Here is a 288,358-nt window from a genome sequence, read left to right as displayed (position 1 = left end):
TCCTTTTTTTTTTTTTTTTTTTTTTTTGTAGTTGGGATGAGAAGTATCTTGGGATTGAAAAACAAACATATGGCCTACTTTAGAAGGTGGCCAGTTTACATTAAAGATGTGAGCCCCCTTCCTGACCATAATGGGAGGGTATGTGTGTGTTTGGACTTTTTATAAAGTGTATAATAAAATAATAAATCACGTTTAAAAATCCACATGAACTGAGCCACTTCTATTTGTCAATGTCAACGATCTAAGAGCCTGAGACTTTTTCCACAACCACCAGAACCCGGTCAGGATATTTCACTGGGATCTTTGCAGGTTCCACACATCTGTCCTCCCTAAAGGTCCTGAGCTTGGGGCACCAACCACTGTATTTTTCTATATAGTTCAAATAACTCATAATTTAAAAGTGTGTGTCAATGCAATATAGATGGGAAGGAGAGGCCCATCCAACCTATGAGAAAATACTCTTGCATGTCTCCCACCCAGCTGCCTTTGGCTCCAGATAGACATACAAACTTGATAGTGGAGAATAAAGTCAGTCCTCTACTCCATTTCTCTTTTGCCTAATTCCAGCTGTTTGACCAAAAAGTTTTCATTGTCCTTGATTTTGGTGTTCTCCATAGAATGACTAAAAAATTCTTGCATCAAGCCCAACACCAACACTTTCAAGAATGATTACACAAAGTCTTTTAGTATTTCTTTATTATTCATGTAAAGTGATGAAATGCTAGTGTGTTTTATGGCAATTAATGGATAAAGAGTTAGTGATATCAGGGCTATTAGCACCCTTTACTCTTGAGGAAGGGACTTCCTGGGAAAAAGAAGAGACCCCCACCCATCCATTTTTCCTTAGAATTAAAGTCCAGTAGCCCATCAGTGTCAACCAAGAGGTTCTCTCCTCTGGTAGAATAGGACATCACAGTTTCACAAAAGGCTGGCACTGAGAGAGAAGAGTGAATTTAAGTTGTTGACTTGAACAAAACACAAAATTCCAATGGTTGGTTTCCCTGTGAGACCCAGCTCTCCAGCATTGTGTTGAATATGTGAATGCAAGTCAACAAAACTCTGACCTTGGAGGCCAAGAATGAGACTCTGGGCTAATGAAGACAGGCAAGCATCCATCAGCCTGCACAAGACCAACCCTGAAGTGTGATGCTGTGATCAGGGACAAGACTATTACTAGAAGTGACCTAATCAGATTTCAAGTTCTGTGTTCTTGAGATTTGACAGGGTGGATCCTTTTGTACCAAGAAAGCCCCTGAAAGACTTGGAAAGTCTTGGAAAGAACATATGAGAATTTGAGTAAATTATTGGAAAAGTGAAAGATTTAAGACCATATTGTTCCCTAAGCTAAAAAAGTGTGTCTTAGAAGTAACATGTATGCCATTCAGCTCAAGAATCTACCACTGAGTGGAACTTCCTTCTGTCTCTCATATTTAAATTCTCAAGTGAGTGGATACAATTCCCTTGCCCAGGTCAGGTGTCTATTTCTGGTCCATACAGCTAGGACCTCAGAAGGAGGAGGGCCAATCAGAAGGGATAAGTAGGGAGATATTGACAAAAAGGGCAATATGGATATAAAAAAAGAGACATGCCATGTTGCTTAGAAGAATACAGATTCTGGGGCAGAAAGACATGAAGTAAATGTAGGAGAGATCACTAACAACCTGTATTACCTGAGGAAAATGAACTTCTCTGACCTCAATTCCCCTGTTAAATGGGCATAATAATACCAATTTAATAGAGTAGTTGTGACTATTAAATAAGGTAAAGCTATAAAATGCCTTGTACAGTTTTTTGTCACATAGATTATTCTCAGGAGAAGGTCAGTGTTATTCTTAACTTTACTAACTATCCTTCCAAGATGCCTTGTGCAACTCCAGGGACTTATTCTCTATGGTTTGTAAACGCTTTGAGATTCTTTGGGAAAATGTACTTTATTGGTAAGAAATTTTATTTGAAGTTTGATTTATTTGTTTTGTGTTTCTGGTTCAGTGGGTCATAGACCAAGGAAGACTTGGTCATAGACCATAAGACCAAGGAAGACTATATTATTTTTTCTGGCTGTTTGTCCTATGATAGTGAGTCCCTTAGTCAGAACTCTCATGGTAGCAAAAGGAAAAAAAACAAAAAACAAAAACCCAACTGGCTTAAAGCAAAAGAGGAAATTTACTGACTCATATAAATGAAGAAGTGTAGAGTATGATAGCTTCAAGATTATTTGGACCCATATATACAAAAATGAAGCCAGAAATCTCTTGATTTTGCTTTCCTCTATATGTCTGCATTGTCTGACAGACTCTCTTGAAGTGGTAGCAAAGATTCCAAAAACAATTTAGGCTTGTATTCATTCTGTCCATTGGAAAGAGAATATCTCTTTCTTTTCTTTTCTTTGATTTTTTTTTTCTTTTTAAAGATTTATTTGAGAGAAAGAGAGTAGGGGGAGGAGAGGAAAAAGGAGAGAGAGAAAATCTCAAGCAGACTCCCCACTGAGTGCAGAGCCCCATGGGGCTCAATCTCAGGACCCATGAGGTCATGACATGAGCTGGAACCACGAGTCCGTCGCTTGACTGGGCCACCGAGGAAATGCGGGAATATCTTTTCCTGAACAGTTCCAGCACAGAGTTGGACTAAGGCTCTCATTGGCTCACTCTGGGTCACATGGCCATCTCTGAATAAATCAAGAGGTCAGGAGATACTGTATTTTGACTGGTTTGAGTTATATATTCATCACTTAGCCCAGGGGGATGTGAGTGAGGGTCAGCTCTACCTGAAGCACAGGGAGGGTTCAGGAGCCTCAAAGTTTCATTGCGGCATTTTTACTAAAAGAAGGAGGATGGGGATGGTATGTTGGAGAAGAAAACAAACAGCCCTTACAGAAGGAATTGCAGCTTTGTAGGGAAATTAGAACAAAATGGCTACCCTCTTTTTTTTTTGCTGCTACAAAATAATTATATATCTACCTCACAATGTCCACTGAAATATATTTTAATCCTATTTGAAAGAAATTATGTAAGTTTGACCAATAATACATTCTTGGATGACAAAAATGAGGCCAGTTTTATGACGATTGACTTATCACAGGTTGCTGTAATTACTTTACATAAGAGTAGCTTCACTCTTCTCTAGATGACTTTCGTGTGACCACTACCCTAACCAGCTCCTCCTATAACAAAGGAAATTGCCATCTGTCACTTTGCTTGTATGAAATATTTCTGGAGGTGGCTTGCCAACTTCAGCCAGAATTATAGAACTAATGAGTTTTTAGCTACCATATGCACAGAGTGTAATAATAGCAGGTTCTAGGCAAATGTTGTCTACTTGCTTCTGGGAGTGCTTTCCCTCCATGATAGGAGCAGATGCCTAAGGCTCTATTAAGAATTCTGTTTTCTTCATAAATCTGTACAGTGACATGGAGTCCTCATATTCTAGCAAAGTGATTTTTATATGGAAAACATACCCTTGCTACTCCATTTCTCTTGGGGTTTTAACCTCTGTTACAGAGAGACTGGCCCTTATTATATCAGAATTGAGTACCAGATGCCTTTAGGGAAATTTGGCCAGTTTTTAATTTCTCGTAGGTCTTCTGCTTTGTTGATTGATGTCTTACCGATTTATGTGAAAGCAAACAAGATTTTAATTTCCTAATACTTCTTGCTACTTCTATTAAAATCACTATTTGGGGTTCAGTTGGTTAAATGTCTGACTTTTTATTTTGGTTCAGGTCATGATTTCAGGGTTGTGAGATTGAGCCCCGGGTCAGGCTCTGTACTAGTTGTGGAGCCTACTTAAAATGCTCTCTCTTGGGGCTCCTAGGTGGCTCAGTCAATTAAGTGTCTGCCTTTGGCTCAGGCCATGATCTCAGGGTTCTGGAATTGAGCGGCATGTAGGACTCTTTGCTCAGCAGGGAGTCTGCTTCTCTCTCTCCCTCCGTGCTCTTACTCTCTCTCAAGTAAGTAAGTAAAATCTTTTTAAAAAATTCTCTCTCTTCTCTTCCTCTGCCCCTTCCCCCTACTCATGTGTGCACAATAAATAAATAAATAAATAAATAAATAAATAAATAAATAAATAAAAAATAGGGGTGCCTACGTGGCTCAGTTGGTTAAGTATCTGCCTTCAGCTCAGGTCATGATCCCAGGGTCCTGGGATCAAGTCCTGCATCAGCCTCCCTACTCAGCAGGGAACCTGCTGCTCCCTCTCCCCACTGCTAGTGCTCTCTCTTGCTATCTCTCTCTCTCTCAAATAAACAAATAAAATCTTTAAAAATTTTTAAAAATTAAAAAATCAAAAATAAAATAAAATGACTATTTGTACCTAGCCCAGTTCCTTGTGCATAATTACTGTAATAGTCAGGTTAGATTAGATTCCATGGTTGCAACAAAGGACCTCAAATTTCAATGGCCTATAATAATGAAAGTTTATTTCTTATTTTCACTCCATGTTCCAACATTTTCCATAGATTAGTATGCAACTTATTTCCTTGGGGCTCTAGTATGTGGTGCTCAACCAATGGAAATCTGTTAGTACTCACAGAAGTACTACTGGGGAAGGGGAGTATGAGTGAGTGGGTGAATATCTTATACATTTATAAATTAGAATGCTTTATTTTTTAAAACTAATGCCCAAAACCCCAGCTTTATTCATTGACAGTGCCTAGAAACAACTATACCCCAGTATATACATAAACAGTTTTATACACACAAATACTTTTGTCATTGTTTTATAAAAATGAGACTATATTATATATATTTTTCTTCTGCTCTTTTCATTCAGTATCTTTAATTTACTTTCAGAAAAAAATCATTTCATGCTTTGTCTTTGGGCAAACCATTTTAAAAGTATCTTTATAAGCCTTCATTATATACTAATGTGTCTAAAATGTGTTCAGAGGGCTTTTTCTACCGTTTGACAATGGTGTCCTCTCAATTATCCAAGCCCTCATGATCAGATTTGGGGTTGTACTTCTCCCTCCTGCCGTCTGCTTTTCATACTTTTCTCCATTCATTAGCACCTCCACCAGAGGAGGGCAAGAAAATGGAAAAGAGGTGAACTACTACGCAAAAATACACAGATCAATGGAACCAGAGGGCACAGAAATTAAATCTTAACAGTCATTTTTACTTATGTTAGGGATAGTTGGAAGACATTCTGGTAGATAATTCTTATCAAGTCATCTGTAGATTTGAAAGGAGGATTGTGACTAACTGCCTCTTCTTGGTTTTCAGGACTTGTGCCATTTCTAGATAATCATGACAAAAAATGGTCCTTTAGTAAATGTTGGAAGAATCCATCCAATGAACAAACATTTATTAAGCAACTACAGCATTCTGGGAATCATGCCAGACAGGGCTGTCTGAATGAATGAACAAGTCAGATTTTTGCCTTTTGTCCTACCAAGTGGATCTGCTATTCCAAGGCATTCCTGTTGAAAGTTGGGGCGGGGTGTGGGGGAATGTGTGTGAAGCAAATGGAGAAAAAATGTTATCTGTTCTGCATTAGTTTCCCAGGGCTGTCAGAACGAGGTAACCATGAACCGGGTGGCTTAAAATAATAAAAGTTTATCGTCCCCATAGTTCTGGAAGTTAGATGTCTAAAATTAAGATGTTGGGGCAAAGCCAAATTCCCTCTGAATTCTGTAGGAGAATCCTTTCTTGCCTCTTCGTAGCTTCTAATGGTTTGCTGGCAGTCTTTGGCATTCCTTGTCTTGCAGCTGCCTAACCCTAATATCTACCTTTGTAGTCATTTGGTATTCTCTCTGTGGTCTCTGTCTTCACATGGCCTTCTTGTAAGGACACTTGTTATCTTGGATTAAGGACCTCCTTTATTTCAGTATAACTAATTACATCCGCAATGACCCTATTTCTAAAGAAGTTCACATTCTGTAAAACTGGGGGTTAAGATTTCAACATATCTTTTGTGGGGGGAATACAATTCAACCCATAACACATTCTGATTGTCAAGTGGTTCGATAAAACATTTGAATTATGAATTCAATTAATCTAAATGTTGTTCTCAGTTTAAAAAAAAAAAAAAGGCAATATAGAATACAACTCTGAGACCAGAGTTGATTATAATTCTATCTTTACCTGTTACTAACCTTGGGCAAATTATTTAATTCTTTGTACCGTAGTTTCTTTGTCTGGGAAATGGAGATAATAGTACTGATGGGACTATTATAAGGGTTAAATAAATTAATGTGAGGAAAGTTCTTATAATAGTGTCCACCATGTGGAGGACCTCGATACATGTTGGCTTTTTAATTTTTTTTTAAAGATTTTATTTATTTATTTGAGAGAGAGAGTGAGCGAGAGAGATCGGGAGCAGGGAGGAAGGGCAGAGGGAGAGGCAGACTCCCTGCTGAGTAGGGATCATGACCTGAGCAGAAGGCAGATGCTTAACTGACACCCAGATGCCTAATGTTAGCTTTTTTAATTAAAAATGAGTAACCATGAATTGACTATTCTTATTTTTTCAAAAGATTTTACTTAATTTTTTAAAGGCTAATTTATTTCATTTTAGAGAGAGAGAGAGAACATGAGAGCAGGGAGAGACAGAGGGAGGAGAGAGAATCTCAAGCAGACTCCTCACTGAGCATGGAGCTCTATATGGGGTTCAATTCCACGACCCTGAGATCATGACCTGAGCCAAAACCAAGAGTCAGACGCTTACCTGATTGAGCCACTCAGGTGCCCATTTAAACATTTTATTTTTAGGTGATCTCTACACCTAATGTGGAGCTTGAACTTACAACCCCAAGATCAAGAGTCACATGCTCTACCAACTGAGCCAGCCAGGCACCAGAATTGACTATTCTTATAATCAGTTCCCATTAGAAAGGTGTAGTGGTGGGGTATGTTGTAAAAAAAAAAAAAAAAAAAAAAAAAAAAAAAACAAAAAACAAACAAAAAAACAAAACAAAACAAAAAAAAAACCTGAGGAAATAAAGCGTTCCACTGTGTGAATTCACCCATCAGAGCCTCCTTTTTTTTTTTTTTTTTTTTTAAAGTAAGCTCCACATCCAGCATGGAACCCAACATAGGGCTTGAACTTGTGACCCTGAGATCAAGATCTGAGTGGAGATCAAGAGTTAGGCATTTAACTGACTGAGCCACCCAGGCACCCCTATCAGAGCCTCCTTCTAAGAGAAACAGCACCTGGTTGGAGGGGCAGCTGCCCAGTGTACTTCTCACTCCCTATGCTGCTAAATTGCCTTTCCTGGCTTCTTGCAGACCCATAAGCCAATGGACTTCCAAAACCCACAGGGGAACATTCCTTTTTTTCTTTTGGACAATCAGCCTCTGAAGAACAATTGACTGAAATGTTTCCAAAGAAAATACACCAGTATTAGGAAAGCCTATATATAAAATTTATATTTTCTTTGTTTCCTTTTGAATTTCAACTTAAACTGATCTGAGGGCAATGCATCACTATGGTACCTGTCTTGGACGTTCTTGAAAGCAAATTGCAGCATTTGCTAGGGCTGGATGACCTCCCTCCAGCCCCAGAAAAGTCAGAATGTAGATTTGATCTCCTTAGAGAGATACCTGAGGTGAATAAAGGATTCTCATCACAACTGACAGGACGTGTAGGAGAATACTCTGTTCTGTATTCATACAGGAAACTAAGCCACAGTTTGCCATTCCTGGTCCTTATCACTGAGTGTTAGAGTTTTCAGGTAGGAGGAGATACCAGAAAGAATTGAAAGAGGATATGATTGCAGTGGGAGCCAGGCTTCAATTGTTGAATTCATTGTCTTGCTTCACTTAAACATCATAGAATTTTGGGGCACCTGGATGGCTCAGTCAGTTAAGTGTCTGCCTTCAGCACAGGTCATGATCCCAGGGCTCTTGGATGGAGCCCAACATTGGGCTCCTAGCTTGGCAGGGAGTTGTCTGCTTCTCCCTCTGCCTCTCCCCAACCCCCTCATTCATGCTCTCTCTGTCTCTCTCTCAAATAAATAAATAAAATCTTTTTTTAAAAAATCATAGAATTTTATAGTTGGAAGACCCTTGAGAGGTTGGTTGCAAACTCAGCGGTTGAACCAAAATGTAGTAATTTATTACAAATGAGTACAGTTTGTGAATGATTGATTGGTTGATTACAATATTCTAGTGGATTCAAAGTTCTTCTCCTACCATAGTTCTTAATGTGTGGTTCCAGGACCACCAGTAGCAGCATATCCCAGACCTACTGAATCAGAGGCTCTAGATGGGACCTGGCAACCTGTCATCCACGAGTGCTGGAGGGTATTCTGAGGTCACTTCAGTTTGAGAACCATTGTAAAAGCAGCATTAATTTAACTCACCTGGCATTCAGATGTGCCTTACCAAGGGAGAGTGAAAGGGCTGAAGACGTATACTGCAACTACCATCCAGGCTCCTTTGTGTATGCATGTTAAAAAAAGAATTATTGGGGCACCTGGATGGTGTAGTGAAGTGGCCAACTCTTGGTTTCAGCTCAAGTAGTGATCTCAGAGTCCTGAGATAGAGCCCCAAGCCGGGCTCCACACTCAGCATGGAATCTGCTTAAGACTCCCTCTCCCTCTGCTCCTTCTGGCTGTACACACACACACACACACACACTCTCTCTCTCTCTCTCTCTCTCAAACAAATAAATAAGTCTTTTAAAAAGTTATTCATGACACTTGTTAAAAGGAAGATTTTACTCAAGAAGACTACTACAATGGGGTTTATAGCAGGGAAGGAAAAATCTGGCTCTGAATACAAGGCCAAGTGGAGACCTATAGCCAAAAAGCAGAGTAGAGATCAGGGTATGGAAAATTACTAAGATAAAACATCAAGGCTTATGGGATTCTTGCTTGACTGACTGAACAGGATTCTTGCTGAAGGCAGGCCAAAGTGATAAGATATTCAGGGAAGAGAATGAAGAATTTGATCAGATATCAGGGATGGGGGATTTTCTGCTAAACTGACCCAACAAGGTTCTTGCTAAACCCAGACTAATGGCTCAAGGACAGTGCCCAAGGTCAGGACCTTGCGAGTTTAGAGGAGCCAGAGTAGAGTTAGGTCAAGAAGAAAGTCTTTGTCACTCATTAGGATAAAAACACTATAAGGAAGCAAAATTTACCACCCAAATATGTCTTTTTGGCATGTGGTTCATTTTAGGATGATATATATATTCCAGTAAACTTTTGTTTAGCAAACATTTACTCTTTTCCATCTTCCTGTGATTTGTCTTCCTTCCTTTTGAAGTCCCAGACCCATACCCACTTCTCCTTCATTCAAGATAACTTATATACCTTATTTGGCCTGTCTGAAATCTCTCATATTGATGTGGAGTCTTGGTAAGTATGTAATTAATTTTGTTTTACTCCTGTTAACCTGTTTTATGTCATCTTAATTATTCAACCAGCCAAAAAAACTAAGAGGGGAGGAAGAAAATTTTCCCATTCCCAACACCTCTCTTGACTCTATTTTACAGATGAGGAGCCTGAGATGTAAAAGGATTAAAGGACTTATCCACACCACTGGACACTGCAAGTGCAGTGCAGACACTAGGCCTCCAACTGCCCAGAGACCACCAGCTTAGAATGTTCTAAAACCACACCACAGAGTCTAGAAGAAGATATTGGCTTCTAGAGACAGGATGCAAACCCTTTCTCAAGGAGATATGGCCTAGTCCAGAGGTTGGACTTGGAATTCAACTATTAGCAAAGTTTTTGGAGAAAAACATTTTTTATAAGCAAAAATCTCTTATTTTGGTGAGTATAATTTTAGAAAGTAGCATCTACTTGGGCACCTCCGTAGCTCAGTGGGTTAAGCATCCCACTCTTCTTGGTGTCAAGGTTATGAGCTCAAGCCCCACATTGGGCTCCACACTGGGCATGAAGCCTACTTAAAAGAAAATAGCATCTACTCTGACCACAACTTCATAAAAGCAGTGATTTTTTTTAAAATATCAAAATAAAATATTACGTATAGAGGCACCTGGGTGGCTCAGTGGTTGAGTATCTGCCTTTGGCTTAGGTCGTGATCCCCGGGTTCTGGGATTGAGTTCTACATCAGGCTTCCCCCGGAGAGCCTGCTTCTCTCTCTGCCTGTGTCTCTGCCTCTCTCTCTGTGTCTCTCATGAATAAATAAATAAAATCTTAAAAATTATATTAGGTATAATCTTAAGATAAAGGATGGATTTTTAAAAAATATTAAATAAATCTGGCTATTTTTTAAAAAAGATTTTTACTGTTTGTTTTTCTTATTCCTCCAAAAGCAGTAAAACTTTGTGAACAAATGCTGATAAGAGGCTCATCTGAACAAAGCCTCATATGAAGCTCGAATGCTCTGCCTCAGACCCCTGACTAACAGGGACCTTGACTACCTGCCTCACCCTGCAAGGTGCCATCATCAAGTAGGAATTTGATAAATGTTCTCTGATGATAAAAGTGATGAGGACAGAATGGATTTATAATATTTATTACAGTTGGGAAACTACATGCTAGAAGAACAGAGGACTTAAATTGCTTTTCCAAGGTCATATAACCAGTTATAAAAAGAGCTGGTGCTGGAATTGAAATCTTCTATCTCCTGGTTCCGAGTCCTTCTCCCTTAGACCACACTGATGTTGATAAAGGAAGCCTAATAGGATGTCTCTTATTCGCTTGAGGGAACATATTAACTTACTCAGGCAAGAAAGACACGATAAAATCAAACGTCAGGACTTATTACAAGATTTGAAGATAATATCAACCCAAGAGATCTCAGGAAATTTGGCGATGTTAGGTCCAAGTGGCAAGAAGGTAGCATTGGAAGGAGTGGAGTTTGCAGGGAGGGGACCAGAAATGTGTTTGTGTGATAAACCACAACCTCTGGCCAGGCTGAACTTGTGCAGATGCTGATCAATTCCTGGAGTTCCAAACTGGCAGGGCTTGTTAGACAGGCTTTAAACTGAGAGGGAGAGGGGAACGGAGCATCATTTAACTCCTGTATCACCACATATATTCATGATGTAGAATACTGGACTAAGAGTGGTCAGTGGAAACTGATGTAGAAATGTTGGGGTTTGGAGCCGACAGCCAAGAAAAAATTCTTGAGACATCTGCAGTGCAAGAAGGTGGTTTTATTAAAGCACAGGGGCAAGACCCATGGGTGGAAAGAGCTGCACTGGGGGTGTGAGGGGTAGCTGATTATATACTTTCAAGTTGGGAAGGGGTTAGGGACAGCACAAGCCTCCAAGGTATTTTGGGAACAAGGTTTCCAGAGAGGGCTAGTTTTTGTTGGGTAAAGGTTATTGATTACTGTTTAGGAAAAACTCAAGTCATGAGACCCTTCAGATGTATATTGGTGGGCTCTAAGTTTGGAGGGTGATTGCTAACATTATCTTGGCGGGATGAGATAAAGGAAAGTTTCCAGAGGAATTTCTATATGTTTGAAGCAGGACTCACAGGATCCAAGGGGGTCGGACTAAGATTGCTCTTTGCCCTTAGCAAAGTGTCAACACTGAGGCAGCTGAGCTCCCAGAGGAAGGTTACTCTGCCTGTTTCAAGGACTTGCCAATGGGCTGTAAGTAGTAAGGAAATTTAATTTTTCTCTTGCCTTTGTCTCCCACATAAGAAAACAGTACTGAAAAATTAAACTTCGGTGTGCACATCAACAGAGTATATTTATATGTTATGTTTCTGATGTGTTAAAATATGGGGTAACCACACTGTGGCATCTTAAGTGAGTTGAACTATGCAAAAAAAGGAAGAGGAAGTGAATTTACCATGACAAACGGTTTGAAATCATTTGTGGTGAAAACCCAAAAGGCTTCCTACAACCAAATCTGTTACAGAAAGTGAGCCAGGTAAGTAACAAAACAATACGTTAAATTTTTGTTGCATAAAAGGTTCTGTGGCAGTACGTTACTGTGTTGTAGGCACTGGCAATTGTGTAAGATTGGAATTCTCTGAAATGTTGAACAACTGTCTTCAGAGCACTTTTTGGTTTCTAAGAATCTAACATGGGGCAGGAAGTAGAGAAATCAACCAGAAGTATGGTTTTCATGTGCCCTAAGGAGGTTGCCACAAAGATCTTATGAGATAGACTTGTCTTTAGAAGGGCCTTTGGTGCGGGTTGGTCACAACTGTTCTCCGGGGTGGACCCAGCTGTATACATCTGCTGGGTGAAGTTACTCAACAGCTTCTGGGATGCATTCAGGTTCAAACGCAGCTTCCTTTCTCCTGCTGGTAAGTCAGAAAAACTATTTCCTGTTAGCACTTCCTAGCTTCCCTCTTTACATTTCATGGCACTGCCAATAAATTAACCTTGCCCCAACTTAATTAGCCAGCAAGGTCTTCCATGTAAAGCAGTCTTATTTAGTCACTAGATGGTTCCAAAATAAGGATGTTGCAATATAATGGGAAAAAAACTTCAACTCCAAACCATCTCTGAGCTTTCACACTGAGTTTTTGTTCGTTTGTCTTTGCTTTGCTTTGTTTTTGTACAGGTGTGGCACTTAGCCCACTAGATGGGCTTATTATGGAGATTTTTCTGATTATTTCTGGGGTTGAAATATCTGCCTGTCCCACATACTCGCCTAGGTGGGGTCTCTGGGAGATCTGGTGTTAAAGCCGGAGAACAGATTAATGAGGCCTGGCAGGTGACGGGAGGAGGGTTGGAGTGGAGCAGCCCAGCCAGGACTGTTACATGTAAAGCAAACAATATTGACCATGAAGGTGTAGGTGGCACCATAACCTTATTCCTCTTTCTGGGAGGGGCAATATACACACGCACCTTGGTCACCATGCTCCAGCACAGCTTCATTCATCTAAGAATAATCAGTTGGTTCACAGGTCATGGCAGTGGCATGACATTCAAATTCAGAAGAAGGGATCCCTGGGTGGCGCAGTGGTTTGGCGCCTGCCTTTGGCCCAGGGCGCGATCCTGGAGACCCAGGATCGAATCCCACGTTGGGCTCCTGGTGCATGGAGCCTGCTTCTCCCTCTGCCTATGTCTCTGCCTCTCTCTCTCTCTCTCTCTCTCTCTGTGTGACTATCATAAATAAATTTAAAAAAATTAAAAAAAAAAAAACAAATTCAGAAGAAAAGTGTTATGACTTTTTTAATGCAAAGAAAATAAGAAATGCAAATTAGGGCATGATATCATATTTTGACCTACCTAATTAGCTAGTAGAAGGCATGAAACATCATTGTCATACATCACCACTGAGTATAAGCTCCTGAAAATTTTGAGAATATGGATCATAGTGTATTAGTTTGCTAGGGCTGCTGTACCTATGTACAAAGTACCACAGACTAGGTACCTTAAACAACAGAAATTTACTTTCTCATCATTCTGGAAATTAGGTGTCCAAGGTCAAGGTGTATGTAGGCAGGATTTTTTTCTTCTGAGGCCCCTCTCCTTGGCTTATGGGTAGTCATCTTCTCTGTTTCTTCACATAGGCTTCCTTTTGTACCTATCTGTGTCCAGATGTTGTTTTTTTATGAGGACATCAGTCATCTTGGATTAGGACCCACTCTAATAACTGCATTTTAACTTAGTTTTCCCTTTGAAGACTCTGTCTCCACATACAGTCACATTCTGAGGTACTAGGGGTTAGGGTTTCAACAAATAGACTTAAGAAGGGACACTTTACTGAGTTATTCTTTTAGGAAGTGATCCTAAAGAAGGAAATATAATTCCTCAGATTGTAGGATCATATATTACTTTCTTACAACCTGCTTTTCTTACCTATTGTGTGAATAGGTAAGAATTGAATATTTCTCTATGTATTTTTTTTTTATTTTTATTTATTTATTTATGATAGTCACACAGAGAGAGAGAGGCAGAGACACAGGCAGAGGGAGAAGCAGGCTCCATGCACCAGGAGCCAGACGTGGGATTCGATCCCGGGTCTCCAGGATTGCACCCTGGGCCAAAGGCAGGCGCCAAACCACTGCGCCACCCAGGGATCCCTCTCTATGTATTTAAACACAACATCATTTTTAATCATTATCTAGTATGCTGTCATACAAACATCATAATTTAGTTAGCAATTCTTCTATTTTTAATTTAGTTTTTTGAATAGGAAATACATTCATGCAATTGAAAATCAAAACAGTATAGAAAAGGTAAGCACTAAGTCTCATTCCTATCCTACCTCCCTTTCTTTATAAGTAACTCCTTTTATTAGTTTCTTGTGTCTTCTAGTGTTTTCTTATGCAAATAAAAGCAAATGCAAATATACATTCTTATTTCCCCTGCTTTCTTACACAAAAGGGAACATACTGTTTACACTGCTCTGCAATTTTTTTCTTACTTAATATATTTCTAGAACCTCTCCATTATCAGAACTGCAAGAGCATCGTCATTGTCTCCTACAGCCACAAAGCATAAAATTGTATGAATGAACTATAGTTTCTTTAACCAGTATCCTCTATGGCAGGTTATTTCTCACCTTTTTTCTATTACAGGCGGAGGGACAAAGAATAAACTTATACATATGTCATTTCCTACAATTACAGGTGTGTTGCAAAGATAAATTCCTAGAAGTGGGACTGCTGAGTCAAAATGCCTTTGTAGTTTGGGAAGACACTGCCAAGTCACCCTGCATAGGGGCTGCACCATTTTGTGAGCAGCAACTAATTTTTCACAGCCTCCCTAGTAGGATGAGCTGCAAACTTCTGGATGTTTATCCACATCAAATGCCTCATTTTTGAACATTTGTTTCCACTTTTGTTACACTTAATAACCCTATGATTAATATCCTATAGCTTTACCTTCACTCATATTTTAATTATTCCTTTAAAATACATTTCTTAAACTTGATTATGTTGTTCCAGGAGTATCTGCATTTTTAGGCTTTTTATATGTACTTATTTAGGGGATTCTTGAAGTCTCATGGGCTTTTAAACATAGAGAGGAACACTCTCCACTCTGTAATGTAATTAATGCTCTAAGCATACACAACTAATAATCAAAACTAGAAAAGTATTTTTCCTTAAGCATTTAAACATTGATTCTCTTCAATGATTTAAAATTTCATTATAGGGGCACCTGGGTGACTCAGTGAGTTAAGGGTCTGCCTTCAGGTTGGGTCAGGATCCCAGTGTCCTGGGATTGAGCCCCACATTGGGCTCTCTGCTCAGCAGAGAGTCTACTTCTCTCTCTCCTTCTGCCTGCCACTTCCCTTGCTTGTGTTCTCTCTCTCTGTCAAATAAATGAAATTTTTTTTAAAAATTAAAAATAAAATTTAATTATAAATTTAATATAAAGTAAAGAATTATCTATTTTTATTTTTTTAAAGATTTTATTTATTTATTCATAAGAGACAAAGAGAGAGAGAGAGAGAGAGGCAGAGACATAGGTAGAGGGAGAAGCAGGCTCCATGCAGGGAGCCCGACGTGGGACTCAATCCCGGACTCCAGGATCACGCCCTGGACTGAAGGCAGACACACTTAACCACTGAACCACCCAGACAACCCTGTAAAGAATTTTTTAGAATATTTCAAATGCTTTAAACAGCAGTGATAATCAAATTTATATATATATATATATTTTTTCTAAACAGCAACACCATGAGTTCATTTCTTTTATTACTTTTTAAAAGATTTTAAATTTTTTATTACTTTTTAAAATTATTTAAGTAATCTCTATACCCCATGCAGAGCTCGAACTCATGATCCTGAGATTAAGAGTCACATGCTTTACTGACTAAGTCAGCCAGCCCAATTCATTTTTAAAAATTACCTGTAAGGGGTGCCTGAGTGGCTCGGTGAGCTAAGGTTAAGTGTCTACCTCCAGCTCAGGTCATGATCTGGGGGTCCTGTGATTGAGCCCTGCATTGGGCTCCCCGCTCGGCAGGGACCACACTTCTCCCTCTCTGCCCTTCCCCCATCTCATGTGTGTGAGCTCTCTCTCAAATCAATAAAATCTTTTAAAAAAAGATAAAAATAAAAATTATCTCTATATTTCTTTTTATACTTTCCTAAGGTTGCAACATACTAATTTCTATGCTTTCCTGGAATTACACTTTTCTGGTAATTTTATGAGAGACAAATTAAAAAAAGAAAGAAGGAAAGAAAATAGACTGCTTCAGACCAGGTCAGAGAGCCTGAATTATCAATTTTGTTGACTTGTAGTTTTATTTTCCAAGGTGATTCAAACCTAAATCATGTGTCATCAGAATACTTCTCCTCCCTCTGCCCACCCCCACCCCCTTTATAGAGCTTTCTTTTTTTAGAGCAGTTTCATGTTCACAGCAAAATTGAGCACTAGGTTCAGGGAATTCCTGTATTCTCCTGTCCCTGCACATGCACAACCTCGCCCACTATCAATATCCCCCACCAATGTGGTACTTTTGTTACCACTGATGAATCTACACTGACAGATCATTATGACCTAAAGTCCATAGTTTACCTTGGTGTAAACTTATTGTTGTGCGTTCTATGGGTTTAGACAAATCAATGGCATGCATCCATCATTATAGTATCATACAGCATAATTTTACTGCCCTGAAAATCCTCTGTGTTCTGTTTATTCATCCTCCCATTCCACCTAAGCCCTGGCAACCATTGGTCTTTTCTTACTGTCTCCAGTTTTGCCTTTCCCAGAATGTCATATAGTTGGAATCATACAGTATGTAGGTTTTTCAGACTGACTTCCTTTAATAATATGCATCTAAAGTTCCTCAATGTCTTTTATGAGTCTATTTTGGTGTCTGTTTGTTTAGAGAGAGATAGCATGTGAGCAGGGAGGGGAGGGCAGAAGGAGAGGGAGAGAGAATCTTAAGAAGGCTCCTTAATTCAGCACAGAGCCCTATGCAACCCTGCTCCTGACCTGAGCTGAAATAAAAAATCAGATGCTCAACTGACTGAACCATCCAGGCGCCCCTGTCTTTTATGGCTTGATAGCTTATTTCTTTTTAGTGCTGAATAATATTCCATAGTCTAGATGTATCACAGTTTGTTTATCCATTCACTTACTAAAGGACATCTTGGTTGCTTCCAAGTTTTGGTAACTATAACTAAAGCTGCTATAACATCAGTGTGCAGATTTTTGTGTATACATACATTTTAAATTCATTTGGATAAATACCAAGGCACACAATTGCTGGATTATATTGTGACAATGTGTTAAATTTTTGTAAAAAAAACCCCAAACAAACCACACCTATAACTATCTTTCAAAGCAGCTGTACCATTTTGCATTTCCACCAGCAACGAATGAGAGTTCTGGTTCCTCCACATCCACACCAATACGTGATGTTTCCAGTGTTTTGGATTTAGGCCATTCTAACAGGTGTGTAGTAATATTTCATGAATATTTTAATTTGTAATTCCCTAATGAAATATGATGCTGAGCATCTTTTCTTATGATTATTTGCCATCTGTGTGTCTTCCTTGGTAAAAAAAAAAAAAAAGCCCCCTTTTTAATAGTTAGGTTTTACTCACACGAAGGAGGCTTTTCATGTCCACGTTTTCACATAGATTTTAGTTTGCTGCTAGATGATCTCTTTTCCTAAAATAATGTACTTTTTTGTTTGCTTGGTCAGCATTATATAAACCAATATCACATCCCAATTAAGTATTGAGTATATTCCCCTAAAGGGAAACTAGATAAGTCTTACTAGGCCTTAGAAATAATAGACCCTTTAAAGGTTCATCTCCACAGAGGCATGCCTGGCTGGCTTAGTCAGTGGAGCATGCAACTCTTGATCTCAAGGTCATGAATTCAAGCCCCACATTAGGCATGGAGCCTACTTAAAATAAATAAATAAATAAAATGTTATAAAAATAAACCCACACAAACAAAAAATCTGGAAGTTGATCTCCATGGAGACAAGGGATAGAAATTGAACTGCCTCCCTCCTCTTTAAAGAATGTGGCTAATCATCTTTCCACCATCTCTTGGACCCTCATCTCTTAGTTCATCCTATCTTTGGTAGAGTTTCTACTTTTTTCATTTATTCGGCTATTTCACAGTTCCAAGACTTTCCCTTTCCCTCCTTAATCAAATAGAGAAAAATATATACCATATTTTATCAAATATAAGATACTATCGATTATCAGCTGTGTCATTAGTCTATATACTTTAAAGAAGGAAAAAAAACCTTTTTAAAAAAAGATTTGATGGGACGCTGGGTGTCTCAACAGTTGAGTGTATCTGCCTTTGGCTCAGGGCGTCATCCTGGAGTTCAGAGATCGAGTCCCACATTGGGCTCACGGCAGGGAGCCTGCTTCTCCCTCTGCCTGTATCTATCTCGCCTTTCTCTCATTCTGTGTGTGTGTGTGTGTGTGTGTCTCATGAATAAATAAACAGAATCTTAAAAAAAAAAAAAAAAGATTTGATTTAGGGCACCTGGCTAGGTCAGTGGTTGAGTGTCTGCCTTTGAGTTAGGTCATGGTCCCAGAGTCCTGGGATGGAATCCTGCATCGGGCTCCCTGCATGGAGCCTGCTTCTCCCTCTGCCTGTGTCTCTGCCTCTGTGTGTGTGTGTGTTTCATGAACAAATAAAATCTTTTATAAAATTTATTTATTTATTTATTTATTTATTTATTTATTTATTTATTTATAGAGTGTGAGCAGGGGGAGGGACAGAGGGAGAAGAAGAGAAAGAATCTCAAACAGAGGGGCAGCCCGGGTGGCTCAGTGGTTTAGCGCCGCCTTCAGCCCAGGGCGTTATCCTGGAGACCCAGGATCGAGTCCCACGTTGGGCTCCCTGCATGGAGCCTGCTTCTCCCTCTGCCTGTGTCTCTGCTCCTCTCTCTCTTTCTCTCTGTGTCTCTCATGAATAAATAAATAATATCTTAAAAAAAAAAATCTCAAGGGGATCCCTGGGTGGCTCAGTGGTTTAGCGCCTGCCTTTGGCACAGGGCGCGATCCTGGAGTCCCGGGATCGAGTCCCGCGTCGGGCTCCCGGTGCATGGAGCCTGCTTCTCCCTCCTCCTGTGTCTCTGCCTCTCTCTCTCTCTCTATGTCTATCATAAATAAATAAGTCTTTAAAAAAAAAAAATCTCAAACAGACTCTGTGCCAAGCTCAGAGTCTGACGGGGGGAGTACTGGATCCCACGACCCTGAGATCATGACCTGAGCTGAAATCGAGTCCGGATGCTTGACTGACGGAGCCACCCTGGTGCCCCTAAGAAAGAAAAATCTTACTAAACTATACACAATGCCTTAACAATAGTCTGGGATGAGTTAGGAATTAGTTAAACTAGCCTCTCACCACTGAGATTCTCTCATTTCTTAAGAGGGATTTGGCCATTTTTCCGGCCTTCAGTTGTATTTCTTGGTGTATAGTAAGAGTTTTTTGTATGTATCTTAGTAACAAAATATAACATAGCTCCATCTATTTGTGGGTATTTTTCTTCTTTGGTTTCCATAAAGCACTTGGTTGTTTCACTGAACAAAAATATGGAAAATATGTTGACATTCCTCTGAATATGAAGGCCTCACTAATATCAAATGCACACTCCATTGCTCTGTTCATTGCCTTTACTATGTACATAATACCTCATTTCAACAAATGCCAAAATTACAGAAGAAACTTTTTTTTAGACATTATAAGTGGCAGTTAAATTCAACCTGAGCTACCAACAATGTACATTTACTCAATGAAAGTGAAGCGTTATCAACTGCTGTGACCACGGATGTACGGGCAGCTCTTCACTAACAGCATCCACAGTAGAAGCACAATTTTACATGTGAAAAATGTAGAAAAAAAAAAGCACCAAAATTGTCTTAGAATCAATCAATAAAAAAAAAAAAAGAAAAAAAGAATCAATAAATATGTATCTATAGGAACGCCCAGGTGCCTCAGCAGTTAAGCGTCTGCCTTTGGCTCAGGTCATGATCCTGTGGTCCTGGGATGGAGTTCTGCATCAGGCTCCTTGCAGAGAGCCTGCTTCTCCCTCTGCCTGTGTCTCTGCTTCTCTTTCTCTCACTCTTGTGTCTCTCATAAATAAATAAATAAATAAAATATTTTTTAAAAAATAAAATAAAAATAAATATGTATCTATAATTTATTAATTGTCATCTTCCATTAGGAAAAAGAATACAACATCCAAACATGTCAACATCCCCCTATTTATTAAGAATTAAGCATATTCTGGGATCCCTGGGTGGCGCAGCGGTATGGCGCCCGCCTTTGGCCCAGGGCGCGATCCTGGAGACCCGGGATCGAATCCCACGTCGGGCTCCCGGTGCATGGAGCCTGCTTCTCCCTCTGCCTGTGTCTCTGCCTCCCTCTCTCTCTCTCTCTCTCTCTCTCTCTCTGTGTGTGACTATCATAAATAAATAAAAATTAAAAAAAAAAAAAGAATTAAGCATATTCTGTTGCATTCACCTTTTTAGGTTACAATTTCCATTTTATACAACATATGTAGACTTTTCCCTTTCTGCATATCATTAAAGATTCATGGCTTTTCACAGATGAAATTCTTTAAGTAGCCATAAGTATCTTTTTTCTTTAGGTTGGCTCCATTGTCCTTTTGACATCACCCTGACATTTTACAAACATGCTTGCTTTCAGAAAACATTACGATATATTAAGCCTATCTTGATTCTTCTCTTTATTATAGGATATAGGATTCGATACTTTTAATGGCTGCTAGGATTAAAGATCAAAATCTGGGCACACCTAGAGTCACAAATTAGATTCCATGACCAACAGAGCAGGGACATTAACTCTGCTGGGTCACTTTGATGGTAGAGCTGGAAAAAATATTCCTCTTGATAATCTTGACTTGACATTGATTTCTCCATCTTAACAGTGATATTCCAATCTAACTTTAATCCCTCTAAATTCTGACCCAGTAGAGAAATTTTGAATTTGTTTGCTGTACACCAGACCTCCTTAAATGTTTAATCCCTCACTTAACCATAATTTTATCATGCCTTCTCTTACTTTTAAAAAAAAAATAAATATATTTTTTGAAGTTATCTCTACACCCAACACGGGGCTGGAACCCATGACCCCCAGATCAAGAGTTGCGTGTTCCACCAACTGAGCCAGCCAGGTATCCCTCATCCCTTTTCTTATGATACTTATATATCTTATCATTCACCAATCTGTAGTAACTTTATTGACACCACTAAATTTCCTTCAAGAAATTTTCTATAAATTTCTACTGTCACCACTCATGTCCACGGCGGCATTACTCACAATAGCCAAAAGACAGAAGCAATCCAAGTCTCTGTTGACAGATGAGTGAGTGGATAAACAAAATGTGGTATATACATAAAATAGAATATTATCCTAACTTCAAAAGGAAAGAAATTCTGACATCTATGCTACAACATAGATGAAATAAGCTATTTCCAAAAAAGACAAATATTGTATAAATCAACTTATATGAGTTACCTCGAATAGTGAAATTCACAGAGATAGAAAGTAGAATGGTAGTTGCCAGGGCTAGGAATGCAGGAAAGGGGAGTTGTTGTTTAATGGGTATAGAGTTTGAGCTTTGTAAGATGAAAAGCATTCTGGAGATTGGTTACACAGCAATGTGAATGCACTTAACACTACTTAACTATGATTAAGATAGTAAATTTTATGTAAAGTGTATTTTACCACAAGTAAGAAGAAAAATATAATTCATCAATAAGGTATAGGAGTACTTATTTCTCTTAAAATTACTTTTACAATGAAAAAAGCAGCCAGCTTTGTTTTTCAAAGTTAATGAAGTTCATTGAAAGAATTAACAATACTTAATATATTAATAACACTTTTAATAAATTTTTCAGTGGAGAGTGAAAAATCCTCTACAAATGCAGTCTTAGCCCTGGATTTTTAGATCTATCAATAGGTTGCAGAACCCCTGATATTGTGTGCCAAAACGCGTGGGTGTTCATTTGTGTTTCCTGCTCCCTGTGAGAGAATCTATAACGTATGTCAAATTCCCAAAAATTTATGTGACTCTAAAAGAAACTTAAGTCTACTATTCTGCAGAAATAGAAATCTTCCAAACTGCCAGAATTAAGATTTGAAAATAATTTAAAATGCTATCAAAATAGACCAAACCTAATAATCTAACAGGTAAATATAAAGTTTTACTTTTATGTTCAAAAAATTAATTTCTCAAGCAGAACACCAGCTTAATAGCACTTCATATGAAAACATCTGGGAGCAGTAAGAGCAATCTTCTCTACCTCAGCTGCACGCCAGAATTTTGGCAGCTCAATCCAAACAGAAATGCCTGGGCTATTCCACTGAAGATTTTAATTCAGTAGGTCTGTGTAGGCCCTAGCATCTGTACTTTCTGAAGTTCAGCAGTTGTTTCTAACTAACCCTTGTCCTGAGTTAAGCATCGTGGTTTTAGACAGCTTAAAATTGAATCCCTACTCCCATGTCACTAGCTGTAGGGGCTCTGCTAGCATTAGATTATTTATCTATAAAATGGGAGTAAAATTGTACCCAATTTCACCGTATTATCATGAAGGTAAAATGAGTTAATGCCTTAAAAGTGTTGCCAGATTTAGTAAGTAAAACTAGAAGACACAGTTAAATTTAAATTTTAGATAAACAATGAATAATTTTTTAGCAAAGTATAATCACACACTATTTGGGACATACTTATACTAAAAGATAATTCATTGTTTATCTGACTCAAATTTAACTAAATGTCCTATATTTCATCTGACAACCCTATGCCTTAGGGCATAGTAGGAACTCAATAAATGTTACCAAAACCCAGTAACAGTCCCAAACTCTGGGAGGATTTGGGACTAGCTTCTGCATGAGGTCCCAGTGTGAGGCAAATTGTTTAAATATATGAATGGATAGATAGAGAGAGAGAGTCTACTAGAAGTAGTTTTAGGCTAAATTAATGGTAAAGTCCAGACCAAGGGAGCTGAGAGTCTCATCTCCCTTTGCTGTGGTCTGATTAAGCTGTAGTAAACATTGGGAAGACTTGACAGAAAAGATATGACTTCAGGGTGATAGAAAAGCTCCCTTTAAAGAACCACTTAGATTTCTTGAGAGTTGTCCCAGAGCAAAGATTAGAACCAAAGTGAAAGAGTGACTTTGAAGCAGCTGTGAGGCCACCGTGAGGAAAATTCTCATGGGTTAGATCAGTCTATACATCCAGGAAGCTAAAATCTAAAGAGCAGTTGAATTTCTCACCAACCATGGCTGGATGACCCCTGTCAAAAGTGTCACAAGGGTGATTTCCTAATGGAATGGTTGTATACATGGCCCAATTGTGGGCAGCCCTGGTGGCCCAGCGGTTTAGCGCCGCCTGCAGCCAGGGGCGTGATCTGGAGACCCTGGATCGAGTCCCGCGTCGGGCTCCCTGCATGGGGCCTGCTTCTCCCTCTGCCTGTGTCTCTGCCTCTCTCTCTCTCTCTCTGCATCTCTATGAATAAATAAATAAAATCTTTAAAATATATATATATATATGGCCCAATTGTCCTCTCAAATCCTCGGAACTAAGGCCAGGCAGGGTTAGTGTTGATAATGTGGCTCTTACCAAATAGTGGCTCTCCAGCCAGTGATTTTAAGAAGGTTCAATGACTGATAATGAAACATTGCATATATATCTGTAAACAATGTAGTGGCAATTAAATCATAATTAATTGACAAACACTGGTAAAGTGAATTTAAAACTAATCACATGGGATGCCTGGGTGGCTCAGTGGTTGAGCATCTGCCTTTGGCTCAGGGCGTGATCCTGGAGACCCAGGATCCAGTCCCGCATCGGGCTCCCTGCATGGAGCCTGCTTCTCCCTCTGCCTGTGTCTCTGCCTCTCTCTCTCTCTCCCTCTCTGGGTCTCTCATAAATAAATAAATAAAACCTTTATAAATAAATAAATAAATAAATAAATAAATAAATAAATAAATGAAACTAATCACAAACTTGCTCTATAAATATGCAGGCTTTTGTGATGAAATTAGAATAAGGAAAGCTGATAATATAAAACGAAGTTTCAGTTGAGTGCCTAATGTGACTTAGAAGCAATTTTTAAGTAATTTAAATAAATAAAAAATAATACAAAGTGATTGATCCTAATATATTTCTGATGCTGATTAGTACCTGATATGAATCTCCCAAATAGTTTTAATTTTGTCTAATTTAGTTCGCCTGAATTTTAAAATTTCTAAACTCAAGTTTACCTTTATGGATCCCTATACATCACACCAGGATTGTGGAATGTGGGCTATGTAAGTCATCTGAATGGTATGCAGAGTAAAGAATCATAGCTTCCGGATAATCATATGATACAAATATGTTCAAATCGTTATTGTTGTACACCCCAAAATTTAAAACTCCTGTATGTGAGGGTATTACTCTGCTGAAATTTAACTACCCAGTATACGGGATGCCTAAAGAAACACCTGAAGGATGCACTGAAGCATTTTTTTAAATTTTTATTTATTTATGATAGTCACAGAGAGAGAGAGAGAGAGAGACATAGGCAGAGGGAGAAGCAGGCTCCATGCACCAGGAGCCCGACGTGGGATTCGATCCCGGGTCTCCAGGATCGCGCCCTGGGTCAAAGGCAGGCGCTGAACCGCTGCGCCACCCAGGGATCCCCGACTTTCTCTATTTAAAATAACAACAAAATTTCAAGTTTTTCACTGGCATTCTATATGATGAAGACACAAAAATACCAAACCTCAAATTCCATAATTTCAACTGTGTAGAACCTTTTTGGGAGATTAGGCTCTGAAATGTACAGGTTCAATTCTGAATCTGCAAGATAACCCTTCCTCATGAAAAAACACTTCCCCGACAAAGGGGATCTGCCTCTTCAGCTATGCCTCACTCCCAAAACAAACATACAGGAAAACCTATTGGCTGGGTGATCCTTCGAACTTCAGAGTGACACAGGGCTTTAGATATCAAGGCTCAGAAAGACTCATTATTCTTGGGGCTTTTTGAGTTCAGAGTGACTCTAGCATGATTTTATGGGCTAGCCTACAAAACCAATCTAAAAGATACACATATACGCTGCTAATAAAGTAGTACTTCTAAGAGAAATACTTCCAAGTAGTAAACAATTTAGTTACAGATGCTTTTAGAAAACAATCTTTTCATTATTTTGAAAAATGAATTTGGGTACATGGCCCTTTCATTAGAAACTTACTGGATGAACAGGACTTAAGGCTTATTTTTTAATAATTTATGTTACACATTACCAAGAATGTTGATTCTGGTGATATCAGAGCCATGCTCTATTCATTGTAATCAATTAAATAAGGTACCAAAATGTGGAAATGTGCTATAATTTACATTAAAATTGATCAATAGGTAAATAGATATGAAAGACTTTAAGTTATAATCAGTAAAGAATTGAAATAAGCAAAGATTTGCTTATCCAGATTGAAGGATAAACTTATTAGGGTCCAATTTCTCTGATCATACAGGGTTTTGAAGGCCATTTGTTATCATTTATCATTTCTGTCCCTTAGTCAATCAGGCCTTATTTCTGAATCATCTTTGGATACTGGTCTAACCGCCCATTCTCATCACCGCCAACCCAACCACCAACTCTATCCAGCCCAGCTGCTCTCACAACCTGCTCATTCAATAGTTATAATGGCCCTTTTATACATCCTATCCAAAACCACTTCAATCCTTTACTTTGGCACATTCATTCTAGGATTTTTCCATTGCAGTTTTAAATGTGCAAATTTTTATATCGAAAATAGTTCTACTTATCCATAAGATGCAAGTATTTTACATATTTTTTGCAGTTGAGATATTGGGACTCTGTTGATCCATCGTTATTTCTTAAATGGTGCCTCTGAGCAAAAAAAATTCATGCTTTAATTAATTGAGCTGACAAATTTATAGCACATTAAGTGAGGCTATGCATTTATATCACACATTAAATATGCATGTCAAATACATTCACAATGTATTTCCAGTTGGCCATCCTATGTCCTTTGCCTCACTTTTTTTTCTGCTTGTTTTTCCCTAGTAACTATAGAATATAGATAAATACCTTTTTTTAAAAAAAAGATTTTATTTTTAAGTGATCTCTATATCCAACACGGTACTTGAACTCACAACCCTGAGATCAAAAGTCATATATGTTTTATGGACTGAGCCAGCCAGGCGCCTCTAGATTCATTCATTCTTTCTTTCTTTCTTTCTTTCTTTCTTTCTTTCTTTCTTTCTTTCTTTCTTTCTTTCTCTTTCTTTCTTTCTTCTTTCTTTCTTTCTTTCTTTTTCTTTCTTTCTTTCTTTCTTTCTTTCTTTCTTTCTTCTTTCTTCTTTCTTTCTTCTTTCTTTCTTTTCTTTTCTTCTTTCTTTCTTTCTTTCTTTCTTTCTTTTTTAAAGATTTTATTTATTTCTTCATGAGAGACACAGAAAGAGAGAGGCAGGGACACAGGCAAAGGAAGAAGCAGGCTCCACACAGGGAGCCGATGTGGTACTCAATCCTGGAACCCCGGGATCACTCCCTGAGCTGAAGGCAGATGCTCAACCACTGAGCCACTCCGGTGTCCCTAGATGAATACTTTCTTTAGGTAAACTCTTGATTGGACTTACTTGTGATTTAAGAGGAGAAAGACCATCTCCTCTATACGAGTTGCGTATGTAACATTTATTGACCATCTTCTCTGATTCAGGTGGCATGTTAGGTATTAAGGATACAAGAGGAACAAATAATGTCTATTCCATTAACAAGAAACTTTAGTGCAGTGGTTCTCAAATCTTAGCCTTCTAAGGAGTTATGTGAGGGTATTAGCTGAAATGCAGATTCTGGAGTTCTCATCTACCCCAATTTTAAAAGTCTGGGGTGGAGCCAGGAACCTCTATTTTAGCAAGTGATTCTGATGCAGGCAATCCATTGATAAACTTTCATTTTTATTTATTATTTTTAAAAAGATTTTTATTTATTTATTTGACACAGAGAGAGAATATAAGCAGGGGGAGCAGCAGGCAGAGGGAAAGGGAGAAGCAGGCTTTCTGCTGAGCAGAGAGCCTGAGGTGGGGCTCCATCCCAGGACCCCAAGATCATGTCCTGAGCTGAAAGCAGATGCTTAACTGACTGAGCCATGCAGGTGCCCCTATTGATAACACTTTTAAAACACAATATTAAATTCTTTTAAATGTTTTATATTTGTTCCTATAGTTCTGTACTGTTATGAAGTTTTAAAAAATGCTATTTCGAGGAAAATGTTATCTAACCAGTTTCCTTTTCCATAATCTTTTTTTCTAACATATTTAAGGCAAGAAATCTCATATTCTGAGATTACCAGTTAAGTATAAGAAGATTTAAAGTAGGGACGCCTGTTACTGACTCCAACTTGCCAGCCATAGACATTCTGTATTTTGAACTCATTGAGGAAAGTGGTGTGTTAGAAAAAGAGCAGGAAATGAGCAGAATAATGATTCATGCAGTGGTTGCCAGAAACCTTGCACTTCAATTAAAATATCTTAAAAAGGATGTTTTTCTCTTAATAGAAAATAATTACAATGACTTTCCCTTCTAATTTGTATTTTGTTTTTTTAGTTCTAATTTTTTTTTAAGATTTTATTTATTTAACATAGAGACAGAGAGAGAGAGAGGCAGAGGGAGAAGCAGGCTCCATGCAGGGAGCCTGATGCAGGACTCGATCCTGGGTCTCTAGGATCACACCCCAGGCTGCAGGCGGCGCCAAACCGCTGCGCCACTGGGGCTGCCCTAGTTCTAATTTTTTTAAATAGTTTATTCCTTTTTTTTTTTTTTTTTTTTTTTTTTAGTAATCTCTCTATCCAACGGCGGGCTCAAAGTCACAACCCCGAGGCCAAGAGTTGCATGCTCTTCCAATTGAGCCAGCCAGGTAGCCCCACTTCTAATTTTTATTCAAATTTTATTTCACTAAGATTTTCTCCCAACTATAAAAATGTACTCCATAATAAAGAGTGTGGAACTCAAAGTTAGAGAATAAATTATCAACTTGGCTTCATGTGTGAAAAAAAATCACAGGATTTCATAAGATTCCCCTTCTTCAGTCGACTTCTGCAAGTATGGAAGATTACAGCACAGATCCCCATGAAGGATTGCAGCAGGAGGCTGCTGTATATAGCTGTGCCAGTTGTATAGTTCACAACCTGCACAATTGTATGTGGCAGCTCTGATTGCAGAGGCTGATTTCCCTACTTTCCTGGGCTTTGTGTTTACAGACTAATGTGAATAGAAACCAAAAAAATATATTTCATCAATGGAGAGCCCCAGTTATGCCCTCTATGTACTGGCATGTAAACCGTTTGCTTTTAGAGCAAAAAGTAAAAACAAAAATTTTTTTAATCCAAATATGTCCAAGGCCAGTCAATTGTATTATTAAATAAATAAATAAATAAATAAATAAATAAATAAATAAATAATAAATGCAAACAAAAAACTCTAAGTCAACATGGAGAAGTATCTTGTGTTATTTAAGACACAGAGTTTTGGTAAGGTTTCTGAAGCCATGGTGGTAGTGATTCTCCTTCTAAAGTAGGCCTTTCATTCGTTCACTGTTAGGATTGATATTTCTAAGCATGGCTCCTAACTTCATGCATTTGCTTTATCTTAGCATATGGGTGAACTCATAGATTCCCTTCTTTGACCAAATGCTTGGTTATGATACTATACAAGTTTATACCCAAGCAGAATGTTTTATTTTTATTTTTTAAAGATTTTATTTATTTATTCATGAGAGACACAGAGAGAGGCAGAGACATACACAAAGAAGCAGGCTCCTTGTAGGGAGCCTAATGTGGGACTCGGTTCCAGACTAGAATCACGTCCTGAGCTAAAAGGCAGACCCTCAACCACTGAGCCACCCAGGAGTCCCTAAGCTGAATGTTTTAAAGAGCAAATTTAAACAAGATTTCTTATAGCAATCCAAACTGGCTTTATTATTAACCAAGGAAAACTAGCAGCTTTTATACCTTAATCATTCCATGGATTCTGTAACTAAAAACTGAAAAGTGCCTGTGTTAAAGTATTATTGATATAATAGGTTATTTCCTATTCCAGTGGTTATTTCCACGGTGGGAAATGTGTGTCAACGTTGAACTTGGTTAGGGAAGCTGAGTGCCCTGGTACTGTTTCCATTCTAGTTGTCCTCTCCCCAGTTAACCTCACATAAGTTTTTTTGTAGAAAAACCCTATTTTTCCTTGAGAAGCTACTGTGCCTACAGCCAGTGAACAACGAAGCCTTTGTGGCATTACTCCAGCCAGGAGGTCAGGTTAGGCAGTAGCGTCCTATCTCTGGATACCTGTGTTGCTCTTCGCTGGCAAATAAAAGAATTTGTTATCTTGCAAAAAAAAAAAAAAAAGGAACTAATTCCAAATCTGAGAATACAGCGTGGAAACATAATCAAGTAACAACATCCTCCATTGTAATCTTCTCTTTTGTAACCAGGTTCAATAACTGCTGTATGAATGGCTAGAAAAACAGTCATCAACACCTCGGAATCTGAAGTGTGTACAGATGGTGCACTAACATTGTCTTAAACTATATCTACCCTTTGGGCCATGACGCCCTAAAGTCCATTGTAACAGATTGGTTTCTCTTGTTACCAAGAGCTGCTTAAAATCCAAATGCCCTTGGAGCCTTGACATTTGTGTAGTGAAAGCAACAATAATATGAATATAACATTTGTATACCAATTTTGAGCAAAAATTCTTAAGATGTATTCTAAGGTTCATGGGATCTTACGATTAAATTACATTGGGAATTGATAGAATCAAAGTCAACCCACCTGCACTTTTCAAAACTCTGAAGATCTAGTGTGCTTTGGGAATCTTCAGAGAAAATTCTAGTAGGCAGCACTCCCCCCAGTGTATCCTACCAAAGAAGGAGAAATTTGTGGGATTGATGTTTTACTGGACATGTCCTTCTTACATCTAGGCAGAAAGAGTGTTAATATGGGTATGTGACAAATGGAGTCTGTGAGGATACCATGGGAAGAGTAAAAGAATTAACAACTCAACTCCATTTTGCTTCTTCCTGTGGCCCACTCCTGGCTGCTGTGGGATGAAGGTCCCGACAATGACCTTCACCTAAAAAGACCAAGTGAATTCAGGATACAGAGCAGGGGAAAGGACACCTCAAGTGGGTATCGTAGCCAGTCTGATTCTACTTGAGGAGACTGTTACTCTCCTTACACTCCTTTTTTCCCCAATGGATGTAAAAGTAAATCTGGAAGGCCTGAGAGATTACTTCTTATTGGGGGACTCACAGGTTTCCTGAAGCTCAATGGCAGATCTAGGTTCCATGAGACTTGAAAGTTACCCAATTTGTAGGTAGGAAGGACTTGTTAGTAGAAAGAATACAAAATTAGGAACAAAAGCAACTATTTAAAATGAAGAAAGGAATCACAACAAATTAGATGTTTTAAACTGACACATACCATGAATATCACAAAGTCTAGGGAAAACAACACAAATTTGATTAACTGCTTGACACATTTCTATTTTTAAAGTATATTTTTTGCTGCATGCTTGTGGTTTGCCTCTTCATGGGAAGGTTTCCATTTCCTCTTCATAGGAAGTCCATTTTACATGGACTAGAAAGGTAATCCTGCCTTTCCTCTACACAAGCTTGAAATCTGTTATTTAAAACTTAGAAAAGTTTCTTTCAGCATCAAAATTTATCAGAAATGTCAAGTAAAGTATCAGGGTTATTGTCAAATTTGGGGAAACTTTTACCTAGTTTCTTCATATATGAGATTTTAGAGCATTTCAAACATTCTCGTCAGTGACTGACTACTCATTGAGTTGAAGACCCTCACTGAACAATTTGTCACTGATGTCCTATTATAGTGGTTGATCGACAAGCTTTATGTTGAACCCTGTACCTTCACATCATGGTGCCAGGTGAATTAGCATAGTGGGCAGTAGGAGTATCCCTGGAAACAATTCCTACACTGGCAAGAACTCAACCATACACAAAACCTCCTTAATGTGTGAACCTCCTTGATATATCCCACTTAATTCAAACTGAATGTGTCCTCAATTTAGCTCTGACTTAGCCTGATTCCCCAACTATCCATGCCATTCCAACACACTCACCTGTCATGACGGTGGAAAGTTCAGAGGGGCAAGAACAATGATATTTATTAATTGCCATTAAAATATCTCAATTGTGCAAATTTTACAAAAATATATGACTTTGTGAACGAACACATGTCCAGGATTTCTCCCAAGGCCTTGGAGGGATCCATATAAGTGAGGAGGTTAAAGTGTAGGTTTCATCAGCATCAGGGTAAATTTGCCTCTGAGGTTCACACCCTTTCAAAACCAGGTGTCTCTGAGTTGGATCTTCAATCTGCATCAACTTGAACAGTTGTATCTATCTTGATAGTTGCATCTATCCCTACAGAGACCAAGAGTATGGCAATGTGTCAGCAAAACAGTACATTTCACAGCTTTCCTTACAGCTTGGGGTGGCCACGTGAGACAAGTTCTAGTCAAGGAGACATTAGCGAAAAGTCACTGAATAGAGATTTCTGAAAAATCTCTTCCAGGTTTTAGCTAGCACATACCTTTTGCCCTTTGTCACTTTCTTCCTGCTTGGAATTCAGGTGCAATGCCAGAGGTGGAGCAGCGGTCTTGTGACCACAAAATAACATGAGTGCCAAACACCATGTGCTAAGATAGAGATGCAGAAAGATAGAAAGGCAGGCTTCTGGACTGATGTCACTGTTTACCCTCACACTCCTCATTACATGAAAAAAAATTATTATGTTTTTCTGTTATTTGCTGCTGCATACAATTGCAAATTGAAACACTTCCTATAATAGTGATTTTAATTAAGGATCCAGGGAGATAAAATTTCTTTTGCAATCCTCTGTAGAACTTTGAACATTTAAAAAATTTGTTAGCCTATGCAATAAATAATGCACATTATTTTCACAAGTCTTTCCCATATTTCTCATTGACATTTTAAAATCAAGAAATAGGAGCCCCGGTGGCTCAGTGGTTTAGCGCCGCCTTCAGCCCAGGGTGTGATCCTGGAGACCAAGGATCGAGTCCCATGTCAGGCTCCCTGCATGGAGCCTGCTTCTCCCTCTGCCTGTGTCTTTGCCTCTGTGTGTGTGTGTGTGTGTGTGTGTGTGTGTGTGTCTCATGAATAAATAAATAAAATCTTAAAAAATAAAATAAAATCAGGAAATATTTGAAGTCTTAAAACTATGGTACTGTCAATGTTTGAATTGATTTTTCAATTTTATTTAAATTCTTTTGCTTTAGTCTGGTTGCATAGAAATTTCACTTAGGATGTGAAATTTCACTTAGGTTGGTCCATAGTTGACTTATATATTTCATATATCTTTATTTTGTCCTTTTATAAAATGGAAATAATTACTGGTTCTTATAAACACAAATGATGTAAATGAGTTGTCATTTCTCTGTATACCACTGATAGGTATTAAATATTACTCTTATGAGATATTTTGCTCAGTTCCTAATGTGCATATGAGGATCCTGTAAAATAAGAGTTTAAGAGTGTCCAGATTATTGGTTAAGCTAAAAGACTAAATTTTTCAGGGTAACACTTGAGAATTGATCTTATTTTTGCCGAGAGCTTATCAGATATTCTTCACCCAAATCAGACTTGAGGGATCAATGAATTTTATTTGACCTTCATAGCAGGCTTAAGGGCTCTTTATAATTCACCCATATCTGTTTTTATATTTCATGTCATGCATATAGGTTCCTCACCCCTCCCATGACTTTGCAATTCAGTCCAAAGTTTACAATCTGTCACACAGTTGCCCCTCAACATGAAGTTTCCTTTTGCTGTAGAATATGCTACTCTATTCTTTTATTTGTAAACGATTAAGTCTCTACTTACAATAAATTACTTATTAGTCCATTCATTTATTCAACAATTATTTAATGAGGGCCATGATATAATGGATACAGTTCTAGGTCTTGGGAATGCAGTGCAAATTGAGCTGACAAGGATCTTGTTCTTATGAAGTTGACATTCCAGCCAAAGTGGACAATAAACAATACTGTTTTACAACTAGGCAATGGGCCTAGGGAATGGTGGAAACTGGTTTCCTAAAAATCATGATCAGAGTAACCTAAAACCCAGCAGCCCAGAAAATATCTCCCTCTTGACTGAAATGGTCTTGTGCTCCCTTCTTAAAATTTTCTCTTGACCTTCAACTTATGATACTGGCACAAAATGTAAGTGCTTATTAATAGGTTAGAGTCATGAACAAACTTAGGAAGGACTTGTGAACTATTATAGACTTTTAATGAGTATTGAATCATAGAATGTTAAAACTGGAAGGGAATTTAGAGATAATTTGGAAACCATATTATCTAGAATCCACTTGGATTATCAGTTTAAACAATTAGATTTTGGACCCTGATGGGCTGGGTATATTCCAGGTGTATATATTCCAGGCCAAGATATCTTTCCCAGGTGGTGCCAAATTGGGGAGGTTTCTGGAGGTAGATGCCAAAATATGAAGGAGACTCTGAGTGGGTGGATTGATGGAAGAAAATACTAAAGATGGTTTGTTTTTCCTATTTCTATCAGAATTAACTTTACCTGGACCAAAAAAAGAAAAAGAGATATCTGATTTAATGACTTTACTCTCTTACCATTTGCCTTTCATCAATTATATAATACAGAAAAGTAGAAATCAACTATGAATGGTGATTACAAAGTAATCGGATTATTTAAACCCATATAACCTACACATTATGACAAGGTGTTCCTGCCCCCATTACTTTGCAGTTCCAATTCATAGTGCCTTTCAGGGCTGGATTTCTTCTAGCCAATAGGAAATCAAAGATAAATAAAATCAGCTTCTTTATGAGGTCACTGTGGGCATATTAGGCAGGATAATTCTTTGTTGTACTAGGTTATCCTGCTCAGTGTAGGATATTCAGCATCTCTGGCTTCTAGACACTAAATGACAGTAGCGCCTCCCTCTTGTCATTATGACAATCAAAAATTTCCCCAAACACCCCTACAAGGGCTGAAGGGCTGCACTGTCCTCCTGATTGAAAACCACTGGTAATGGGAAAAAAATAAACACATCACTTCCATATCACACAATACGAGGTTGGCTAAATATTTGTGTTCATTGCTATGGGAACACAGAAGAGGGGCACCTAACCAAATCTGGTGGTTCTCACAGGCATTTAAATAAGGGTTATTCCTATCAAAATAATCCAATAATACCATTCTATTCAAAATATTTAAGAAATTCTTTTCTGGATTACTTTTAGAGCCTGAGTCATGTTCTTTTGAATTTGTTCAACGTAGGAAACTTTCTTCCTTTGGAAACATCCCAAAGTTGCTTGTAGCCAAGTCTTGTGAATAAGATGAGTGAACAAGCTGGACAATATTATTTTTAGGTAAAAATAGTTTCACAGAACACAAAATTATGAGCTGACACTTAGTGGCTATTAAATTATGGAAACCACCTAGCCCAGGTTTTAATAAGAGGCACCACTTATTTCATTATTTTTCATACTCTTATTATTATTACAAGATTGTTAGTATTCTGTTAAGCACATGGATACATAAATGAAAGACAATTCCTGCCTTTGAAGAGATCACTATCTAGTGAAGGAGGTAGACAAGTAAACCAACAATTGCAGTTGTAAGTAAATGCTAGAAGAGATGTATTTGTGCTGCTATGGGAGTGCAAGGGAGGAGCACTAGTTCAGTCTAACAGTGAGGAGTGCAGAAAGTCTGCTGAGGGAATTTGATGCTCTGTCTGAGTTTTGAATGTACAGTGCTAATTGGCTTGGAGAAGAAATGGAAGGTATTCTAGGCAGAGGCAGCAACATATCCAAAGATACAAAGGGTTGAAAGTGTGGTGCACTCTGTGAGCTTCAAGTTCTTTGATGTCTGGAGCAAAGGGGCAGGAGATGACACTGTGAGATAGGCAGCATCCTTCATCATACCATTTTTATGCACCTTACCAAGGAATGTGGACTTTGTATTGAAGATGAAGGATGACCATGAAGGACTTAAAGGGTAGAAATCTGATGATACCTTTATTTTAAATCATGCTAGTAATATATGGAAAATAAACTAGAGGGTGAAGCTGGAGAAAGTGGTTAAGATGCGAGGAAAGAGAAAAATGATGAGGTCTTTAAAAAAGAGGTAGGGTTGGAGATTAAAAGGCACCTGTGTGGCTCAGTCAGTTAAGACTCTGACTCTTGATCTCAGTCAGGTCTTGATCTCAGGGTTGTAAGTTCAAGCCTGGCATTGGGCTCCAGCTACGCATGGAGCTTATTTAAAAAAAAAAAAAAAAAAAAAAAAGGAAAGGAAGGATTCAAGACATTAAAAAAATTATAAAGTAATGGTAATTAAAACAATATGGTTTTGGGTCAGGAAAAGAGATCCATGCTGACCAGTGTTATCAAAATAAAGAGTTCAGAAACCAACATGTGCATGGGAATTATTTATGCAATAAAGATGGCATTTTAATTTAGTAGGAACAGGAATGGATTCTAATTAATAAGTTCTAATTAATAAGTTACCAAAACCTGGTGCCTTAAACAGTACAAATTCATTATCTTACAGTTCTATAGGTCAAAGGTCTGACACAGATATCAGTGGACGAAAAGTGAAGTGTCAGCAGGACTGCATTTTTTCTGGAAGACTATAGGTAAGCCTCTATTTCCTTGCTTTTCCCAGTTCTAGATGCCACCCTTATTCCTTGGTTCTTGGCCTCCTTTTCCATCTCCAAAGCTAACAGCATTGCATTTCTCTAACCATTCCACAGTCATGTTTCCCTCTGACCACAGCCATGAATAATTCTCTGTTTTTAAGGATTCATGTTATTAGATTGGGCCCACCCAGATAATCCAGGATAATTTTCTCATTTCAAATTCCATAACCTTAATCACCTCTGTAAAATATCATTTGCCAGGTAAGGTAATGTTTATAAGTTTTGGGGGTTAGGGTGTTGACATCTCTTCTGGGCTATTATTCTATCACAAGTGAAAAAAAAAAGACAATTTAGATTCTTACCTCACACCATAAACAAATAATAAATTATTTATGGATTAAAGATCTACCATAAAAACAAACAAAACTACCAAAGTATTAGAAGAAAATATAGGAGGATATCTTTAAACAAGAAGATCTTCCTGGATAGGATGAGAAACCAAGTGGTCATAAATAAATTTATGAGGCAGACTTGACCCCATAAATATTTAAAACATCTGTACAGTGGGGGATTCCTGGGTGGCTCAGCGGTTTAGTGCCTGCCTTCAGCCCAGGGCATGATCCTGGAGCCCCAGGATCGAGTCCCGCATCGGGCTCCCTGCATGGAGCCTGCTTCTCCCTCTGCCTGTGTCTCTGCCTCTCTCTCTCTGTGTCTCTCATGAATAAATAAATAAAATATTTTTAAAAATCTGTGCAATAAAAGTCACTACACAAAGCTACAAAATTAAGAGACAAGCATCAGACTAGGAAAAAAAATACTTGCAACATATACAACAGATAAAGATAATATCCATAGTATGTTAAGATTATTTCCAAAACAAATAAGGAAAATCCCAAGCTGATAGAAAAATGGGTAAAAGATAAAACAGATGATTTAAAGAAGAAATAAAAGTAAACAATAAAGAAGAGGGGGAAGCTAAATTTATTTATTGAAAATAGTATTTAGGAATTTCTATATATGTGCTAAATATTTTTAATTGATTTTATTTATTCATTCATGACAGACATAGAGAAGAGAGTCAGAGACACAGGCAGAGGGAGAAGCAAGCTCCGTGCAGGGAGCCCGATGTGGGACTAGATCCCAGGATCCAAGATCACGCCCTGAGCCAGCTGAAGGCAGACGCTCAACCACTGAGCCACCCAGGGGTCCCTATGTGCTAAATCTTAAAAAAACAAAACAAAACACATTCAGAATAATGTTTCCTGGGCAGAGAGGTGAGATAGAAAGGAGCATGCTGGGAACTTTAACATTATTGATATTCTATTTCTCAAAATGAGTGGAAATTCATAGACACTCATCTTTATTTTTATTTATATTTTTTAAGATTTTATTTATTTATTCATGAGAGACACAGAGAAAGAGAGAGAGAGGCAGAGGGAGAAACAGACTCCATGCAGGGAGCCCGACGTGGGATTCGATCCTGGGTCTCCAGGATCGCGCCCTGGGCCAAAGGCAGGCGCCAAACCGCTGCGCCACCCAGGGATCCCCTCTTGGAATTTCCTAAGTCATAAGAGCAGGAAAGGTGTCTTGATATTCATTACAAACCCCTTTTAACCACAGGTGATTTGGAAAGCCCTGTAGGATGGGGGCTGGTTGCTGGTGGAGCCAAACCTGTAGTTAGGAGGTTGGAAATTTAGTTTCACCCCTCAGATATCTTTATTTTATTTATTTATTCATGACAGACACATACACAGAGAGAGAGAGAGAGGCAGAGACACAGGCAGAGGGAGAAGCAGGCTCCATGCAGGGAGCCTGACGTGGGACTTGATCCCGGGTCTCCAGGATCATACCCTGGTCAAAGGCAGCGCTAAACCACTGGGCCACCAGGGCTGCCCTGGGTATGATTTTATTAATCATGCCTGTGTAATGAAGTCTCCATAAAACTCAAAAGATGGAGTTCAGTTTGTGAACACATAGAGATGAGGGGAGAGTGGCACACCTAGAGATCATGGAAGCTTCTTGACCCTTACCTCATGTCTTGCATATGCATCTCTTCCATCTGGTAGTTATCCTTTTATAATAATCTAATAAACATAAGCAGATGTTCCTCTGAGTTCTATTTGCTGCTCTTGCAAAGTAATCAAACCTGAGGAAGGGGTGGGAACCCTGGTTTATAGCTAGTTGGTCAGAAGTACAGGTAACAACCTGGACTTGCAAGTGGCATCTGAACTGGGGAGAGGCAGTCTTGTCAGAGTGAGCCCTTAACTTGTGGGATCTGATGCTTTCTCCAGGTAGTGTCAGAATTGAGTTAACTGTGTCATGGTGCTAAAAAACACATATTGTCATGTTGTACCCAGTTGTCACGTCTCTCTCATCTCTTTTACTCTGAAAGAGTTCTTCAATCATTCCTTAATTCCATGACCTTGACATTTTTTTAAGACTACAAACCAATAAATTCGTATATCTCTCAATGTAGGTTTATTTGAAGTTTCCTTATAATAAGACAGATCATCCTGGAACATCAGAGTGTTGAAGTTGGATTCTTCTTATTGAATCCCAATGGGTAGCCCACAATTTCAGTTTGTCCCATTTCTGGTGACATTAATTGGATCAGTTGCTTAAGATGGTATCTGAGAGGTCTCTTGACTGAAAAATTACTTCTCCACCCTTTTATTTTATTTTTAAACTTTTTTTTTTTTTGAAGATTTCATTTATTTATTCATGAGAGGCAGAGACACAGGCAGAGGGAGAAGCAGGCTCCATGCAGGGAGCCCAATGTGGGACTCGATCTCGGGTCTCCAGGATCACGCCCTGGACTGAAGGTGGCACTAAACTGCTGAGCCAGCAGGGCTGCCCTCTCCACCCTTTTATAATTAGTATTTGAAAGAGGTACTTTGAGACTGTGTAAGATTTTGTTTCTCGTTCCACTTTCACCCTTTGGTAATAGCATCCATTGATGCCTCTTATCTGAATTATCACTATGCTGATAGCCAAAAAGTGACTTTTTTTTTTCTAATTCCATCATCTCTTCTACATTTATTAGTACAAAGAGTGCAATGTCCCCATAACCCTGTCCCTAGAGATATCCATTACTAACATTAATTTTTGATAGCTTCATGATTTTTTTTCTCCAGATGTTCAGGTATATCAGGGAGAAGCCAATGGTTGGATTGATCCAGAATGAGTTCAGTGAATAACTGTTCAGAAAAATAATGAAGTTAATTGCCTTTCCAAGAGTGGGGCTGAAGTGATGGATTGTGAGGTCTGGCTGGACAAGTTAGGAAGTGAAGCCATCAGACCTAGAACATTGAAGTTAACCATGTTGTTACCATGGTGGAGAGCAGCTCTGGAGACATATGACAACTTTAGAGCACTTTGGTTCATGTGTTGGCTCGGTTTTTGACTTTGGATTTCTCAAATGCTCATTAATGCTTCAGGGTTTTTGTATTTACACCTCCTTGCTTAAGCACAAGAAATGATTCATACTAATTGAAGTCAAGAAATAAATCAACATTGCTTTCACTTGCGAGTCTGACAATTTGGGGGTCTTGGTGATATTATAGTTTTACACCACCAACTTTGATGTTTTATTTCCAGCTCATAAAAGAAACACCATATTTTGTTTCAGCTACTCTTTCCCTTAATGAGACAGTAATTCTTCTGGCTTCTGTTGAAAGATCAGAACAAATGGCAGACCTTTACTGTTTTTGTTCACAACACAAACAGAAACTTTCTTGTGCTCAAGGTTTCTTACAGAATGAATTTGTTCCTTGATCTAAATATAACTCCTCAATCATCATTATAAGAGTTAATCATCTCTGAACTTTTCAACGTTTTCATTAGGCCTATAGTTTTATATCTCATGAGGGGCATCTTCTCTAATTTTGGACTTGATGTTAAAGTCAAAAATACCTCCTAGCATTGTTTCTATGTCCACATACTCTTTCTAACATGTCAAGTGACTCATTTGCAGAATTTACATGATTGAAAATTTGGTTTCAAACCTTTGTCTAAATAACAGTCACTCATTTTTAAGCCAATGTAGAACAGCCTTGTGTGCTACTGGAGCAACAAGTTAAAACATGTTGCAATCTTCTCAGCTCCTACAGTTCCTCCTCTGTTTCCAGGAATCATAGGTCTCTCTAGTTTGCAGCACTACTATGTTACTAATCTGTGATTTCAATTATCTATGCTGAAGAAGAAATATATTAATATGGATACAACAGCTAATAATATGTTGGGGATTTTTCTCTTATCAGCTCAATATTTTAATTTCTATGACAAACACCACTTACTAACACACTGGGACCTGGAAGGTGGATGCATTCTCCTGCCTTCTCAGATGACTATTCTTTAATGGCTCCTTAAAAAGTTCCTTATTTATGAATTATGAAATTAATGGATAGAGCAAACACTGTCTGCTTGACTGTCAAACCAAAAACGACTTCATCTTCTTCTCTTCTTCCTTTTGTCATATAAGGAATGGAAGGGGCTAGCTGCTTAAATGTCAGACTCACAGCAACAGAGCCTGGCCATGTTTCAAAGCCTCTGAAAGATGTCTAGAGGACAAGTCGGGGACAGTGGAGGAATCCACACCTTCTTTAAACTTTTCTTACTCTTAGCTAGGATTCCAACTCACGTCTGTCTGATTCTCTTAACTGCTAGATTATGAAAAATTAGGTCTTTGAAATGAGAGCGAGAAAGAAAAAAAATGTCATCCTGTATATTCATTTGGTTTGGGAATAAAAGGGTGCCCTATAATTTAAAACAAGAGACAGGGATGACTCATTACAACTATGAAGGTTATTAAGGAAATGAATAAATCGGTCACACCACTACAACTGTTCTTGTCATCACAGTAGCATTGCCAATTTCCCTATACAGTCAGTAAATGCTATTCCATATCTTCTTATATGGAATGTAAGACCCATTCTGGTATAACAATAAATATTAGAATAGTCTTCAAATCCATCTTTAGATGAGGCTATAAAAAGCTGTAACTAGTGCAGGTGCAAGCTACCTCAGAAACTTGGAAGGAGCCATTCAAATATTACAGCACTGAAAATCCACTGAATTATCCAATGCAATAAAAAGTATATATAAAATTTAATAGTCATCAGTGTAAAAGTCCATAATATTTGAAAATTAAGAGTGTTCTGATAATGTTCAGTTAAATTGATACCCCAAACCAGGAAAGGGGTACAAAGCTTAAACCCACCTTATATTTCTTTAGTTTAATAAGTCTATAAATGTTTAACAAAAAGAATAAAAGCAAGGTACATTACAGCAGCTTGGTTTGAGTCCATTTAGACAAGTAAGATCTTAGGTTTCTTGATAATTTTCCTTATAAAGCTGACTGATTCTTAATCCCTTTCAGCTAATGAATTGCTTAAATATGTCTTGGTTATTTTGTCAGCCTTGGAGTTATCTTTTCACTGTTGTTTTGCCTGTTCTAGAGCTTTTGTTACCACTGTTGTCACAAAGTTTGTCTGCACCCAAGCCTTCTGTTTCTTTTTCAGGGAAAAAGAAAGACAGTCAGGCAGTAGGAAATGGTGAGGGCACACTCCCCTTCAGCTCTTGTCTGTAATCAAAAGCTCCATGACATTCCATACTGAAATTAAGGGGCATAGTCTTTGGAAATGGAAAAAAATAAAAGTCAGTGTGCAGACAATAAAAGTCAGAGCAGTTGAGACCATGGATCCTGGCCTCAAGCAGACCTGGGGTCCTATTCTTGTTTCTTCTTTAATCCCTGTGTGACTTTAGACAAGTTTCCTAAGCCCTCCAAACATCAGCTTTCTCATTTGTAAAATGAGGATTACTGGGGATCCCTGGGTGGCTCAGTGGTTTAGCACCTGTCTTTGACCCAGGGTGTGATCCGCTATATTTGCATCGTTGAGAAGATACAGGTTTTGGACAAAACTTTCTCCAATATCTTTGATACTTCTTTTTCTTTGGTGAACAGTTCTGTTTCTTTTTGGGTTTTTTTTTAAGGTTTTATTTATTTATTCATGAGACAGAGAGAGAGAGAGAGAGAGAGAGAGGCAGAGACACAAGCAGAGGGAGAAGCAGGCTTCCTGCAAAGAGCCCAATGTGGGACTTGATCCCAGATCCCGGGATCACTCCCTGAGCCAAAGGCAGACACTCAACCACTGAGCCACCCAGGTGTCCCGACAGTTCAGTTTCAAATTTTATTTTTCTTTCCAGTGACTCCCTCTCCACCCTCAAGACTACAGGGTTCTTCATTCCAAGGGAACTCACAATAGTGTTTGAGGTGCAACCAGGGCTTTGTCCCCTTCGTACCAATGAAACTCTATTTCTTCTATTCCTCCTCCTCCTCTTCATTCTTCTTCTTCTTCTTCTTCTTCTTCTTCTTCTTCTTCTTCTTCTTCTTCTTCTTCTTCTTCTTTTTAAGATTTTTTATTTGTTTATTCATGAAAGAGGCAGAGAGAGAGGTAGAGACATAGGCAGAAGGAGAGGCAGGCTCCCTGCTGGGAGCCTGATGTGGGACTTGATCCAGGAACTTCAGGATCAGACCTGAGCCGAAAGCTGACACTCAACCACTGAGCCACCCAGGTGTCTCTATGGTGCATTTCTTCTATTTATTTGGTAACCAGGATATAATTTTTTGGGTCCAGGTATGTTAACATTTATTCTAATTATTTATATGGTAATTCAGTGCTCCCAGCCCATTATATTACTTATTGAGTGCCTACCACCATATTTCATTGAGTCTAAAACACATTGACTATTGGTAGTGGGTGGGGGAATTGGATGAAGAGGGTCAAAAGGTATAAGCTTTGAGGTATAAAATAAATAAGGGGCGATCCCTGGATGGCTCAGCGGTTTAGCGCCTGCCTTTGGCCCAGGGCGTGATCTGGAGTCCCAGGATCGAATCCTGCGTCGGGCTCCCTGCTTCTCCCTCTGCCTGTGTCTCTGCCTCTCTCTGTGTATCATGAATGAATAAATAAAATCTTTAAAAAATAATAAAATAAAATAAAATAAAATAAAATAAAATAAAATAAAATAGTACCGGAGAGGTGAAATATAACATGATGACCATAGTAACACTGCTGTACATGTATATGAAAGTTGCTAGGGAGAGTAGACCCTAAAAGTTCTCATCTCAAGGTAAAACATTTTTTCTTTTTCCTTCTTCTTTTTTTTTTTTTTTCTCTTTTTGGTAAGTATATGAGGTGACAGATGTTAACTAAGCTTATTGTGGTAATCATTTCACAATATATGTAAGTCACTATGTGGTATACCTTAAACTTATACAGTGCTATATGTCAATTACATCTCAATAAAATTGAAAGGAAAAAAGTAAAATACATTGACTATAATGTTCACTTTTATTTTGTATTATACAAAGACAAAAACACTGCTAATTTCACTATGTCCATGCCATTAATTTTAAGAGGCATCCCAATTTTAGATATGTTAAAGATAAAAACAGGTGATGGGAAACCAGATATACATAAATAAAAGTTGACCCTCAGGGAGCTTGCATTCTAGGGTGAAAAACACCGACTACTAACACAGAAAAAATACATATATGTAATATAATTTCAGATAGCGAAGAAGACGTCTAGAGAAAAATAAAGCAGGCACCTGGGTAGCTCAGTTGGTTAAGGGTCAATTCTTGGTTTTAGCTCAGGTCCTGATTGGAATCCCTGCTCAGCGGGGAGTCTGCTTTCCCTCTTTCACTCTTTCTGCCTCTTCTCCCCATTCACTCTCTTTCTTTCTCTTTCCCCCTCTCTCTCCTTCAAAAATCAAGAAATGAACCTTTTAAAAATATAAAGAAAAATAAAGCTGGTCAGAGGGAGAACTACAGGTAGAGTGGTTGAGGGGGGTTTCTCTGAAGAGGAGACATTGGTGCATAGACCTGAATGAAGTGAGGAAACAGGCCATGTTAAGTTCTGGTGGAAGAGCTTTCTAGGCAGAGAAAACAAAGTGCAAAGTCCTGAGGTGGGGGGCCCCTAGCTGGCTCAGTCAGTAGAGCATGTGACTCTTGATCTCCAGGCTGTGAGTTTGAGCCCCACAGTGGGGGAGGAGTTTACATTAAAAGAAAAAGGCCCTGAGATGGGAATGTGCCAGCTCTGTTTCAGGAAAAACTTTTAAGAAAGCCAATGTAGTAAAGCAGAGCAAGCAAGGCAGAGAGGATCAGAAGGAAGGCTGGGGATGTAGACAGAGGCCAGGTCATTTGTGAACAAAACCTGGATTTTCTTCAAAGCATGAAGATAGGTACTGAAGGTTTTTCTTTTCTCTTTTTTTTTTCTTTTTTAAGATTTTATTTGTTTATGAGAGACAGAGAGAGAGAGGCAGAGACATAGAGGCAGAAGGACAAGCAGCCTCCCCATGGGGAGCCCAATGTGGGACTCCATCCTAGGACTCCAGGATCGCAACCTGAGCCGAAAGCAGACACTCAATCACTGAGCCACCCCTGCCCCCTCCTGAAGGGTTTTAAGCAAGAGAATGAGATGATCAATTATATATTTATTCAAGATCTCTCTGGCCACTGTGTGAGAAATGAAGGGGAGAAATCCAGGAGTGGAAGCAAGGACCCAATTACCAGTAAGAGATAATAATAGCCTAGGCTAGGACAATAGCCTTGGAGGAGAGGAAAAATGGTAAACTTTGGAAAATTCTTTTAGTGTACAGCAGATCAGGATCGAATTGTATGGATGTGGAAAGTGAAGAGAGTGTAGAATCAAAAATTATTCCTAGGGTTTTAGAGTGAGCAACTATTAAATAATGGGACCCTTTCTAGAATAAGACTGGGGAAGGAGTGGGTTTGGGGGCAAAAATCAAGAGTTAAAATTAAAAAAAAAAAAAAGAGTTAAAATTTAGATATGCTTGTCATTGGATAGGCCAAGGGAAGCTGCTATGAACCAGTTGGATATTCGAGGTTGAAGCTTAAAGAGAGGTCAGGGCTGGGGCCATATATTTTGGACTAATCTGCATGGAGAACACACTTAACTCCACCCAAGGTGATCCTTAACACTGGCCCCATATTAGAATCACTTGGAGACTTTAAAACCTCTGAAATCCTGGCTCTGCCTGAAGACACTCTAATATAAAAAGGGCCTGGATTTGACATGTTTTAAAAAGTTTCTCCAGTGATTCAAATGTGTAGCCAGACTTGAGAACCAGGACTAAAGGAAATGAGGTAGCTGATGGTAAAAAGAGGAGGGGCAAGACAAGAAGAGAGGGAAGCAAAAAACTAAGCCTTGGTGGGCTCCAGCATTCAGTGGATCATAAGAGGAGGCAGAGAGTCTGGCAACGGACCGATTGAACAAATGAAGCCCTCCAGGTAGGAGGGAAACTCGGATCATGCCCTAGAGGTAAAAAAAAAAAAAAATAGACAGAGGTTCATGGTGGAGGGAGTAATCAGCTGAGTCAAATCCTGCTAGAAGAACTAGTAAGATCAGGACTGAGAGTTAACTATTAATTAGGCATGATGATTGTGTTGCAAACAGAACAGGAGATAACAAATGCTCTTCCAGTCTTTCTTCATTGCATATACACATATTAGACAAAATTGGGGGTTGTGAGATGTTTGATAAATCAGAGAATTGAAAAAAAATCATTGAAGATGGTAAAGGTGATAAAATATTACTGAAAGTTTTATTCTAAATCTACTACTCTGCCTCCCCATTTTTTTTAAGATGGTGAATCTATGAATAAGTAGCCACTAAGTTTGGGCACCTGAGAAAAAGCAAAAAACTATCACTCATATTCTATTGTACTAACACAACCACCATTATTTACTCAGTCATTCACTTTCATTTAGTGAATTCCTACTCTGCAGCAGACTCTGTGCTGAGGTCATAGAAATAAACAACACAAATCTTTGCCCTCAAGTAATTCAGGGGCTAGCGGAGGAAGTGGATACGTTAAAAAAAATTACAAAACAAAGCCATAAGTGATGTGATAAAGATTATTATATGCAATACACTGAGGGAGCAGAGAAACTAGGGAAGTTAAACATCGGGTATTAAATTATAATTATGAAGAGTACCTTGGCAAACTAGAAAATTGTTCTTTTTTTTTTTAAAAAGATTTTATTTATTTATTCACGAGAGACACAGAGACAGGCAGAGACACAGGCAGAGAAAGAAGCAGGCTCCCCGTGGGGAGCCTGATATGGGACTCAATCCCAGGACCCTGGGATCATGCCCTGAGCCAAAGACAGATGCTCAACCACTGAGCAACCTGGGCATCCTGAAAATGGCTCATGTTCCAACTTTAGTGACAAAAAGAAGATGGAGGGGATCTCTGGGTGGCTCAGCAGTTTAGCACCCACCTTCAGCCCAGGACGTGATCCTGGAGTCCCGGGATCAAGTCCCACATCAGTCTCCCTGCATGGAGCCTGCTTCTCCCTCTGCCTGTGTCTCTGCCTCTCTCTCTCTCTCTCTCATGAATAAATAAAATCTTAAAAAAAAAAACAAAAAACCAAAAAAAAAACCAAGATGGAAAGTTAGGTGTTCCCCATGAGTCCAATCATGTAAAAATGTGATCCCTGAAGACTTCCCAGTCAAGGAAAGGTGTGACCTGAGTCTTAGACAATGGGCCAAGCAAATAAGGTCAGGAAAAGTGGAGGACAAAAGAGAGTTCTGAGGTGGAAAAAGGCAGGGGAGTGAAACACAGAGTATAACCTGTTTGGCCACTGTAATAACTTTGGTGTGACTGGAGTGTGGGCTTCTGATGAACCAGGCATAAAACTGGAAAGACAGGCCAGTAATAACAAGATAAAAAAGATAAAAAGAATCACATAAACTATATTAGAGAGTTTGCACTTTATCCAATCACTTACAAGTAGCCACAGAAGACTTTTAAAGTGGAAAAGCAGGCTCAGAGTTGGTATTACAAATATAATCATAAGCAGCTGGACTGAAAGGGCCTGAAACTGAAGGATGGAACACCAGTTGGAAAGCTTTTGCAGGGCAGCCCCGGTGGCTCAGGGGTTTAGTGCCACCTTCAGCCCGGGGTGTGATCCTAGAGACCCAGGATCAAGTCCCATGTCAGGTTCCCTGCATGGAACCTGCTTCTCCTTCTGTCTGTGTCCCTGCCTCTCTCTGTGTGTCTGTCATGAATAAATAAATAAAATCTTTAAAAAAAAAAGAAAAGAAAAGAAAGAGAGCTTTTGCAATAATCTAGGTGGGTAATAATATAGGCAATGGCAGAAGGATAGATGGATGGATGGATGGATGGATGGATGGATGGATGGGACGAATTCAAAGGCTCTTGAGGAGACCTTGCGGACTTAGGGAATGGTAAAGGATGGGGATGTCGGGTATGAGGAATGAGGGGAAACAAGAATGACTCTCAGATCTCTGGTTTGGATAACTGAATCCCTACCCCTGTTCCTATTCCTGGCCACCTTTCTACCCAAGATAACAAATGTAGGAGGAAGAAATTGAGGGACTCATGGAACATCCAAGAGGACATGTGAAGTGACCAGTTTGAATATCCTGGAGTTCGAGAGAGATGTGCGGGCTGGAGATACAGATTTAAGAGTCATCAATACATAAGTGATTCTTGGAGTTACAGGAATTGATGAGACCAGGCAGGGAAGATGTATGTGTATCATTTGTGTGTTTTCCTTTCTAGTTATTTTCTTCTAATATATCTTTAATTATAATAATCAGGTGTACATAATTTTCCTTTTCCTTTTTGTATTTGACATTATACCAAAAGCTTTTGTCATGTTTCACAGAGTTTTCAAAGCAGACATACCAGTGGCTGAATAAAAACACATCAAAGGATATGCTATAGTTATAGTTGACTTTAGTTCTGATAAACATTTTTATTCATAGTTTTCCCCCCACTTTTTTTTTTTTTTCTCCTTAGGACAGATTCTCAGAAATGAGAATATATTTGTCTGTTATATAGGTAATATGTGTTATACATGTATATCCAAATTACATTCCAAACTGGTTGTACCAGTTTTTCCTTTATACAAAACAATGCATAAGAATACAAGTTTAGAGGAGGCTGGCTGGCTCAGTGGGTGGAATGTGTGACATTTGATCTTGAGGCTACAGGTTTGAGCCCACATTAGGTGTAGAGATTACTTAAAATTAAATTGTATTAAAAAATACAAGTTTAACTAGGTACTTGCCATAATTTGGTATTATATATTTGTGGCATACATATATTTTTGTTATGTATGTTAAATATTTTATTGAAGTAAAATATAGGTACACCAAAATGTACAAATCTAAGTGTACAGTTTGATGAATTTTCAAAGTGAACACACTATGTAACTTGAAACTTAAATCAAGAAACAGCACATTAGGGCAGCCCCCGTGGCTCAGCGGTTTAGCGCCGCCTTCAGCCCAAGGCGTGATCCTGGAGACCAGGATGGAGTCCCACGTCAGGCTCCCTGCATGGAGCCTGCTTCTCCTTCTGCCTATGTCTCTGCCTCTCTCTCTCTCTCTCTCTCTCTCTCATGCATAAATAAATAAAATCTTAAAAAAAAAAAAAAGAAAAGAAACAGCACATTACCACCACCTCAGAAGTCTCCCTCACACACCCTCAAAGGTAACCACTGTCTTGATTTTTAATGCCATAGAAGGGTTTGCCTGTTTTTGAACTTTATGTAAATGGAATCGTGTAGTATGTGATCTTTCTTGTCTATCTTCTGTTGTTCAGCATTGTTTGTACAATTCATCCGTCACTGTGTTAGTCATCCATTAATTCTCATTTCTGTATAGTACTCCATTGTGTGAATGTTCTGCAATGTATTTATTCTGGTGGACATTTGAATAGTTTCTGGTTTGGGGCTACTATGAGTAGTGCTGCTTTATGAAATTCCTATAGATGTCTTTTGATGAATACATGTATGCATTGCTGTTGGGAATATTCCTAGGAATAGAACTGACAGATGCAGCATATGTATATGTTTCGTTTAGTTATACTGCCCTCAGTTTTTAAGGGTATCACTTTTCAATCCCACCAAATGTATGGGAATTCCCAGTGCTCCACACACTTGCTGACATTTTGTCTTTTTCACTTTAGTCTTTCTGGTGAGTGCTATCTCATTTGGCTTTTATTTGCATTTACTTGTTAACTCAAGATGTTTAGCATCTTTTCTTTTTTTTTTTTTTTTTTTTTTTGGCCATTTGGCCACTTCTCTTTTGTGAAGTAACTTCGAGTTTTTTGTTTATTTTTCTACTATTTTGTTTGCCTTTTCCTTATCGATTTGTAGGACATTTTTGTTGTTGTTGTTTTACATATTCTGAATACAAGTCCTTATAAATATATGTATCGCCAATATATTTCCCCACTCTACGTTTGTTTCTATTATCTTAAATCAAATCTTTTGGTGATCAAAAGTCTTTTGGTGATTATATTATGTATATACATATATATTTTTTAAGACTTTATTTATTTGAAAAAAAAGACTTTATTTATTTGAGAGAGAGAGAGAGATAGCAAGAGAGAGAGCACAAGCAGAAGGGAGAGGGGGAAGCAGGCTCCCCACTGAGCAGGGAGCCTGACATAGGGCTTGATCCTAGGACCTTGGGATCATGGCCTGAACCAAAGGCAGATGCTTAACCAACTGAGCCACCCTGGCTCCCTTGTGATTATATTATATTAATATAGTTTATCAAACTTGTTCATTATAGTCAGCATAATTTGTGTCCTATTTAATATACCTTATATCTTTGCCTACCTATAAATCATGGAGATATTTCCCTATCTTTTCTTTTAAGAACTTTATTTTTTATTTTCATATTTAGATCAACAATCCATCTGGCCTTTATTTTTCCTGTGGATATCCATTTGACAGCCTAATTTATTGAAAAGATTATCCTTGGGCTACCTGCCAGGCTTAGTTGGTAGAACACATGACTCTTGACCTCAGGTTTGTGAGTTCAAGCCCCACACTGGACATAGAGCTTACTTAAAAAAAGAAAAGATTATTCTTTCCCCCATTCCCCTGAGTATTAATATTTTAAGGTTTGTTGTTGTCATTTTTCCAGTTTAACATATGGAAAATGGTACCTCTTTGTTTAATTTGAATTTCTTGGTTATTTGGGCAGTTTGACATTTCTCTATTATATTAATTAACACAAGACAGGCTATATATAGCAAATAAAGCACCAAATTTCAGAGGCTTAAAACAACATAGGTTTTTTTTTTTCCTCATCCAAAGTCCATTGCCAGTGGGTCAACTTATAAGGCAGCTGGTCTCCCTGCAGTGGCTGGGAGATCCAGGTCACTTTCATCTTGTGGCTTCATATTATTATGTGGCTTCTGTAATCTCTGTTAAAAGAGAAGAGTGTGGTGGTGGCATGCAGACTTTCAAATCCTGGTCTGCCTGGGACACACCTTATTTTTGCCCCTGTTCTATTGTCTATACCTGGAAACATGGGCCCCTGACCTTGAAAGGAACCTGGGGATAGTTTTCCCTTGTTCTCAAGGTGGAGAGGAAAACTAGGAGAGGTAGTGGTTCTACTACATTCCCATCATTAAGTAATCATATTTTTCATTTTGTGAATTGCTGGTGTCTATGGCATACACAAGGAGTAACTAATGTTTGTATTAAATGAAAATAACCTTTAAAATGTCTTCCTTGAATTCCATTGTAACCTAATACTGCTATCTCTAATATATTGCAAGCTTGCTTACTACATTTTTACCCACTCTTTCTTTTCTAGTCTTTTTGTGTTATTTTATTTAGATGTATTTTTTATAAGCAGCAAAGTATTGGATTTTAATTTTTAACACAAACTGAGAAGCTTTTTCTGTTAATAGGGAATCTAAATTTAATAACTAAACTTACAATGCTTAGTCTCTCTATTGCCATGTTTCTGTGCCTTTGCTTTCATGCTGTTTCTTTTCAGTTTTGTCATTTGCTCTGCAGACTTGGTTTTGTTTGCTCTTATTTTCTACTGTGATTTGAGAAGGTCGACATTCCTCTGATTCTACTGGTGGGTTCCTGAGAGTTTTAAACAAATACTTTTAAAATCTACATTTGTTTAATTGTACCAATAAAAAGTCAAACAATAACACTCAGAAGTTCTATGGGAAAGGAGGCACCAAACATCTTTTCCCTTATCTCCTGTTAATGCTTCCTTTTGTTGCTCTTTATTAATCTAATCTGGGGTAGTAAATCCAGTCATTTGAAAATATACAAGTTTTTTTTTTCTCATTAAGTAATTGTTATTCCTTTAAAACATTTAGATAATACCCAGTTGTACAAAGGCCAGCAACAAAAATCTGCCATCATTCTATCACACAAAGACAACCACTGTTAATATTTTAGTATACTTCCTTTCAATTTTTTTTCTTTTTAGATTTTATTTATTGATTTGAGAGGGAGAGAGCACAAAAGCAGGGGGAGGGGCAGAGGGAGAAGGACAAGCAGATTCCCCACTGAGCGGTGAGCCTGAGGCTCCATCCCAGGACTCCATGATCATGACCTGAGCTAAAGGGAGAAGCTTAACCATTTAAGCCAACCAGGTGCCCCTCTTTTTTAATATACACATTTTATATGATTGAGACTATATTATATATAAAGTTTTCATATTCTGCTTTATTTTCTGAAATCAGCAAATCAGCCGTTGGTTATTATAAAATCTTCATAATGCATCTTGGATGAAAGTTTATTTATTGTTTATGGGGCGGGGCAGAGGAGAGCTTAATCGACTCCATCTGGCACAAGCGGGGTGGGCCGTCTCCTGATCGATTTTTTCGTGACCTAAAAAATAAAAATCAAAAAAAAAAAAATACAAGAACATCTCAAATCATTTTTTAATTTTTTTATTTTTTTTTTTTCCCGCCAAAGCAGCTGCTCGATCTCCTGTAGATGAACTTAAAATCAAGAATAGGGCACTCAACCGACTGGGCCACTCAGGAGCTCCTTCACAATCATTTTAATGACCTTATTATATTCTATAAAGTAGATGATCCATAAGTTATTATATACCTTTATTGTACATCTAGGTTATTTTCAACTTTTTATTATTATAAATAATGTTGCAGGTTATCTTTGTGCAGAAAGAGAAAACTCACATTTTTTTCTAATTTAAGATTATTTTCTTAGAGGGGCACCTGGATGGTGCAGTTGGTTAAGCACTGGATTCTTGGTTTCAGTTCAGGTCCTGATCTCAGGGTTGTGAGATCCAGCTGCTGGTGGGGCTCAGTGCTCCACATTCAGCATGGAGTCTACCTAAGACTCTTTCTCTACCTGCCCTCCCCAGCCCCTGCACCCTCTCTCAAAAAAAAAAAAAAAAAAAAAAAGGATTGTTTTCTTAGAATAGATTCCCAGAATGAAATTAGTGGATCGAAGGAATATTTTTTTTTTAAAGATTTATTTATTTATTTGAGAGACAGGGTGGAGAAGGGCAGAGGGAAAGGAAGAAGGAGGAAGCTGACTCCTCATTGATGATAAAAGAGCCTTAGGAAGGGCTGGATCTCATGACCCTGATATTCAGACCTGAGCTGAAATCAAGAGTTAGATGTTTATCAGACTGAGCCACCCAGGCGCCCCAGGAATAATTTTTTAAAAAATAGTCTCAATACATATTGCTAAATTGCCTTCCCAAGGAAATCCCATCATTATAAATAAAATCTTAATATAATTATATTTTACTATAGTTCAATTAGCATTTTAGACTTAGTATCAATTCATTTATCATTATTAGTGTTTATATTAATTAATGTCTATAGCTAAAGTCTTTTTTAGAGATCTCTACCAATTCTTTCCAACCTCTATCTTCCAAATCATGAGTTCTTTTTATGATTCATGATTTTATGATTCATCACATTGTGTCAATTTATGGGAGAATGTTCCTGTATGCTTTTTTGTTGATTACCAATATAAGTAATGCTTTTGACTTAATTAGAAGGCTTCTCTTTTGCATTTTGAGTAATAGATGACTTAGTTTCTTCGGTAAAATTACTATTGTTACTATGTCCCTGTTCTCTCTCAAACCATCCCAAACCCTAGAGCAAAGAGAATGCTAAATGAAAAGATGCAGTTCTACAAGGGATTGGAAAGTGTGTAGAGGCCTCTAAACAAGGCAACAAAAGAGAAGAAAGCAAAGACTGAACTAAAAGTTTAAGATTGTATGAAACTGAAGCTATAATAAAAAATAGAAGAAAGCCTTAAGTTTGTCTATGGAATAGATTCAGGTTCTGATGGTTGAGTTTTGAATCTTGAAAAAGAAATAACAGTTTAGATCACTTTTTTGGTGCATTTCGAGGCCCAGCTAAAATTGGCTACTCTTTTAGGAAGCCTCAAATGTGATCTCCCCCTTACCTATACTTTATCTCTGGTATGGATCATTTTAACTTTGGATGGTAGTCATTTTCCTGACTCTTCTTTGCTATCACCTCTAAGCTCCTTGTCTGACTCACCTCTGTACTCCCACAGCACCTGGCAAATTGCTTTATGCAGGTAGGTGTTCAACATGTATTTCCGGAAACGAATGTTTATCAGTCCATAACTGTTTCTACTGGTGGATATACAGGTTATCAACCATTGCCAAACAACTTTCTTTACCAAATGTACAAAATGAACAATAGTGAATTAGATATTTGAGGATTTTCTCATAGCAGCAGTTTTAGAAATTTCATAGTATGTTTATTGATTTTAAGACATCGTTTTCTTAACTTCTTCCCATAAGAAACCACCAATCATTTCCCCTTGTATTAACATTTTCCTTAACAAGAAAAAAACCCTCTTTCTCATTTTCTCATTAAACAAAATTATTTTCCCTTAAATATTTGTCTATATGTGTATGTATTTACTTATCATCACAAGTGGCAGGGTTGTTTTTTTTCCATTTTTTCTAATTTTTTTTTTTTTTTTAAGATTCGATTTATTTATTCACGAGAGACACAGAGAGAGGCAGAAACCTAGGCAGAGGGAGAAGCAGGCTCCCTGTAGGGAGCTTGATGTGGGACTCAATCCCAGGACCCCGGATCATGACCTGAGCCAAAGGCAGACACTCAACCACTGAGCCACCCAGGTGCCCCTTTTTCTAACTTTTTATTGTGTGTACAGTTTGATGAATTTTCACAAACTGTTTAACATTCACTTCCAACCAGCACCTAATTTAAGGAACAGAATATTACTTGCACCTTAGAATGCCTCCATTTGCTTTATGGTGGCATTTTTACTTCTTTTTGGAGGGGAAAGAAATTCTCATCAATATTTGACATTTCTATATTGTTTCAAAGTTTCTGAATATGTATAAGGTTATAGACATCTCTACTTATTTTTGTCACGTATCTGATTAAGAAAGATTTAGCACTTTATATTTCCTGGAAAAAGCATTAAGTGATTTTGAAAGTCTTTAAACTGTGTCATTGGAAAGATATTGTCAAAAATCAAGAATGTTGGATATTAATTTTTATTAAAAGTAACATGATTTCCTGTGCCTACAAAAAATTTCATATCATAGAAACAAAGTTCATTGTAAAGTTTTGGGAATCTTTCATCTTTCCTCTAATGTGATGAATTTATATTTCAATTTAATCAGTAAAATTTTGAGTGAAGCGGAACACTAGATTACATGGTTTTATGTTTTCTTAATCACTTTTCTAAGTAGACTGCTCTGTTAAGAGGTACATTGTTGATTTTAAATCTGCTGCATGAGCACTGTTTGCTTGTTGTACTTTGTTTTCGTAAACATGTTGTAATACTCATGTCCTTGGAGGACAGCTTCTAGTACACTCTGGGGAGGTAATATTGTGCTGAAGTTGATTACAATTTTTTAACCTCAGGCGAAATGAATCAGTTTTGAGAATCTAGTAATTCCAGTTTTGTTACATATAGATCAACCCCTCTCCTCCATGAGTTGATAAACCTGTAGGAAACCATTTCCAATGCTGGAGAGAGCAGAGAAAGTATAACCTAGCATATTATGCACAAAACCTTAGAACTAGCTCTACAGGAATATGGACACCAAAATCTTCAAGCAGGCTTTGTGAATTGTGCAGGGCAGTTAGAGCAAACTCAGTGAAATGAGAATTCTTCATAATCCAATGTGATGGAGTAATTTATCTAAGCATCCACCAAAACACTATTGAGGTGGCATGTTGCAATGGTAGGACAGGCATCTTTAGAGTTTCCATCTGTGCGCGTACATTTGCACAAGGAAGAAAATCAAATCTGGGGATGAGTCCAAGCAGAGGAGACAAGGAGGGCATCTGAGATCAGTCTGATAAAGAAGGCACAGCTTTCTTCATGTCCTAAACATTTGTAAGATAATATTTTGTATAGAAAAGTAAAACATACACACGCGTAGCTTAAAGAAAAAAATTAAGATGAACATACCTCCATACTCCCATGCAGCTTAAGAAGTAGCACATTTACTGATGCTTTCGAAGCTCCTGCCAGTTCTCCACCATCACATCCCCCCTTTTCCTTGACAGAAGTAACCGCTCTGATTTTGGCTTCTCATCCTCTTTTCTCTCCTCTTCCTACTTTTGCCCACATATCTATTCCTAAGCAACATATTTAGTTTGAATGTTTTTGGATATTTATACATGGAGTCAAACAGACTTCATCCTTCTTTATTTTGTCCTTTTAAATCAGCATTATGCTTGCGAGCATTTTAATTGTTGAGTAATATCCTATTGAGTGAATATATATAACTGTTTACTTATCCATTCTCTTGTTGATGGACATCTGGGTGGCTTCCAGTTTTTGGCTGCTATGGTCATTCTTGTTCTTATGTCCTGTAACACATGAGCAAGAATTCCTGTAGGATATGTTCTTTGGAATGGAATTTCTAGGTCATAGTTTTCAACTTTACAAGGTAATAACTCATTAACTATTTTCTGCTTAGTTCAAAAAGGCCAGGGTTGCCAGATATAATAAATAAAAATATAGGAGGATCAACTAAATTCAAATTTCACAAAAACAATCAATACTTTTTTGGTTTTAGTATGGTCCGTGCAAAAATTATATTTCATCTGGCAACCCGAACAGGGTTAGGAAACTTTACCAAATCACAAACATTGGCCAACGAAATGTGAGGGGATGGTGGAGTATTTGATCCTTTCTTCCTCTGCCAGAGCAGCCAACCCAGTTGTTAGCTCAGGGTGCTCAAATGCTTGCTAACCAGTATGCGGGTGATTATTTGGCTCAATCAATATGTATATGGCATCAGTTTGATGCCAGGCAGGTGCTAGACATTGGGAATACAACTATAAACATGACAGACGAGGTCCTTGTCCTCCCTAGGCTTTTAGCCAAGGCAGGGAAACAGAGGACAGCAAGGAAATGATGTATGCACTATGGGAAGAACAGTATGCTGGTGAGGGAGCCCTGATTTGTAGCTTTTGATGACTTTGGAGTTGTAAATACTGATTTCAAGCTACCAGTGTGACATCACTAACTGAAATGGGGAAAGATGTACACAATCTGCTCTCTGGGCAGTATGAACTGGCTGTAGCACCCCACAATATGGAGGAATATTTATTTTATTTTTTTATGATAGTCACACACATACACACACAGAGAGGCAGAGCAGAGACATAGGCAGAGGGAGAAGCAGGCTCCATGCACCGGGAGCCCGACGTGGGATTCGATCCCGGGTTTCCAGGATCGGGCCCTGGGCCAAAGGCAGGCGCCAAACCGCTGCGCCACCCAGGGATCCCCTATGGAGGAATATTTAGAAAGGCCACTTCACATCCATTCTCTAGGCTCATTTCTGCCCGGAAAGAGAGGAGAAAGGAATTTAGGTTTGGGGGAAAGGAACTTAGGCATTATTTCCTCAAATTTGGAAGGAATCAAATGATAAGAGGTATAAAATGCATTCATTTTATCTATAGTATTGTCTGCTTTGTAAATATTTTTACTATGATGTATGTAAATGGAGCCTAATAAATATGTTATAAATTACGATCAGTGTATATAGGTTAGGGCTTGGATATTCCCTTTTGTGTGTGACCTATCAGGAGACCCTGGAGGACATTTTTTCCTGCATTGCTCCCTCACTTGTATCCCAGTTTGCTGATCTTTATCCTACATTCATTCATTGATTCCACAAACACTGACCGAGCCCTTGGTCTGTGCCAGGCACTGTAACAAGGGTTTGAGTCTGTCCTCACGGAGCACTCAATTCACAGAAAGAGCATTTTCCCCGGTCATCCCCTTTCTTTCTGGGCAGGTTTACTGTCTTCTCCTTTTACTTGCTCAGTTCACTTCTATGTTCTCATGCTGGCTTTTCCTCTGGGATTATTTTCCCAAAGAAGCTGCCAAAACCCCCCTTTCAATGATCTTTTCTTGCTCTTCTTTCGATTTCTCCTTCCCCGAAGTGGCAGGTATCCCTTGTTGTCTGAATCTGGACTCTCCTGACTATTCCATACCTTGTCCTATTGTGCAAGTTACCACTCTAGCCGTCCATCTATCTCTATTTGAATGCCTATGAACTAGCTGATGTGCAGGATGTGGGAGCCTCTACTCACCTTGAGATTTTCATTTATCATAATAATTTTATAAAGTTACATATTTGTATAAGTTTTAATGACTTAAAATTGATCCATTGTACCAAATTTGGAAAATCATAAAGGAGGAAAGAATAATTAATCTCACAACCCAAAGATAGCTATTATTAACTGTTTGGGATACACCCTTGCAGTAATTTCTTATGCATACTTTTACACAAATTGGGACCGTACTCCCCTTTTCCCTTACAGCACTGTGAAAATTTTATCATTTTTTCAGTATTTTTTTAAAAACCTGATTTTAAATGATGGCATAATATTCCATTTTCTCGCTAAACCAGTTTACTTAATTAGCTCCCTACTGCTGGCAGTAGCCTCTTTACACAAGTTAGTGTTGACCATCTTTATTATTTTTTTTAAAGATTTATTTATTCATGAGAGACACACACACACACACACACACAGAGAAGAGAGAGGGAAGAGAGAGAGAAGCAGGTTCCATGCAGGGAGCCTAACCTGGGACTCGATCCTGGGTCTCCAGGATCACGCCCTGGGCTTAAGGCGGTGCTAAACTGCTGAGCCACCTGGGCTGCCCGGTGTTGACCATCTTTAACATAAACCACAAGAAAGCAGGAATCAATCATTTAATTGTCCTTCCTAGGCAGTACTAACAATATATGTAAATTGAAATATGTATATACTGTGGTCCTCTATTTACCACTTAAAGTAAAAGGAGCAGGTCTGCATAAAATGTAGCCTGGGTTGGTATAAAGATAACCTGAAGCTGTGGAGAAGGTTGGGCAGAAGATAACCTACCATCAAGTCTCTTTGGTTGGGTTTTGTTTACTACTGGAGAGGAGCTAAGCTCTGTATAAAGTCTAGGCATTGGTACGGGCTTTAGAGATCATCTAGTGTCTACCCTCTTTATCACAGGTGCGGATATTGAATCAAGAGGGATTGTTACCTGCTGAGAATAATTCCCAGGTGTCTAGACATCCTCTGTCCTATGCGCATTTCACCACAATCAGCTGATTAGGCTTACTCTTAAAATACAGAAAAGATCATATATTTACCTGCATATCCTTTATAGGAACTCTGCTTCCTTAGAGTGCACATACTTTGGTATACAAGTCTAATGGTAAGGTCCTAGATATGTATCTGAGAGAAAAGAGGGCATGTGCACACAAAGACTTCTATAGGAGTGAAAGTTCATTATTTGTAATAGCCTGATCCTGGATACCAAGCAAATGTTTATCAACAGGTGAATGGATCAACAAAGAGGAGCATATTCATACAATGGACTACTCAGCAATAAAAAAATAAATGATTAAGTGCAATAATGTAGATGAAACTCAGGTTGAGAAAAAGAAGCTAGACAAGTACACACTGTATCTAAAATTCTGGAAAATACAAACTAAGTGACAGAAAGCAGGCCTGTGGTTACTTGGTTGTGGGGTTGGAGTGCAAGAGAACATCAACAGGGTAGAGGACACTTGTGGAGACTGGTGGCTACATTCATTATCTTGATTATGGAATCCATTTTGGGGTTGTATACACATCAAAACTTCTCATATGGTACCCTTTAAATATGGGTTTATGTACGTCGGTTATACCTCACAAGTTTTTTAATTTGTTGAGATCCGCCTCTTAAGTTTGAGAAGCAGAACATGACTAAAAACTCACTGAAGAATCTGCAGCATAAGAAAACTAAAATTACTTCTGGAGATAACTGACAACCAAGGTCCTATTCCAGCATGATAGCTTATCTGAACACAACATTACTATGAGAAATGCAAAGTCATAAAAATAAAAAATAGAAATGACATTTTTGTCCTCCTGGTAATCATACCATTTCCTCATGTCTATGCAGTTGCTCTATATCATAATCTGTTTAGTGTTCTATTCAATTTGGTTTTTTCAGAGAGCAATAACCTTGTATTTTTCCCGAACTATTAGACTGCTCTTTTATGTACAAGATGCCCAATCCCTGGTGTGTCTTACGTGTGTAGGTGTGTAGAAAGCCACACTGCATCTATAAATTTTAGCAAATGCTGTAATTTGCTTTGGGATTTTCTAGCAGGGGACTCAGCGGCGGCATGGGGACGAATTGGAACTTTCTAGAAACCATACCCCCTAACACAAGATGAACACTGGATAGTTTCCCTAAACAAGTGCATTACTTACAATTTTCTATTTAGATCGTCCGTTTACTTTTTTTGTTTTTTTTTTTTTAAGAGCTGCTCTACTGCACAGAGTGCACAACACCGGCAAGGATGGTCTTTTTTTGGAAAACATTCATCAACTTTTACTTTCACCCACCCTCGCCCCCAACTTATTTTTTGAGCTCTTTTATGCAGTAATCACTCCCAATTCTACACACGCGGAGACGCACGGAGGTCTTTTTTTTTTTTTTTTTTTTTTTCTGCACAGTACGGAGGGGCAAGAGACACCAGCAAGCAAGCAACTCTTTTAACTTTCCAGTTCCGTTTCGAGAAATGATCGGCTAGAAGTCCTGAGAACGGCAGCCCGGCGAGGCAGACGCGCTTCTCCCCAGGCGGGGTGTGGGTCGGGAGCAAGGCGCGCTTCCGCGGGAGGGAGGGGGGCGGGCCGGGCGCGGGGCTGGGGCTGGGGCGGGGGCGGGGGGGAGTCAGGTGGCTCCGGAGCGGGAGCCCGAGCGGAGCGACGCGGCGGGGGCGCGTGCGGGGTGCGCCTCCCTCCGGCCGGCGCGAGGAGGCCGCCCCCGCGCTCGCCAGTCCGCCGGCCCCGCGCTGCGATCGGCGGGGGCGCCAGGGGCGCCGGGCGCCCGCGTCTCCTCCCTCCCTCCCTCCGGCCGGGCGCGCGGGCTCCCTCCCCCCCCCCCCCCCCCACCCCTGGCAGGTCCCTCCCCCCTGCCTGCTCCCGCGGCCGCCGCCGCCGCCGCCGCCGCTACCGGAGGCGCAGGAGCCTCGCGATAGTGTTTGCACAGGCGGCGCGTGACGCCGCCGCCGCCTGTAACTGATGCAGAGGTTACCCCGCCGCCTCAGCCGCCTCAGCCGCCACCCACCGCCCGCCGCCGCCGCCGCCGCCGCCCAGGCGACGCCGGGGGCCGACGCACTGCAGAGGTGCCGGCAGGTTCCGCTCGCGGAAGTGCCCTCGGCCGGCGCTGCCCGCGCTCCGCCCGCACCCGGCGGGCGCCCCCTCGACGCCTCCGCCGCCGCGCTCCTTCCCCCCGCCTCCTCCCCGGCGCGCCCGCCTGCTCCCTCGCTTCTCCCCCTTTTCCTCCTCCCCTCACCTCTTCCCTCCCCACCTCCCCCCCTCCTCGGCTTCCTCCCCCATCCCCTTGACTCTCCCCTCCCTGCCCTCCCTCGCTCCGTCGCTCGCCCTCAGCGCGCGGCCCCCGCCATGACGGAGGCGGGTGCCGGGGCCGTTGCCGCCGCCGCCGCCGCCGCCGTCGCACGGGGGGAGTCGGGTTCCCAGAAAGTAGCTTGATGAGTGTCCAAAGTAGCAGTGGAAGTTTGGAGGGGCCGCCATCTTGGTCCCAGCTCTCCACGTCTCCAACCCCGGGCTCGGCGGCGGCGGCCAGGTCCCTGCTGAATCACACGCCGCCATCCGGGAGGCCCAGGGAAGGTAAGCGCCGTCGCGCCCGCCCGCGGGCCTCCGCTCCCCCCCGGTCTCTCTCCCCGACCCCAGGGTGGGGGATGGTGGCGAGGTGGACGCGAGGCCGCCCGGCTGCGGGGGGCGGTTCGCGGGCGGCGGCGGCGGCGGCCGAGGGGGTGCGCGCCGGAGGGCGCGGGGCGCGGCGCGGCGCGCAGACTCGCACGGGGCTCGGAGCAGCCTGGCTGCTAGGGTGGGAAGCGCCCCCCCGCTCCCCCCGGACGCCAGCCCCTTTCTGCTCCATTTGCTAGTGCACTCAGCGCTCTTAACCTCCTGGCCTCCGCTCTCCGGTGGGTTTTCCCTCCCGGTGAAGCCTTCATCCCTGAGCCCCCTCCCCTTCCCCCGCGCACTCCTCCCCTAGAGGCGGTCCCCGCTCGGCGAGCCTCGCAGCCCGGGACCCGGAGGAGGATGCCCTCGCTGGCACGGCCCCTGCCCCTGGGGCGGGGGGGGCGGGGGGAGTCGCTTACATTGTCAAAGCCCGACTTGGATCCCCTGCCTGGCCCCTTAGAGCAGTTTAAACGACAGGCTGGACTCGTGGGCAGGCTTTTAAAACCACCCCCTCCAGATGGCTGCAACTTTCTCTTCCTTCGCCATCACCTCCCGCGCGTCTGTGCGTCCTCTCTCCCTCCCCCCCCCCCCTCTCTCTCTCTCTCTCTCTCTCTCTCTCTCGCAGGGTCGTGGGGTCTTGCGGGAAACAACCGGGGTAAAGGTGAATGCAAACACGCACCGGATCGGTTAGCAATTGTTTTCTAAGTTTTCTGGTTTCTTGCATGCAAAGGGTGCTGCCGCCAGATGTAGCAGTTACACAGCCATAGTAAGACACAGGAGTGCTTTTGACTTACATTTTTTAACTTGCTGTATTTAACTTTAAGTGTACGACATAAGGTGAAATCTGGGAGAACGCGCGTTTATGGGGGAAGAATGTAACGCGCGTGGAATCGGCGTTTGACGCCCCTTTTGTCTGGGAAAACGTTTAGCGGTATTCATCAGCAATTGGTAAATGGGTTGTTCTGTGCACTCCCAGTTGTGTCACACAGGGAGACTGAAGCCACATTTTCAAAAAAAAAAACGTCTGGAAGTCCAGTAGTCTGGTGAATCCTTCAAAGAAACCAGGAGCTTTAATTTATGTAGGAATCGGTGGGGTTAATTTATTTTGAAGATCTCTGTCAATATTTACTATCTGGCCTTGACAATTGTTAATCAAGTGTTTTGTGCCCTGAATCTAGTGGTTCAGGCATAGCATTCTTTGTCATTTTGTTCCTGTGAGCATGTGTGAAAGTGACAATAGGCTCAAAGATTGGCATGAATTTGCTCCAGAAAATTCATGGAAAGATTTGATTTATGGCATCCATTAGACAAGCAGAATGTATTAACAGACCCCTTTCCCTCTCACCCCCAACACCGAGTTCTGATTATCACAAGATAAAAGTTTATTTTTTGACTAATTCAAATTTAGTGCATCTGGCGATTTTTCTTTTTGCACTTGAAAATTTGTAAATGAATGTTTCAAAATCTATTTTGTAGACAGAGCAGTTGGTGCTTTTAGCATACTTCTACTTTTGTAGTTTCATTAAGATGCTTAATGGTAGTGTTATCAGTGAGAGTGCAATGAGTTATAGTAAATGATGGCCATGGGAAAGACTGCCTTTTAAAAGGCTTTACCTTTTTTTCATTCATTCATTTCTCAAATATTTATTGAGCCATTTCTGTGAGCCAGGGGCTGTACTAGATACTGAGAGGACATAGTGTTGAATTGTTCATCTGTAACATCAGTTATCAGTAATTTGGGGACTGCAAAATTAGATTGTGAGTTTCTGAGATTACTTCAACTCTAGTTAAAAAAAAAAAAAAAACAAAACAAAAAACAAACTTCTATACTATTCTGTACTTTTCCTGATGTTTGAAAATTCTGAGGGGTTGGAATAATTTAGCTTGAACTTCTGAATAACCAGAATTCTTTCTAGAAGTTTGGGTTACAGTAGGCTTTTTATAAAGTAAATTAGTGAATCTTTTGTTAATGAAAAAACAAGACATGCTTTTGTGATCGTTATATTTCACCAAGTACCTCTATGGCCACAGTGGTGTATTTCTTTTTGACCAACCAGCATGTAAGTTAAAACTGTGTTAATCTTCTCAAGGGTTATATATATTTATCTTGAAGCTACAGTCTCATATCATTAGTGCTAACAGGAATTGCATATATGAAACCCTAGATATACGATGAAGACATTTTCTATTGAGTGAGATCCCAGTTTTCATTTTAACAAGTGTTTAGCATCTTTTGCAGGTGTACGTGTTAGTATATTGTATAAATTGATGTACGTTGAGAGAGCTTTGGACTTACAGTGACTGTAAGAATAATAATAATAATAATAATATTAGTAGAACTTGAATATATGTATCAAGGTGAGAACAAACTTTGTTTCTGAAGAATTGAACCAATTTAATGTAATATATAATAGAAAAATTTGGACTTAAAAGATATATATGTGTACATGTATTTTTAAGGTTATGTGATGAAGTGCTCTTAAGCAAACTTTAACTTTGAAAATGGGCTGTTTTTGAAGATATATTGTAAATATCTGTAAATATGGATTATTTTGAAGTTTTGATATATTTGAAACCAAAAATCTAGTATTGTAACATTATTTTCAGTGCTTCACATTTTGGCTTTCTTCCTTTCTCATCCTGTTCTCATGCTCATCTTTATAGAGTTTAATTTGATTACAAATAAAGCATACCTAATAATGTTTAAATATTATAATAAGATTTAGGGATTTGTTGGAATTTAGGAATTTTTTTTCAAAGATTTTATTTATTTATTAATGAGAGATACAGAAAGAGAGGCAGAGACAGGCAGAGAGAGAGGCAGAGAGAGAGAAACAGGCTCGATGCAGGGAGCCAAATGTGGGACTCCATCCTGGCTCTCCAGGATCACACCCTGGGCCGAGGGCAGGCGCCAAATCGCTGAGCCACCCAGGCGTCCTGGAATTTAGGAATTGGTATGATACAAAGTAGACAACTGCTTTTCCTGAATCTCAGAGATTTTCCTTTATCAATCTTGAACTTCCCTGAGAGGTTCTCAGCAGTGTAGCTCTAGATTTCATGTTGGATCTTTTAAGCCTGTGATCTCTATCCCATTTTATCTTCTAGTAATCCTGTGATTAAGGAAATGGGAAATTAAGAAATTAAGTAAATTTCCAAATAGTGGTCAATTTTGCTTTACTGAGACCTAGGAACCCAGAGTCATATTGGCTAGATTAACAGATTTTTTTTTCTATTAGTATATGGGTACTTTTGAATTAGTTATTGCTAAGAATCAAAAGATTATGCAGAAGACTAGCATTTTTCTTTTCTGTTCATCTTACCAGATATGAATAATATGCTTTACTTTTTTTTTTTAATTTTTATTTATTTATGATAGTCACAGAGAAAGAGAGAGAGGCAGAGACATAGGCAGAGGGAGAAGCAGGCTCCATGCACCGGGAGCCCGATGTGGGATTCGATCCCGGGTCTCCAGGATCGCGCCCTGGGCCAAAGGCAGGCGCCAAACCGCTGCGCCACCCAGGGATCCCTATGCTTTACTTTTATGTAAATAGTGAAAGTAGTTTGCTTAAAAAGGTGATACAGTGTAATTAAACTTGCTCTGTTTTCCTGTTTGCAGATTGCATCCCTTAGAAGATTTAAGATACTTGACACTGGATGATTGAGTAATACCTGTAGGGAGTTGTTAAAAATAAAGGTGTACCACGTGGCCCTTTTAGTTTCTTGAAATCATTAGCTGTAGGAGGACAGGGTTGTATGTTTAAGGATTTTAGCTTATGAATAGATAATGTGATAGGTACCTTCTTTATAGAGGCACATTTATGTATTAGGCGAGAGAGAGAAAGGAGAGAATCCAGGATAGTTAGCTGTCTGGGAATCTGTCCCTGGGAAAACACATTTTTTGGTCTCAGGAACCCTTTACTGTCTTAAAAATTACGAGGACGCCACAGAAATTTTATTTATCTGGGTTATGTCTATTGATATTTACTGTTTTAGAAATAGTTTCAAAGATACTTATCAAAAATAATAAGCTGATTACTTGTTAACAAATTTTCAAATGATTAAATATTCTTTTTTTTTTTTTTATGATAGTCACACAGAGGGAGAGAGAGAGGGAGAGACATAGGCAGAGGGAGAAGCAGGCTCCGTGCACAGGGAGCCCGATGTGGGATTCGATCCCGGGTCTCCAGGATCGCGCCCTGGCCCAAAGGCAGGCGCCAAACCGCTGCGCCAGCCAGGGATCCCATGATTAAATATTCTAAAACAAAAACGTTAGGGAAACTAGTGGCTTGTTTCATATTCTTTTTTTTTTTTTTTAAGAGTTTATTTATTTATTCATGAGAGACACAGAAAGAGAGATATAGGAAGAGGGAGAAGCGGGCTCCCCATGGAGAGCCTGATGCAGGACTTGATTCCAGGACCCTGGGATCGTGACCTGAGCCAAAGGCAGATGCTCAGCCACTAAGCCACCCAGGTGCCCTTGTTTCATATTCTTGCATCACTTTGGTTTCTGGCTTATTAGAAGACAGCTAAAGTTTGCTTCTGCTTTAGTCTGTTGCGATATATTTTGATTGAGGTATTGTGAAGAGAATCCAGCTTCGAATAGCTTTGTAGTTAGAAAACTTGGTGTATTTTAATAGTCCTTTTATAAGTTGTATATATTTTTCTTTGATATTACACCAAAATTTGACAAGAGGCGGTTTTTTAAAACTTTACTTGCAGTGTGGAAGTTCATTGTATTTCAGAATTGTCTCCAGGACCCACAAGTAAGTAATCTGTGGACCATAACATTTATAGCCTAAAGAAGAGACCACTAAAAGAATGCAAAGCGTGACAGCTATCTTCAGGTGTTCCAAAAACATAAATAGCAGAGAGAGTAGATGCATTCTGTCTTTAGGATGTAGACTAGCAGGTGAAAGTTAGAAAGGCATAGATAGAATGCAGTATAATTTTTTGACCATGCTAGACCTCTCCAGCAGTGGAAAAAACTGATCTTAAAAGTTTTTAGTAATTTCAGAAAGCAATATTGCACTATATGTTAACAAAATTTAAATTAGGAAAAAGTATGTAGCAGAAAGAATTTAAAGCAGTCTACAGGGACATTTTTGGTTAGGGGAGAGATCGAGTCTTATTTTGGATGCTACTGGATTAAGTGACTTTAGGTCCCATCCACTTTAAAAATGTAAACATTCTGTGGATTTAAAAAAAATATCTAAATACTGTGGTTAAACTATACTTCTATATGTATATATAATTTTGAGTATTCTCTTCAGCCACTAGTATGAAACTATTGTTGATTTTATTTTGCATTTTTATGGTGTTTTTCCTCTGATTATTTTCTGGAATCCGCATTATCAGTCCTCCTGAAATCTTGCTAAATACCCTGTGAAATATAATAAGCTTTGAAGGCATTTTGGGGAATCAGATGCTGCTTGTGATACAGTTTAGTAGAGTTTGTAATATATTTGTGCACAGAATTTAGAATACTGCGGGGGCTGATTTTCAGTTTTGAAAGAGAACCTATCACCATGTAGTCTTTTATTTGTGATTGTTTATGTGTTCAGGGGAATGCTTAATCTTTTCTAATGGTTTTAAAGTTAGAGAGTTTTTTGGGCAGCCCGGGTGGCTCAGCGGTTTAGCGCTGGCGCCGCCTTCAGCCCAGGGCGTGATCCTGGAGACCTGGGATTGAGTCCCACGTTGGGCTCCCTGCTTCCCCCTCTACATGTGTCTCTGACTCTCTCTCTCTCCCTCTCTCTGTCTCTTGTGAGTAAATAAATAAAATCTTAAAAAAAAAAAATAAAGTTAGTCTTTTCAGGATACATGAAGGAAAAGTGTCTAAATTGATTACTCTTGAACTTAAAAATGCATATCAAGTATAACCAGAATATAAGCTAAAGTGAAGAATTTAATTAATTAGTTAACTTAGTTAAGATTTTATTTACTCATGAGAAAGACACAGAGAGAGGCAGAGACCTAGGCAGAGGGAGAAGCAGGCTCCCAACAGGATCACGACCTGAGCCAAAGGCAGACACATTCAACCACTGAGCCACCCAGGCGCCCTGAAGTGAAGAATTTTAATTTTCATCTTATTCAGAGAATTATGTATGTAATATTTATCATTACTCCTAACAATTCATATTTTAATTTTATAAGGAACATAATCTCTTCTGTGAGTTGGATTGAAAGGTTAGATTTTAGGGAAGTTAAGCATAAATTCCCATAATTTTGTTGAGGTCAACTGTGTAGTGACACACAGTTTGAGACAACATGTACTTGTAGCATTTGGGTTTAGAGCTCATTTTCTTTTTTTATTTATTTATTTATTTTTTTATTTATTTATGATAGTCACAGAGAGAGAGAGAGGCAGAGACACAGGCAGAGGGAGAAGCAGGCTCCATGCACCGGGAGCCCGACGTGGGATTCGATCCCCGGTCTCCAGGATCGCGCCCTGGGCCAAAGGCAGGCGCCAAACCGCTGCGCCACCCAGGGATCCCTAGAGCTCATTTTCTATAGAAGAACCATAGAAATAAGTCATTTAGTTTCATAAAATCCTTCATGGTTGTTAATAATTTCCAAAAATCTTAGAATAATTTAGAAGAATAGTGTTATGAAGCAGAAGCAGTATGGTACAGATGAGAAAGTGCATTGGTTATAATTGGAATCCTACTGTAGTCCCTGCTTTGCCATTAACTGGCTGTGTAACCTTGGGCCAGTTGCTTATCTCTGCTTCAGTTTCATAAAATGAGAATTGTAGAGCTGAAAGGGACGTTGGAAGCAATTGAGTCCAAACCTCTCATTTTACAGATGAGGAAACTTAGATTATTTGCCCAGGCTTTTGCTGTGAAAGACTTGGGACCAAAATTCAGTTTTCTGACTCTCACTTAGTGCTTTTTTTTTTTTTCTTTGTACTTTGTGGCTTCTTTTCATCTGTAAAATGAGGGGGTTTGGATTCAAGGCTCTCAAAGGTCTTTCAAAAATACTATTCTTTTGACATTAGACCTAATAAAACTTACTGGAGGAGAATTTGGAAGCTTTCATTTATTGGTGAGAGAAATGTTTCCTAAAGAAGCAATGTGACCTTTTTTCAAGGTTGCGTTTGGGTTTGTTAAGAGAAGATAGCCTTCATTGTTACGAAAAAAAATGTCAGGTTTATTTATCAGCGTGGTATGTAGTGTGCTGAATGATCTTTTTTTTTTTTAATGGTCTACGTTCTAAAGCCTTGTTATGAATATATGAAAAACTATGTTAATTACATAAATGACAGTGTGATACTCTGTAATGAAGTAATTAGATTCAGGAAGAAGTGTTTGCTCCCCCCACTAACCCTGACTTAGGTGTTTTCTGTTTATTAGTGTTTTGATTTGTCATGATTTCATAGCATCTCCATCATGTTGCCTTTTATTATAGTTTTATTTATTTTGCCTACTAGTTGGAAAAGTCTTGAATTCAGAGACAGTTTTGTTCATTTCTGTATTTGGTGCATACTAGGATGTCCTCTGTAGAATTGGCCCCCAACAAAAGTTTTGTTGAGGGACTGTTAAGTTTGCTTAAAAATGGAGTGATTATATATCTTGATGTGCATATATTTTCAGATCCAGGAAGATGCTTATGTTAGTAATTCTTAGGCAGGTTATATTTTAGAGAGTCATATGGTTAGCAGCAACAATAATAACTACAGTTTAGTTAGCTATTTCTTATAACTGAGGTATATATAACTTTCATTCTCATTTTACAGACGAGGAAACTGAAGCACAGAGAAGTGAAGACCCTTGCCCATGATGCAGTTAGGGCTGAGATTTGAACAAAGTCTGCATTTTACCCACAAGGATGTATTGCCTAAAATAGAGAAATTTGGTTTTGGTTAATTTCTTAGTTTTTTTTTTTTTAAATTTACTAATCAGTCTCTTAGGCTCATTAAGTTTATCTGTAAACTTTTATTATTTGTTTTTTGCATGAGTTTTATACATGTAGGAAGATAAGATTAAAAAGTAACACGCAAAAAATAAAAATAAAAAAATAAAAAGTAACATGCATAATAAGCCCCAAGTCAAGCAACCCAGTTTAAAAGGCTGTGCCAGCTGTGAATCTTACATTTCATTTTTTCAGATCTGTTTAGTTCTTTCATGGGAAATGTTAGAGGTACACTAATGAAAAACCTTATTTTTATGTTTAATAGTCTTAATTGGGATGCCATTTATCTTCCTTTTTTGGCCTATAAGCCCATCACAGCCATAACAAACATTAGAATTTGAACAAAGAATTTTCCACTGTCAGTACAGGAGTTACTACTTACTGTGGAGGCTTTATAATCTCATGCATAAGGCTCTGAATAGGGATGCCTGGGTGGCTCAGGAGTTAAGTGTCTGCCTTAGGCTCAGGGTATGATCCTGGAGTCCTGGGATGGAGTCCTGGGATTGAGCCCTGCATCCGGCTCCCCACAGGGAGCCTGCTTCTCCCTCTGCCTATGTCTCTGCTTCTCTTTTTCTGTGTCTCTCATGAATAAATAAAATCTTTAAAAAAGGTCTCTGAATAAAATTGAGTGCTTTAGTGGTGGATCTTTGCTATTAGTGTTTGGGCAGGGAAAAGAGGCTTGAAGCTCAATATGGCACATCTATAAGAAGTATTTATTTTAATTTATTTTATTTATTTATTTATTTAATTTTATTTATTTATTTATTTAAATTTATTTATTTATTTATTTATTTATTTATTTATTTATTTATTTATTATTTATTTATTTATTTATTGTAGAGAGAGAGAGAGAAGCAGGCTCCATGCACCGGGAGCCCAACGTGGGATTCGATCCCTGGTCTCCAGGATCGCGCCCTGGGCCAAAGGCAGGCGCCAAACCGCTGCGCCACCCAGGGATCCCTATAAGAAGTATTTTTAAAGCACATAGTTTTATTTTATTTTTTTTTAAAGATTTTTATTTATTTATGAGAGACAGAGGCAGAGACACAGGCAGAGAGAGAAGAAGCAGGCTCCTTGCGGGGAGCCTGATGTGGGACTTGATGTGAGACTCAATCCCGGATCCCAGGATCACGCCCTAAGCCCAAGGGCAGACACTCAACCACTGAGCCACCCAGGCATCCCTAAAGCATTTAATTTTAATTACTTTATTGCTTGTAAAACAAATCTCTTGGTAACATGTATTATTTCGTAAATCTAACGAGAGACAGAATTTGAGTAAGTTAATAGGAATTCAAAGCATGGTGTGTAAAGATACGAAGAGCTGATCCAGGGAGTAGGTTTTGAAACTTTATTTTTAGGTTTTGAAACTTAAATCTTCTCATGTGGCTTCATTATTAGGTCTGAACTGTTGAGAATATCAAGAAGACAAGTTATGCCCATATTTAAGCAAAAATGCTTACATTCTACAAAGATGCATTACAAAGTCAGATATGAGTGACTTTTGTAGATGACTTGTAATATTTATTCTTCATTAATATGAATTATTAAGAATTGGTTATGCTCATAATGTGTGCCTTCCTGGGAAACCAGTTTAGCTGGAGATCATGACAAACTTTTTCTAGATTTAAATTTTTAAGTTTTCTTGTTAATAGTATCTGCAACTATTGTTAAATGTGATACATTGTATGATTTCATGATTCCACACTTGACAGTAGGTATGTGCTTCCTGTCTGATGATAAGTATAGTGCCACTGGAGAAGGTCCTAGGGATTTGTTTGAAGCCAGTCAAATTCATCCTGTCTCTTGTAAGATCTGAGGCACATCCCAATTTTTTTCCCTATGCTTTTGGTAAATAGTGTGTTTGCTTCTTTAAAACTAGTTTTTCATTTTTCGGGGCACAAGTCTTTAAAAATACCGCTGTAATTATGTGATTTTGTCAATGTTGTGTTACTTTTACTTATGTATCTCATTTATATATCTTTTTATATCTTATTTATTTATACATATACTTTAGTGGTAGGCCCTGTTCCAGGTACTTTGTAAATAGTAACTCATTTACTTCTAACAATCGTATGAAATGAGTACCATTATATCCTTATTTTACAGATGAGGAAATTGAGGCCCGGAGAGGTTCAGTAACTTACTGAAGAGCACGTAGAGAATATGTAGCAGAGCCAGGATTAAAACTAGTCATGCAGGTTAACAGTTAAACTGCTTTGTCGGCAGTATTCCATTGAATGGATGTACTATTACTAACTCAGTTAAACATTCTTTAGGTGGTGTGTTAGTCATGGTTCTCTTGCTTACTTGTGATGAAAACTTAACACATGCTTTGGTAAGTTAAAAAGAATTTATTAGTTTATATAACTGGGAATTATATGTGTAGAGGGGGATGAGATGACTTTGGAAATAATTTTGATCCAAGAGCTCAAATAATGTCATTGATTTCTTCTTTCTTTCGTTCTTTTCTTTTTTCTTTTCTTTTCTTTTCTTTTCTTTTCTTTTCTTTTCTTTTCTTTTCTTTTCTTTTCTTTCTTTTCTTTCTTCTTTCATTTATGATAGTCACACACAGAGAGAGAGAGAGAGAGAGGCAGAGACATAGGCAGAGGGAGAAGCAGGCCCATGCAGGGAGCCCAATGTGGGACTCAATCCTGGGACTTCAGGATCATGCCCTGGGCCGAAGGCAGACGCTCAATTGCTGAGCCACCCAGGCGTCCCTCTGTTTCCATTTCCGGGTTCTTCTAGCCTTTTCTTTTTGGAACTTCCAGACACTCATAGCTTTTAGCGTAGCAACACAATGCAAGACAACCTCTCTTTCTTGATGTCCACAGGTTGATGCTGATGTATTTTAATTGTCAATTTCTTAGTCAATTCCTGGGACCTGGGAGATGAAGTACTGCAAAGTCACTAGCCACTATGGCTTTGGGTAGGGTGAGTTGGGGAACCTACAGAAAATCAAGATTGACAATAAGATCACACAGATTAGTTGAGTGGTAGTTTTCCTGAGAAAGGGATTATGGTGAACAAAAATAACTATTATAGGTAGTTATTGAGGCTATTTTAAAAATTTCTTTATAATTTAAATTTTATTTTTTGGCCACTTAGATAATGATATAATGAATATCTTTGAGTAAAAACATTTTTCATTTTTATTTTTTAAAGATCGTTCTCAATGGAATTGTCAGGACAAAATTTTAGGACTTTTGATGAATGTTACCAAATTAATTATTTAAAGGATTTTTCTCAGTTTATATATCAAAAATGTGTGAGATGGGCATTTAAAGTTTTTTTTTTTTTTTTAATTTATTTATTCATGAGAGACACAGAGGCAGAGACCTAGGCAGAGGGAGAAGCAGGCTCCCTTTGGGGAGCCTGATGTGGAACTCAATCCCAGGACCCCAAGATTACTACCTGAGCCAAAGGCAGATGCTCCACAACTGAGCCACCCAGGCGTCCCTGGGCATGTATTTTTGAATCAGTAGGGTTCAACTCACCCTAAGAAGTATTGGACTTCAGTAGTATTAACACAGTGTCTTGCACTTAATGAAGGGTTACAAACCTGACACTGAACATGTATCTAATTGAGTTTATTAAATGCTTTGTTATATTTTCTCTGGGCATTTCTTACTCTATTTAAACAAATTTTATATTTTTAAACAATAACAAAAAAAAACCCCTAAGATTAATAAGTGGCAGCATCCTACAAGCTCTTACTTCTCTTTTTTCCTAGTGTCCTACTTGTTTGACCTAGTTGAAAGCATTATACTTAGTTTTTGAATATTGGTACCACATGTTAAAAAGCATTATGATTTAAAAAGTTAGTGTAACATAATAGTTACAAGCATGCATTTGTTAGGCCTTGGTTCCAGTTTGGATTTTGTCACTTAGTACACTTCATCTCTCATTGCCTCACCCATGAATTTAATTTTTTTCTGTGGGTTTGGGGAGGTGAGTGGGGGGGGGAGGGGCAGGGGAGGGGGAGGGGAGGGGAGGGCGGGGAGGGGGGGTGGAGGGGAGAGAAGCGAGAAGAGTAGAGAGAAACGCGAGAATAGGAGCGAAGCGTAGGAAGGCGAAGACGAATTGATATGCAAGTGAAGTCATCCTCTCCTCTCCTTTCCTTTCCTTTCCTTTCCTTTCCTTTCCCTTTTCCCTTTTCCCTTTTCCCTTTTCCCTTTTCCCTTTTCCCTTTTCCCTTTTCCCTTTCCCTCTTTTGATATAGTGGTTCTATTATTTCTAAAATTTTATTTTTATTTAAGAAGGGGGAGTGGAGAAGAGTGAGAGAGAGAACTTTAAGCAGACTCCATGCCCAACATAAAGTGGAATTGGGGCTCAATCTCCCGACCCTGAGATCATAACCTGAGCTGAAACCTGGAGTTGGAGGTTTAACTGACAGCCACCCAGGCATCCCTCCTCACCTGTAGATTTTCTTGGTTGTAGGATGGAATAGCAGTACTTCACAAGGTTGTGGAGCGTTAAATGAGAAATTTGTGGCGCATTAACCAGTAGTTATATGTTAAATAACACTATTATATTATTGATGCTTTCAAATTAAAATTTTTTCTTTGTTTAAATGATAAGAATAAGGAAAAACAAGTACTATCTGGGTAAAGGTCTCTTATGGCTGGAGTACACTTGATACATACACGTGAATTGTTTTCCTGGGCTGTTGAATTCTAGCAGAGTTGTGTCTGACAGAGGCAGATTTCAGATGTTTAAAATTCCTACTTTTATTATTTTAGTTCTTGTACTTTTCTGTGGCTTCAGAATTGATCAAATTTATGATACATGCTTACAACATTTAATCAAGCATTAAACACTGGATTTGGATTAGCAATGTTTATCTTTAATTAGCAATGCTTTATCTTGCTTTTCATATAAAGCACTGCGTTGAAAATTGTAAAAGTGCCATGTATTGTGTTTTTGTGTGTTCTTATTTATACCAGGGAGAGTGCTTTATGTGCACTAGGTGCTTAATAATGTGTGTTTATTAGTGGGTGTGTAGGCAGTGTAGTTAGTATGAGGCTTAGGAATGTGGGCTTACTATCAATAGACGTGGATTTATATCCTTTCACTGTCACTTCTGAGCTATATGACCTTGGTTAAGTTACTTGCTGCTGCTGTTTGTGTGTGTGTTCATGCATTGGTGAATTTTTGCTTCCGAGAAGAAAGGCAGGGATAAAAAAACAAGCTCATATTAGAGAGTCATTGGAAAGTCTGCTTCTTCCTCTCCCTCTGCCTCCTGCTTCCCCTGTTTGTGCACTCTCTCTGTTAAATAAATAAAATCTTTAAAAAAAATTTAGGTTGCATTCCCTTATCTGTATATGTTCTCATAATTTTCATAATTATATTTTTTTCATAATTATATTTTAAGTGAATATATACTAACTTATTTAGTTGATACATATATCAAAACTTAATCATAATTGTTATTTCTTTTCACTGTATAATATTGTGGCATTTGTTATGCATATAATATTTTTTCTTCCTTTGAATTGTTTCTTCAGTATATATACATTTGAAGGAGTTGGTTTACTAGGGCAAAAGGACACATTTTTATGTGTTCTATATTTTATGTTTTATTGTATATTGACATTATTTATTGTTTTCCCTGTGGGATAACTAGGATTTTAGTCTGCTATTACTTCTCATATATGAATCAATTGTCAGAACTTTAGAGTTTTATAGAAATGTTATTGGCATAGTTTATTCAGTCAGCAAGTATTTTTGGATTGAGTTTAGCACTGGGAAAACAAAGATACATAAGATAGAGTCCCTGCCTCCCAGGAACTTGATCAAAGTCTGGTGAAGAAGAGTATAATTCATAATATGTAATTCATACTTTTTGAGAAACACCTTGTGGGTCAGGTAAAACAATCTGAGTTGCCAGTTTTCAACTTCTGATATAAGCAGAAGAACTGTCATGTAGTTGTAGCATATAGTCTATCAGGGTATTATATCCATTGGTCACTTGGTTGCTAGAAAAAAACTTAAGCAAAACAAATTTATTATTAGAAAGATATAGGTCTTAGAACCCAGTTAGGCCTCAAGGGGACTGAAATAGAAACTAGAAATTCAGGAACCAGAGTAGCACTATTCTCTTGTGGATCCTAGAGCAATCCTTTGCTGTGAAGGAAAGTTCTCTTGTGGATCCTAGAGCATTCCTTTGCTCTTGTGGATCCTAGAGCAATCCTTTGCCGTGAAGGAAAGTTCTCAGAAAAGGAAAATAGGAAGGGAGGAAATTGTATCTCTATCACAGAGGTATGAACAAAGTGCTCCCTAGAGAAAGGAATTACACAAGTTTCCTTCAGTTTATCTGTTAAATGGTATCTTCTTGATACCATTGATATGTCTTGATTGCTAGGGAAATTGAACTTTGTACAAGAAAATCCCATTGCTAATTTTTCTTGAAGTCTGTATCTTAGGCAAGTGATGTTAGTCCTTGTAATACTTGATAGACCATTTTCTCCATCATTTTTTTCTTTTTATGTATTTGTAATTTTTCATTGTATAAAGTTTTATACTCTTATTAAATTCTACACAAGTTTTTCCTTGTGATATTTTTAAGGACATGTCTTTAGAAGTTACTACCCTATAAAGCTCAAGTACTGTAATTTTACTGTGATGCAATGCAGTGTATTTTATTTTTTTAAATATTTACTTATTTTAGAGAGTGCATGTAGGGTGGGATTTGGGGTGGAGGGGGAGAATCTCAAGCGGACTCCATGCTGAGTCCTGTTACCATGACCTGAGCCAAATATCTAAAAGATTGAGCCACCCACGTGCCCCATGTGATTGATTTTAATTTTTAAAAATATTTTATTTATTTGAGAGAGAGTGTGTGAGAGGAGGGTGAGCATGAGCAGCGGCGGGGCGGGGGGGGGGTGGGTGCAGAGGGAGAGAAAGAAGTGAACTCTGCTGAACAGGGAGCCCAATGTGCGCCTGGATCCCAGGACTGGTGATTCTGACCTGAACTGAAGGCAGGCATTTAATTGACTAAGCCACCCAAGTGCCCCTAAGTAAAATCTTAAAAAAAAGAAAAGAAAGAAAGAAAATGCACACAAATTTTTGCTCAGTGAATTATTATAAGCCATAATCTGTGTAACTGCCACTCAGTCAACAACTTTGACAGCACTTCAGAAGCCCTCTTCCTTTTCCCATCAGTTACTGCCTTCTCTCTTTCCCCCAAAGAAATCACTATTCTGACTGAGTAATGCCTGTCATTGAACTTCATATGAGTTGACTCACATAGTATGTATTTCATTTGTAGCTACTTTTGCTCCACATGATGTTTTTTTTTTCTTTTTTTTTTTTTTTAAATTTTTTTAAATTTATTTATGATAGAGAGAGAGAGAGAGAGAGGCAGAGACACAGGCAGAGGGAGAAGCAGGCTCCATGCACCGGGAGCCTGATGTGGGATTCGATCCCGGGTCTCCAGGATCACGCCCTGGGCCAAAGGCAGGCGCCAAACCGCTGCGCCACCCAGGGATCCCCACATGATGTTTTTGATGCTCATCCATGTTAATCCTGTAACTGTAGTTGATTTTTATTACTTTGTATGCATATACCACAGTTTATATAATCTGTTGATAGCTGTTTAGATTGTTTCCACTTCTTGACTATTACTAGTAATGCTGCTTGAATGTGTTTATACCAGTCTCTGCATATACTATTAATATTTGTTGATGTATACCTAACAGTAAATTTACTGGGTTATGGGTATGAATTTGCCATTAGTAGATACTGCTGGTTTCCAAAAATGGTTGTAACAATTTATATTTCCATGAGCAGTTTATGAGAGTTCCCATTCCTCCACATCCTCACCAACAATTGGAATTGTTAGTATTATTTATTTTTGCTGATCTGATGGGTATGAGTTGGTGTTTATGGTTTTAATTTTCATTTGCCTATTGAGTGAAGTTGTTAACCATTTTCCCATAAGTTTATTGGTGTTTGAATATCTAATGTATATAAAGTGTTCAAATCTTTTGGTCAATTTTCCTTTGTGGTGTTTGGCTTAGAAAAAACAGTAATGTATTTGAAGGAATTTTTTTTTGTATTTTGGATAAGTATTACTTGTTTTTTTAATATTATCCCTCCCCCCTTCTGTGGCCTGTTTTTCTCCTGTCATTATGGTATTTAAGAAGTATATCAAGTTCATAAAAATGTTTTCCTATATTTTCTCTCTTTAAATGTAGGCACTTACAGCTGTAAGTTTCTAAGTACTCAGCAGTTCAGTAAGTTTTGGTGTGTTTTTTGTTTTTATTCATCTCTGGTGATTTCTCATTTTCCTTTTGATTTCTTCTTTTGACCTATTCCTGATTTAGGGATATGTTAATTTCCACATACTTGTGGGTTTCCCAGGTTTCTTTCTGTAATTGACTTCTAATTTAATTCATTTGTTGTTGGAGATCATTGTCTACTTTCAATCCTTTTCAATTTATTGATACTTGTTTTATGGCCTAGCATATGGCCTGCCATAGAGAATGTACCACATGTGTTGTAGGAGAGTGTATGTTTTCTTGTTGGATGGAGTATCCTCTACATGTCCTTAGGTCTTGTAGGTTTGAAGTCTTGAAGGTCTCTGTTTAATTGTCAATTTCTACCTAGTTCTATTTGTTACTCTAAATGGAGTATTGAAGTCTTTCAGGTGTTGTAGGATTGTCTATTTCTCTCTGATTCTGTCAGTTTTGCTTCATTTTGAGGCTTTGTTATATAGTACATATGTGTTTATAATTTTATATCTTACAGATGGATTGACCCTTTGTTATAAAATGTTCCTCTTTACCTCTGAAAACATTTTAGAGGCTGTCTGATATATCCACTGCAGTTCTTTTATGTATGGTTGCTATTTGCATGGTGTGTCTCTTTCCATTCATTTACTTTCAGCCTATTTGTGTCTTTGAATCTAAAGTGTGACAGCAGTTAGATCCTTTTCTTTTTAAATCTAGTCTTACAGAGACACCTGGGTGGCTCATTGGTTGAACCTCTGTCTTTGGCTCAGGTCGTGATCCCAGGGTCCTGGGATTAGTCTGGCATCAGGCTCCCAACAGGAAGCCTGCTTCTTTCTCCCTTTGCCTGTGTCTCTGCCTCTCTGTGTGTCTCATGAATAAATAATAAAATCTTTAAAAAAAATCCAGTTTTTCAGTTTTTGCCTCTTGATTTTGCTGTTTAATCCACTATCATTTAATGATATTGATAATGGTTGGCTTTATGCCTGCCATTTTGCTTTTTGTTTTCTGTATGTCTCTTTTTGTTTCCTTTATTGCATTCTTTTGCATTGAATATTTTCTAGTGTACCATTTTAATTCCCTAATGATTCTTAATGTATTTTTTAGTTATTTTTTTAGTGCTTGCTTGAGGGTGTACGTTATATGACTTCTCAGAATCTACTTCAGATTAATAATTTAACTTCAGTGATATATAGAAACTTTATTTCTATTTAGCTCTATTCAGTCCTTCCCTTTTCCTTAAATCACATTGCTATATTACAAACCAAAAACATTATAATTATTGCCTTATATAATTCTGTCTTTTAAGGAAATTGAGATAAGAAAGGAAAACATAAACATATTTGTAGTGTTGTACTAACATCATTTTGATTCATTTCTTTCTATAGATTTGATTTACTAATACAGTTTCCTTACTCAATAAAGTTTGACTCCACCTGCCTCCTTTGTGCTATTATTAAATGTTACATTTCTAAATATTTTAGGACCAGTGTTACAATTATATGCATGTTGTATGTGCAGTTACTTTTTAAATCAGTTAAGAGAATTGAGAAGAAATACACAGGTATGCTGTCTCCTGGCACTCATGTTTTCTCATGTAGATTCAAATACTCCATGGTGTAGCCAGAAGAACTGGTTGATTCTTCTGCTAGCTCCAGTCCGCTGTTCAGCCCCTCTACTGGGTTTTTCATTTTAGTTATTGTACATTTCACCTACAGAATTTTCACTTAATTTGTATAATTCCTGTCTTTTCATTGGCATACTGTTTGATGAGACATTGTTATAATAACCTCCCTTTAATTCTTTAAACATGGTTTCCTTTAGTTTTTTTGAACATATTTATAATAGCTGCTTTGAACTCTGCTGAATCCAACATCTGGGCCCTCTCAAAGGCTTGTGCATAGTCTCCTTGACCCCCAGGGATGGCTGTGGTTTTGTTTCGGCCCTGTTCATTTTGTCTCTTTCCTTGATTTTCCCTTTAAGCTTTGGCTGGTCTGTTTCTATTGCTATCATACCCAGCTGTCAGCGTCCACTAATTGCTAGCTTATTGCTCTGTTGTTTTCATCAACATCCTGGGGCATGAATTGCTCCACAGTCCTTGATTTCATTAAGTCGGGTCTCTGCAGAAGCTAAGGGTTGCCAGTCTTTGAGACTTGTGCTTGCTGTGAGAGGTAGCTGCCCTTTCCTTACCTCAGTCTTAGTGGACTTTTAGATAGATACTCTGTAGCTTTGCTTGTTGCTACTTCTATCATGAAACTATAGTCCTTTTAGTGGTTAACTCCCAGATCTTCATAGTTTTGTAAAATACCCCTAGGACGAACTTCCCCACAATCTGCCAAATAAAGTCTGTTGCTTTAGGTGGAGAATAGAGCTTTCAGTTTTTATGGCTTGTTTTTTCCCCCCAGGGAAGAACTTCTGCTTTGCTTCAGTGGGGTTAGGAAGAGAGAAAGGAGATAACTTTTCATTTTGAGAGGGAGAGGGAGAGAGAGAGACTCTTAAGTAGGCTGCATGCCCAACCTGGAGTCTACACTCTTAACTTACAACCCTGAGGTCAAGACCTGAGCCGAAATCAAGAGTGGGATGCTTAACTGACTGAGCCACTAAGGAGCTCCAAAAGGAGATAACTACTGTTGAAGTGACACCCAGCTGTTAGGAGTAGGGCCCTGGGTGAGGACGGTAATCACTTTTCTCACCTTTCCCCTCCTGATAAAGAAGTTTTGGGGCAGCCCAGGTGGCTCAGCGGTTTAGCGCTGCCTTTAGCCCGGGGTGTGATCCTGGAGACCCAGGATCGAGTCCCACGTTAGGCTCCCTGCATGGAATGTAGCCCGCTTCTCCCTCTGCCTGTGTCTGTGCCTCTCTCTCTCTGTCTTTGTGTCTCTCATGAATAAATAAAATCTTAAAAAAAAGTTTTGCTTATGAGTGAGCAATTGTGACCCAGTATTTTTGGCATACTGTACCTGGAGTAGAGCTTCTGTCTTATAAGTGGAAGTTGGTTGGGAGGAGGGACTCCCTAGTTTTCTCATCTATGCCCGCCTGATGTAGAATTTCTGCAACGTGAAGCTGGGGGGATGGGTGGGGAGAGATGCCAGTATCCTTCTCTTCTGAGGTGAAATTATACTCTTGTACTGGGATAGGGGAGCTCCTGTAGCACCCATCTAGTGTAGAACATGTGTCACATGGAATTGTGGGGTGTGAATAGGAGTGATTTGTGGCTTATATGTCACAGATGCTTGCTCCTCTCACCTCAGTTTAGTATATTTTCTTGAGTAAATGTTTCTCCATTTGCAGTATGCTCTTAGGACGATCTCCAAAACCACTAAATGGTTGGTTGCTTTTCTAAGAAAAAAGTCAAAAAAAGTTTTCGCCAGGTAAATGCTTGTTTCAGATAGTCCACTGAGCTCCTTATGCCACTAATCCTGAAGTCATCCCATTCTACTATATTCTTCAGAAACTGTTATTATGCTTTTCATACTTAGGTGTATATAATCCTCCTGAAGTTGATTTTTCTCCTATATGGTATGAGGTAGTAGTGTCATTTTCCTATGGCTCTCTTGGTATCTCAGCACCATTTACTGAAAAGAACTTTTCCACTGTTTTGCAGTGCTACCTTTATTTGTGAGTCAGGTGTCTGTACCCAGAAAAAAGTCTGTTTCTAGGCTGTACATTTTCTATCATTTGTGTGTTCTTGTGCCAGTATCATACAGTTTTACTTAACCAGCTTGATGCAAGTAAAACAAACTTTCTTGCCTTTGGGTAGGTGGAATTCTAAAGATGTTCTCCCAAGGTTTTTTTCCTCTGAATATTCAATTGAATACTTAATCTGTGTAGTACTTTGAAGGGATTTTGCAGATGTAATTAAAGTTACTGATAATCTTAAAATGGTGAGATTGCTTTGGCTTGAGTGGACCCAGTTCAGCCACACAAAGCCCCTTAAATACAAAAAAAGGCAGAGGAGAAGAAGGCAGAAGAAAGGGCAGAAAGAGAGATCAGAGGGATTTGGCTCAGAAACACGAAAAGAACTTGGTCTGCTGTTTCTGCCTTTTTTTGTTTGTTTGTTTCTGCTTTTAAAAGAGGACCATGAACCAGGGAATGTAAGTGGCCTCTAGAAGCTGACACTAATATTTCTCACTTGACGGACAGGAAAGAAATGAGGACCTTTGTCCTACAATTGCTTGGAACTGAATTTTGCCATCATCTTTAATAAGTCTGGAAACAAATTCTCTCCTAGAGTGGCTAGACAGAAACACAGCCTGATACCTTGATTTCATCCTTGTAAGATTCTAAGCAGAGAACCAGGCTGGACCATGCTGTGCTGGGATTTCTGATCTGTAGAAACTGGAGGTAATACATATGTGTTTTTAAGCTGCTAAGTTTGTGATAACTTGTTACCACAACTTGTTAAGTTGTGGTAGCTTGTTAGGATAGTGATAAAAAAATTAGTACACATTTTATTGATTTTCTTCAAATTGCCTTGGATATTTTTGGATGCATTCTACAAATGGAACAAAACAAAAACCAATCTTTTGAGGGCTTGAAATTACACAGAATCTCTTGATCATATCTCTACAATGAGTGTTCCAATCTATGTATTGTGTATATTCATCATTTCTGTAATATTATATAGTTTTCTCTGTAATGAACTTGCAAAATTTACACTTGGTGTTTTATTTTTTGATGTTACTGTAAATAGTATCTCTCTTTAACTTTATTTTCTATTTATTGCTGATACGTAGAAATTCAGTTAATTTTTGCATATTGCCTTGGTAACCAGAAACTTTGCTTATAATTCTGATAATATATCTCAACTAGATTGCCTTTCTATAAGCTTACGGCTTATGAGTGATAAATTCATTTCATCTTTACCAATCTGTATACTTTTTGTTTTTCTAGCCTTATTGCAGAGATTATATCTGCCAGTACAGTGTTGAATAGATTGGTTATAGTGGGAATCCTTGTGTTCCTCCTATTTTAGAAGTAGGAGGAAAATCAATATTTTACAATTTAACATATAGGTATTTTGGATCTATTCTTTCTCTGAGTAAGGAAATTCCCTTCTATTATTGGTTACTAGTTTTTGTTCAAATCATAAATGGACATTGAATTTTTTTTTTAAAGGTTTTCTCAACTATTTTTTTTTTAATTTTTATTTATTTATGATAGTCACACACAGAGAGAGAGGCAGAGACACAGGCAGAGGGAGAAGCAGGCTCCATGCACCGGGATCCCGATGTGGGACTCGATCCCGGGTCTCCAGGATCGCACCCTGGGCCAAAGGCAGGCGCTAAACCGCTACGCCACCCAGGGATCCCTGGACATTGAATTTTATCAAATGCTTTTTCTGCATCTATTCACATAATCATTTTAACACCTCAGCATTTTTTTTATTGTGGTAAATTATTTTATTGCTCCTCAATTATTATACCAACCTTTTATTCCTGGACTAAACCCAATTTAATTGTGAGCAATTAGTTCTTTTATATGAATTACTTTGCTGATTTTTCATTTAGTATTCTTGCACCTACATACATGCATGAGATAGGCCTGTAATTTTCCTTTCTTATAATATCTTTGTCAGGTTTTGTATCAATGAAACACTGGTTTCATAAAAATGAGTTGGGAAGTGCTTTTTCTTTTACCACTACCTTAAGAATTTATGTAAAAAGGGTGTTACAGCTTCTTTAATATTTGGTAGAGGTCACTGAGGAAGCTTTCTAAGCCTGAAGTTTTCTCTGTGGAGAAGTTTTAAATAATGACTTCAATTTCTATAATGTCATAGTACTCTTTAGAGTTTCAGTTTTCATATTGGTTTTGGTAAATTGTATTTTCTAGTAATTCCTACATTTTATCTAAAATTTCAAATACATATGCATAAAATTGTAAATAATATTCCCTGTGATATTTCTGTGCCTAACATCTACAGTGATGTCCTCTTTTCATTCTAGATAGTCAATATCTGTATCTTTTTTTCTTGATCTCACCAGTTTTAGTTTTTTCATGGAACCATTTTTAGCATTCATAGTCTTTTATGTTTGTTTTCAACCTCCCTGTTTCCCCCACCCACCCAGTGTGTTTGAGGTTTTAGAGTTACCTAAGCATGGATTTAAGGCTTTCTTTCTCTGATTTTTTTCTTTTTTGCCTTCTCCCCAAAATTGAGGTGAAATTCATATAACATACAATTAATCATTTTAAAGTGTTCACTCCCCCAGGTTTTGATATATGTGTGTGTATGTATTTCATTCAGCTCAACATATTCTATAATTTCCATGATATCTCTTGATCCATGGATTATTCAGAAGTATAGTTGTAGACGCTTGAACTACTGTGAGGGTTAGGGGTGCCAACTTCCACAGGGTTGAAAATCTGCATATAACTTCTAGCTCCCCAGAAATTTAATTACTAATAGCCTCTTCTTGGCTGGAAGCTTTACTAATAACATAAACAGTTGATTAGCACGTATTTTGTATAAGTATTATATATAGATTAAAAGGCTTTTACTGATTTCTAACCTAAGTCTACTGTAATAAGAACTAAACTTGTAAGATTTCAGTTCTTTAAAATAGGAGACTTGCCTTATGACCCAATATATGGTCTTTCTTAATAAATATTCCTTATATAGGCACCCCCAAAATTTTGGGGGCTGTAGTGGTTAGATGTGATGTAATATGTATATAAGTACATCAATAAGTATATCAAGGTTTTTTTTTTTTTTTTAATTATCATTACTTTTTGATGGTCTGCTCTTGCTCAGAACAAGTTTAAAGGTTTAAAGTGTCCCAGGAGTGCCTGGGTGGTCAGTTGGTTGGGCATCTGACTTCAGCTCAGATCATGATCACTGGGTCCTGGGATCGAGCCCCAAGTCTGGCTCCCTGCTCAGTGGGGAGTTTGCTTCTCCCTTTCCCTCTGCCCCCTTCTCTCTCAGATAAATTACATCTTTTTTAAAAAGTCCCAAAGTGATTGTAGATTTATCTCTGTATAAATAGTTTGTCATTTTTTGTATTACATATTTATATATATATATATATGTTATTTATTTATTTATTTTTAAATCTTGATTGATGATAGAGAGAGAGAGAGAGAGAGAGACAGGCAGAAGGAGAAGCAGGCTCCATGCCGGGAGCCCGATGCTGGACTCGATCCTGGGAATCCAGGATTGCGCCCTGGGCCAAAGGCAGGCGCCAAACCGCTGAGCCACCCAGGGATCCCCTATATATTTTTTTGTTATAGGTGCTTAAGAATTTTTGTAGCTCAACTGCTGAACCACCCAGGTGTCCCTGAAGACAGATTCTTTTTTTTTTTTTTTTAAGATTTTATTTATTTATTCATAGATACAGAGAGAGAGAGAGGCAGAGACACAGGCAGAGGGAGAAGCAGGCTCCATGCAGGGAGCCCGATGTGGGACTCGATCCCGGAACTCCAGGATCACACCCTAGTCTGCAGGCGGCGCCAAACCTCTGCGCCACCAGGGCTGCCCCTGAAGAGAGATTCTTAACAAGCTGAGCCACCCAGGTGCCCCTACATAGTTTGATTCTATGTGTATTTTAACCACCCATAAGATATTAGTATTAAAAAAAGATATTAGTTTTTTATATTGTAATGCTGCATTTATATTTACATATATATATATTTTTAAGCTGAGTTGATTTTCTGTTTGCCTAAAGAATGCTCTATAATGTCTTTTCTATTTGGGTCTATCTGGTGTGGAATTCTCTGTTACTGCTTGTCTTACAAGTCTTTTCTCCATCTTTATTCTTAAAAAGTTTTTGTTTTTGTCTGGACATTGGAATCTAAGTAGGCAGTTATTTTCATTCAGCTCATTGTGTGTTATTCCACTGAGACCCAGTTTCATTGTTTTGTTCTGAAGTCAGCTGTCAGCCTTTTTTTTTTTTTAAAGATTTTATCTATTCATTTGAAAGAGAGGGCAGGGGGAAGGGCAAAAGCAGAGGGAGAAGCAGACTCTGCTTCGCAGGGAGCCTGATGCTGGGCTCGATCCCAGGACCCTAAGATCACGACTTGAGCTGAAGGCAGATGCTCAACAACCTGAGCCACCCAGGCACCCCAGCTGTTATTCTTATTGTTGCTCCTTTAATGGTAATCTAGCTTGCAGCCTCTGGTTGCTTTTCAGGTTTGGTGGTGGTAGTTATTTTTGATTTTCAAGCAGTTTTACAATAATGTTTGTAGGTATGCTTTTCTTTTCTATTACTTGCTGTGTCGGACTTTGTAGATCTGTGACTTGGGGCTGCGCTCGCCAGTGCCACTGGATATATGTGGCTATATCTATGACTTAAGAAATTAGAAATTTAGTCCGTAAGTTCTCAGTAGCCACATGTAATTACTGGCTGCCTTTTTGGCATGTTATGTCCATCACTGCAGAGGATTTTCTTGGATAGCACTGTTGAAGGCTTTTATAAGCTTTGGGGATTTTCAGCCCATATCATTTCAGATAGTTGTATCCTGTCATCTTCTCTCCTTCTGGGACTCCAGTTATACGTGCATTAGATCTTCTTACTGTATGCTATATGTTTCTCATGCCCTTTTCTGTATTTTCATGTTTTTATTCATAAAGGCATATTTTTCTGAGATACCTTCTAGTTTGTTAATTCATTTTCTTTTATTAGAGAGAGGGAGGGAGGGAGGGGCAGAGAGAAAGACAGAATCTCAAGCAGGCTCCACGCTGGGTGGAGTCAGTCCCATAGGGGCTCAGTCCCACAACCCTGAGATGACCTGAGCTGAAATCAAGAATTGAACACTCAACTTTACTGAGCCACTCAGGTGCCCCTCATTCTCTCTTAAGCTTTTTAATGTGTCAAACTCATTTACTGAGTTCTTAATTTTTTTTTTTTTTTTTTTACTTCAGTTCTAGAAAGCAATTTGGTTCTCTTTTTAGTTTCAGGTTCTCTGTCACAGTTCTCAGTCTAACTATTCGGCATAATTATTTGGAGGCATGTGTCTGGTAACCTCATTATCTAGAGTTCTTTGAGTCTTGTTCCATGTATTATTTGCTTTTCAGTTGTGTTATTTTCTTGGGTATTGGGTTTTTTTGTTTGTTTTTTAATTGTATATGGGACATTTTTGATGAAAAAGCAGGGATCATTTAGGGCCTAGAATAATGGCAACCTTCCATGATAAGATTTACATTTAATTTTGGCAGAAATATAGGGGCACTATAAATCAGATTTTCCTGATCCACTTTTAAGGATTGAGATTAGAAGCTGGACGTTAATCCTTGATGTTCACTTTTGCTCTGAGATGGTGACCCCAATGCAAAATTTGGGGGAAGCTCTGGATTTCAGTGTTTTGTTTTGTTTTGTTTTGTTTTTCTGTCCAGCCTAGTGATATTGCCAAACTTTTGCTTAGCATCTCAATTTCTAAGTCACTAGTTCTGAAATCAGCAAATGCTTCTAGAGGCTGAGGAAGCCTCATATACCAGACTCAACTTTCTAGAATTTCTTTTTTTCCTGTATTTTGGCCCCATGATTCTTCATTGATTGACATTCTATAAGCAGACTTTAAAAAAAGAATTGAGTCCAACTTGTTTCCAGAACGGAAGATTGGTCTGATTTAGCTAATCAGCATTACCAGAATCTTGTTTACTTTTATCTTTAATACTTTAGTTGGTTTGAAAATTTCAGATCAATTTGAATCTTTTTTTTCCTCCTTTGGATAGTAGTAATATATAGCTAGGTGAATGTTGTCTGGGACTATTTTTTTTTTTCCTGTTATTATGAAATGACAGTGTATCAGTAATCTAAAATAACACGTGGCATTGGAATCCTACAATTCCAATGTTTTTTTTCTGATTCTGAGAGAAACTGTTTTCTGATGAGTTACAGTCATAATACAGTTGTGTCTTATTTAGGGGTTGGGTTCTAAGAGGTCATAGTTAATATTTGCATCTTTTTTTTTTCCCCCATAATTTAATAGCTGGGACAAATACACTTTTCAGGTTGGAGGTAGTCTCAATTCTCGGTTCTCAGTTCTTTCACTGGAAAGGTAAAAATGTGACACATCTTTGTTACTTTGGCTCTTTTATTTTTTTTTTTAAGATTTTATTTATTTATTTATTCATGATAATCACAGAAAGAGAGAGAGAGAGAGAGAGAGAGAGGCAGCGACACAGGCAGAGGGAGAAGCAGGCTCCATGCAGGGAGCCCGATGTGGGCTTCAATCCCAGGGTCTCCAGGATCGCGCCCTGGGCCAAAGGCAGGCGCCAAACCGCTGCGCCACCCAGGGATCCCACTTTGGCTCTTTTAAATTATCGCCCTTTGAGAAGTAATAGTGTTTGCTTTAGAAACTCATTTAGGGCAGTGCCGGTGGCCCAGTGGCCACTGCCTTCAGCCTGGGGTGTGATCCTTGAGACCCGGGATTGAGTCCCACATCAGGCTCCCTACATGGAGCCAGCTTCTCCCTCTGCCTGTGTCTCTGCCTCTCTCTCTCTCTCTCTCTCTCTCTCTGTGTCTGTCATGAATAAATAAATTAAAAAAAAAAAAAAGAAAGAAACTGACTTTTAGGTTTGCTAAATACAGTATAACACTCTGTATGCCTTTGAAAATTGTCATACCTCAGATGTTGCAGTTGTTTCAGTTTAAGTTAGTCAAAAAGTATGAATTTCTTTCTGGATGTTGCTGTAAGAGTTGTACCTATTTACACTGTCACCAGTAACACACATGAACCAGTTTAATGGAAACATCACTGCTCTAGTGGTAGTATATTTTAAAAGTGTTTGACTTGTTAAGTGGTTGTATTCCAGATTGTTTTACTTGTATATATATGATTACCAAGAACATAAGCTGTTTTCCACATGTTTATTACCTTTTTTGTTTGTGGTTTGTTTTAAAAATTACTCAAGTTTCTCAGAATTTATTGAAAAGGATGCAACTTTAAATTGCTTAATCATAAAATTATTTAGGTGGATGTTTATTTAGGAGGGAGCAAAAGTTAATTAACTGAGGTCACGTCTTTGATACCATAGACCCATCATTATAGCTTATTACTACCAGAGCTTACTTTTACTGCAGTATATACTGATTTCAAGAACAGTGACAGTTCTTAGGTTAAAACTACTTGCATTTGTTTGTACTAATTTGCTTCTCCAGATTACAGAGCAGCAGAAGAAAGAAAATGGTTGGGAATTTTAAGGGGGTTTAATGATTTCAGCTTGTTGCCTAAATCTGAAATTTGAAATAGAGATCAGTATACCCTACTATGATAGCCTCTTTGCCAGGATCAATTTATAGTAATTATTAGCTCTTTACTTGCTAAAAGATAAGTATATATGTTAAATGTTGTCTTAAGTATCTTGAAGTTTAACAAATGTTTTTCTTCCTTAAAGTTTCTATTAACAAGTTATTAGCTAAAGCATAGATGCATGGCTAAGTGGAACATTGTTCACAACTTTATGTTTGAAGCATTTTAGTTATCTTTAACAGCTAACATGATAAATTACAACTATACCCACAGAGCTTGCCTTTAATAAGAAAATGATAAAGGTGATGCAAACTTTTCATTATCATGAGGTCTCAGCAATTTTATTGTATATTTTAACTATTATTTAGGATATCTTTTCTAAATTTGTGTAGAATGCTTTTTTTAAAAAATTTTTTTATTTATTTATGATAGTCACAGAGAGAGAAAGAGAGGCAGAGACACAGGCAGAGAGAGAAGCAGGCTCCATGCACCGGGAGCCTGATGTGGGAATTGATCCCGGGTCTCCAGGATCGCGCCCTGGGCCAAAGGCAGGCGCCAAACCGCTGCGCCACCCAGGGATCCCTAAATTTGTGTAAAGTAAAAATGACTTTAGCCCAGTTATTTGAGAAGACACAGCTATGTAATAAAATAGTTGTATAAATTCTGTATTTATTAAGAGTACCCAAAGAGCTTAACTAACATTGAAATTTTATTCTAAGATTGAAGCTTAACTCCAGATACTGCAGGTATTAAAGATAAAGCATGGGCGCATATGCCTGTACACCTCTTTGTATTTACAGATGTCTTGATTGTAGAAATAAGAAACTACATAAAAGATATATATATATTTAAGAATTATTAAATCAGAATTTCAGAAATTGTTATTTACTCTTTATTTACTTCTTTTTATTTTCTAATTCCTTATTTTGGAATTAGGTGTAGAGTATGAGTTGGCAGACTTTTTGTAAAGAGCATGTTAGTGTTTTAGGTTTTTTAGACCATAAGGTCTCTGTTAGAACTACTCTCTGTCCTGGAGTAGTACTAGGGGCCATAGGCAATATGCAAATGAATGGATGTGACTTTGTTCCAATAAAACCTATTCATGGACACTGAAATTTGAAAAAAAAAAAAAAAGAAATTTGAATTTCATGTAATTTGTACTTGTCATGAAATGCTCTTCTTTTGATCTTCCTTTCCAATCATTTAAAAATGTAAAAACTATTTTAGTTCATGGATAGTACAAAAAACTGGTGGTGCTCCCTATCCCTGGTATAGAGTGGCTTTCTCTGAGGAAGTTGAACACTTCAAATTAACCAATTATCCAGGTAGATAACTCCAGATCTATTTTATCTTGCGAAACTGAAACTCTTAATACCTCATATACACTAGGTTTCCATTCTGGTCTGCCTGCAGCCCCTGAAGACCATTTTATACTGTCTTTTATTTTGACTAGCTAGGTATATAAATGCAATCAAAGATGTTTCTCTTTTCGTGACTGGCTTATTTCATTTAGCACAATGTCCTCAAGGTCCACCTATATTGTATGAAGCATGTTTCAGAATATCCTACTCTTTAAAGGCTGAATAATATTCCATTTTATGTATGTACCACATTTTGTTTATCCATTCATCTGTTGACAGTTACCTGGTTTGCTTCCATGCCTTCCTTGGCTGTTACGAATAATGCTGCTATAAACACAGGTGTGCAAATATCTCTGAGACCCAGCTTTCAGTTCTTGTGGGTATATACCCAGAAGTGAGATTGCTAGGATCATATGGTAACTTTATTTTTAATTTTTTGAGGAACCTCCATAATGTTTTCCACTGTGGCTGTTCCATTTTAGAGTTTCATCTACAGTGAACAAGCATTCCAGTTTCTCCATATTCTTGCTAATACTTATATTCTATTTTTCAGGTAGTAGCCATCCTAATAAGAGTGAAGTGATATCTCATAGGTTTTATTTGCATTTCCTTAATTATTAGTGATGTTGAGCATCTTTTTATATGCATGTTGACCATTTGTGTTATCTCTGGAGAAATATTTATTAAGTTCTTTGCCCATATCAAAATCAGGTTGTTAGCTGACTGTATTATTTTTAAGAATATAAGTTTTTCCTCTCTTGCAGTGTGTTCTGCAAGTACAGATAAGTAAATTAACATAATTTACTAATATAAAGGCAATAACTTACAAGAATGAGGAGCACAGTGGGAAAAAAAAGAATGAGGAGCGCAGTAAATGAAAGTTCTGATTTACCCAAAGCCAGTCTAATAGAGAAGCTAAACATTTTGTAATTGTTTTTATTTTTTTATTTTTAAAAAGATTTTTTTTATTTATTCATGAGAGAAACAGAGAGAGAGACAGAGAGGCAGAGACACAGGCAGAGGGAGAAGCAGGCTCCATGCAGGGAGCCCAATGTGGGACTCGATCCCTGGTCTCCAGGATCATGCCCTGGGCTGAAGGCGGCTCTAAACCGCTGAGCCACCTGGGCTGCCCTGTAATTGTTTTTAAAGTATATGAACACCAAACTGGGAGGATAAAGTACGTCTATGGTGACTAAAAAAAAAGAAATAGGATTGATTTTTTTTGTGTCATATAGAATTATTCATTCACTTTTTGCTGTATAAAATATAATTCAATAGTATGTTAAACGGTTTAGAGAATTATTATCCTCTGCAGTATTTAGACATACATGGTGAGTAGTTCATAAAATTAATTCTGATATATCCAGCCTTAATCATTTCAAGTTTAATTCTTTTACATTATTTGTCTTTCTCCTTATTGATGTGTGTTCATAGTGTGAACACTGCTTGTCTTTTAGGCCTAGTGACTTATTCTTTTTTAAAATATTTTACTTATTTATTGAGAGACACAGAGAAAGAGGCAGAGACATAAGCAGAGGGAGAGGGAGAAGCAGGCTCCATGCAGGGAGCCCGACGTGGGACTCGATCCCGGGACTCCAGGATCACGCCTTGGGCTGAAGGCAGGCACTAAACTGCTGAGCCACCCAGGCGTCCCTTGGCCTAGTGACTTATAACGGAACTGGTTATATAAGTGATCCATAGTATGGATAAATTTTTAAATATCTAAATGGTAGTGAAAGCTCTTTTTCCTCATCATTTGTACTTTTATTTTTTGTATATTGAACTAGGCTTTCTGTGTACCTGTTCTTCCTTCCTGCTACCCATGCTCTTTGCTAATGATAATTGAAGCATTGCCCATTAAATAGGTAACTATAAGCCTTAGTCTTCATTGTTAGGTGAAGGTTATCTATAGGTTATATATAGATAGGTTATAACTTATTATAAGATAAGTGAGACCTGATGGAAGAAACTCACTGTTGTCCCTAAAACATACCGAGTTCAGGTTCTTCAAACAGGAACTCATGATCTATCTCCCCAAACCAGTTCCTTTTATAGTGAATCTTACTACCAGTTATCTATGTGCAAACCAGAAACATTCCTTTTCCCTTACTTTTCAAATTCAGTCTACTACCAAGTCCTATTGTTTTTTTCATCTCCTAGATACCATTTTGTTCTTCTGTGGTACTAGTTCAAGCTAATGTCTTCTCTTACCTAAATCACTACAGTAGCCGCCTAACTGATGTCCATGAATCAGCCGTGGAATCTATAATTAGGCAGAGATGCAGAAGCTGTAATATTTCCCATGTAACAGTATTAATATTCTACCTGACTTAACTAATTTTTTTTAAAGATTATTTATTAGAGAAAGAGTGCGCTCAGGTGCATCAGGGGGAGGGGCAAAGGGAAAGGTCGAGAGGAACTCAAGCAGACTGCTTACTGAGCATGGACCCCAATACGGGGCTCAGTGTCATGACCCTGAGATCAGACCTGAGCTGAAACCAAGAGTTTGATGTTTTAACCGACTGTGCCACCCAGGTGCCCTTAATTTTTTTAATATTAAGTCAGTTTTCTTATTGAACTTTCCATGGCCTTTGTAAATAAACTCTATTCACTATTGAGCGTCTGTTTTATGCCTGGAGGAGTTTACCCAAATGTTGTATTCCTCTTCATGCCAATAAGTTAGATGGCTATTTTCATTGTATGAGTGAGGAAACTGAGGCTTAGAGTTACTAAAGTACTAGAGCTAAAACACAAATTTGGTTGTCTTTTAGACCAGATTTCTTCAGTTTGAAAATTTGGAGATGCCCGAGAATATCCATTTATTCATTCAAGAAATATTTATTGAGAGTCTTCTATGTGTTGGGCATTCTTTTAGGCACCTTGATATTTCAGTGAACAAATAACGCCCCCAAAATTCCTGTTTATAGACTAGTTTATAGTCTAGTGAGAGGAGATATGCCAGCTCACTGATAAAGCTGCAGACTCAGAATTACTGTGTCTGCCAGAGAGTTTCAGAACTAAAAGCATTTGCCTGTCTTGGCAGGGAAATAAGACGTGAAATTTAACTTTACCTCGGGTTTTCTATAACTTTCTATAACTTCAAGTAGCAGGGCAATCTCTAGTTTTTACCTAGGGCTGTGAACATGATGCTTCACTAGTGACCAGAGGTTGTGTCAGTCTGTTTTAGAGTGGTAAGATAGGTGAACGAGCTTTACATGCTGTGTTAGGTGTCCACTATGTGCAGAGATTAACTGGAAGGCCTTGTGGGCTCAGCACTTAGTTCTCCTCACATTTGATGTATATGTAGTACACCAACATAGTGAAGGTACACGGCTGAATCCTAAAGGGAAAACAAAGGCAGAATCTGGATAACTTCTACATAAGCCTCTTTAGGTTCTCTCCCTCACAAGAGGGGGCACATAGGGTACATACCCTTCCACCAGTGAAAATGCAGCAACATATGTGCAGTGTGTCTATCCAGGGAAGTTCGCTAGAGACTCTGCATTCAAGATTTTTTTGGAGGTGCCTTCTTGCTAACATACACCAACCACATTATTTCTACGAACAATCTAGGCACTGTGAACCGCCCTTATCTATTAGAGAAAGGTAGGAATCTCTTTGCAGCAGATTCCTACTAAAGATGGCATCCTCGCTGTGTTAACTCATTTCTGCACAGTTACCTTTTGACTCTGGATGGAGATTGCTGAGGTGGGTCTGGGAGAAATAAATACGAACATAACGTTTTTCTTACCAGGCTTTGGGAGTCATTGTTCTAAGGAAATAATTCTGAATTCATACAAAGCATTTTAGGTAGAATGATGTTTGTTGCAGTACTGTTTTTACTTTTATTATTTTATTATTTATTTATTTGTTTGTGTATTTATTTATTTTGCAGTACTGTTTTTAATAGCAAGAAATTAGAAACCACTTGAATCACCAATGGGAGGGGAATAATTAAATATATTACTGTACATCCATTTAATGGAACGTTAAGTAGTTGTGAAATAATGTTCACGAAAACATGTCATAAAGTAGAAGATTGCTTTTGTAGGACCATAAGATACAAAATATTAATTAGTGTAGAATCTTGACAGTGATGGCTACCAGACAGCTTTCTTAGTTTTGAAATTTGCACATGCCCTTAAGACAGATGCCCTCACAAAAATGTAGGGAAATATAAAAAGTTAACTTTTCATTATGGAAACTTTAAAATTTATTGAGGTAGAGTGATTATCGTAATGAACCTTAACATACCCATTACACACTTAAACATTTAAGTTACTTGTAGGAAATGTAAGTAAATTTCATTAAAACATGTATACTGTAGGGATCCCTGGGTGGCGCAGCGGTTTGGCGCCTGCCTTTGGCCCAGGGCGCGGTCCTGGAGACCCGGGATCGAATCCCACGTCGGGCTCCCGGTGCATGGAGCCTGCTTCTCCCTCTGCCTATGTCCCTGCCTCTCTCTCTCTCTGTGACTGTCATAAATAAATAAAAATGTTTAAAAAAAAAAAAAGAAAAAAAAGAAAAAAAAAACATGTATACTGTATAGGATAGCATTAATATGCAGTGAACTTACATTAATTCATAAATTTATAATTTATCTGAAGTTGTTTTTAAGTCAAAGAATGGCTACTGCCACTTTCATTATTAATGTTAATTGGATTTTTGTGGGGGAAAGATTTTTCAAAAACAACATAGTTTTTTTGGTGGGGCATTGGGATAACTATACTTTATATAACTATATATACTATACTTTTATAACTATTTTTTTAATTTTTTAAAAATTTTTATTTATTTATGATAGTCACAGAGAGAGAAAGAGAGAGAGGCAGAGACACAGGCAGAGGGAGAAGCAGGCTCCATGCACCGGGAGCCCGACGTGGGATTCGATCCCGGGTCTCCAGGATCGCGCCCTGGGCCAAAGGCAGGCGCCAAACCACTGCGCCACCCAGGGATCCCCTAAATAAGACATTTATATAACAACCTCCATCCATTCAATTCTGTTTGGGTTTAATTTTCCTCAAAAATATAGTTATAGGGATCCCTGGGTGGCGCAGTGGTTTAGCGCCTGCCTTTGGCCCAGGGCGCGATCCTGGAGACCTGGGATCGAATCCCACGTCGGGCTCCCGGTGCATGGAGCCTGCTTCTCCCTCTGCCTGTGTCTCTGCCTCTCTCTCTTTCTCTCTCTGTGACTATCATAAATAAATAAAAATTAAAAAAAAAAAAAAGGATAAATGTCTTATTTAGCAGCACTTCAACAAATGATAATTTTATTATGTTATCACTTTTAGGGTCTTTTTTTTCTTTTTTTTTTTTTTTTTGAAGATTTTATTTATTCATGAGAGAGAGAGAGAGTCAGAGATACAGGCAGAGGGAGAAGCAGGCTCCATGCAGGAAGCCCAGTGTGGGACTCGATTCTGGGACTCCAGGATCACTCCCTGAGCCAAAGGCAGACACTCAACCCCTGAGCCATCCAGGTGTCCCACTTTTAGGGTCTTTGGAAATGGTTGAAATTATGAATGTGGAAACATCTTTGAATGCCAGGGGCTACTATAAAGTGTAATGTTAATCACTGAATAAAAAGTATACAGAAAAATGGGACACTTGGCTGGCTCAGTTGGTTAGGGGTATGACTTGTTTTCCACTCAGGTCATGATCTCAGGATTGTGAGAACTATCTGGGCGTCTGAGTCTGTGCTCAGCAGAAACCTTTTGAGAGTTTCTCCCTCTGCCCCTTTGCCCCCTCTAAAAATAACTAGAGTCTTTTTAAAAAGTATACAGAAGAAAAACTGGAAGAAAATAAACTTGAATGTTGTTGACATTGGTTACCCATAGGACTATGGGTGGGATTTTTAGGCTCTAATTTTTTGGTTTTTTGCATTTTTCTTTATTGGTGGCAATTTGGAGTTTATGAGCAATGGTAAAAAGGGGAAGAAGTAAAATTGCTTATTTCTTGCCTCTATGAAGATACATATCCTTTCCTCCTAAGGCAAACAACTTGTCATTGGGAAATAAGTTGGAAAATTACTATAATTGAAATAAAACTTGCTATAAATCAGACTCTTTAAATGTACAGATTTGCTGGAAGACTGATTAAGATTCAAGGCCAACCTTATAAGGTATAAACTTAATAAGGCTTTGCATTTATCACTACCATTTTGGCAGCTTTGAGATAATACACAGAAAATGTATGAGAATGTTGTCACTCACAATTTCTTTGAATTCTGTATTCTATATTGAATTTCTGTAAAGTAGTCATAATCATTTATAAGGACATGGCAGGATTTGTTATATTCTAGACTATTCTGGTCATCAAGTAAATAGGTTGAACCATATGACTTTTTTATATATTTGAAATGTTTGAATATAGCTTCATATGGTTCAACCTGTTAGAAATCATAATTTCTTATTCTTCATTAAAATGGATTTACTTAGCTTATATATTTATCTGATGTTACGGGTTGGTTGGGTGCCTGGGTGACTCAATTGGTTAAGCATCCAACTCTGATTTCGGCTTAGGTCATGATCTCAGGGTTGTGAGATCAAGCCCTGTATTGGGTTCTGCACTGGGCATGGAGCCTGCTTGAGATTGTCTCCCCCTCTCCCTCTCCTCCTCCCCACCCCCCCATAAATAAATAAACAAACTAATAAATAGTTATAGGTTGGCATTTTTATTAAAGCTGAAGGTACTAGAAAATATTACTAAAATTAAAATTTTTTTTTTATCTTGAGCGATTGAGTCTTTGGAAATGTGTCTTTGTAGAGGAATATTATGATCTTAATGGGTTTATGCACTCATTTATGTATCTGGCACCTAAACTTGGGATTCTCTGGGGTTGTAAAGCAATTTAGAGTTGGGAATGACGGTAAAGATTGTTTTTATTTTCATTGAGCTGCATAATTTATGTTAAACATGTCTGTGTGGGCATTTAGAGCAGATAGGGTTCCCTAAGCAAACAAGTTTTAAAACTTTGTTTCTTCTTTATTTGAAGGTTTAGGCTAGTGAAATTGAAAGTGAGTAAACTGGAATGCTCTGTTGTCTGTTGCTTTCTCATCTCACATTACTTACTTGGCATGCAATTTTGGGGAGATTGCTTATTTTTCTAGGACTTAGTAAGTAGAAATTATGGAGGCTCTATATTCCTAAGGGCTTACAAGTGTCATCTCATTTAATCGTAAGAATCCTATGGAGTATGCTCTGTTACTATTAGGATTTTATGGATGAGGACAGAGCTGAGATTTGAACTCAGTCTGGCAGCAGAGCCCATACTCTTAACCCTACAGCTATTTTGCTACAATAAATGTCCACAGAAATCCATTTTAGGAATCTTGTTGAAGATATGATAGAGATCATGTTGGTGAAATAATGCTTATGTTGAAATCACTATATAAAATCTAGAATATTTTATCTTTGTTTATTATATTACATTGTTTCGGGTAGTGTTTTAAAAGGTAGGTAATGCTCAACTTGGACTTCTTATGTAGAGTACATGCAACTTCCTGGTCAGAGATTTACTTCCTGCTGCAGAAGAACTGTGAGAAATAACTATTCTGTAGCCCTTTTTTTCACCCTGCCCTATTGGGAAAGAATAGACCAAAAAAGAGTACTGTGGAGCAGTACATCATCACTGTCCTTTTTTGAAGGTATATCAAAATGGTTATCTCTAGGGGTGTGGGATTTTGGGATACAGAGAAACATTGGGACTTTCATTTTTGTATTTCTGTATTACTTATTTCAAACAGCATGTATTATAATGGGAAAAGGCATGAAACTAAAAAAGATTGTTAAATAATTAGGGATAGGATACCAGTTGACTTAGAAAGTAGCAACTAGGTCAGGTTTTACTGAATTCCTATTTTGGACTTTCTCAGAAAACATTGCTTTTTACATGTATAAGCACATGTCTATTCATTCTCTCTCTCTCTCTCTCTCTCTCTGTCTCTCTCTCTCTCATACACACACACACACACACACACTCTTGTACTGCTCTTTTGGGATAAGGGGTGCTTAGTTGAGTGAATATAAGTTTTAACAACAGGTAATATGACTTAATCTCTCATTATCTCAATTTCCTTATCTTTAAGACTGAGAACTATATGTTAAAATAGAGAAATAGATCATTAAAAAATATATATGTGTGTGTTTGTACACATTTGTATGTGTATATATAGGTGTATATGAGTATATGAGACAGAAATTGGTTTTAAAAATAGCAAATTATTATAAGCCTGAAGAAGGTAGAGAAATAGTAGTTGGTTACATTACTTTGACATTAACAGAAAAAAATTAGGCATTGAAGTATATGCCATTTTACCTACCTGGAAATTCTAACCACAGGGAGAAAGCTACAAAGGGAGCGTATACTGTCTATCTGTCTATAATATATGCCAATCTTTATTGAGCACTTGTAGCATACATATGTGGTTACATTTATTCAATACTCAGTAAATGACAAGTCTAGTTTAAAACTTTTCATATACCTTACTTTACTCTAACAACTATAAGGTACATACTTTTATTATCTATTTTATATATAAAGAGGCTGAAACATGGTTAAGGAACTTGGCCATGCTTACCCAGCTTGTCTATTTGTGTATATTTGTTTTTGATGAAAGAAAAATTAGCTGTTAGACATTTTTTATTTATAAGAATAAAACTGAGATTAAATTATTACTCATTCTCTAGGGTCATGACAGGGTAGGGTAGAGAAGCAAAAAACCAGAACTCTGTGCTTTACTCTGATGCAAGCTATATTTCTTTATATGAGTAATTTGGTTTCAGTATGTCTGAAATTTTGCTGTAAGGGTAACAACGAAAGCATTTAAAATGACTGAGTACCTTCTTTTTTTAAGTTTTTATTTATTCATGAGAGACAGAGAGAGACAGAGGCAGAGGGAGAAGCAGGCTCTCTGCAGGGAGCCTGATGGGGGACTCAGTCCCAGGACCATGACCTGAGCCAAAGGCAGAAGCTTAACCACTGAGGCATCCAGGCATCCCCAAAATGACTACGTATCTTAAAGATCAGGTCACCACTTTGACTTGGAGTGGATCCAGATCTGTGTTCTCTTTACCACGGGCTTATATAACTGAATGTATATACTAGAATCTGGCTTTCTGTGCTTACTCTTTTTGGTCATTCTAAATGAAATGTTTGGGGTGTGTGTCTGTGAGAGAGTATAGTTATGTATATATGTACAGTACATATATATATGTGTGTGGGTAGATGGATAGATGTATATAACTCAAATAGTTCAGTGAAACAGACCCACATTTATGTAGGAATATGATAGATGGCCAGAGAAGTATTTCAAATTGGTGGGAAAGGTTACATTTGTGAGAAATTGTATGACATTTTCCTTTGGAAAAAATTACACCTATATACAATTAAATTGTAAATGGATTAAATTTCCAAATGCTAATATTTAATATCATTAGAAAAAAATGTGAGAGATGTTTTTGTTAGATTCATGGGGGAAAAAGGTTATGAAAGAAATTGGGCTACTTTTGTGATAGCTTCATTTAACATGTTAAGTACCAAAAAATTAGGATATTTGGTTTTAAATTGGAAATCAAGCTGTGGAATAAATGTTGGAATGTAATGTATTCAAAAATAATAACTATGTTCACTATATGATACAAAATACTGTATATGAAAATATATTCTATTAACCATGTTAAAATAGATGTTTAAAGATGAGTCAGAAGTAATTCTGGAGTGTTGAACAGTGTAGTCATCTTAAATTCCTTTTGTTTTCTATACTTTGAAATGCATTAAAGAACTAATGAAAAAAAAAAAAGAACTAATGAAAAGGAGTGATTTAAATGGAATATTTTATCCCGTTGAAATAATTTCTAATTTTATCATGGTATTTTTTTAGTCAGAGTTCTTTGCCTTATCTAGCATAATGTGAAAGATATTAGTAGAAGAAAGACCTTAACTCTTCTGTATAAATCAGTTTATCAGATGAAATATAAAAAATAACAATTAAATTCTGGAATGAATTAAAATATTTTCAGACTTCAGAAAGTTTTAAATTTAAAAATGTAAGATAATGGTTTACTTGCAGATGACTATATGAGAAGGGTCTAAGTGAACAAACTTCTTTATTCTTTGGTAACTGGAATTAAACTTTTGAAAACGTGCTTTCTAGATATCATGATTTTGTTTTGACTATTTGCCAAGGAAGATGAAGTCTTAAGGTAATTAAAAAGTGATATAATGAAAGATAGAGGGCAGCCCCAGTGGCTCAGTGGTTTAGCATCACCTTCAACCCAGAGCCTGATCCTGGAGACCAGGGATCGAGTCCCACATCCGGCTCTATGCATGGAGCCTGCTTCTCCCTCTGCCAGCTTCTCTGCCTCTCTTTCTCTCTCGGTCTCTCATGAATAAATAAATAAAATCTTTAAAAAAAGAAAGAAAAAAAATTTTAAAAAAAGATAGATTCCTTGTCATAAAAAGGTGATAAAACTATAAAGTAATGCTGACTAACCAGAACCAATCCTGTGTCTAAATACATGCATCTTATTTTATTTTATTTTATTTATTTTTTTTACATGCATCTTTTTTTAGACTGGTCACCTTAGGAGGCTAAGTTTATAATTAAAATCTATCGAGTGAGTGTGTGTGTGTGTGTGTGTGTGTGTAAGAGAGAAATAAAATGTTTATTAGAAGGGGACGTGACCTATTTCTATAATGGGTAAAATTGTGGCCTTCATTTATGTTTCCCTAAAATTTTTCTTTGTGGAATGGATGTGATCTCTTATTTGGGTAGTGACATCTCATATTTTTTATGTGAAATTTTGGTTTAGCATAAATTTTATGGAGCAGTTTAGTAAGAATAATACCATAATTAGGAGACAGGTGATTGTATTTAGAGATGGGTATTCTTTAAGGATAATATGGTCTTTATAGTAGCTTTTATAATTTCTTTTTCAAAAGTATAAATATTTATATAACAAAGAATTTAATGGATTATGGTGAAATTACGTATTCTTCAGGAAACCTCACCTCTTATAATTAAGGACCACATTTCTGATAAGTGTCAAAATGATAGTTTGATTGCATAAAAAATTAAAATCTTTGAAATGTGCTTGTTACAATAGGAGTCAGCAAACTACCTATTTTTGTATGGTTAAAAAAACTGAAAGAATAATACTTTATGATATGTGAAATTCAAATTTTATTGCCTGTAAGTAAAGTTTTATTGGAGCAAAGCTGTTTTTGCATTATAATGGCAGAGCTGCGTAGTTGTGACAGAGACCCTATATGGCATTCTTATCACTTCATACAGCTTTTGGTGCGCTACAAATTTCAGTGCTGCTGTTATAACTTGAAAGTGTTTTGAGTGCCATGTGTATTGCCAGCCTGCAATATTTATTTTATTTTTTTATACCAGTGCATATCTATCATGTCAAAACAAGAAAAGAAAAATGGACTCTGAGTGCCATGCTTTTAAGGCACAGTGGAGTGTGTATTATTTTGTTGAATTAGAGAGCAAAACATTTTTTCTATCATGCATTGACACTGTAGCTATTAGAGAATGTATGTTGACATTATTAGATTAAGCATACACCATACTAGTCTCAACTCTATTTTCTTAAAGTAACAGTCAATTTAAAATGGAATATCTTACCACAGCATAATTTCTTCATAAAAATAAAAATTGAAAATGAGGCTGCCACCAAAATAAGTTTCCAAGTGGCTCATTTGTTAGCCAAGCAAGGAAAACCATTTACTGATGGTGAGTTAATTAAATTGTTTGATGGCAGCAAAGAAATGTGTCCAGAAAAAATAAAGGCGTTTTAGACTAAATTTTTTGGCCAGAACAGTTGATTTAAGAATTGGGGACATTTGAAGCAACATCGATAGTCCATTAAAAAACAAGGCAAGTGGTTTTCCTTGGCTCTTGCTGAGTTGACAGATGTTATTGATACTATTCAGTTGTTGTTGATTCAAGGTGTCAATGCCAAATTTGAAGTGACAGAACAATTAGACTCCATGAACAGTCTGTGGAGAGCAACTACAAGAATATTTTCAAAGTTGAGAAAACACTTAAGTACAATCTGAAGTGGAATCTGCTATGATGTTCTTTCTATACCTGATGGTCGTAAAAATTTGTGTGGAACAGAAAAAGGCTTAGTTGGATAACTTTACAAAGCTTGTAAAAATGTGAGGTGTCCAAAACTATGGTTATTGTGTTACTCATCAGTAGGTCCTTTGCAGAAAATATTTGAATTTATCATGTGTTACTGAATCAATATTGTCAGTGGTGCACTTGATTTGCTCATATGGATTTAACTAGCATCAGCTGCATGAATTTTTGTTGGACACAGAAGCTGAATATCTTGACTGGGTTAGTAGTAAAATTTTTTACAATTTTTGACCTTAGGACTGAGATTGAAATTTTTCTGAATGAAACAGGATGGCCTTCAACCCCTATTGTCAAATAATGATTGGATTTGGAAATTAGCTTTTCCTGCAGATTTGGAAATACTCTTTAAATTAACCTAAAATTCTGAGGCAAAGTAGTGCTTCATGTGAAATTAAGTTGCAGTAAAATCATTTCAGTGGCAGCTATTTGAATCACAAGTAACATAAAGCTGCTTTATATATTTCTCCTATACTGTCAAAGTGAGATCTTCATTCCATATGAGTTTCCATCATCAAACTACAGTTCCAGCAACATTTTTCAGACATTGATGCAAGGAAAGTTTCCATATCTCAAAATCCATTTAATTTTACACTTAAGGAACCTTCTATTGGAAGTGATTAATCTGCAGTGTAGTGATTTATTGAAAACAAGTAACAAAAGAAGAATCTGACTTCTGTAGCTGCCTTCTAAGTAGTGAATATACTCAAAATCATGTACTTGTGGGTCGATATCAGTATTTAACAGTACCTATCAGAAAAGACATTTCTAAGATAAGTACATAACTGATCAACATTATCGGTTGAGTATTTGCAGAAGATTATGATGATAGGAAACTCAAGTGTATTTCCCAATTCCATTTTTTCATTAGTTATTATATCTTGAATTTTGTCAGTAAAAAGTTTCTAGGAAGCTATCTTTCTCATTATGTAAATATTTACATGATTTCACTTAGCATATCTTCAAATTTCATCTGTATTGTGACCTGTGTCAAAATTTCCTTCATTTTTAATGCTGAATAATATTCCATTTTATGCATATACCCCAATGTGTTAATCCATTCATTCATTGATGGACTGTTAGGTTGCTTCTACTTTTGGCTATTGTGAATACTGATGGTATGAACATGATGTGCAAAAGACCTATTGTAGTCCTTGCTTTCACTTCTGTTGGGTATATACTCAGATGATATTTTTGGATCATATGGTAATTCTGTGTTTACCACAGTGGCCGCACCAGTTTATATTCCCACTAGCCATGCATAAGGGTTCAGATGTCTCCACATCCTTACTAACACTTTCTGTTTTATGATAGTAGCCATCCTAATGGGTGTGTGAAGTATCTCATTGTGGTTTTGATTTGCATTTCCCTACTGATTGATATTGAGCCTCTTTTAATGTACTTATTGGCCAGTTGTATATCTTCTTTGGAGAGATGTCTATTCATGTCCTCTCCCATTTTAAAAGATTTATTTATTTTATTTTAGAGAGAGAGCAGGGGGGAGAGGGGGCAGAGGGAGAGAGACTCTCAAGCAGACTCTGTGCTGAGTGCAGAGCCCAACATGGGGCACAAGAGCCCCATGTGGGATTTGATGCTACCACCCTGAGATCATGACCTGAGCTGAAATGGAGTCAGATGGATGCTCAACTAACTGAGCCACTCACGTGTCACCCCTTGCCCATTTTTTAAATTGTGTTGTTTAGTTTTTTGTTGTTGAGTTGTATTTCTTTATGTATTCTGAATACCAATTTTCATGAGATATACAATTTGCAGGTAATTTTCTCCCATCCTGTCAGTTGCCTTTTGACTTTTTTTGATAATGTCCTTTGATGTGTAAAAGTTTTTAATTTTGATGAATTACAACTTATTTTTTCTTTTGTTGCCTATGCTTTTGGTTTCATATCTAAGAAATCTTTGCCAAATCCTTCCAAGATCATGATGCTTTCCCCTATGTTTTAAGAGTTTTATAGCTTTAGATCTGTAAATGCAAATGCAAGATCCCTTGGATATCAAGAAGAAATGGGATCAAAAGCAAAAATTGAAGGCTTCAGTTTTTTATAGTTACCTCTTTGAGATGGAAGAAAGAGGAATGGGCAGAAAAGATATATTCAAGTAAATATATAAGCAAGTAAACATGGAAGGATGGCCATTATCCATCCAGTCCTCTGTCCAGATAAAGATAAAAGGTAATGAAAGCAAGTTTAAAAGGTAATATGTATAGGGATAACTATTAACCTTTAAGATAGAGGAATGTCAGAGTATGTAGAAGGGTTCTAGTTAGTTTAGTTTGAAAATGTCCACATGTGATTTGGGATTTCTCCTTATTCCTTTTGAGACCCACTCATGTATGTCATTTTTAAGATTTTATCAGTAGAGAATTGGCAGATACAAATAAAAGAAATTTTAAGAGTTTAATTGAATTTTGGCTAGAATTTGTGGTGCTTTAGTCTGCATAGTAGCAATTACATGAGGATGCTAATTTTCCCCTTTAATTCTGCAGTGATTGTTTAATAATAGATGTTACCTCAATGATCTGTTTGATACATGTATATTTTTCATACACCTGATAGAAACTGAAAACTATCAAATGTACCAAAAATCTTTGGAATGTGACAGCTATAAAACAGTCTTTCCCAGTTTATTTTTTATTTTTAATTTTTTTCCCAGTTTAAAATATACTCTGAATTGGGTGGAAAATAGTGCATTTCTTACTGTGGATTGCAGTCAGAAATGTTGGAAATTTTTTGTTGGTTTTGATAAATGAATGAAGGACATGATAAAAAATTTAAAGTCTCATCTGTTTGTGGAATGCATTCATTAAGTTTATATTGACAACTAACTACATCTGTGTATTTTGTGTTTGTATATGAATATATGCTTTTTTGTTGTTGTTGTTGTTTTTCTTAATAGGTGCAATGGATGAGCTTCATAGTCTGGATCCGAGAAGGCAAGAATTATTGGAAGCTAGATTTACAGGAGTTGCAAGTGGGAGTACGGGGAGCACAGGCAGTTGCAGTGTTGGAGCAAAAGTAAGTAAAATTATAATTATTTGACACTTTTTCCTTGTATTAAATGATCCAGAATATATTTTTTAAAAGAATCCCACATATTGGTTAATAAATTATTAATTACTATAATTTTTATAACACATAGGGGAAAAATCGGTATTTATAAACCCGATTTTTAATATAGCATAACATACTTTAGTAGGGGCAGTATAATACAGCGTAATAGGTTTCAGGGTAAAACTGAGTTTAGTGAATTGAAGTGCTCTTCTCCCATTATATAATTTTTACTTTTCCTGTCCTTTGTCTCTTTCTTGCCTCTGTCACCCTTGTTCCTATCTGTATATGTTCCTATTTGTATAACTGCTGCATAAAATTTTAGTGTATCTATTATGCCTTCAAATGATAGACCTCAGATTGTCTTCAACTCCCCATTACCTCAAACTGTAGTGAATTTCATGTACTTTTTCTCTTATGGACCTCTTTGAGCATTTATTTAGGTTATATATGCCAGAGCAGAATTGCTCGGTGATAGGGTATATGAGTAGTAGAAGATTGCTATACAGAACACTTACACAGGACTCATCTGCACTTTCAACAGAATGCATGATCATTAATGTATCCCCACATCTCAGAAACACTTGGCATCATCTGGATTCCTCATTTTTGATAATCTAGCAGGTATAAAATAATATACATATATATTTCTACTTATATTATTTTGAGCATTTCTTCATGTCCTTGTTAGCTTTTTGGGAGTCTCTTGTAAATTGTTCCAGTGATTGCCTATATTTCTATCAAGATTGTTTTCTTTTTCAGCTTTGTTCGTGGTATCCATTATTGATTGTATAGGATCATTCTGGAGGACACTTCAATTTTGCTGTAATCAAACCCTGGGTTTTTTTACTTCATAGTCTGTAACTCTGAAGTTTTGAATAGCTCTTGGTATACTAAGAAAAATAGTTGGGTGCCTGGGTGGCTCAGTGGTTGAGTGTCTGCCTTTGGCTCGGGTCATGATCCTGGGGTCCTGGGATCAAGTCCCACATTGGGTTCCCCACAGGGAGCCTGCTTCTCCCTCTGTCTATGTCTCTGCCTCTCTCTGTGTCTCTCGTGAATAAATAAATATAATCTTAAAAAAATAGTCATCACTGTGAACTATATGGGTCAAATAGATCCTTTTATGATTTTTTAAAAGATATATTCATTTATTTTAGAAAAAGAGAGCATGTCAGGGGAGGGGCAGAGAGAAATCCAAGCAGATTTCCATGCTGAGTGCAGAGCTTGATCTCACCACCCTGAGATCATGACCCAAACTGAAACCAAGAGTTGGATATTTAACCGACTCTGCCACTTGGGCACCCCATCCTTTTGCTATTTTTATATTTTAAGTTATTTTAATACTAATTTATAGCAGAAGGAATAAGACATAACGAAAAACAACTTTATTAGACATTTTAATCAGAATTTAAGCATATAAAACTCTCTTTGTATCATATAAATCTTGGTGCACAGGCATCATAAAAGACAAAGGATTATTGTCATGTATCCTTTGAGCATGAAGTAGTCCAGATTCTTGTAGAAGAATATTATATGATGAAGTCCTTCAGTTGAATGACTAATTGATGAAAATACCACATTTCCTTTTTTTCCTTACAAATATGTTATCTAATTCATTGATTCTTGAATTTGAGAAAATTCATCTAGGATGGTATCATTCAGCGACTCTGAGATTTCACTTATATAGTCATTGCCATCAGTTTTAGAGTCTAAAAGTGTTGTTACTTCCTTGTATTTATTTTCTGATTTGTCTAAGAATTATAAAACATCTTCCTCTTGTCATTTTCTTCTCTTGACCATCTTGAGTGGAAAATGAAAATTTCTTAATTCTCATCTGGAATCTATGCAATCTAAAATCAGTCTGTAAGGCTGTCTCTAGTATTGTTTTTTTAAGTTATCTCCTTTTTAAAGATTTATTTATTCGGGGGAACCCTGGGTGGCGCAGCGGTTTAGCGCCTGCCTTTGGCCCGGGGCGTGATCCTGGAGACCCGGGATCAAATCCCACGTTGGGCTCCCGGTGCATGGAGCCTGCTTCTCCCTCTGCCTGTGTCTCTGCCTCTCTCTCTCTCTCTGTGTGACTATCATAAATAAATAAAAATAAAAAAAATTAAAAAAAAAGATTTATTTATTCATTTGAGAGATAATGCACACACATGCATGGGGAGGGGCAGAGGGAGAGAAACCCAAGTAGACTCCTTGGTGAGCATGGATCCTGTCATGGGTCTTGATCTCAATGACCCTGAGATCATGAACTGATCTGAAGTCAAGAGTTGAACACTTACCTGACTGAGCCACCCAGGTGCCTCTGTCTCCAGTCTTTCTACATTCTTGAAAGATGATGCATTTCTTTGACACTGTTGTGTCACTCTTTTAGGTCATTATATCTGCATTGTTTTTCTATTTCTACCATAAAAAACTACCAAAGAGTTGCTTAAAACAACAGACATTTATTTTTTTATGGTTCTGAGGGTCAGAAGTCTGACATTGGTCCTATTGGGTTAAAATCAAGTTGTATGCAAAACTGGATTTCTTAGAGGCTTTGCAGGAGAGACCTTTTCCTTCCCTTTTCTAACTTCAAGAGGCTGCTTGAATTTTTTGGCTGGTAGTCTCCTTCTGCCATCTTCAAAGCCACATTGATGCATCTCTCTTACTGTTCTTTGGAAGTCACATCTTCTTCTGACCAGAATCTGGTAAGGTTCTTCACTTTAAGTACTCAGTGATTAGATGGGGCTCATGCCTGTCTGGATAATCTGGTATAATTCTCCCAATTCAAAGTCCTTCTTCCCTTACGTGTGCAAAATCTTTTTTGCCTTAGAAGGTAACATTCACAGGTTCTGGGTATTAAAATGTGAGTGTCATAGGGGGCCATTATTCTGCCTGTATTATCATTATTCTATTTTTTTTTTGTACCGGTTTTTGTTTATTTTAGCATAGTTGGGAGTAATTGGTAAACAATGGTGAGTAATGATTATGTAATTCCTAGGATGATTTAATAATAAAATATAGGAAAAATAATATCAATAAGATCCATAATGCATTTTAAATTTGTGAAAGAAGGGGATCCCTGGGTGGCTCAGCGGTTTAGTGCCTGCCTTTGGCCCAGGGTGCAATCCTGGAGTCCCGGGATCGAGTCCCACGTCGGGCTCCCTGCAGGCAGCCTGCTTCTCCCTCTGCCTGTGTCTCTGCCTCTCTCTGTCTCTATGTCTATCATGAATGAATGAATGAATGAATGAATAAATCTTAAAAAAATTTTGTGAAAGGGTCCATTGGATGTCTGGTGATTAATTATAAGATAGAATGGATTTTATTCTATTAAAAATGTTTTATTCTTTTTTTTTCATTCCTCTAAGAAGGAATAAAAGTCCCCAAATACCAATCTTCTTTTAGAGAGAGAGAGAGTGCATGAATGGGGGGAAGCGGGAGAGAGAGAGAGAGAGAATGTTAAGCAGGTCTACACCCAGCGCAAGCCCTCCATGGGGCTCTATCTCACAATCCTGAGATCTTGATCTGAGCTGAAATCAAGAGTCAGACTCTTAACTGACTGAGCCATCCAGGCATTGCCACCCCCTCAGCCCCTCTGCCAAATATCTATCTTTACAAATAGGTAGAACTATTTGAAAAAGAAGCTCAAATGTTAAAATTGGGTTCAGTGGACCCTGAGGTATTCTAAGAGTTAAATACTCCTTCCCAACCCCTAGTCCACAAAGATACTCTATAAATTCTTCCTGTTAATTTTATAGATTGCGGTCATATTTACACTTTAGGCCTCACCTTTTAGTATAGTTAGAGATCCAGTTTTATTTTTCTGCATCTAGTGAAACACTTTTCTGAAGAACATGCTTTTTTTTTTAGGCATTTTTAAAAAGATTATTCATTTTAGAGAGAGGGGAGTGGGGGCAGAGAGAGAGATAATCTAGGAAGAAGACTCCTTGCTGAGTGTGGAGCTCCATACCAGGGATGATCTCACAACCCTGAGATCATGACCTAAGCTAAAATCAAGAGTTGGACACTTAACTGTGACAGAGCCACCCAGGTGCCCCTCTCCACAGTGCTTCTTAAATCATCCATATTTTTCCACTGATTGGTGATGTTACGTTTATCATATATTAAGTTGCCATATACATATATGGATCTTTCTGAAATTTCTTATATTCCAGTGGTCTGTGTTCTTGTCCCACTATCATATTTAAAAAAAAAAAAAAGTTGTGTTTTTAGTGTCTTTTTTTTTTTTAAAGATTTTATTTATTTATTTGGCAGAGAGAACACAAGCAGGGGAACAGCAGGCAGAGTGAGAGGTAGGCAGAGGGTGAAGCAGGCTCCCTGCTGAGCAGGGAGCCCAATGCGGGGCTTGATCCCAGTACCCTGGCACCGTGACCTGAGCCCAATGCCGATGCTTAACCGGTTACCTGAGCCACCCAGGCATCTTTTGTGTATCTTTTTTATATGGCAGAGCAAGTTTCTTCTTTAATTTTCTTTTATAAGGTTGACTCAGTTTTTTTATGGTTCTTTATTCCATCATATAAAATTTGAGCATCATTTGCTTTTAGCATTTGGGTATTCTATTAACAGTTGTTTATTTTTTCCTTAAAAGATTCAAATAGAACTCTTACTTTGAATGCATTGCATTTATAGATTAATTGAGGGAGTAATGAAATCTTTATGAGATGAGGTTGTCTCATCCAAATACATGAAATGTGTCTCCATTTATTCAGTTTTCCCTATAGAGATCTTAAGAATTTTTGGCTAGTGGGGGTAGCCTCTGTGGCTTAGCGGTTTAGTGCCACCTTCAGCCCAGGGTGTGATCCTGGAGACCTGGGATTGAGTCCCACATCAGGCTGCATGGAGCCTGCTTCTCCCTCTGCCTGTGTCTCTGTCTCTCTCTCCCTCTCTCCCTCTCTCTCTCTCTGTGTCTCTCATAAATAAATAAAATCTTAAAAAAAAAAAAAAAGAATTTTTGGCTAGTTTTTATTAATTCTTTTGGCTAATTGCTGGATATTTTAAAGTTTTTGTGGCTGAAGTATTTTTTATTTTCTAGTTGGGTTATTGCATACCTATGAATTGTTTATAGTTTGATCTCGTGTATAGCAGTCTTGCTGTTGGCCTTTTTTTTTTTTTTTTTTTTTTGGTTGTAACAGTTTGTTGATTCTCTAGGTTCTCTATCCAATAACTATCTTCCAAAAATGACACTTTTATTTCTTACACCTCATATATATATATTTTTTCTTTATATGTCATGACCTTCAGAAATGGAAATATTCTTTATTGTTTCGAATGAAATTTACTCCACATAAACAACTGTCAAATCTAAAGGGAAAGAAAAACTTTATTTGTAATTTTCAAAATATTGAAACAACTCAGCTATTCTTCATCTAAGAGAAATGTATTAAAAAGAAGTGTGGTATACATATTTACAATGGAATATTATTTAGCAATAAAAAGTAAGAGACTAACTTTTGCATGAATGTGTCTCAGATAAATGCATTATGCTAAGTTAAAATAAGTCAGATCAAAAGACTACATACTACAATACTTATTCCACATTTTTTTTTTTAAATGTATGCTCTGTCCTCAATGTGGGGCTCAAATTCACACTCTAAGATCAAGACTTGCATGCTCCATTCACTGAGCTAGCCAGGCACCCCACCTTTATTTCCTTTTTAAGACAGGGGTTATCAATGGGGATATTTTGAGCTATTCTTTTCTTATGGATTTCTAACTTAACTGTATTACCTTTTGAAAATATAGTTTGTATGACATTAATTCTTAAATGTGCCCTGTATTATAAGTATTTCATATTTAATAGGTCTTAGTTTTTTTGTTCAGATTTTAAATATTTCCTTGTGTAGCTTGACCGTTTTCTGAGTGGTGTGTTAAAATCTTTAGCTGTATAGGAAATTTTGTCAGTGATATTGTAATAGCATTGTATTGTGACAGATGGCAGCTACACGTGTGACCATAGCATAATGTATAGAGTTGTCCAGGCACTGTGTGTAAACTGTGCTTCAATTAAAAAATCATTAGTTGTGATTATTAATGTATTTCAGCTTGTAGTTTATCAATAATTGCTTGATATATTTTGAGGCTGTATTTTTATATACATATATCTTCTCATTTTTCTTTTTATAACCATAATTATTTTTTTCTTAAATACTTGTTTTTTTTTTTTCAAATCTTAAGATTATTCTCTTCGGCTTTCTTTTCATTCATATTTATCTTAGATATAGGGATATAATTCTTTTATTTTTACTCATTTTGTTTTAATTTTATTTCTTGTAGACCATGTGTGTATTTTGATAGAATATTAGTATTTTTACCTCTTAAATGGTGGGTCTAGTCCATTACATTTATTGTAATTATTGTTATTTTCTGACTTGGTTCTACTATCGTCTAATGGCTTCTAATTACACTTTACTTTTATTCCCCTCTACCCCCTTGCTTTTCCATTGGTCAAAGGGAGTTTTTCCTGGTGTTTTTTTTTTTTTTTTTTTTAAACACAATTGGGTCATAATTATTCAATGATTTTTTTTTTAAGATTTTATTTATTCATGAGAGACAGAGAGAGAGAGAGAAAGCGTGTGAAGAGACACAGGCAGAGGGAGAAGCAGGCTCCATGCAGGAAGTCTGATGTGGGACTGGATCCCGGGTTTCCAGGATCACACCCTGGGCTGAAGGCAGCGCTAAACAGCTGAGCTACCTGGGCTGCCCCTTTTCCTGGTGTTTTAAAGTTACATATTCTATTTTTAGTATTATGATGATACTTTCTACACTCATTTATGTATTTATTTTATTATATTTTATACTCATATATTTATACATTGCTGCAGGATTTCTCCTCCACTGCCCCCCCAAACAACTTTTACTTTGAAAAAATATTATGCCTATAGAAAATTGAAAATATTGTTCAAAGAATACTTGCATTCTCTTTATTTAGATTTAAGAGATGTAGGGATGCCTAGGTGGCTCAGCAGTTGGGCGTCTGCCTTCGGCTCAGGGTGTGATCCTGGAGTCTCGGGATCGAGTCCTGCATCGGGCTCCCTGCATGGAGCCTGCTTCTCCCTCTGCCAGTGTCTCTGCCTCTCTGTCTCTGTCTCTGTGTCTCTCATGAATAAATAAATAAAATCTTAAAAAAAAAAAGATGTAAACATTTTTGTAAATTTTTGTGCTCATGTATAGACAGTCCCTATTATCTTTTCTCTATTATCGTGGTCTCTGCAAGGAATGTGAACAGATTTTTCTCCACGAGCCCTGCTTGATTTTAGTGGATAATAGTACTTAGGAACCAATCTCGGTATGCTTGTTGTTATGTGGTTAGTCTCTTGGAAGAATGTCAGCTAATATAGAATCAAAGTTAACATTCAGTATTCTGCAGCATAATTACTAATTAAGGCAAGAATCATCTGGAAATTAAAATCATTTAGTAAAATGTTTTTGAGACCATTGTATTTTTAAGGTCTCAAAGTTTCACATTATAGATGAATTACTTATTATAAAAGAGAAAATGGGTATTTAAAATGGAGAGATTTGTTTGTTACCACCATAATAAGCAAGGTCAAATGTTTTTATTGGCAGTGACCCAGTTTGACGTTAGGTGCTTTCTTAGGTGATGCAACAAGAGGAATACAGATCACCTATAATTCTCATGGTGGAAGTGTTGGTTTTTTTTTTTCCCCCATGGTGGAAATGTTTGATTTGAATGTAGTCATAAGAAAATACTCCTGCAGCATCTTGCCAGACAATTGGCCTGAACTCTTTCTTCAGAGTGTTCAGTGCCATGAAAAACAAAGGGAGGCAGAGGGACTATTCTAGATTGGTTGAGACAAAAGACTCATAGCCAGATTGAATCTGTGATTCCTGATTTGCTCCTGAATTGGGAGAAAAATGGTTATAAAGGATGTTTTTGAGATAGCTCAGGAAATTTGAGTATGAACTGTATTTATGTTGGATGATGAATTAATGTTGATTTAGGGTTCTTTCTGGATAAGCTTGTATTTTTAATACTCATTTAAGTTTAAAAATATAGATGAAGCTACAGAATGTAAGATAGTGTTGAGCAATGACTGTTATAATGGTTTTATTTAAATTCGTGGTTATAATGTATCTGTGAAATGCAGTGTTATAAGCAAATTTTACTAATGGTAAATCTGGAGTTTGTAATGTAGAACTAAAAGCACAAGGATTGAATTTCTGATAGTGATGGTGCTCTGGGAGAGGAAGAATGGGAGAAAGATATGAAAATCATCTAGGAGCATAGAGTAAAAAATTGATTTACCTGTAATGATGTATGTTATGTTTGCTTAAAAGTAAAGTACTAAGCACAGGCAACAGAGATACTATAAATAGAGCTTCTAAATTACTATTATATAATATAGAAAGAATAAAGCTAAGTATATATTATCACAACAATTGAGAACCCATCTTTAGGCTGTTGACAAGAAATATAAAAAATGACAAAGATTGGAAATAACTGGAAAGAAAATATTTCAGGTAATCGCAAGGAAGAAAGTAAAATTGAATATAAGTTTGATATCAGTTTCTCCCCTAACTCAGAACCTTCCAAAGATTTCCCATCACATTAAAAATACAATCAGTGTCTTCATCATGCCATAACAAAACCTTCTGATCTAGCTTTAAACTAATTGCCCTATTCAACTAACAGCTGTCCCAGTACACCCACATTGTTTTGTCACTGCTTCAAACATGCTTTTTGCTTACTTCAGATGTTTGCTCAAGTGTCACCTCTTCAAAGAGGTTTTCTCTGTCCGCTCTATGTAAGAAGATAGTTATATCACTTTACCCCTTTCTCCACTTAATTTCTTTAAAAGTACTTACTGGTTCCTTACTAATACTAATACTAATATTTATGTGTTTTTTTAATTGTCTGTTTCCTTTCTTGTACAATATAAACTCCATGAGCCCTTAGCGTTGCCTTTTTTTTCATTACTGTACTACCTAGCATCTGCATAGTACTGAGGCCCTCAATAAATATTTTTGAACATATGAATGAATGTCAGATAAACATTCTTCAGAAACAAAAGCCTGAGTGGTACAAAGATAGATACTTTTTAAGGACTAATAATCCATAAGGAAGATATGATAATTATAAACATTTATAGATCAAGCAGTTCTAAAAATACATGGTGAATTTATTAAAATGCAATTATAGTGAAGGATTTTAATATCCTTTTAAATTTTGACTATATATAAAACAGGCTATATAGGATTTGCAGTTTGTACAATATAATCTATAGGCTTGATTTGACCGATATACATACACATAGAATAGTCAGTCCTCTTTATTTGAGGATTCTGTAATTGCAGATTCACCTACTCGCTCAAATTTATTTGTAACCTCAAAATCAATTCTCTGATTACTTTTGCTAGTCATTCAAGGACCTGTGCGTGTGCAATGTTGAAAAACTTGAGTCACCCGAGGCTGAACAAAGCAACATTCTGCCTGTGTGTTTCAGCTCTCATAGTTTAAACACGTGTTCTTTTCACAGTAACTTAGTGCCATGTTTTTCGCTTTCTTGTGATTTTTTTGGTGGTAATTTTGTGTTTAAAATAGGCCTCCAAGAGTAGTAGTGCTAAGGTGCTGTCTAGTGTTCTGAGCACAAGAAGGTTATGAGGTGCCTTAGAGAGAAAATATGTGTGTTCTATGAGCTTTGTTTATGCATGAGTTACAGTGCTGTTGGCTATAAATTCAGTGTGAATGAATCAACAATAGATATTAAATAGGGCATCTTAAAATAGAAACACACTTCTATACAGAACAAGGTTATATATTAATTGGTTAACAAAAAATGTGGTATGAAGCTTGCAGGACCCTAACTTTGTATTTCCCTGAGTGGCAATGATTCAGCAGCATTCACTAATTCAGTGTTCACAGCTAATCCAGAAATTGACTGGAAAGAGAGAGAAAACTTTTATTCTATCATACGATACTTCTATTATTTTACCTCAGTCCTGCTTCACCTGTTTACTTGCACAGATCCTTGTGGTATGAGTTTGTAGCTCTGGTGTAGGATTACAGGTAAAAGGTAAAGGTAAATATTATAAAGTGTACTAATGTACAAGTTAATTGTGTACCTGTCAGGTTGGGAAAAAGGAGCTAAATGTAAAGATTTCTTATTTTACATAGGAATCACACATGGTTTAAAGAATTTAAAAGTCGTGTATTTTTAAGGGTAAGGTAACTCTTTGAAGAATTTAAAATTAAAAAGATAAATATATCAAGAAGAAGGGGAAACTGTGGTGCCAGTGAACTAAATCTTACATGGCAGAGTCAATAAAAGAGCTTTTTGAAATATAGTACATATAGTAGAATACTCTGCACCTGTTTGAAAGAAAGGAGTTAGCAAAGGAAAAAAGGAATGAAGAATTTATTCTGTGTTGATTTGGAATATTCCAACCTATATTAAGAGAAAAGAAAGCAGTGCAGGACAGTCTGCATAATGTTATTTTTTTGACTAAGAAGGAAGGAAACCGACTTCATGATTCATTTGTTAGACCCATAGCCTCTAGAAAGATAATAAAAAACAAAGTGAAGCAGTCTATTTGTATTGCCTATTCAAAAATTTCATTAAAAATAGCTTTTTAAAAAATGGTTGCCCCTGAATGTTGGGACTGGTATGGGAGGGAGAAATTTATTATTTCTGTAATGAATTTTTTTTCCATGTGCCTGCGTTGCTTTTATATTTAAAAAAATGTCCCATGAGTGTGTTGCCCCTCACCCCTCCCAAAATCTGTTTTTGGAAGGCTTCAAAATGTGTACATAACTAAATATCTGAGTGTATAAATGATTATGTACTAGGTTTTATCAAACTTTCTTTCCCCTTCTATGCACCTTTCTCCTCAATAGTTTGAAACTTTTATAATCTTTCCTTTTATAATTTCCTTTTTTGTACACAAAAGTATAAGTTTTGGGGGAAACCCCATACACATTAGCAACAATTTTCCCATTCCACTGCTCTCCTACCCTACAATTTAGCCTTGGCAACCATTAGTCTGTTATCTGTCTTATGGATTTGCCTCTTCTGAACATTTTATATAAATGGATTCATACAGGAGCCTCCTTGGTGGCTCAGTTGGTTAAGTGTTTGCCTTTGCTTTGGTTCAGGTCATGATCCCAGGGTCCTGAGATCTTAGCCCCACCTCAGACTCACTGCTCATCCAGGAATCTGCTTCTCCCTCTCCCTCTGCCTGCCACTCTGCCTGCTTGTGCACACTCTCTCTCTGTCAAATAAATGAAATAAAAAAAAATGGATTCATACAATACATACAATACGACATTCTGTGTCTACTTTCTGTCTTGGTGGACCTGCCTATTCTGAGTATTTCTTTTTTTTTTTTTTTTTAAACATTTATTTTTATTTTTATTTATTTATGATAGTCACAGAGAGAGAGAGAGAGAGGCAGAGACATAGGCAGAGGGAGAAGCAGGCTCCATGCACCGAGAGCCCGATGTGGGATTCGATCCCGGGTCTCCAGGATCGCGCCCTGGGCCAAAGGCAGGCGCTAAACCGCTGCGCCACCCAGGGATCCCCTATTCTGAGTATTTCTATAAATGGAATTATACAATATGTGCCATTTTGTATGGGTCTTTTTTCACCTAGCATAGTGTTTTTATAATTCATGAATATTGTAATATATATTAGTACTTTATTCCTTTTTATGACTAATATTCCATTGTATTGATGTATCAGGTTTTGTTTATTCATCAGTTGGTGGACGTTTGCATTTCTGTTTTTCAATGTGAATAATCTTTGAATCCACACTGATATAACTGCTTTCAACATTGGTACAGGTTTTTATAGAGACTTATGTTTTTAGTTTTCTTAGGTATATACCAAGGATTAGAATTAAGTCAGTGTGGAATTAGCCACAGGAAAGGGAAAAATAGGCCAATGGAAGAGAATGAAGTTCAGCAACAGACCCATTTATATATATAACTTGATAGATGATAAAGGTAATAATACTGCAGTGCAGTGGGGAAAGGGATAATCTTTTATAATAGATGATGGATCAGTTGAATATCCTAGATGGGGGAAAATGACTCTTGACCCTCACCTCTTACCATAATACAAAAATCAATAGTAGACAACTTGCAGATCTAAATATGAAAGATAAAACAATGGAGATTTAATGAGAATAATGACATTTCATAAATGGGCCACAAATGTTTAATAAATGTAATTATGTTCAAATGACACCAAAAAATAGTATGAATGAAAAGGCAAGTCATAGAGTATTCATATTCAGAATTATGTAAAGATTTCCTACAGATCGAGAATAAAAAGACCCAAATCCATGGTTAGAGCTGCAAACGCCAACTTATTCTACCACCTGTAATGAAAATTAGCAGAACTGTGTCCTCTTCTTCCAACCCTATATTCATTCTTCACAGAAGTAATCCTTATTATCATACAGGTTTTTATTATGTTTTCTTTGTATTTCTAAGTAATATTATATGATTATATATGTACATAAATATATACACATACACACGTATACATATTCGTGTGTATGTGTATACAGACTCCATGATTACATTTATCCATTTGTACAACTTTGTTTTCCCTGTAGTTAATGGTTGATTTATGGTTTTTAGTTTTTTAGTATTTTTTTTTCTCAAATCTGTTTGACCATGGAACTACTTTTTCTCTTTTTTGAAATTTCCTTCCTCTCTTTTTTTTTTAATTTATGATAGTCACACAGAGAGAGAGAGAGAGAGGCAGAGACATAGGCAGAGGGAGAAGCAGGCTCCATGCACCAGGAGCCCGACGTGGGATTCGATCCCGGGTCTCCAGGATCGAGTCCTGGGCCAAAGGCAGGCGCCAAACCGCTGTGCCACCCAGGGATCCCGAGTTTTTTAGTATTCAGTGGAAGCATCTACATAGTTACCAGCAGAGGTACCAATCTCTGATTATTTTCAAATACAAGTTTTTCTTATATTATTTCTATTTTCTTTAGACATCCTTCCTGAAGTTTTGTTGTTCTGTTCTTATTTAGGGATAGTTGCTTCTCCTTCTACTGGATGCCTATCATCCTGGAATCTCCCCTCTTGACTATCATGGGAATTCTTCTTGTGTCTGTCCTGTATTTCAGTTCTGCTTCCTGTATGCCATCTCTTGCTCTTTCTTGGTTTATTCCTTTGCTTTGGAAGAACAGATTCTCTGGTTATTCCCTGAGGGAAAGGTAAATGAGTATCATATTTGAGACCTTATATATTCTCCTCCCATTGGTTATTTGTCTGCATGTAGAATTCTAGGTTGGAAATCATTTTATTAGAATTTTAAAGGTATTGTTCCATTGCCTTCTTGCTTCCAAAGTTACTGTTGAACATTCCAATGTCATTCTGATTCCTGATCCTTTGTGAGTAATCTGTTTATTCTTCCTAAAAGCTTTTATAGGATCTTCTCTTTAATCTCTGGCATTTAAAATATTTTATTATAGTGTGCTTTGATGTGGGTCTTCTTGAACCAGTATACTTGGTCAAAAGTATGTCCTTTACTCCTGAAACCAGTACTACACTATATGTTAACTTACTTGAATTTTTTTTTTTTAAAGCGTCTTTTTTTTTTTTTTTTAAAGATTTTATCTATTTATTCATGAGAATGCACAGAGAGGAGAGAGAGAGGCAGAGATGCAGGCAGAGGGAGAAGCAGGCTCCATGCACCGGGAGCCCGATGTGGGATTCGATCCCGGGTCTCCAGGATCGCGCCCTGGGCCAAAGGCAGGCGCCAAACCGCTGCGCCACCCAGGGATCCCAGCGTATGTCTTTCAATGCAGAAACTCCTGCTTTCTAGTTCTAGAAAAGTTTCTTGAATTATTTCTTTGATAATTTCAGCTCCTGGATTTATTTTCTTTCTTTCTTCCTTCCTTTCCTTTCTTTCCTTTCTTTCTTTTCTTTCTTCCCTCATTATTTGAACCAGGACCTCTGATTCTCTAATTTTCTTTTCTCTTGAACTTTTTGGTCTCCTTCTGCGAAGATTTCAAGTTTATCTTTGAATCTATCCATTTTTTTCTTTTTCTTTTAGCTATTATATTTTCTTTTTCCAGGAGGTTTTTTTTTCTTCTTCTTCCTTTTTTTGGTGGTGGTTCTCTAAATATTTCATTTTTATAGTTTGCTGATATTAGGGTATTTAGTGATGGTTCTGTTTGTTATTTTTCTGTGCAGTTTTTTGGTGCCTCCTTGGTGGTTTTTATTTCTTATGGATTTCTTTGTTTTGTTTGTATTTTCTCAGATGTATGGTGATATGGGGCTTTGTTCATGTACATGCATTAGGCACTGAACAACTTATGGGAAGCTTTGTGTGAGTAGGTAGGGCTTGTTGACCAATAGGTTTTGCAGTAGGATGACATGGATAGGTCATTTTTCTGAGAGATTTTCTCTTTCTCCTATTTATAAGTCTTGTATCTTGAGATACTTTGTTTTCTTAGGAATTCTATAGTTTCCTATCTGTGGGGTATATTCTCAAGTGCCTTCTGGTAGTTGGGTGTGTTTTTTTAAGTTTTATTTATTTTAGAGAGAGTGTGTGCATGCATAAGAGGGGAAGAGAGAGAGAGAGACTCTGCTGAGCATGGAGCTGGACATGGAGCTCAGTCTCACAACCCTGAGACCATGACCTAAGCTGAAACCAAGGGTTACATGTTTAACCCACTATGTCATACAGGCACTGCTAGTTGTTCTTTATATTTTTTCCAGAATATATAGTTCTTTGTGGGAATATTGGCATGATGAAATATTCTATTACTTCGAATAGAATCTCTATTATATATTTTATTATTTGTTTTAAAAGACAAAAATCCTTTATGAACCTCTATTGATACTCCCAAATCAAATCAGAACAGAGTTTTTAGTTATGTCTCTATCTTCTTTCTATACTAAGAGTTGTGGTTCTTAAGGACATAAAGCACATGATAGAGTTACATAATTATTTGCTCCGTTCCGTATCTTACAGCAGTCTCAAAATAACAATAGTTGTACTGTCACAATGACAGTACAATGTGATAATTTTAAAATTAAAATTTTAGAGTTAAAATTTTTTTTGCTTGTGCTTTCAGTAAACTTCCATCCCGTATTTTAAAAAATATTTTATTGGGCAACCCTGGTGGCTCAGCAGTTTGGCGCTGCCTTTGGCCCGGGGTGTGATCCTGGAGACCTGGGATCGAGTCCCATGGCAGGCTCCATGCATGGAGCCTGCTTCTCCCTCTGCCTGTGTCTCTGCCTCTCTCTCTCCCTCTCTCTGTGTCTGTCATAAATAAATAAATAAAATATTAAAAAAAATAAATTAAAAAATATTTTATTAACTTTGCATACATTTGGCCATTATGTTTTATACTCTCTTCTTTGTACTTCTTATTTAATCTTTACCAACAAGTAAATAATATTTTTTATTTTTATTTTTTAAAGATTTTATTCATTCATTCATGAGAAACACAGACAGAGATATAGGCAGAGGGTGATGCAGACTACCCGCGTGGAGCCCAATGTGGGACCCGATCCTGGTACTCAAGGATCATGCTCTGAGCCAAAGGCGGACACCCAACCACTGAGCCACCCAGTGGCTCAGCCACCCAGATATCCCAGTAAATAATATTATTGCTTGCCACATTAGTTCTTTTTTTTTTTTTTGCCACATTAGTTCTTAGGTTCACTTTGGTTACCTAACACTTGTGCTCTAGGTTCTTTTAGAAGGCTCATGGGAGCAGTATTTCCTGATTTCCAGCATTTTGATAACAGTTTATCTGTGCCTTCTAAGTGTTGGAGAGCAATTTTGCTGAATAGAAAACATTTCATTTATATTTTCTTGAATATCTTAAATACATTACTCCATTTTCTTCTGGCATATAGTATTGCCTTAGAAAAATTTAATGTTGGCTTTCTGGGTTGATATTCTTAGGTGCATGTTATGCTTTTTCAGTCTGTAGTTTCAAAATTTCTTTTTTAATTTTTAGAGACATTTTCTTGAATTACAGTTTTTACTGTTTGTTTTCTTATAGTAGTGCTCTTTAAAGACTTTTACTTGAATGTTGGATTTTTACTGCTTCATCAGTTGCCTTTTCTATCCTTTCATTTGGATAAATGTTTATTGGATATATATTGTATGTATTTTCTCTCAGGTTCATTCAGACTTAATCTTCAATTCTGAGGCTTCTCCCCCTATTTCTGATGCTTCCCTCAGTTCTGTTAACCTTAAATCTGAGTTTTTTGAAATTGATTTATGTTGTTCTCTCATGTCTTGAGTTATTTTTGTAATGTTTTTTTTTAGCTCATTTTGAAATAGTAGGTTACAGTTTTTGGCTATTTTGTGGGTATGTGTTCCTTATTCCACATCTTATTCCATATCTTCTTTTTCTTTTTCTTCTTTTTTCCTTATTATAACTTCATTGGATTGACCTAATCATTTTCTGTTCTTTACATTTTTGTGGTTTAGAATGGTTTTTCTTGGGATTCCTGGGTGGCTCAATGGTTGAGCGTCTGCCTTTGGCTCAGGTTGTGATCCTGGGGTCCTGGGATCAAGTCCTGCATCAGGTTCCCGGAAGTGAGCCTGCTTCTCCCTTTGCCTATGTTCCTTCCTCTTTGTGTGTCTCTCATGGATAAATAAATAAAATCTTTTTTAAAAAAAATTAAAAAAATAGAATGGCTTTTCTTACAGAGTTCCCTCTGCTATTGTTTTGGGGCATTCTTCAAATGTGTGGCATTTGCTTTCTGAAATTTCTGGGCTTCGCTCTCCTCCCTGCTTTTATCTGAATATTTTCTTTCCTTTATCTTCATTGTACCTATTGTGCTCAGTTTTGATTCCACACCCAGTAGTTTATTCACATTGGGATACTCTTAGTGAGGGATGTTTTTAGAGTTCATAGAACTCCAACCTCTTCAGACTTCAACGTGAACCTCCTGTACTTAATCACTATTTGAAAGGACAGAAATTCTTCCAGTTATAGCTTTTGTACTCAGATTGCTGTTTTCAGCGTCTCTGTTCTCAGATCTGTCAGATAACGCCGTTTCCTTTTGCTTCCTCTCATATGACACAGGTCCTGTGGTTATTGGTGATTTGTCCCCACCTGCTATTTGAAGGGAATTCGTGGAGATTCCTTGTCAGCCAGTTTTGTTGTAAATGTGTCTGTGGGTTTGGGGTTTATATTTTTATCTGAGGATTTAGAGATTCTCAAAAACATTGGCCCCCAACCTAATTTATCACTTCTTAATTGCTGTTTATGGTGTTTTTTTGTTTCAAGTTTGATAATCTTCTTCTAATTAGATTATGTCTTCCTCCCAATAGTACTTGAATCTTAATCACTTTGAGTGCTGGTTTGTGTTGAAAACAACCTTTACAACCTTTACCTTTACTATGTCCAGCATAGTAATAGACATGTATGCAGTGACAAAGTGTCATCAATTTAGAAGTTAGCCTGGGGTAGCTGTAGGCTAAATTCCAACCTTTTAATAGTAGGATTAGCACCTACTCTTACTTTTTCCCCTCTTCCAGAACTTTTATTTTGTTTTTTTTTTGTTCATTTTATTAATAAATTCAGTTAATTAATATATAGTATATTATTAGTTTCACAGGTAGAGTTCGGTTATTCATCAGTCTTATGTAGTACCCAGTACTGAGTCCATCACCCAGTTACCCCATCCTCCCACTCACTTCCCCTTTAGTAACCCTCAGTTTGTTTCCTATGATTAAGAGTCTCTTATGATTTGTCTCCCTTTCTGATTTCATCTTATTTTCCCTCTTCCCCCTATGATCTTCTGTTTTGTTTTTTAAATCACACATGTAAATGAGATCATATGATAATTGTCTTTCTCTGATTGACTTATTTTGCTTAGCATAATACCCTCTAGTTCCATCCACATTGTTGCAAATGGCAAGATTTCATTTTTTTTTTGATAGCTGAGTAATATTACATTGTGTGTGTGTGTGTGTGTGCGCGCACACACACACACATGTTCTTTATTTATTCATCTGTTGATGGACACTGGGTTCTTTCTGTAGTTTGGCTATTGTGGACATTGCTATAGACATTGGGGTACAGGGGCCCCTTTGGATCACTACATTTGTATCTTTGGGGTAAATACCTAGTAGCACCTACTCTTTTTTTTTTTTTTTTAAGACTTTATTTATTTATGAGAGACACAGAGAGAGAGAGAGAGAGGCAGACACAGGCAGAGGGAGAAGCAGGCTCCATGCAAGGAGCCTGACATGGGACTCGATCCCGGATCTTCAGGATCACACCCTGGGATGAAGGTGGCGCTAAACCGCTGAGCCACCCGGGCTGGGCTACCCAGTAGCACCTACTCTTAACAAATTGTAGGGAAACAGAGATATCAGATGGCCTGCCTATATGTGAAGGTCATTTATGCATCATCTTTAATGTATATGCCATAGCCTGTCATCCTTTGATCTAAACATTCCTGGAAAACATTGATCTAGTGTACTGATGTTCCAAAAAGTCTACAAAATAATGAACATCATAGAAACATATTGGAAACATAGCTGATGTCATCCTACAAATGATAGCTTATTTCTCTTTGTTGCTATTTAAAAATATTATAAAGGAAATGTAGAAACTCTTGGGTGAAGCAATTAAAATAGGATAATAAAAGATTTTCTTAAAAGCTAAACCAAAACAAACAAAAAACCCAGGATTTGTCCAGTTTGTTAGTATGAAGAGAGGCAAAGGAGTGTAGGCGGGATATGATGGAATTTGATAAAATTGTGTAGGGTATTAAGGAGCACAGTAATGTTTTTGGTTCAAGGAAGCACCAGTTTTTATATATTGAGTAGTAATTTTAGGGATTTTTTAATCCTAGCCCAGTTTCCTTTGCTCCTGAATTTGGTATTCTAAAAAATCCACTTAGCACAGTTCCTAAAACACAGATCTTTATTAACTTGGTAAAATGGTAAAAATTGGTAAAACTTGGTAAAAATTCCACAATATTTATAGTTTAAGAAGTTAATATTTGATATTTTTAAGATTTATTTATTTTAGAGAGAGAGTGAGGACACAAAAGAGGCACAAGGAGAGAGAATCTCAAGGAGACACTGTGCTGAGCATGGAGGCCAACATGGGGCTCCATCTCATGACCCTGAGGTCACAACCTGAGTTGAAACCAAGAGTGGGTCATTTAACTGCTTGTGCCACCAATGCATCCTGATATTTCTTATTTTTACTTCATTTAACTTCCTTGCTTTTTATTTATGAAAATAGATTATTTACCTTGTTAGCATGTTTCATTTAAAATTAGTCCTAATATTTACCTGTTTAAAAATCTTTAACAGGCCTCAACAAATAATGAAAGTTCTAATCATAGTTTTGGAAGCTTGGGATCTCTAAGTGACAAAGAATCTGAGGTAAGTACCTTCATTTTAAATATGGTACTATTAAAGTAAAAGCTGGAATCACCTTTTTTCTTTTAATAGTTTTTCTTCCCTGCCACCAATCCTTGTGCTAACGGTTAATGCTAAAGTTTCTGGGAGGGGCATTTTGTTCTGCCTTATGAAGCACAGTATTCAGACTGAAGACTATATGACATTAGAAAGGAAATATAGTTTCTTTGGCTACATACCTGAACTTGTATGTTAGTGGTATAGATGTTCTTAATGGAAGCCATTCATGATTCTAGTAGATGAAAGTGGTTTTTGAACTGTGTTGTTCTACAGTTTTCTATTATTTTTTTGTTATACTTCCCTCTTAGTTTGGTTATGAGTAAGGGTTTGTTTACTTCCTGAGATACAAATAAACATTTTTTTTCCTTTTGAAATTTCTTGTGGAATTTCATACCGTTGGTTTTCACTTTTCATATTTAAAAATACCTGGAAAAAATTCTTTCCCTTCCCATCCACCTACTGACCCCACTAAGAAGATACAGGGAATTTTATAAGTAGGCATTTGGATCCATGGTATAGTTAACATTGAGCATGATATCCTTGATGGCATCTTTTTGAAACCTACAGACAGGAAGTTCTTTGGGTTTTAGCATTTAGCATCAGTTGTTGATGTTGCAACATCACTTTTTGTGGCTACAACCTATAATATTTCCTCTGCTCAGATTATAGAGTTCTGTTACTTTTAAATGCATGCATGTGTATGTGTGTGTGTTTGTGTTTTCCCTTCAATGTTAACTTATTTCTCTTTGATCCATTTTAGTCTTTTTTCTACTTGGTTTAGTGTAGCTATATCCTCTTGATAACACCAGTAGGTCATTAGCACTCAGTACTCAGCCATTTGGTTTTGGTGTTTAGTGGAAAGAGAATATTAAAGGTGACATCTTTTTAAGTCCTATGTTATTGAAAGCATCTAGGAATCTCTAGGTAGACAGTTTTGTGCAGTACTGTGCAGGCACCCTGACACTCCAAAGGAGTGTGGCATGGGGTTTTCACTCATCAGGCTTTCCCTTCCACAGAGACAACTGGCAGGCAGCTGAAAGGACTGTGCAAGTGACGGGACTTTATCTGCAGTAGGTTCCCTTGAGGTAAGCGTTAGTAGCCCCTGTAGTACCAGATTACCACAGTTTAGGTTTTTTTTCAAATTAGCATACTTAAGTCCTTAAAAATCATAGGTTTAGATTAGTCAAAGTAGAGTTTCAGTTTTCAGAAACTATATCAAGTTTTCAGAAACTATATCAAGAATGTTTTCACTTTATATCTCCTGGACTTTGGAACATTTCTTGATATTTCCAGATTTTGGTCTATTTAGTAATTTCATATGCCTTTTCTTTCATAGGCTGTTATGTTATGAAGGACAGTAAAATAATTTAGTTATTTCCCTTTTCTCTTAACCAAATCTTATGTTTTCGATAGTTTTTTTAAATAGAAAAACATAGTAAAAGTTAGATCACCTATAGCAGTTACATATTTCTGTGTTCTGTAGAGGTACCCATGCTCCCAGTATAAGCTACAGTTGCAGTATTTAATTCATTCAAAGGAGTCAGTCTATAGGAAAGTACCACTTCCCTTTAAAGAATTTCAAGAATCACTTTTGACTATATTTTTAGTTAAAAAATATTTTTTTAAAGGCCATGCTGTAATTTACAGTGAAGTACAATTGGTTAACCATTGTATATACTTAGCTTAATTTGTATAGAAATTTTGACATTTGGGGCAGCAGTAGAAAATCTTAAAAATTTGGGGACCTTTGCTCATCTGTGTTCGGTATCAGAACTTTTTCAAATTGATGGTTAGGTCAGGCTGCACAGTATTTTGGAAATGATTACAGCTTATACATTTTCCTTAAAATTTGAAGAAGGAAATTTTTTTGTCTGAACATTTAAGAAGCTACTTATCTGGAAAATGATTTCCAGGTTTTATTTCTATACTATATATTTTAACAAATTTCCTTGGGATTTAATTTTACATACCTCAAAATACAGATTTTATAGGCCATTAAGTGAAGTTGTTGGGTGTAAACAATTGTAGGGTGAAAGTACTACTTTTTTTTCCTGGTACGACAATAGTAAAGTTGATGTAGTATTTCATTGTCTTCTGATGTCATTTTCTTTTGGTACTCCATCCCCTGATCCATTACATTTTCTTAATAGTTTTTGTTTTTATGAAAATTAGTACTGAAGGTTTATTTAAAAAAATAGCAGTTCTCTGCCACCCACTTCTATCCCACCTCACTTTTGATTCTTTCAGCTCTTCTGATATTTATTTCCACATTTTAATACAAATAATATGCATCTCTTGAGCTTTTGGTTCTTCAGTTGGACATTTTCCTCCTACCCAGTACTCTTTTCAGACACTCAGAACCCTTCTTGTTTTCTGTCCTTTTACTTTTAAAACTGAAAAGCATCTGATATTCACTGTTAGAGTCATTTGAGTCTTCAACTGAAATTTTCCATTTCAGTTTATATATGAATTATTTCATATGTCGATTTGCCTTTTATTTCTAAATGAATAGTTGTAGAACAGAAAGGTTTTTCCCTTTGTTATTGAAATTGCTAGTTGGTAGGAAGGTATTGATCTTGTTTTTGCTTCATTTTACATCATTCTAGGTCTAGTCAGTATATTCCAAAATTTTGCTGTGTTTTCAATAAGCATTTATTACATATCTGTTCTCTTCTAGCCTCTGTGCCCAAGCACAGAGATGAATACAATCCAATCCAATTCCTGCCTTCAAATGAGATCATTGTCTTCTAGGACAAACAGACTGCTTCATAAACAGTGTAGACCATGCTATAATAGATGTAAGCACAAGATACCATGGAGCAAAGAGAAGGAAGCCCCTAGTTCCATCTGCCTGCCAGGGAGAAGAAGGGAAAAAAGTAAAAAAGAGATAATAGTTGAGTTGTTAGACTATGAATTCATCCCAGAAGACAAGGGCAAAGTATGAGAAGACAGGCAGGAAGACTAGCTTTTGCATGGAAGCATGGCAAGTAGTTTTGTTCAAGACATGGGGCAGTGACTCTCAACCCCAGCTGTACTTTTAGATCACCTGAGAAGCTTAAAAAACATAACCTGCCTAGGTGACTAAACTGGTTTGAAGACTTCTGGTATAGGTAGGCTATGCAAGAATGGTGAAAGGTAGGTGGAGTTAGGGTTTGAAAGCCCTTGTACTTTTCATAGTAGGGAATTTGGACTTTTGTCTAAATAATGATGAACCATTTAAACAGGAGAAACAAAAGGAAAAGTAGAGATGAAGAAGGCTCCCACAGTAGCATAGAGGATAGAATTGGAGGGAAGTGAAACCTAAGTTAAGAAAATCATTTAGTTAGGAATACTGCCTCCTGTACAAAAACTCCCAGCCTCCACAGTTTAATATTAGAAGGAAAAGCTTCAGGTGCACAGGCTTCTAATTAAAGTGTTCTCAAGTTTACCTTTTGGGCTTTCCCTTCTTCATATTCTCAAACTTTGTTTATTGATATTACCACCTGGGCCATGCTTCTCAAACTTGAGTGCCAGTGAATTACACCAACAGTTCCTTGTGTCTATAGATCTGGGGTGGAGGTTTGCATTTTTAACAAGCCTCGAGATTCCCCTAGATTATAAAAGTAGAATAAAAAAAAATAAAAATAAAAGTAGAATCAGTAGTGTTTGATGACTGAATGAGGTAAAGAAGGAAAAGGAGGAGCCTAGGGTTATTTAAAGGTATCTAGCTTTAGATGAATGTTGGTGCTTTTGACCAAGATAGACAATAGAGAAGGGAGAAACATAGGTGTTTGGCATAGAAGGTAATGAATTAAATTCTGGACAACACTGAGTTTGCACATCTGTGAATTAACCAAATGAAGACAGTACTTTAGATAGGCAGTAGGAGCTATCTGGATCTCGGGAAAGAGGTTGGGCTAGAGATGAAGACTTAGAAGAGTTTTTGACACAGGTGTTAAACGCTTTGAATGGTCAGAGGAGGGGATTCCCAAGGTCAAAACAATTTTTATAGTAGTGCTAAAGCATTATTTGCCTTTTTAAAAATAACTAATAATGCTAAGACATATCTGGCTTTTTTATCTGGCTTTCATTTTCTCATGAGTTTACAGTGAAAATTTCCAGAGTCTAATGATATGTGATGACATCATCACTGATGATTTATAAATTGTTTGCTTGTATACTCTGATGTTTCAAAACTTCTTTAGTTTTAACATCTAGAATAGTAAATATTGATAGTTGTTGCTTATGCAAATAAAAGCTCTTTGGGATCCTCAACAATTTTTAAGAGTTTATAGAGGAATCTTGGGACCAAAAATTTAGAAACTGCTTCTGTAGGTGAACTCACTTCCATGTAGTGTGTATAACACTAGGAAGTGTGTGCAGGTGAGGTAAGTGTGCTAGAGAAAGAGTAGTTGTCTGGTAAGGAGGTAGATAGACCACAGGAAGAAAAAGAGGAAGCAGTGATAGAGGAGAATAATGAGTACAATTAAATGTCACAGAAGTCAATTAAGATAATGGCTATAAAAAGTGACTACGAATTGTCACTTAGGCTTAGTTTTAAACTAATGGGAGCAAGATACTAGATTATCGAGCATTAAGGAGAGCTTGGATAGTGAGGAAATAGTGACAGCAAATATTGACTACTCATGGCAGAATCTTGATAAAGGAATGGAGATGATGTCTAGAGTCTAACAGGCTTGACATATGATGTGTAGGAAAGGGCTTGTAACAGAGCTCTGACGACAGGACAAGGAAAGTGCTGAAAAGAGAGGAGAATATAGAACCAAGCTTAACACTTATTTTTTGGAGGTGGTATGAAATGCTGAGATCCAAAACCTAGGTGGGTGGGGTTCATTGTGGACATAATTGACTGGGAACATCTTTTCCCCTGATGGGCAAACTTCTAGCCTAATAACCTTTTTCTTACTCCACAATGAAATAGAGGTTGTCAGCTGAAGAAAAGAATCATGAGTGGGTTTTAGGTGTGAGAATGACAAAAATTTTATGTCAAGGACCAGAAAGGGAGTTTGCAGGGGATGAGGGAGATGGACATTTATCTTATTTAAATGTTTTAGAATGTCTGAAGGAGTTGGAAACAGCACCTGTGAGCATTGTCTGCTGGGTAAAAGTCCAGATTATTTTATGAGGATAAGAGAAGGAGAGAAGGATTCCTTGGTTATCTGTGTTTTCCAAGTTTTTTTTTTTTTTTTTTAGTTTTTTTTTTTAGTTTTTATTTATTTATGTTAGTCACACAGAGAGAGAGAGAGGCAGAGACACAGGCAGAGGGAGAAGCAGGCTCCATGCACCAGGGAGCCCGATGTGGGATTCGATCCCAGGTCTCCAGGATCGCGCCCTAGGCCAAAGGCAGGCGCCAAACCGCTGCGCCACCCAGGGATCCCTGTTTTCCAAGTTTTAAAGTCTGCCTGATTCACCTATTCTCAGTTCTTGAAGAACCCATCTCTAAGCACAAAGATTTTCTCTACTTTCTCTAAAATCTTTGTGTTTGCTGTCCCCACCCATCCATACCCTAAGATACTAAGATAAATTATGTATGTTATTGCTCATTTGGAATTTATAATGAGGGGATCCCTGGGTGGCTCAGCGGTTTGGCGCCTGCCTTTGGCCCAGGGCAGGATCCTGGAGTCCCGGGATCGAGTGCCGCGTCGGGCTCCCAGCCTGGAGCCTGCTTCTCCCTCCTCCTGTGTCTCTGCGCCTCTCTCTCTCTCTCTTTCTCTCTCTCTCTCATAAACAAGTCTTTTTTTTTTTTTTAAAGAATTTATAATAAACATTAATACCATAACTCTCTTTCCTACTGCCTTTGGATGTCCTAGAATGTATTTTATGTTACTATGTTATTTCTAACTAAGGTTGAAATATTTGTGGCTGAATATAAATATAATTGAATTACACCATCTTTAATAATGTTGGAGAAGCATATTTAAGTCTATTTCTACCTGTGTGTTTGTATACAACATATTACATAAGGTTGGTAAAGCAAACACACATGTCAAATTTATTTTTGCCTCAGTTTAATCTTTAGTACTTATTTTTTATAATCCTTCTATGTAACCTGAATCATTGATTTTGAACATTTTAAAAAGATTACTTCTCTTTCTAGAACCAAAGTTTTTTTGCCTTTTCCTCCTGAGTAATTACTGGTTCTTTAACCCTCAGTCCACTGGCATTGAATTACTGTTTATTTTTGGTCCAAGTACATTTGATTTTTGAGTTTTTTAGGATTAAGGATTTTAATTATAGATACACGGAAGCTAGGATAGTTATTGCATCTGGATATTTAAACTTAGATCCATTTTCAAAATTGTAATGAGAGAAAAATATGATATGGTACCTTGATTGTCTTAATTTACTCCTAATGCTGATTAATGAAGGTCATTTTATGAAAGTTCTGATTAGCTTTGTCATTTGAATTAAGTTTCTAGAAGTGGTCTTAAGACTTAAATGAGATTTTTTTATTCGCATTCGAATTGAAGTGATGGTATTGAAGATATTTTGAAGCATTAATGGTTCTCTTCTTTTTTAAAAAAATAATTTTCAAAGGACCACATTGTGGATTCTTATTTTCATATTTTGGAGGAAGTAGAAATTAAGAACACCAGGGAATTAGACCTAAAATTAGTTTGAACCTGACTTTAGGAGGCCACTTTTTCCATTTCTAGAACTAGTGATACCGTTACAGAGTTCTTTAATAGGTTATATTTAATGTAAAATCTCTTTTGTTGAAAAGGTATTTTAAAATTACACATACACATTTACAAATTGATTCAAATGGATTATCTTTTGATATTAGTAAATTGGCTGGTTATTAGAACGGTAAGAGTATTTCCTGTTTTTACCTCTTTTCTGTTCATACCCATCTCTACCTTTTCATATTTACTTTTTTGCCTTCTTAATAGTATTTGGCTTAAATGTTTGCTCAGTGAATACTTGGATATCCTAGATTGATTGGAAATTATGATTCTATTTGAAAATAGAGATAATACCCTAAGTTTTAGGTTTTAGATGGACTTAAAAAAAATCATTAAAGTTTTACTTGTCTATTTGTTATAACCCAGAGAAATTTTTTTGTTAGTGTCTTAGTCTGAATACCCAGTAAGAAAGAAGAAAACTTGAAAAATGAATTTAGTGATGTGTAGTTAAATATTACTGAAAGTTACATTTTCATGCCTATTCCTTCCCCAGGTGAGTTACCTTGTTTTTTACTTTATTTTGTTTAAATCTATTCAGCAACTCAAGATTGACCTAGGTTCGTGCCTTCGTCAATTTTAAGAAATATTCTTTGTATCCTGCTGCCTACATTATTTTCTAAAATGTTTTATACTGATAAATGATTTTTGTGGTAATCTATTTGACAAATTGTTCTCTTATCTTTGTGCTGGTAGTATTTTCTCATTAATTCTTACTATGTTAGGTGGACCAAACCAAATCTTACCAAGTATTACTATGTTAATTGTTTTACTGAGACACTGTATATAACAGTGTTGCTATAAACAATAAATAATATGTATAATAACAGTGTCCTCTTGAAGGAGAGTACTTTGTGTGCATGCAAAATGGTGTATTTTATAACACTAATAAAGACATTTTCTCAGGAGAGGAGTTAAGTTTGTTTTTTTCTCTCCCTTATAAGACTAATAATCATACTTCTAAATTATGAGATTTAAAAGTTCCTGTGGAATAGCTGGAATTACTTTGTAAAATTTCCTTTTATTTAAAAAGAGAAAACTATTTAATACTACCACTGTACATTAAAGGATATGCTCTTAGAGGAGCTATATTCAGCTAACAGGTAGAGTGTCTGACCCTAATGTATATTAATGACAAGGGTTCACAGCAAAAGAAGTGAGTCTATTCTGGTTGAATATATATGTCCTTAGACTCCTGAAAGGAAAACCGAACTGGTAACCAAATGTGTGTCTGATTCTGGCTCTGTGCCTCTGTTTCCATAAAGGTGGAGGAGGACTATGTCAAAGTCACCTGGGAAGGTTTTGCAAAGGAAAAGTATTCAGGCTGCCTGCTTGGAAATTCTGATATACTCTGTCCAGATAATCTTTTGACTTCTTATAAATTATGAAATCTTGGAATAATGGTTCTGTAACCCATTTACATAGCCAGCAAATAAATAGCTCTTAAATGTTTCCCTCTATACAACTGCATTTAGTGTCAGTGTTTAGTGGTTTTTAGAACAAAAAAGTTCTAAGCTGATTGATCAAAATAAGTTTGGAAGAGAGAAATGCCGGGTCATTCTAAAAATTAAGACATACATTTAAAGTGGAACCTGGTATAGTGCTTGACCATTGTATATGCTAAGTAAATGTCTGTTGAATAAATCTAACATCACTTTAGTTGTAGCATACTATACTGGGAGTTTTTGTGTCAATTACAGATGATTCTTAGGTAGTCATCAAAGCAAGGTTCCTCAACCTTAACCTTGATAATAATCAAGGTTAGGGGTGGGGTTGTCTTATAAATGTAGGATATTTAGCAGCATCTCTGCCTGACACATTAGATATCTGTAGCACATTTTCTTCCTTTCCCCTAACCCCTCCCTTCCAACTTGTGCTACTGAAAATATCTCCAGGTATATATATAATATATCTCCAGGTATTGTCAAATATCCTCTGGTTGAGAACCACCCCATTAATGAAGGAGAGAGAATAGTTCAAGCATGTTACCTGGGGAGCTAGATTTCAACTCTTAAGTTTCACATCTCCTAAGTATGGAAACAGCAACTTAGAGAGGTTAACTAATTTGCCTACAGATAGTAAGTTAACAGTCAAAATTCTAATTTTGCAGTATCCATTTTGTTTCAAAGTGATGCTCTCAACTACTGTGTCTATACTCTCTCTGCATAACTAAGGTAATATGTAATTCATTAAATGATCCTAGCTAGTCTTTTGAAAAAGATGGTATTCCTTTTTGGAAATATTTAGATTTAAGATGATTTATAGTAACATCAAATTTGGCAATCCAAGATATGCCTGAACTAACAGCTTTTCACACATGTTTTATCTGATAAATACTGCTTTTAGTCTGAATTTTAAGGGCAGTCAGCACAAGCTGACATTACTGAGAAATTTGGCTTCAGTATGTTATACTATAGTAGAGTTTTAAAAATATTAGATGTATTTTTATGTCAGCAAAACATAGTATTATGATTAATCCTCATTTTCTAAAATAACTAAGTAACCATGACAACCCATTGGACTTCTTACGTCCTAATGAGTTTTCTGCTATATGGCACAATTTGGGTCTTTAATTTTTAATAGAAGATTCTATTAATAATTTCTCTTTTTTTAAAGATTTATTTGAGAGGGAGGGAGCACCCACATGCCCACATGTGATTGGGGGAGGGGGCAGAAGGAGAGAGAATCTGAAACAGACTCCCTGCTAAGTGCAGAGCCTAGCACAGGGCTCTATCTCATGACCCTTGAGAACATGACCTGACCTGAAATCAGGGGTCAGATGCTTAACTGACTGAGCCACTTAGGTGCCTCAAGAATAATTTCTTAATTTTAGGCAATTTCCGATGTGGAATATGCAGGACTTAAAAAAATATGTATATATACTATAGCTAATCCTGATAATGCATCACTTTTGGAGCTCTTTCTTTCTTTTTTTAAGATTGATTTATTTAATTGAGAGGGGGAGAGAGTCTTAAGCAGACTCCTTGCTGAATATGGAGCCTGTCTTGGAGCTCAGTCTCATTATCCATGAGATCACGACTTGAGTTGAAACTAAGAGTTGGACGGCTTAACTGATTGTGCCACTGAGGCATCCTGGAGCTCTATAAAAGTAAGGATTCCTTTGACCTCTCTCCAGAGATGGTTAAATTTGGAACGGGGAGCATGAGCTTTAAACCAAAGCTTTGTAAGTGGTTATGATATATAGTAACATTGAGAATCAGAGCTAATATTTGAATGATAGAACAATTTCTTTTAAAAAACAACTCACTTTTGGGGGTTATAAGTGTATTGCTATAGAGAATAATAATGGAATACCGCTTTTTAAAAAAACATCATATAGATATTTAAAGATTGGTGGGCATTGTCACAGTGAAAGTGTAGATTGATACTGGCTTTGAAAATGCACTTTGATGATATGTTTAAAGTGTGTAGTGTACCTATTCTGTGACACAATATTTGCACTTAAAAGTGTCTATCCCAAAGAAATTGTTTTAAGGATCTAGGGATTCATGTTCAAGGAAAGTCTATAGGGATATTATTATACAGGAGTATGTTACTCCATCATGAGTGTCACACCGGGAGAAAAGTTGTGAAATCACTGTTCTAAATTTTACTATTGTAAGTAGTCTCAAAATGCCAACATTTCCAGAATAAGTTATCTTAAAAATTTGCTTTTTCCTCCCACAGCAGTTGCTCTATATGGCTGTTTTATTCTGATTGAAGATCTGAACACTTAAAAGATCTTATGAATAGGAGAGAAAGTCCAACTTTATTTTAATTTTTGGTTTATATTATTCAATAAATAAAGCCTTTAAGGGAAAGCCAGAGAAGAGAAAATGCCAAGAAATAGTTATGCTTTGTAAATTGTAAGAAAATGGCAAATAAGATTGCACTTCATCAATTCTGTAGACTTGGTGTGCTCCTTTAAATATACATGAATGCAAATTAAAATGGGTCCAGAATAAAGGAGCTTGAGAAGTCTGAGTATGGCAAGTAAAGGTAGTTCTTAAAAACTGAGAGTAAGATTGCATTTGTATTATAGATCTTTTAGGTGCTGATGTGCTTGTGGATATTGTCTATTTGTGAGGGGAATAAAAATCCTTCAGGCTTTTAAAAATGATGTGAGATGGCACAGTTTAAGTTACCTGTAAGATAGCACATATTTTAGTTGGATAGCTATCCAAATTTATCTTATTGGCTCTCCACCATCTGTGATAATACATATTATTAAATAATAAAGGCAGTACAACAGAAAGTAGGCTACAATCAAAATTGCTGATATGTTGGTTGGATTTACTTCAAACAATAAGGAAATGCTCTTATTTCATAATAGGATCCCAAAATGTTGCATACATAAACTTTTTTTATACTAGATATTGAAATCAGCAGTATAATAAAGATCTTCTTTTAGGTGTCAAAGATTCAGGCAAACATTTCCAGATAATAATAGTTCTCCATATTAAAATTTTCACTCTTGGGCAGAGACAGACTGTGAATTTCAGGTCCTGCCAGCTCAAAATCATCCTTGAATTAGGATGTACATATTTCATGATAGTTTTATCTAAATGTAAATTGGATGCAAAGCAGCAAGGAAATTTTTACAATAGAATTGTAGTTTTCTTATAATGCATTATTCTAACCAAATTTTTATAGCAAAGGGTTGGAAGAAACAGTATCATGTACATTTGATATTCTTGAATAGAACATCTATTTTACATTGACTATTTTTATAAAGCTCCAGATTTCCTTTCTAGTTCAGTGCTGTTTTGATATGTGCCATTAAAGTAACAGATTTCTCCAGCATTTTCCTGTCTTACATCTATTTCAACAAATTTTGCCAAGCAATATGGAATAAAATTGAACATTGGTATTACCAGCTTCAGGCAAAAAAATTTGTCATGCCTTTTGTTCAAAGTACAGTGACCTTAAATTCGATACCTGAGTAACTCTATGAATTGTTGGAATAGCCAGTGACTTGTATTTTTGAAACCAGTCTTTAGGTAAATAAATCAGTTGGAAAAAACATATTCCAACAAAACTGAAGATTGAATATCTTGTATGGATATTATTTAATAATAGAATAACTTTTCTATTTTTTTCTTAAAAATTTCATTCATTTGAGACTGAGAGAGCACAAGGGGGGAGGTGGTGAGGAAGGGGGAGAAGCAGACTCCCCACTGAGCAGAGAGCCTGATGTGGAATCAATCCCAGGACCCCAGGACCATACCTGAGCCAAAGGCAGATGCTTAACTGACAGAGCCAACTAACCAAGAGTTAGATGCTCAACCAGCTGCAGCACCCATGCACCCTACTTTTCTTTCTGTCTTAAAGTATTTTCTCATTTAACAGGTAGAGATTAAATACATCTGTTTCTATTAACTGTAGTAATTTTTTTTATAGATGATGATATCTCACTTTGTGTTATCCAGTCAGGGCTGATGAAGTCTACTTAAGGTAGAGGTAAAGAATACATTTTAATATCCACTTCCTCCTCTTTTGTGATGTTATAATGGTATCTTTTCACATAGTGTTAAAATTTCCTATAAAGCATTTGTGCCAAAAAATTTAAATATCTCTAGTTGAAGGCTGATAGAGGTGGTTATCTGTTTTCATGCCACAATCTCCCTCTTTCTGTGATTTATCTCCCTCCTGTGACAGTGTTAAGATTGTAGTTTTCTTATATTTTGTCTTATTTGCATTGAAGAAACACATTTTTATTTTAAAAATAAGGAGCCAGATAAAACAAGATCCCATATTAGATTTGAAAACTTTAATAATCACTGGCTTAAATTCTAAGTAAAATAGAAGCATTAGTTTATTTATATCAGTATCACCTCTTGAGTACTTTAGATTTGTCTTTTTTTTTTTTTTTTAAACTTTTATTTATTTATATGACAGAGAGAGAGAGAGAGGCAGAGACACAGGCAGAGGGAGAAGCAGGCTCCATGCAGGGAGCCCGGCATGGGACTCGATCCTGGGTCTCCAGGATCACATCCAGGGCCGAAGGCAGTGCCAAACCACTGGGCCACCGGGGCTGCCCTGTTTTTTGAACATAGGTTTCAACTGCTAGAAAATACCATGGAAATTCTCACTAATATATCTTGGTACATTTAAATGTCAGAGTAATCATTCAGATTTTGGTATGATTACAAATTAGCATTTAGAAAACTAAATTGATTTAAATAGTACCAGCCTCTCCTTTCATCATTTTCTCCTAACCACTGTTCCATTGTTATGTCAGAATTATTTGACTTTTTATAATTGTGGTCATTATTCCATCTTTACTTTAAAAGCCAAATCAGGGGGCAGCCCAGGTGGCTCAGTGGTTTAGCACCGCCTTTGGCCCAGGACGTGATCCTAGAGACCTGAGCTCGAGTCCCAGGTCAGACTCCCTCCATGGAGCCTGCTTCTCCCTCCGCCTGTGTCTCTACCTCCCACCCCCACCCCCCCGCCCCCGTCTCTCATAAGTAAATAAATAAAATTTTTAAAAAGCCAAATCAGGGGCATCTTCGTGCTGCAGTTGGTTGAGCATCTAATTCTTGGTCTTGGCTCAGGCCTCAAAGTCATAAAGTGGAGCCCCGAATCAGACTCTGCTTATAGCCTGGTATCTGCTTGAGATTCTCTCCATCTGGCCTTCCCTCCACTTGCGTGCATTTTCATTCTCTCTCTCTCTCTCTTTAAAATAAATAAATCTTTAAGAAAAAAGTCAAATCATATTATTTTGCCTTCCATATTTATTTTGCCTTCCTTATTGAGGTCAGTTGTAATGCAGTAGTTGAGGAAAAAAAACAGAGGAAAGAAATGACAGCATCAGCAAGTGCAGTTATAAACTTGAAAATGTTCTCTGTGAAGTGCACAATATCCGCAAATTTTTATGCCTTGTGCAAATCCAAAGCTAGCCTCATTGATGTCTTTTGGATTTTTTTGGAATTACTGATCAAGATTAGTAACTTTTCAAATCTTTTTTAAGCTGTAGAACCCTTTCTCCAAAGTAAGTCTAATATGAAACTTCAGTGTTGTAAAATGATGGATGCTGTGTTTGCAAGCAGAGAGGTGGAGGTGGGATGGAATGTGTCTCTGATAGGCTAGAGCTTTAACTCAGCCACCTGCTCCTTCCCTTTCCCTCCTCTGTAACATCATTTGAGGCACAACCTCCTTTTCTTTAAGGTATCTCTGGAGTACAGTTTGAAAATTGTAGATAGCATTCTGAATTTTTTTTTTTTAACTGATGAACCATTTTAGAGATAAATACTTGGTACATTTCTGCATATCCTAAATCCCCAAGGTTCTAAATTCTTAAATCCGTATCGAAAGAGTGATTCAGGAGAATTATTAGCAGTAGCCTTCGCTGAGAATTTTTGTTTTAATATAGGTATTGTTGAGATTTAAATTTAAATCCAAAAGAAAACTACTTAATGCACACTTTCCTGAGGTTAGTGATATAATAGGTTCTACACTCTGGTTCTGTGGCTGGTAATTGAGGAGAGAGTTAAACGGGATCTTAAAGAAGAAACATTGCTTATTTTACATGCCCTGCAAGTTATTTGGAAGCTTTAGGGCAGAAACTGCTAATCATTTAACGGGTGATACATGATTGAAGTTTTGAAATAGGAAAAAAAATTGAAGTTTTGAAATACACAGAAATTTGGAATAATAGGATAGCCATTCAGATAAGAAAATTTATTGGGTGCTTACTGACATATAGAGGGTATACATCTGTTCCAGATGTGTACTGTGTTTCTTGTTTAATTCTCACAATCCTGTATCCTGTATTACGCATTTAAAATAGATGAGAATAGGGTGCGTGGCTGGCTCAGTCGGTAGAGCATGCGACTTTTGACCTCAGGGTCATGAATTCGAGATTACTAAAAAAAATTGATGAGAAAATTTGAGTCTTGAGTTAAATAACATACTGAGAATTATGGTAAATAATGGACCCAGAGTTTGATTCTTAGTCTCAGTCTGTGCTTCTTCAGAGACCCATGTGCTTGCTTCTTAAAGAAATTCTGGTTCTTTTGGGCTGACAGAACAAGTCCAAAATAATATGAGAGTGAGGAATGAGGTGATCATACTAGGACATTGGTGAGAAAAGATTAGGGTTTATAGGACAGGAGAAAATATGGTGGTGTGTTCATAATGGAAGCATTTATAGGTGAATTTTGTTATATGTTTCCCTTTTTCGTTTTTTATTTTGTTCAGCTTTTCAGTTTTTTATTACCTGTTTCCAACTTCTTTACCCATATTAGTCATACATTATGTTCTTAAAATTGATTTTAGCCCTGTCATCATTTTTTCTCCCTCCTTCCTCAAATTCTTCTCTGATTGAAATAAGGTAAATCTGTTGCCTTTTTGGGTTTTTAAAACTGTAATAATTATGCATTTGGGTGTTTCTTCATTCATTGTTTATTTTTTCAACCAAGAACAGAAAGCATTCCTTTTTAATTGTTGTTGCATCCAAGTTCTTTTTTTTTTTATTGGAGTTCAGTTTGCCAACATATAGCATATCACCCAGTGCTCATCCTGTCAAGTGCCCCTCTCCGTGCCTGTCACCCAGTCACCCCAACCCCCTGCCCACCTTCCCTTCCACTACCCCTTGTTCATTTCTCAGAGTTAGGAATCATTGTTTTTAACAAAATGACATTTCCCTCAAAGGACTGTCCCACTTTCCCATTCCATTAAATTTAAAATTTAGGTAGGGAAATTTTCCTCAAAGTTTTTACTAAGTAATCTATAGGTCTTTAAAAAAATTTTTAAAAGACCTTAAATATCTTCAAATACATATCCAGTGAAGTGTTTAATGAATGTTATTCAAAATAAGTTTTGAGAATTTCTGCATATACTGTAACTCCCCCCCCCCCCTTTTTTTAATACTGTAACTTTCCATCCCATTCTTTTTTTCTGAGATAGCCAGTGAATGTTAGCATTTAGGAGCTTTGTGGTAAATAAATCTGTGTTCACCCCAATTGAACCATCCTGCTGTCTCTACATTTAAAATGTAGCCTCTCAACCTAACTGATCCAGGGTTCCATGGAATATTTTAGAAAATGATATGGAACCATATAGATAGAAAATGTTTCCAGTATAAGTTTCAGAATTGTTTTATTCTTTGTGATTATTTTTGTTGTTGTTTCTTCAAAAGTAGCTAGTCAAGATTCAAGATAGAATTCAAATGAGAGCGAGCCTGCCGTGCTTAAAAATCAGTACAACAGTAAACTGTTTTTGAAAAACCACATTTTCTTGATCTCAGATTTTTTTTACATAAATTAATTTGGGGACATAAATTAATTTGGGGGAGAATATGAATATTATTTAGAAATCCTCTTTTGTTTTAAGATAGATTTTAAGGTTCTTATAAAAATGTTAACTTAGAATTTTTAATTTGTAAAAATTAAAAAAAAAAAAAAAAAAAAGGGATCCCTGGGTGGTGCAGCGGTTTGGCGCCTGCCTTTGGCCCAGGGCGCGATCCTGGAGACCCGGGATCGAATCCCATGTCGGGCTCCCGGTGCATGGAGCCTGCTTCTCCCTCTGCCTGTGTCTCTGCCTCTCTCTCTCTATCTGTGTGTGACTATCATAAATAAATAAAAATTAAAAAAAAAAGAATTTTTAATTTGGTGTTATTTTTATTTTTAAAAAACTTGAAGATTGGTTATTGTTTATCTGAGTCTGATAACTAAACCAATAAACTATTTACCCTAAATTGCTGGTACATCACCTCCTGAGTAGATTGCCAGTTGGGGCAGATTTCTTTAAGATCTCTGGTTTTTGGTTTTTTGTTTGTTTGTTTTTTTAAAGATTTTATTTGTTTGTTTGTTTGTTTATTTATTTATTTATGAGAGAGAGAGAGAGAGAGAGAGAGAGAGGCAGAGACACAGACATAGGAAGAAGCAGGCTCCATGCAGGGAGCCCGACGTGGAACTCGATCCCTGGTCTCCAGGATCACGCCCTGGGCTGAAGGTGGCGCTAAACCGCTGAGCCACCCAGGCTGCCCAAGATCTCTGGTTTGTGTTGTGAAAACATATAGGCAGTTTATTGGACATGATGAATTTTATTTACACACTTGATACAATTTTGAAATATTTTTGTATAGTGAGTCATTCAGTTCTTGACATAGGGCACATAGCTTGTCATATAGAAGAAAAAAGAGCAGTTAGGCCTTAGAGATACAGATCTGAATTTGATTTAAATCCTGGTAACGTTGAATAAGTTATTTATCAAGTGATAACTATGCTAGGCATAAGGAAATGGGAAGTGAATTGTGGAGAAGGTAGAACTGTTGTTGAAGAATTCAGACACTAGAACATTCACTTGATCCTCTCTGAATCTGTTATGTTGACAAAATGTGAGAGAACTTAAAGTCCCTGTGATAATACTGAAGAGGAGTCATAGATGCTCAACACAAGTTAGGTAATGTGTTGTCGTTCATGCTGTTTAATCATAGACTACTCAGAGACAACAAAATGTGGATTATTTCCCTTCCTTGTTTGGGGACTGCATTGCCTTTAGAGATTTATTTTAAGTTGCCTTGATGTTTCATTCAAACATTCTTTGTTCTGGTACCAGACATACTTGCCAAGCTTCTAGAATTTGCGGGCTTTGTGCCATTGCATTGTGCTTTTGCTCTTATTTTTAATTTTTATCTAAGCACAACAGTTTGTCAGACTCCACAGAAATTACTTGTTATTTCAGCCTAATGAAAACAATTTGAGAACAAAGAATTATCTAGGATAGGGGGATCTGCAGACTTTTTCTGTAAAGGGCCAAATGTTTTAGGTTTGGTGGACCATATAGTTTCTCTGTAAACTAACTCTGCTTTTGTACTGTGAAAGCAACCATAGTATAGTACATAAATGAATGAGTGTCGCTGTGTTCCAAGAAAACTTTATTTATGCACACTGAAATTTGAATTTCTTAAAATTTTTGTATCACGGTATTTTAATTATTAAGTTTTTCAGTTATTTAAAAATGTAAACGTCATGCCTGGATAATGGGCAAAAACAAAAATGGGTGGCTAGCCAGGTTTGGCCATTGGGCTACAGTTTGCTTCCCCCTGATTTAGAGCATAATCTATGAATTTGCTATAACTGTTAGGTAATAATTGTAGGGGTTGTATATATACTGGGGTTTGAGTTCTTTTTTTTTCATCCGTTTACTTTTATAGATTAAATATGTGTGAATAAAGAATACTAATAGGAAAAATGTAGGGTTTTTTTCTTTACTTGTCTCTCTTGCCTTTTGCCCAATCCAGTTAAGAATCTGAGGGATGTCTTTAAAAGACAGCTTACTCTCAAATTTTTCATCCATTTCAACCCAAGTTCTGTAAATGTGAATTTTAAGTAATGTGTACAAGGACTTCTATACTTTGAATATTTTAAATTTATATAATAGGAAATTTTATCTTTTAAAAAATTGTATGCAGTAACTTTACATCTCATGAGCACTGTTGAACAAAATAGTTACTTCGAAAATAAAAACTTTTATGCTGACTATAATAATTGTGTATGTAAAAACTGTAATTTTAAGTTCTGTTAACTTGCTTTCTGTAGACACCAGAGAAGAAACAATCGGACTCATCCAGAGGAAGAAAGAGAAAAGCAGAAAACCAGAATGAAAGTAGTCAGGGTAAGTGAAGTAGAATCTTTCAAAGCCAAATAAGCATTTATAATTAATTATTCTGATTTTAAATCAGTGAATAGCTCAACTATAAAAGTAATACTATATTTTTATAATTTTTATTGCTGTTATAAATTAATGCATTAATATTTTAGAAATGTACTTCCTATAAGAAATAATATGAAATTGAAATCTGTTGTGTACCATAGGTAGTGTGTGCTTACTGTTTTTAGGCTTTCTGACATTTCCCTTATTTTTTTAATTTGAGAATAGAAAGGCAAGTGTCATGTCCAAACCTGGCAATTACCTTACATCTTTCGTTTTTCTTTCTTTATCTGAATTATAGTATTGAAATAGCTTCTTGTCTTTGAATAAGAGCTTTAGGTGTCGCCTTAAAGTGCAAGTACCCAAAGTTTTCTTATTTCTTTTTCTTATTTATTTGAAAAAGAAAAAGACTATAAAAATGATTGAGAGACTTTTATTAAAGCACCATCTTTTTCTTTCTATACATGTGCTTCATTCATTCTTTCTTGCATACCTACCCTTTGTGATACAGGATAAGAAGATCATTTTCAAATCATTTACAAAACTCTTACAATGGATAACAAAATAGTATTGCCATTTAATTTGCCCACTCAAAATTAAAGACCATGAATTCGGGCAGCCCGGGTGGCGCAGCGGTTTAGCGCCGCCTTTGGCCCTGCCTTCGGCCCGGAGCGTGATCCTGGAGACCCAGGATCGAGTCCCATGTGGGGCTCCCTGGGTGGAGCCTGCTTCTCCCTCTACCTGTGTCTCTGCCTCTCTCTCTCTCTGTGTCTCTCATAAATAAATAAATAAAATCTTAAAAAAAAAAAAAAAAAAAAGACCATGAATTCATTCTTACGTCCTATATAATGACTTTATACAATGATTACATGTTTTGGAGCCACTCATTAGCTATAAGGACTGGGGCCATGAACCTAAGCCTCACTTGTACTTACATGGGCACTGGCATCAAGGAATGTATTTGTAGCAACTATTTGTGTAGAAAGAAGAAGTTACATTATTCTCCCATCTTTCTATAAATGTGTGGTACTTTGTATCTTTGTTTTCTCTAAGCTCATTATTGGTCTTTTTTTTTTTTAATTTTTATTTATTTATGATAGTTAGAGAGAGAGAGAGGCAGAGACATAGGCAGAGGGAGAAGCAGGCTCCATGCACCGGGAGCCTGACGTGGATTCGATCCCGGGTCTCCAGGATCGCGCCCTGAGCCAAAGGCAGGTGCTAAACCGCTGCACCACCCAAGGATCCCCTCATTATTTGTCTTAGTGTAGTTCCACCAGGTTGTGGTTAATGGACTTGGAGCTTTATTTAGAGTAAAGTTATATTATCATAGTTTCAATGTTAGATTTAAAAACTCACTTAATAGCAGATCCCAAATTAAGGTAGGACTTCAAGCTATGTTTTAGAATCCATGTTTATTTCTTTATGGTCTGTTAACCCTAAGAATTGTCTGATTTTCTTATGATTTTAGAATGGTTGCCATTTTTGATTGGATTTACTTGTTTAAGTTTTCACACGTATTTGCTTTAGAGAGAGGTTGGCTTTCTGTGTTTTCCCCCCTCTTTCTTCAAGTCCAGAGCAAACCTCTCCTGTAATCATTAGTCCATTCCATATCCAGTTATGTCCAGCAGACATACTATGGCCCTTACAAAAACCAGGTCCATCTCTAAAATGGAAGGTGGATAAAGTCCCTGTTAGAAATGGAGGCTTTATGGAGAAGGGATGATACCTGAACAAAATTGAATTTCTTTTTTTATTTTATTTTATTTTTTAAAGATTTTATTTACTTATTCATGAGAGACAGAAAGAGAGAGAGAGAGAGGCAGAGACACAGGCAGAGAGAGAAGCAGGCTCCATGCTGGGGGCCCGATGTGGGACTCGATCCTGGGTCTCCAGGATCACGCCCTGGGCTGAAGGTGGGTGCTAAACTGCTGAGCCACCCAGGGATCCCCAAAATTGAATTTCTGATCAGAAGGGGAGGAGAACTAGGATAGAGGCCAGATAGTCAGCTTCCCTTGATAGTACATATGCTGTGTAGCGGGGGGCAGGAAGGGAGTTGTTAACAGAGCCACGTTTGGGTTCAGTTAGGGACAAAGAGGGACATACCTTCTGAATAGGCAACCAAAAATGCCTTCATTAAAGGATAGCACCTTCAGAATCTGCAGGTAAGTTGTTATAAGTGGAAGGAAAATTCCTTGGGAATACAGACATACCTTAGAGAGACTATAGGTTTGGTTCCAGACCAACACAATAAAGCAAATAGAGTCAAATGAATTTTTTTGTTTTCAAATGCATATAAAAGTATGTTTAGTCTATTGTATGCAATAGCATTGTCTAAAAAAAATCATACATACTTTAATTTTTAAAATTACTTAAAAATGCTGCCATGAGTTTTCAGTGATTTATAAGCACAGATAAAAAATTGCCATAACAAATATGTTGAAAAAAATTGAAATATTTTGAGAATTACTAAAATGTGACACAGACATGAAGTGAACAAATGTTATCTATTGGAAAAGTGCTGCCTATAGACTTGCTCAATGCAAGGTTGCTACACACCTTCAAATTGTGTTTAAAAAAAGAAAAAAGCATGGTATCAGTGAAGTTCAGCAAAACAAAGTATGCTTGTAAAATGTTTACAGTCTTTTTCTGACCTCTAAGTAAGTCTATACAAAACTATTGTTTGTACTTTCTAGGTACCATTCATAGTCTTGAGTATTTAATTTTTCTATAAAAGAATTTAAAGTTCTTGAACTCCTAAATATAATCTTGGTGTATCTCAATAATGCCTGGCACATAGTAGACACTCAGATATTTGTTGACTAAAATAAATTAATAAATGAATATAAGTCAGTATTGAATTGATAAGTGTCTGTGTTTATATCATCCAAAGCTTTTGACTTGATGGTATCATCGTTTTTCTTCGTATTGAAGAAATCATGTATTTTTTATCATTCCATTGAAGAGTGGTTGCCTCTCATTCAGAAAAGTGTCTCTGATGCTGTATTTCCTAGCACCTTCTTTTTTTTTTTTTTAAGATTTTACTTATTTATTCATAGAGATGCAGAGAGAGAGAGAGAGGCAGAGACACAGGCAGAGGGAGAAGCAGGCTCCATGCAGGGAGCCCAACGTGGGACTCGATCCAGGGTCTCCAGATCACGCCCTGGGCTGCAGGCGGCGCTAAACCGCTGCGCCACCGGGGCTGCCCTCTTAGCACCTTCTTAATTCAATATTTATATAACTGATAAGGAGTCTGTGTTAGAGCAAAACTTTTTATTAAAGAACTGTGAGGGACATCTTGGTGGCTCAGTGGTTGAGTATCTGCCTTCTGCTTAGGGCGTGATCCCAAGGTCCCAGGATTGAGTCCCACATCAGGCTCCTCATGGGGAGCCTGCTTCTCCCTCTGCCTATGTCTCTGCCTCTCTCTCTGTGTCTCTCATGAATAAGTAAATAAAATCTTTTAAAAATAAAGAAATAAAGAGCTGTGATATTATTTAGACCACTTCTCAATAAGGTATAAGAGCAATATTTAAAATCTAGTTTATTAAAAAAACATCCTGTTAATCTGGGAATACTTTTTTAGAAAATTAAAACATTTAACAAAATAACATTCATGTTACAGCATGTTATTGTCAGTTTGTATGGTTTTGTGTTAAAGCTTTATTTGCGGGTATGAATTGGTTTGTCAGTTACACAGTTGCCACTTGTCTTTTTTTTTATTCATTGATTTGCTTTTATGGAAGTAGTAGCCATTAAGCAATATGAATAATGTAATTTTAAAAACAAGATCCTTTAATGTGATTCATTTATTTGGTTCTCTAGTAATCGGGACTTTAAAAGTTGACGTGTTTCTATTGAAATGTCATTTGAAAAAAAAAAAAAAATGAAATGTCATTTGATTTTTGGATTTCTGAAATTGACATCTTACCCTCTGAGGGCTTTTAGTATAATTCTTTCAGTGTCCATCTTACCCAACTAAAATATGATCTTTTTTTTAAACAGATGATTTTTATGTGTATTCGGAAAATTAAATTTGACACAGTTTTTCTGATGTAATGCGATAAGTAGTTATGACTAACTTTAAATCTGTAAAAAATTTTTACTTTTATATTTTAGGAAAAAGTATTGGCGGACGTGGCCATAAAATTAGTGACTATTTTGAAGTAAGTATATTAACAAATATCTCCAGTTCTTAATATAATTTTGCTGTGGGCTGAAATAATTTCTTTGAAGCACAAGGTCAACTTTTGATTATCTACTTGATTTAGAGAGCAGAGCTTCAGTACTTTGTAATGTCCTATCTTCCTAGAAACTTAAAATTTACTTTTACATTGGTATGGAATATAATATAATTTTCCTTATATATTTGCTTATAACAACCCAGAGGATAGGTACAGTAGGTATACAGAATACAGTGTTTCTGTATTACAGAGGAGAAAACTGAGGATCAGAGATGTAAAGTTGACTATTTAAAGTCAAATTCTATATATGGTAAAACAAAAAGGGGTGCCTGGGTGGTACAGTTGGTTGAGTGTCTGACTGACTCTTGGTTTTGGTTCAGGTCATGATCTCTTAGGGTTGTGGGATCCAGCTGCCAAGTAGGGCTCCCCACTCAGCATGGAGTCTGCTTAAGATTCTCTCCTTCTCCTTCTGTCCCTCTCCCCTGTGTACAAGTGTGCATGTGCATGTTCTCTCTCTCTCTCTCTCTCTCTCTCTCTCTCAAATAAATAAATCTTTTTTTAAAAAAAAAGGAAGAGCAAGAAGAGAAGTTAAAGTCTAATAGCCTCTAGTTTAGAATTGTTTCTACTGTCAGTGCAGCCTTTATGATAGCGCCATTGCAACATTTGAGCCCTGTAGATAGAGATTAAATAATGATAGAAGTGTGAATCTAAAAGCCCCTGAAAATAATCAATAATGGTAAATGTAGATTCTTAACCCATCTAGAATATTTCCTTACTTCTACACAGAAATACTTTTGGCTACCAGTTTTACATTATAGAATGTTAAAATGATTGTTAAAACAACAAACATATCTGTTGGGTTGAAAAAACATATTTACTTGAGTGTGAGAGCACAATTTGCCAATTAGGGGAAGGGCCGCATTAAAAAAATTTTTTTACCATCCATTGTTTTTCTTAATTAAGTTTACAGAATCTGTGGTAAAACTGTTGCTAACCATGATCTTGTGTTGCTGACCTAGTGCTTTCTAGTTGTCAGTCCCTCAGTGTGCATATCAATTAACAATCTTTGCCAAAGGTTGGATCAATTCAAATAAACAAATCTTAAGTCTCTTGAATGGTCCTCATGTGTCATGAGTTATAATAGGCACTGCAGATTTTTAAAAAATTAGACAAAGTCCTTATATTACAGAAAGATACACTAAGATCCCTATCCCTTTTCTTCTCCTAATAACCTGAGAGGAAGCCAGTAGCAGTGAATTATTTTCTCCTCTCATTCTTGGTAGAAAAACATGAGAAATTTGAGCTCTGGAATACATTCAGTAGCTTCTCTTATGCACCTAAGTCATGCAACCGTTATGCATTTTGTGTATGGAAGGATTGATTTTTATAAGATTTTGTGCTATTAAAGGGAAGGTACTTGACTATGTAATTTTTTATATAGTACTACAGACATTCGAATTTTTAACATCTTGAGAATGTTTTCTATTTTAAGATTGTTTATTCACTAATATCTACTTCTAAATATATTAATTTGGGAGTATTCGGGATTATACTGGTTCAAACATTTATAAAGGAACAGTGTTAAAATTTAGTATATGTGCTGCTGAAGTGAGCACTACAGTGTTAAAATTTAAAGGAAAAATGTATTTATTTATTAATATATGTTCATTGTTTGGGGGGCATTTATTTATCTTGAGTCTACCACAATAACAAATTATAGTCAAGAAATAAGGGTCTTTACTAAACATAGTCTTTTCACATTCCTGTGATCAGTATTCTAGTCTTTTAGGACTTCACTGTAACTGACCTTAGTTTTGCTTTTTCTTGACCCATTTAAATCACTACCGAATTTAAAAGAAGAGATATTTAAATTAATTCTTAATGTCATGTCAAAAATAACATCTAACTAGACCTATTAAAGAGTGATGTTTCCTTTTTTTGTCTCAGTACCAAGGTGGGAATGGCTCAAGTCCAGTAAGAGGCATACCTCCTGCTATCCGTTCTCCTCAAAATTCACATTCACATTCCACTCCTTCCTCATCTGTAAGTTTTTACATGTATAGACTTCTGTCTGCTGAACCTATGTGTATATGTATAGTGAATAACTTTTCATTGAGAACTTCTGTATATATATTTATTTGTATTTATATTTTTAGAAAACCATTCTGTGAGGTAAGTTAAATTCTTTTAATGATCTGATGCTGTTAGAGCTTTATTTCTTCAAGTGAGATCCTTAAGTTAAATATTTTCTGAATCCGGGACGCCTGGGTGGCTCAGCGGTTGAGCATCTGCCTTTGACTCAGGATGTGATCCCGGTCCTGGGATTGAGTCCCATATTGGGCTTCCTGCATGGAGCCTGTTTCTCCCTCTGCCTGTGTATCTGCCTCTCTTTCTCTCTATGTCTCTTATGAGTAAATAAATAAAAATCTTAAAAAAAAAAAGATTTTCTGAATTAATTATATCCAAGCAGTAGTGTTCCTCTTTTTTTTTTTTTTTTAATTTTTATTTATTTATGATAGTCACACAGAGAGAGAGAGAGAGAGAGAGGCAGAGACACAGAGGGAGAAGCAGGCTCCATGCACCGGGAGCCCGACGTGGGATTCGATCCCGGGTCTCCAGGATCGCGCCCTGGGCCAAAGGCAGGCGCCAAACTGCTGCGCCACCCAGGAATCCCCCCCACCCTTTTTTTTAAGCAGTAGTGTTCCTATAAGAGAATGCTGTTGAGCTTATGGGACTAAAATGAATACCCTTATATTAGTCCATATTCAGTTATGATTTCCAATTTCTTTTCTTTCTTTTTGTTTTGTTTTTGTTTAATTTTCTTTATTTATTCATGAGAGACACAGAGAGGCAGAGACACAGACAGAGAGAGGAAGTAGGCTCCATGCAGGGAGCCTGATGTGGGACTCCATCCCAGGACTCCAGGATCACACCCTGGGCCCAAGGCACTCAACCACTGAGCCACCCAGGTGTCCTCCAGGTTTTTTTTTTTTTTTTTAAATCAGTCTCTCTTATTTTTTCAGGTACCTTTGTTTTTTTACTTATAGTGACCCCTTCTGTTCCTTGCCTGTAGACATATACTTAGTTGTGTCTTAATTATTTTGTACCTTGGGTACATGATATTGCCATATCCAAAATAAGGCGTCAGACTCCACAGTAATTTTGAGTTACAGTGATGGCATTGATACAATGATATAATCTATTTTCAATGATGTGTTTTGAAACTAGTATCTAGATAAGCCATGAAACTCATCAGTAAATTGATATTATACTATACATGGGTGTGTTGGTACTAAGTTCTATGTTAAGATCTTTTCAGTTTTACTTTTTGAAACATCATCGTCTGTATACTATTTTTGTTTTGAAATAATATATTTTGCCTTGTTATAGTTAACAGACTGAAAACATGAAAATGTTTTTTATGGTTCTAGAATGTAAGCTTTCTTTCTCTGTGCCTCTGTAAGGGAGGGTAGTCTAAAAATGAATGCTTGTTGAATAAATGATTAAAAATTTTAAACAATCAATTATGTTTTAATTCAGTTATTATCCTGATAAAAACTTAAGAGATGTTAATTAGTTGTTGCTGAGACAAAAGCCTATATTTTTTCCTCCTAATGAAAAAATTTTAATCTTTTTTTAAGGTTCGACCGAATAGCCCTTCTCCTACTGCATTAGCTTTTGGGGACCACCCTATTATACAACCAAAGCAGTTATCCTTTAAAATTACTCAGGTAAATAGTAATTAAAATTTCTTTGTATGACTTCTAAGAAACTTAATAGAAATAACTAAGATGTCTTCTCTTTGTTTTATTTTTTTTTATTTTTTATTTTTTTTGTTTTAGACATAGTTATAAAGACATCAAGAAAGCTAATTACTAAACAAAAAAACAGTTTGTGGGGGGTAAGAAATTGAAACATGTAATTAACTATCAGCTTGTCCTTTTTTACATGCAGATTAAATATGTAGATGTTCTATGCATATTAAATAAACAGAACAAGCATGACATGTCAGTTTTGATTATTTTTGAACATACCATATAAACAATGTCTTCCTAAAACCTATTACATTTGTCATAAGTAACCATTAAAGCAGTTCATTTTGAGTATCTATATTTATGTATATTCATGTTTGCTATACACTTAAATATCACTTGAAAATCAGATATCTTTAATGGTTATTTGGTTTTATGAATTTTGAGTACTAAGTTTTTCTTTTTAACTTTCTACATGTGACAGTTTTTGGATTTTACTATCTCAGACCAGAGAAATTGGAAGAATAGATCTTTTTGCTTAGCCACTGTTATTACCCCAATTTATTGCCGTTAGACTTTTCTGTTAGGTCATGTCCAAGCTATTGTACATGCGTCAACAATATTCTTTCTTCGGATAATCTTTAGGCTAGGATTACAGGTACCTTGCTTTCAGTCAATGAACAACTCATGAAAGTTTTTGCCGTGTTCAAAAATCAGCTAGAGTTGATAGCACAAAGCTGTGGTTATACTGAATTTTAATGAAGAACATAATAATACTCTAAAATATTAGTAATCAGTCTTTTAAATGTTTCTTTGTAAGCTTGTAGAATTTATACCTCTGAAGATATTAAAACTTAAAATTATATTAAGACTTTCTGGGATAACTTTTACATACACAAACTCACGTGTTTTCTTTGTTTTTAGAAGCACTAAGATCTAGTTTTATATTTGCATGTAATAATATGTTTAATGGAGATAATAAAATCGCTTTCTTTCATTTAGACTGATCTCACAATGCTGAAATTAGCAGCATTAGAAAGTAATAAAAACCAGGACCTGGAAAAGAAGGAAGGTCGTATAGATGACTTGCTCAGGGTAAGTAGGAAGTCATGGAGGGGAAAAAATTGAGTAAATTATTTGGCAGTTACAAAATTTGAGGAATACTTAGAACTATAAAAAATTATTTAGCTGGAAAAAAAATAAGCTTTTCCTGGTAGTTTTATGTACATGAAAATCACTATTTTAAAGTGAAAATTATTAGCTCTTTAAATGTGAATTGAGAGGGGCACCTGGGTGGTACAGTCTGTTGAGTATCTGACTCTTGGTTTCAGCTCAGGTTGTGGTCTCAGCTGAAGTCATGAAATTGAGCCCCACGTTGGGCTCAGAGCAGAGACTGCTTGAGCTTCTCTCTCCCTCTCCCTCCGCCCCTCCCACCTATGTTCTCTCTCGCTCTCTCTCAAATATATGAGTAAGTCTAAAGTAAACAGATAAAGGTGAATTGAGAAAAGTTGGAGAAATAGAGGGAAGTTTATAAAATTTATTTTTATTTGATCAACTATTATAAGTCAGATGGCCATTTTATGTTAGTTTTAAAGGTAATTGATTTTGTTATAAACCTGACATTTTATATTATACAAGATGAAGTAACTACTGCAATCCTGTGAGATTTTTTTTTTTTTTTTTTTTTTTAATTTATTCAGAGAGAGAGAGAGACTGAGAGGCAGAGACACAGGCAGAGGGAGAAGCAGGCTCCATGCACCGGGAGCCTGACATGGGACTTGATCCTGGGTCTCCAGGATCAGACCCCGGGCTGCAGGCGGCGCTAAACCGCTGCGCCACCGGGGCTGCCCAATCCTGTGAGATTTTTAATGGAAACTTTATAAAAAGACACATCAAAAAGTGTACTTACACTGTAAGGTATGAAGCAGTGGTTCTCGCCCCTTGCTGCTTATAAGAATCACCAAATGGGAAGGTTAGAAAGCACTTTATAAAGGTACCTGCTCGGGATCCCTGGGTGGCGCAGCGGTTTGGCGCCTGCCTTTGGCCCAGGGCGCGATCCTGGAGACCCGGGATCGAATCCCACGTCGGGCTCCCTGTGCATGGAGCCTGCTTCTCCCTCTGCCTCTGCCTCTGTCTCTGCCTCTCTCTCTCTCTCTCTCTCTCTCTCTCTCTCTCTCTATCTCTATGACTATCATAAATAAATAAATAAATAAAAATATTAAAAAAAAATAAATAAAGGTACCTGCTCATAAACTCCACTCTGGGGGATTCTGATTAAATTGATGTGATGTGGGGCTTGGGCTTTGGTAGTTTTGTTTTTTATTTTTTAAAGATTTTATTTATTCATGAGACAGAGAGAGAGGCAGAGACACAGGCAGAGGGAGAATCAGGCTCCGTGCAGGAAGCCCAATGTGGGACTCGATCCCGGGACTCCAGGATCACGCCCTGGGCTGAAGCAGGTGCTAAACCTCTGAGCCACCCAGAGATCCCCAGGATTTAAAATCTCCTCCAAGAAAAAACAAAGCTCCTCCAAATAATTATAATTTAAGCCAGCCTTGAGAAGTATTGGTATAGAAATTCAGTAAAACTAGTATCTCATCTGTGATCCTACCAGTTACTGATACCTTTGAAACATCGAGCTTGCCTTTCCTGATCCTATCCCAGTTACTCTCTCACATTCTTTTACCATTAATTACTGTTCTAAGTTTTGTATTCATTATGCCTTATTATTATGGCTTTATCACATATGTATCTATACATTCTTAACATATTTCAGTTTATTTTTGAACTTTACCCTTTTGCCCTACTTGTTTTCACTAACTATTATATGTGGAATGTCATGTACTTTGTTCATTTCATGCTATATAGTAAGGCATTATATGAATATACCATAATACATTTTTTTCTGCTCTTAGTGAACATTCTGTCTCTACTTTTTGCTAATATGAACAGTTCTGCTAAGAACATTATTGGGCATGTCTTCTAGGGCAAATGTGGAAGAATTTGTCTTATGTATGTTACATGCTGTGAGAGAGATCTGGCCAGAATACATGACATGCACATCTTCAATTTTGCTTTATAACGCCAAAATTTCCCCAAAGCAGTTGGATTAATTTACACTCCTACCAGCAGTAGGCAAGAAATAATCTTGATGCTCATTATCTTTGCTAAGGCTCATTATAATCAGGTATAATAAATTTTTTGGCCAATTTGATGAATATAACAAAGTATCTTTTATTATGTTCTCTATTTTTTTTGTTCTCTATTTTCTAGCATTTTTTAAAATATTTATTAACTGTGTTTCTTCTGCGAAATAACTGATCATGTTTTTGCTGATTTTTCTTAACGGGTTACTGTCTTTTGTTGTTTTGTTTTGTTTTGATGTCAGTTTTTTGTTGTTCCTATATACAGATTTTCTCCCAGTGACAGATTGCCTCTTTATTTCTCCATGCTGCTTTTTGATGATTAGATGCATTTAAAATTTTAATATGATTAAATATCTTTTTTGTTTGTACTTTGTACCAAATTATTATCAGAGTTATACTGAAAGAACTAATTTTCTTAATTCCTAAGGTCATAAAGATGTTCCTCTATATTTTTAAAAACTTTTATAGCCTCATTTTTCAGTGTAAGTTGTTAATCTCATTGGAAGTGTTTTGGGGTATGGTGTGAGATAGAGTTCCTTTTTAATTTCTTTCTATACAAATAATCAGTTGCCTAGTCCACTCTTTTCTCCCAATTCTATCATATAATCTTGGTTCTATATACAAGTAGATCTTTTCTATATTTTCTGCTTTGTCCTATGTTCTATTTGTGTATTCCTATACTGGTACCATAGCACCTTTGTTGTTGTTGTTGTTGTTAATCATTTAGCAATTGTCTGTTAGGAATAGAGAACATAAACAATACTTTAAGTGAAATACAATATTTTTGAGAAGAACAGAACTGAGCAACCCAGGTGTGATGCCTTCATAGCATCATATGGAATCTTTGCTCCTTTAGTGTCTTTGCTCCTGTATCATTAGTGTATGACTTCCATCTTGAAGGCCATATCAAGGTACAAAATATTTATTAGAGTCACTGTTAGGATAGTTTAGTTAGATATTTATCAATCCAGAATAAAAATGTTGGTTTTCATTACTTAATGAAGAAAGGGGAAATAGATTTGGGTCATCATAATTGCTGTGGCTTTATATTAAATCTTGATTTGCGATTGAAGAAATATCCTCTGGTTTTAAAGGCATACAGACAGTTTAGTTTCTTCGAGTTTGTTTGAATTGTATCTAATGAAGAGGTTTTATTGGTGCTAAATTCCATCTATGTTCCTCTGGGAGTCTCTTTATTTTACCCTTTTCCTTGTAAAACACTTTGACTTAATTACATAATTTTAGACTGGCAGCTATTTTCTCCTAGCATTTTCAATATATTATGCCATGATCTTTTGGCTTTTACCATGATTGGCATCAACCTATGGTTCTCAAAGTATGATTCCCAGACCAGAAGCATCAGCATTACTGATGAATTCATTAGAAATAAATTTTCAGAGGTGCTTGGGTAGCTAAGTTGGTTAAGCATCTGCTTTCAGCTCAGGTCATGATCCCTGGGTCCTGGGATCAAGACACTCTTATCAGGTTCCCTACTCAGTAGAGAGCCTGCAACTCCCTCTCCTTCTGCTGCACCCCCTGCTTGTGCTCTTTCTCTCTCTGTCAATAAGTAAATAAAATCTTTTAAAAAGAAAGAAATTTTAGGACCCTACCCCAGACCTACTATACACAGAAACTCCTCTGGGAGTGTGTCTCAACAGTTTGTATCCAGGTTATTCTTTTGTCACTGTACTGGAGTAACCCAACTCATCTCCTGAGTTTAGAGAAAGGCCTCTTTCCTGAGCAATACAGCTTCCTACAAAGTCAGCAAAATTGATATCTTGTTGCCAAGAAAGATGGTGGAAGTAGTTAGCTTTTGGGTAGGCATTTATAGTGCCATCTACAAGTTTAATGGAGATAAAACGTATCAGTTACAAAAGATGAAAGAGAACTCACATTCATTTTTAAGTGTTAGACACTTTATATACTTGGTTACTTTTAACTAAGTGAGGTAAATGGTATTGCCCCTATTCTAGAAATACAAAATAAAAATAAGTTAATGTTCAGATAACTGACTTAATTTAGCTAAGGTTACATATCTTAAGGAGTGGATTTGATCCCTTGGAGTATGGATACAAATTCCATGTACATTCCACTGTACAATTATGCAGCTTTCAACAGTACTATCCCATGATTAGTAGATGATTAAAAAATTTTTTAGTATCCTACTTAATTACCTATTGATCCTATTTATGTAGTTTCCTCAGAATGTAAGGAATACTCCTAAGTGTCTCATATACACAAATTCTAGACCTTTTCTATTTTTTACTTATGTTATAGGCTAACTGTGATCTCAGACGGCAAATAGATGAACAACAAAAGTTACTTGAAAAATACAAAGAACGATTAAATAAGTGCATATCAATGAGCAAGAAGCTGCTTATTGAAAAGGTAAGTTAAAAGTTCAGTGAATTTTCCTTTTCATTCTGTTGGCTCTTTCCACCTTGTACAGTTTTAAATTTAAATGAATAAAATTGATTATTCTTCCTCCTTTTTTTTCAGAGTACACAAGAAAAACTGTCAAGCCGAGAGAAGAGTATGCAAGACCGATTACGCCTTGGGCACTTCACAACAGTTAGACATGGTGCTTCATTTACTGAACAATGGACAGATGGTTTTGCATTTCAGAATCTTGTGAAGTTAGTCATTCTTACATTTTAAAAAAATGTAGTGTTCCTTTGGGATTTTGTTACTTCCAAAGATATAGATTTGGAATTATGTTCTATTTCTGCTCTTTACTACTCTTTGAAATCACAGAACTTAGTATATTTGAAAGGAACATAAAACAAAAGTATTACAATTTCAGCTTTAGTAGACTTCTTGATGGGTTTACATTCATCCATACCATATGATGTATTATTTTAAATATGACTTTCCAAAATATAAACTAATCTGCTAGTTTTATAGATAATTTGGGAGGAAAATTTAATTTTGATGTGTGTGTATATATAGATCTTGGAATTTTTGTACTTAGTTTCTTCCCCATTCTCCAATCCTTACTTTAATGTTAATATTCAGCACTTGCCTGCTTTCTGTTCCTATGGAAAAGACAGGAACTTTTTCTCTTCTGCTTCAGATACAGTAATTTCATAAATCAGTTGAATGGATTATGTAGCTTTAGCATTTCTGAGGAAAACTTTAAAACAGAAATCGTTGAGTTCAGGTGATAGTAGATAGGGCTCGATTATGTATGAAGGAGCCAGGACCTGTGCTGTTTGTTTTCACTGGAAAAAATTTTAAACTGCCAAAGCAGGAGTAGTGTCAGCATCTACATCAGATTTCCTAGAGTTAGTCCAGTTTTATGGAAAATGGAGGCAAAGCTGTATATAAATATTGCTGTTTCAAACATTGATTCTCAGTACTCAGCATAGAATGACCTTCTCTCTCTCGCACTTGATTTATTCACCTTTTGTTTAACACCAGCTGTGCTGGGTAATAGGTGTACCATAATGAAGAACATTGTTCTTTTGATGCTAGAGAGTTTGGCTTTAATTCTGTGGATGACACGGAGTTATTAAAGGCTTGTACATAGTGTGTATTTTCATAATTGAGTTTTAGAAAGAAACTGGTGATAATGTGGGACTAATATTGGAAAGAGGATAAATTATTGACACCTGAGGTGTCCAAATGAAAGATGATTATCCTTGAACTAAAATACAGTGAAAGTAGAGAATAGGAGATACATTTGAGATAGAAACCATGATTTATGAGTGTTCAATAAGCAAGAACTTCTGCTCCTAAGCCCAGATCTACAGTTATCCTGATAATGAAATAGGACATAATGTAACCGTAAATACAAATTTAAAATATAAACTGTTTGTAGCAAAAATTTCTTCATTGAGCTATCAAAAAAGAGCAAAATTGGAGATTCTGGGTTGGAGAACATAAGGAGATTTGGGGAGAGTGGTGCAATTGGAGAGAGCCAGAGAAGCCTCATACCTTTGTCCCATACCTTGTGGTATGCATTTCTTCAGTCTGGCTATTCCCAAGTTCTATCCTTTTATAAAAAACAAGTAATCTAGTTTTTAAATACTAACTTGCATTTCTTGTATTGAGGGCCTACAGTGTGTTATATATATGGAATTTAAATCAAGCTGCTTATCAGCGTATGTTAAATAGTTTATCAGTGATAAAAGTAGTTGGATGAGAAGGGAAATAAATATTAATAATATTAATAATCTCTAAATTATGTAGTCATTCCTGAATAATCAGATATTATCTTTGTATTCATTTCAATCATTCTTTACTTTCCATTAGGATTTTCAACATTAGGGTTATTGCTATTTATTTTCGTTTATACCATCTTGATTGTGCTCTAAACTAGCTTTAAAAATTAACTTTTTTAGTAAAATGAAGGTATTAATTTCTTCTTCCAAAGAAAAACTGGATTAAACTCCTGTTCTTGCTTTGCTATTCTTGAATTTTCTCTCCCCTTAGACTCTCCTGTCTAGGTGGCTGTCGATTCTTTCATTGTGGCCATATTTTACTACTGTCTGGCTAGAACCATAGGAACAGGCAATGTGTGTAAAGCCAATTTGGGGTCAGCTGAGTAGTTCTGTAGTTCTGCTTTGAGTGGGAGTGAGGAGGCAAGGAATTGAAACACTTGTTCAAAATCTAAGTATCATAACCACGTAGAATTTTTAAAATTGTTACTTAGTATGTTGAGGTGACCTAATAGGGAACATGGTTACTATGAGAACAAGTTGTGTGATGGGATAGATTTAAAAAGCTTCACTGCTTTAAAAAAAAAAAAAAAGAAAGAAAACTTCACTGCTACCTATTCTTGCTCTGGTCAAATTGCTGAAATCTCTAACCTGTATTTTTTATAATAGACATGATATTTAGTAGTTGTTACAGTTAGTAAGCTTTAGATTCTTGAATGGGAAGCAGTAATATTTTTACCTTTTATTAATTGCTCATTTTTCAAAGCCAAGCTAATTTTTCTTGTTTCCCTTCATTTTTTAAAAATTTCCTTCAAATTATCAAAATTCTTTCTTTCTTTATAAATTTCTTATATTTGGGTCAACTTTTTGTTTCATTTCAAAGTAACGCTTGCATAGTCCCAAAATCTTTTTCACAAAAATAAATTTAGAAAATAATGCTTAATTAAACTTGTATTTGTCTTTTTAAGTTTTTCTGCAAAAACAAAGTAATGAGGTGCATGTTTAAAATATACTCTGTGCTTACCTCTGTTCTTTATTTTAATACCCATTTATTTCATCGAGCAAATTTTTACTGAATTCTTAGTATGACTGGTAATTATGTTGGGCACTAGGTATAAGAAGATATAAAATAGATATGGTCTCCTTTCTCATGCAGTGATGTAGTCTAGAATATGTAGTCTAGAGATATACTCTAATCAAGTATCTGTAGGAATGATACTAGGAAGAAGGAAATGGAGATCTACAAATGTACCATGCAATTATATATAGCAACACATCTTTCCCTAGTTCAGGGGATTTAGGGAATTTAGAAATGAATGCTTCAGATGAGACCTGGACAGTGAGTATGAGTAGGTTCAAAAAGATAGAATGATAATTTTTGTTTATGTTATATGCTTTTTCATGTTAATGTATTTTTATGTTTTAACTGTGAAGAGTAATGAAAAGTTAATATGGTTTTTTACATTTATTTTTATACAGGCAACAAGAATGGGTGAATCAGCAAAGGGAAGATATTGAAAGGCAAAGGAAACTTCTAGCCAAACGCAAACCTCCTACAGCTAATAATTCTCAGGCACCCTCTACCAATTCTGAACCAAAACAAAGGAAAAACAAAGCAGTCAATGGAGCAGAGAATGATCCCTTTGTTAGACCAAATTTACCACAACTGTAAGCCTCCAATTTTAATTTTCCTTTTTTTAAATCGTTGCCAGTGAGCATGAATGTTAGATGTTATATATATTTACACTAATACCTAAATACTAAAAATAGTTACGGCCAGGAAGGAAGGCAGTATTAAAATTTATGTCTAAATCACTAATCTCCAAATAATCTGAATTCAGCCTTTGTAAGTGGAGACTTATTAATCCCCTTTTATTTATTTTTTAAAGATTTATTTATTTATTCATTCATTCAGAGAGAGAGAGAGAGGCAGAGACATAGGCAGAGGGAGAAGCAGGCTCTATGCAGGAAACCTGACATGGGACTCGATCCCAGGTCTCCAGGATCACAGCCCGGGCTGCAGGCGGTACTAAACCGCTGCGCCACCAGGGCTGCCCATTTAATCCCCTTTTAAAATGAAGATTTAGAGTAGCTAAGAGGAATGATAGAGTCAGTAGTAGTTTTGAAGATCTCAATTCAGTATTTCCATTAATGTTCCTTTTTCTTTTTCTTTCTTTTTTTTTTTTTTAATGTTCCTTTTTCTGAGAGAATATTAAGTAATATAACTGACATTTATTTTCTCATCCTTTGGAAGCAGTACATTGGTAGATTATAGGTATTGTTTTTTCCCTTTCTGCTTTTTATTTATTTTCTCAATTTTCTGCATTAATGATTAACTGCTCTTTATAGTTCAAGGAGCAAAGAGATTTTTAATAATTAAATGCTTATAATACATAGAAAATTGGAAAAATATGAAAGAATATAAATATAAATATAAAACAACATAGACCATGATCCCATCCACATAGAAGACCATTGTTAAAATTTCAATTTACAGATGTCCAAACATAAAATTTTTTGTTCTGCAAGAACTTAAGTTTATTTGAGTAGAAAATACACACACACACACACCCTGTTTGATATTTTTATGTGGATGTATTCTTTTTTTTCCTTTTGTTGAAAGGTAATGTTTCATCTGTGCTTTTTTTGTTTTTGTTTTTTTTTTTTTAGTTATGAGGGAGAAGAGAGAGAGGCAGAGACACAGGCAGAGAGAGAAGCAGGCTCTATGCAGTGAGCCTGACATGGGACTCGATCCTGGGTCTCCAGGATCAGGCTCTGGGCTGAAGGCAGCGCTAAGCTGCTGAGCCACCCGGGCTGCCCTCATCTGTGCTTTGATTCCCAAACCCTGCTACATGAGGGACTCTTCTATCAATACTCCCATTATCTTACATTGTCAACCTTTTTTTTCTCTACTGGTTCCTTCCTTCTAGAAGACAAAATGAAACAAAAAAACTCTGCTTCAATTATATATCCCTCTACTCCAGTTGCCATATTCTGTCATCTTTATAACCAGGTTTCTTGAAAGACTTGCCAGTCTTTCTTCTGTCTCAGTTTCCATTTTCTCCTTTCCTAAATGAAATTGCCTTTTAAAGATCAACTATCTTTTTGATGCTCAATGCTATAGACATTTGAGAGTTTTTTAACTTGGCAGCATAGAGTATTGTTGACTTAGCTTTTCCCAAAAGACTCTTTTCTTACCTTTAGTTTTTGAAATACTTTGATCTCCTAATTTTCATTTTAACTCCTCTGGCTCATTTTCTCAGTCTTTTCTATGGACAGTATTTACACTACCAATTTGTAAAAATTTTTTTTTTTTTTCCAATTTGTAAGAATCTGTCTTAGCCATCTTACTTCCTACTCTACATATTCTACTTGAAAATTAGCTACTCTCAAAGATTCAGTTACTACATATATGCTGCTTATATCCAAGTTTCTGTCTTCAGTCCACTTTTCTCTCTTGAATATTAAATATAGCTCAGTTCTCAATGTCATATCCTTGGTTGGTTGTTATCAGTACTTAAGTGCTCTAATATAGCCTTTTCAAAACTGCATTTACTAAAAACACAGAAAAAAACAAAAACTATTTACTGTTATCATTCCTGTTCCAATCTGTCTACACACACTCACACTCATCTACACATCCACGTCTATACCTCTTGCCTTTTCCTTTGTTTTCTCTATTAGTAAATGGCACTACCATCCTTTCAGATCCACATGCCAGATTTTTATTATCATCCTTAATATTTTAGATCAGGATTTCATTTATTTTTCTGTTTTTGGGTTTTTTTTTGTTTTGTTTTTTCATTTATTTTTCTTAATCCATTTTTATTATTTTCTTTAATAAATAGATGGTAATAATCTTATTTTTCAAAATCCATCTCAAAATCTACTCTAGTCTTCAGACTTTTTTCTAGTCTTGGGGGCCTTTTGTAAATTGGAATTAAGACATTCACCTATTGATTTTTTTTAAAAACTAGCAAATGATTTACTTTTAGTAAATTAGTAAATTTATTGCTTAATAAAGGGTAGATGAGTGGTTATATAGAAATACACTGTGTGTTAGCTTTAATTCCACTCCTACCAGACAACAATCCTTCTATATCTCAAGTGTATCCACTTATATAAGTCCCCACTGACACCTGACTCCACTGACATTCTAACTCAGGTTACTATCCTCTCTTACTTGGGTTATTTTTTTTCCTACCTCTCCTTTCAGCTTTGGGTTAGCAATCCAGTTCATTTTCATTTTGCAGTCAGAGTCATTTTTGCAAAACATCCTTTCATTCTCTTCCCTTTTTTTTTTTTTTTTTCTTTAAAGATTTTATTTATTTATTCATGAGAGAGGCAGAGACACAGAGGGAGAAGCAGGCTCCTCACAGGGAGCCCAATTTGGGGCTTGATTCCTGGACCAGAGATCATGACCTGAGCCAAAGGCAGACGCTCTACCACTGAGCCACCCAGGCATCCCTAAGATGACTTCTTAAAGCATTTTTGATCTGGCATCTTCTGACCACTCTAGCCTCATCTTTTGTCATTAACCAGTGCCTGCCCTTCACTGCCAACTTTCAAACCCCAACACATTGCTCTTAATTCCTGTTCATCTTTTAAATCCCATACTAGGTATTTCCTCCTAAAATTTTTTCCTTGACCCCTGAAGGATAGGAGTTACTTTATCACTTTAAGGTAATATGATAGTGCCCTCTGGTCTCTTCAGTCACAGCATCACCATTTACTCCATTAGACACTCCATAAAACATCACAGATGTTTCTCTTTCTCTTGTTCTGTTTCTATGGCATTTTGTATTTATCTGTCTTCATTGCCATTGTCTCGGTATAGGACCTCATCTCTCTTTTTTTTTTTAAGATTTTTAAAATTTATTTATGAGAGATAGAGAGAGAGGCAGAGACACAGGCAGAGGGAGAAGCAGGCTCCATGCAGGGAGCCCGACGTGGGACTCGATCCCAGGTCTCCAGGATCACACCTGGGCTGAAGGCGGCGCTAATCCACTGAGCCACCCCAGCTGCCCTTTTTTTTTTTTTTTTTTTTTTAACCTAGATTACTGTTTCTTCTGTGTCTCTTTGTGTCAGTTTCATGTTTAACTTCCTTCACTGGCCTTCAAGATAAACTTCACCTTCATGAAGGATTCTTCATAGGCCTTATTTTACTCTTTCACTTCACTTCCAGCATCTACCCTGTGTATCTTATGTTAAACTCTTTTAGTTCTCTAAATGGATTAGGCTTTCTTGTTTCTGTGCCTTTTTGCATCTTGTTCCTTGCCTTTCTTTACCTGTCTCATTGCCTATTCATCATTTAAGGCTTGGCTCGTAAAGCAGTTTCAGTAGGAAGCCATCTCTGATTATTATTTTTTCTTCCCATTTTCTCCCCCATTTCCCCTCAGGTTAGGTGCCCAAAGCCTTTTGTATGTGCCTGTTCTATATGCAGCACTTATCTCACTTTTATCTTCATGTTCCCAATATGTAGCACAGTTTTCTGACAAATGGAAAGTGGTCAGTAAATGCTAAATTATGGTACATAAGGATTTGATTGACTTTCATTTTCTCCTTCTTAGTAGATCATTTTTCTAGTTTGTCACAGGTATTTTGCTTACTTGTCTTCCAAGATGCTTAACAGCCCCAACTATAGTTTAATAATCATAGATGTGTCTCAGTTCCACCCGCACTTTATTATATGTTGACTGAGAACTAACTTTGAAGTTAAACTGCTGTGTATTCTTGGAATGGCAAATGAAGTGATACTACATAAAAGTTTGACTGCATCTTTATACAAATGCATATTTAAATAGGGAAAAAAGCCATAGAAGCATTTTTTTAAGATTTATTTATTTATTAGGGAGAGCATATGCACGAATGGGGGGAGGGAGATGAGAGGGAGAGGGAAAGAGAGAATCTCCAGCAGACTCCCTACCGAGAAGGGAGCCCAAAACAGGTCTGGATCCCAAGATCCTGAGATCAAGACTGGAGCCGAAATCAAGAGTCAGATGTTCAACTGACTGAGCCACTCATGGGCCCCAGAAGCACTTTGATTCATATATTATAGTTTATTTTTAGCAACTATACTCTGCAACTGTTACTAAAAATTCCTTTTGAATCATTGTTTAGTGGTAACTAGGACATTAGTATATGTGCAGAACATCTAGTATAATTAGACTAGAAACCATGAATTATTTTTCTATCAAGAAATTAATGTAGAAAATGAAGTTACGGGCAGCCCTGGTGACTCAGTGGTTTAGCGCCACCTTCAGCCCGGGGTGTGATCCTGGAGACCCAGGATTCAGTCCCATGTCGTGTTCTCAGCATGGAGCCTGCTTCTCCTTCTGCCTGTCTCTCTGCCCGCCCCCCTTCTTTCTCTGTGCCTCTCATGAATAAATAAATAAAATCTTTAAAAAAAAAAATTAAAAGAAAGAAAATGAAGTTACTACATGTAGTAAGTAGTTAGGACTTTGAGTGTTATAGACAGATACAGCATCCATCCTTGACTCTTTCAGGTTGTTATTTTTGGTAAGCTGTTTTACTTCACTTCTTTGAGCCTCTGTTTCCTCCTGTAAAAGTACCTATATCATAGTGTTGTAAGGATGATATCAGGTAATACGTTAGTGTTAGAGTACTTGAGTGGTTCCTGGCTCTGAACTAATTTTTTTTTTTTTTTCTGAACTAATTTTTAACTACCAGCAAGATTTGGTCTGGGTTTTTAGGTAGTAGTTTCTAATTTTAGTCATAAATACTTTATTATTCAAAGTAGTTTGCATTAATATTATCTTTGGATGTCTAAATTAATCATAATTAATTAATCTTAACCAAGATTTTGACCTCCTGTTAAATATATTTTAATGATACTTCGTTTTATTTATGTATTTCATATTTCACAGAGGATGATTGCAGAGTGAACAGTAATATTTTACCTTTTTTATATTAAGGAAGCTTTAGAGAAGTCACTATGTTTCCTCATTTTTAAAGCTTTAATTTTAAATCAAAATTATATACCATAAAATTACTTAGTGGATTACTTGTCTTGTAAGTGACATAATAAACTTTTTAGTTAATAAAATTTATTTTTAGAGCAGTTTTAGTGTATTGCAAAATTGAGCAGAAAGTACCAGAGAGTTTACATATACACCCTGTCCCCACACACAACCTCCATCACTATCCATATCCTGAACCACAGTGGTACATTTGTTATAATTGATAAACCTGCATTGGTACATCATTAAAATTCACTTTTGGTGTAGTACACATTTTATGGATTTTGACAGATGTTTAGTTGATTTTTCTTTTTAAATCATGTCTGAAAAATCTTGCATTGGAGCATTCAATCTATTTTTATTTGATGTATTTACTTATTTATTGGGACTTGAATTTGGCCTATCTTTGTGCTGTTGATTTATCCTGCCTCATCTCTCTCCCTTTCTTTTTCCTTTTTATTTATTTGCTCAATTTTTGCTTATTTGATTTTCTGTCAGAGACACACCCATATGTAAAAACATTTGTGTCTGGTATAGTCAGTGTTTATCTAAATGTTACTTACATATTTATCATTTCTTTTGCTCTTCATTTATTCTTACATCTTTGATTTTATACCTAATAAGATCTTTCTGCCTAAGAAATACGCTTTAGATTTTTAAAAATCTTTTCATTTTATTTATTTATTTATTTATTTTTTACTGTGGATATATTAGTAATGACACCTTTCACTTTTTTCTTGGTATGGAACTAATTTTATTTTACCTTCATTCTCAAGACAGTTTGTTTTTTCACTGGTTTTACAGTTTAGGTTCATAATTATTTGAAGGTATCTTACCATCTTTTAACCTAAAATTATTACCAGACCAGTCACTTGACCAGAGAAGAATGGAGCAGAAGCAATATTTGAAGATTAGATAATAACTGAGAATATTTTAAAGCAGATGAATAAGATCTGTCTATAGATTCACAGAGGCCAGAGAATTCCAAGTAGGATGGATAAAAAGAAACACACATCATAATGAAATTTCAGGAAAATCAAGGCAAAGAGAAAAAATTCTTAAAAGTAGCTAAAGTAAAAGAAAAAGTACACTGGGAATATAAGTTTAGAAAAAAATACTCCAGGTAAATGCCAACCAAAAGAAAGCTTATTATATGAGATACAGTAAATTTTAAGGCAAAAAATGATAAAGTGGTTATTTTGTAACTGTAAGTGGCTCAAATCACCAGGAACATATAGTAATTCTAAATTTGTATGCATGTGATAACATGGCCTCAAGATAAATGAAAAATTGACAGTATTTTAAGGAGATATGGACAGATGCACAAGTCATAATAGATTTCAACACACTTATAAATAAAAATTAACCTAAGAAGGTAGAGGGGAAAAAATAAGAGCAGAAATTAATGACACAAGAAATAAATGTATACAATACAGAGAATCAACCAATCCAAAAAATGTATGTTTTATTCCAAAACAAAACAGCTAATAAAATTGAAAAGAGATAAAACAATCATAATTAGGCATGAAAACTGAAATCTTACTAGTGTCTACAGGTATTTTAAGAAAAACAAAACATAAATGGCTTAAATTTCAAATTTTTGTGAAATGGATAAATTTCTAGAAAAATCTAACTCAACAGAATTGACATTAGAAGAAACAAAAATCTAAATAGTTTTGTGACTATTAAAGAAACTGTGTAATTAAAAAATTAAAAATCCAGGTGCCCCTGGGTGATGCAATTGAGCATCTGACTCTTGGTTTCGTGGCTCAGGTGGTGATCTCAGGGTCATGAGATTGAGCCCCACTTCAAAGCTCAGCAAGAAGTCCGCTAAAGTTACTCTCCCTCTTGTCTCTCTCGCCCTCACTCTCTAAAATCTTTTTTGAAAAATTAAAACTCCAGGTACAAGTCATTTATGAATTGTAACATCCATTTAAGGAAGAAATAGTGCCAGTCTTTTGAAAAACTTTTTTTTAAAAAAGAATAGCTGAGTCAGAAATACTTCCAACTTATTTTATAAGACCAGCATAATCTAGGTGTCAGAATTTAACAAAGATGTTACAAAGAAGGAAAGCTATAGGCTAATCTCAATTTATATAAAGGCAAATGTAAAAATCTTAAATAAAATATTAGTAATCCAACATATAATATATAAAAAAAAGTGATAATTTATCAAGACCAAGTTGGATTTATTTTGAGTATGCAGGGTTGGTTTAACGTTTTAAAAATCTGTAATTTTCCATGTAAGGAGAAAGATAATATGAATATCTTAATAGATGCCAGAACAAAAAACATGACAGAAAATTCAGCATTGATTTTTTTTTCTTTAAGATTTATGTATTAATTTTGGAGAGGGGGTGAATGGGCAGAGGGAGAGAGAGTGTCTTCAACCAGACTCCCCATCTGTGTGTAGAGCCTGATGTGGAGCTCAGTCCCATGGCCGTGAGATCATGTCCTGAGCCTAAGCCCAAGAGTCACATGCTTAACTGACCAAACCATCCAGGCACTCTAGCATTGATCTCTCGTTAAAACTCTTAGCTATCAGTAGAATTTCCTTAATCTACACTGTACCCTGATTTTTCTTTTTGCTTGTGTATCTACATGCTGTATACTTGGGTCACCATGATGCCTCTTATGCCCTGTTTCTTCTTCCTGGCTTCCCTCTGCTGCTCCTCTTTGATCAGGCTCAGATGTTATCTTTTCTGTGTCTTTTCCTTGTATTTTTCAGATAAAAAATTGTTTTCTTTGCTCTGTATACTCATAGCTGTATTATCCAGGATAATCACCTTATGTTATGGTCAGTTAATTAGCAACCTTAATCCCACTTAATCTTTTGCTATGTAAGGTAACATATTCACAAATTTCAAAGATTAGGATGTGGTACCTTTGGAAGCCAGTATTCTGCCTGTCTTCCCTCTGATCCAAGATCCACTTCTTTCCCACTTGTAAAGTACACTCATCCTATCCCAGCATCCCGAGAAGAATCAACCCTACGTCCCAATTATAATTACATCCCAACCCAGTTACAGCATCAAACCAACATCCAAAATTTCATCAGCTCAAATCTTCTGTATCTCACCTAAATCAGATACGGGTGAGAATCAGTATAATCCACCCCAAAACGCAATTCTTAATCTGTCAACCTCAAGAAACAACTTCTCTCTTCACAAAATAGAAGGGTGGGGACAGGCATAGGATAACAGACATTCCTGTTCAAACAAGGGAAAAAAAAAAAAAAAAAAAAAAGAGTCACTGCTCCCAAGTAGTTTCAAAATCCGCAGCGGTTTGGTGCCTCCTGCAGCCTGCGGTGTGATCCTGGAGACCCGGGATCAAGTCCCACATCGGGCTCCCTGCATGGAGCCTGCTTCTCCCTCTGCCTGTGTCTCTGCCTCTCTCTCTGTGTCTATGAATAAATAAATAAAATCTTCTGCCTCTCTCTCTGTGTCTATGAATAAATAAATAAAATCTTTAAAAAAAAAAAAAAAGAAAGAAACAACTTCTCTCTTCACAAATAGAAGGGTGCGGACAGGCATAGGATAACAGACATTCCTGTTCAAACAGGAAAAAAAAAAAAAGGAGTCACTGCTCCCAAGTAGTTTTAAAATCCATCCAGGCAAATTCCCATTTGGTCTCAAAGTCTAGTAATAATTTTCTAGGGCTATGGCTCCGCCTTCTGGACACAAGGGTCTTTCCTCGGAGTCTTTTTCACAAAGGTTTCTTTTTTGTTAAGGTTAGCATATATTTGTAGCTGAGTAGCTTTGTCAGCCTATTTCTTGTTTGTAGAATTTTGGGGGTCTGACAGCCTTTCATTTTGTACTGTCTCTGTCCTTTTAAGTTCCAAGCTGGCAGTGTTTTTGTTTAAAGTTGTCAGAAAATCTTGTGGATCTCCCCCCTCTGACACAGGGATTCACTTCCATTAGATAAGAGGATCCTCCACGTTTTCTTCTTGTTGATCCCATTGCTGTTTGGACTTCTGCTGAGAAAGCTGAAGGGACCTATGAGTTGCATACTTCATCTTTTAAAGACTATTTCGCACCTCTCTGGGGTATTAGCAAAAATGTTGTCCATCTATGCCCCCCCCTTTTTTTGTTTTTGTTTTTGTTTTTTTAAATAGAGCCGCTTTTTGTGAATCTCAATCTTAGTGTCTTTGACACTCTGGATAGAATGAAAATTTCTTCAACTATTAAGTCCTGGTTCCTTTTTTTTCTTTCTTTCTGGTTCCTTTTTGTTGACCATTTCTTCCCTTAATTATGTCTCTCACATTTTAATATAAACACCAAGAAGAAACCAGTCCACACCTCCAATACTTTGGAAATCTCCTAAGCTTAATATTCAAGTTCATTTCTTTTAACTCTGGCTTTTAGGGGCACCAGGTGGCTCAGTTGGTTAGAGGGTCCAACTCTTGATCTCCACTCAGGTCTTGACCTTCAGGGTCATGAGTTAAAGCCCTATGTTAAGTTCCACACTGGGTGTGTGGAGTCTATTTAGAAAAAAAAAAAAAAAAAGAAAACTTTTTTTTAAATGTGGCTTTCAGCATAACTATAGGATACAGTTTTGCTAAGCTTTCTTCCATAATAATATTGATCCCTTTCCTATGGTTTCCAGTAACACATTCCTCGTTTTCTTGAGTCCTCACTAGAGACACCCCATGTCCATGTTTTTACCATCAGTCTGCTCATGACTGTCGGAATTTTCTAATGTGACCATGTGTTCTCTACTGTGCTTCAGAATTCCTTGAGTCCTCACTTATTCATATCCATATTCCTGCTAAAAGGCTGTTGAAGCAGTCTACGCTTTTTAAAATCATGCTCGTGAAAATTCTAGCCTCTTGCCCACTGCCCATTTCCAGAACCAGTTTCACATTTTTAGGTGTTTGTTATAGGAGCATCCCACGTCTAGGTTACCAAGATCTGTAGTAGTTTCTTATTGCTGCTGTAACAATTTACCACAGATTTAGTGACTTAAAAAGCACAAACTTATTATCATATGGTCTTGGAGATTAGAAATCTCAAATGGGTCTCATTGTGCCAAAATCAGAGTGTCATCAGGGCTGTGTTCCTGCTGGTGACTCTAGAGGACAATCCATTTCCTTGCCTTTTTCAGCTACCAGAAGCTATCCACATTCCTTGGTTCATGATCTCTTTCCATCTGCAAGCCAGCAATAGCCAGTGAAGTCTTTCTTATATCTTAACCATGCTGATTCTGACACATCTTCCCTTCTCTTCTGCCAGTAAGGACTCTTGTAATTACATGGGGGGCCCACAAAGGTAATCAGAATAACTCCCTATTTTAAGGTGAACTGATTTGCTGTCTTAATTCTCCTTTGCTCTGTAACTTAACATATTCCTATGTCGCAGGGATTACAATGTAGACATCTTTAGGGGGCCATTATTCTGCGTACTACACTAGTACTTGGTATAAATCATTAGTTCTCAATTCAGCTATTATTGCATTGTGTTGAGAACATTTGGGCTCTTCAGAGGCAGACTACTTTCATCCTTCCCCCACCCCTCCATTCTTTTTCACAATGATACTTTTTTAAAATATTGAGGTGAAATTCACTTAACCATTTAGTGGTATTTAGTGCATTTACAGTGTTATGCAACCATCACCTCCCTTATAGTTTCAAAACTTTTTATTAACACAGAACACCTCATACTCATTAAATAATCACTCCCTATTTCTTCCTCCCTTCATCTCCTATTAACAGATAATCAGTTTTCTCCCTGTGTTTGCCTTTTCTGAATAGTCCAGTGGCGTTCACCTGGAATAATATTTTCAGGGTGTATCCATGTTATAGCATGTATCAGTACTTCATTCTTTTTTATGTCTGACTCATATCCCATTATATGTGTATGTACATTTTGCTTATACATTCATCCACTGATGAACATTTAGATGGTTTCTACCTTTTGGCTATTATGATTAATGCTGATATAAACATTTATGTACAAGTTTCTGTGTGGACAAATTTTTTCATTTTTATAAGTATATACCTAGGATTAGAACTTGCAAAGTTATGGCAGTTCTGTGTTCAAATTCTTGAAGGACTGCTGAACTATTTTTCGTATTTGCAATATATTACATTCCCATCAGCAATAAACAAGCGTTCCTATTTCTTCACATCCTTGGCAACACTTTTTATTTTCTGTTTTTTTTTTTTTTATTATGGTCATCCTAGTAGCTATAAAGTATCATCTCATTGTGGTTTGGATTTGCATTTCTGAATGGCTAATAATGTTGAATGTCTTTTAATGTGCTTGTGGTCTTTGTATAGATACTGAAGTCTTTTGCTCAGTTGCTTTTTTTTTTTAAGGTTTTATTTATTTTTTCATAGACACAGAGAGAGAGAGAGGCAGAGACACAGAGGGAGAAGCAGGCTCCATGCAGGGAGCCCGATGTGGGACTCGATCCCGGGTCTCCAGGATCACACCCCAGGCTTCAGGCGGCGCCAAACCGCTGCGCCACCAGGACTGCCCTTTTGCTCAGTTTTTAATCCAGCTGTTTGTCTTTTTGTTGTTGATTTATGAGAGTCCTTTATATATTCTTGATACTAAACCCTTATCAGATATATGATATGTAGGTATTTTCTCCCATTCTATAAATTGTGTTACTTTCTTGATAATGTCCTTTGATTTGATTTGATTTTTATGATTTTAAACAATAAGTTTATTGTTTTGTTTTTTTGCTCATGCTTTTGGTGTCAAATCTGAGTCCTTTACCAAATCCATGGTAGAACATTTACCCCTATGCTGTGTTCTACAAGTTTTCTAGTTTTAGTTCTTATATTTAAATTACTGATCCCTTTTTTGTTAATTTTTTTTTATATAGAATGAGGTAGGGATCCAACTTCATTCTTTTGCATGTGGTTATCCAGTTATCCCAGCACCATTCGTTGAAGAGACTATTGTTTCCCCCGTTGAATGGTCTTGGCACTCTTGTCAGAAATCAGCTGGCCATCAATATTTGGGTTTATTTCTGTACCCACTTCTGTTCCTTTGGCCTCAATGTCTATCTTTATGATAGTACCACCCTGTTTTAATGACCATAACCTTGTAGTAAGTTTTGAAAAAGGTAGTGGGCGTCCTATAATTTTGTTTTTTCTTTTTCAATATTATTTTTTCTATTTGAGGCCCGTTGTAATTTTTTTTCCATTTTAGCAAAATGGCCCATTTGTATTTCGATTAGGATTATATTGAATATATTGATGACTTCGGGGAGGATTGCCCTCTTAACAATATTAAGTCTCCTAATCCATGAATGTAAGTCTTTTCATTTAATTAGTTTCCATTAACATCCTTAGCACTGTTTTGTAGTTTTTGGTGTACAAATCATTTCCTGGGTTAAATTTATTTCTCAGTAAGAAAATTTATTCTTTTGGATTGTATTATAAGTGGAATTGTATTCTTAATATCCTTTTTAGATTGTTCACTGCTGGTGTATAGAAACACAGTTGATTTTTGTGGGTTGATCTTGACCCTGCAGCTTTCCTGATTTATTAGCTCTGGTAGTTTTTTCTTCGTTCTTTGAGGTTTTCTACATCTTAGAGTTATGTCATCTGCAAATAGAGATAGTTTTACTACTTATTCTGATGCACGATGTTATTTTTTTTCTTACTTAACTCTACTGATCGGATTTCCAGTACAGCATGAAATAGTAATGGTGAAAGCATCCTTGTCTTATTTCTCATCTTAATGGTGAAAGCTTTCAGTCTTTCACCCTTGAATATGATGTCATTTGTGGGTTTTTAATAAATGTCCTATATAGGGCAGCCCAGGTGGCTCAGCAGTTTAGCGCCGCCTTTGGCCCAGGGCATGATCCTGGAGACCCGGGATCGAGTCCGATGTCGGGCTCCCTGCAAGGAGCCTGCTTCTCCCTCTGCCTGTGTCTCTGCCTCTCAATGTGTGTGTGTCTCTCATGAACAAATAAATAAAAATCTTAAATAAATAAATAAATAAATGTCCTATATAATGTTGAGGAACAACTTTTTTTTAAATAATAAATGTCCTATATAATGTTGAAGAACAACTTTTTTTTTAACGATTTTATTTATTTCAGAGAAAGTGCAAGAATGAACAGGGGGCAGGAGAAGGGGCAAAGGGAGAGGGAGAAGCAGGCCTCCATGAGCAGGGAGCCCAAAATGGGGCTCAATCCCAGGACCCTGAGATCACCACCTGAGCCAAAGGCAGATGCTTAACCAACTGAGCCACCTGGGTGCCCCATGTTGAGGAACTTCTATTTCTAGTTTTTTTGGGGGGCTTTTCAAAGGCAGACTACTCTCATGTCCTACCCTTCCTCATTTATTTATTTGTTTGTTTGTTTTACCCTTCCTCATTTAAAAAATCTAATCCTTAGTGCATAGTGCATAGCTTAATGTTTGGTAAATGTTTGCTAAATTGTACAAATAAATGGGCTTGCTTTTTTTTATTCTTAAGTGCCTGTAATAGTCTTATTTACCATAGCTTGCACTCCTTAACTTTGAGTTTCTTAAACAGAATCTCTTTAAAGAATTGAGTATCAAATTTGTTTGAAATGAGTATCTTGTTTTCTGATATTTGTGCTCATTATTTCTATTTGACTGAATATTTGAATATTCTATTTGACTGAATATTACAGTCTATATGACTGTAATATTTCTATTACAGTCATCTCACATTTATATCAAACTATTATAAAACAGTTCTTTGGATTAAAAATAAAATTCTCATCCATTCAGACTCATTATGGAAGATTATCAAGAGTTATTAAGTTTTATGTTTGAGGTTTAAGTTTCTTGGCTTTTTTTTTCTTGGCTTTTATTTTATTTTATTTTATTTTTTTAATTTTTATTTATGATAGTCACACAGAGAGTGAGAGAGAGAGAGGCAGAGACACAGGCAGAGGGAGAAGCAGGCTCCATGCACCGGGAGCCCGACGTGGGATTCGATCCCGGGTCTCCAGAATTGCGCCCTGGGCCAAAGGCAGGCGCTAAACCGCTGCACCACCCAGGGATCCCTTTCTTGGCTTTTAAAATAAAGTTTTATATAAACCTATTTTAGGAGCTTTTAGCATGCCTCTAAATAAGGACACATATTATATTTGAACCTAATAATATATTAATCATTGGCTGTAATATCAGATATGATTCATATAGGGAGGATTTAGACTTTATCTTCACATCTGTGAATAAAAGATTTGCTAAGTAACTTAACCAACTGACTTGCTTAAGAGTGTGAACTTTTTTAGGGTCTTAAAAACACATCATAAAAATAATTATGTAGGATTTAAGTGCCATTAAGATTAACATTAATTAGCTTAGCTCTTTTTATTCTTTGAAAAGGATTGTCCTCAATTTTTACCTAAATTTATTTTACTTTTTTGTTCATTTTCAGATATTTTACATTTTAATTAAAAACATTTCATTAATGAAAATAATAATGAAATGACAATAGAGATATCTTAAGATCTCTAATATATGTCAGATACTTCCTGCTAGGGAAATGCAGAGAAATTTAAGAAATGTCGTCTTTGCTGTTTTGAAGCTTGCATTCTATTTGGTGAGACAATCTGGAATAGGAATTCTTAAACGGAGAGCTGTGAATCCCCAAATTTATGTATATGTGAAATTTTCTGGAGAATGTTTATAAATTCCTTTAGATTATTTTTAAATATCCACTATCATAAAATGGTAAGAATCACTGCCATAGAAATTCAGTAGTCTAGTATTTAGTACTTTCTGCAGAATTTGTTTATTAATGCTTCAAAACCAAGCATAGAGAAATTAGTGAATATATATACTTTCCTATTTACTTGAAGCTTAATAGTAGTTATAGTAGTAGTACTCAAAATGCAGGAAGGAAATAGCTAAGTTCTGCTGATGATAAAAGGTGCCATTAATCTTTTTTTTTTTAATTTTTTTTCAATTTTTATTTATTTATGATAGTCACAGAGAGAGAGAGAGGGAGAGACATAGGCCGAGGGAGAAGCAAGCTCCATGCACCAGGAGCCCGATGTGGGATTCGATCCCAGGTCTCCAGGATCGCTCCCTGGGCCAAAGGCAGGCGCCAAACCGCTGCGCTACCCAGGGATCCCAGGTGCCATTAATCTTTAGTGGGAATTGTATGTGTTTAATATCAAAGTAGACCTGTGAAATAATGCTCTGGGGTCAAAGTTTTTTAAATCAAGAAGTATCACTCTACTAAGAAAATTGGGGAGGGAGTATTTGTATGACTTTGCCTTAGCTATAGGGATGTGGATGATTTGAACCACAACACAAAGCATATTAACAACTGGAACTAGGGATCCCTGGGTGGCGCAGCGGTTTGGCGCCTGCCTTTGGCCCAGGGCGCAATCCTGGAGACCCGGGATCAAGTCCCACGTCGGGCTCCCGGTGCGTGGAGCCTGCTTCTCCCTCTGCCTGTGTCTCTGACTCTCTCTCTCTCTCTGTGACTATCATAAAAAAAAAAAAAAAAAAAAAAAAAAAAAAAAAAAAAAAAAAAAAAAAAAAAAAAAAAAAACAACTGGAACTAAATGCTATTGATACCAGATATGCATTACGTTATGTTGTAAGATTAACCAAACAATATATTCAACGAACTAAATCATCAGTGAACTGATATTCATTTTTAACTCACAAGAATACTAGTTGAAAAATACACCAACTAAATATGCTTACCTCCAAATACAGAAATTCCCAGCCATCTGCATATATAAAGACTGCAAATTTGCATGAGAGCCAAACTTCTTAGTAGAATATAGTTTCAAAAATTTGGGGAAATTCAAATTGCACCAGATTTTCATTGGTGGCATATATATGCCTATCCAGAAACTATTTGCCATAAATTCCTATAGCTTTTCTTTATTGGATTAGTTGAGATTTTATCCTTTTTAGTTTCTAAACCTTTTAATATCACGTTTCCCTCTTCTCCCTTTAACTCCCTCTACATTCACACTGCCACACTTCTCTAAGTCTACCTGAAGCATCTGCTGCAGCTGTCCACTGTTGCTTTATTTGGTGTAATAAAACCCAGCAGTTGTGTTAACCTAAGACTTGGTAGACAGATTTAATTTAAATGTTTATTTTTTCACTCTTAAGGTATTTCTAGTGGAATACGAACTGAATTTCTTGGAAGATTGTTGTTTCCTTTGAATAGGCTTTCTTTAGAATTAGTAAATTTAACATCTAGCTAAAGGAGAATAGCATTTATACTAAATGTTGCTGAAGGACCTGAATAAACATAAATAAATCATATCTGGGTTAGGAGCTTTGTCAAATACCCCCAGAACACATGAGTAAACAAACAAGCTTGAGTATGATAGATAAAAGCAATTCTTTCAGTATTGTAGTGTGAAATGGGGGTTGTTTTACTGTGGAGTGGTTTCTTTTATCAGAAAACAGGATCATTTTTTACTAGGAAATGTTATAAGTGTTTATGTCTTATAATGGTTCTACATATATTAAGCTAGTTTTTTTCAAAGTTATATATGAATATTTGAAATTAATAAAATAACCATAAAGCACTTTCAAGATTTAAAGTCTTCTATTTATATTTATTTTTTTAAAGGACATTTATAGCTTTTATTTCTTTTTTTTTTAATTTTTATTTATTATTTATGATAGTCACACAGAGAGAGAGAGAGAGAGGCAGAGACACGGGCACAGGGAGAAGCAGGCTCCATGCACCGGGAGCCCGGCGTGGGATTCGATCCCGGGTCTCCAGGATCGCGCCCTGGGCCAAAGGCAGGCGCTAAACCGCTGCACCACCCAGGGATCCCCTTCTATTTATATTTATTAAAAATTTGATGCTTTGAGTATAGTTTTAGCATTCCTTTTCCTCACATATGGAAGCAGAAAAACGAAAAATGTCTAGTTTTTTCTTTTTTTTTTTTTTTAAACCAGTACCCAACTGGACTGTCTTTGCATTAATTTTCTAGTACTCTTAGAATAAAATGAAATTCATTCCTTAGTCTGGAAGTCCATACATAAGCTGGCCCCTGCTTGCCTCTCCTATAGCTCACCGCCTCTCTGGCTGTTTTGATGTTTATATTTTTTTTTCTCAGAGTATGCCAGCCTGTGTCCAACTTAGCATCCTTGCACTTGCTCTAACTTATGTCTCAAACATACTACCCCAGGTTTTCTTGTAGTTTTCGTTTTGATGTTCTTTTTTTTTTTTTTTTTTTAATTTTTATTTTTTTATGATAGTCACAGAGAGAGAGAGAGAGAGAGAGAGGCAGAGACACAGGCAGAGGGAGAAGCAGGCTCGGAGCCTGATGTGGGATTCGATCCCGGGTCTCCAGGATCACGCCCTGGGCCAAAGGCAGGCGCTAAACCGCTGCGCCACCCAGGGATCCCTCGTTTTGATGTTCTGATCAAGACCACCTCCCTAACACTCTGTGCAAATGAGTGTAATACAGTCATTATCATACCACCCTTTTTTGTTTTCTTCATAACACTTACTGTTATTTGGGATGATTTTATTTCTTTATTAAATTGTTTCTTTTCTGCCTCCTTAGTGGGAACTATAGAATGTAAGTTCAAAATAAAATGAAAGGAGAAAATGTCTTTTTCATTGTACCCTTAGGATTGAAATTCTAGAACATCACTTGATACATAGCATTCATTAAATAGTTGCTGAATTTATGAATTAGTTGTTCCATCTTTAAGTATTAGACGCATTTTAAAGAATATTTTAAAGGACTTTTTGCTTATTATATTTTGGGCTGAAAGTTGTCAACATTGTAGTGTTTCCATTTATTTTATGTTCTTTTGCTGGTTGTAAATAAGAAATAACTATTAATCTTAATATCTAGAATTACAATTTCATTTTTAACAGGTTGACTTTGGCAGAATATCATGAACAGGAAGAAATTTTCAAACTTAGACTAGGACATCTCAAAAAGGTATGTGAAGCATATGCTAAATATTTAGTTTGTTACTGGAGGTTGTGGAAAGTTTGTATTATAAGTCTTTTTGGAAAAGTCATTTAAAGAGAGAAAGTACCCAGAGAGACCAAAAACCAGAGGGGTGGGGTGGGCATTAAAGTTGTATTTTTAAGTTAAATATATTAAAATAACATTCCTTTACCTTGTGGCAGCTTATAAACATTGAGATGAAAAAATAAATAAATAAAAATAAAAATAAACATTGAGATGCTGATAATACCATGTCCCTAAGTAGAGAAGTAACTCCTGGCCAGACTTACAGGATCTTAAGATTACTCTGTTTAAATACTATTTTTGTAAAAATGCTTCATTTTTAAGATGAAATGTAAATTTCCATATTGTTTGTGTCTATTTATAATAAATATTTATAAATTAATAACAAACTTGTTTCTTTGGCTTAACTTTTAAGCTATCAAATGCTTGATGAGATGTTTCAATTAATATATGTACATTGGCAAATTTAGAAGAACCTAATCATCAGAATAGTATAAAGTTATATAATGTATCAGAATGTTGCTGTGTGTTAGTATAGTACATTTTTATAATGTATAACTTTGTATTGATTTGTAAACTATGAAATTGTAATCAGTTCATTGTTTTTAATAGTTCATATTTTTAGTTCAAGCCATTTCAAATAAAAATAGAGTGGATTTTCCTACTCAAAAGTAAGTTACTAAAAAAAAAAAAAAAAACAAAAGTAAGTTACTGACAGATGTAAAATACTTTTTCTTTGACCCATTTTTTATTCTGTTTTTTTGTCACATTACTTACATATTTTTTAATAGGCTGAATAATCGCTGAAATTAAATTAGGAAACTAATCGAAGATTGATAGCTTCAGAAGTTCTCTTCCTGGGATAAGGTGAAGTAGGACAGAGAAACCCATTCTGGTAGCAGCTGCTATCATACTGTTTTGTTTTTTGGAATGCTATCAAGGTGCTTCAGACCCTTTGCCATTCAATTACAGGGACCAGAATTTTATATATATATATTATATATATTATATATAATATATATAAATATATAATTTGCATTAGTGTTTTTAACTATGCTATATCTGTCTATGCCCCTTCTCAGAAAAGTTTCAGCCCCAAACTACTTTAACAGGAAATTCTAAAATGATTTATTCTGGTCTTTTTTTTAAGGTGTATTTTGTTTTGTTGTAATTACTATTTTTCCTGGTCTTTGAGATACAGTAGACAACTTTAGTCTGTCCATCTGTAACAGATGGAGCTGTAATGGGACTCTTGAAGGATTTTGTAGTACAGATGTAGTACTGGTATTTGTGGATCCACCTAAGCTATTTTGATAATGAATTCATAGAGACCTATGTTTGATGTCCCCTGTAAAGATTTATAATTTATTTTCTAACCAGCTTTTCATGATAGTGGGACACTTTAACTGGAAGGTTATTATCTTCACATATAATAATTTCAAATTACTCTAATGAGATTTTACATGTGTGTATCTTATTTAATAAAAACCTGTTGTATAAAACCTGAAATTTTAAAGCAGTTAAATTAGGAATTGGCTACTTGTATTACCAAAAATACTTCACTTTTTGAAAAGCTCCAGAGAAGGGTTTGGGTTTGGTTTTGATTGGTTGTGCTTGGTTGATTTTAAAGCTTTCCTGGTACTTTGAAAATGTTTAGTTTCTCTGAAACATTTCTGTGTAAGTGTTGTAAAATGAGGTATACCTAAACATCTAGATACTATATAAACAGTTGCAAGCTGTTGTAGAATATTACACTTTCTCGTCTAACCTCCATATTAGCCTCTTTTCCTGTTTTGACTTTTTATTTTTTTGTATTTACTCATTCTTTCTAATAATTGTCCCCTTCATAATCTTTTTCCTGTTTTATTTTTTTCAGCTTTTATCAGATTTACTGAGCAGCTATAGATTTCTAACTTTATCTTCTTAACAAATTTATAATATTACTTTTCTTTGACCAATATCAAGGAATATTTTGGGAGAGTGGATAAACTACTAATGCTGAAATATGCCCTCATGTCTTGAATTCTCACATTTTCTTCTAGGAGGCTCTTTTGGGTGAGAAAAATGAATGCATTATAAAGAAGTTTTTGGTAGTACATATAGAGAACAAACTTGAATAAGTAGTGTCATCTTAGAGCACAAATAATTAACAGCTGCCTGCTTACCACTGGATATTAATTTTAGAGTTGCAAAATTAAATAATAACCATTAAGTCAACGTGTTTTAAAAATAAGTTATTTGGCATTCTAAAGCATGGTTGGAAAATAGGCCATTAAAATAGGTCATTCTGTTTTCTAAAAAAGTAGATTGGACATTTTTAACACATAGAGAACAAGAGAAAATATGTAATAGCCTCTATCTTATCAGCTCCCTATGCTCCAGGGCTTATTAAGCTGACATGAACTGTGCTCAACTTGTAATATATAATTTCTATCATAGGCTGGTTCTGATATGTGAATATTTGAGGTCTTTGTAACCTACACAGGAATTAACCTATACTGTGTCAGCTTAGAGTTTAGATTTGGAGACCCAGCATTTTCTCTCTCTCTTTCTCTCTCTCTCTCTCTCTCTCTCTCTCTCTCTCTCTGTCTTTAATAAAAGCTCTTAAAGTTCAGTAAAATTATTAGATTAGATTTGTGGGCACCAAAAGAGAAAACTTATTTCATTGAGCCTATGTTGTTTGGACATGAGAGACTAGAAGGCCTATTTACTTTTTCTTGAAATGAATAATTTATGATGTGCTTTGTGTTTTATAAAGATCATCATAGTAATTGAATAGGTAAACTGAAGTATGAAAAAAGTATATTTACCATTGAATAAATCATAAAGTTCAGTTCACATTCTGTGCTATTCTGCAGGGTTAGAACTATAAATCCAAAACTATTAGAGTGAAAAACAAAACAAAACAAAACAAAACTATTAGAGTGCTAGAGTAAGGAATAAAAGTTAAGCAGAAGTCTCCAAAAGTCAGTCAGTGGCTAACATAAACACGTGTTTCTGGGGCTGAGGGCTTACTAGTTTTGTTTTCTGAGATCAGGAAAGTCACTGTGCAGCATCACTTTTTTTTTAATATATCAAGAATTCTTTAATATTTTCAGTTATTTTTATGAAATCATTGCTCACTCATTCACTATGTGATTGACTTACATCCATAGTCTGCTTGATAACAGGCATGATTCAAATTCCTATTTCAGAAAGATTACATGATATTACATTTTATGGACTTTGAAGTTTTAACCATTCTAGAGTGAATATTAATGCTAAATTTTTGAATACCAAGATCTTCTCCCTATGTTTTGTCAAAATTAATACAGCTAGTAACCAGCAAAGCCAAATGTGAACCTTTTTCTGCTTCCATTCCAGTGGAGGGTACCTATACTTATTCCTACAGTTTTTCTATTTTACGTAGATTTGCACATTGATTCTTTGTATTCATTCAGAAGAATCAATTCACTTGTAACTTTCTTTGCATCGATCTTAGAATAGAGGTGATGTTTGCTTTTTGTTTTTTTCAGAAACATGCAGGTAAAGTAGAACAGTTAAGTTTTTCACACAAATGCTCTCTTTCCCTCACATATTATTTTCCTTGAGTATTGTTAGTGACTATTATATTAGGTAGAATATTTTTTATTAGCTGGTATATTGCTTTTCACTCTAAATTTATTTTTAAAGGTCAACTGAAAAAGCACATTTTTAAAATAAAAACTATAAATACTCTCTAACATAGTCTTGCCTTTTATGTAGCTTTAGGATTTAACAGAATAGAACAGAGAACTATATACTAAAATCTGTGGAGACTATGCAAATTATTCCTGAAACAGCTTTTAAAAAACAACTTTTCGCTTGAGGTAATTATGTACAAACTTACCCAGTTATCCCTTATTAAAAGCTTGTAGTTGCAGTGGAAATTATTTTCTGTCTTTAAAAAGTTGGTTCTTTGAGGTAAGGCTACTAACTATCCTATTTTATGTACCTGTGCCATATGTGGAATCTATAGATTTAAGGAAACTAACAAATTATATGCCAATTAGCTTTTATGATTGATCCTGTTTTGATACCAGTCTTCAACAAATTCTAGTTATGGGAATTTATCTTTTTGATGTGAGGCATTCTGCTAGGTTTCTGTTTATATAGTTTAGATTATTCTGGAAATGAAGAAAACTATGGATATGCTTTTCTAGGATTATTACTAAATTAACACAAATAACTTTTTAAAAAAATTCCTGAAAAACCATCATCCCTGTAATAGATTCTCTCTGTAGTCATAATTTTATTTAAATGATACAAGTTAACTATCATAGTATCCCAAAATGATGAGGAAATAAGAATTTTGAAAGTTACTAGGACTAAGAATGGTCTTGACACTGCTATTACTCAAGTGTGTGATGTGAACAGCATGCAGATGTATGTTACTCTTTATTTTTTTTAGTCTTCAAGTTTTGTCATCCTCTAGATTTAAAATATCTGGTTAGCTGAAGGAAAATAATGCATATAGAAAATTTGACACCCCAGTATGGAATATTAAATAGTGTTAGTAGATACTGGCCTTTATAATGTATATGTTTGAGTTGTGTGTGTGCATGAGAGGAAGAAAAAGAAAGAGAATGAGTGAGTGAGAGAGAGAGAGAGAGAAGATTTGTAAGTTCTGAATATAAGTGCCATAAGTTTTTTTTTGGAAAAACATAACCAACTTGTAATTGAAACAGGATTAGTCAAGAATCATCAGCACCAACACAAATGTATCTTTGCAGACCGAAGGAATCAGCTAAACAATTTGCAGTCATCTCAATCTCTACTAAAACAAAAATCACATCCAACATGCCACCTGACACCATTTCTTTCTCTCTCTCTCCTTTGCTCCTTGCGATGTGGCATTCATCTCTCCTTGTGCCTCCGTTCTGAAGAGATAACAGTATAGCAACAACTCTGCCACTGAAATCCTGTTCTCTGACCGATATTGGCACCTGCAAAGAGAAACAACCAGTAACAGGCAGCAGCAGCATCAGTATTAATCTTCCATGATGAAATCTTTACAGGTCAAGAACAAGCACACAGCTCTTTTCTCACTCCTTCACAGTGGACCTTGCAACTAGTTGAAATGGAAGACAATGGATTGTCTACAAGCCTTTTGAACAGTGGAGAATACAGGGCATTGGTTTTAGGTGAATTGACCCCCAAATACTCTTGAAGTTTGATATCTCCTTTGGTCTTTCTTTCTAGAATACCATTGTCATCTGATTTATCAAGTCCTTAGTATAACCACAGAGAGTAAGTTTGCATATGTGACATTTCTTGTCACTTTAGGTTTGAATAAAAATATGAAAATAATGAACAGTATAATTCTAGAGGATTTAATCTCTAAATCTGTGTATTCACCTTTATATTCATGGCCATGACTAGAAGAAATCTCTTGGGAATTCTTCTCTCAATTAAAGCCAACCACATTGTACATTATATTTCTCCAGAACATAAGAAAAGATGCTACTTGTATAGACAGTAATTTTCCATGGAAGTCTGGTGAAAATGCATTATAGTAGAAAAGGTCATAATTAAGCCCATGAAGAATGTGATGAGGTTCTTGACTTCTTGGCATGTGTAGGCAAGAAAAGTGCCAAGAAGAATGTTAGAATTCTAAACTTGACATTCTGTCCTTACTACTGCTTCCCTTTTAAAAATGAGTAGTTGTCTATAAAAGATGACTATGCTGAGAGAACATGGGACAGACTGTAGATAGGAAAACTCCATTGTTCATATATTACCTCCTACTCTTATTATGAATCCATAAACATTCTTTGCTCTGTGTTTGCCCATTTACAGTCATATGTCTTAACTCGGTAGTAGATTTTCAATTACCAAAATGAAAATTTATTTTATGTTTTTTCCAAAATGAAAATTTAGACATAAAATGTGTTTTGCTTCTGTAATGTTTAATATTAATCCAGTTGTTTTATAGAGAATGGAATTTTTAAAATTTTGAACAGAATTTTAGAAGTCATGTTAGCCATTGGTTAGAGCAGAGTTTAATTAATTCATGTTTGTAAATTCAGTCTAGAGATCACTATTTCACAAAAAAAGAAAACTGCTTGGCCACCGGCCCTTCCCAATCAGAACTATAACTCCATGTCCTTTACAGTTGACGCTTGAACAGTTCAGGGGTTAAGAACATCAACCCTCCTCCACCCCCATGGGTACAAAACTCTGCCTCCCCAAAATCTAACTACTAATAGCCTACTAATAACTTGCCTCCCCCAAAATTAAACTGATAGCCTACTGTTAACCAGAAGACTTAACCAATAACATAAGCAGTCAATTAACACAAATTTTCTATATTATATGTTGTATTCTTACAATAAGCTAGAGAAAAGAAAACGTTATTAAAGAAAATTATAAGGAGAATATAGTTACAGTACTTTACTATATTTGTTGAAAAAAATCTGCCTATAGGTGGACCCGTGCAGTTTAAACCCATGTTCAAGGGTCACCTGTATATTCATGTACGTCAAGAGAGTCTAGAAGACTGGGCTCTTCCCATCATTGTGTAGAAAGTTAAATCATTTCATACTTAAAAAAAAAAAGTCTGTGAATCGACCCAAATCCTGAAAAAGGTTCAAAGGAAGCAGGCAGCAGGGGAAAGGACTACAGTAGTCTGTAAGGCATGGTGCCCGTACGTGCTGTGGCGTGATGTCAGCATCTGGTTCGTGTTTAACATCAAGGAATTCCTAATACAGCAGCTGCAATTTCTTTTTCAAGAAGTGTACTAAATTATTTGAATTTTGCCAGTCAGTTGTATTGTTACATTTATTTGCTGCTGGAAAGGTTTTTATTTTGTTTTGTTTAAATTAAATGGGGGAACTGACAGAATCAAACCTATTTTAACAGTTATTCTCAGGGTTTTGTTAAGATTTATTTATTCATGAGAGAGAGAGGCAGAGACACAGGGAGAAGAAGAAGCAGGCCCCATGCAGGGAGCCTGACGTGGGATTCGATCCTGGGTCTCCAGGATTGCGCCCTGGGCCGAAGGCGGCGCTAAACCGCTGAGCCACCCGGGCTGCCCTCTCGGGTTTTAATGTATGTATTTATGCATTTGAAAAGAGAATAAAATACCACCCCCACCTCCACACCTCACACCCTCTCCCTAAAAAGAAGGAAATGAAGTGTAGAGACAGGAAAACATTAAGGTTCTAAAATAATTACACCAGTGAACTAGATCTGAGGGAGATACAGTATGCTCATCAGTAAGAACCAGCTCAGTGATTGGAGAGGGGGGAGTAAGAAAGCATTTATATAGTTAGGAATGAACCCTGCCTCCCAGGAATTTCATAATTTTTGTCCCCTCGCTGCCTCCTACCCAATTTTCAATCTATACAATCATATTCAAGCAAAAATAGGATTATCTCTGTAAGTTCAAACTTGCTTTATCTTTGGGGTCTTTCGGTTTGTTGGTTGATTCATATTTCCAATGGTTCATGTATCTCATATCCATATTTAAAGTATTTGAAAGCATATAATAGAAATAACCTGGAGACGTAAGGATAAAGGTGAAGTAAATTGTTCATTTCTTCTTCTTTTCTGCACTGCCCTCTCCATTAGCTTTTAATAGTGCCTTTTGTTAATTTCACCTGTCACTTTCCTGGTGATAAACTTTTAGAATGACATTATGGTTTATGAAATTAAAAAATTTGACCTTCAGATACCAACTTTTGAGGGATTAATGTTGTTCATATTACTAAAATGAATTTGGAGTTAAACTTTTTGAAACCTCATTCTTAATTAGTTTTCCTAGACCAAGTAATGTTATATAGTGCTGTTGAGTAGACTGTTCAAAGTGATCAGCTTTTCTCATCCTTCTGCCATCTTCATAATACACTCTACAGAATTTCTTTGTTACCAACTCTCATTGATTATAGGCAAGATGAGAATGATATATCAAAATACTTATCTTGGCTTGTCTCAAAAAGCAGCTCTTTGGGGCGCGTGGGTGGCTAAGTTGATTAAGTGTCTGCCTTTTGCTCAGGTCATGATCCAGGGTCCTGGGATCAAGCCCCACATTGGGCTCCCTGCACAGTGGGGAGCCTGCTTCTCCCTTTCCTCCCTGGTCGCTATTTCTGCTGCTGTCTCTCTCTCAAATAAATAAATAAAATCTTAAAAAAAAAAAAAAAAGATAAGAAAAGAAAAGAAAGAAAAGCAGCTCTTTGAAATAGGGTTTTTGTGGATATAATATGTAACATACTCAAGATTTGTTAAAGAAATTTAAACTAGTATGTTTAATTGTTTCAGGAGATGTATCAGTTTTACATGTGAAAATGCATTTTATAACTCTTAAAGCTTTATAGCTTTAATGCCTACACACCCCACCTTTCTTTTAATAATTGCTGTTTTAAAAATTACCATTATGGGGAATGCTCAAAAATCCACCTAACAGTTTTAACCTGGCGTTTTTACATATACTATTGCCTTAGAATGGTGAGCTGAGGGGACATTAAGATGCCAAAAAAGAATTTGCCTACAAATAGAAAGCATATTGATGTCAAACTTACACTGAAAGACAAACCATTTTGGTTAAGTTGCCCTTGGAATTTGCCTTCCATATAAAAATTTAAAAGTTAAAAGTTTTGAAGGTGGTGTGTTTTGCAGGTTAAACCATGAGGCAATATTGAGATCTGTTGTTGCATACTTGTATGACTTGGGTTTTAATTCAGAATATTAAGAGCTTATTTTAAAATACCGTCAAATTGTCCATTGCTGTATCTTTTCTGTTTTAACAGAAAAGTTGTATGTGATCATCAAACCTACCTCTCTCAAAATCTGTTCTTACTCCTGTCCCTTCTACAGCATAATGTGCCAACCAAGATCTGTTCTTTTCCAGAGATGCTATCTATATCTTTGTTTCTTCTAGACCCCTGCTTTAACTGCTCAGCTAGTGGATGACTTGATTAAGAGTTGGTATTATTAAGCCCAGTCTATCTATTTGAGTTCTCTCTCTTGTATTTTAGTAACCTGGCCTAGTTTTGCCACGGGTTTGAGGATTCCATTCTGTAATGAATTCAGGTCAGTTGTAAGTCTGGGTCATACTTGCTTCTCCTGAACCCTCTGAAAATGATTAATTCTGAGGACGGCCCAGAGATTGTTGATCTCAAGCAAGGAGAATGTAGTTTACAGGATATATCTTTGGAAATGACTGCACTGAATATAAATTAGTTGATGAGACTACTGTATTCTAGACTGTTGTTCCCTGGTTCCATACCAAAACTGGGCTTTGCCCATTTGTATAAGGAAAGGGTACTAGGCCATATTGCCCTAACATTAGCGGAAAGTGTGTGTATTAATCTGTTTGGGCTGCCATAACAAAATACCGTAGACTAGGTGTCTTAAACAACAGAAATTAATTTTCTCACAGTTCTGGAAGCTGGAAATCCAAGACCAGGGTCCATCCAATCCAGCAGGGCTCAGTTTCTTGTGAGGATCTATTTCTTCTAGTTTCAGATGGCTGCCTTCTCAAGTCCTCACATGTCCAGTTCTCTGTGCTCCCACAAAGAGGGGACAGGATGGGGAGGTTAGATCTCTCTCCCCTACCTCCTTACAAAGCCACTAATCCCATCAGGAGGGCTCTGCCTTCATGACCTAACCTAATTCTAATTCCCAAAGGCCCCATCTACAAATACCATCACTCTGGGGGTTCAGGGCTTAAGCATATAAATTTGAGGGGAACACAGACCTTCAGTACATAACAGTTATGTATACTTTTTTTTCCAGTGGAGTTTAAGAGAAATTACTTAAGAGTTGCAGAATTATCTTTCCCCCAGAAGTTTGTCACTTTGGTTTAAGGTCCAAGATGTGTGGAATAAATATTAAATTACAATATGGAAGATGTAAATCTATTTCACTGACTATGGAAACTTTATGTCTATTGGTATTTAAGACTCGGGTATTAAAAAAAAACACTTGGTTATAGTTCCTTCCCTTGATATTTCCTCTTAAATACTTAGGATCCAGCTTTTTTTTTTTTTTTTCTTAGTACTTCTGACATTTTGTTTTTTCCTGTAAACTTTATAATTCAAGCCAAATGCATCTTGCCTGTGCTTTTGGATTGTAAGATTTTATGGGACATGCCTGCCATGTTTTATAGAGGACAAAAAAAGTTTCCTTAACTGACATAGACATATATTTTACTTGCTTTAACAAGTATTTATTTTGTAATATTGGTTACTGCCATTGTATAGACCTCTGAAGATTACCAAAAATATTAAGCAAATGTAATTATGTGTATCAACAACCTAGTTGAATCTCATATATTTATTTAATTTCCATAAATTCTTTTGAAATAGTATCCCCATACCACAATTTCAAATAAAAGGTAAAACTTATTTCAGTAGGTATCCAAATAGACATCTCACAGTTTTATTGGATATTTAAAATTCTACCAACCTACTAACTGTTTAGTACCTTCCTACATGTGTAAGAATCAGAGTAATGGCAAATTTTGAGACCACAAATGTTAGTAATATGGAAAGAAAAGGTTACCACTTTCTACCTTCTGTGGTATAAATGAATTTGAATTTTTTCATAGAAATATCTATATAGCTAGTTTCTTATTTTACTTTATAAGACTAATTAAGGCAATTAAGCTGTGATTTGAGTCTTGTTCCAAAGGTTTTTAATCTATTTCCTGTCTATATAATGAGTGTTCAATTATTGAATCCCCTAGAATATTACCTTTTCTTTTTTTATTAAAATAAATATTTGTGACTGAAACTGTATTAATGAAGACATTTCAGTTACATTAAGTCTGTTTAGTGTATGTATTTCAAAAAAATTTCCCCAAAATTCTAGAAAGATTTATTTTCACTTAAATCTATTTTGAAAGTTTCTATTTATCATCTAATGCCTACTCTATATTAAATACCTCTGCAACAAGTAGCAGTTGAGTTTCATTTAAAAATAATAATAATAACCTTAAGGGTCAAGTGGAATACAAACAGCATACTTTTATTTATTTTTTTAATGTAATTTTTAAAAAATTTTTATTTATTTATGAGAGTCCCAGAGAGAGAGAGAGAGGCAGAGACATAGGCAGTGGAGAAGCAGGCTCCATGCACCGGGAGCCCGACATGGGATTCAATCCCGGGTCTCCAGGATCGCGCCCTGGGCCAAAGACAGGCGCCAAACCGCTGCGTCACCCAGGGATCCCAACAGCATACGTTTAGATTTAGTTTTTTTAATCTGTGAACATTTGTTTTTCTTCATCATACTTAGAATATTCCTTTAAGGTTAAGCTTAGATAAAGGTATTATAGCCTTTATATCGCTTACTGTCTGCTTTGGAATGAAATGATACTTATATTTTCAATGTAAACTTCAGAAGTATTTTTTAGATAAAGGATTTTTTAAATCAGAAGATAAATCATTAAAAGAAAAGGTGCTAATATAATACAGAAATATTTATGTCTGATATTCAAAAACAACCTCTGTTCCATGTAGTGTAGATTTATAATGGTAATGGGTATACATTTAGGCCAAGGCAGTTTATTTACTCAACAAATATTCAGAAATACTATAAAATTGGGCATTTCTAGAATTTTGCCCTGAAATTTGATGTATTTTATTTGTCCCTTATGTAGTATTCAATTTTATTTATATTGACAAATCAAAGAGATGTGTAAGATGGGTGGTGGTTAATTTGAGGTCTAGTTTTTTTTTAATGTTCTCAAAATTGTCTATTTTGAGACATGAAAAATACCAAAATTTTTATATTAAATGTTAAATTTCTTTAGGATTTGCCTAGTGCTGCTCTGATAACTGAGGATCTACCACAGCTATCCATATAATTTCTGTTTTAGAATCTCTAAGATGACAGTGGGATTTATCAGTAGTCAGATTGCGTGTGTGTGTGTGTGTGTGTTTGTGTATTTCAAACATTGTAAGGACTAGAAATAATCAGTTCTGTTTTCTTCCTTTCTTCCTTTTTTGACTTTTGTAAAATACATTCATTTCATTTGTTTTGTATTACTAAATTATTCCCTCTTAAATTAAAATTGGGATGTACCAGAAATAAAACTTTCATCTCATTTTGTATTATAAGTCAGTTTCAACAACCTTGCAGTCATTTTCAGTTTAGATATTATAAAAATAGATTTCTTGTACTACAGAATAAAACTCAGCATCTCATTAGGTATAGATTTTTATGTGGAGGATGGTTTCTTGAAATAGGCTTTGCCGTATCTCTTTCCATCTTTCAGGCATTGAAAAGTGCACTTTGGTCTTTTAACTCAGTGGTACTTTATAATATACTATTCTTCCTGTCACTGTAAAAAAAATTGATGCATGGGTAAAAATATCTTTTTTATATTGCAAATAAATTGAGCTTGTTATAGTCCCCTCTCTTCATTTTCAGGAAGAGGCAGAAATCCAGGCAGAACTTGAACGTTTGGAAAGAGTCAGAAATCTTCACATTCGAGAGCTCAAAAGAATAAATAATGAAGATAATTCGCAGTGAGTCATTATTCATATTTTAAAGTTTTACATGATAAAAGTTTTCTCTCCTATGGAGAGCATAAACAGTATTTCCTTGTTGGGGGGCTTCTCAGAGCACTTAGAAAAAGATCCAAAGTCCTTCCCATGCTCAGAAGGCCATGCATTATCTCATCTCTGAGGGGGAGGAGCAAGATGGTGGAAGAGTAGGGTCTCATCTCTGGCCACCTCACCACCAGCATCTCTGTCATCCTCCCCTCATTTATAATGTTGTAGATAAGCTGGCCCCTCGAACATGTTTATTTAGCACATTCCCATCTCAGGACTTTGTCCTTGCCATTTCCTCTGCCTGAAGTGTTCTTTTCAAATATCTGAGTGCCTTACTCTTTATTTCACTCCAAATGATTGATCATTAGAGAGGCTGTCCTTAGGCCACCCTGTATAAGATAGTAGTCTTGCCTCACTCCATCCCCTCTCTCATTATCTTTGCCTTGCTTTATTTTTTCATAGCATTTTTCACTACCTGGAATTACAGTTTTATTTTTTAGTTATTGTCTGTCTCCTCACATTAGAATGTAAGCTACACGAGAGCAGAGACTTCATTTTGTTCTTGCTATATCCCCAGAGCCTAGACCAGTGCCTGGCATATGCTAGACACAAAATGAATATTTGTTGGCTGAATATCAAAGTTAATATTACATAGTGAAGGAGAAATTATTTCAACTAACAGGATCTCAGTAAGCCATAGTTGAAATTATTTCAACTAAAAGGATTTATGCAAAAACTGTAGAAAAAAATAAAAATTAAAGTCACAGCCTCTGCCCTTATTCCTGCTTATCAAAATGGGTGCCATAGATATTAAATGCTAATGGAACTCAAAAGAAGAGAAAATAACTATGGACTGGTGGGAGCTTTATGAAGAAGATTGAAATTAAGCAAGGTACTACTTGGATTTGATTGATGGAGAGGAAGAGTGTCTTTTTATACTTTATCTGTAAGACTTGTCATTTAAAGATTCGTGATCTAATATGAATATCACAATTGGAAATGGCCAGTTTCTTTTGAACTATGAATATCTTATTTTTAAGGGAAGGCCTATTCATGATCACTTGTGTATGTATAATTCATAAATATGTAGATCCTTCCTATGTATAAGGTGAATGAAAATAATACAGTTATGGAATAACCTAAAATGTAACCAGATGAAAATTCTAATAAAACAGATAGGACAAAACTAATTTACACTTGGCTCTTCAGAAGATTATGTTCAAATTTATTTCTGGATGTGACTTAGTCCACTTGATGAGAATTAAGTGAATTGTTACAGCTTTACATTTCCTTTAAAACTAAACAGAGGAGTGCCTGGCTGGCTCAGTTAAGTTAGTAGAGCATTCGACTCTTGATTGCAGGTTGTGAGTTTGAGCCTCAAATTGAGGGTAGAGTTTACTTTAAACACACACACACACACACACACACACACACACCTTAGCAGAAATCTCTTTTATTAACAGGTTCTTCAAGAAAAGAAATTGTCAAAGCTATATTCAATTGATTTTGAATTTTAAAAATACATTTATTCCTGGAATTAATAAAGCTTTCATTGTTTTTGTTTTGTTTTTATTTCAAGAGTGCATATTTTGGAATCACATTTTTCTGCTAAGTCTTATCATGTATTAACTGTTGACCTGAGCAAGTTACTTAAGCTTTCTATGCAGTGGTGCCCTCGTCTGTAAAATAAGAGATAGTAGCAAGGCCTGCTTCATAGAGTTGGCTGAGAAATGAATGAATTAATACATGTGAGTGCTTAATATATAGCAGGAGCAATAAGTGTTAAATACTAATGAGTATTATCTCTGAGTGTTTTTTTTCCTAAGTTTCTTTTTAAAACTTTCATTTCATTAATTGGGAATTAAAATTTTATTTATAGAAGTCCAAAGACAGTAAAATCTAATCATGTATGAAGGCCACTTTATACATACAATTTTTTTTTCATACAATTATTTTTAATCATATGTCAATACTCCTATAAAATCTTGATTAACCATACTCCCAATATAAAAGTATATTTTTCCACAGGAAATCATTCCTACTGCCTAGTTGTGGGATTTCATAAAGTTCTTAGAATTACAGTAGTTGGTGAGTTTTTATCAGTGCTATTGGTTATTGAACCTGAATGTTCAGCTACAAATGTTAAGCTTAGCAGACACCAAAGAGTTAAGATTAAAAGTAGTCGTGCAGGTGGAGAATGAAAAGTGGTATGGAATGGAATTCAAAATTACCAGTAGAGTGAGAAAGAAAGAAAGCTCAGAGTAAAGAGAGAGTATGGAACTTTATTATGGAAGGAACCTTTTTGTATATGTTTTTATGTGCCTAAGTGTCTTTTTCTCCCACCCTTAAGGTTCAAAGATCACCCAACGTTAAATGAAAGATATTTATTACTTCATCTGCTTGGTAGAGGTGGCTTTAGTGAAGTGTATAAGGTAATATAAGTTTTTTTCTGTTCCTCATACTAATATAGCAAAGATATAGGAGTACATGGTTAAGAAGTGCTTGTCTTTTATTGAATGATTTTATTATTTTTTTATTGATTTTATGTCCCATCTCTCATTACAAAAAGCCTGATGTCTCACGTTGTCTTATCTCAAGAGTCTGGAGACTCTCCTTGTACAACACCTGATACCTGGTATCTCATTACCAGTAGCCAATCCATTACAAATAACAATCATTAGAATCAAGAGAAGCAGGTAGCCATTTAATGTACATTTATGGAAAGATTGTACCCCTTAATTTTAAACATATGTCACAAGTCTTAAGTGTCCTGAATTTACCCAAACCTCTTCCTATTTTAAGGCCATTGTTTCTCAAATGCACCTGTATAAATATTGAAAAATTTTTAGTCACCATATTCAGTGTTTTTGTATCTGTCTGTTTTCACTTTACATTGTATTTTTCTGCCCAGCCTTTAAATTTTGTAGCTCCTGGGGTGCCTGAGTGACTTCAGTTGGTTAATAAGCATTTGACTCTTGATTTGGGCTCAAGGTCATAATATCAGGGTCATAAGGTCAGTTTAGCTCTCAGCAGGGAGTCTGCTTGTCCTCCTCTCTGCTCCTCCTCCTGCTCATACACGTGCTTGTGCATGCCCTCTCCCTCTATCAAATAAATAAATCTTTAAAAAAAATTATAGTTCCTAAGGTCTTTTATCATTCTGTATTCTCCTTTTCAAATACAGATTTTCCCAGCTATCCAAAAGTAGACCATAGGATCCAATGAAACCTTTCATAAGCCACAATGGCGTAAAGGGAAGTATATCCCCTACTTGCCAAAGTTTGTTAGGCCTCTTCACTTTTCCAGGAAAGACTACATTAGTGCCTGTTTTCCCTAACCAGAAGAAATCCAAAAGGGATTTTCACCCCCACGAAAAAGCCATTATTGTAGCAATGTATGTAATCTCCATCCTACACTTCCTTCTGAGCTCCATACCTGTTGGTGTACGTGATTTAGTCTTTTTATCTCATAAGGATGCTTCATAGGCACTGCACACTCAGGTCTGACCTAGAAATTATTTTCCTTTTCCTCAAAACCTTTTCTTCTAACGCTGTTGCCCACTTAAATACATGGCAGTGCCATCCTTCTGCCCCATCCCTCAAGTGAAAAACTTAGAGGCCATCCTTCCCTCAACATAAAACCAGTCCCTGGTGCCCACCGCTACTGATGTCATTAAGCTCTCTTAAATCCAGCAACAACCTTTCTCCTCTCTTAGCTCAAGGCTTCCTTGTCTCTTATTTGCATTACTGCCTGAACCTCCAAGCTAATCACCTTGAACTTCTCCAGTTATTGATGTGTGCTGTAGTTGGATTGGCCTTTTTATAAAGTGCAATCTGATCATCTCACTCTCATGCTGATAAACCCCAGGAGCTTCTTATTCGTTCTTAGTTAGGATGAAGTCTTATTAAAGGTCATACCCTCACCTTAAACTTCAATCCTACAGGAGAGTTCTCTCTGGGTCTCCTTTTTATAGCTCCTCATTGACACTTTGTGCCTTTTTTGTTATGTATTAGTATAGTTAGTGGTTAAGAGCTTGGGTTCTGAAACCAGATAAGCTGGGTTTGAGTCCTGACTAGTTCTGACTACTGTTTACTAACTGTATGTACTTGAGTTTATGACTTACTATCCTCTGCCTCAGTCGTCCTCTTGGGAATAATAATAGTGCCTACATCGTAGGATTGCTGTAATTTTTTTTTTTTTTTTAAGATTTACTTATTTCTGAGAGAGAGGGAGGGCAGGGGGAAGGGACACAGAGAGAGAGAGAAACTTGAGTAGACTCTATGCTGAGCACAGAGCCTTTCTCGGGGCTCGATCCTAGGACCCAGCGATCTTGATCTGAGCTGAAACGAAGAGTTGGACGCTCAACTAACTGAGCCACCCAGGCGCCCTGGATTGTTGTAATGATTAGATGAGCTATATCACAGGAACATTGGTGCTTTGCAAAGGTAAACTCATCGGATTATAAGAAATCCTCACTGCTCAGTGAGGCAAGGACTGTGCCTTCTTGTTTTACTGAAGACAAACCTGAATTCTGGTTCTGACTCTGGAAAATAATACGGGATCTGGCTTCAGAAAACCTCAGTTCTGATCTTTGTTCAACTGTGAACCATTTTGTTTTCGTTAAGTTGTTTTCTTAAGTTGTTAAGCATTAAGCATCATGGTTCTAACCTTCCTCACCCGTCAGGAGTGATCTGTGAGCTCTCCTCCAGTTCCTGGTTCTCTGATTCAAATAGTAGTTCATCCCCAAACACTCAATGGTTCAAGTAGGCTTACTCAGGCCACAAAGTAGATCATAATAGCTTACTCTGGATCTGAAAATCGCCAGCACTAGTTTAGTTTAGCCTTAAAGTTGCCCAGCTTCTGAGCTTGCTTACACCTTTCATAACAACCTTCTGCCACTGCCCTATAGTATTTGTACTGTTTTTAATATCACACATAGAGGCTAAGAGGGGCTTTTCTTTTTAAAGAAAGGGCTTATATAGGAAATAGGAAATGCAGATTGGGGCCTTGAATAACTTGAATCTTTAGTACTGACCTAAATACTAAAGACCACTTTCTCGGGATCCCTGGGTGGCGCAGCGGTTTGGTGCCTGCCTTTGGCCCAGGGCGCGATCCTGGAGACCCGGGATCGAATCCCACATCAGGGCTCCCGGTGCATGGAGCCTGCTTCTCCCTCTGCCTGTGTCTCTGCCTCTCTCTCTCTCTCTCTGTGACTATCATGAATAAATAAATAAAATCTTAAAAAAAAAAAAAAGACCACTTTCTCCAGCCCCTCAAAGCTTTTTCAGGCTTGCCAGGTGCACTGGAAAACAAAGCAGCAGATTTTTAGTCAAGAAAATACAGACTTTTCTCTACACCAAGGTGGAAAATACTGAATCAGTTGCTCAGTAATTACCATATTAGCCTCATGGGAAAGGTATACTTTATTCTTCTAATCTTGGGGAAAAGACATGTCATGTATAATTATCAGTCAGTATATATTGATAATTTTTATTAGTGTACCTAAAATTTTATTTTCTATTACTCTTTTAGCTTTTTTGCATTCTCTCACATGACCTTTTATTTTTATTTTCTATTTCTTTAAAGTTTTAATAATGTAATTAGCTAATGTTTGACACTTTGTGTTTCATCCCATTTAATCCTCTCAGCAATCCAATCTTATTTATAAATGAGACTGAGGCTAAGAGAAGATATAAGCACAAAGTTCTGTAGCTGATAAGTTTATCTGACTCCAAAATGAATATTCTTAACTACTGTATCCTATATTATTTCTGATCTTAAGCTCTTAAAAATTTTGTGACAAGCAGTTTATCTTTCCTGTTTACTTTTAGGTTAAGTTGATGAGAGTAGGGACTGAGAACCTTCTTTGTAAATTCTAAATGTTTTATTTTTTTTAAAGGGACACCTTTGTCTGTAAATCACAGCAGAACCTAAATTATTAGATCTCCCCCAAGGGATCCCTGGGTGGTGCAGCGGTCTAGCGCCTGCCTTTGGCCCAGGGCGCGATCCTGGAGACCCGGGATCGAATCCCACGTCGGGCTCCCAGGTGCATGGCACTTGCTTCTCCCTCTGCCTATGTCTCTGCCTCTCTCTCTCTCTATCATAAAAATAAAAAAATTAAAAAAAAAAAATCTCCCCTTAATGACATTCAAGTGTTTTTTTTTATGTAAGAAATAGGCTGATGATTTGAACAAACCAATATAAAACCTCTTTTTGAGGCAACCAGTAAAAAGTTGGGTATTAAAAGAGAATTTAAGGAATTATTATTGATGTATTAGGAGTGGTAGATAAATGGTTATGTTTGAACAGTTTCATAATCAAAGTTTAGAGTTTAGAATTTTTTAAACAGTTGGACATTGTTACAAACTTGTTTATTTTTAAAGAATTGCGGAGTCACTAGGAAAGGTAGAGGAAAAAGTTTGCTTTATCCAGCCCATAAAAAACACATTACAGCCATCTGTTTTGTTGGCTACTTACTGCTTTTGCCACTCTAGAGGAGCCAGATCCATATTAAAAAAACAAATAACAGCTTTATTGTTTTATCTTGATTCAATATATTGACATTTACGAAACTTGAATGTGAAAATTCACATTCAAGTTTTCACTGATGTAGTATAATGGAATTTGTACCTTGTTTCCAATAATAAATGTTTTTGAACTCTATATAGTGTATATTCTAATTCCGTATTACTGTAATCACCAAAAAAATGCTCTTAAATCTCTTCAGCTATTCAGTTGGTCTTTGGTCCTAACTGTTCTATACCTTGAATCCTAGGCTTTTGATCTTTATGAACAAAGATATGCTGCTGTGAAGATCCACCAGCTTAATAAAAGCTGGAGGGATGAGAAGAAGGAAAACTACCACAAGTAAATATTAATTCCTTCTGGTTTTTATCAAATCAAAATGCGGTTAGTAGTCATGAAGAATAAACATACTCTCTCTTCCCGTAGACATGCCTGCAGAGAGTATAGAATACACAAAGAACTGGATCACCCTAGGATAGTTAAACTCTATGATTATTTCTCGTTGGATACAGATACGTAAGTGAATATAAGGATTTAGTTTTTAAGAAAAAATGTTTGCTTTTGCTTTCTCTATTCTGTAATGATATATACTCTTCATTTCATCACTGTAGTAATGAATTACTGAATAATATTTTATGTCTGATTTTTTTTTTCCTCTTCATTGTAGGTTTTGTACAGTGTTAGAGTACTGTGAAGGCAATGACTTGGATTTCTATCTGAAGCAACATAAATTAATGTCAGAGAAGGAAGCTAGGTCTATTGTAATGCAAATTGTAAATGCACTAAGATATCTCAATGAAATCAAACCCCCTATTATACATTATGATCTTAAGCCAGGTAATTAATAAAATTTATCTCAATTTTTTAAGCTCTAAAGACCATAGTTTTCAAAAATCGTAGTTTAGAAACATGCTTTTCGGTTTCGTTTTTTAAAGTCCGTGGAACCCTAGAATTTATAACGCCCATTGAATCACCACATTTTAAAATTATATTTTAAGGGGGATCCCTGGGTGGCTCAGCAGTTTATCTCCTGCCTTCAACCCAGGGCGTGATCCTGGGGTCCCGGGATTGAGTCCCACATTGGGATCCCTGCGTGGGACCTGCTTCTCCCTCTGCCTCTCTCTCTCTCTCTCTCTCTCTCTCTCTCTCTTCTCTTCTCATGAGTGGCTAGATAAAATCTATAAAATAAAATTATAATTTAAGTTTACATTTTTAACTATGTATTTTAAATATATAGCTGTTCCCCAATGTCAGCTAAAGTAGTAAATACGTTTTTCATGCATGTATCATTAAAAAAACTTTGTATTTTGTTCTTAGGAAACATCCTTCTGGTAGATGGCACAGCATGTGGAGAAATCAAAATCACTGATTTCGGTCTATCCAAGATCATGGATGATGATAGCTATGGTGTAGATGGAATGGATCTAACTTCTCAAGGGGCAGGCACTTACTGGTAAATGTATAACTTAAAATATTGAAGTTGTCTACTTTTTATGAAGTTTAGTTATTTTCATGTATCTTTGAGATTACTGTGGTGAAGGTACTAATACAAAGTTTGAATCAAGAAGGAGATTACTATTGTCAATATTCTTTTCTCATCTGGTTTTAACTGTATATATCAGCAAAGTGAAGGGAGAATAACTTGGCATTGGCAAGTGACTTCACTATCTACCAGCCAGAAACTCCTCACATGGAGAATCATGGATTTTCTTCTTTATGTTCAAGTGATCTTTATCATCAGTACAAATATTTATATAAAGATAGTATCCTATTACAAGCAATAGCCATAAGCATGGAGTCTTCTCTGTAGATGTTCTGTGGTTAGTTTTTATTAGAGCTGGAAGTTTTGTTGATCATACATGGGAAAGAAGTTTGGAATATTTTTAGTCTTTGGACATGACTCTCAGAAGTCCCTTTTAATAACTTCATACTTAGAAACTCTAGGTAGAGGGCAGCCCCGGTGGCTCAGTGGTTTAGCACCACCTTCAGCCCAGGGCATAATCTGGAGACCTGGGATTGAGTTCCCACGTCAGGCTCCCTGCATGGAGCCTGCTTCTCCCTCTGCCTGTGTCTCTGCCTCTCTCTCTCTCTGTTTCTCTCATGAATAAATAAAATCTTAAAAAAAAAAAAAGAAAGAAACTCCAGGTAGAACTGTAGATTCAGAGATCTAAGTCTAAATGAATGTCATTCTCTTCAGAGTACCTAGATGTTAACAAAAATCACTTAGTGTGAATTTTCAAACTTACTGTCAGATTCACCAAAGTGGAGAATAATATAGACTATAAAATTTCAAAACAAACTTAGTTTCACAAAAGGAGTAAAATTGTAATTGGAGAAAGAACTGTACTCAACTTCACTGAACAAGATAGAGACTACAAACATAAATATGACATTGGGGTTTCCAGAATAGTCTTTACATATCCTATGCACGTAACAACCAGTTCCATAAGATGCCCTGGGTCTGTATGAACTTAACTTTTCATGTACAAGGATTAGTCATGTTCATATATTCTTTTAAAGCCATTTTACTTTCAAATTCTGCTTGTAGCATTTTCTAAGAATACGAATAATATAATAGATCATGGATTTTTCCCCCATATTTAAAGAAAATTGTCATTCAAACTAGAAACCCCCTAAAAATTGGCATCCTCAATCAGTAGTCTTCAGACTTTTAGCAATAAATGTCCTTCAAAGAACCGTGTATTCCATGGAAGACAGCTTGAAATAATAGAGAATTCTAAATAATAGATCATCCTTCCTCTGTAGACTCCCACGATGTTGTTTCCCTTGGTCTGGCTTTGCTAGTGGAGGGCTAGGCAAGAAGATTTACCTCTGACAGGTGGGCTGGAGTATTTCCATGTAGTAACCTGGAATGTATTTCCCATAGAAATATGTTTTAAAAAATGGTTAGCTTCCTATAGTCCTAGCTTTTTAAGCTTATGTATTTGGTAAGCTGGGATGTCCTGTACAGTCTTCTAGAATACATGTATATAATGCTTTTGCAAATTACCTTTTCATCCCCAGAAACTATTTGTCAGTATCACTTAGAAGAAAATCAGTTTTGTCCCTCATTTCCTCCCAAGTCTCAAATCTCCTCAAATAGCTTTGGTGTCTTTCCTATAAGTCCTTTCCTTGCTTACAGCTTTTTGCCTCAAGAGACAGTGTAGCATAGTGTTTAAGAGCCATTCTTGTTTCATAAATCTACACAAAATATATACTTTTATTCATAAAACAAATCTGGCTTTTTTACTTGATTTGGAGATAGGAAAGGATTTACATTACAAATGAGTTATCGGTCATCTTTGGTGATTCTATTTCAAGAAGTTTTTTTTTTTTTTTTTTTTTTAAGAAATCTGTGTTTATCTTGCTGAAATTTAAATGATTTACGCATAGTAGAAAACCAAAAGGAAAAAAAGATTCTCATTTAGCTGTATTATTTTTCAGGGAATTTTTAGTTTATCTAAATTTTAGAGGTGGGAGATGCTTGAATCCCTGATGGATCTTTCTTTTTATAACCTAAGGTGTGACATATTTATTTGTACCTTTCCTTTATATAAAATTATGAACTTACAAATAGCACTTAAAAGTAGAAAATAGTATTTTTTTAATACTTTATATATTTTAGATGCTGCTAGGGTTCAGAAACTGCACAGTGAATAATATGAGCCCCTTGAGCTGTTCCCAGTTGAGTGTGAGTTTAGTGCAGTGCCAGTATAGAGGTACCATAACATCTGCCGGTTACATGGGGAAGAAGCAAAGCTCAGCCTAGAGGGAACAGAGGAGGTTTATGGAGGTCTAGTCCATCTTAAAGAAGAAAAAAGTAAAAAAATAAAATAAAATAAAATAAAAATATAAAATAAAATAAAATAAATAAATAAATAAAATAAAAGAAGAAAAAAGTGCTAACCAAATGAATTGGAGTGGTTAGGGAAGGCATTAGAAATTGTTATATGAGAGAAGAAAAAAAAAGAAAGAAAGGGATCCCTGGGTGGCGCAGCGGTTTAGCGCCTGCCTTTGGCCCAGGGCACGATCCTGGAGACCCGGGATCGAATCCCACGTTGGGCTCCCGGTGCATGGAGCCTGCTTCTCCCTCTGCCTGTGTCTCTGCCTCTCTCTCTCTCTCTGTGACTATCATAAATAAATAAAAATTAAAAAAAAAAAAAAAAAGAAAGAAATTGTTATATGAAGAGGCATGTGGGGGATAAGGGAGCAGTATGGTGAACCAAATGAATGGTCTTTGCCCAGACAGTTGCTTGTAGATTAGGATGAGTTTGTGTTACAAACAAGAGCTATGAGGTCTAACCTTGGTGTAGTACATGATGTTGCAAGTTTTTAAATAGAAGAGCCAGCTGGTCAGATACCTGTTTAGGAAGAGAATTGCCTACAGTTTGAACACAAGTCAAAGGGCATGGGAGAGCGTTTATTAATGCTTACTCAAATTAGAACATAATTTCTACTGACAATATATGTATATTACCTACAGGAATGAAAAATGATGTTAGTATATATAATATATGTATGTGTTGCATATTTTATCACAAAGTTGTATGTTTTGGCTCTAGAGTCCAATGATACAAGGATGTGTAAATGTTTCAAAAGTTTAGTGATTTTTCATTCATGAAAGTTCTAAGGCTTTTTGTAGGAGTATTGAGTGTTCTCAATGTACCTTTAGTACAGACTTAATGGTATCCTTTCCTCTTTTCTCCTTCAAAAACTGTAGGTATTTACCTCCTGAGTGTTTTGTAGTTGGAAAAGAACCACCAAAGATTTCCAACAAGGTTGATGTGTGGTCAGTCGGCGTCATTTTCTTTCAGTGTCTTTATGGAAGAAAGGTAAGTTAGAGTATGCAAGATTCTGCTGTATGGAGAAAAGTTGAATTTCCCATCTTAAATTTAAAGTTTTAATTAATTTAAAGTCAGTGTAGATCCTTCTAAAGGAAGTCAGGCTTCTGTTTCTTGGTAAAATTTCCATGGATCAGATTATTTTAATATCACAGCAGCTTACTTGATCTCCTTTTTGCCCCCCTTTTTTTTCTTTAAGTAAAAGAAGAACCGATCTATTAATAACGCTAACATTTTCTACTGTTAGGGTTCTGGAGCCAAAACACTCCATTCTTTGTACTTACTCACATTGTCTCCCCCACTCCTACCTCACTCCACACACACTCAATTTGTCCTGGGCATCGTGTCCCCTTATGCTTCCTCAGGGAAACTCCATCAAACTTAGTCTTAATTCTTCCCAAACCTCTCTTTATTTTAAAGACAGAGCTACAAGCTGCCATAGATACTTTCCAGTCCCTTCATGTTGGTGTGGAGAGAGAGGTTAAGGCACTTCTCTAGGAAGTCACTGCAAGTTAGAACAAACCCAGAGCTGTCAGTGAAGGAGTGTAGCATGCTCAAAGTATTTAATTCTTTGGAGTTTTCAGACATTTCCACTGCTTCTTACTTCTTTAGTCATGTTTCAGTTTTTAAAACAGTCATAATAAATTTTTAGATTTTTAAAATATTTTTGTTTTATCTTGATTATATTGCAACAGCATTACAGTCTATGTTTATGCACCATGTTTAAGCTATATTGAGGAATTAGGTGGGTTTACTCAGCCTTCTATCAATTATAACCCTATTTCTATGAGAATGTATCCCAAGTTCCAAATAACGAAGAAGAGTTTTTAGAACACAAATCATTTATATCTTGAGGATTCAGTGATAATTACTCTGTTTAAATATTTGTGAGAAATTCCTAAACTTTTTTTTTTTTTTTAAGCCATTTGGTCACAATCAATCTCAACAAGACATTCTTCAAGAAAATACAATATTAAAAGCCACAGAAGTCCAGTTCCCTGTAAAACCAGTTGTAAGCAGTGAAGCAAAGGTATTAAAGTTTATGTAAATAAGTTTTGTGAAGTAAATTTTATTTCATAAATTGTGTTGAAAGTAAGTACAGTTGACTTCTGAACCACATGGGTTTGAACTACATAGATCAGGTCCTTTGTTAATGTGGATTTTTTTTGACAAATAGTACAGTACTGTAAATGTATTTTATCTTATGATTTTAACATTTCCATTTCTTTAGCTTACTTTATTGAAAGAATATACCATATATATATAACATAAAATATGTATTACTCAACTGCTTATGTTATCAGTAAGTCTTCCAGTCAACACTAGGCCATTCATAGTTTTGGGGCAGCCAAAAGTTATATTTGGATTTTCAACCATGCCCCTAAACCCCCACACTATTCACAGGTCAACTGTACTTATTAGTAAATAAAAAAAGAGATTGCTGCCACAGTAAAATTTGTCCACTAAGGACTGGTGATTTGCTCTGGAAAGAGTCTTTGGTTTTCATCTTTTAAAGACCCAGATACAGTCCCTGATTGACAACAGCAACTTGCTTTGAAAATTAAGGAAAAATCACAAGACCTTTATGTATCAGCATATGTTAATACCAACATATTTAAGTATATAAGAAGTTAAAAAGAAGTAGTAATAATAACTACCATTTATTTAGTGATTATGTACCAAGCATTGTGTTGATACTTAATCTTTTAACAACTGTATAGATATTTCCCATTTTATAAAGTAGGAAGCCATCCAAACCATAGCAGAATTATCTTGTCCAGAATCATACAAGCTAGAAAATAGCAGAGCTGTGGCCTAAAGTATTCACTTCTGCTAGACTCCAGAATTCACTGTTGACCTTATGCTGCCCTACAGTAGCTCTTGAAAAAGCCTGACCTCTTCATCACCTCTGCTTCCATGTAGCAGTCTATGAATCAGTAATGAACAGCTTCCTGTAGTTCTAATCCATCTGTCTAGTAACATGGAATAGCATCTGTAATTAATAGCAAAATGTTAATGGTGCTTAATATCTTCCCATTTTCATTCTATTGGCCTTTCACCTTTGTATTTTCACTCTTCCTTTGTTAGACTCATCACAAAGCTCATTTCTCTGTGATTCCTATTGGAATCTTCTTTTTTTTTTTTTAAGATTTTATTTATTTATTCATAGAGACAGAGAGAGAAAGAGAGGCAGAGACACAGGCAGAGGGAGAAGCAGGCATCGTACAGAGAGCCTGACGTGGGACTCGATCCAGGGTCTCCAGGATAACACCCTGGGCTGCAGGCGGCGCTAAACCACTGCGCCACCAGGGCTGCCCTGGAATCTTCTTTTTTAAATCCTATGAAATTCCTAAGAAAAACACATGAAGGTTCCAGTTTTTTCTTGGCAATAAGGATAATTCATAAACAGGCATTATAGTTTCTGTATTCTTAGAATGTAGGTAAAATAAGCACTGCTAGATATTGCCTCTGATCGAGGTCACAGTGACCTTCATTATTGAAAATGTACTGGTTTTTGTGAATCACAAACAGTCTTAGAAGATAATTCATTATGCTTCAGACTAAGATCATCACATACTTTTCTTAAGGTAATATGGCTGCCTGAAAAGAACTTGACAATGCTAGTGTCTAAATTTTGCCTTCCTTTCTATCTGCAGCATCAGTGAGAACAGAAACTAAAAAAATTAACTGACAGAAGTGACCAGGAATGAATGTGGTTTGCCGAAAAGAAGTCCCATTTAGCCATCTCTGTTTCTAGTCTTAGGCTCTTCATAGGCACCACAGTCACAGATGTGGGAAGTAAAGGGGCACATTGTTTTTTGTGGGGTTTCGTATGCGGTGTTTTTTTTCAAACCTTGTCCTTAGAGCAAACACCTCTACCAAGTACTTCCACTGACCTGGCCTGAGCATTGTAATAAGTACATGTACTCCTTGTAGACTAACGTCAGCAGCTTTTCCTCTACTGAAACTTAGGTGTTAAACTGAACTCTAGGTTTCAGAGACGGCATTGAAAATGATTCAGAAAGATTTTTGATAAGTATTTGTAAGCTAACTAACGTATAATAATAAGAGCTAGTTTGTTTTTAGAGGAAAAATTACTTATCAAAGTAGGTGCAAAATGCTTTAATTCATGAATGTATATAGAAGTTAGGAATTTTAAGACAAGCTAGTTACTTTTGCTGTCAGCAATAAGGAAATGATTAATTATCCCTTGAAAATGTTTTATCTGTTGCAAAAATTGGATGAATCTCTCAAAATAGGATATTTAAGGTATAATTCCACTTAAGTAAAGTTCAGAACTACAGTAGTAGAAGTCAGGATAGAGATTTCCCTGCTAGCTTGGAGGCAGAGCCAGTGCCTGGACAGAGGCATGAAGAGACGTAGGGGGTTCTGGTTAGGTTAGGTTTGATTGCCAGCTACATAGATAGATTTGCTTTGTGTACCATCTTAGATTTTTTTTAATACAAAGCCATTCTGAAGGACAATATATAAAAACCAGTTTAAGAAGGAAAAAAAATACTGATTATATTCCATTATTTAGTTTTTTCAGTACTGATATACAATATTAACCTAGGAAACAAACCCCAATAGAAGTATCACTTCATTGTTCCCTGCATCTTAAAAAATGTGGCACCCCCCAAAAAAAGGCATCATACCCTCTAGCCAAAGTAAACTGATAGTAAAATGGAATGAGAGAAAATTCTAGAAGTCTGGAATTATTATATATGGAGAAATGCAGCTTTCCATATTCAATATAGTATTTGGAAGTTCTTGCCAGAGCAATTAGACAAGAACGAATAAAAGGAAGAAGTAAAAGGGTCACTATTTGCAAATGACATTATATATAGAAAATCCTAAAGACTGTACCTTGGTAAAGTTGCAGGATACAAAAATCTGTTGTATTTCTATACACTACTAATAAACTATCAGAGAAATTAAGAACACAGTCTTTACAGTTGTATCAAGAAGAATAAAATACCTAGGAATAAATTTAACGAAGGAGGTGAAATGTGTACTCTGAAAACTATAAAACATTGATGAAAGAATTGAAGGCCATGCAAATAAATGGAAATATATCCCTTGCTCATGAATTAGAAGAATATTTAAAAGTCTGTACTACCCAAAGCAATGTAAAAATTGAATGCATGCCCTATCAAAATTCTAATGGCATTTTTCACAAAATAGATCACCCAATTCTAAAATTGGGATGAAATCACTAAAACCCTGAATAGCCAAAGCAGTCTTGAGAAAGAACAACAAAGCCAGAGGCATCAAACTCCTTGATTTTGAGCTATATTTCAAAGCTGTAGCAATCAAAACAGTATGGTATTGGCATAAAAACAGACAAATCAGTGGAACAGAATAGAGAGCCCAGAAATAAACCCAAGCTTAGATGGCTAATTAATTTATGACAAAAGAGGGACGCCCGGGTGGCTCAGCGGTTAAGCACCTGGAGTCCTGGGATCAAGTCCCACGTCGGGCTCCCTGCATGAAGCCTGCTTCTCCCTCTGCCTGTGTCTCTGCCTCCCCCCCCCCCCCCCGTGACTATCATAAATAAATTAATTAATTAATTTAAAAAATTATGACAAAAGAGCCAAGATTATACAGTGGAGAAAGGATAGTCTCTTCAATAAATGATGTTGGGGAAACTGGACCACTGCTTTAACCATACAGGAAAATAAATTCAAAATGGATGAAAGCCTTGAATGTAAGCCCTGAATCCATAAAACTACTGGAAGATGTAGCGATTAAGCTCCTTGACATTTGTCTTGGTGAGGATTTGTGGATCTGACACCAAAAGCAAAGGCAACAAAAGCAAAAACAGACCAGTGGGACTACATCAAATAAAAAACCAGTTGCACAGCAAAAGAAACCATCAACAAAATGGGCAGCCTACTAAATGGTAGAAAATATTTGCAAGTCATAGCTGACAAGGGATCAATATTCAAAATCTATAGAGTTGGTACAACGCAATAGCAGGGAAAACAGGGAAGAGATACCTGGATGGCTCAATTGGAAGTGTCCGGCTCTTGATCTCAGGATGAGTTCAAGCCTTACATTGGGCTCCACACTGGGCATAGAGTCTATTTTAAGAAAAGAAAAACAATCTGATTAAAAAATAAGCAGAGTATATGAATAGATACTTCTCCAAAGAAGATATGTGGCCAACAGGTATATGAAAAGGTGCTTGGCGTCACTAATTCAAAACCATAGTCAGGGGGCACCTGGGGGGCTTAATTGATAGAGCACACAACTCTAAATCTCAGGGTTGTGAGTTTAAGCCCCATGTTAGGTGTGGAACCTACTTAAAATAAAAACCACAGTGAGATATCGCCGGATATCTGTTAAAATGGCTATTGAAAAATAAAAAGAAGTGTTGGTGAGGATGTGGAGAACAAGAAACCCTTGTGTACTACTGATAGGAATGTAAATTGGTATGGCCACTGTAGAAAATAGTATGGAGGTTCCTCAAAAAATTAAAAATATAACTACCATATGATCCAGTAATCCTGCCTCTGGGTATTTATCCAAGAAAAGTAAAGCACTAATTAGAAAACATCCCTGTACCCCTCTGTTCACTGCAGCATTATTTATGATAGCCAAGACATGGAAACAACTAAGTGTCCATCAGTGGATGAATGGCTAAAGAAAATGTGGTTTATAGATACAGTGGAATATTTTTCAGCCATGAAAGAAAGGATCTCTTGCCAGTTGCAACAACATGGATGGACCTTGAGCACATTATGCTAAGTGAGATAAGTTAGAGAAAGATACCATATGTCTCACTTATATGTAAAATCTTATTAAAAAAACAGGGACGCCTAGGTGGCTCAGTCGTTGAGTGTCTGCCTTTAGCTCAAGTCATGATCCTGGGGTCCTGGGATTAAGTCCCACATCAGGCTTCCTGCAAGGAGCCTGCTTCTCTCTCTGCCTCTCATGAGTAAATAAATTTAAAAAAACAAAACCACCCAAGCTCATGAATACAGAGAACAGACTGCTGGGAGGCAGGGGGTGGGAGATGAGCGAAATGGACAGAAAGGATCAAAGGTACAAACTTCGAGTTTTAAAATAAGTCTTGGGCAGCCCAGGTGGCTCAGTGGTTTAGTGCCGCCTCCGGCCCAGGGCATGATCCTGGAGACCTGGGATTGAGTCCCACGTCAGGCTCCCTGCATGGAGCCTGCTTCTCCCTGTGTCTCTGCCTCTCTCTCTGTCTCTCTCATGAATAAATAAATAAATAAACCTTTAGAAAAACAAAATCAGTCCTAAGGAGAATAGCTTAAAATTTATCAAAAGAAAACAATTGTCTAAGTTGTTGTACACCTAAAACAATGATAGATATTAGTTTTTAAAAATAATTACCATGCCATCCAGCAATTAGTTTTAGCTATATACCCCAAAAAAGCAAGGATTGAACAGATACTTTTATGCCATTGCTCACAGCAGTATTCAAAATGTCAACAGATAAATGGATAAACAAAATGTGGTATGTACATAAAATGGAGTATTATTCAACCTTAAAAAGCAGTGAAATTCTGATGCATGCTACCACATGGAGAACTCTTAAACATGATGCTAAGTGAAATAAGCCATACACAAAAGGACAAATACTGTATGATTCCACTTACAGAACAGTGGTTACCAAGTGCTGGGGGAAGGACAAGTGGAGAGTCGTTTAATGGTACAGAATTTCATCTTTTGTTTTGACTATTGGATGATGAAAATGATCTGGAGATGAATGACCTTGATGTTTCATAACGTGAATGCACTTAAAATATCACTGAATTGTATACTCAAAATAAAATGCTAATTTTCGTTCTTGGAATAAATTTTTTTAAAACTGGGTACACCTTTCCAACAGGAAATGTAAATGGTAGCAGTAATCATTTAGACTATAAAATCAACAACTAAGGGCTGGGACTTGAGTTTACTTTTGGAATAAGAATTTTAATGCTATAGAATTTTTTGAAGATTTGAATGCTAATGAAGTGAAATACACTTACTGTCTTAAACGTGGTCATTTTACAATAGGAGCCAGCTGACTGATGTGTCAAAGGGGCACAAATTTTAATTTCTGAACTTTTTTTTTTTAAGGCCTTTATAAGACGCTGTCTGGCCTACCGAAAAGAAGATCGGTTTGATGTGCACCAACTGGCAAATGACCCGTACCTTCTTCCACATATGAGAAGATCAAATTCTTCAGGAAACTTACACATGGCTGGGCTTACAGCATCCCCTACACCCCCTTCTTCAAGCATAATTACTTACTGATTTTCCTCCAAAATTGGCATGATATCTTTGAATTGCTTCCAGATACACACTTGAGTTTGAGAGCATTTGATTGTTTTTTGTTGTTTTCTTTTTCACACAGGACATGGTTGAGAACTATTTGTGAACTGAAGTTCTTCATAGCGTCATTTGTATGAGTGGATCATGGACAATGAATAAAATGTACACTTTTGACTATAACCCTGAGCAGTGAAGGATGACTGCCTGTTGCACAGAAACAGGAATACCGTGTTAAGAAAAATTGTTTGGGGGAACACTGTAAATAACGTTTATAATACTTAAATACATTTGGTTGTTACTAGAGAGTTCTAATATGAAGGGTAGTTTTTCATTATTTAAAAACACATGGAAAAAATATTTCTAACACAAGAACTATAGTGCCTGGATACATTCTTCAGCATTCAGCGGTTAATCTGCTGAAACCAAAGTAAGAACTGAATGACGGTGACAGTTGTGTTTTATAGTAGTAGCATGTGAGAGTTAGAATCTTTGGACTTTGGACAAAGTTACACTTTGTCACTTGCCTATTCTGGCTTTTACCAAGTTGTACCTCGAAACCACATGTCTGTTTTGTTTTTTTGTTTTTTTTTTTACTAGTCATGTTAACGGGAGAGCTATTATTTCTAGATCTACTTTACACCTTTGACAAAATGAGCTGCTTGTTTTGAAATCACTAAATATCTCTGATGTTTTCAGTATGTTTGAATTAAGATATTTTTCCCTTTGTTACCAGGCCTTGTTCATAAACAAGTGACAGTATGTAACCAAATGCAGATCAGACCAGTTCTATGCAGGATAATGATAAATTCCCTTCTAGCTCTATTGTAAATTGTTGTACAGATGTTGTATTTCAATTACCAAGTTTCAGCAGCTTATTCTTGTACAAATGTTTAAAAATATGGCTTTTCTAATTGGATATTGTATTTTTTTTAAGTCTTCTTGAAAGGCGCTTTAATTGCTGCTAAATGATGTTGCTTCTTTGCTAAAAAATCTAATGACCTCCTTAAAGGTGCAAGTTGACTGTACATCGTATTAGAGAGATATTAAAAGCTGGCATTCATTAACAATCAAGGCATATAAAAATGATCCATCTTGGACATGTAGGGTTCACTAAATCAGATTCTTGGGTTCTAGGGCTGTGGAGCACATAGATAACTAGATTTATAAATTGTTCATGTTTATCCTACATTTCTAGAAGGTTCTTATCAGAAAGGTGGGATGGTGGTCCCATAAATAAGTTTCTTGTGGTTTGTACAGATTTGTTAAAATGTGAACATTTTCTAACTGCCTTGTATGGTAGAAACCATTCTTTTTCAGGATGTTGTATTTTACTCCTGTAAGAATTATTTGTCACATTCATAATGCTGATACTTACATGTAAGTTGTCCATGTTGCCGAAAAAGGAGGTGATACCACAGGTTCTCCTTAATATTGTACAGTTAAACTGTGGCTCTTATTTCTCATGTTGCAAGCCATTTTGTTTTCTCATTGTACATATAGACACATTGTCTCTTAAGATGCTGCTGAAATTGTAGAGAATGTAGCCAAAACAGTAATAAACAATGACAATTAAAATTTAAGGACTATGAAAATTACATTTGAAGGGAGCTTTTAGGATATTAACTGACTTGGCTCCTTCAGAATCAGCTCCAGTAGGTTGTTTAAGTGTACTTCAGGACAGGTAGCAAGAGCTTTAGGCTGTTAAAGTACTAAACCTCATTATCAAGGCTAAGCCTGAGGAGGCACCAGAGCTCTGTGAGGAGTGGCCGCAGGGCTATACCTGCTCCTCTATAGATTAAGATGGAAATTCTGTTTTTAAAAAACACTGATATGGTGATGAAATGTTAGCATTAATTGCTTTAGGTGCAGCCTACAACTTATTAGTTTGGTTGTTTGAGTTTTCATCTTTCCAAATCATTAAGTACTGTGTTCATATAGTAATCGTCATTTATTGTCCTAAATTCATTGACCTACTAAGTGGACACATAACTTCTAACAATAGGTGGAATCAGTGATGTAGATGAGATCACTGTGTGACCATACTCTTCAACTGAGTGAAAATGTAGTACAGGAAACCAGGCCATAACAGGTGACTGCTGCCCAGGAGTGAGCTCAGGGAGCCCTTGAGCATCGAAGATGCACAGGACATAAATCCACTTCGACATCTAAGTTATTCTCAACAAATGCTATAGATTTGGGGTCACATGCCATTAACCCAGCAGGTACAGGATGGCTAACTGAGCCACGGTGAATCATTTACTGTTATCTTCACATGGGAAACAGGGGTCTACCACTGAGTAATTTCAGTCACTGGCTACCTTTGGCTCTAATACCTTCTGAGGCTTACATGGTTTTTGGTCTCCTGGATTCTGTCCTCGGAAATAAAGCAGGTCTTTTTTTCCCTAACACATGAGCTAAGTGTCTCCCTTTAGGAGTCAGGACTGATGCAACATGAAATAGTTTATACATATAATTTAAACATGTTTCTTTGATGTGAATTAGCTGTAGTGTATGCACGTTGAGAGGAAGTGTAGAAACCACTCTAATTTGTAAGTCGGGAGTTGAGTAGATTTTTTTTTTTTTTTTTCAAAAACAAAGTCAGGTTTATTTCCTTACCGCCATTCCTTTCTGCTAACAAAACTCAGTTTAAATGGTACATAAAATGTGAACACATACTCTACAAATACCTTACATGAACCCAAAATGGACAGTTTCAGCAAAACATTAAAAGAGTATATTGTTTGCTGTTCATTACTTATTAAATACAATGTTGATTAACATGTCATTAGCTATGTTTTAGTGCTTAAAGGACACAGTCCTTTAAACTTAAGAATGTAACTAAATTGCTGTTTGAAATGTGAAAAAGTTAGCCTTATATCTTATTCATGAGAGAGATACAGAGAGAGGCAGAGACACAGGCAGAGGGAGAAGCAGGCTCCATGCAGGAAGCCTGATGTGGGACTCGATCCTGGGACCCACACTCTGAGCCAAAGGCAGACACAACTGCTGAGCCACCCAGGTGTCTCCCACTTTAAATTTTGACACGTTATCTGATCATTTCCCTCCCTAATAGAACTGAACTTAAATGTTCTAAAGGCTTAATCTAATTCAAAAAGTGCTTTAGCAGCTAATTTTTAAGATTCAGCTGGGAAGATGGTGTTATTACAAAGATCCTAAATTCATCCCCTCCCACAGGCATACCAAGTCTATATACGGACCATTTCCCTCTGAAAAAGATCTGAAAATTAGATGAACTGCTCTCCACACCAAAAGATCTAAAGGACCACATTGTGATGGGCAGGAGAGGCAGAGACCGTGTCAAAACCACCCATCCCCGGTGTGGCAACACAATAAGGAGAGATCTCACTAGAGCAGGCTTCAGGAGGAGCATGGAGATGGAGCTCCACAGGGGGCACTTCAGACTCTAGGGTCTGCATCAGAGAGAGAAGCCGCCAGGACATGTGGCTTGGAAAACCCAACAGGGCTGACCTGTAGGAGGTCCCAAAGTGCTACAGGGAACAGAATCACTGCTTGGCTGGCTTGCGTGCAGTTTGGCTCACCCGGAGACCCTGAGACCCAGTGAAAAAAATAGCAGCTTGGAAAGCACTTAGCAACCTACAAAGCCGAAAGGGTATCACAGGTGTAGAGGTCTTCCCCGAGGAAAGAATGGTTCAAAAGCCCACTGGGCACACCCTCCTTGTCCTTGGAATCTGCACTAGGAAGATAATCCCTCGAAATGTCTGGCTTTGAGGTTGAACTCCAGGAGAGCCACAGGAAACCAAGTCTCTTCTCTTAAAGGGCCAGGTAACAGTGACCTATTAACAGTCCAAGACCCAGCACAGAAGCAGCATATTGAAAAGCGCCTGGGTGTTAAAGAGGGTTCCATGGTACAATGGTTAGCAGTCTGGACTCTGAAAAGCACCCAGGTTCTACGTGAAGGAGATTTGCTGACTAATTTTAAGGCAAGTGCCAGAGGGACATAGATCTGTAGAAACTTTCTCTGGAAAGGGCAGCACCAGTGGGCACAATTTTCTTGCCTTCAGCCCAGCTAGCCCAATGCTGGCAGGTGCCACTTCTGATACTTCATCCACACTGTTAGCAACACTTGCCCAATTCTGGCATTCGCCTGTAGATCTGACCCACCCAACCCGCTTCTCAGGCACTCCTCCAAAGTAGCTGTCACTCTGCCACAGCTCGTAGTCAGAACTGGCTCCCCTTTAAAGCACCTCTGACCCTAGGGTTGGAAGCAGCCCTGCCTGCCAGCTCATCCACAAAAATCACTGCAGGGCTTGAAACCAACCTCACTGGGAGTTAGCCGCCACCCCTCGCCCCCATCAGCATGCCAAGAGAAGTCCGTTTAGTCACAACTGGAAGGTATATGCAGCCCACAGGGGAGATCTCTAGAGCTCCTTGTTCTGGTAACCATGGGGGAATTGTACTCTGGACCCCACAGGACACCAACATGGATATCTCCCAAACCACATAGAGCACTCTACTTATTCTACAGAAACAAATGAGACAGGAATATGGTCCAAATGAAGACAAAATCTCAAAACACAAGCCATCTATCTGATAAAGTAATGGTCATACAGTTGCTCACAGAACTGCGAAGAGTAGATGAACTCAGAACTTCAACAAACGAGTAGAAAATATTTTTTAAAAGCCAGAGGTGAAGAATACAATAAATGAAAGACACTAGAGGCAATCAACAGCAGAGAAGAGGATACAGAAAACAGATCAACAATCTGAAAGAAAGGGTAATGGAAATCAGCCAAGCCAAATGGAAAGAAAATTACGAGGCTAAGTTAAGGGACCCTCTGTGACAATATCAAACATACCAACATTCACATTATAGGGACCCCAAAAAGGGGAAAGGGCAAGCAAGCAGCAAGAAAGTGACAGAGAAATAATGGTAATGGGGAAAGAAATGGATGTCCAGGTCCAGGAAGTACATGGAACCTCCAATAATCCTGAACCCAAAGAGTTTCACATCAAGACATCATAATGTCAAACGTTAAAGACTCTCTTAAAAGTCACAAGAGAAAAGCAACTAGTTATATGCAAGGAAATACCCATAAGGCTAACTGAATTTTTCAGCAGAAATATTATAAGCCAGAAGATAGTAGCATGATACACTTAAAGTGTTGAAAAGGAAGGGCACCTGGCTGGCTCATTTGGTAAAGCATGCAACTTTTGATCTTGGGGTTGTGAATTCAAGCCCCACACTGGGCACAGAGCTTACTTAAAAGTGCTAAAAGGAAAAACCTAAAACCAATAACAAAAAGGCAAAACCTCAAATAGGTAAAACAGGTAAGTGGGGCACCTGGGTGGCTCAGTGATTGAGAGTCTACCTTTGGCTCAGGTCATGATCCCAGGGTTTTAGGGAGCCTGCCTCTCCCTCTGCCTAGGTCTCTGCCTCTCTGTGTCTCTCATGAATAAATAAAATCTTGAAAACAAAAACAAAAACATAGGTAAGCAATCTACCTGATAAAAGTAATGGTCATAAAGATACTCACAGAACTTTGGAAGAGTAGATGAACTTAGGACTTCAACAAAGGGGTAAAAAATTAAAAAGAACCAGAGTCGAAGAATACAATAACTGAAATGAAAACTACTAGGGGCAATCAATTTACAATAACCTGGTTATTGTTAAGGCAAGGTTATTATTCAGAATTGAAGCAAAATTGGGATCCCTGGGTGGCGCAGCGGTTTAGCGCCTGACTTTGGCCCAGGGCGCGATCCTGGAGACCCGGGATTGAATCCCACATCGGGCTCTCGGTGCGGGGAGCCTGCTTTTCCCTCTGCCTCTGTCTCTCTCTCTCTCTCTGTGACTATCATAAATAAATTAAAAAAAAAAAAAGAATTGAGGCAAAATTGGATTTTTCAGACAAGAGTCAAAAGACTACTAAACTGGCCTTCAAAGAAATGCTAAATTGAGAGAAAATGCTATAAGAAGAAAATTATGAAAGAAAAAATTTCACTAGTAAAAGCAAACTTACGAACTTAGGGTAAAGCTTACAAGACAAGCATAAAATCACCTATGTCTAAAACAGTTAAAAGACAAAATTAAAGGATGTAAAATAGGGCAGCCCTGGTGGCCCAGCGGTCTAGTGCTGCCTTCAGCCTGGGGTGTGATCCTGGAGACCCAGGATCGAGTCCCACGTCAGACTCCCTGCATGGAGCCTGCTTTTCCCTCTGCCTGTTTCTCTCTCTCTGTCATGAATATATAAAATCTTTAAAAATAATAAAAGGATGTAAAATATGTCAAATACATAAATTATGTGGGGAATAAGGAGTAAAAAATGTGCTCTTAGAATGTATCCAAGCTTAACATCCATCAATTTAAAATAGATTGCTATATACATAGGGTATATGAACCCCTAAACCTGTGATAGATTAAGAAAAAATTCCAAGCATAAGAAAAAGTCATTGAATAACAAGACAGGAAGAGGAGGAAAAAGGAACAGAGAACTACAAAAACAATGACCAAAAATGGTAATAAGTACATAGCTACCAATAATTACTTTAAATGTAAATGGACTAAATGCTCCAAAAGACATAAAAGGAATGCACAGATTAAAAAAAAAAAAAGACCCATTTATATGCTGCCTACAAGAGATGTACTTCAAACCTAAAGGCAGAAACCAAAAGTAAAGGGATGGAGAGAGAGATTTCACGCAAACGGAAGCAAAAAAGCCAGGATAGCAATACTTAAATACATCACACAAAGTAGACTTTAAAATAAAGACTGGAGTAACAGACAAGGGCATTACATAATGATAAAGGAGTCAATCCAACAAGGTAACAAACAGCTATATGTATCTGCACTCAATACTGGAGCACCTCAATATTCAAGGCAAATATATTAAGAAACATAAAAGGAGAAATTGATAGTAATATAATAACAGTAGGGGACTTTGACAGCTCCCTCACATCAATGGATAGATCATCCAGGCAGAAAACTCAATAAGAAAAGAATAGCTTTCAATGATAGATTAGATCAGATGATCTCTACGGATATATAGAACATTCAATCAAAAACAGAAGAACACCTGGGTGGCTCAGTGGTTGAGCATCTGCCTTTGGCTCAGGTCGTGATCCCGAGGTCCTGGGATCAAGTCCCGCATCAGGCTCACTGCAGGGAGCCTGCTTCTCCCTCTGCCTATGTCTCTGCCTCTCTTTGTGGTTCTCATGAACAAATAAGTAAAATCTTTAAAACAAAAACAGCACATTCTTTTCAAGTGCATATGAAACATTCTTCTGGATAGATCACATGCTAGGCACAAAACAAATCTCAATAAATATAAGTTAAAATGTCCCAGCATCTTCTCCAACCACAATGGTATGAAAATAGAAATCAACTAAAAGAAAAACTGGAAAAAAAAAACCTCATGGAGACTAAAAATGCTACAACTAAAAAACCAATAGGTCAATGAAGATATCAAATTTTAAAAACTGAAGACAAAATACATATTCCAAAATATTTGGGACACAATAAATGCAGTTCTAAGAGGGAAGTTTATAGTGATGCAGACCTACCTGAAGAAACAAGAAAATTCTTACACAAATTAGCCCTAAAGGAACAGAAAGCAAAGCATGCCCATAGTTGAAAGAAGAAAATAATGAAAATCAATGTGGAAATAAGTGAAATGGAGAAGAAAATGACAATATAGGGCAGCCCAGGTGGCTCAGTGGGTTAGCACCACCTTCAGCCCAGGGTATGACCCTGGAGACCCGGGACCAACTCCTATGTCGGGCTCCCTGCGTGGAGCCTGCTTCTCCCTCTGCCTATGTCTCTGCATCTCTGTGTGTGTGTCTCTCATGAATACATAAAATCTTAAAAAAAAAGAAAATGACAATATAAAAGATGAAACTAAGAGCTGGTTCATAAACAACTGATAAACATTTAGGCAGATTTATCAAGAAAAAAGAATCAGAAATGAAAGAAATTATAACCAACTCCATAGAAAGGATTATAGGGAGACTACTACAAACAATTATATGCCAAGAAATAGAATAACCTAGAAGAAATGGATAAATTCCTAGAAGCCATAACCATCTCCCAAGGCTGAAATCAGGGGAAAAAAAGAAAATGAGAATAGACAATTTAGTAGGATACTGAATGAGCAATCAAAAACCTCCCAACAAACAGAAGTCCAGGACCAGATGGCTTCAGAGGTGAATTCTACTAAACATTTGAGAAAGAGTTAATACCCATCCTTCTCAAACTATTCCAAACATTGGAAGAGGACGAAAACATTCAGATAGATTCTATGAGCCCAGCATTACCATGATACCAAAAGCAGACAAACTACACAAAAGAAAACTATAGAGCAATATTCCTGATAAACATAATTGCAAAATTCCTAACAAAATACTAGCAAATTTGACTCAGCAATAAATTTAAATGATCATTCACCACAATCAGATGGAATTTATTCCAGGGATGCAAGGATGGTCCAATGTCTGCCAATCAATCAATGTGATATACCACATTAACGAAGTGAAGGATAAAAATCATTTGATTGTCTCAATAGATACAGAAAAAGATTTGACAAAATTCAACATCCATTTGTGATAAAATGTCTCAGCAAAGTGGGCATAGATGGAACATATCTTCATACAATAAAGGCCATATATATAAAAAAAACATAGCTAACATCATACACAATAGTGAAAAGTTGAAAGACCAGGAAGAAGACAAGGATGCCCACTCTCACCACATTCATTCAGTAGTATTGGAAGTCCTAGTCAAAACAGGAAAAATAAAGACATCCAAATTGGTACAAATGAAGTTAAACTGTCACTATTTGCAAATGACATAATAATATATATACAGGACTCTTAACACTCTAAAAACTACTGGAACTAATAAATGAATTCAGTAAAGCTTCAGGATACAAAATCAACACACAGAAATTGGTTGTGTTTTTATATACTAATATCTAGCAAAAAGAGACATTAAGAAAACAAGTTTACTTAAAATTTCATCAAAAAGAATAAAATAGAATAAAATAAAAAAAATACCCAAGAATAAATTTAACCAAGGAAATGAAAGACATGTACCCTTGAAAACTAATAGACACTGATAAACTGAAGATGACACAAATGGTAAAACAGCCCATGCTCAGGGATTGGAAGATTTAATATTGTTAAAATGTCCACACTGCCCAAAGCAACTATAGATTCAATGCAATCCCTATCAAAATGCCAATAGCATTTTTTTTTTACAGAACTAGAATAATCCTAAAATTTGTACAGAACCACAAAAGATCCCAAATAACCAAACCAATCTTGAGAAAAAAAAGAAAAAAGAAAAAAGCTGAAGATGTCATATTTCCCAGATTTCAAACTATACTACAAAACAATACTAATCAAAACAAACACTCAACTGCTGAACCACCCAGGCATCCCTATCAGATGATTTTTTTTAAAGATTTTATTTATTCATGATAGAGACACAGAGAGGCACAGACATAGGCAGAGGGAGAAGCAGTCTCCATGCAGGGAGCCCCACGTGGGACTCGATCCCGGGTCCCCAGGATCACACCCTGGGCCAAAGACAAGCACTAAACCACTGAGCCATCTGGGCGTCCCATCAGACAATTTCTTAAAAAGAGTTTATCTATCTATTTGAGAGAAAGCATGAGTATGTGTGTGTGGTGGGGCGGGGGGGGGGGGGGCAGGTACAGCAGGAGAGGAAGCAGCAGACTCCCCACCGAGCAGGGAGCCCAAAGCAGGGCTCCATCCCAGGACCCCTAAGATCACAACCCCAGCCAAAGGCAGATTCTGAACTGACTGAGCCACTCAGACACCCCCCATCAGCTGATTTATTTATTTATTTAAGCAGAAACTGCAGGCCAGAAGGGAGTGGCATGATGCATTCAAAGAGCTGAAGTCAAGAATACTCTACTACCTGGCAAGTTTATCATTCAGAATTGACAGAAAGATAAAGAGTTTTCCAGACAAACAAAGGTTAAGGAATTCATCAACACTAAAACCAGGCTTATAAGAAATGTTAAAGAGACGTCTTTAAGTGGGAAAAAAAGGCCATAATAAGAGAATTATGAATTAAAATATATAAAATATGACAGCATATACATGAGTGGAGTAGGGGAGTAAAACAGTTCTTTCAGAATGTGTTTGAATTTAAGTGACCATTAACTTAAAATAGACTGCTATATACTTAGGATGTTATAGATGAACTTCGCAGTTACCACAAACCAAGAAGTTGTATAATAAATACACAAAAAATAAAGAGAAGGAAAGCCAAGCATACCACTATAGAAAGTCATCAATCTGAAGGAAAGAGCAAGAGAAGAAAGGGACAGAAAAGAACAACAAAAGCAACGGAGAGACACTTAACAAAATGGCAGTAAGTTCATATCAATAATTAATTGAAATGTACATGGCCTAAATGCTCCCATCAAATGACACAGGGTGGCAGAATGGATTAAAAAAAAAAAAAAAAAAAAAAAAACAAGCCCCAGGGGCACCTTGGTGGCTCAGTGGTTGAGTGTCTGCCTTTGGCTCAGGTCGTGATCCTGGGGTTCTGGGACTGAGTTCCACATTGGGCTCCCCATAGGGAGCCTGCTTCTCCCTCTGCCTGTGTCCCTGCCTCTCTCTGTGTGTCTCTCGTGAATAAATGAATTTTTAAAATCTTTTAAAAAAAACAAAACAAAACAAAAAACGACCCATTCTGTATGCTGCCTTAAAGAGACTCACTTCACATCTAAAGATACGTACAGACTGAAAGTGAAGGGATTGGAAAAGACATTCTGTTCAAATGAAAGCAGAATAAAAGCCAGGGTAGGGCACTTATATCAGACAAACAAAGACCGTAAGTAAGAGACAAAGAAGGGCATTACATAATGATAAAGAGGTCAATCCAACAAGACAATGTAACAATTGTAAACATTTATACACCCAACATTGGAGCATCTAAATACATAAAATATTAACAGAAATAAAGGGAGAACTTGACAGCAATAGGACAACAGTAAGGAACTTTAACACCTCAGTTATATCAATGGCTAGATCATCCAGGCAGAAAACCAATATGGAAAGTTCTTTTTTTTTTAAGATTTTATTTATTTATTCATAGAGACACAGAGAGAGAATGAGAGGCAGAGACACAGGCAGAGGGAGAAGCAGGCTCCATGCAGGGAACCTGACGTGGGACTCGATCCAGAGTCTCCAGGATCACGCCCTGGGCTGCAGGTGGTGCTAAACCGCTGCACCACCGGGGTTGCCCTGGAAAGTTCTTTGAATGATACATTAGACCATATGGACTTCAGATATATACAGAATACTCCATCAAAAAACCAAAAGAATATACAAGAGAAATATAGAATTATTTTCAAGGGCATATAGAACATTCTCCAGGATAGGAGATAACAGGATATCCAGGAACTCCAGGATAACAGTTCACATATTAGGTCACAAAACAAATCTCAATAAATTTTAGAAAAGTGAAATCATATGCATCTTTTCTAACCACAACATTATGAAAATAGAAATTGATCACAAAAATTGGGAAAGGTACAAAAGTGTGGAGGCTAAACAATGTACTAGCTACTGAATGGGTCAATGAAGAAATCAAAGAGGAAAATTAAAAAAAAAAAAAAAAAAACAACATGTTGACAAATGGAAATGAAAACACAATGGTCCAAAATTCTTAGGACATTGGAGAAGGCACTTCTACGAGGAAAATTTGCAGCAATCCATGCCTACCTCAAGAAATAAAAAAATCTCTAACAATCTAGCCTTACAACTAAAGGTACTAGAAAAGTCAGGACAAAGCCCAATGTTAGTAGAATAAATTAAATAATAAGATGAAAGCAAAAATAAATGAAAGAGACTTAAAAAAATAGAAGAGATCAATAAAGCCAGGAGCTGATTCTTTGAAAAAAAAAAAAAAATCGATAGATCTTTAGCCAGATTCATCAAGAAAAAAAAAAGAGGGACACAAAATCAGAAATGAAAGAGAAGTAACAACCAATGCCACAAATAGAAAGGATTATAAGATAATACTATGAAAAGTTAGACCAACAAATTGGACAACTTTGAAGAAATGGATAAATTCCTAAAAACATACAAACTTCCAAACTGAATCAGAAAGAAATAGAAAATCTGAATGGACCAATTACTAGTAAAGAAATTGAATCAATAATCAAAACTCCCAACAAACAAAAATCCAGGACCAGACAGATTCACAGGTGAATTCTACCAAATATTTGAAAAGAGTTAATACTTATTCTCCTCAAACTATTCCAAAAACTAGAATAGGAAAGAAAGCTTCCATATATATTCTATGAGGCCAGCATTACTCCAATACCAAATCCACACAAAGACACTACAAAAAACAAAAACTATAGGCCAATATCCCTTATGGATATAGTTGTAACAATCCTCAAAAAAATATTATTAGCAAACTTCATTCAACAATATATTAATAGGGGCCATCTGGCTGGCTCAGTTGGAAGAGAATACTACTTTTGATCTTAGGGTTGAGTTTGAGGCCCATGTTGGCTGTAAAAATTACTTAAAAATAAAATCTTAAAAAAGAAACCCAAACAACAATATATCATCAATAGGATCATTCATAAAAATCAAATGGAATTTATTCTGGGGATGCAAGGATGGTTTAATATTCATAAGTCAATGCGATACACAACATCAACAAAATGAAAAATAAAAATCATATTTCAATGGATGCAGCAAAAGCACTTGACAAAATTCAATATCCATTCATGATAAAAACTCTCAATAATGTGGACTTAGAGGAAACATACCTCAACATAATAAAGGCCACTTATGATGAAGACAAAGCTAACATCATACTCAATGGTGAAAAACTAAAAGCTTTTTCTCTATTACAAAGTTGTGATCATCAAAACAGTGTGGTACTGGCACAAAAACAGACCCATAGATCAATGGGACAGAATACAGAACCCAGAAATGGACCCTCAACTCTACTAATATTTGACAAAGCAGGAAAGAATATCCATTGGAAAAAGGACAGTCTACTCAACAAGTGATGTTGGGAAAATTGGACAGCTACATGCAAAAGAATGAAATTAGACCATTTTCTTATACCATACACAAAGATAAACTCAAAATGGTTGAAAGATCTAAATGTGAGACAAGAATCCATCAAAATCCTAGAGGAGAACATAGGCAACAACCTTTTTGAACTTGGCAAAGACACATCTATGAAAGCAAGGGAAACAAAACCAAAAATGAACTACTGGGACTTAATCACGATAAAAAAAAACTTCTGCACAGCAAAAGAAACAGTCAACAGAACTAAAAGACAGGGATGCCTGGGTCGCTCAGCAGTTGAGTGACTTCCTTCGGCCCAGGGTGTGATCCTAGGTCCCACATTGGGCTTCCTGCAGGGAGCCTGCTTCTCCCTCTGCCTGTCTCTCTCTCTCTTTCTCTCTCTCTGTGTCTTTCGTAAATAAATAAAAATCTTTAAAAAAAACCAAAACACTAAAAGACAACTTACAGAATGGGAGAAGGTATTTGCAAATGACATATCAGATAAAGGGCTAGTATCCAAGATCTATAAAGAACTTATCAAACTCAACGTTGACCCAAGAAACAAACAATCCAATCATGACATGGGCAGAAGACATGAACAGACATTTCTCTAAAGAAGACATACACATGGCCACCAAGCATGTGAGAAAATGCTCCACATCACTTGGCATCAGGGAGATACAAATCAAAACCATGATGAGATACCAAGTCACACCAGTGAGAATGGTGAAAATTAACAAGACAGGAAACAACAAATGTTGGCGAGGATGTGGCGAAGGGGGAACCCTCTTGCATTGTTGGTGGGATGGCAAGCTGGTGTAGCCGCTCTGGAAAACTGTGTGGAGGTTCCTCAAAGTTAAAAATAGAGCTACCCTATGACTCAGCAATTGCACTGCTGGAGATTTATCCCAAAGATACAGATGCAGTGAAATGCTGGGACACCTGCACCCCAATGTTCATAGCAGCAATGTCCACCATAGCCAAACTGTGGAAGGAGCCATGATGTCCATCGACAGATGAATGGATAAAGAAGATGTGGTCTATACATACAATGGACAGCCATCAGAAAGGATGAATACCCACCATTTGCTTGATGTGGATGGAACTGGAGGGTATTATGCTGAGTGAAATGAGTCGATCAGAGAAGGACAATCATCATATGGTTTCACTCACATGTGGAATATAAGAAATAGTGAAAGGGATTATAAGGAAAAGGAGGGGAACTGAGTGGGAAAAATTAGAGAGGGAGACAAACAAACCATGAGAGACTCCTAACTCAGGAAACAAACAAAGGATTACAGAAAGGGAGGTAGGTGGAGGGATGGGGTGACTGAGGGACGGGCAATGAGGAGGCTCTTGATGGGATGAGCACTAGGTATTATACTACATGTTGGCAAACTGAATTTAAATAAAAACAAATGTTAAAAAAAAAAAAGCTTTTTCTCTGAGATTAGGAAGACAAGGATGTTTATTTATTCTTGCCACTTTTATTCAACATAGTATCAGAAATCCTAGCCAGCAATCAGACAAGAAATAAAAGGCATCCAAATTGGTAAAAGAAATTAAACTGTCACTATTTGCAGATGACATACTGTATGTAGGAAACCCTAAAGACTCTGTTGAAAGTAATAAATGAAGTCAATAATATTTTTACGGTAACAGATGATAACTATACTTATAATGGTGAACATTTCATATAAATGTCAAATCAATATATGGTACACCTGAAACTAAAATAATAGCGTATTTCAATTATACTTCAGCTTAAAAAGTAATCCAGAAAATAACAAGTGTTCACAAGGTTGTAAACAAATTGATATACTTAGGCACTGTTGATGGAAATGTAAAATGGTGTCTCTGCTATAAAAAAATAAAATGATTTTTCAAAAAATAATGTAATTGCTACACTATCCAGGAATTCCACTTCTGGTACCTATACAAAAGTGATAACAGTGACTTGTCAAGATATTTGTACACTGATGTTCATAGGAGCATTTTTCACAATAGTCAAGGAGTGGAAGTAACTCATTATCCATAGATGAATGGGTAAATGAAATGTGGTATACATACAATGGAATATTATTCAGCCTTAAAAAGGTAGGAAATTCTGAAATATGTTACAGCATGGATGATCCTTGCGGGCATTATGTTAAGCAAATAAGCCAGTCACAAAAATGGATATAATGTATGATTTCACTTATATGAGATACATAAAGTAATAAAATTCATAGAGAGAAAGTAGGATGGTGGTTGCCAGGTACTGGCAGAGGAGGGAATGGGTAGTTTTTTGCTTAGTGGATAGTTTGTTTTATAAGATGAGGAGTTCCAGAAATAACTCATAGTGATCGATGCATAACAATGTGAATATATTTAATGCCATGAAACTGTACACTTAAAAATGGTTAAGATTAAATAAAAATTAAGATTAAGGGGATTCCTGGGTGGCTCAGTGGTTTGGCACCTGCCTTTGGCCCAGGGCGTGATGCGGGGGTCCCAGGATCAAGTCCCATGTCGGGCTCCTTGCATGGAGCCTGCTTCTCCCTCTGCCTGTGTCTCTGCCCCTCTCTCTCTCTCTCTCTCTCTATCATGAATAAAATAAATAAAAAATCTTTTAAAAAATTAAGATTAAATAAAAATATGGCTTCAGAAAAATAAAAGTGTTTTAGTGACTTGTTTGAATTAGATTTTCTAGAATGTACACATCTTCATTTACTTTACCCTGCTTTCACCTATCTCCCCACCCATTTTTAATGACCCCCCCCCCAGGAATTTTTAAGTTTTGAATGGGAAAGATTTGAGTAAATGTGTATAAACCAACTTCAAAAAACTGCATAGAGCCAGAGAAGAACTTAGAAGAATTATTTTTAGTTAGGACCAAAATGCATGGTTTTTACCCAGAAATCATCATTTAAAATATGAGGAATATACTTTATCTACATACATGTGACTGTTTAAGAAGGACAATACAATATACTAGTAAGAAATCAGATTCTGGAACCAGATTCTTTGGGTCCAAATGTCAACTGTTACTTTACTACCCATGTTTCAGATTCCTCATCTGAAAATGAGGATAATAGTACCCACTATATTGTGGTTGTAAGGTATAAACAAGTTCAAATATATAAAGTACTTAGAACTATGCCCACCACTTTTAATACCTTGTAGAATAAGCTATTATTGGGCAGCCCGGGTGGCTCAGCGGTTTAGCGTCACCTTCAGCCCAGGGCATGATCCTGGAGACCCAGGATCGAGTCCCACATCAGGCTCCCTGCATGAAGCCTGCTTCTCCCTCTGCCTGTGTGCCTGCCTCTCTCTCTCTCTCTCTCATGAATAAATAAATAAAATATTTAAAAAAAAAAAAAAGAAAAGAAAAGAAATCAGACCTAGCTTTTCATCCCAGGCTTTCTTAATAATTGTGTCACCTTAGATAAGCCACTGATCTCTCTAGGCTTACCTTCTGAATCTGTAAACTGTTTATACTAATAGCACCTGCTTTGTAGGCACCTGGCACCAGAACTGGGCTCAAAAGTTTCTCCAACTGATATGGCATGGGTTCTGACCCTCTGCAGGAGAGGGTTAAGAGGCCCCTATCTCAGAGTCATTGTGGTACACCTTGAAGAAGGGTGAGAGCAGTTGGGATGAGGAGCTCAGAAGATTTGAGGCAGCAGCCATTTATTAACCAATGTTGAAGTATTTCTATATTTTACTTCATATCTGTGCATAACTACTTAGTATGAACCCTGCCTGTCACCAATGACATATACCTGTTTCCATAAATAACTTCCTTCTTCGCTCCAGTACCTACAGCTCTTTGGAAGTTTGCATATCCAGTGACTTGCACATCTAAGACACATGACTATTGTGAGTTGGAGACTTTACTGGTATCTGTTTCCAGAGTTCTATCCTTTTCTTCTTCACTTTAATGATCTTGTTTGGATCTCAAGATTATTTATGTTTAAGCCACTGTGAATATTAACTAACACCGTGGTGGTTGCTGAACCAATGAAACAATTTATTAATTTTTTGGACAATTTTAACTTCATCAGTAAGGATTTTTAAAATTTTATGCCTATGAGCTTCCTTCACAGAAATATAAAGTATATATTCTCTATATATGTGTATATATGCAGTTATTGGTAAAAAAAAATTTATAAGACATTGAGCATGTCTAATGGTAACTAGAAAGCAAAAACCTATAATAGGGATGCCTGGGTGGCTCAGTGGTTGAGTATCTGCCTTTGGTTCAGGTTGTGATCCCAGGGGTCCTGGGATCAAGTCCCACATTGGGCTCCATGTAGGAAGCCTGCTTCTCCCTCTGCCTATGTCTCTGCCTCTCTCTCTGTGTCTCTCATGAATAAATAAAATCTTTAAAAAAAAAAGCAAAAACCTATAATAGATACACAAAAGATAAAGGGATCATAACACTACAGAAAATCAAATCACAAAAGAGAGCAAGAAGAAAGGAACTGAAGAACTACAGAAGAGCCAGAAAACAATGAACAAAATGGCAGTAAGTACATATATGACAATAATTACCTTAAATGTAAATGGACTAAATTATCCAATCAAAAGACATAGAGTACCTGAATGAATAAAAAACAAGACTTACCTAAATGCTACCTAAAAGAGATTCATGTCAGATATAATGACACACATAGACTAGAAGTGAATAAATGGAAAAAGATATTCCATGCAAATGGAAACCAGAAATAAAGTGGGTATCTCTACTTAGACAAAAATAGACATTAAAATAGAGACTGTAAAAAATAAAATAAAATAATAAAATAAAATAAAATAGAGACTGTAATAAAAGATAAGAGTGTAACAGTGATAAACGATCGATTCAATAAGGGGATATAACATTTTAAATAACTATGCACCCAACATAGAAGCACCTAAAGTATATAAAGTAAATATTAACAAATCTAAAGGAAAAAACAGTAATACAATAGAAGTAGGGGACTTCTTTTTTTTTAAAGCAGTGTTTGTTTGTTTTAAAGATTTTACCTGTTTATTCATGAGAGACACGCAGAGAGAGGCAGAGACATAGGCAGAGAGAGAAGCAGCCCCCCCACCCCCCACCCATGAGCAGCCTGTTATGGAACTTGATGCCAGGACCCAAGGATCATGACCTGAGCCAAAGGAAGACAGTCAACCACTGTACCACCCAGGTGCCCCAGTAGGGGACCTTAATACCCCACTTTCATCAATGGATAAACCATCCAGACCAAAAAAAAAAAAAAAAGAAGCATCAGCCTTAAGTGACACATTAGGCCAGAAGAAATTAACAGATATACACAAAACATTCCATCCCCCCAAAACCCAGAATATACATTCTTCTCAAGTGCACATGCAACATTCTCCAGAATAGATCATATATTAGGCCACAAAACAAGCCTTAATCAATTTAAGAAGACAAATCATATTAAGCATCTTTACCAACCACAATAGCACAAAACTAGAAATCAATTATATGAAAAAACTAGAAAATTCATAAATATGTGGAGATTAAACAACATGCTACTGGACATGGGTCAAAAAAAGAAATCAAAAGAAAAAAAAATACCTCAAGACAAATGAAAGTGTAAATACAACATACCAAAACTTCTGGGATGCAGCAAAAGCAGTTTTTAAAATATTTTAAAAGATTGTATTTATTTATTTGAGATAGAGTGAGAGAGAGGGCACACACACATGTATGTGCATGAGTGGGGAAAAGGGGGAAGAGAGACAGAGAAGCAGGCTCTTCACTGAGTAGGCAGCTTGATGTGGGACTCGATCCCAGGACCCTGGAATCATGCCTGAGCTAAAGGCAGACGCTTAACCAACTGAGCCACCCAGGCGCCCTGCAAAAGCAGTTCTAAAGGAAAGTTCATAGTGATAAATGAGGTAAACAACCTAACTAGAGGAACTAGAAAAAAGAGCAGAAAAAAGAAAGCTCAAAGTTAGTAGGAGGGCAATAACGAAAATTAGAGTGGAAATAAAAGAAATAGAAGGTAAAAGGTCAATGAAAAATATCAATGAAACTAAGAGCTGGTTCTTTGAAAAGATAAAATTGACAAACCTTTAGCTAGATTCATCAAGGAAAACAAATTCAAATAAAATCAGATATGAAAGAGGAGACAGAACAGATAATATACTAAGAATCATAAAAACCTACTAGAAAAAACATATGTCAAATAAATCTGACAATCAAAAGAAATGGATAGATTCCTAGAAACATGCAACCTACTAAGACTGAATAATGAAGAAATAGAGCATCTGAACAGAACAATTACTAGTAAGGAGATTGAATCAGGAATTAAAGCCTTCCAACAAACAAAATTCCAGGACCAGATGGCTTCACTGGCGGACTCTACCTGATATTCAGCAACACTTCTGAACTTGTTTTACAAGGCTAACATTACCCTGATACTAAAACCAGAGGACAACACAAGAAAAAATAATTATAGGCCAAAATCCTTGATAAAGACAGATGCAGAAACTCTCAACAAAATGTTAGCAAACCTAATACAATACAAAGGATCATACACCAGGGTGCCTGGATGGTTCAGTTGGTTGAGTGACTGACTCTTGATTTTTGGCTTAGGTCATCATCTCAGGATCCTGGGATTGAGTCCCACAATGGGCTCCATGCTTAGTGGGGATTCTGCTTGAGAGTTTCTCTTTCTCGGCCCCTCTCCCCACTTGTGTGCATTCACTCTTCTCTCTCTCAAATAAATAAATCTTTAAAAAAAATGAAATTAAAAAAAAAACAAGATCACACACCATGATCAACTAGGATTTATTCCAGGGATGCAAGGATGGTTCAACATACAAAAAAATGTGTTGTAATATACCACATTAACAAAATATAGGATAAAAATCATATAATCATCTCAGTGTTTACAGAAAAAGTATTTGACAAAATTCAGTATCAACCAAAAATGATTTAAAAAACTCAACAAAACATAGAGGGAATGTACCTCAACATAATAAAAGCCATAAATGAAAAACCAACAGCTAACATAATCAACAGTGAAAACCTGAAAGCTTTTCCTTACCACTCTTATCCAAGATAGTATTTGAGATAGTAGGCCAGGAAAAAAAAAAAAAAAAAAAAAGGCACCTATAACAGAAAGGAAGTAAAACTGTCACTATCTGCAGATGGCATGATATTACATGTAAAAAGCCTAAAGACTTCACCAAAAAATTGTTAGAACTAATCAACAAATTCAAAGTAAAATTGTAGGATTCAAAATAGATATATCAAAAAACCCCCCCCAAAAAAACTGTTGCATTTCTATTCAGTAATAATTAACTGCCAGAAAGAGAAATTAAAACAATTCCATTTACAATTGCATCAAAAAGAATAAAACAGGGCAGCCTGGGTGGCTCAGCTGTTTAGCACTGCCTTCTGCCCAGGGCGTGATCCAGCGGATCTCGGATTGAGTCCCATGTCAGGCTCCCTGCATGGAACCTGCTTCTCACTCTGCCTGTGTCTCTGTCTCTCGGTCTCTCATGAATAAATAAATAAAATCTTTAAAAAAAAGAATAAAATGCCTTGGAATAAACTTAACCAAAGAGGTGGAAACCCTGTACTCAGAAAAGTATGACATTCATTTGTGAATTAAACTGAAGAGGACACAAATAAATGGAAAGATATACAATGATCATGGATTAGAAGAATATCGTTAAAATGTCCATACAATCTAAAGCAATCTACAGATTCAATCCCTATCAAAATACCAACAGCATTTTTTACTGAAGAAAAATCCTAAAATTTGTATGGAACTACAAAAGACCCGCCTAAATAGCTAAAACAATTTGAGAAAAAGAAAAGGCTATAGGCACCAAGTTCACTGATTTCAAACTCTATTTTAAAGCTATTGTAATCAAAACAGTATTGTACTGGCATAAAAACAGATACATAGATCAGTGGAACAGAATAGGGAGCCCAGAAATAAATGCACACACACGGTCAATTCATTTATAGCAAAGAGCCAAGAGTATACAATGGGGAAAGGACAATCTCTTCAACAAGTGGTGCTGGGAAAAACAGCCACATGCAAAAGAATGAAACTGCACCATTGTGTTATGGCATACACAAAAATAAACCCAAAATGGATGAAAGTCTTAAGTGTAGGACCCGACACCATAGAAGCTTAGAAAAAAGCACAGGCGATATGTTCCTGAACACTGGTCTTGGTGAGCATTTATGGATTTGATACCAAAAGCAAAAGAAACAAAAGCAAATATAGACAAGTGGAACTACATCAAATGAAGAAGCTTCTGCCTGCAAAGGAAATGATTAACAAAATTAAAAGGCATTCTTGTAGCAACATTTTTCTAGATAGGTCTTCTAAGGCAAGAGAAATAAAAGCAAAAATAAATTATTAGGACATCAAAACAGAAAGCTTTTGTACAGTGAAGGAAACAATCAACAAAACAAAAAGAGAAACTACTGAATAGGAGAAGATATTTGTAAATGATATATCCAATAAGGGATTAGTATCCAAAATATATAAAAAAAAACTCATACAACTCAACACCAAAAAGCTAATCCAATTTAGAATGGGCAGAAGACATGAACAGACATTTCTTCAATGGCCAATAGATGTCCAATAGACACATGAAAAGATGCTCAACATCATTATCAGGAAAACACAAATCAAAACTGCAGTGAGATATCACCTCACATCTGTTAGAATAGCTATCATCAAAGAGACAAGAAATAACAAGTGTTGGTGAGGATATGGAGAAAAGGGAACCCTCACACACTTTGGATAAGAATGCAAGTTGGTGTGGCCATTATGGAAAATAGTATGGAGAGTCCTCAAAAAATTATAAATACAACTACCATATGATCCAGTCATTGCACTTCGGATATTCGGATATTGCCCAAACAAAAGGCAATCAGTAACTCAAAAAGCTATATGTACCTCATGTTCATAGCAGCATTATTTACAATAGCTAAGACGTGGATGCAACATAAGTGTCCATCACTGGATGAATGGATAAAGAAAATGTGGTATGTATGTGTGTATATATATATAGCCTATGGAGACAATAGTCAGGCTGTATCACAGGATGAAATTGTGAATGCAGCCAGAGCAGCCAACATACATCCTTTCATCAAGACCCTACCCTATAAACATGAAACAAGAGTGGGAGATAAGGGAACTCAGCTCTCAGGAGGTCAAAAACAGAGGATTGCTATTGCTCGAGCCCTCATCAAACAACCTCAAATCCTATTGTTGGATGAAGCTACATCAGCTCTGGACACCGAAAGTGAAAAGATTGTCCAAGAAGCCCCGGACAAAGCCTGAGAAAGCCGGACCTCATCATGACCGCCCACCACCTGTCCACCATCCAGAACACGGACATAATAGTAGTGTTTCAGAATGGCAAAGTCAAGGAGCATGGCACGCATCAACAGCCGTTAGCACAGAAAGGCATCTGTTTTTCCATGGTCAGTGTCCAGACTGGGATACAGAACTTAGGAACTCTTGCTAGATCTTAAAAATAAATTCAAAATAAAACTAAAACACACACACACACACACACACACACACACACACACACAGTGGAATCTTATTCAGTCATAAAAAAGAGAAAATGTTGTCATCTGCAACAACACAGATAGACAAACCTAAATGCTAAAATAAGTAAGAGAGAGAAGGATAAATATTCTGCAATCTCATTTATATGTGAAATCTGAAATAAAACAAAAATAGAAACAGAAACAAAATAACAAAACCCCAAGTCTATAGATAACAGAGAACAGGCTGGTGGCTGTCAGAGACAAGGAGTTGGACGGTAGGCAAAATGGGCAAAAGAGGTTACAAACTTCTGGCTATAAATAAACAAATTGAAAAAAAGAATGTTGATATGTGTAATATTTTCAAGTAATCAGTGGGACAAGCATCACAAGGTAGGATTTAGCAGCAAAACCACTGGCAACCTTGACAATAATAATTTTACAGAGGGTAGCAAACAGAGAAGAGAAGAGAGTAGGGAAGCGGAGTGCAGACCAATATTTTCTCATGTGTATATTTGAAAGCTAAAATGAAAAATAATGAAAATGGGGCAGCCCTGGTGGCTCAGCGGTTTAGCGCCGCCTTTAGTCCAGGGCGTGATCCTGGAGACCGGGGATCAAGTCCCATGTCAGGCTCCCCGCATGGAGCCTGCTTCTCCCGCTGCCTGTGTCTCTGCCTCTCTCTGTCTCTCTCTCATGAATAAATAAATAAAATCTTAAAAAAAAAAAGAACAATGAAAATGGAAAAAAATGGAAGACAAAAGAAAGTTGGTTTTCTCTTTAAACTATGAAAATTGATGCACCACATTAATAAAACGGAGGATAAAAATCATGATGATCTCAACGATGCAGAAAAAGCATTTGACAAAATTCAACATCGTTTCATGATAAAGATTTCCAACAAATTCAGTATAGAAGGAATGTTATCTCAACACAGCAAAGGTCATAAATGACAAGCCCGCAACTAACACCATATTCAAGCTGAAAGCTTTTCCTCAAGACCAGGAACAAGGCAAGTATACCCCCTCTTGCCATTTTTATTCAATATAGTATTGGAAGTCCTGCCAGAGTGATTAGCAAGAAAAATAAATAAAAGGAATGCTAAGTGAAAAGGAAGAAGTAAAATATTGCTTGCAGATGACATGATAAACAAATACTATATGATCTTACTTATGTGTAAAATCTAAAAAAACAAAACAAAACAAAACAAAACAAAGTTGATCTTGTGTAAACACAGTCTAGTGGTTGTTTCCAGGGCCTGGAGCAGGGACGGTGGGGAAGGTGGAGAGATGCTGGTCAAAGGGTGCAAGCCGTTAGTCATAAGAAAAGTTCTGAGTATATAATGTTCCGCATGGTGACTACAGTTAATAACTGTATTGAAAACTTGAAATGTGCTAAGAGAATAGATCTTAAGTATTCTTACTACAAAAAGTAAAATAACTATGTGAGGTGATGAGTGTTATGATGAGTGACATGATAGTGGTAATCATGTCACAAAGTGTATGGACATCAAATCACCACACTGTACACTTGAAATATATACAATTTTGTCAGTTAAGGGACACCTGGGTGGCTCAGCGTCTGCCTTCAGCTCTGGGCATGATCCCAGGGTCCAGGATCGAGTCCCGCATTGGGCTCCCTGCATGGAGCCTGCTTCTCCCTCTGCCTGTGTCTCTGCCTCTCTCTCTGTATCTCATGAATAAATAAATAAATATTTAAAACATTTTTTTTTTTGTCAGTTAAATAAAGCTGGAGAGGGGTCCCTGGGTGGCTCAGTTGGTTAAGCTCTGCCTTTTGCTCAGGTCATGATCCTGGGGTCCCATCGGGGAGCAGAGGGAGTAGCAGAAGCAGAGTAGAGTAGCAGAAGCAGTCTGCTTCTCCCTTTCCTTACCCAACCCCCGCTCGTGCTCTCTCTTGCTCGCTCTCTCAAATTAAAAAAAAAAAAAAAAAAAAAAGCTGGAGAAAAAAATGTTTCCTTCTCTTACAATTTGTGTTCAAGAGACTTTAAAATCCCCAACACACTATTCACTAACCTTTCGAGTGACAAAAGTAATAGCAGGGCAAAGTCTTCAATTCATTTACAGTGGAATACCGAAGAAAAAGTACATTTGACTTCCACAGATTTTGATAGAACCTTTTCACACTTATGAAGTTATTTAGTGAGATACTCAATTATCTTAACCGAAAAGCAACTGTATCATATTGGGGTATTTTATTTTATTTTATTTTATTTTATTTTATTTATTTATTTTTTTTATATTGGGGTATTTTAAAGGTTTTGCTTAACCACCAGGGATCCAAGACCCACTTGAGTAAAAATACACATAGTTCTTTCCAGGTCTGAATGGAATCTGTAAAATGGGATTGGAAAGTCCTATTTCTTTATTTTGTGAGTGTCAAAATCCAGTTTAAAACAACAGTTTTAAAGTTCTGGGGTGGTGGGATCCTTGGGTGGTGCAGCGGTTGCCAAACCGCTGCCTTTGGCCCAGGGCCCAGGGCACGATCCTGGAGAGCCGGGATCGAATCCCACGTCGGGCTCCTGGTGCATGGAGCCTGCTTCTCTCTCTGCCTGTGTCTCTGCCTCCCTCCCTCTCTCTCTCTCTGTGTGACTATCATAAATAAATAAAAATTTAAAAAAATAAAAAATAAAAAAAAAATAAAGTTCTGGGGTGGCTGGCTGGCTCAGCTGTGAGAGCATGGGACTCCTGATCTCAGGGTTGTGAGTTCAAGCCCACGCTGGGTGTTAAGATTACTTATTTGAATGAAGGAATTAATGACTAAATAAATGTTTAAAAGCAAAACAAAAAACCAAAAACTATTGTTCTTCCTTTCCAACCAGGACCTAGCAGAATGGCTTCTGCAAAGGAGGGTGGTGAGAAGAAGATCCTGCCCTCAGTGAAGTCGTAACCAGAAAACACACCATCAACAGTGACAAGCACGTCCATGGAGTGGATGTGCAAGAAGCATGTCACTTGTGCACTCAAATCAGAAACTTTGCCATGAAGGAGATGGGAACTCCAGGTGTGCATACTGACACCAGGATCAAGAAAGCTGTGTGAGCCAAAGGTACAAGGAACATTCCATATAGTACCCACGTGGGGTTGTCCAGAAAACATAACCCGACCGCCTGACCCACTGTAACCAAAGGAGAGCTCTTAAATGGCTGCCACCCTGAGGGCACACAGCAAGAGGCAACAGTCCAGGCATCCTAGTCTTTCTGTGAAACAGGCCCTCAGCTCATGGAACTGCTGCAGGCTGTGGAGGCTTCTAGTTAAGCACACATCTAAGGGCTGCAGACCCTCCTGGAGACCTGGGATGGTGAGGCCGGGATGCTCTCCCTCTGCCACACTCTAGAGGGCCACCACTCCTGGAGAGGAGTTCATACTCCTCTGGTGACCCACCCACGGGATAACACTTGAGCACCTGGCTTTGGTGGCCGGGAGGGCTGAGTTCTTAGGCTGCACGGGACTCGCGTATTTGGAGAGAGAGTCCTTGGCAGGCTACTGCCCTCAGGGCACTGCACAGATAGCAAACTGAAACACACTGCAAGTCCTTCTGTGAGAAAGGCCTGTTTGCTTGCCAAGAGCTTCGGCCTGAGGGCAGGCTTGAGGTCTGGCATGCATGGAGAGGCCTGTGGGGGTGCTCTCAGGGAATGGAGGCTGGTGGGTGTAATCCTGTGCTCGCCCTCTGCTCCAGCTTACTGGTATCTCCCTGAAAGGGGCTTATACCCTTCTCTAATTGCTGCAGCTGCTGCTAGGAGACACCTCTAAGTCACCTGGCCTGGTGGCCAGTGGGGCTCGCCCTTGTGGGTCCCACAGGGCGTCAGCAACAGAAAAGGGTCCTTCAGTGGCTCCCCCCACCAGGGCACAACAAGAGGCAATAGATCCAGCAGCCCAATCTTTCTGTGAAAGAGGCTGATTAGTCTATGATCATAGCTGCAGTCTGAGGGGCAGGCTTCTAACTGAACACACACTGAAGAGCTGACTGTGATCCCTTTCTGAGACCTCCCAGAAAAGAAGGATACACTTGTCTGGTGCCCAAATTTGGGTGACTGGTGCCTTTGGACACCTCTAGGTCCCCAGGCACTGGAGGCCAGTGGGACTTCTGCCTGTGGTCCTACAGGACTGTATATATTTGCATACTTTAGTGTAGCTGCCTCAGGGTCTGGCTTCCAATCAGCTTGAATCTAGGTGCTGAGATCCTCCCGTTTTGGGATAATGATGGGTTCTGGGATACCCTCACCTACTAGGAGTGATTAAAAATAAAATAGGCCGCTTGGAGAATCAGAAAGGTTTAAGAGACAGTGAAGAGCTAGGGCATTGTTGAGGCCATTCCTCAAAACTGGGAGAAGTGGCGGTTTTATCCAATGCATAGAAACTGACACAGCATTGGGGCATCTGGGTGGCTCAGTTGGTTAAGCATTTGACTCTTGGTTTTGGCTCAGGTCATGATCTCAGGGTCCTGAGATAGAGCCCCATGCCGGGCTCCACACTCAGTGTGGAGTTTGGTTGAGATTCTTTTTCCCTTCACCTTCCACTCCTCCCCCTGTCGGTGTGCCCTCTCTCTCTCTCTCTTTCTCTCTCTCAAATAAATAAAATCTCAAAGAAAGAAAGAAAGAAAGAGAAAGACAGCATGTCAAGGAAAGTGAAGAAACCAAGGACTACAGAACAAGATAGAATCTCAGAGAGAAAATTCTTAATGAAATAGAGATAAGTGATTTACCTGACAAAGAGTTCAAAATAATAGTATAAAGAAGTTCACTGAACTTGGGAGAAGAATAGAGAGAGAGAGAAAACGTAAGAAAGTACCAAACGAAGTCTGATCTAGAGCAATTAGTCAAGAAAAATAAAAGGCATCTGTATCAGAAAGGAAGAAGCTGTCACTGTTTGCAGATGACATATTATATGTAAAAACCCTGAAGACTTCACCAAAAAATTGTCAGAACTAAACAACAAATTCAATAAAGTTGCAGGATTCAAGATCAATATACAAAAAAAACCCTGTTGCGTTTCTATTCAGTAATAATGAACTATCAGAAAGAGAAGGAAAAATAATCCTATTTGTAATTACATCAAAAGGAATAAAATAGGGCAGCCCAGGTGGCCCAGTGGTTTAGCGCCGCCTTCAGCCTAAGGCATGAGTCCCACGTCGGGCTCCCTGCATGGAGCCTGCTTCTCCCTCTGCCTGTGTCTCTGCCTCTCTCTCTCTCTCTCTTTTTTCTTCTCATGAATAAAGAAATAAAATCTTAAAAAAAAGAATAAAATATCTAGAAATAAATTTAGTCAAGGAAGTAAAAGACCTGTCCACTGTGAACTAGAAGATTCTGATGAAAGAAATTGATGAAGACACAAATAATAGAAACATATTCTGTGCTCACAGATTGGAAGTACAAATATCATTAAATTGCCATTACTACCCAAAGCAATATGCAGATTCAATGCAATCCCTATCAAAATTCCAATGGCACTTCTCACAAGAACAGACCACACAATCCTAAAATTTGTATGGAACTGCAGAAGACCCTGACTTGCCAAAGCAATCTTGAGTAAAAAAGCAGAGCTGGTGGCATCACACTTTCTGATTCAAACCACATTACAAACTATAAAAATCAACACACTATGGCATTGGCATAAATACAGACACATAGGTCAATGGAACAGAATAGAGAGCCCAGAAATAGACTCACACATAGATGACCAGTTCATTTATGAAGAGCCAAGAATATATACAATGGGGAAAGGACAGCCTCTTCAATAAGTGGTGCTGGGGAAACGAGACAGCCACATGCCAAAGAAGGAAACTGGACCACTGTGTTACACCATATGCAAAAATAAACTCAAAATGGACAAAAGTCTTGAACCTAAGATTTAACACCAGAAAACTAGCAGGAAACATAGCTAGTAATCTCCTCGACACAGGTCTAGAAGAGGATTTGGTGGATCTGACACCAAAAGCAAAGGCAATAAAAGCAAATAAAGACAAATGGGACTACATCAAACAAAAAGCCTTCTGCACAGCAAAGGAAACAATGAGCAAAATTCAAAGGCATCCTATCATCTGGGAGAAAATATTTGCAAATCATGTATCTTATGAGGAGTTAATATCCAAAACATATCAAGAACATATCCTAGAACTCAATAGCATAAAAACAAATTATCTAATTTTAAAGCGAGCAGAGGATCTGAATAGATATTTTTCCAAGGAAGACATCCAGATGGCTAACAGATCCATGAGAAGTTGCTCAACATCGCTCACCATCAGGGAAATGCACATCAAAACCACAATGAGATACCACCTCATACCTGTTAGAATGGCACCTTACAAAAAGACATGAAATAGCAAGTGTTGGTGAGGGTGTAGATCAAAGGGAATCCTCGTGCATTGTTGGTGGGAATGCAAATTGGTGCACTGTGGAAAATAGTACGGAAGTTTCTAAAAATAAAAAATAAAAATGTAGCTACTGTATGATCCAGGAACTCCAGTTCTGGGTACTTACCCAAGAAAGCAAAAACATTAATTTGAAAAGATACCTGCAATCCGCCTTTAGCTCGGGGCATGTTTGTTGCAGCATTATTTATAGCAGCCAAGACATGGAAGCAACCTGTGTCCATCAATGAACGCACAGATAAAGAAAAGGTGCGGACACGAGAGAATGTTATTCGGCCATAAAAAAGAAGGAAATCTTGCCAGTTGCAACAACATGGATGAACCTTGAGTACATTATGGTAAGTGAATAAGTCATACATAGAAAGACAAAACCGTAAGATTTCACTTATAGGTGGAATCTAAACAAAATAAAACCAAACCCCCCCAAAAAAAAAGGCAGAAACAAACAAAAACAACCCAAAGCTCATATATATTGAGAAGAGAGTGGAGGTTGCCAGAGGCGGGGAATGTTGAAATGGATGAATGGGACCAAAGGTACAAGTTGGTTGGCTTTCCAGTTGTAAAATAAATTATGAGGATGTAATGTACAGGATGGTGACTATAGTTCATACTCTATTATATACAAAGTTGAAATAAAGTTCCCAGGAGAGTAGATCTTAAAAGTTCTCAACATAAGGAAAAAAATCTGTAACTATGTATGGTGACAGATTTTAAGTAGACATTTTGATGATCATTTTGTAATATATACAAATATGAAGTCATTATACCTGAAACGAATGTCATGGTCAATTATATCTCAATAAAAAATTACTTCATCCCACTTTCTCCATCTGCAAATAACATATCTAAGTGCTTTTAGTTATGAATAAATTTAAGTAAATCAAAGAAATATTTTCAAAAATGAAAAAAGGTATTACTTAAAAGTTATAGGTTGCTGGGACTCCTGGGTGGCTCAGTGGTTGAGTGTCTGCCTTTAGCTCAGGGCATGATTCCAGGGTTCGGGGATTGAGTCCCACATCGGGCTCCCCACAGGAAGTCTGCTTCTCCCTCTGCCTGTGTCTCTGCCTGTGTCTCTGCCTCTCATGAGTAAGTGAATAAAGTCTTAAAAAAAAAAAAAAAAGCCATAGGTTACTAAATGACAATTCCATCCATTACAATGTTTTTGTTTTGTTTTGCTTTTGCTTTTAACAATGCTTTCTGAGCATTTAGAAAATAATGTACTTAGGGATGCTCTAAAATGAATAGTGATCTAGCCTAAAAACCTCCCCTAAGTCCCTAAATCATTCATCAAAAATTATGGAGCATATACTCTATGCAAAACTCTTCAAGGCTCTGAGGTTACAGAAAGAAGCAGAAAAATGTTCTTGTGGAACACAGAGTCCGATAGTGGAGACAGGTATCAATTAAACGAATCAGGGGGATCCCTGGGTGGATCAGCTGTTTAGCGCCTGCCTTTGGCCCAGGGCGTGATCCTGGAGTCCCAGGATCAGAGTTCACGTCGGGCTCCCTGCATGGAGCCTGCTTCTCCCTCTGCCTGTGTCTCTGCCTCTCTCTCTTTATCACGAATAAATAAATAAAATCTTTAAAAGAAAAAAAATTAAACGAATCACGCACATAAATGTGAAATTACATTGTGGTAAGACCATAATCTGGTGCTACTAAAAAATTAAAAATAAAAAGAAGTCCATAGAAAAATCCAAAGGTGTATGCTACTCCAGCATAAAATAACTAAGATCATTTCACTATAAAACCTCTTCACGATTTTCAGAAGCACAAACCATATCCTAGGCAGCGACAAAAGCTGGCAACACTCCAGGTATTTACGGCATCCTCATCTGAAGAAGCTAATAGATATACTTTAATCCTGTCCATTCTCCTTGACTCTTCAAGAGAGACTTTAGGACAAAATGTTAGCCTTGAAGAATAGGAAATCATTTAAACTAAAAATCTTTCCTTGGTAATTCTCTAACAAGGTTCTCAAATAAGTTGTGTCATTTTTATTACACGTATGAACTTCCTAAATCCCTCGATGATATTACTGATACTACCATAGTATTCTTTTAACACGTTTGCCAATATTTTATCAAACGCAGTTCTCTCCAGACAACACTCTGTTCTCCTAAAATAAAGCAGAGTTGCTAGTTTCTGATATGCTCAGATATTACAAGTATTTTTTTTCCTCAGTATTGAGAACTTTTATTATTTCTCCCAACTTGTAAGTAAAAGAATAAAGCTCTGAAAATGAAAGTGAAAATCCCATCAAATACTCTTCAATTCCTGCCCATAACTTACTGTTTATTCTTGAGCAAGACAGCTAAGTCCCTAACCCTAAAACAAACAAAATTCCGTTTCTCAGCCCCCCCACCCTGCCCCCATTAGACAGGATATAGTGAGCCTAGAGCTTCTGTGAGAAGCAGAGCAGCAGGTGTGAGCCGTCCATGCCTCTAGTCACTGTGGCTCACACCCACAGTACACCGCCTCCTGCTGGGCACAGCTGTCCCCCCACAGAGGGCTCTCCCCTGGGGAGGGAGGATGTGGCCATCCTCTGTGTACTCCCCCTGGGTAGGTGTGCTCCTCCCTCCTCTCTGTTGAGTCCCGGCCTAGAGATGGACACAGTGGGGTGGAGGCAGGGAGCTGTGCATTTACCACATGGACTCAGTGCCATCTGGGTCCCCCTGCTAGACTCCAAGCTAGATGAGGACAGATCCTGGGGGTCACTCATTCAGTGGACATTAAGTGCCTGCTGAGTCAGGGATGTTCTAGATACTGCAGAGCCAGTTAAACCAGACATGGTGCCTGCTACCAAGGTAAGACCACAGGTGGGTGTGACTTGGGGGCCTTCCCTCCAGGGTCTCGTTGTTGCACTTTCTCACCTCAATCATCTCTTCACTCACTTCTCTGCTGGCCTGGGCTCCCGGCTCCCCTCTCGCTGCAGGCGCCTGCCTTTAAGTGGCCCCCATCTGACCAGGCTGGTTTCTGTTGGGTTCTTGGCACAACCAAGAGTCCTGATGACTGACTGCACCAGTCTTACTGTTGGAAAAAAAAAAAAGGAAAATCATTGGCATTTAAAATTCTGATAAAAAAAAAAAGTGAGGGTTCCCTTAGCTCTGGTTTGCCTTAAGAGCACCCCTGGGAGGCGCATAGGGCCCGCGCTGAGCTCGCCCTGCCCAGGGCTCCAGGGGCCTGAGTGGCCTGCGTGTCCCCTCCGGGCTGTGAGCCGCCCTCGCTCGGGGGCCCAGGTAGTGGCCACGCTCCAGGAGCCAATGGGGCTTCCTCTCCCACCTGGACACAGGCCCAGCGCCGGGGCCTGAGGGCCGCACTCACCCTCTCCACAGCTCAGCACCTTCATTTATAAGATGCGGGATCGTGGGCAGCCTGGGGGGGGGGCTGCTCAGCGGTTAGCACCGCCTTGGGCCCAGGGCGTGACCCCGGAGACCCGGGGTCGGGATCGAGCCCCACGTCGGGCTCCCTGCGTGGGGCCTGCTTCTCCCTCGGCCTGTGTCTCTGCCTCTCTCTCTCTCTCATGGATAAATAAATACAATCTTTAAAATAAAATGAGGGATTGAGGGGGAAAGACCGCCAAGGTCCCCCAAGCTGCTTTACCTGATCTGGAGGCATCAGGAGTTATTATTTTATTTTGATTAATTAATTAATCAATTATTATTTTTTAAAAATTGCTTTTTTAAGCAAGCAGGGCCGAGCAGCACTGGTGGGGAGTCGCTTCCGTGGCCGGGTCAAGGGCGGGCTCGGCTGCAGAAGGCGCGAGGGCTCCGTGCACGGGCTTCGGGCCCTTCCGCGACCTCCAGGGACCGCGCAGCAGAGGGCGACCCGGCCCCACCCCAGGGTCAGGGCAGGGCCCGGGGCTCGCGAGGCCTGGCTTGGGTCCGGGGAGCCGGGCCTCCTCGCCTGCCCCCCCGCCCCCCACCCGGTGCCCAGGCCGACCCTCCGCCGTCCAGGCTCCGAGGGCCGAGGGCCTCCGCCTGCTCAGGGGCCTGTGCTCCCGGACCCTCGGGGCGCGAGCCCTCCGCTCCCCGCCCCGCCAAGCTGACCCGGGAGGCCCTGGCTCCGCGGCCCCGACCCCACAGCAGCCGGCGGCCCGCCTACCCCGCGTGGCTGCTGCTCGGCTGGGCCTCGCCCCCCGGGCCACGCCGCTCACTCCCCAGCCGGTGCGGGGCCCAGCCGGCCGCCCCACGCGGGTGCGCTTCGGGAACATTCGCCGGCGGAGCCGGGGCCCGCAGGGGGGAAGCACCCAGGCCCGGGGGGGGAGGGGGTGGTACGCAGGGGAAAGCACCCAGGCCCCGGGCCCACAAAAGAGGGAAGCACCCAGGCCCGGGGGGGGGAGGGCACGCAGAGGCACCCAGGCCCGGGGGGGGGGGGGGGGGCATGCAGTGGAGGGGAGCGCCCAGGCCCGGGGCCCACACAGGGGGGAAGCACCCAGGCCCGGGGGCGGGGGAGGGCACGCAGAGGCACCCAGGCCCGGGGGGGGGGGCGGCATGCAGTGGAGGGGAGCACCCAGGCCCGGGGCCCACACAGGGGGGAAGCACCCAGGCCCGGGCGGGGGGGGGGGGGAGGGCACGCAGAGGCACCCAGGCCTGGGGGGGCGCATGCAGTGGAAGGGAGCACCCAGGCCCGGGGCCCACACAGGGGGTAAGCACCCAGGCCCGGGGGGGGGGGGGGGAGGGCACGCAGAGGCACCCAGGCCCGGGGGGGGGGGAGGGCACCCAGGCCCGGGTGGGGGGGCATGCAGTGGAGGGGAGCACCCAGGCCCGGGGCCCACGCAGGGGGGAAGCACCCAGGCCGGGGGGGCCATGCAGGGGGGCAGCTGCCGCCAGACCCTGGGGCTCACCCTCGGCGTGGGGAGCCGGGCCGGGGAAGCCAGACCCCGCGCCCGGCCTCAGGCTCCTAAGGCGTCTGCAGGAGCCGCGGGGCTCACGGGCATCCGCAGGCCTTTGCACTTTTATCTTAACGACCCCGACGCGCACAGGTTTACTTTATTTATTTTATTTTTTTTTTAATTTTTATTTATTTATGATAGTCACAGAGAGAGAGAGAGAGAGAGAGAGGCAGAGACATAGGCAGAGGGAGAAGCAGGCTCCATGCACCGGGAGCCTGATGTGGGACTCGATCCCGGGTCTCCAGGATCGCGCCCTGGGCCAAAGGCAGGTGCCAAACCGCTGCGCCACCCAGGGATCCCCGCACAGGTTTACTTTAAAACTGTGGGGCGGGTCCCGGGGGCTCAGCGGTCAGGGCCGCCTGCAGCCCGGGGCGTGACCCTGGCGTCCTGGAATCGAGTCCCGCGTCGGGCTCCCTGCGAGGAGCCTCTACCTGTGTCTCTCTCTCATTGATAAACAAATTTTAAAAATCTGTTTAAAAAACCCACAAAACTCTGCGGCAGGTTCCTCTTGGAGAACGCACCCTGGCTTTTCAGCATCTTCCCTCAGATAAACGTCTGCGCGGGCGGGGGAAGCGGGGGCCCAAGCCGGGGCACCCCGGCCACCGGCCGCCGAACGCCCGCACCCTCGGGGCGGCCCCCGCCCCCGCCCCGCCCCGCGGCCCTGCGAGGCCGGCCGGGAGACCCCGCGGCCTCTGACGCCGCGCAGCTTGCCCGGGCTCGCGGCGCCACCTGGTGGCCGCGGCGCGCACTGCGGCCGGGGCTCCCCCTGCACGCGGGCGGCGGCCGCGCGGGAGTCCCGGGCCGGGGTCAGTGCGGGCGCCGCGGGGACGGCCCAGCCCGGGGCCGGGCTCCTGCCGCAGCGCTCCCGGGCGGTGCGAACGGGCTTCCGAGCTGCCGCGTGGAGCTAGCGGTCCCCTGGCCGGGGTGCCCGGGGCTCGACGAGAAAGCTCCCAACATGGCGCCTGGCACCTGCGTCGGCGTCAGCTCGGACTGTGGATTCCTCCTTCTCACCAAAGTTCATTTGTTAGGGAAGCTACTTTCGCCTTATCCGAAGCAACTGTTTTTTTTTTTTTTTTTTCAATACATGTTAAATATATCGGTATTAAGATGAGAAAACCCAGTTTTCCTCCACGGGTCACCCTCTGCAACCGGGGCGAGCTCAGGGTCGAGTCCGCGCCCCGGTGCCAGTGCGGTGGGCGCCGCTCTCCTCCCCTGGGGCCGCGACGCCTCGGGCCGAGGACCCCGTGCACTGCGGGTGCCCCCCCCCCCCGGGGTTATGTGTCTATGCACTAGCTGCCTGGTAGAGATCTGAAGTTGGAAAAATGAAATTCATCGCCTATGAGTCTACATGCCCTTATTTCTGGCCATCCCAGGAAAATAAAAAGAGAAAACAGAAACGTGGCAGAGGCCAAGGCGGGTGAATGCCTTGTTCCCGGCATGAGCTCTTGAGGCCCTGGACTCGGCCACAGGAGCCTGTCGGAGCCCCCACAACCAGAGCATGCTCTCCCACTTAGGCTCCCCCTGCCCCAAAGCACACGGGTTGTGCAGCTGCTGATCCCCAACGGAACCATGTTAGAGGCCTTATGCCCCCTGTATGTGACGCTATCATTATTTTCAGAGATCTAAGTGCCAAAACCATGCGGACTCTTGGAGTCTCTGCTCAGCACAGCTGTCTGAACATTTAGAACATAGGAACATTTCTGGCCAAACCGATTTACAAATACAATATTGTAAATCAGTCACAGTGCAAGTGTCGCTGATAATTCTAACCTAGGGCCACAGTGACAGAGGTTTTAGTAGAGTCCTTTTAAATGCCGCTGGAGATTGCCAACCCCCCGCCCTCCAGGCTACACAGCCCTGGTTCCTTAGTCTCCCATTTCTCCCTGACATGGAAATGATCCCATTGTTTTTGTTGATTAAAAAGCAATTCAAATGTGTTTTTTAAAGATTCTGGCAATTCATGTGTGTAAGAGAACTGAGAAGTTCCCAAAACCCCACCGCCAGACACCCTAATTCAAATGCCCCAGAGATGCTTCCCCCACAACCTCAGGCAAACCTACTTGTTTCAGTCTCAAGTCAGGCCAGCCTCGTTGGAGCTGGGCAAATGTGAGCCACTTTCCTTGCACCAGGATTCGAGGCCATAGAATTTTGTTTTTCTTTTACAGGAGAAGAGATGGCAGGGAGGAAGGGGCTGAGAGAGAAAATCCCAAGCAGATTCCACACCCAGTGCAAGCCTGACTCGGTACTTGATCTCACAAACCTGAGATCATGACTTGAGCCAAAATCAAGAGTTGGAGGCTCAACCAACTAAGCCACCCCAGAAGAATCTTGTTTTCTGATCCTGAATCCTCTGGGCTCTGGATCATCTAACCTTTGAAGCCTCCAGTTTTTTCCCCATCCCTTCCAAAATAATACTTGAGACACTGCAAATTCAAATGCCTGTGGGCCAGGTAGGTGGTAGAAACCAGTAAGCCAGGTGGAGACTAGAGCAAACTGAAGGATTTAGGCTCATGGGGGCCCTTGTTTTCCTTGTGGACTGAGGATTTAGTGTTGCCAGATCTTGGGACTTTTTGAGAAACCAGAAATCTGAGTTTATGTGAAATTTTATTTGTAATGTTGGCAATCAATTCACATTTTACTATATACAGGCCAGTTCAAAGGAACCATGTCTGGGAGGGAAGCCTGTTTGCTACCTCTTCTTCACCAGATTGTCCTGGAAAGTGGCTTTGCAGGGCTGGCTCAGCAACTTGCTTCCTTTTTTTTTTTTTTATTAAAGAAAACCAAAAGTTTATCTATTTATCTTCTTAAGTAATCTCTACACCCAATGTGGGATTCACTCTCACCACCCCAAGATCAAGAGTTGCACACTCGGGATCCCTGAGTGGCGCAGTGGTTTGGCGCCTGCCTTTGGCCCAGGGCGCGATCCTGGAGACCTGGGATCGAATCCCACATCAGGCTCCCGGTGCATGGAGCCTGCTTCTCCCTCTGCCTGTGTCTCTGCCTCTCTCTCTCTCTCCCTGTGTGACTATCATAAATGAATAAAAATAAAAAAAATAGAGTTAAAAAAAAAAAAAGAGTTGCACACTCTACTGACTGAGCCAGCCAAGCACCCCTTGCTTCCTTGTTCATCCCACCAGCAGTGAGCACGTACTGTTGTTTTTTAAGAATTTATTTATTTATGAGAGACAGAGGAGAGACGAGAGACAAGAGACGAGAGAGAGAGAGAGAGAGAGAGAGAGAGAGGCAGGCAGAGACACAGGCAGAGGGAGAAGCAGGCTCCATGCCGGGAGCCCGACGTGGCACTCGATCCTGGGTCTCCAGGATCACACCCCAGGCCAAAGGCGGCGCTAACCCGCTGAGCCAACTGGGCTGCCCGCACATACTGTTAGTATCCTGAGTCCCAGTGGCCTTCGTGGAACAGGGGAATTCTATTGCCAGGAAATACTGTGCAACCTGAACTGATAACACTGAAAGTCCCTGGGGCCCACCTCCACCAGTGGATGGTTTCCTCATGCTTTGTTTGAACTGGCCAAGTGGCCAGAGGGCACCCACATTCGCCTGATTCCCTGGAGAGGTGGCTTTTTCTGCACACAGCCCTCAGCTGCTCTATAACAGATGCAAGCTCTGTCCCTGGCCTCCCACAGCTGGGGGACCCCACTGCCACCGGCTGCCTCTGGGAGCAGGGCATTCTCTACCCCCCCCCCCCCCCCCCCCCGGGGCCCAGGATGCTCCCAGCCTGAGAGCCAGCCCACCTGCTCTTCCACTGGCCTGTGCTTCTCATGCTTGGCATTGATTCCCTGGTCTTCTATTTACTCAAACTGGCTTTTATGCAAGGCGCTTATAAAGGAATGCGTTGGTTAGCAATGCGGGAAGCTGTTCTTCCTAGATCTAAGGCAAAAAAGTATCAGCAATAAAATAATAAGCAATAAATCGTCTCTTAACATGGGCATTTTGCTAAGTGGGAAAACATCTTAGTAGACAATGACCCTTTATGTTGTCTTATTACCTCCACAAGTTCTGGAACAGTCTGGTTCAATCACCCAGGTGGTGTGGGTAGGTGCTGCTACTGGTAGCAAGGGACAGGACAGGTTCAGTGTGGAGGAGAAATGTCAGTGTTTAGTGGTTCCCATGCCCTGGGAAGCTTCTTAAAACTCCCAGGGCCCAGGAATCCATATTCTAATCAAGGTGATTCCAACTGCAGCCGGGGGTTGAAACACTTACTGGGTGCTCAGATAATTAAAGGGAAGGCTTTCACCTTCAGGCCAAGGCAGAGCCATCCTTGAACATTAGTTGGCATCTCACAAATAAGGAAAGTCCTTTTCCTTTCCTTTCCTTTTTCAATTATCAGGGAGTGAGCTAAACTTTACTCTTCCTGGTAAGTGTGCTTAATAATGGACTAAGGATAAAACAGGAACAAAAACCAAAGGGGGAGGCTGAAGTCATCACCCCCAGCCTTCGCTGTCAAAGGCGCCTCTGGATGGGGGAGCCTGGGTGGTGCAGTCAGCTCAGGTCAAGATCTCAGGGTCCCCGCTGAGCATGGAGCCTGCTTAAGACTCTTTCTTCCTCTGCCTCCCTGGCTCTTTCTCAAATCAATCAATCCTTAAAAAAAAATCCTTAAAAAAAAAAAGTGCCCTCTGGTTGACAGCAGCAAGTCTGTTTCTTCCATCCGCCCTGAAGCTCTTCCCTTCTTTTCCTTCATTTCTGAGTTGGTGGCCCTGTGGAGGGACCACTGCAGCCCTGGCTTTCTCACATGCACATCCGAGCTTGTACCCCATGGAGCCCCTTCAGTGACTCCTATTTTTAAGACAAAGCCCCAACTCCCCAGGCCGGCCCTCAGGAGCCCTGTGCACTCTCCTTGCCATTCCTTAAACATGTCCCTAACCTAGAAGGTCTCTGCCCTCTCCTTTGCCTAAGTAGTTCCTTATGTCAAATGCTGCCTCTCAGAAACCTCCCCAACTCCCAGCACCCTCACCACATGGCCTCTTCTGGCTCCGCCAAACCTCGGTGTGAACAGTGGTGCTGCATGTGGGCCTCACCGAGGGCTCAGTCCCGCTGTGGGTGCAGGAGGGCTGCTCACTGGGCCTCACTGGCTCCTCTTCTTCCTCCTCAGTAGTGGCTGAACACAAGGCAGGATAAAGACTTCGGTTCTCTGGCTGGAAGTGGCCATGTAACTCCACACTGGCCTGAAGGATATAAGCCACCGTACTGTGACAGGACACTTCTCTGAACCGTCCCCAAAGGAAAGAGGAAGGTACCTTCTCTGGCTGGAACAAGAATGGCACGGCTGACGCTGCAGCTGCCACCCGAGTCTTTGGCATGACCATGGAAATGGAAAGACCCTGTAGGCCTCTAGATGGGAGCTAAGGTCTCGGACGTTGCAGTGGACCAGCCCCGCCTCTGCCAGACTATCTCCAACCAACTATCTGAACATGGGAGAAATACACTTTATTTAAGCCACCATTATTTTCTGACTATTTGTGATAATGCAGTTTATTCCAAACCAATGTCCTCCCCCATCACTGCCTTGTGTCTCTCTTGTGTGCACTTAGGAATACAGTGTGACACAGGGGGTTCAAAGGGAATTGATGTCATGTGATCCTCCCCTCGTGGGCTGGCCAGAAAGCCCATCCCCATGGTGAGAGCAGTGTTTCTGGAGTGCCCGGAGGACTGACGCACCCCGACCCCCACCCCCACCCTCCCTCCCTTAGCACGGCCACAGTTAAGTGTCCTCCTGGCAGGGACACGACCTTTTACATCCGTGTTTCTGGCACCAGTACAGGATCTACTACCATCTAACACTTAAACAGGTTTTCAGAAGGAAGCAGAGATTATCTAAAATAAGTGCTTTGTACAAGAAGATTCAATGAGCCACCATAGGCCAAGTCTGTGCCCATCCTTCAAATGAACGCCAAGAACCCCTCTCTCTTCAGAGCTTAGGTTTTATATATGCGTATGGATGTTCTTCTGGAAAGACGGTCCAGGACTGTCCTTCTCAAATGAGAAGTGTGACCTCACAAAAGTAATCACTGCATTGGAAGAATTGCTGGGTTGTTTTTGTTTTTTAAATCACTTTTAAGGGATCCCTGCGTGGCTCAGCGGTTTAGCTGAGTGTGCTTTTGGCGCAGTGTGTGATCCTGGAGTCCCGGGATCGAGTTCCGCATGGGGCTCCCAGCATGGAGCCTGCTTCTCCCTCCTCCTGGGTCTCTGCCTCTCTCTCTCTCTCTCATGAATAAATAAATCTTAAAAAAAATAAAAATAAAAATAAATCACTTTTAAAGCTTAAATGTATTTATGTACTTTCCACTAAGGTATCTCCTGGACGTTTTTTAAAAATATGAGCATCTTTTAGAATGTAATAACAACTGCCCAACCTCCTCCTATCCTGGAAACTAAAAAATTCTAACATTTAAATACTTTTCCTACCTGTTATATGCCTGTGAAGATATTTCCTGTTATAAGCTCTTTTTCAAAAAACAGGATTATTGCGAGAAATATTCTAGAAATATTTACAATGCGAACAAAAGGAGCTATGCTTAGAGTTGGAGCTGAGCTTTAAGTACACACCTGGCTCCAGAAGCGGATACACCCTAAATACTGGCTGGTGCTGGGCCCCCTATGAGGGCAATGGGTCGGTGCCACTTAAGTCTAGTTTCTGGCTGAGGAACTGCAGGTGAACCACGGTGCAGCTCCCTTAGGCATTCATGCTACCACCAGGTCAGTAACTGATGAACCTCTTTTTTCTTATTTAAAAAACAGATATAATATGCATTTAATTTCATTCAATAAATCAATTCCACTTAACTTACCATCTCTTAGAAAACTTAAGAAAAAGCAAACATAAGACATGAAAAATTACATTAAAGATGTGTGACATACTGGAGAGTGACAAGAGCATACATGGTAATTAAGAGTCATCATTTAAATGCACCACAAGAAGAAAAAATAAAATTACTGTAATTTATTGCTGTATCTATGTTTTCCAGTAGAGCTATAATATTATAAGTAGCCACAAAGTGCCACCTTCTGGTTTAAAACTGTGCAACATCTCCTTTATTTCTTTTTAAATGCCATTTTTACGGTGGACGTATAAAGCAACAGCAGCAGTTACAAAATGTTATCTGAGTAATTCTGAGAGCTCTAAACAAAGATCTGTGTATAGGCTGAATAAAAAGATGTTCAATTAATAGTGCACATTGTGTAACTTTTAACAAACATCTTTAGTTGGAATTTTCATGTAAACCTTTAGAGGGATGTGACTCACAGAGACCAAAAGTAAAATAGCTTTTCCTTTCACCATTTAGTGAGGTGGTCTGCATTCTCAAAAACGATTTACAAAATACAAGAAATGTTGAGTGTGAGTACTAGGCATAAAATATTTCATTTTCTTACAGAAGGAGCAGCAGGGCGACAGGGAGCCTAGCGGATGCCCTGTCACCACCTTTCCCAAAGATGTATACCCCCAAGAATGGCAGTGGAAACCTGGCAGCAAGCCACTCTTACAATTCTTTTTGGTTGTTTTAAAATACAAGCACTCTGACACTTCCCAACCCTGCCTGTGGGCCCCACCCCGACTCGGCAGGCCCCAAGCCCACGTCCTCTTCCTTAGTTTTCCCCTTAGAATTATGTACAGGATGCCTACAGATACGGTACAAACTAGTGTGAAATTAATGATAGTTTGCATTTCCAGACACGCTCCCGCAGTTGGGGAAGCCCACCATGCCGCTTCCGAAGACCGGTTCGAAGTTAGGGTGACTCGGAGGCACTTGCATCCGTAACTGCGGAGACAGGCTTCTCGCTGGTCGGGGTGGATTCGCAGACTTTGTCCTCGACAGCGCCGGGGGCCTTGTGAGTGGGAGGCGTTGCATCCCCAGCAGGTGTGGGTGTGGGTGCGGGTGCAGAGGCAGCATCTGCCCTTGCGGTGGTTGTGACAGGGTCGGAGGGCGGGCTGCCGGTGGGCGGGAGGGAGGGCAGCAGCTCCCCTGAGCTTGCTGCAGAAGACACCTCTGGAACCAAAGGGAATGACGGGAGGAACTCGGATGGCATGGGGAGAGGTGCCATGCCAGACAAGTTTCGGGGAGGCAAGGAAGGAAGAGGTGGCAAACCTAGGACAAAAACGGCAGAGATCACACATCCTCCCAGCACTAAAAAAGCAGTAGTCATCATCACATGACTGTTTTAATTTGCATTTCATTAAGGAACTGAAGCCAAGGAGAGACAACACAAATCACAACCTCTGCGTATCCTCAGGCAGAAGCCAGGCCAGAGTTAAACACCCGTCACAAGAGCAGCTGGCCAGGAGGACCGGTTCTGGGCTTCTCCACTCCAGAACCTCCCCGTGGCTCAGCCACTCCAGAGAAGTGAGTCTCCCAGTCAGAACAGACAGAAGCACACCCAGCAGGCAAAGCGGCCACCCTCGCATAGGACAGGAGAACCCCGTTCACCCCAGCAGGTGAGGCCGAGGCGGAGCTGCCCTCTGGACAGACAGCAGCAAGGGCGGGGGGCGGCCCAGCACCCCCGCAAGTACCCAGCCTCGGGTCAAGCCCTGCGACTGACCAGCAACCATTACACCTGGTGGGTTTACTGTGACCAATAATACACTTCAAGCATTTGAACTGCAGAATGAAGAAAAAGTATTAGGAAATCAAGGAAAGGTAGGATGTACAACGCATTCAGAGCAACCACGCGGCTGGCAAAACCCTCAAAGCTCTTAAGAGTTTGTGAATTTGGGGGAAAGGGCAGAAGAAGCCAAGAATACAGGGCATAAAAGAAAAAACAAAGGGAGTGCTAAGATAAGTAAATGGTAGAGTTTACAGTCTTCCTTTGTTTTTTAAACCACTGTGCTGAAAAGCAAACAGGCTAATGGGGACAGGGAATGCACACATGCAGATAGGGAGCGGCACGGCAGGGGCAGTTATAATCCGGACAGAAACAGGACAACGTACGCTCAGCGACATCACTCATGGGCCTAGCTACGGAAATTAGGAAATGACAGCCCTGACCTGCGGCCACCTCTAAGTTAAAGGTGATGTGGGTACTCATTAACCAGAAGAGCAGATTTATTGGGCCCTCTGCTGCTTCATTTCCACCAGTGCATTAAATCTGAGTGTAAACACTTGAATATTGGCTAGCTTAACTATTTGTAGCTAAACTATCTCAATAGTTTTGATGATAAAAACATCTGTTAATAACAGAGAAGATTCATCAAATAACAAATGCAGCCAGCTGAACGAGGATGAGAATCTCCCAGCCCAAGGTCCTCGGCCTGGCTGCTCCAAACAAGCACCACTGGCAGCCGCCCAGAACAGGAGAGTCATGGGGAGTCCATGCACGCTCACGGGGTGAGCTGCACATGCCTTCTGTCTGCAGCAGTTACAGCAATGCCCACACCACTGGGCTTTATTTCCGCAATTGTCTTTATGCTACTTGGGCTGTCAGGGTGCAAGGAGAGGAAAATGGAGAAGAGGCGGCCAAGGAGGAGAATCACAAAAATATTTTCTTTTTTTAAGCTTTTTAGATAAAAGAGATTAATATTTGTTTGAAGCAGCTGAAATCTGTTAAACCGATCTAACCTTTCCAGAAAAAAGTGCAATAGAGGATCTGCTTTCCTGGATAAAAGCTTTTTATTAGACAGAGTCCTAGGAAGGCAGGATGGGCAACATACCCGGGTTCACGAGTTCTGGTAAGCTGACGCCTGGCATGACGTGCGGTGTGGGAAGGTTGAGGTTGGGGAGGGCAGGTAGGTTAGGTAGTCCTGTTGGTAAAGGCATCAGACCTAGAGAGAAGGCAGAGAACAGAAGGTAAACTACTTCCTCTGGGGAAAACATTCAATCCTTGTGTTTTGAAAAGAATACTACCCACTTCAAAGTGAGAACACCAGACGTCCACTTACTGGGTGGCAGTTCTGTGTCTGACATTAACAAGAGCGAAACATCTCACTTAAGTGAAATGTCTTTCTGTACCTAAGTGATCTAAGTGATTAGATGGCTCAGTAGGCAAGTGTTAAAACACACGAGGACTTGCAGATCTGAGAGCCAGAATGACCACGGCCTGCGTGCCGTAGAGAAAGGGCTGATGGAGCTCAGCTAGTGCGGCGGTAAATGCAACTAAACAGAATTCTCTTTGATGGCTGAGGTTTACAGTCCCTCTGGCTTTTTAATATTTTGTTTCCTGAAATAATTTCAGACTTAGAGTTGCATGAGTAGTTTAAATAAGGAAATCCCACACATACCTTTCATTCAAATTCCCACGTCAACATTTTACCATACTTCTCTGCCACTGTGTATCTGTGTACACATTTTATTAATGGTTTAGTATGTCTGTGTAATGACATCTTTAGTCATACGATTAAAGGCTCTCACAGTACAAGTATATTTGATCTCTGAAATAATATTTGATTGTTATCTGATGGATAAAGACACTTGGTCTTCACTGGGAACAGTAAGAAATATAAAAATTTAACTTAATGTTAGAGCTTCTGAACAACCTAATATGGAACGCTTTCTTTCGGGACAGGATGCCTATTCCTCTGAAGAACTACTAGAGAGCCCCAACTAAGGAAGCACTGAAGGACAGAACTTTTACACATTCCTCCTTCCTGCCTCATGCTGCATTGGATGGGTAGCTGGCTGAGCATAAGGAGCCTGAGCTCAAAGCTAACAGCTGGTACCTGACAGCTTGTTGCCACTTGCTCTAATTTATCATAAAGTTACAGCAAAGATAAAATGAGATTAAAAGACAAAAAATCACCACACAGGTATAAGATTTTTTCACTGTTTTTAAAGATGCACAGTACTAGGAATGTTATTATTACCACATACATCTCTGGTCTCCTGCTGCTTACCTGGTAATGTAGTAGCTGGGTTCATTGGTGGCACAGAAGCGAGGGACTGGTTTACTTGTGGTGGCAATAATGGTACTGTTGGTACACCTAAAACAAAAACATGATCTTTAAAAAAATATCTAACAAATTCAGTTGATAAAGAATGGACAGATGTTATTAGGAGAGTCTTCAGTCCCCTCCCCTTCCCAGTATGGCAAGGTCTTCGTTCACTGGGACTTCATTCAGTCCTAGTTTCAGGCTGCCTCACTGTCTTAGCTGGTCAGCATACTTGGCCTGTGGCCTTTACTGAAGACTGTTACCAGAGTGCGGCCTAAGAGGGTAGAAGGCTCTGCAAACCCACTCCAGCTAAGCTCTCTGGACAAGAATTTTATACACACACACACACACACACACACACACTCCAGACCTAAGCAGGGCTAGATTAGAAAACTGTCTCAGAAATTCAGAAATGGGACTCAAAGAGTCTAGTCAATGTCTATTGGACTCTTGCACCAGACGTCACATAAACCTAAGGCTGCTGGGGGCAGTGGGGGCACATGCTCTGTGAAACCACGAATGCTGGTCTGTGAGAGGGGAGATGATGCAGATGGCCTGAAAAAGACAAGAGTATGCGGGCCTCCAGAGATGGAGAATGACCTGGTTTCCTGAATTTCCGTTTCCTCTTGCTCTTTAGGTTCTGTGACACTCCTCTGAAGTCTTTTTACTAACGTCAGCTTGAGGAGGTTACGTTCTCAAATGCAAGTAACTCTTAGGATACTAAATGATGAAGGTTATCTACTAATGTTTACCACCTACTCACTCATATGAGAGGTTCTGCTGTCCAAACAACGGGAGTAATGCACATGGATTCCAGATTCTGTCTTACAGAAATCTGCTAAAATATGGTAAGCAGAAATGAACTGTGCCTCAAAGTATGAAGCAACACTTTTCAGACAGTTAATTCTTTATTTTTCTCGTATATTTTCTTTTCTGTAGCAATGGGAGGCATGTAAAAGTAGAGGAGGGTTCTTTGCTTTTATCAGATTCGCAGAAAAGTTGGGTGACCGATATGTTCATTCAAAGTTTTGGAGGGCACCTATTGAATATCAGACATTGTTCTAGGCACTGAGGCACTCTATAGCATAAAGAAATTACAAATTCCTACCTTCAGGATATATTCTGATGAGGGGCAGGAAAAGGGAGACTGATGTTAAAAAAGTAAAATACACAGCATGTGTAAAATGGTGTGAGTTATCTGCAGAAAAATCAAGCACGGGAGGGGACAGGAAACACGAGGGACTGCACTGAAAAGGTCGTACTGATTAACATCACTTCAAAATGATCTCTTCATTTTCTAAATTATAATTCCCAAATTTGCAAATCCAAAGTTTTCTTATTTTCTTAAAAACACTTTTAATGTTTCTACAGTTACTTACTGGGCTACTTTGCAGCAATTTAATTAAAAAAGACAGGTAAATAAAAAATAAAAGTGTGTCACGTTGCTAGAATATTCACTTTTTAAATTGATTTACTCAAAGTGAAGATGTTGATTTCAGTGTCTTCTGAGCAACTGATTTACATTTCTGTCTTTTAACATTCAAGAAGCCATTTCTCTACAGTAGAACAAGGCCAGGGATCTCAGTGCATGTGCTTACAAGACAATACAAGTGTAAGTATGATGTAATGAGGGGAGATTTAAAATGTCAAAAAGAAACTGAGATTTGAAGAGAGATGTCAGCTATTTCAAAATCAGAAGAGCTCTGATACGGCACTGGAATACTTAAAAAGAGAAAAGAATTATTCAGACACAGAACAGTTTGCACCTGTACAAGTCTATTCAGGAATAAACTAGAAGACCATCTGATGGAATCCAAGAGAAAAATCACAACAGACAAAAGGATTCCAAAGCCACTCAAATGAAATAAACTTTCGATTCCCTCCCAATTGATCTATGACTTGATATTGATGACATTCATATTTCATTTCCTCTAGGAAATGTTCTAAACCAGGATTGTGGTGATGACTGCACAACTCCATAAATTTACTAAAAAATCACTGAGTTGTATGTGTACAGTGAGTTAATTTTATGGTATGCAAATTATATTTAAAAAAAGCCGGGGTGAAAAACAGCAAAGAGTAGGAGGTACAGAAGCATGTCACCATAGTGCAAACTGGTGAGGCTGGGTGGTGGGGGTTCATAATACCGTGGTGTCTACTTTTGGCTATGTCTGAAATTTTGAATTCTAAAAAAATTGAAATTTTAAATTATATCTAGAACTTATCTTTGGGAACAAAAATAAAGACTGTGAAAAGGGCTGGGATTTGAACAAGGGGACCACGTACAGAGATCATACCTACATCTTGGTGAATGCATCTATTAAGTCCATTCCAAGACCAAGTAGAATATATTCTACTAGAACACAAATATTAAAAGGAGCTCAAGAGTAAGTATTAATGAAATAAAACTAAACTATGTCAGTATTTCACTTGGTCAACATTTATTGAGTAAAAATATACTCTTGGTATTATGAAGAAACAAAATCAGAAAACAGGTGTTTTTAAAAAAGGCAATGGAAAAATAAACTCTACAGAAATATCAAAATCTAGATCACGTGACCAAGCAATCCAATGCCTAGGAATATAACCAAGAAAAATGAAGACACAGGTTCTCGCAAAAACTTGTACACAAATGTTCATAGTAGCATTATTCCTAACAGCCAAAAAGTAAAAACAACCTAAATGTCCCACAACTGATAAATGGATAAATAAAATGTGGAGTCCATATGATGGAACATAATATTTAGCCATAAAAAGGAAGTATTAATATATGCTACCACACAAGTGAACTTTGAAAACATTATTCTAAGTGAAAGAAGTTTGTCACAGAAACCATGCATATCACATGAAATGTCTAGATTAGGCAAATCCACAGAAAAACAAAGTAAACTAGGAATTGTCTAGGCCTGAAGGGTTGGGGAAAACCGTGAGTGACTGATAGGGCATAGGGTTTCTTTTGGGGTAATGAGGTATTCTAAAATTGACTGACGTGATAGTTGCACAACTCTGCAAATACACTGAAAAATGGGTGATATAGTACGTGATTTATATATTGATGAAGCTGTTGGAAAAAACCTAAACCAAGGAAGGACTGTACTGGGTAGAACAAGAAATAAGGACAGGGAGGAAGACATACATGTGTCCACTGAGCAAGACTTAACCCCCAGGGAGAGAATGGTGTCCTGCTCACTTTTGTATCTCCAGTGTTTACTACACAGAGAATACTGCAAACATCTGTTGAGTAAATAGAGCAAGTAAACAGAATTTAAAGGTACAGTCCTGACTCTACCACTTTTCCAATCTAAGAGAAGCCCAGACTCTAAAATATACTGAGAAGAGGTTTAAATGCAGAGCATATTTACAATTTTCAAAGTACACTGGCATTAATTTTTAAAATTCTAGCTTGAGACAGAAAAGAGTATCATGTAAAAAGAAAGTAGGCTGAAAAGAGAATATAATTTCTTCACACCTGTACTGAGAACATTACTGACAGCTGGTGGAGCTGAACTAATAGAAAGTCCAGACAGACCCTGTTCAATTTCTGTAGTTCCTGGTGGTGACAAAGATGGGGGATTGACTGAGGACAGCTGGACCTGCCAAAAACGAAAGAAAGAAAAAATTACTCAAGTTCACTTGAAAGAAAATACAGATACTATCTTAGGTCCTACAGATACCTTTTTTTTTTTTTTTTTTTAAAGATTTTACTTATTTATTCATGAGAGACAGAGAGAGAGAGAGAGAGAGGGAGGCAGAGACTCAGGAGGAGGGAGAAGCTGGCTCCATGCCGGGAGCCCGACGCAGGACTCGATCCCGGGACTCCAGGATCACGACCCGGGCAGAAGGCAGCGCCAAACCGCTGTGCCACAGGGCTGCCCTACAGATACCTTTTTTAAAGAAAGTATGTATGTATGTATGTATGTATGTATGTATGTGTGTATTTATTTATTTTTAAAGATGTATTTATTCATAAGAGACACAGAGAGAAAGGCAGAGACATAGGCAGAGGGAGAAGCAGGCTCCCTGCAGGGAGCCTGATGTGGGACTCGATCCTGGATCCTGGGATCACGCCCTGAGCCGAAGGCAGATGCTCAACCACTGAGCCACCCAGGTGTCCCAGAAAGTTTTTATTTAAATTCCAGTTAGTTAACATACAGCATAACAGGAGCTTCAGGTGTACAGATAGTGGGTCACTGCCTCCGTACCGGGTGCCTCCTTCACCCCAACCCCCTGGTTAGGATCTGTTTGTTCTCCAGAGTTAAGAGTCTGTTTCTTGGACTGCCTGTCTCTTTTCTTTTCCCATTTGCTCATCTGTTTTATTTCTTAACAGACACCTTTTTTGATCATACTAGCTGTCAACAGTTTTCACCTGGCACTTCCGCCATCAGACGCTCCTTCCTATTTTTGTTACATGTCCAGGACCATGCACTATAAAATTTCCCCATCCTGTCACTTCCAGTCTCCTGACATGTGGCATCTCCCCCATTACACACACTGCTTCTAGTTACTTCCATACTAGGGGGAGATTCTCCTTTTTCTTCCTTCATAGCCGTAATCATTTTTACTCTACCTTTAAAACCCCACCACTTTCCTCTTGTCTGAGTTCTCAGCCAGTTTTTAACTTTCATTGTTCGTGGAAGAAAACGCTCAAAGCCTTAATACCATGGTAGCGTCCTTACAAGTGTCTCAAGATGTGTAACTGCATGAGGCTATCTCATCTTTTCTCATCAATGAATGAGTGGGGCAGCCAGACCTCTACCTTCCAAGCTGGGGGAGGGCTGAGTCTACGTGGATTCTGTGGATGGGCAGTTTCACCTCGGGATCCTCCAATTTCTGTCAGGTCCAGTGCCCTCGGCACATCCCAACACAACCTGAATCCCCGCCCTTTTCACTAGCTGCCATTTCACCCACTGGTCTTCTCATACTGCCCACAGGCTTATCCAGGACAGGAACCACAGACAAGGAGCAGCAGACATGGCAGCAGGAATCTGAACATGTAACCACATGGGCTCTGGCTGTCAGGTTATGGCAGGGCTGAGGAGTGAGGAAAGGTTCCACTTTCTTAGTAGCTCCTCTTCCCTTTCTTTAGAATTGGGGATGGCCAAACTGTGTCCCATAAAATGACAGTGGTGGCAGCCCTTTCTTTACAACAGTAGCGTTTCCTTTCTCAATGTCTGTTTTTTTATTTATTCATGCAAAGAAGAGTTAACTGTCCTGTGAGGCTTGCACAGAAAACATTTTAAAAGCCTATAAGCCTGCACAAATATCTTATTCCTTAAAGTTTCATTTTAATCCTGTAATAGTCCTCACACAGCATTTAGCTCTGCCTTCCCAGTTAAATTTGTTGAAACAGCAAGCATCAGCTCTCATCATCTCACCTTATCACCCACTATTTGCCCTCTGTCCCCTGTGACTTGACACAACTGCCCTGCCCAGGACATGTATTTTTCACTCCTCTCAGTACCTCACATAGCTGATGTGCCTTTTTTATTTATTTATTTATTTATTTTTTTTTGAAGCTTTGTCCTCCCTTTGGACTTCTCCCGAGCGTCTTTTGCTGGATCCCTTTTCTATTCATCCATTTGAATATTAGGAATGTTCAAAATTTCAACCTCAGTCCTCTGACCCGCCCAAACCCAATTCCTTGACGATTTTTATCACTGTTCATTCATTAGGTTAAATTACCCTCCCTTTGCTGATGATTCCCAAATCTGTATCTCTGGCCTTCTCCTTGGTTCCCGAAATCCAGATCCATAAGGCTACCCAGCTGGATATCCCTACAGGAACTTCAAATTCAACATGGTCAACACTTAACTCATCGCCTGCCCTACCTTCATTAGCGCTACCACCATACATATTGACACGATTCATTTTACTGGAAGTTTTATGATATCATTGGTAGTAAAGTTGTCTTACCTCTGTAAACCCATCTTTAAGAGGAGCAATAGGTGTACCAGTCATCTGTCCGGGAAGAGAAATTTTCTTCCCTTCTTCAAATGGGCGTGTTGGTATTCGATGCAAGTAACCATACCCAATGCCACATCCTAGGCTACAAAAAAAATTTTTTTTTCTTAAAGTTATTGTTATCAATCACAACTAACATTTCTCTGAGGTTTTGAAATACAAAACCAATTTCCACTCTTTTAAACAGTGTCATCCTATCAGAGGTCTCTTCTGACCACACTTCATAAAACAGCACCCTTCCCTCCACCACAGACACGACCCTTACTCTTCTTTATTTTCCTTCAAGTATTTATCATCAACTAACAACACTGCACATTTATTTCTGTCTCCCCCAACAAAATGTTAAGGTCCTTGAGGGCAGAGACCTCGTTTTGTTTACTGCCATAACAGTTCCTGGCACATGGCAGACACCTAATAATTATTTGCTGAATGAATGACATGCAGCCTTTCCACTGAAAAGCTCCAAGCACTTCTGTACAATGATGTCATTTATAAAGCCCCTAGTTGAATTTCAGAACCTGACACAAATCAATCCAAACTAATCCAGATTTATTCTACTTCATCCTCCCACTGCCACCAGAGGCATCTTTCTAATAAGACATAATCACATTGCTTCTGTTCAGTCTGCTGGCCTCCCAATATTCGTTTTTCCCTTTGGAGAATTACTTCTTCACACTGTGTGCAGTGTTGGTGGGATTGTCAGTCAGGGGACCTTGTCCAAACCAAGAAATGGCTCATAACTAAAACCATGCCAATTCACCCCTCTTGTCCATGGCTGCAAATCTCGTGAGTGACAGAAAAAACAAAAAGGCTTTATCCATCCCTTTAGAGTACTAATGAAAACTGCCAGTTTCCTTCCTTTTAAACTCCCTAGCGGTGTTAAGTCCTGTCCTTCCCATGTCTGATTCTTTAGCTGTTTCTTTGATTATATGAGAAATTCTACAATAATAAATTCATGTCTGCTTATGACAACAACTGGTTTCTGTTTGGAACCAATGACCCCCACAGGTACAATATTTCACGGTCCCACTGCCCGAGGTGTATCCAAATTCCTGACCATGACATGTAAGGTCCTTCATATCAGATTCCACCTTCGGTTTCCATCATGATTACTTTTATCTCCCAAACTACTTGATACTTTCTGAGAAGGCCACACACAGGTATCTCTGTGCCTCCCTCCTGCCAAGGCATCTGTTATTTCTGTGGATACTACACCACCAAAAGCTGGGAGAGCAAGCAGTGGCCAACTCCAGCTCTTCTGAATTCAAATCTGATTTTACAATGATGCTTCATATTACAAAATTACTTGTTCCTTTGCTCCCTTTTCGTCCATTCTATGATCAAATCTGCAATCCTTACTGAACTAGATCTCAGATTTAGAGGAAGAAAGTAAGATTAAATAATTTAAACTGATCAATGGTAGCCTTTCAGAGGTAAGGGCATTTTAAAACAAGGTTCTTATTAATCAAAATAATAAGTGGTTGTAGAGAAAGCACTGAGGCTACAGTGAGACCCTCTGCAAACTTAAAGATAACCCAAGACTGAAGCTAAGAGAAATATGCTGAAATCTGAGCAGCCTCTAAATAAGGAATGAAACCCAGAGACACACATCTGTCAAATGGGAAGACTCAGGAAAATGGTCTATATGGATCTGTCTAAAGCAATGGCTGATCAATGATATTAAACCTTGTCAAAAAGAAAAATATCTTCTAAAGAAAAGGAACAATTGCCAGAGCCTAGAAAAGGGCTCCAAGAACAAGCACGTAGCAGTACTTAGCAAGATGAAACATTAAAGAATTAGTGATGTTCTTTGCAGTTGGACTTCATCATCAGAATTTCTTCCTTGTACTTTTTTAAAAAAAATATTTTATTTATTTATTCATGAGAGACACACACACAGAGAGGCAGAGACATAAGCAGAGGGAGAAGTAGACTCCCTGCAAGGCGCCTGAATCAGGACTCGATCCCAGGACCCCCGGACCACAACCCGAATCAAACGTAGATACTAAACCTGCATCCAGATGCCCCTCTTCCTTGTACTTTGATTCCATATTTACCGAATACTTTTTTTTTTTTTTTTAAAGATTTTATTTATTTATTCATGAGAGACAGGCAGAGACATAGGCAGAGGGAGAAGCAGGCTCCACACAGGGAGCCCAATGTGGGACTCGATTCCGGGTCTCCAGGATCATGCCCTGGGCTGAAGGCGGCGCTAAACCGCTGAACCACCCAGGCTGCCCCCGAGTACTCTTGTGATACTATTCTGAGTACTCTTCTAACTGGACAGGGGAAATGTTTCCACTATAAACTTAAAAATTTACCATCTAATAAATACAACAGCTTCTCTACAAATTTTATTTATATAAGGCAGTCCCCTCTGAAAGGAGTCAATTTTGAATGCCTTGAGATCATACTTCTGTGTTTACAAACCTGGACAATAGACAATAACTTGATCAGGAATTGCTCTAGATAGTCCAGATTCTTAAGATGATACCTCTATCTATTTTCTCAAATTGCAACAAGCCAGGTTTCTGGTTGCAACATATAGTCAGCTACAGAATCTCAGGTAGTGTGGGGAAAGATATTATGAACAAATAGGGTCTTTCTTTTTCTCTGTCTCAACTAAGTCATCCTCTTCCCAGCAAATGTTGGAACTTTTACAAAATACTTATAAAAGTTTCCAAAAAAAAAGAGAAAAGAAAAGTTTCCAAACCCTAGGCTTTCCTACAATTATGGCTTATGCTCAAGAATTCCTCAATTACACAAGCCTTTCAAAATAACGAAGAAGTTGTACAATTTAAACAACATGAAAGACCTAAAGAAGCAAAGTTAAGTCTTCATGTTTTCCTTTGGCTTTTTTGAAATAGGGAACTGACTTGATGAACAGTCCTGGAAAACTGATTTTCTACAGTCTGTTTCTCTCCTTGGCTTAATCTTCTATGTTGTTTTTATTGTTGTTGCAATTTTGTCTAACTTTTGGTTGAAATCAGTCTCTCCATTTTTTTTAAAATTTTTAATTTATTTATTTACGATAGTCAGAGAGAGAGAGAGAGAGGGGCAGAGACACAGGCAGAGAGAGAAGCAGGCTCCATGCACCGGGAGCCCAATGTGGGATTCGATCCCGGGTCTCCAGGATCGCGCCCTGAGCCAAAGGCAGGCGCCAAACTGCTGCGCCACCCAGGGATCCCCAGTCTCTCCATTTTTGAAAGTCAACAGTTTCCATAAAGTGCTAAGAAATTTCCCCAGCAGCTAGAGATATTTACACTTGCATTATCCCACTGTTGGGGAGGGGAACTGGGAAAATAAAACTGAAAACTATTTTATTAAAATAACAAAATAAAACAAGGCTGTTTGCTCTTAGAACAGTAAAGAAAAGGACGGTAGTATATATACCACACTACCCTAACATGTGCTTTAAAAAAAATGGATTACTGGTTTCAATATTCTAGGTCAGCTCTTTCCTTTTCTAGAGACAAATCTTATAATAAACTAATAAACTGTTTCAAAATAAAAGCAATGATGTTTATAATATTTACTGTAAGTTTAAGCAATCACAACTTAGTCTAAAAAACCACCTTACCTGCCTTCTCCACCCCATGCAGAATTTGGTGTAATAATCACTTCTCGACAGTTATCAGTGTCTGTATTGTACACATAAAGTTTCAATGGTTTTGCTTCATGCGTTTCAATGAGGCTGAACAGATCTTCAGACTGCAAAAGCATCATAGGGGGAAAACATTTTTGTTTTTGTTACTGAACTTTAGAACAGTGGGTCTCAAACCTGACTAATACCAGAATCACCTGGAAAACTTTTTAAAAAGTACAGACTGTGGGCCCTGCTGCCAGACATAAAATATGTTCCTTAAAAAAGATATTCCAAACAAGGTTTCAAATATTTTACCTATCTCCTATGTGTAATGCCTCATCTCCAGTCCCCTAAGACCTAGTCAGTAATTTTAGTAAAACTCTACACCCAAAACTCTTCTACTCCCAGATTCTACATATTCTTCTTTTACTCTTCATTATCTTCTTTTAAAGATCTCGAGAGAGAGAGAGAGAGAGAGAGAGAGCAAGAGCGAGCATGCACACAGAGTGGGGCGGCAGGAGGAGAGGGAGAGAGAAACTCAAGACAACTTCCTGCGGAGCCCAACACAGGGCTTGATCTCATGACCCTGAGATCATGACATGAGCCAAAATCGAGAGTTGGACTTTCAACTGATTGAGCCATCCAGGTGCCCCTACTCTTCATTATTAAAACCTGGTCATTTGGGCCTCTTATTTTTTCTCTCATTTTCGATTTAGCAATATATACTTCCAATAGCTGACAGACAAGGAAAAGGATCTATTAAGATAGCTGAGCCAATTTTGTTCCCTTAAAAAGGGGAAGAGAAAATGAAATCAGTAACCAAAATGAGCACCTGATTTAGTCTTGAGGTATGCAAGAGATTTTTTTTTTTAAAAGTTCTGAGAGGAAGAGAGCGCGCCCACATGCACGTTCAAGAGTGGGAGGAGCAGCAGAGGGAGAGCATCTCCATGCAGGCTCCTCACTGAGCACAGAGCCCTGTGCAGCACTCCATCCTATGATCTCTCGAGATCATGACCTGAGTCAAAATCAAGAGTTGGATGCTCAAGTGACTGAGCCATCCAGGTGCTCCTGTAAGAGACTATGTATATCATACACAAAATCTGTACGATTGCCACACGGTATGTATTTTTCCTCACAGCCATACCCTGTAAGACACCTCCCAAGTGTTCTGTTTAACACCGACACATAAGTTATCTTGATTAGCAAAGACTTAAATTTCAACTCTAAATGTGAAGTATGCAAATATACTTCTGAACTTTAAAACATTAATGAGAAAATTTTACGTAACTTTCATTACTAATAAACACAACAATTACCTCATTCATGACTGTATCTGCTCCAATGATATAATCACTGTGAGGTCTAAGACCTGCCAATGCCGCAGGAGAGTTTGATTCTACTTCCTAGAATAACACAAAAAAAAACACACCCAAAAATAATGTATATAAAATAATCTTCCAAATTTTATGGTTCATAGTCCTTAATTTTAGTGATTTAAAAAACCCTTTTATTTCTATCTTATTCACATGTCAGATGTCAGAAACTATAGAATATATATATTTAAATCACTAGCTAAAAATCACATTTAATAAAAATTAAAAATATTATTTTAGCTATCTGTAGCTATCTGCTTTAACATTTCTCCTTCTAATGAATGAATCACTAGAAAAATAGTTCTTAGCCATCTATATCTACTTCTCTTCCTAAATTATTAAAAACTGTTAACCATAGCTAGGAATTCTAATTTTCAGAAACCAAAAATAGCCTAAAACTCTAAAATCCAACAAAGATGAATACAGCACCTTTCTATATCATTTCTTAAACTGTAAGTAACAGGTCAAAGTTGATACCTACCAATACATGCCAAACGTTTTCATTTGCCCCGTCAAAGCTGCAGAAACGAATGCTCACTCCCAACAAGCCCTGGCCACCCCACATGTTACTGGGTGTAACGGAGGTCTCCCGCAGCTCCAGTGTTTTACTACTATAGATAAGCATTTTTACAGGCTTTTCAACATTTGCTTTCAGTAGATCCTTAAGAGTGTCATTGTCTTTATTCTGTGAACACATAGAAATCATTTCTCTTAATAAAAAATTAGCATTAATTATCCCAGCTTAATAAGCATCCTATGGCCCTACTGGAGAAATGTTAATAACCAACCTAAATAAAACATCCAACAGGTAAAGCTTTCATTAACATTCAAATGTTTCTTGGAGTGAATGTCAAAAATTAAGAACTCCTATGTTGCCAACTTCAGACTTTTTTCTAATAGCTGACTATGGATTATAGATTTTGCAACCCAACATTATTTGAAGTGATCTTGACTTTAGTGCTATAAAACTGAAATACTCCCTAAAAAGTCATATTACTAACAGAGTTGGTATGACTTTGATTTTAAAATCTAAAACATTTGCTGAGGTTGTGGTTTAATTTTGGACAGCACTCCTATATACACACTTTATTTATTTATTAGGAATTGGCAGCAAAGAAAAATGGAAGCAGCATGTTAAATATTTCATTACAAAAATGAATAAAGGCCATTATGTAGGAGATGCTGATAAATAATGAACAAAAACTTAAAACTGCTGTGAAAAAATAAACCAAGTAGCCACTGTCATGAGAATTTCCTTTGCTGAAATTATATATTTCCTTTAAGACTTTACTACAAGTAAACTGAAAGCAACTTATAAAAGGTGGTTTTAATTCTGTACTTTTGGAACATACCTCTCTGTTTCTAAAAACATTATTTATATATCATGAAATTTAGTTCCAAGTTATTTGAGAATGAGTCTTTACTAATCCACTTGTCAGTAACATTCAAAAGTCTGAAATCATTGAGAAAGCAAACATTTTCCATCTTAATTCTTTCCGCTTAAAAAATTGAATATTCAACATATAAAAAGTCTCCTAATAAAAATATTAGGAATATTGTATTCTCCTAAGATAATCACTGAAGTGGGAGGTATAGTATTCTGTATTTGGCATTTTCATGTTTATTAACATAATTTTTACAAACTGGTATCATACTCCATCTAATGATTGTAACTAATGAATAAACATTCACCTCAGATAATCTGAAAAATTCCATTTTCAAAAGATTACAAAATATTTTAGTTGAAACTACAAAAAGCTTAACTTACTAATCTTGAACCATTAATAGAAACAATAAAATCAAAGAATGGCTCCAGTCCAGCTCTATGTCCCGGGGAATTTTCTTGTACCTATAAAAACAAAAGTGCCAAAAATGTAAAATACAAAGCTTAATCAAAATTTGTAAGCTAAATTTTAATACCTATCTATTTTCAGTAAAAATAGACTAATTTCACTAAGGAAACACAAGTTCTTTCATTTCTCTTCATCTCTCCCAGATAATGCCCTTGCAGCTCCCTAAATTCAATCCATTATTTAAATTCATCTCATATATGTGGTTCTTTCTCTATTTCACACCACTTTCTACTTTCAGGGGACAAAGGCAACCTTCCCAGGAAATAGCATATGACATAACAGACAGTCATTAGAACTAAGTGACAAATTCAAATTAATTTAGCAAGCATTTATTCCATGACTACTACTAGTAAGGCACCATTCAATTATAAAACTAACGGGAACATAGCTGCTGATGTCAAGATACTTATAATTCATCAAGGAACAGATATGAAGAGGAAGGGAAGACAGAGGACACACAGCCCTCCAACCGTAATACAGGACCAAACAGGTTAAGGGCTATAAAGGAAGCACAAAGTTCTAAGGAGAAAATTAATTCTGACTGAAGAAGATTCACAGAAAAAAAAAAAAAAAAAAAAAAAAAAGATTTGAACTGTGCTTTAAGTAGAGGGTTTTATTTATTTTTAAAACTATTTTATTTATTCATGAGAGACCGGGGAGGGGGGGGGGGAGGGCAGAGACACAGGCAGAGGGAGAAGCAGGCTCCATGCAGGGAGCCTGATGTGGGACTCGATCCTGGGTCTCCAGGATCAGGCCCCGGGCCAAAGGCAGCGCTAAACCCCTGAGCCACCCGGGCTGCCCTAAGTAGAGGGTTTTAAAGGTGAGGACAGATAAAGGGAAAAGAAGGACATCTGAAAGTTGAGATAATGAGTACAAATTCCAGAATGAGTCTGAAAAAAATAAGGATAATATAGTATAGCCAGATAACAGGATGGTGTGGGATAGAAATACAGAATTATAGATTTTGGAAATCAGAAAACCTACAATCCAGGGGGGCTCTTTAAACTGAAGTTAGTGTGGATGGCTTCAGGGAACACTGCAGATCCTGAAATTATATGTAACATTCTGTGTGAATCAGCAGTTCTCCAGGTATAAAGATCCATAGCTTTCATTAGATTCTCAAAGGATTTCTCCAAATAAAGCGTTAAAACCATAGATTTTGTGTAGTTCCTTTATTTACAGATAAATAAATCATCCCATGACTTGCCTATGGTCCTGCTGATTCGTGGTAGAGGTTAAATTCAAAATGTATCTTACAACTGTTAGTCTGGTAAGAAGACTGGAGAAAAAGCATGGAGCCAGACTTACAGTGGACTTTAAATGGAAGATGAAGATTACTTAGCTTTTCAACAACTCAAATATTTAGCATCCCAAATTTGAAATTGACTAAAATTAACTATTAAATTTTCTAAATTTACAAGTAATAAAAATATTAGGAGCTATTAAGAGTAGTAATATGAGGAAACAGCAAAAAGTTAATGCACTTTGCATTTCCTCTAAAATATTTTCATGTTTTAAGGACTTTTTATTCTGATTTTATTTTATACTGTCAAAACTACCCTGTGAAAATGAGGTTTGCCTTGATATTTGCAGGCTGATGATCTGTAACAGTCCTAACAGTTCTAATAGTCAATTCTGAAGTCATGCAAATAATAGATGCACACACTCATCCATACACAAATCTGTAGCAGATCTACACAGTAATAAATCATTTTAATGTTTTCACAATAGAACCCAGATTATTCCCAGAATCTGTCCCTCTAATACCAAACTTCTTAGACTAATGATATTTAATCTTGGATTAATAATATATTTGTTATTTCTTGGACTAATGCTACCTTTTATTTATTTAAAACCAAATTATACTATCCTTGCTCCTGAAGAAGTAAAACTAGGTCTTCTTCATTTGTCACAGGAAGAAATAGTCCATTATAAAGATGGTTCAATGCTTAACTAAAACTGTTTAACCTTTGCTTTACATAAAATTTCCTCCAAGTTTGGGACTACATCACTTTTGCAAATTAAACAAGTTAAATATCAAAGGGATTTATTATTTATAAGTGTTAGCTCTAATGAAAAAAAATCAGCACATACTTGTTTAGATTCTTTATAATCAGTTTTCTTAAATAAGGGCTATTTTATATTCTGCATATTACCAAGCAAAATGTCTAGAACTCAAAGTGGCAGACAGACTTCACCTCAAAAGGCAACTCTGAAAGGGAAACTGTAGTTGTCTGGAGCTATTATGAGAAGAAAAGTGAGGTCAAATCACAGCTAGCTGGGAAAGAGTCATGATCTACGAGGTGTGAAATGCCTAATAGCTGCCTAGCAATTTTATGTGAAATACCCTGGGTGTGAAAAGAGGTAATTGCCATAGACCTTTGGAGTCCCCCCACCGTTTCTCATTTAGTAAGGTCCTCATTTAATCATCTAATTCTCTGAATATTTCCAAACAACCAAGTTTTCTAGAAACGATCCAGTCCCAGAATTCTCCACTGAAGCTGCTGCTAGAAGTTTATCTTTTAGCTAAAAAGGGCCAAAAATAGTACTTTTGTAATGTCATCACCAACTCAGAAAGTTGATCCCACATACTGATGCTTCACATGCTACCCTCTGAGTATAAAGTTTTACTATTTTTTTGAAATAGAAAGTTTCCAATACCATTAGTATTCGTCTTCTCCCCGCCAAAAAAAGTAGTCTTCTCCATAACTTGAAAGAGATTCAATAGCCAAACTTGAATTCTAAAATAAATGAACTTAAATAATCCTCTATTTTTCTATTTGCATTTGCTACGAACATTGATCTCCTCTAATGGACCCTGAAATCAATTTCTTTCCTAAATTTATTTACATCATTAGTACCAGCTTAATTTTGGCAACTAGGTATCTTAATTACTAACAGGAAACCAGCAGAGGGAGCCCTAGAAAATGCCCTCTCTGACCCTAATATACTTAAAGGAAATATCCTTAATTTCATAGCATGGAAAATAAGATCTGCAACACAGCAAATTAAACATCCACACAGGCAAGATTCTCTGGCATTATTATCCACTGACAAGAATCTCTTAGGCACCCAATCTTTCAAGCATCAGATTATTACTTCAATTCTTTCTGTCCCAAAATGTCTCAATTGTTGATTCATTGCCTGCTTCCCTCAAGCCACCTTAAACAAAAAATAAAACCCATCTACCTATCTACCTACCTACCTACTCTCCTACCTGTTTTCACAGGTCATCAGCATCTATTATTGGGCCAAATGTTATAGTAATTTAAGATGGACAGGTAAAATTAGAAAATTTAATAGTTAAGATTTTACAAGATTTGGAAAAAATGAACAAAGAAAAGATAATAGAGTTCTAGAGCCAGACTGACTTAGTTTTGAGGCATGATTTTACCTACTTACTAGCTGTGTGAGCTTAAGAAAGTGTATTTATAAAAAAAAAAAAAAAAAAAAAAAGAAAGTGTATTTATCTTTCTGGGCTTCAATTTTTTCATTTCCAAGTAAAGAATGATGTCATTTACTTTACAAGAATACTGTAGAGATTGAAGGAGTTTATGAAATGCCTAGCTAAGACTCTGACATATGATAGGAGTCTTACAAATCTTTTTTTTCTTTTTTATGGTATACTTGGTATGTTTGGTGCTTGGAAAAAATTTGGTTTTGTTTAAATTTATTTATTTAAGTAATCTCTACACCAACATGGGGCTCAAACTCAGGACCTCAAGAACAAGAGTCACGTGCTCTTTAGATGGAGCCAGTCAAGCACCTCGGGAGTCCTACAAATCTTAAACCCCTCTTCCTAACTCTGCAATCATCACCTGAGGGCAAATCTTTATAACCAACGAATTCCTGAACACTACATTATTTTTCTAAACATGTATTAATTGTCTCTCACCCTTTAAAAAAAAAGAAGAAGAAAAAAGAAAAAATATAAAATGTTAGCTAGCAATTGGAGAGAAACCATCTTTTTTTTTTTTTTTAAGATTTTATTTATTCCTGAGACACAGAGAGAGAGAGAGAGAGAGAGAGAGAGAGGTAGAAACACAGGCAGAGGGAGAAGCAGGCTCCATACAGGGAGCCCGACGTGGGACTCGATCCCAGGTCTCCAGGATCACACCCTGGGCTGAAGGCAGCGCTAAACCACTGAGCCACCTGGGCTGCCCGAGAAACCATCTTTTAAAAAAATGTCTCTCAAATCAATTCCAGATGGACAAGAGCTGAAGATCAAATAACAAAAAAAAGTAGAATAAAAAAATAAAACCATAAACCATAAAGGTAAAATGATTGAGCCTTTAGAGAAATACATGGAGAATACTTTTGAGATTTTCAAATATAAAAAGACTTCTTAAACTGGATACAAAAAGCACTAACCGGGCAGCCAGGGTGGCTCAGCGGTTTAGCACCGCCTTCAGCCCAGGGCCTGATCCTGGGGACCAGGGATCGAGTCCCATGTCCAGATTCCTGCGTGGAGCCTGCTTCTCCCTCTGCCTGTGTGTGTGTGTGTGTGTGTGTGTGTGTGTGTGTGTGTGTCTCATGAATAAGTAAATAAAATCCTTAAAAAAAAAAAAAGCACAAATCATAAGCTAAAAAAATGTATAAACTATACTAAAAATTACAAACTTCTCATCAAAGGACAATTAAGAAAATGAAAAGATACAATACACATCCAACAAAGGAACTCTAACCAAAACAGATTTATAACTACTGCAAATCATTGAGAGAGTAAAAGCACAATGAGATAGGACTTCACATCTACAAGGTTGTTAAAATAAAAAGGACAATAACAATAGTTGGAAACAAACCTTCACATATTGATGGTGGGAATGTAAAATGGTGCAGTCACTGTGGGAAAGTTTGGCAGATCTTCAAATGTTAAACAAAGTTATCCTATGACCCAGTAATTCTATTCCTCGATATATAAACAAGAGAAGTGAAAGCACGTCCACATAAAAACTTGTACACAGGGGCAGCCCGGGTGGCTCAGCGGCTTAGCGCTACCTTCAGTCCAGGGCCTGATCCTGCAGACTCAGGATGGAGTCCCACATCAGGCTCCCTGCATGGAGCCTGCTTCTCCCTCTGCCTGTGTCTCTGCCTCTCTCTCTCTCTGTCTCTCATGAATAAATAAATAAAATCTTTAAAAAAAAAAAAACTTGTACACAAATTACTTTTACTTTTTAAAAAGATTTTATTTATTCATGAGAGACACACAGAGAGAGGCAGAGACATAGGCAGAGGGAGAAGCAGGCTTCTGGCAGGGAGCCCGATGTGGAACTTGATCCCAGAATCCTGGGACCACAACCTGAGCTAAAGGCAGATGCTCAACCACTGAGCCACCCAGGCACCCTAAACCTGTACACAAATTTCACAGCTGCGTTATTCATAGCAGCCAGAAAGTGGAAATAACCCAAATGTTCCTCAACTGATGAAAGAATAAAGAAAATGTGATATACCTAAAGAAAGAAATATTATTTGGCAAAAGGGAATGGCGTATTCATGTTATAACATGAATAAACCTTGAAATCATTACGCTAAATCATGAAGACCACATATTGAATGATTCCATTTATATGACATGTCCAGAAAAGGCAAATCCACAGAAACAGAATGTAGATTAGTGGTTGCCAAGGGTAAGGGGTAGGAGAAATGGGAAGTAGCTGCTGATGGGCATGGAGTTTCTTTCTGGAGATAATTAAAAGGTTCTAGAATTAGATATTGGTGATGATTGCACAACTCTGTAAATATACTAAAAAAGTAGTGAACTATCTACTTTAAAAGGTTGAATTTAATGGTAGGAAAATTCTATCTCAATGAAGCTGCTAAAAAAAACCCTATAATCTAATGGGGAAATAGGGAAAAGGTTTTAGCAGATCCTAAGAAAAAAGGATACTGACGTGGCCAATAAGTATGAAAATATGCTCAACTTCAATAGTCATCAAGAAAATGCAAATTAAACCACTACCCACTCACCAGATTGGACAAAATGAAAAAGATGGAAAATATCTTGTGAGAGTTAGTGAAGACACAGAATATAGATATTCTGTATCTTTAATTATTGTTTGTGGGAATATATTTTTTATTTTTTTTAATTTTTATTTATTTATGATAGTCACACAGAGAAAGAGAGAGGCAGAGACACAGGCAGAGGGAGAAGCAGGCTCCATGCACCGGGAGCCCGACGTGGGATTCGATCCCGGGTCTCCAGGATCACGCCCTGGGTCAAAGGTAGGCGCTAAACCGCAGCGCCACCCAGGGATCCCTGCTTGTGGGAATATAAATGAGCAAACTATTTGGCAATAATTTGTTAATACTGAAATATTTGACTAATATTGCACTCTTTGATAAACCCAAGAAAAATGAGTATATATATTCTCCAAAAGACATACACAGTTAATGTGCATAGCAGCACTATCTGCAGTAGCCCTGAATTAAAAACTACACAAATGCCCAATGAACATCAGAATAGATACATAAATCCTGGTATAGTCTCTCAATAGTATAATATATATATAACATATATATAATTTATATATATATATTGAAAAGATTTTATTTATTTATTTATTCATGATAGAGAGAGAGAGAGAGAGAGAGGCAGAGGCACAGGCAGAGGGAGAAGCAGGATCCATGCAAGGAGTCCGGTGTGGGACTCGATCCCAGGACTCCAGGATCATGCCCTAGGCCTAAGGCAGACGCTCAATCACTGAACCACCCAGGGATCCCTATAAAATAATTAATAAAATGAGAGGCCTACAACAATACACAACAAGATGGATGCGCTTCACAAGCATATTTGAGCAAAAGAAGCTAGACACAAATGAGTACATATGATTCCATTTATATAAGGCTAAGAACAGGTCAAACTAATCTATGTGTTAGAAATCAGGACAGCATACACTCTGGAGGGTTGGTAGGTTGTCAGGGTGTGCCTGGAAAGGGATGGACGCTGGTTATATGAGAATGCTGTTTGTGAAAAGTCATCAAGCTGTACATTTATGTGCACTTTAAAAAGCTTTAACATATACTTCCTCTATCCAAAAAGCAGAAATCAAATTACTACAACTTAAGAACATATCCAATATTTCACCTACAAAGAACACAGTTTGAAAGCCAGCAATTGAATCCAAAAGCACTCTGAGTAGTCAGCGCAAAGGCCACAAAGTAACTTACTCTAATGCTCATTCTTCTTCAGAATATTTCACGACCACTTTTAATGATTTAAATTCAATTAACATATATTAATAGTTTCAGATCTAGAGTTCAGTAATTCACCAGCCTTATATAATACCCAATGCTCATGATACCATGTGCCCTTCTTAATGTCCATCACCCAGTTACCCCATCCCTCCACATCCCTCCCCTCCAGCAACTCTTAGTTTGTTTCCTATGATTAAGAGTCTCTTATGGTCTCTGATTTAATCATTTTATTTTTCCCTCTCTTCCCTTATGATCCTGTTTTGATTCCACGAGTGAGACCAATATAATTGTCTTTCTCAAACTGACTTATTTTGCTGAGCATAATACCCTCTAGTTTCAACCACATCCTTGCAAATGGCAAGATTTCAATTTTTGGACGGCACAGTAGTATTCCATTTTGTGTATACATAAACCACATCTTTATTCCTCTGTCAATGGACATTACTGCTATAAACATTGGGGTGCAGGGGCCCCTACGAATGACTACATTTGTATCTTTGGGGTAAATACCTATCAGCACAATTGCTGGGTCCTAGGGTAGCTCTATTTTCAACTTTTTGAGGACCTGCCATACTGTTTTCCAGAGTAGCTACACCAGCTTGCATGCCCACCAATAGTGTAAAAGGGTTCCCCTTTTTCTGCATCCTCACCAAGATCTATCATTTCCTGACTTACTAATTTTGGCCATGCTGACTGGCATCAGGTGGTATCTCATTATGATTTTGATTTGTACTTCCCTGATGCTGAGTGATGCTGAGCATTTTTTCATGTCTCTGTTGGCCATTTGTACGCCATCTCTGGTGAAATGTGTCTGTTCATTTCTCCTGCCCATTTCTTGATTGGATTATATTTGTTCTTTCGGTGTTGAGTTTGATAAGTTTTTTATAGATTTTGGATACTAGCCCTTTAACTGTTATGTCATTTGCAAATATCTTCTCCCACTGTGTTGGTTGTCTTTGGTTTTGTCAACTGTTTCCTTTGCTGTGCAAAAGCTTTTTATCTTAATGAAGTCCCAACAGTTCATTTTGCCTTTGCTTCTCGTCTTTAGAGATATGTCTAGGAAGAAGTTCCTAAGCCAAGGTCACAAAGGTTACTGCCTGTGTTCTCCTGTAGGATTTTGATGGATTCCTGTCTCACATATAGGTCTTTTATCCATTTTGTGGGGTGAGGAAATGGTACAGTTTCATTCTTTTGCATGTGGCTGTTCAATTTTCCCAATGCCATGTGTTGAAGAGACAGTCTTTTTTCTATTAGCTATTCTTTTCTGTTTTGTCAAAGATTAGTTGACCATAAAGTTGAGGGTCCATTTCTGGGTTCTCTATTCTACTTGACTGACTTATGTGTCTGTTTTTATGCCAGTACCATACTGTCTTGATGATTACAGTTTTATAACAGAGCTTGAAGTCTGAAATTGTGATGCCACCACCTTTGGTTTTCTTTTTCAAAATTCCCTTGGCTATTCGGGGTCCTTTCTGGTTCCATACAAACTTCAGGATTATTTGTTCCAGTTCTGTGAAAAGAAGTTGATGGTATTCTGATAGGAATTGCACTGAATGTATAGATAGCTCTAGACAGCATAGACATTTTAATAACATTTGTTCTTCTAATTCATGAACATGAAACGTTTTTCCATTTTTTTTGTCTTCAATTTCTTTAATAAGTGTTCTATAGTTTTCTGAGTATAGATCTTTTGCCTCTTTGATTAGATTTATCCCTAGGTTTCTTATGGTTTTAGGCATAATAGTAAATGGAATTGACTCCTTATCTTCTGTCTCATTGGTAGGGTGTAGAAATGCAACTGATTTCTGTCCATTGATTTTATATCCTGCCACTTTGCTGAATTCCTGTGTAAGTTCTAGCAATTTTGGGGTGGAGTCCTCTGGGTTTTCCATATAGGATATCATGTCATCTGCAAAGAGTCAAGAGTTTGACTTGTTAATTCAAATACATTTTATTTCGTTTTGTTGTAGGATTGCTGAAACTAGGACTTCTAGTACCATGTTGAACAACAATGGTGATAGTGGACATCCCTGCTGTGTTCCTAATCTTAGGGGAAAAGCCCTCAGTATTTCCTCATTGAGAATGTTATTCACTGTGGGCTTTCTCACATATGCCTTTTGTGATATTGAGGTATATGTTCCCTCTATCCCTACACTGTGAAAAGTTTTAATCAAGAAAGGATGCTGTACTTTGTCAAATGCTTTTTCTGCATCTATTGAGAGGATCATATGGCTCTTGTCCATTCTTTTATGATTGATTTGCAGGTGTTGAGCCACCCTTGCAGCCCAGGAATAAATATCACTTGTTTGTGGTGAATAATCCTTTCACTGTACTACTGGATCCTGTTGGTTAGTATATTGGTGACAATTTTTGCATCCATGTTCATTGGGGATATTCTTTTTTGGTGGGGTCTTCCTCTGGTTTTGGAACCAAGGTCATGCTGGCCTCATAGGAAGAGTTTGGAAGTTTCCCTTCCATTTCCATTTTTTGAAACAGCCTCAGAAAAATAGTTTATTAGTTCTTTAAGTGTGTGGTAGAACTGCCCTGGGAAGCCATCTGGCCCTGGACTCTTGTTTGTTGGGAGATTTTCGATCACGGCTACAAATTCCTTGCTGGTTCGTGTCTGCTCAGGTTTTCTATTTCTTCCTGTTTCAGTTTTGATAGCGTATACATCTCTAGGAATGCATCCATGTCTTCCAGATTGCCTAATTTGTTGGCATATAATTGCTCATAATACGTTATCATTGTATTTCTTTTTTTAAAGATTTATTTATTCATGAGAGAGAGAGAGAGAAAGAGAAAGAGAGAGAGAGAAGCAGGCAGAGACGCAGGCAGAGGGAGAAGCAGGCTCCATGCAGGGAGCCCAATGTGGGACTCGATTCCAGGACACTGGGATCACGCCCTGGGCTGCAGGCGGCGCTAAACCGCTGGGCCACCGGACTGCCCAATTGTTTGTATTTCTTCCATGTTGGTTGTGATCTGTCCTCTTTCATTCATGATTTTATTTACTTGGGTCCTTTCTCTTTTCTTTGGATAAGTCTGGCCAGGGATTTATCAATCTTATCAATTCTTTCAAAGAACCAGCTCCTAGTTTCGTTGATCTATTCTAAGGTTCTTTTGGTTTCTATTTCATTGATTTCTGCTCTAATCTTTATAAATTTTCTTCTGCTGGGCTTAGGCTTTATTCACTGTTCTTTCTCTAGCTCCTTTAGGTATAAGATTAGGTTGTATATTCGAGACCAAGATTCTTGTTTCTTGAGAAAGGCTCGTGTTGCTATATACTTCCCTCTTAGGACTGGCTTTGCTGAATCCTACTAAAGTTTTTGAACAGTTGTGCTTTCATTTTCATTTGTTTCTATGAATTTTAAAATTCTTTATTTTCCTGCTTGACCCATTCATTCTTTAGTACAATGCTCTTTAGTTTCAGGACCACTCTTACAGTCTATTTACATTTACATGGTTTGGCTTCCTGGTTTCCACCAACAGAGTAACAACCAGAACTGAAAGAGATGTTACTGTTGCTTGATTATAGCAAAAAATGATAGCTGGCAGAAAATGAGAAGTAATAAGTCTCAAAAATCAAAAACCAAAAGGAAGAAAAAGTACCAGGGCTAAGCCACTTACCAAATTCTACCTAGTGAGTATGTACTACGCACTTAGGAAAAAGGTGCAATTGTGAGGTGCCTGGGTGGCTCAGCCAGTTAAGTGTTTGACTCTTGATTGCAGCTCAGGTCATGATCTCAGTGCTGTGAGATCAAGCCTTATGTCAGGCTTCCCCCATGGGGAGTCTGCTCAAGATTCTCTCTCTCCTCCTCTCACCCTGTGTGAACACGTGCTGGCTCTCTCTCATAAATAAATCTTTTTTAAAAAAGTGTGATTGTAATGGTTTCTTATTGCAGTGTATGCAAAGATCTTAAAAAAGATCTCTGCCATTAAGCCACTTTTAGAACTTTTTGCAATTACAGAAATCTGGACATGTACTATCCAATACAGTAGCCACTAACCATGTATGAAATGTGGCTCATGTGACTGTGGAACTGGATTTTTAACTTCATTTAACTTAAATAATTTACATTTAAGTTTAAACAGCCATATGTGATTAGAGGCTACCATATCGAACACCAAAAGTCTAGGTGGGAAGTACATTTGTATTCCAATACAAATATAATATAGCATATGGATGTCATCACCACAATTAAAGATATGAACAGGCTAAAATATATTTAGCACCTGTCAATGATGCTGGGAAGCATGCAATATATTTTAAAAACAGATTTGCATAAAGCATATTCTTGTTACTGAAAGCAGTAAATAATCCATTCTAAGGAAGAAATTGACTCTACACAAATCCATTCCCTGAGAGTTCTAACAAGTATGTTGAAGTAGCACTTTTTCTAATTCTTCTCAGGCCTCATGGTTCACTTTGAACAATTACGAACTAAAAAGCAGCAGCTGAAAATACTAAAGAGTAGTTATGCTTACAAATGAATGATAAAAGTCAGTGTTATCATAACCTGGACAGGTACTTATAGGAGCTGAAATTTATATTTGGAGGTTATCTTAATCAAAATAAAAATCACAACATGAAAGAAATACTTTCATAAACACTAGAAAAAACCAGCTACAATAAGCAAGATAAAATCTCCTAGATATTTTTTACTCAGAAGGCAAAAATGAGAACCTTACTACAGAAACTGCATAGTGAAGGGGTATTCATCCCCATTACATAAAAAGAAATTAACACTCATGATTAGAAGCTGGATTTGGAATCACCACCTATATAGAAATTCTTAAGGTGGTGTCATTCAACTACTGTAGGGAGTTTCAGTGGCTTCTGAAATTAATTTAGTTGGTCATTACAGAACAAATGTCAAAATAAGAAAATATATCAGAAAAGATAAAATATAAAAAATTCGTGACTTAATAAACATTTCATTGTTTTTCATAAAATGAAGTAGTACATACCAGCTGCAAGGGAAAATAAATTTCTTACTTTGATCTGTCAGAAAAACAAAGTTTGAAAAACAGTCCTACGAGAGATACTATTCACTGTTTTGTCCAATCAACCTTCAGGTAATAAACGCAATTAAACTTCTGGCTTTAAAAAAAAACAAACAAACTTCTGGCTTTTCTCTCACCTTCTGATCCTGGATCATTAGAAAGTTTTACCAGATTTAGCCTGGCTTTTTCTTTGTGCACAGACCTCACTGTTCTATACTGGTTGCTTTCCAGTGAAGCATCCATCTCTTCTCCTGGGATTAAAAATGCAATAATATTTATACTAGGTTTGGGTCATTTCACATGAACCACTCTCTTAAATTTTGGCCTGGGGACAGAAGGACAGCAGAGTAGAAGGAAAGAAGAGTTTCGGGGAGTCAGGGGTAAGCCATTCTCCCAACTCCACTGGTCATTTATATACTTTCAGCTGAGGACTACAGAACTGCTACCTTAATGCAACACAAAAAGGAAACAGCAGGGGATCCCTGGGTGGCTCAGCAGTTTAGCACCTGCCTGCAGCCCAGGGTGTGATCCTGGAGCCCCAGGATCGACTCCCGAGTCAGGCTCCCTGCATGGAGCCTGCTTCTCCCTCTGCCTGTGTCTCTGCCTCTCTCTGTCTCTCATGAATAAATAAATAATATCTTAAAAAAAAAAAAAAAGGAAACAGCAAAGCTACTTTCAGAACACAGCATATCATCAAAGTACACATTTGATAAGGTGATACAAAGATACTCTTACCCACTTTCTAGCTAGTATGTGAATTATTTCTCTTAGGTTTTCTAACCATGGAGATGTTTCCATAAAATGCGCTCAGTGTAATGTGTAACTCTCTTCTTTAATACTGCACCACCAATGCCTTCACACAGAAAAGGTAGGTAAGTCCCTCTGAATGACTTTCTGTCTACACCATCATCTCCTCTGGCTCGCAATTTAATGTCAACACTCTCACTTTTGTACTATTTTTAAAAACAGCAGGGATGTTAAATAAGACTAAAAATTGAGTTCAATCCAAGTATCACTGATGATTCATTTCATCTACACACATAAAGCCTCATGTTATATGTATATACTTTGGGGATCAAAATGATGGGACAAGACTCGGGAATGTTATATAATAAAAATAAACCCTAAATTCTTCAGTTATAAAAAAGGTACTTTTGGAGTGGGGTGAGGGAGATCTTCTATGTCTGAAAAGGGCCAGTTTTCCTACCGGGGACTTGTCACAGATATGTGGAAATTATTTTGCAGTAGATTCTTAGAGTTCAAGCTTTACTTGCTAAAACATTCTCATATGTTCTACCAAAATAACTCAAGGAGCATGTTTTACTGACTGACCCTATGATGTAATTTATAACATATTTAGCAATTTGAAATGAAATTCTAATGGTATCTTAAAGGAAATTAAGGGATGCCTGAGTGATTCAGTGGTTGAGCGTCTGCCTCGACTCAGGACATGATCCCGGGGTTCCAGGACTGAGTCCCTCACTGGGCTCCCTGCAGGGAGCCTGCTTCTCCCTCTACCTGTGTCTCTGCCGCTTTCTGTGTCTCATGAATAAATAAATATGTCTTTTAAAAATAAATAAAAGGAAACTAAAACCTATCAGTATACAGTACCTTCTTAGAAAAGGTCTGTATATCAGGAAAATGATGTTGAAAGAAACTAAGTCTATTCCAAAAGAAGCAAAACTTCTGACAACCTGTCACCTAATTTTATAAATATATCCAAATACCAACTTAGGTACTTATTTCTTAGGGAAAGAAAATTTGTTGCATGACCTTAGGCAACAAGCTTTCTGTGCTCCTTTTCTTTAGCTGTAAAGTGAGGAGGTTGACAAGATAGTTTCTAAAACTGAATGACGCACCATGAAATAAGTCTAACTGCCACTAAGCTATCTATAGCTTCTACAGTGTAGATCAAACCCAACAACAGTATTTTAATTACATAGCCTCTTTTAGTCATTTAAATTAATGTGTTTAGTATCACTCTGATGCTAAGCAATGAAAAGGATACTGGTACCTACCTACCTTTTAGAAAAGACAAAAGTTCCTTAAAAGTGAGGATTCTTAAAAATTAGCAGGCACATTAATAAAACTAATGGGTCAGATCTGACCCAAAACTTATGTTTTAGGCTTCTCTTAAAAATTTATTTAAGTAATCTAGACACCCCACGTGGGGCTTGAACTCATGACCCCAAGATCAAGAGTTGCATGCTCTTCCAATGGAGCCAGCCAGGAGACCCCAAAATTTATGTTTTATTTTTTTAAAAGACTTAATTTATTTATGAGACACACACACACACACACACACACACACGCAGAGACACAGGCAGAGGGAGAAGCAGGTTCCATGCAGGGAGCCTGATGTGGGACTCGGTCCCAGGTCTCCAGGATCATGCCCTGGGCTGAAGGTGGCGCTAAACCGCTGAGCCATCTGGGCTGCCCAAAACTTATGTTTTAAATAGCAGTAAAGTATACTTTACTGGACAAGTAGCCAGTGAATGAGCAAGCAAATAGAAATGCTACCTAATATGCTTAGAGGCCTATTTTAAATTGTATTGCCATTATAAAAGTGGTTCTTAATGGGTGATACAGTAATGCAGATGTTAATAATAAAGGCATCTGCTAACATTTATGGAGCCTTACTAGACCATATGCTAAATGCTTTATTACGGAATATCTCATTTAAATCCTTGGGATAACAATGAGGTAGACAGCACTCTTTTAATAAATTTAAGAGTGAGGTCTTCAGTAAGGTGGCAGGGGGCCAGAAAAAAAATTAACACGCTCAATTTTTTCCCAAAATATTTCATATATAATATCTAATATGGTTTTTGATAAAAACGGAAGGGGGCACTACTATTATCCTCACTTTTCAGATAAAAAGAATAAAACTAAAAAAGTTCAAAGATTTGCCCAAGGAAACACAATGACGGAGCTAACACTAGGATCCAGTGATTCCCAAGAGTAGCCTCTGGTGGTCTACTCCAAAGTCTCTCAATATATTTATGTTTACCAGATGACAAGGTTCCTTACTGCTGAGAATGTGCTGGAATGCTCTCTCACTGGTGCTTAAAACAAAATCAATCCTTAGCGTTATTCTCTTAATGCTACAGTAAGTTTATTTGCAATGCCAAGACGGACATGCACAATCTTTCAGAGTAACAACTTTGGTTCTGCATGCTGTTTAGGGAAAAAAAAAAAAGTCATCTTACTTATCACATCTCTGAAGGCAATCTAGAGTAATATTCTGAAGTATGTATCAAACCTTTACAGATAAATATTTTCTAGTTTAGATTAACCAGCATTAATGAATCAAACTAATATAATGCTCTCCAGCACTGTATTAAAGCCTGCAAAATAAATATACTGAAATTAATGGTTATTCTAAGGTTAATTCTTTTTTTTCTAGTTCTATTCTTATGAAAATTTCAGTGGTATTAAAAAAATCCTGTCAGTATCTGACCCAGAAAAAGTACAGCCAGTGCTGTGTGTTCTACTACTTACTGACCAGAACAAAAACTGTAATTCCAAATAAGGTATTGGAGGATGATAGTCCATACCTTAAAACACTTCATAACAAAATATGAAAGTGTGTATAAACCGTGTAATGCTGATTTGTTCAAGGTCTGTTCGTATCAGGAAAAGTTTATGTTCAATATTTACAATTCCTAAAAGTGTGTATGGTTCACATGCATTGTATTTTATGGCATTTATGAATTGAAATAATCTGATTCCTACATTTGAAAGGACTTTCAAAGAATGTTTATTAAACAACTTCATAGTTTTAAAATTTTATTTTTTAATTAATCTCTACACCCAACGTGGGACTCAAACCCATAATGCAGGATCAAGAGTTGCATGCAACTGAGGCAGCGAGGCACCCCTACTCATAGTCTTTTAGTAAGAGACAGTTGTGGGAGATCATAACCCTTAGGTGGGTATTTATACAGCTTTTTTTTTATTATAACTTTATACTTGAGAAACATGAAATAACCTATTTTCATTTTTTACCCACTGTTTTCACAGTGAGTGAGAAGAGGCCAGTAGTGAGATGTTTGTTTTTCAAATAGGGACATGAATTTAAAAAGTTGGAGAATGGGATGCCTGGGTGGTTCCAGTGGTTGAGTGTCTGCCTTTGGCTCAGGGCCCGATCCGGGTCCTGGGATCAAGTACCGCATTGGGCTCCCCACAGGGAGCCTGCTTTTCCCTCTGACTATGTCTCTGCCTCTCTCTGTTTCTCATGAATAAATAAATAAAATCTTAAAAAAAAAAAAAAAAAGGTTAGAGAAACACTATGTTAGTGGAAAAAACTATGACTAACAAATATTAGGAATTCCCTTTATCAAAATAAGTACCAAGTTGAAATCCTGCAGGATTTCACCTGGACTAGTGCGGCACTTAAAAAGAACAGATCCATGTAACAGTAGATATGTCTAGGTATTCCACTTTCTATGGAAATAATTCTGTCACTTTCTCCTCTGAGAAGAGTATTTAATGTTGCCCAGTCTGTAGTAAAATGGCTCAGGAGATAAAGGCCTGTTACTAAGCGGAGACCTACTTCATCTCAATGGCCTTTCCTTTAAAACATCCATTACCTCAAAATCCCTCCTGAAGGAAATGACAAGGAATAGTGAACATGACATTTTCCATGCCCTCATTGTGGAGTGAACACTGGTTCCAGAATGTCCTCAGATAACCCCCATCTCAAAGAATATTAAGTATAGAATGCAATTAATCTTAATATTTAAATTTAGAAACAAATCTTATAATGGGTATCAATGAGGGAACTCCAAAAATGGCCTTGTGTGGTTCACTTGGTAATTAAGGGAGAATCTAGGCAAGAATTCTGTATTCTTTTTTTTTTTTTTTTAAGATTTTATTTATTTATTCATAAGAGATGCACAGAGAGACAGAGAGGCAGAGGGAGAAGTAGGTTCCATGCAGGGAGCCTGACATGGGACTTGATCCCGAGACTCCAGGATCACACCCTGAGCCGAAGGCAGACGTCCAACCGCTGAGCCACCCAGGTGTCCCAAGAATTCTGTATTCAACATATTTCAACTGCAGTAACTCATAGTAACTTCTAACAATACTAAGAAGGCCTGGCTAACATTTTTGCTGCCTAATGTTAAGATTAGAGAGTGGGAATAAAAGTGGTACTCCTGATAAACATGAATTGAATTTAATGCATGAGGGAATCTGAAATATAATGCTATTTTTAAAAGAAGGATTCTGAACTGAAAAATTTCCAATAGAATTCAACCTTTTAAAATATCTTTTAATTATTTTTTTGTGAATATACAAATATTTCATGGCCACGAAATTTCCATGGTGGAAATTTCTACCAATAACCCTTTTAGTATCCTGGCTTATTACCTTTCCATTTTATTTTCCTGGGCACCTACACAGAGGGGCATACTTAAAGCCACAGAGTGTTCTGAAATGCCACTTTCATGAATGCATAGCATTCCACTCCCTGATTTATTTAACAGTGCCTAGGGTACTGGGTATCTAGGTTGTAAGCCAACATCCTAAGATAACTTCAGACCATACTGTACTTGAATGTCATGTCATTCGAAATTACTGTGAAACGTGGTGACGGGCAAGGTTAGGCATAGGAAAAAAAAAAGACTAGGAAAAAGACTTCAGCAGTATTTACCTTTAGATGACAGATTTACAAAAAAAAATAGATGGCAGAATTACAAGTAGTTTAGATTCTTTGTTATACTTTTTAAAACTTATCTAAAAGATTTGTAATGAGGATGCCTGAGTGGCTTAATCTGTTAGGCATCTGCCTTCAGCTCAGGTCACGATCCAAGGGTTCCTAGGATCAAGCTCCACATCAGGCTCCCTGCTAAGCCTCCTTCCCCTGCTTCTCCTCCCCTCTGCTTGTGCTCTATCTCTCTGTCAAATAAACAAATCTTTTAAAAAAATAAATAAAAGATCCGTAATGAACACCCATTGATAATCAGAACACAATGCAGTAGTCTACTAAAATGAAGAAAGATCAACAAATGAAGATCTGTGTAAGTAAGCAACATTAAGATTCAATAATTTGGGGAAATGTACATTTTAAGTGAAAACAAAGGCTGGATTTGAGGTTGTGAACATGTACTGGTGACAGCAAAGACTAGAAAAACTGTATGTCCATCACCAGGAGGTGCTGTTTAACTAACCTGTGGTACAACAAACTACTATGAAGCTAAGTGAAACCAAGAGGCAGATCTCTGCTGCTAAGGAGAGACTCCCAAGATGGATTATCAAAGAAGGCGGATTATCAAAGAAGGCGGAGGGGAGCAACAGTATGTATCTTATGATTCCAATAGTTACAAAAGGAAACAGAGTGAAGGGGACAGAATTCTTCTGCCTGCATAAAACATATTTGAAAAGATACTTAAGACACTATAGTGGTTACTTCTAAGGTAGGAATGGAGAATTGGATAAACAGTATGATCACAACCTGAAAATGTTCATTAATACATAAATGCATAATACATAAGAAGGAAAGTATACTGCCCACAGCAGAAAATCTGACAGTAGGGCACCCCGGGTGGCTCAGCGGTTTAGCACCACCTTCAGTCCAGGGTGTGACCCTGGGGCCCCTGGATTGAGTCCCGCATCGGGCTCCTCCATGGAGCCTGCTTCTCCCTCTGCCTGTGTCTCTGCCTCTCTCTCTCTGTCTCTCATGAATAAATAAATAAATCTTAAAAAAAAAAAAAAAAGAAAAGAAAATCTGACAGTACTTCAGGGTTGTTCCCTAAAAAAATTTAAAAGCAGAATCTACCAATGGATATGGCAAATAGAAAAAAATGTAAATCCAATTGATTTGAATTATAAGGACTTCTTAATAACAACAATAAAACAGCACTAGATATGGCTGTCACTATAACTGTTATTTTAAAACCCAGTCGAACAAGTTTTTATTACTAACAAGGGAAAGGCGGGAGAATAGATTATTAAAGAAAACAAACTTCTAATGAAATCATTCTAGAACTTATTAACAAGAGTGATTTTATGCCAAGGTCATCTTACCATATTTATTCTAGTTTACAAGCTCAGTAATCAGAATAGGAATTTATCACTGTATATTTGGGCCATAATAAATGAAAGGAAGATTTTTTTAACGCTCAAATTTAATATAGTACTTTCCCCACTAAAAACAAAGATAACTGGAAACCGATTACAGAATCAGGGACAGTGGGTTAGGAACTCAAAAACATTAAAAAAAATTCTCCTCAGTTAGAGGGTCATTACTATTTTAAAGTTCCTTTTAATAAAACCCGAGTAAGATTTCATCTTTTGCAACATTTATGCTCCAGATGCAGACTGGAAACTAAGGTTGTCCCTAGTGTTTCTGAAAATCAGATTCATAGATTAATAACACACTGCACTACTGAATCCGTAGGAGTGATTTACTGAGGCGCACCTATGTAAAAGAAAATACACTTCAACTCACTTTACATGAACACAGTCATTACCAGAAGCCACTCAACTGCAATCCTTTTGATGTGTACGTCTTTCTAACAGACCTTTAAAACTCAATAATGCTATTTTACTGAGTGTATGTGTCATTAAAATATGAACCCCCCAAGGATTCATGGCCACAATCAGTCACTGGGGGGAAAAAAAAATACCAGACGTCGCACCCCAGGGCAGGATACCGAGAATCAAACCAGGCAAGAGAAAAGCACTGCCACCAACTTTCACTTTACATCTGGATCTGGCATTTCTCCTTCAATTTCTCCCACCAGTGTGGCTCTTGGGGTCAGCTTAGCTAAAAGGAATGCAGTTTGCTTATTTTCTGGGAAAATCATCCTTTCCTACCGAAAGCGTGGCTTCCAGAGAGATTTTTTAGTAGAGTGGAGAGGCAACAAGACATGATAATCCTTTAGATCAGAAAGGTGATCCCTCACAGTGCTATCACACACATATCTAGGTAATTCACCTCACGAATGTTGTCTCACCTAAAACGTGGACTCTAAGGCAGAAAATGTACGCACCAGAAAGTCCACTTTCTCACTCCCAGCGAAAATGTTCTTGCTTGTGAGTAGCTAATATTTAATGACACTCTATTACGTCCTGAAGCGGTGCTACAGATTAGGGCCGCTTTGCCGCCAACCCATCTCCTCAGCACTCGTGCAGGTGTCACAGCACATGACCATCAGTGCTACTTTTAAAGACTTCCAGTCCTAGAAGACCCACATGCTCTGCAACAACTTAGGTTGCTCATAAAAGCAGGGGCTTACCTGATGCTTTTTTTTTTTTTTTTTTTGAGATACTAGGTTTCTCCATCCTGGTGACTGAGGCTGCTTTCCTTTATTTACTTAGACTTTTCTTTTCTTTCTTAAAAAAAAAAAAAAAAGTTCCTCTCCCATTACCTGTTACCACTGTGGATCTAAACCTTAATCTCCAGCACACTCTGAGCAGTCTTAGAACGGAAGTTCTCTGCGCCAGGAAATGTGGAAAAGGAGGCTTAGTAAGGTCAGGAGCGACCCGGGGGTGGGGGTGGGGGGGGGGGAACCCGTAAAATCAAGTAAATTTAAGTCCGTCGAACCTACTTCTGGGCCATTTCATTCTGTTTGCCTAACTGGGCTTTTCCGGACATCCAGCCAGCGCCGAGGTGAGTTAACACCTGCCCTCGCACCTCCTGCGTCTCGCCCTGCCAGTTCCAGGCTTCCTTTTTTTTTTTTTTTTCTCAGAAAATTCAAGTGCTACCTTCACCATCACCTCTTCTGCAGACTTTGCCCCCACACCTTTCCTAACTTTGTAAGAGAAGAATCAAGAGAGAGGGAACAGAAAAGGCCGCCGTCCCCGCCCGCCCCCCACGTCTGGGCCGCCCCCCGACAGGTCGCCGGCTGCCGCTCAGGCTCCATCCACCCGGTCCCCCCAGGGCGGCGGACCCCGGGCCCGGAGCGCTCCGGGGAGGCGTGAGGCCAGCGACCTCCCGAACCCGCCTCGGCCAAGGCAGCGCCCGCGGCCGCCGCCGCTTTCCGGGGTCGGGCCTGGCCGCCCCGGGAACGGGCCCGTCGGGGCCTCTGCCTCCCCGCGGCCGGGCCCCGCCTCCAGCGCGCCGTCGGAGCCCTTACCCGCAGGACATGGTAGCCTTCCGTGCCCCCGCCAGGGATCTCGACGCTCTGCGAGGACCCCATGGCGGCGGGCGCGCAGTGTGGCCGGGCCGGGATCCGCGCTGCTCCCCGCCCCCCGCGCACCGCCCGCTCCGCTCCTCCGCGTAGCACTTGGGACGTGGCACTCGCCGCCGCCGGAGAGCCGGGCCGCACTGCCCGCCGGGAGAGCGTCGCCGCGGCGCACGGCCGCTGCGACGCCGCCGACAGCGCCCCCTGCCGCAAACCACCGGAAGGGGCCTGAGCACGCGCAAGCGGGGAGGAGCTTCCTGGTGCTCGCGAGAGATCAGAAACACAGTTTCCCCAGCCGCGGCCCCTTGCTACGGATCCCCGGGGCGGACAAGCTTTGCCCAGACGCGTTGCCGCTCGTCTGAACGAACGATTCTTTTGTCGTAGCTCCCCCTGGTGGCCGGAGGCAGGAAAGGGCTGCTCCTGGAAGGTGGGTCCGAGCAGCTCTCCCCGCCCCCTTTATGGGTCCTGTCGCAGGTTGCAGAGAGGGTGATGATGGTGCCTCTCCGGCGGGCTGAATACCGCATCCGCTCAGCTCAGTTTTATAAAGAAAAATGTTCTGGCTGTGCCTTCCTAATTATGAGAACAAGATCAGAAGATTGGTCGCAACCTGTGCGATGTCAGAGTGGGGAGCGCAGGTGGATGTCCTTGGGGTCCTACCTCCTTTAGGCAGCCAGGTCGTGTGCACCCTCTTCCTATTCCGTTTCTCCTTTTGCCCTTTCCCTCCAAAATCTCCAATTATGGCCATTGCCCAGGGGTCAATTTGATCATCACTAATGGTGGGTCAACCAGGTTTCCAGACGTGTATTCTGATGCGAAGGAATATAGAGGACATAATGCCCCCCGTGAAGTGTGCTAGCCCAGAATGTGTAACTCGCTTCTGTCGCATCTCTTGTTAGATCTTCCACTTGTATACAGAGGATAAGGGGGGAAACGTAGAAAAATGATGTCACAAGGAAACAACCAGGCAAGGAAAAAAGAAGATGGACTGTTCAGAACAGCTGGCCACTTCTTTTCATCAAGTCAGAATCAT

General features: G+C 37.8%; 2 protein-coding genes and 1 long non-coding RNA gene across 6 annotated transcripts; 2 read left to right on the top strand and 1 right to left on the bottom strand.

The window, feature by feature from the left end:
- The first annotated feature begins 11,818 nt into the window (after positions 1-11,818).
- LOC111094284 lies at positions 11,819-47,639 on the top strand. 2 transcript variants are annotated; one of them, XR_005384687.1, is made up of 3 exons: positions 11,819-12,175; positions 35,412-35,496; positions 46,893-47,639. It is a non-coding gene; the product is annotated as an uncharacterized LOC111094284 (long non-coding RNA). The 2 variants fall into 2 exon arrangements; XR_005384686.1 differs by lacking the exon at positions 11,819-12,175 and adding an exon at positions 33,663-34,231.
- Positions 47,640-60,263: 12,624 nt separating this feature from the next.
- TLK1 (tousled like kinase 1) lies at positions 60,264-210,917 on the top strand. Of its 3 annotated transcripts, XM_038584808.1 has the most exons (22): positions 60,264-60,516; positions 60,795-60,833; positions 104,332-104,450; positions 123,770-123,841; positions 142,104-142,179; positions 146,329-146,375; positions 148,341-148,436; positions 150,035-150,124; positions 151,148-151,240; positions 155,569-155,679; positions 155,791-155,927; positions 158,931-159,119; positions 177,244-177,310; positions 189,737-189,834; positions 192,212-192,293; positions 196,634-196,725; positions 196,810-196,899; positions 197,051-197,220; positions 197,701-197,836; positions 201,104-201,215; positions 202,147-202,254; positions 208,317-210,917. In XM_038584808.1, exons 1-22 carry the CDS (start codon positions 60,378-60,380, stop codon positions 208,491-208,493), a joined length of 2,340 nt encoding a protein of 779 aa, XP_038440736.1. In that variant the 5' UTR covers positions 60,264-60,377; the 3' UTR covers positions 208,494-210,917. The 3 variants fall into 3 exon arrangements, with proteins under 3 accessions (XP_038440736.1, XP_038440737.1, XP_038440738.1); XM_038584809.1 differs by lacking the exon at positions 60,795-60,833 and having other exon boundaries at positions 60,378-60,516; positions 208,317-208,493; XM_038584810.1 differs by lacking the exons at positions 60,264-60,516; positions 60,795-60,833; positions 104,332-104,450 and adding an exon at positions 117,924-117,980 and having other exon boundaries at positions 208,317-208,493.
- A 38,374-nt stretch (positions 210,918-249,291) lies between these two features.
- GORASP2 (golgi reassembly stacking protein 2) lies at positions 249,292-287,477 on the bottom strand. The gene is made up of 10 exons (XM_038584807.1): positions 287,281-287,477; positions 265,918-265,998; positions 264,631-264,834; positions 264,093-264,179; positions 262,771-262,901; positions 259,143-259,275; positions 256,699-256,822; positions 253,194-253,280; positions 252,015-252,125; positions 249,292-250,455 (listed from the first exon to the last, which is right to left on the bottom strand). The coding sequence occupies exons 1-10, from the start codon at positions 287,341-287,343 to the stop codon at positions 250,097-250,099; spliced, it is 1,380 nt and encodes a 459-aa protein (XP_038440735.1). The 5' UTR covers positions 287,344-287,477; the 3' UTR covers positions 249,292-250,096.
- Between the last annotated feature and the right edge of the window lie 881 nt (positions 287,478-288,358).

The sequence above is a fragment of the Canis lupus genome, chromosome 36, assembly GCF_011100685.1.
Source record: "Canis lupus familiaris isolate Mischka breed German Shepherd chromosome 36, alternate assembly UU_Cfam_GSD_1.0, whole genome shotgun sequence".
Lineage (NCBI taxonomy): Eukaryota > Metazoa > Chordata > Mammalia > Carnivora > Canidae > Canis > Canis lupus.
This window is presented reverse-complemented; position numbering and strand designations above follow the sequence as displayed.

Coding starts and splice junctions, on each gene's coding strand:
- TLK1 (XM_038584808.1), top strand. CDS start 60,378: ATGAGTGTCCAAAGTAGCAGTGGAAGTTTGGAGGGGCCGCCATCTTGG. Junction 189,835..192,211: donor AATAATGAAGATAATTCGCA/GTGAGTCATTAT, acceptor CCCACCCTTAAG/GTTCAAAGATCACCCAACGT. Junction 192,294..196,633: donor GCTTTAGTGAAGTGTATAAG/GTAATATAAGTT, acceptor CTTGAATCCTAG/GCTTTTGATCTTTATGAACA.
- GORASP2 (XM_038584807.1), bottom strand. CDS start 287,343: ATGGGGTCCTCGCAGAGCGTCGAGATCCCTGGCGGGGGCACGGAAGGC. Junction 256,823..259,142: donor TTAAAGATGGGTTTACAGAG/GTAAGACAACTT, acceptor CGTTTTTGGCAG/GTCCAGCTGTCCTCAGTCAA. Junction 253,281..256,698: donor CAGTAATGTTCTCAGTACAG/GTGTGAAGAAAT, acceptor TTTTTGTTTTAG/GTGTACCAACAGTACCATTA.